Raw genomic sequence first — 288,358 nt, 5'->3', positions numbered from 1 at the left:
CCGGGGGCTTGTCAGCACAAGCCCCGGCGTGTCCTCGGGCAGAGGGAACGCAGCGTTGGCCTCCACAGCGTCCTCGCTGCACGGCTCAGTGGAATCGGCGTGGGATGGGTGCGTGCGCTGGCTCCTCCTCAGAGGAAGCACCTCGGGCAGCCGATGGAATGGCTCGCGTTAGCCCGGAGGCAAAGAAGGCGGGAGGGGCTTCTGGTGTGAGTTCCAACAGGTTTATTTGCAGGAGGGACCAGGGACCAGCAAAAGCCCCGAGGAGACGCGGGCTAGCCCCCTTTATGGGGGGGTGGAGCAAGGCAGGGAAAGGGAGAACAACCAATGGGGTACAAGCAGAGGGGAGGATACAATTTTTCAGAACAAAGGAGGAAAACAGGGAGGCAGGAGTCATAACAGGGAACCAATTAATAACTACAAAAGGGAGAACTTTCTGGAACAGGGGGAGGTAATTTAGGATTGGGAGCCACCGAGGGGGAGGTAACCTAGACCGCGGTGATCTCTTCTGGTGACTGACATTTGATGGTTTCAGCCCGAGAGCAGACTGAGCCATCCCAACACAATATATCAAGAAAGAAACATTTGAAAAACAAATGAAACTCTCCCACTTCTGTCTCTTGTACCAATCAGCAAAATCATATCATATTCGTGTTTTATGTAACTGAATAACTTGGATGTGCACAGTGTCTGTCATGTTTTTCCTATCCCTGCAAAATGGTTTCCATAGGCCATCTAGGGAATATCTGATGTGTGCTCAGATATGAGAATGTGATGCTGTTTTTACATGCCATATTTGGTCCAAATTAGCCAAGGGTCACTTCTGTTTCAGCCTTCTTCAGTAGCCAATAACACCTTTATCCACACAAAAAGTTTTTGTGAGCAGCCTACCATTGAGGATAAAGTGGTTGTACTCAAACTTAAATAAATCTTCTTAAAATGGAAAGTGACATATAGGATATATATTTATATTGACATATGATTTGCTGAAATATTTAAGGGGTTGAAACAAAATAACCTGGTTTTTCAAAGAAAAATAGTAATCTCTCCTGATATGAGGATTTTTCTAATATTGTAATTACTACCTGTACAAAACCAATTATGAAATAATGAAATGCTAAGGCAGAAATTAAATTTCTTTCCTACAATAAAAATTATTGGAGTATAAAGTTATTATAAAATCACTTTTTCCTAGATGAAAGATCAAGTTGTACCTACCATATTTTCTGATATTTATTCCTTATGCTGCATGAAAAAATTGTTTAGACCCACACATACACAGACATCCATAAATATTCAAACATTCTAATTTTACTGTGCTGGATGACTTGCAGACAATGTAATAATATCTAAGCTTGATCTATATTTAGTTTCAAAACACTGAAAGATCTCATTAAAAGCATTTTCCTTTCTCTCCTTCCACAACCAAAAATACCTTCTTATTTAGCCAGGAAGGTGCAGATGTACAAACATCTATGTTTTTCTAGAAGCATTGATTTTTTCCCTTAAATAAATGTAAGTACAATGGCATAGTGCAAGATTAAGCCTGGAATGAGAGTAACTGATTTCTTAGTCTGTACCTTACAATCAAAAACTGCATCTTAGTGTCTCCAGTTTTTTAAGATATTCACACCCTTTTAAAATGGAGACTTTCTCTCTCTCTCTCTCTTTTTTTGTTTTTTAGCTTCTTACTTATGTTACACTAACTACAGACTTCAGAGCTTTTGCTTGTTGTTTGTATGGACCAGAATGGAACCTTTACACTCTACAGAACTCGAAGAATTATTTTTCCTTCAAGCATAATTTTATTTCTCAGGTATAGGTTTCCTTTCTCTGCAGGAATAGAAACTTGTCTGTTATGAATAGGATTTAAAAAAAAAGGGGGGGAAATATACTAATAGGACTTCCTTGGGAACAAAACTGAATATCAGTTTAAATCTTTAAAACATCTATAAATGTTGATCCTCTTTCTTTGAAATCCTTTTTATATGACATGGCACAGGCAAGAGCTGAAAGTGATTTCACTTGCAAATGTTTTTAGAACACAACAGGTTATTTATCACGTAAAGAAACTGATGAACACCTGAAGTATTCAGACTACTCCTTCAGTCGTACTGGACAGAATGTTACGAGGAGCTTCTCCACATCTAAGAGATGGCAATTTAGCATAAAGCAACAACAAAACTGGCACAAGTGAAACTTTACTGTATCAACAACTTCAGTACTCAGAATTTCATAATGTGGATGGTTCTAACCAAAATCAAAGTAGCTCAAACATTTCTGACTATTCATATCCAGACTGCTTATCCTGAGTCTTAGGAGTAGTTTATTTTATTCTTAAGAGACCTTGACTAGCCACAGAAGCTACATTTTCAGCTAATGCATAATATATGCTACAGGAATCCAGAAAGCTATTCTGAGTATAAGAAAATCCAACATGCACCCAACTTCCCACACAAATAGAAAAGAGCAAAGAGAGAGGATGCATGAATAATTAAAAAGAAAATGCTTTTGGGGTAAGCAGTTATATTATTTTTTATAATAAAACTGAAATTTCTAATCATATTAAAATGATTTAAATATGTATAAAACTTGTGCATTGAATTAACACTTCATTTCAAACTACTTTTGCTTCCCTTTTATAGCCAAAATTGCTCTAACACATCAAGTTATGTCTATCTACATTACTTTTAAAGAAATCAATAAAATGATAGCTAAAAAGGCAAATTATCCAGCCAGCTATATAAAGCACTTCCCTATTTCAGTGATTATTTAAGATGTAGCATAGAAATTTGTCTCATAAATATTTTGGTGAATTATTTACATGGAGACAGGTTTCTCTCTGAGAAACTCAAGCGTTGGTAATTAAGTGCAGGGAGAAACACAGAAGCCAAGAGGAGTTAAAGCACCATAAAGTATTGAGCAAAGAGTGCATATTGAATAACAGAGACTTAAAGAAAAACTAGAATCAAATACTTTTATTTTGGAGCCTCAGTGGTATGGCCTCATACTGAATGCTTTTATGTCCTGGTGCTTAGCCCTATATAATACAAAACTCCATTGTAAGGATTCACAGTGATGACTAAAAGATTAATACAGAAAGAAAAGAAATTTATGCATCTATAGGATTTTTCATAGCTAGCATATTGCCTTGAAGAACTTTCCAAGAGAAAACCAGCTCATCTTTGTGTGAGGTTATACACCTGTATCGTTCCTTGGTAGCTGTCGACCAAATGGGAAAATACCTGGGACATTTGCCTGTCACCTTGAGTTAATTTTCAGGAAATAAATATTATCCTCATGGCTCTGCATCCAAGACAGAGAATTTTGTCAGACTATCATCAGATGAAAATAAAAATTGAAAAATTCCGTAGGAGTGATCAGCTGCAATTCCAGAATGAATTACCCTTTTCTCCCCAAGTGTAAAACATGCTCACAAACATCCAGTTCTCTGTAGACCAGTGCAATGACATCATCAGAACAACATATGGGAAACATGACAAGCATGGCATAATTTTTTGATTGCTATTTATCTGGTTTCTCTTTACCTGCATTTTAATACAATTATAGAATTGATACTTATGTGGAGTAAGTAGTTTCTTATTAATACAGAACCATTATCCTAGCACAGAATTTGCCTCTGTACTCAGTGCAACATAAGCTTAAGTTGACTACAATGCAACTGTGAAAGATATTATAAAAAGAAACTTAATAAAATAAAAAGGCTTAATTATGGATTTTATCCTTCAATTAGTTCAACAGTTTATTGGAGACCAGGATACCTCAGAGCTCATTTGGACAGTAGCAGAGAACCATTCTTCCATGCATTATTCCAGAGAAGTTTTTCTAAAAACCTATGAACACAGACTCCAGACCAGAGATCATATCACTTCTGACTTTTAAAATATATTCTAAAAACAAGTGTGCTTCAAAATTCTCAGATGACATGAAACCAAATTAACTTGGAGTCAAAGGCAACCCCTAAGAAACTGCTTGCTTTATTAGCTGGAAGCCAAATGTCGTAAAATGAAGCTAATCTTGTAAAATTAATCAAGAGGAGCATTATTAGAGTACAAAGGTAAAAAGTTTCCAAAGTATAAAAAACTGAGCTAGAAATGTGTCTCTTTTAAATTTTTAATAGTTGATATAAACTGATTAGTGTAGTTTACAGTGGGTGAGAATTATTCTTAAGAAGGGGTTGTGCATTTCTCACCATCCTCCCTGAAGCGATAATTACTGTTTCAGGAATAAATGGAGAGCAGAAAAAAACCCTTCAAAACAATAATTATGCTACAGAAATAAGCACTCAGAAAAGTCAGACAACAAAATACTGGACTAGAAAGAAGAATAACAGACTTCATTTCCCAGATTTAAAACCTGTCGTCTGTTTATGTGACTGCAGCACATTAGGTCACTTCAATGGCTGTTTCTCTTTCACACTTTGTTTTAGATACTTATTTGAGGAATATGGGCTGTGGAGCAACTTTTATAATACACAAATGTAGCTAGCAAATAAGAAAGAAAAAGAAAATATGTCCCATTACTGTGTGAAAAAAAGCGCCCATTGTATTAACACTGTAGAGAACAAAAGAGGATCCTAAAAATAACTGATGTACTACCTTCTTTTGATTTTCAAACCACTAGGATCAAAATAAAATATCTGGACTTCAGTTTCTGTCACGACAGAAGCCCTTGTCCCAGATGAAAAGGATTTAGTCTAGCGGTCAAATGGAAGAGCAGCTCCGTCTATGACAAAAAATTTTCCTCCAGTGTCATACACTGTTTGTTGCTCACCATTTCCTTTTGGTTTTTAAATATGAAGGTTTGGGGTTTGGGTGCCTTGGTTTGGTTTATTTTAAATAATAAATACAACCTTAGTGGATAGAGTTAAAAACTGAGGTATTTTACTGGCAAATTTTGCCTGGATCTTGCCTAAAATCTGGGCATATGAGACCTCTTATAGACGTGTATAATATCCCCTCTATAGCAATAACTATTGCTTTCATCATCCTCCTGTCCTCTGTAGGTGCTGAGCTTGGTTTCCCAGCATGGGGAAGCTGCTGTAATGTGCTGGCACTTTTCCCAGGCATGTGTGAAGGGCTTGGAAGCAGAGGTCTGCACAGTGTATCTGCTCTTAGAATAAGACATCAACTTCCATAGTAGGAGTAGTGAAGAACCCTGAGCTAGAGAGCAGAGAGACTGAGAGGCAAATGCTGCCAAAGCAGACATTTCCACAAATGTGTCTTTTTCATCCCATCCCACATCCTTTCTGTGTCAGCTTGTTTTTAAAAATTTTTTGCAACCATCATATGAATTCTCAGCTTCAGAGTGGAGAAAAGTCCTGTATCAGCATCTCAGAACCTGCTGAAAAACTGATGTGAAGACCTGAGTGGCACCAACATGTCAGTGTCATGGGGCTATGACAAATAGTGACCTGAAACCTGACATTAAAGTAGATACGTACCAAAAATCTGCACAATGGAAATTAGTTCCCAAGTAGGAAGTTGCAGCTAGTTTTCAGGGTTGTCCTTTTTGATTATATGTGTCTTTAACCAACTTGTAAAGGGACAATCTATTCCCTAAATGATGGCTAAACACAGGGGAATGTACTGTGCAGGTCCAGAACATTCTTGAAGAATCCAAGAGCACCCAGGGTTTTCCATAAAATTCTATCTCTAGATAGAGCAGTAGAACTACCTTTTTGCCATAAGCCACCTATATTCCTACTTTACAAGATTTTGGAGGAAGCTTTGCCTAAAGGTTTTTCATGCCTATGCTTTTTCTTGACAATTCTTAAATATAAATATTGATTCAGTCTTAAAAGTTGAAGTCATTTTTACTACCTATGAGCAGGATTTTATATAATGCAGATAGAACACATTAACATATTTTGCAAAAACAGGCAAACTTTTATCTGATATGGGTGTTTTGCAAAATTGAAAAATTTACTGAGCAGGAGTCTCCCGTTAATGAGATACTCTAATTAGTGACTTATACATGTGAGAAGTAGAAAAGGAGCTGGAGGAAGAATAAAAAAAGCTAGGTTCTGAGGACTTTTTTCTTTTCAAATTTGTTTTCATGTTTCATCTTTCTTTGCAATAACACCAAGAGTTTCCTAACTTGGCAGTACTTGGGATAATTAATACTGATTACTGCAGTGATTATTATAATCTAAATAGGGATATAACCAGCAGAGTAGAAATAGCTAGATACACAGTTTTTCACATACTCTCACAGAAACTCTTTATGGGTTTTACTTTGCTCACCTCTAGCTTGGCCATGAATTGTTTCCCATTCCCAGAATCACTGAAGTGTGCAACTAAAAGACTACTGTTGTTACAATAATGAGAAGGTTACTCTCATGAGGTTAAACTCTGATTAAAGGAATACCTTTCTTCTTGCTTTGAAAACTCTACAGTTATTCACTGGTGTGATGTCAAATGGCTGATAACATCATACATATATACACACATACAGAGAGGGTTTATGTTCATTGTCCACTGTTAGAACTCAGTCAGGTTTTTGAGACATACACAAAGAAAGATGTCAAGTGCATGCAAACCCAGTATCTGAGTAGCTTTCCTGTGACTACATTATGCAGTGAAATATCTTTCTTGATCCTTAGCTTTTCAAAATTTTCAAGAGTAAAGACCATTTCCCGTAAAAATTAAATTTTTACCTTACAAAGGAGTGTTTGAATTCGCCCTCACTAAGCCTCAAGTTAAAGATTCCATCAAGATTTGGTACATTGCATTTAATACATTCTTATAATGGCATGGAGTATTTGAACATGGACTATTAACAGAAATTAAAGGGACCCTCCAAAGACTTGAAGTGCATGTCTTCAAGAAGATACAGCATTATGGCAGATTTGACCACACAAATCTCATTCCCTAAAGTACATTCCAGTAGCTTTGAACACATAAAGCTTGTTCTTTGAAATAGTAGTAGCAGTAACATTTGGTATGTAGCTGTCAAGGTTTGTTACAGTTATTAAGTCTTTCAGCTCCATGAAGTCCAAGGAAAATACAATGTACCAATAATAAAGCAATTATTTGACATAACACCAGGCATACATTCCTGGGTTCCTATTACTCATTATAAGTCTTTGTGTACTGTGAATATATTTCATTCCTCCATTGGAGGAGCAGCATTTTTACATTGGACACTTAAAACTACAGAGAGACTCAAAATTACAACTCTTTTTTCAGACCGTACTCCCAGAGCATAATTTAATTAAATAACTCATTATACCTTACCAGCTCAAGCTTGAGACTAGCCTTTATCCTCTGAAACAATTATTTTGGCAAGTCACTACCTTTCCTGACTTTTTCAACTGTAAAATGGAACATAAAGCACTAGGATTTCCTGTAATTTTAGTCAAATGCCAAAATCAATAATTTTATGTTATTCTTGGTTCCACAGGACAGTCACAATTTAGTTACAGGTTGACGTTCTGGATTTTTACTTTTAAATTAAATGAGCTAAAGTATGCAAGGAGTAGAATAGGGGTAGCTGCTTTAGAGGATTTCCAATTCTATGCTTAAACTGTGAATAAAACAAGAGATAGAAACTGAAGAATCTTTTCCATCTGCCTGCAAGTGTATAAGATCTGTGTGGTGTTTTTGAATACATAAATATTGTAAATAAATTTAGTAAGAATTAGACTAAAGTAGGAGCATCAAAACAGTTTTGTTAAAATAATATAAACATATATTGATAGATCTATTATGATATTTTAGGACTTTAACGTTTATATAACAACTAAGAGGTGTCTCAATACCAACATTCAATACCAACTCAATACCAACTCAATACTATGACATTCTTTTTTTTTTTTTTTTCATGTGCTGGGCATATTCTTTTGGGAAAGAAAGGAATTCTAACAGCAGAAGAGATAAAAGCTAAACCCTCCTCCCTTTTACCACAGGGAATCTAATGCTAATGGAATATCAAAGTTGAAATCTATCTATTGGACCTGAGGAAATAATTTTCCTGTAAAGATATGCCAGAAATAAACTTATCTCCAGAGACAGTGAGAGGGAACAGTAATCAGTATGGCAATTCTGAAAGATCATGTTAAAGCAGGGGAAAACATAAGCAGCAGAGAAGCTTTTGCATTGTCAATTACTCCCCAGCACTATGTCCATCTATCTGTCTGCTGTTAACTTGGCTTCAATTACCTGAATTCATCACTTTTCATCTCCACTGTGGTCCTCGTAGTATACAACACCTCTGGCTCCACTGAGGGAAAATGTGATGCAAAGATTGCTCCACTCTACAAGTACAAACTAATAAAAAAGCCCTCATCAGATTCTTCTAGCCCCCACAGGAGCTCCTTCCTCAGCTTCCTTTGCCCTGCCCTAATTGATCGGGATGAATTTGTGTGGCTGCAAGCTGGGTTCATGTGTTAAGATTTTATACCAAGGTGTCAGAAATTCAGGTTATGTCCTTCCAGTGAAAGGCAGCTAGAGTGATCTACTCGTTATGGGAAATGAACGTTCAATGTTATCCTGAAAGGATCTGGCCATACCAGTAAGTGAGTTTGTTTAAAAAAAAAAAAAATTAAACTTAGTTTCATACATTTTTGAAGTTAGTGGTTGGCTAGGGAATGCTGTTTAATAATGAATAATTTCTTTCTGACATTTTAAAATTAAAAAAAAAATAAATTGTTGTAGTGAAAATAGAGTTTATAAGTGGCATGGATTTAAAGTGGGTTCACCTTTCATCATAACAACTTCCCTGACATCCCAAGAGTTCAGGCATGCTTAGAGAAACAGAAGAGAGGTGTTTGCCTCATAGGACTGTGCCTTACATCTCACTCAACCTGTTAATTTCTCAGGCTCTTTTGATTATCAGCTCACATAGTTTATGGCAGCTGGTACCTCCATGTCCAGAGGGCCAAAATACACCTTGAATAATCAAACACAAAAAAAGGAACATGGAACACATTCTTCTTCATGAATTATGCATAGACTGCATATCCTGACTCACCAGTAAAAAAAAAAAAGTGGGACTGAAAGTGTGCATTTTCACAAAGAGAGCATTTAGTTAATTACATTTAAGTTTGGAGTGCTCATTGTTTCATTGTTTCCATAGACACCCTCTCACTGCCAGTTTGCCTTTGTTCTATTACTGCTTTCTTATTTTCAAACATTTTCCCATCATCCCATTAAGTCAAGAAAATAAAGCTAGTTTCTTTGAACTAATATTAGTACAGTCCCGGGGAACTGGCTGACAAGAGATACTCTGACAGAAGCAGTCTCTGAAATCTGCAATATGCCAGAACTTGCTCTCTTCTGTGCCCCATACACTCATCATGGGAATGGGAATGAAAGAACACCCACCATCCCCTAAATCCAATCTAAAGAATTGATTTATTATTTCATATCTTACCTCTAGAGACCAAGACCAGAGTAAAACTGTTTCATCAAACATCCCAGATCATCTGTGAGCACAGAAAATAAAATATATATGCTTGTCTATGCAATAAGGGCTAGGGGATTTTAGTCCTTCATTTTCCTTATTTATTGACATCACCTTTTTCTGAGTCAGCAAAATTACCAAGTAGTAAGTGTTCTTTCACACAAGTTACAGAATTTGGTCCAGAATGATTAAACGAGCCTCCCAAATATACATAAAAATTGTAACATTTGAGACATAGCTTTTAGGAAAATATAAAATAGTAGAACCACTGTGATTGCTCCGAAATTGCTAGCAAGGGGGGAAAAAAACCAGTACCATAGCTGGGTATAAATGTTTTGTGCACCCAGAGAGGGAGCAGACACGACCAATACATACCTCTTTGTCCTGTAATTCTACTTCAAAGTTTTAAGTCCCTGACTATCTAGGTTCTAGATATCCTAAGATTTTCCATGTATTATACAAAATGTAGTGAATCAAGCAACCTGTCACAATGATAGGCTAGAAATTACAGCAGAAAAGCAACAAAAGCAGAATATATATTATATACCTATAGAAACCTGAACTGGGTAGTGGATTTAGCAATAAAACAGTTAACAAAAATGCCAAAATATGTTTGAGAACAGACAGAAACTCCTCAAGATAGATTTATGCGATGAGTTCTTGACCTACATTTCAAAAAGAGGAAAGGAAAGGAAAGGGAAAGGGAAAGGGAAAGGGAAAGGGAAAGGGAAAGGAAAAGGAAAAGGAAAAGGAAAAGGAAAAGGAAAAGGAAAAGGAAAAGGAAAAGGAAGGGAGGAAAAGGAAAGGAAAAGGAAAGGAAAAGGAAAGGAAAGAAAGGAAAGGAAAATTTTAAAAATGCAAATGAAGCAGCAGAAATTAGTTTTACCATTGTGCTGTGTGAAGAATATGAATGTGCAATCTGTGGTATTGGAGTGATGGTGTAGATCAAAAAGAAAGAGAACCTGCAAGGATTTACAAAACTGTAGCGTGGACTTCTTTTCCTTATAGCATTGTACAACTTTTCTTCAAACATATGCTTAGTTCTGAACATCTAAAAGCTATCAAAAGCAGGATGCACATACTGCATGAAAGCAAAATGGAAAACAGTTCTAGGGACATAGCTGCATTTTTAAAGACACAGAGCCAGTTACAGTTAGGAGAGGGCTTTTGAGTTAAGTTGGTGTTTCATATATAAAGATATTAGAATAAATCATAAAAGTATTATAAAAATCTAATTAAAATATTTACCTGTGAAGCTTTAAATTAAACATTTTACAAATTTTATAACATTAAAGCAGGCATACTTCTGGGAAGATTAGTATGTATCTACCACATGGAATATGCGAGATTAAAAAACCTAAAGAAATACATCCAGATGGGTGTTTTTGTGGAACTACAATAATCAAAAGCTAGAGTAGACTGCCATTTGGTATATTACAGCTGAAGAGATATAACATCAAAATATGGGGAAAGTATATGATCTCAAACCCAAACCATCATTATTTATGCTGCAGTCTTTCTGTCTAATTAGCTCTTTTAAGATGATAATCTCTTTCTTTTTTCAGAAGGAAATGTGGGAGTTTGAGCAATGATGTGGTACATCTTTGAAACCAGTTGAAAGAACATTCGTTCTTCCAAAAAGAATGCTAAGTACTTTTATACCATAACATACAAATTGTTATGAACTCATTTAGCAAAGCATGCAAATGTAACGGTGAAGCTGGGACATAATTTCTTATTTATATGGTGGTATCAGAAAGGAGAGGAGTGGAAAGACAACCCACTCACCCCCCTTCAAAATCTGCAGCATCCATAACAAAACAGGGAACAAATTTTCAGCAGCAGAGAGGGCAAACCAGTCCTCTTTCCTGTAGCACTGTATCCTCAGCATCCCACCAATCTTACATCTTTATAAGGTAGGTGTGGCAACAGTAATCAGGTTTAAATTATAAGTATGCAAATTACATTTTTTATTTAGCTACAACTTTGTGCTGGGTATCAGAGCTGGGCTAGCTAGTGCACCTAGTATGCTCACTCAAGTCACTAAGTCCTCAGGCAACCTGGGAACTGCACAGATGAAACATGGGGCAGCTTTGAGATCAGTTGGAAGCAAGGTGATTGATTGAACCTTCAGTATCATGTATTTGACTGGTATTGTTACAGGATCTCTCCAGATGGGAATTTTGTACAGTTCTTGAAATTCCCCAAGGCAGCTCCTACTCTGTCTCACCTGATTTTTCAGCTTAAATGTGTTGACTGACATTCTAGATGGAGTGATCAAAGTCTCCCCAAGTGGTTCCTGCAGCTGAAATGGTCACACTATTCAGAAATAAGATATTTGTAAGTAGTCAAGGCAAAATGTTCCTACAAACATGGTAATAGGGGTCTGTTCTGGTATGTGACTAAGATAATCAATAACAATTAATTACATGAGTTGCTGGGGTAATTACATACAACTGTGGGCAACTGGGGTATAAGAACTGAATAGAAGACCAGCCTGGGGAGTCTCACTTGATTCAATTAAAGATGCTGCTGCTATATGGACTCTTACAATGAAGACTGTGTCACTACTGAACAGCAACAGACATTCTGTTCCTCCATAGAACTGTCATATAATTCCAAGATCCCAACTTCATATGTATATATCCATTTTAAATACTATATAGCGAGTGTTAAGACAGTATAAAAACACAGCTAATTATTTTAGCTGAGTGAAAAATTTGGTAAAATTTTGAGAGGAAGAAAAGATGAAAACTAGGATCTTGCCTACTAGAACCCCAAATCTGCCACCCCCCCCCAAAACCAAACCAACCAAACAATAAACAACTAAAGAAACCAAAATTTGTGGAGCAGAATAGAGATCAAAGAGCAGAGAGAGAGAAATCAGATCTTAGCACAAAGAAATCAAATCCAGTAGAAGTAAAATAATGGGAGAAACTAAAAAAAATATGTATAGAATATAGAGAGAATAATAAAAAAGCTTTGACAAAGCATTGCAGACATGTCCTGGTCTCCAGAACCTTCCAAGCATGATAGCCTTGGAAGGATATGAGCCTGTTCTTTCATCTCCAAGCTGGATGCAGCATGAACTAGACAACCAATTTTTCTTAGATCCACAGCGTATCAGGCAGACTTGGTGTTATGCAGTTCTGCCAAGAGCCATGCCTTTCTTAAAGCAGCAAGAGAGGGGTCATCCTTTCTTACAGATGAACAGTTCTACTGACTATCTGACAAAACTGATTCATGATTTTGCTCTTCATTTTTTTTCTTCTGCTGTCGGAATAATTTCTTTCATTCAGAATAAAGCGTCCCACAGAACATCAATGGGACAAATTTATGGGATTCAGTGAAAAACACATCTCAGATACATCAGTCAAAATTTAGTTACATGTATCTGTTTTAGCCATTGAACAAAAAGAGCAAAATGAATCTGCCAAGAGCAAAACTGGGTACATAAGCCTTAGCTTGGCACCAGATCAAGATGTTTTAAATGGGGCTAAAAGACAAGTTCTTCCCTAAGGAGTAAAATCATGTTGAGAAGAGACAACTCATTTGTTACTTTAGTCAACCCAAGAGCTCAAAGTGACAGTGGACAAATGATGACAAATTGAAGCACTGATGTCAACACTTCAGTTACTGCTTACAATATGGGTTCAGTGTTACACATTGTAGGCTGACTAAAGCATCAATATTTCTGACACTTGTTGGTCAGTGTTTGCAAACAACTTGTGCTATAGGTACACATATTGCTGGTCTGCAAAATGAAGTACCATATCAAAAAATACATTGCAGAAAAACACAGAAGGAACAAATGTTGGCTTTGCAGAAATGGGAAGGAAGAGAAAAAATTAAACCAAAAGTATATAAAAACCCAACAGTGATTACCTCAGGAATCATAAATGATAGCAGTGATCTGAAGAATATGCATTTGTTAATGCTAAAAAAAAAAAAAAAATTGCCAATTTATTTCTTTTGCAAATTAAAATCTAAAGGAAGTGTCTACAAAATGAACCATTCTACTCAGTTTGGTCATGATGATTATAAGAATATCAACTCAAGAAGCCTTTTCAATGTTGTACATGACATAGCAGTATCACTTTTAAGCTGACCTGTTTCAGTGGTTTCCCAGAAGGTGACTAAATTCTATCTACGGTTTTTAGGGGTGTCATTGTACTTTAAATTAAAATTGTTAATATAAGGCATTGAATTTACTGGGATAATGTCATCCATGGTATTGAATTAGACATGTTTTACAAGGAATCAATTTAGCTTGGGTTTTTTCATAAAGAATATCAAGTAATAATGGCAAGGCAGTTTTAAAGATCAAGTAAAATAATAGCAGGCAGGAACAGAGGAAGGTGGGGATAATATTTATTGAGGATATTTAGAAGAAAGGTACAAGATGAAGAAGACAGAAAAAAATATTATTGCTGAATGGACTCTGCAGTAGATATTTTACAGCAAAATGAAGAGAAAAATTGGTAGAAATTGTTTAAAATGTCTTAGTTCTAGGGCAAAACATGGAAGTAATCTAACATGGTCAAGAAATTTTATGGCATGAAAATGACAGTCTACTCAAGGCAATAAAACCCACTCCATTATCTTTTTGAGAGCTTTAACATAAACTGAGAAAAAAACTATACTCATATATACACCTTAGAGCTCAGTTTATCCTTTACAAAATTAGTTCTATATTGCTATCCAGAGAATGAAAAGGATTTCTATCAGATTAATTTTTTTTTGATAGTTGGACTAGGCTTTTAGCTCTAATTGTTCAGGTACTAAACCACCTGTCTCCTGAGTATCATAGTTTCTTTTAGAGTTAGATAAAGAGAATATGCAAAGACAACAAAAGCAAGAAACATTGACTTGCTGTTACCAGCAAGGAGAGTAATGAATAGATACAAAATGTAGAAAATTCTATGACAAATTGCTGACTATAATAGTAATATAGTCTTTTTGACCTGTGTTTCAATGCCCAGTATTAGCAATATCTTTTATCCTATATACCTAGGTAGTGTCTCAGTGTGTTACTATCACACTCATTGAAAAATTTCAAAGCCAAATTATTAAAATTTAAGAAGAATTTAAGAATACTTGCTTTAAAATGTTCTGTTACTATTTAAAAGTAGAAAATATAATTTCTAGCAAATATAGTGCTGGGCCTTTTTAAAAAATATCTTGAAAACTTTGCCTTTCTGTCAAAGAGATGTTGCTGGTGTATTTGTCTAAGAAATTCAAAGTTCCGTCTGAGAATCAAAATCCTAAACTATTCACCTAAAGGTGACAGTACAACAGAGGGAAAAAAATAAATCAAGCTCCAACTTCAGTTTAAAGCACAGGAATACAAAGGAAAAGACAATATTTTTGTCTTTCCAATATAGCTGAGACTGAACCGTAAAATACAATAGGCTTCTAGTCACCCCTAGAGTTGCAGTCTTCTCCCTTCTACAGTTATTATTTCAAGACAACATATTTTGTTAATGCTGGAAAGAGATAAGAGATAATTAACATCTTGTCAGTAGTATTAACAAAATTGCTTAATAACACAAGTCAAAAAAGTGGTAAAAATTATCACTGTTAAAAAAATTTAATGAATAATGTTCTAAGATCTCAGTTTATCTTCTTTTCATTGTTGAAAATCAGCTGCAGCGAGTAAGATCAAGACACTTCTAAATTATTACCAAACAGTGAATCCAAGGGAGAAAGAATATTTCAGCATGAGCATATCAAAAATAGATATTCAGTTGCACAACAAAATTTACCAGGTGAAGAATTTATTTTTTAAAGAAAAAGGAGTAAAGTTTAATTTATTATTTTGAAAATAAATATTAAAATGGAAAGAGCTAAAACTCATGAAATTTATGGAAATGAAAATGCACCAAATAAAACTTTTGTTTTTCCTAAGGCCTTTTATAGAGTCAGTGGGATTGCAATATTTTGTTAATATTCTGTTTTCCAATTACATGCAGGTAAATTTACAGATATACTTATTTGTTTTTAAAAGTCTGAATCATTTTGAATATTTTTTTTCCACCTGGGAACAGCAAAAGGCAACTAGAGAATTGCTTCTAATCCTATACTCAGTCTGTATAATTAATTGTTGGTCAAATGGCTGTACAAAGTGAAAAGGAGCTACAATTTTCTATGATGCTGCATGTCATTTTGTTTGAATGGATGCTTTTGAATTTTGAATACTCATTTGAAAGCAGACTGTTACTTTTAGAAGTAATCCAGAAAAAGAATCATTAATTTTCAAAGACAAGACATAAATCCTAGGCACTTAGAAAAAAAAGTTGAAATGCAAAATTTGTTGAGTAGATCCTTAATGAATTTGAGTGCAGGCAGGCATCCAGATTTCTTTCAATACATTTGCTTGATATCCCTTAATAAAAAGGAAGTTTGTGGCAAAGCAGGAAATTAAGCTGGGCCCCAGTACCACACTACAGTTGTTTTTATCTAATCATATATTCTGTTTATGAAGTGACCTTTATACACAGGATCTTGCAGACACCACATCTGAGAAACAAAGTTGCTACTTCAAAACCAAACTCCTTGACTCTATCCCATACAAACCCACACATGGCAACCTGTGGAAGCTGGAAGTCACTTACACACTTCTTATGTCTTTTTTTTTTTTTTTACCATTGGTCTTATTTGGCACTAATTCAGTCTAATCAAGGTAATATTTTAATCAGTCCCAGTGCAGTGTTGATCTCCTGCTGTGAAGGCCCTTGGTACATCAGGCTGTTGTGCACTTCTGTACCTGGGCTGCAGTGGCTGTATTAATAGCCCACTAACATTTCAGTGAAGACTGATATTCATGCCAAGCAGAGCTGACTGCCAGCCAAACTGTGTTAATCAAAGGCTATTAACCCAAGTGAATGGGAACCTGAGTCAGCTACAACTTTAAGTTAAATCTGTCTAGCCTTTCTTAGTTCTGTATTCTTTAAATAACATTGGAATGCTTCTACATTAAAAAAACCCAAGCCAAAACAAAATAGAAATGAAAACAAAAGAGCCAACCAAACAAACAAAAAACTCCAAAACAGACAAACAAGTATACAAACAAAGGAAAAAAACACCAAAAAACACACCCAGACAAGTTTAAGTTAGCAAGTCTCCTAGAACAGAAGTACAGAAGTCTTATGCCTCCCACTCTGTCCTTACAAGGCAGATCCTTGATTGCAGGTTTGGTTTTACATACCTGTGTTGCCTTCTGACCTGAACTGAACCATTCTGTATCCCCTGTTGTCCCTCAGAGAGCTCTTTCCATCAGCTCTGGGGCTGACTTCCCCTTTTACCAAGAGATCCATCTCACAAGTCAGTCCTCCCTTTAAAAGAACAGTGAATAAAGTTGAAAAGAAAGGAAGAGGAAAATAAACCCCAAACTGGCCACCCAGAATAAGTGTATTTTAGAGATTTCAGTATTATCCATTCACTCTTAACAGGAAAAGTAAAACACTTGCCAGCAGGAATGAAAAGCAGCCCTGCAATCCCTAGTGTGTATCCTGAGGAGTAACAAGTACCAGAATTAGTTTGGCAGTAGGGGTGAGTGTTCAGCCTTGCATAGTTCTTTTAGGGAATTTACATCTGTTATTGAGTTGCTTCTCTATACTCTCCAGCATCTTGCTTGCTTGGGGTAGAATTCAGGACTTCAAAACCCATTTTATTCCTGATTTAATTACCAGTGATATGACTCATTATTTTCATAAAAAACATCTTTTTCTTCCTAGAATCTAAAAATAATTTCTTTATTATTTAAAATTGCCCTTTGCCTGTAGGGAAAACAAGAAATTCCCAACCTTATTAGAGGTAGTGTGGGTTGGGGGATTTTTTCCAATAGCTTTTCACTGACTCAGCTCTTATTCTTCAGACCATAGTGAACATCCAAGTAATACCTGCTGTATTCTTAGCTTCACTCCAAGTCGCAATTACTGAAAACAGCAGTGTTTATTGAAGCAGTTAAACAGTTCATTTGATCAAAAGATGTATTTTCTGCCTTGCAAACCATAGCTGAAAGGTGGATAAAAGACCTTTATTTGGACACGCTGAATTTGTCTTGCACACACTTAAGGTGTTTTCCTATTTGAGCAAATCCATTGTTCCTGAAGGTACACAACATTTTGTCACATTTCTTGTGCCTAATAGATCATAAACCACAAATTCCTGTTCAAGGTATCAAAACTGTTCTCACATATATTTTTAAACATTAGGTTTAATACACATTAACTTGTGTTGTGGCTTAGCACGCTTCTGCTCGCTGGACACCCAGCACAGCCCCCTCAGTGCAGGCCAGGCCGGCCAGGAGACAGCCACCGCTGAGCCACGGGGCCCTGCTCCACCCGCGGCCCTGCTCCGTGCGGGCGGCCCTGGAGCTCAGCCAGCCCCTCCCAGTGCGGCTGCTGAAATCAAATGCTGCACCGAAAGGAGCTCCGGCTGCCAGCCGGCAGAAATTAGGTGACCAACAGCAAAAGGAGAATTCCAGCTGCAAGGCCCGGGTGAGATTAACTCTCTTAGTGCTGTAAGATTCTCCGGAACAGATGAAGCCTGAAGATATCAATCCTCTCCCGAGTCAGAGAAAGAGGAAAGGTGAAGGCATGTGGAGAAAACACCATAAAGACACCAAAGTCAGTGAAGAAGGAAGAACTGAAACCCCGAGAAAGAGGAGATGCTTCCAACCTAGAAGCTGAAATGCTGTTGTAAGGCTATGGTGATGGACTATGATACATCAGAGTACCCGTTGCAATTTCATGAAAGCATGGGGGGGTGGAGCGTTCAAACTGCAATTGTGAGCAAAAGTGCCTGTGCTGAAATGAGCAAATGTTGAAGTAGCTGTAATTTGATGAGAAGCTTGAACAGAGAGAGATGAAAGTGATGAAGACCTTTGCTCCCAGGGAAGAAGAAGACCTCTATTCCTAGAGATGAAGATGCTCCCAGAGATAGGAGAACCTTTGTTTCTGAACAGCTCATCCTTAAAATGGTACCCCATTAGCAAAGATTGGAGCCTCAAAAGCAGTTGTGGGGAAAGCTGTAAGACGAGAGAAGGGACTTTCACATGTGAGCAGAGAACCAATCCGGGCGGCTTTCTCGCTGTGACATTGAAGCCATGAGAGAACTGTTTCTTGTGGAGATGTCTCCATAGCATGAGCAAGAGAGACTCCTCTCACTAAGTGAACTGAAAAAAGATTATTGTAGACGCGGTAAAGTTACTGAAAATCCCAAGTGTAGTCTCTTTGCGTTGTCAGTGAGAAAAGAGAGGAAAAGTGGGGGGAGGAGAAGTGTTCTGAAGGTTTATTCAGACTATTTTTTTCTTTTTTAGTTTTGTTAATAAACTTCTTTATATTCTTTAAAGTTTTGTGCCTGCTTTGCTTTCTCCTAGTTCTTGTCTCACAGAAGGAAAGTAAGTATGTAATAGATTTCGAACTAAACCACTACACTTAATTGGTGTTTCCACCTAGTTTACGAACTGGAACCCGCTACGATTTCTGATACCCTGAATAAAATATGGCAGTCCTCTCAAGACTACCTGGAGAATGACTAGCAATATCATATCACAGTTAATACTGGTTGTCTTAACACATTTCTCTTTTAAGATTCTAAGAGTCTACAGAGGTTATGCTACTTTTCCAGACTCAGTGCCTGAGTCCACAAAGGTTGCTCTTTTCCAGTAATCATTTCACACAGATTTAGTATTTCTAAAGCTTTCCTCCAAAAAGTCTTCAATTAAGAGCTGTATACTTTGGAACTTTATTTACCTACATTGGTTTATTCACTTTCTTTCTACCTCCTCCATCTAAATCTCTGCTATTTCAGGTACTTCCCTATGGTTTGCTTAGTATTCCATCTGAAATGCAGATTGATATACTTCCCCTCTACTTCTCCATTCCCATAACAACCTGACGCTTCGCCTTGTACCCCAAGATACCCTTCTGTGGTATGACAGTCAGGGATATGGTTACTTTGTAGCTTACTTCCTTGCAAATTTTTCCCAGAGCTCAGCAATTGGATCCTCAGGCTGAGGTCTCCCCTCATGACAATCAGACATCGGGATACAGGAATTCCAGAAATTGCCTGATTTGGTTTTTTTAACTCCCAGGGTGTAATAAATCTCTTTAGAGAAAGAGACAATAACAAAACAAACAAACTAAAAAAGCAGACTTATTTGTACTGTAATTGAGATTCTGTCTCACTGCAGAGGTCTTTACCTTGGCTCCAGGGAGATACTTTCAAGGCAATATTCTGATCACTACTCAATCACATGTCAATAAGTACACTATGTCCTCCTCTGTCACTTCATAACCGAAATATTATTTCATACTTTAGGCACATATTCTTGAGCTTGGAAATGATAAATGTAATTTTCAAGGTGACACACTTTGCTCTTAATACTGAGGCCTGCCAGCTTTTCATCTTCTGTGAATTGCACCGGAGCTCTGACTTTTATCATAGCTCTCTAACTTTTATGCTGAGTTCATTAATGAAAATATGTGAAAAGATCAAAATCAAAACATTTTATTTGTGGTGATACTGAAGAATGTTTTTCTTATTTATTCTCCCTCTTTGGTGTAATCAAATGTAACCTGGCTTTTAGCCAGGTTCTTGTCCAATTTACATTTCTAGTGCCAAATTATTTTATGAAACTGAGACAGAGGACATTTGCTTTAATAATTTTTGCAAAAGTTCTCTACGATTTTCCTGGGTGAATTCATTTTGAATCTGGTTTTCTGGATTCATCATATTTTGGATCCTTTTTTCTTTTCTGAAACAATTTTGATTAAATACTTAAAATTTTTTATTCACCAAACTTCAGGCTTTTTTATTCAAACCTGAAATTATCACTTACGTGACAATTTACTAAAATCTTATTCTTTCACATTTTCTCAGGTGACCCATCATAAATAATACATTGATAAATAGATAGATAAATAAATAAATGATGAAGAGAGCTGGCAATAGAAAAGGGAGGATGTGTGGTTAGGAAGTGTAAATAAGTTGCAGAAGGGAGGAACAGAGAGGAGTGAATAGTTTGCTGACATTCAACTAAACTTTAATCATTCTCTTTCCAAAGAGGTAATTGCTATTTACAGGAGTTCTAGGTCATGATCTCATCTTGGACTCAACTTAGAAGAAGTACCTGAACAATACAGCACACCATGAGACCTGGGCTGTGAATGAGCACATGTTCAGACTTCCTAAGGTGCACTGCATCATTAAAAATAAATCAAAGCCTGTAAAAGTTGACATACTGTAGCTGTTTTCCTCACCTCACCTGCTTTAATTTGACACATTTTCAGAGGAAAGTCACTATTCATTTCATATCTAAACCTGTCAAAACTTTTTTTTTCGCCTTCACTTAATACCGGAGGAGTCAAGTTTCTTGACATGGCTTGTTGAAAACTGTAGAGACCAGAAAACTTGTTGCATGCAATACAGTGGGGAAATAAATAAAGTCTATAACTGTGCAAACATTAAAGACTTCAAATCAAAGTGTAAAAAATTGAATTCTCAAAGGATTAAATTCTAAGTAAGAAAATAAAAATAATTAATACTTAATATTTCAATAAGACATCTAATGCTATCTGCAGAGGAATGATTTGAGGCTTGTGTTTATTTTGTTTTGTTTTTTTTTTTCCTTTTTCTACAGGTAAAGTGCAGACTCCTTACTTCTGCACCTGCATTTCTTAGTTAGTATTTTGTATGGTTAATAATACTTCATATTTTCCCTGGGTAGCATCATGAGACTTTTTGAAAACTTGAGGTGCCACAAAATGCCAAATATCGGAAAACAACTCCTTACCTCATTCTGATTACAAGTATATATTCCTCTAACAGGTAAAGAAGAATTAAGAGGCATGAGTATGTAGCTCTACCACCTGAGGGGAAAAAAAGTAAATACCTTTCACAGGTAACTCAGATCCTCTGTATGTCAGTATGGCAATGGGGCACCAGTTATTTAGGAGCAGGATGCCCCTGAAACTTTGATCAGCAATTCCTACATGAGCCTAGTTGACAAAAATTGTCACAGAAAAGCAAAATCAACCTTATTTTTTGTTAGAGGAAGTACTAGCTTTGAAAAATGTTTAATTAAAATGGACCAAACAAGGTTTTTAAAAGGTTGCTTTCAAGTGGCAACAGCTTATGACAATGGGACCCTTGCATACACTTCTAGAAAGTAGAAGAATTATTTCTTCCCATTTTTTTAAGTAATTTAAACACAGAAACCACCTGAGGGAAGACAGCAGATCAGCAAGGAAAAAAAGTGCTGCCAGTGAATTCACATTCATTTAAGGTAAAATCCTAAATAATCAGACTAATGTTAATGCGGAACTGTGCTAGGTGATATCTGGGAAAGAAATCTGGAAGAAAAACATGTGCAACAAATTAAGTTTTGTATTAATCTCAGCATCTGTGAAATGTGTTATTACTGTATGATTTTGACTTTGGTAAGGGTTCAGTTTCAAGCAAAGACAAGCTTCCTCTGTTAGCTGATATTTTCATTGTTTTAATATATAAGTTATCATTGAGTGAAAGTTGCAGGGAGGAATGCAGCTACTCAGACAGCAAGGGCAAAAATCTCATGGAGCAATGTGAAACACATCTGCTCTGCTCAGTGTGAGATCATTGCCGAAAATAGTGAACTGGAACTACATAATTCAATGGATCTCCCTGAGCAGGAAAGCTGCAGGTGCTTCAGCATGCTGCAAGTCTATTACTACAACCAAATTCTTTAAATCTCTGTGCTATGAATGAGCTGATTGCCATGTTTACCTTTGATTTGCAACCAATAGGGAGCACTGATTCATAAAGGACTCCACGGCCATGCAAGACAGTTTAAGAGCATGAAATAAGATCAACTGGAAGAGAGAGAGCAAGTGGTTAGCTCTGTTAAGAGACAGTCACATCTGTCTCCTTCCTTTGACAACTAATGGCACCAACCAGCACTCTCTGGGTTGACCAATTTACAAATGAAGAAACTGACTCTAATAACTCATTTTGGGAAGAAAAGAAGAAGTAGACATGGGAATTGCAGAGCTGTAACAAGTGTTGAACAGCAAATTTGCTTTATAGGATTGTGCTGGAATTGAGGCCACAAAACATGCAATTATATCAGACTCTGCTGGCCAAGGTGCATTTTTATTACAGATGATAGAAACATCCCAGTTACAATAGTTAGGTATGGTTAGAACTAAGATCTGCCTGATTTTAAAACTTATGCCAACAGAGCTCCAAATAGCTCTTTATTGCCTTCTGGCAATACACTGATGTACTGTGTGGACTCTATACAGTAGTAGAGAGCAATAAATATGCATGCTAGGGAGGAGATTAAGATTCTGGCTTTCCCCAAACCTATCATCCAAAATTGCCTGTGAGAAAATTAAAGACTTGACAGGAAAAAGTGCAATTAAGTATACTCGGGTGTATTTGCATGTGCTCTGAATGAATTATAGGATACAGTGATAGTGCCAATCACTGTAGAGAGAATTATAGAATGAATAACAGAGTAATAACATACTCATTAAAAGTACATTAAACCTATATCTCAATATTTTGAAAAACAAAGCAAAACACATCAGCAAAACCACTCCTTTCTGAATTTTAAAATAAGGGTAAAGAACTCCCTTTCAATTAGAGGGAAAACTTTTTATGGCAACACAATTGATTACAGGAATTTTATGCAAAATACTCAACACCTGCCAAGAATTTTTTAAATTAACTATGGGTTTAATAAAAATGATGCAGAAACTTTATCCATTCCTACTCAGAAGACAAATTTGTCATTACTAATACTGATTTCCAATTACTTAAATAGAAAAGTTAGAAAACTAATCTTCTAAGACTGTAAATCTAGTCTAGTTATGGTTAAGGTTGGGATTGACAGAAGAGGGTTAAGAGAAAAGTTAACAACTTCATATATTTTTTATTATTTTTATATTTATTTGATCCAAAAGTAGTCATTCTATATAATTCTTACATTATGCATACTCATTGACACTACTTTCTTAAAAAGTCAAGTGTTATTCCTAAACTCTTTAATTATTAATACAACATTAATTAATTAATATAACATCAAAACAACTAGAGATGCCTAATTAAATATTTCAGTCACCTTTAATGTCACAGAGTTAAAGCAATATATTTTGGATTCCAAATATGTTAATTTAGCTGATAATTCAAGTCATTGTACACCTGTAATTTAAGTTTCTCTCTAAAAAACACCAGTTTCTTGAAAACAAGATGAATTATTTAGAGTTCATAATGAACTCGAAACCACAAATCATGTTTCAGTGCATTCAAACTCTCAGTATGGTGGCTAAGAAGCTTGCTGTAGGTGTTAATTAATGACTGCATTAATTGTTAATTAACAAGTGTTAAAATGGTAGCAGAAATGAATGCAGAATACATTCAGGCTTTTCTTGGATTACCACTTTAGGAGAGTGACTGGCATATCTAGACAACTTGATATTTCTCAGTCTTTTTGCAGATTCTGAATGCAAGCATGGCCGCTGGTCTTTTTTGGCTTGGACAGGGCAGGTTTTCACTTAATTCTCTGCTGGGAATAGAGAAGTAGCAAGGCAATCCATTTCAATACTCCAGTTCCTGGGACTAGACCACTTGAGTCACATTAGGAAGCAGAGTTACTGCACTGTGTTTGGAATATGTAAGGGATGCCATGAATCCATCCACCATGTCAAAGTTTTCCTGGGTTTCCTCCTTCTTGGGTCTGAGTCTGAGAACGGGTGAGGTTTCAGGATTAGGATTCAGGGAGAAAATTCACTTATATTAATGATTCTCTTCATTACAGATTGATTTTTAATTGCCCAAACACAGAGTCCAGCCCGGATTTCAAAACAAAAAAAAACCCTTATTGTTAAAATATCACTGTGTGGGTTGTACAATTCCAGCACAACAAAACCCTAGTGACAGTATGATGTCTTTACCAATAGTGAATATATAGTTGCTTATCATCCAAACAAAATCTACAGTTTAAAGAGACAGGAACACCTGAAGGGTCATCACATACAATATAAGTAACTGGAATATTTTATAAAGCAATGGTAGGTTATGAACACAAGAAAGTTCAATAACAAACTTGGTGCTCTGTCAAATGCTAAATCGCATACTTCCAGTAACAAGACCAGCATTTATTTCACAGCAGTCTAATGTTCAGAAATTCCAAGGATGAGCGCATTCTACTCTAGAAGTAATGACCAACCTTTCCTTATGTGGCAGACTTTGAGATTCTAAAGTGAATCATAAATATTTCATGCAAGTATTGCTCTGTGGCACCCATCTGGAAGAAGAGTATTTTCTCCTTTGTTGATTAAAACTTTATTGACCTTATTGTCTGTCAGGTTCTGCTAAGGGGATTTTTGCCAAGCAAATTTTTAATATTGTGCTTGCCAAAATGCATCAACAGATTTTGTAAAGGGTAATCGTAAAACCATGGGGAACATTTAATATTACAGCTAAGACCATGGCATTTACATTTTAACTTTTGCTTACTTTCAGATTTTCTGCAGTTACAATGGGAAAATGAAATGCAGACAACACAAACACCCCTGCATAAAACAGTGAAATGTCATAGGCTTGATAATTAAGGATTGTTTTTAACCTCACTGACAATATTTCCAAAGTAAATATCCTTACTTAATAAAAAACACTTATGGAAAAATTCTTCTTAAACTATTATTTTATTTTATTTTATTTTATTTTATTTATTTCTGATTAAAAATAATTCTGGCAAAGAGTCATCAGAAAAAGATCTTTGTGCAACTTAAGATCTGAGTTTTGTAAGAGCTTCTGAGAAGGAGCTTAAGAACCACTCCTCATTAGGAATCACAAATGATTGACCACTAATTTTCTCTTCAAGCAAGAGAGAGCAGAGGCTCATGCCTGGCAAGAAACCCCAGGTTCTCTCTGTAAGTTCTGAAATCCCTCTAGAGGAAGGGCAGTTGCAGGTGGAAGTAAGGTATAATATATCAGGGCACAGGAGAAGACCTTATTCTAGGGGGAAAAAAAGTATTTTAAGAACCTTGGTCCTAAGGCTAGACACGAAGAATAGGTTTTTAGAAGCTGTTATTGATTCGTGTATAGGAATCCTGTTTGATAAAATAGGTATCTATGCTTTAAACAAAAAGTCTTGTTTCTTTCTAGCAGAAAGTACTCCACAAACGTTGTTGGTGTCTCCCAGACCAACTCGCCAGATGTTGGACTATCACTGTTCTGCCAGTATTCTTCAGATATATTTGAATAAGCCATTTTTCAGAGAAATGAAAGTACTCTGTTGACCAAACAGCTAATTGTGAGATACAAGGTCTTAATCATCAGTGTTAGTACTGAGGTGTGTCAGCATATTACATGCTACATGTAATTCTTTTCTTTCCAATCCTCCTTAAAGCCCCAGAGTTCTTTCAGGCTTCATCTCTTCATAAGGTGTAATCTAATCCTACCCATATGTCTATGCTATTAACCTAAAAATAGTTATTTTCAAAGCAAGGGTGACCTAGAAAGACCTGATATTGTCCAACCTACCACAGCAATTTGGGATGACTTACTATGGAGTGAAATGTAATAGAGAATTTGGAAAACGCGCCTAGTCTGGTGGAGCAACACAAGTAGTGCACCAAGAAATCCAAAATAAAAGGCTTCCAGTAAAAATAAAAAACAAAAAAAATTTGTTTTTTTCTTTCAGAAAGAAAATAACCAAAGTCAAAAGAGTTCACAGACAAGTGCAAAAAGGAGTATCACCACAGAAAATATAATATGATTATTTTACTGAAATTCAATGTTCAAATTTTATAAATGTTTTAGGCAGAGCAGACACATAGAAAGTACACCACATAGTGTATAAACACGACCATATATGTTATTCTGGTAGATCAATAGGTTTCACAAAACATAAGTCAAACTGAAGGGGAAAACAAGAAGTCTTTGCTAACCTGTCCTTGCCAGTTAACTTCCAAAGAACCCTTAGTCCCAATAATAATACCAACTCAATAGAATCAATTTCTAGCATTTCATATCTTCGAAGGCTCATTTATCTTCACTTACACCTCTGCCAGTAATCCTTTTCTTCTAAGTGGTATCCAAACACAATACTTTAACAACATCCAGCCACAAGGCAAAAGTTAATCTCTAGACTGATAGAGGAGGAAACACAACTACAAAGTGGGGCAATATTACCCAGCAGAACAGGGGATCATCACATTTCTGTGCAGTAAATCCAATGACTACAACATGGCAGAGGTAATTCAGAAGTATTTCTGATCTGTCTCATCATGATCAACTTAGGCTTTTGGCTAATGTCTGCACTGCATTGATCAAAATATGCAACCCATCTATTTTTAACACAGTTTGGGTAAAATATATATATACTTTTTGTTGCAGGCAGAGCAGCGACTATACTTTACATGTGTAAGTTCCATTCCTGAAAGAACAGAAAAAACGTAAGCATTTGGCTCAATACATATGTCATTTAAAGAAAAGATCTATTTTTAAGAGAACATCATTTGGTACTCCATAACACAGAATTTCCTTTTCCAGTCTGTACCTTCTGTGCCGTATTTATTTACAGTATTTACAGCTTGCTGTATTGATCATCAGGAGATGTCCATAATTTTTCCCAAACCACTCTGCCTGATGAACTTGTCCAAAGGAGAACTATAGTGAACTAGAGGAGGTAATGTGGTAAGGACCATCATGAAATATCTGGATATATTTTAGTTTACTTGATTTAGCAAGTACTTCTGTCTTGGTGCAAGTCAAAAATATGTCACCTGAGGTTTCCATTTAAAAATCACTTGCCCATATGGAGTATGTTACCACATCTGTTCAGAAAAATAGGTCACAGATATGTAAATATGGAAATTAAACCAATAAAAATAATCCACTCTGCATCCATAATTTCTGACCCAAATAATGTGCTGACCTCTGAAGCTGATAAATCTGCTAGTAGATGGCAAAGATCCAATAGCAGAAAAATTTATATTTGTAAGAACAACCCACAAACAAATTTATGGTGACAAGCAAACATGACCAAAATATTTATACATACAGATATGTTGCAACACCTGTTTTGGGGGACCTGGTTTGTTTTGTGCAGCAGCAGTGATTTCCTTAACTCTTACACTATATTTATACCACTGTTCTTTTTTTTCCTTAACACTACTCCACCACTGTGATGACACAGCATTTACTAGCACATCTGCAGCATACTTGGCTATATCCAATGCTGGATTTGTGCCTTTCAATTATGCGTACTACATCTGGGAGATCAGATCTGAGCCCAGCCAATCCTTCTATCAGAAATTTAAGTAACCTTCACAGGCTCTGTGCTAACTTCTCCATATCTGCCATCTGAATCCTTCTCAGAGCCTGGAAGGAAAAAGCAGTGTATATGCAAGATTTAATATTTGAGAGACAAAACTCTGAATTATATTAGATATTTTTCATTGCTTGCTGTAAATTGTTAGGAAGCTTTGCCTTTCTTTGTAAATTCCCTTGAAAAATCTTATGCCATAAACTAAGCTTTACAATGCCTCAACTGTAGTGGACGTCAAATTAATACACATGTAGCTATTTGTAACATGATAAAACATTTATTTCAGCATTGCACTTTGTCAGCATCCCTTGTGATCCTATTAATCTAATTCAAACACATAAACTTTATCCTGCATTAGGAATTTATTCCAGCTATACTGAAGAGGTTTCATTTCAGCTGCTATTTGTTTTTTATTAAAATAGAACTGCCTAAGAGCACTAACACTGGTAAAAGGAACTATGTTTGCTCAGTATGCTACAAATTTGGGGAGTTGGCACTTAAAGTATGGACAGACAGGAATACAAGGAGACAGTGACAATAGCAGCAGCATGAAGCAAAATAGCAGCCTAAGTACCACTGTTACATGACTCATTTTTAAGATTATGCTTTAGATTGGTTTTTTGGGAAGTTGTGGTTTGTTTGGTAACAGGATTTGTTTACAGGACAGAACAGGAAGAGATAACACACTATAGTAATCATAGCTTTAGGGATTTCCTGCCACATGCAAGACAGGTAAGTTTGAAATACAATACTTTATTATACAGGACTCAGGATACCTGGACTAGTATGGCAGAATCTCCCAGGCTGGAAGGATGTCAGGAAATCTCTAGTCCTGTGCCCTGCTAAAAGCAGAGTCTGCTCTGAATTCAGACCAGTTGCTCAGGAATTATTTGATTTGGTATCAAATATCTCCCAAGACAGAGATTGCACAACCTCTCTGGACAACATGTCCCAGTGATTGAAGTCCTAACCATGATCTTCTTCCCATCTCCCAATATCCAGTTAGATCTACAAATCAATGGACCCTGATAGTATCCATCTGAAGATGTTGGGAGAGCTGGCTGATGTCGTTGTGAGACTGCTCTCCATAATCACTGAGAGGTCATGAAGAGCAGGGGACAACCCAGAAGGCTGGAAGAATTCTAATGTCACCCCCATCTACAAGAAGGGCTTAAAGGAGTATTCAGGAAAGTACAGACCCATCAGACTTCATACCCAGGACTCCTATTCTCACAGCCCAGAGTGCTCTTGGCCACCTTTGTTGCCAGGGTTCACGACACGACTGACTCATGTTCAGCTCTTTGTTCTCTGGGCCCCCAAACAGAGCTTCTCCCCATCCAGTCAGCCAGACTCCCTCCATATAACTGTAGGAGGTTCATTCCCAAGTACAGGACTTTGCATTAATCCTCATTGATTTTCACAAAGTTCCAGTTGTTCCATTACACTAGCCTGGACAGCAGATCCGAACAGCAGATCTGACCTCGAACATTATCTGTTGCATTCCCTAGTTTTCTGTCATTGAAAAAATTGACATGGGGGCATTATGTCTCTTCCTCCACACCACTGATAAAGATATAAAACAGGATAGGCCTCAGAATGGACTGTCTTAAAAACTCTACTTCTAAATGTCCTTCAGGTACAATATGGCCACTAAATGCTACATTTCGAACCCAATGAGCCAGTTTTTTGCTTCCCTGGTAGTCAGTCTGTCTAGAGCGTAGCAGTGCAACATCCTAACAGAGAGAGAAGAGATGCTACAGGAGACCATGTTGAAAATTTTGCTTAAGTCAAGGTAGATGCCAACCGCTGCCATCCCCTCACCCACAAATCCAGTAATTTCATAGAATGACAAAATCATATAATAATTTGTGTTGGAAAGAACCTTTTAAAGGTCATTTAGTTCACAGATTCAACTAGATTAAGTTTCTCAGAGCCCTGTCCAAAATGACCTTAAATGTTTCCATGGATGAGGCATCCACCAGTTGGCAACCAATTCCAGTGTCTGACCAACCTCAGAGTATATAATTTCTTCCTAGTGTCTAATCTAAACTTATCCTCTTCCAGTTCAAAACCATTTCTCCATGTCCTAACACTATATATTGTTGTAAAAAGTCCCTCTTCAACCATCCTTGTCCCTGATAGGTCTTCTCCACTGTGAGGTCTTTCCAGAGCCTTCTCTCCTCCAGGCTGATCAGTCCCAACTCTCTCAGCCTGTTGTCATAGGAGAGGTCCTCCAGCCTTCTGATCATCTTTGTGACCCTTCTCTGGACTCCCTGTAACATGTCCATGTCCTTCTTGTGCTGAGGAGCCTGGAGTCAGATGCAGTTACTTCAGGTGGGCTCTCACAAGGACAGCGCAAATGGTGAGAATCATCTCCCTCGATGTGCTGGCCATACTTCTTTTTCATCATACAAGGCAGTTAGGTTGGTCAGGCCCAATTTGCCCTTGCTAAATCCTTTCTGGTTGTTCTCATTCACATTCTTCTCCAGAGCCCAGAAACGGTTTTGAAGAGGACTTGCCTTGAGACCTTACTAATGACTCAATAAAGGTTGACTGGCCTGTCATGACCACTAAAGCCGGGATGAAGAGTTGGAAAATGAATCAAAAGGATCTCAATAGTCTGACAGGAACCTCATGAAGCTCTCCAAGAAGAAAAATGTGTACCTTCAGTGTAATAGACAGAATAGAGAAGAAGGAGTAAGAATCTTCTTAGAGAAGTAGAGCAAGATAAAAAATAAGAATAGCTGCAAACAACCTAACCTAACCTGAATTTAGCATTACAATGAGAATTGGAAGAGATTTCCAAAAATCTGTTCCACTCTTAATTATTTAATGACTGTATAACAGATAAATAAAAGCAACTAGAAATTGGCTGAAAAAAAATCAAGGCTGGAGTAAATAAATTTATTTTTCTAGTAACATTACGAATGACATGCAAAACAAGAATAGACAGAAAAGTGTTTCATGCTAAAATATCAACAAGTAAAATTATGAAAGCCCTCTCATAAAAAAAGAACATAATGAAGCATGACTATATTAAGTTGGAAAATATGCAACATTATCCAGTTGGTAAGTTAGTGCACATAACTGAAAAACTTTTGGTTCTTACTTATACACACTATTTATTATAGAATTCATTTTCTCATAAGAGATGAAGCAATATTACATTGTCAAGCATGACAGCAATTTGACTGTGACTCCCCTCTGGCACAATCATGTCTTGAAGCAAAGGAGAGAAGATCAATATAGGATGCATGCTCCTACTATTCAGCTTATGCCTCAACAAGCATTAACTCTCCACTTATTTCCACATTTTTCTCACTCCCAATGTGTGCTCATTTGTAGCTATCTGGTCTGGATCAGTGATTCCTTTTTGTTTCCTCTTCAGGTTGCACAATAATAAAAAACCAATTTAAACAAATGGAAAAAACCCACCATCTTCTGAGACCTTCAGAGTTAAAAGCCAATTATCTGAATGTATGCATTGAGTAATTCAAAGTTGTACAAACTGGTACTCAACTAATTTCTCTTTCTGATACTAAATCCAGCACCAGGGACAAAAGGGAAAGTTTCTGGACCATTTAATACAGAGATATTGAAAAAGGGAGAATTTCAAATCTCTTAAGGGAAACATATTTTTACTTACTATTTATTCTTCAGCACATTGCAAATAAAACACATGCAGAAAAATCATACGGAACTTTCTCAAGTGTGAGGATGGACCTTTTGCTCTATATTTTCAAATGTAACTGCTTAGAAAAGAAAATTCTATAAAGGCAGAATTTAAACAAGGTAGCTCTGGTTCCAAGTTCAGAAATAGCTCTTTAAGGTTGCATTGCAGTTACAACAAAAGATTTAATCCTACTGAGGAACAGTTTTAATTCTGTTAATCTTAATGACATATTGTTTAAGAGTTGGGAGATGGACAGGGACGTAAATTCAGCTGATGAAAAAGTACTTCATTTATTTTTCATTTTGAGAAGATGGAGTTCTATCTGCCTAGTGTGTTGTATTTAAAATGCATATATTTAATGTTATTACAAATATTTCTTAGCAAAGTTCATGCTATATATTCAGTAACTTTTATTTCATTTAAAAGATTTAAGTTTAGCTATGGCTGAACTTTTAAGTGTTACAATAGCTGAAATTGACAAAATACAGTTGGAGACCAAAATTCAACAAAATTCAATACCTGATGTACCTTAATAGAACATACCAAATACCATTGCCTTATTCTCTGCTGATTCCCCAAAACACATTTTAATTTCAACATCTTGAAGTTAATACATTCTGCTGGGTTATGGTTGATTTGCTGTCATTTTAAAATAGGCTCTGTGATGTCTTCTGGGAAAATTCAGAAATCATCCTGAAATCTTGTTTTAATTTGTATTGTATTTGCTAAATTTACACTTACAATCCTTAGTAGGGTAGTATATATTTTAATAAAAAATATAATTTTAGAGCATTTTGTGATACTTTGTTACTTTCTGCATGTACCACTGAAAAGAAGAAAGTTAATGACACTGTGGAAGTGTTTAATTTTTTTTCAAAAATGTTATAGAAACATCTAGCAACAGAGTGTTTGTGAACATTGGCCAAAGATACTTGAAAGAAAAGAGAAGAGGTGAATACCCCATTTTGGGGCAAGGGGGTTGGGGAGGGATAAATTATGCCTTTCAACCAATTCTTGCATCTTTCTATGAGTCTAGCAGTGAGACTGCTTAATTCACTTTGACTCCAGAAAACTGCCTTGATATGCTTTACCTTCCCACTGTGGCTTAAGACCTTCCAAGCCATTAGGAGCTCTGTAGGTATAACAGTACATCAGTGTGAAGGTTTCCTAGTCATGCTGTTTCAATCCCCAAAGGATCATGTATAAAACTATTCCACTATTGATGCAGGCAGCCTTCAGGTTGAGGTTTAGCCTGTGTGAAAACTGACTACATAATTAAAAGCTGTGAGGTAAGTGCATGCAGATAAAGCTCCTTCATATTCCCAAAAGCCCTTTCTGTATCACACAGAAATACATGAAGGGTGGGATTAAGGCACCTGAAACTTCACGGAACCAGAGGCAGCAGATACAACACATAATCTGTTGCCATAAACCTGAGTCCAGGAGCAAGAGATGGAGGCCATCTGGAGTTCAAGAGGACATCTAAGGTGACTCTACACTCAAATAGCTTCTCTGCTGTCATAGAATGGTTTGGATTGCAAGGAACCTTAAAGATCACCTAGTTCCAACCCTCCTCACTTGGGCAGGGATGCCACCTACTAGATCAGCTTGTTCAGGGCACCATCCAGCCTAGTCTTTAACATTGCCAGGGATGGATCATCCACAGCTTCTCTGGGCAGCCAGTTCCAGTGCCTCACCACCCTTTGCATAAAGAATTTCTTCCTCAGATATAGTCTAAATCCCTCTTCTTTTTTGTTTAAAATTGTTCCCCTGTGTCCTGTCACTGTCTGCCCATATAAAAAGTTGCTCTCCCTGGCCAGGAGAGTTTGGAAAGAAATTTAGTACCCCTCAGTTTTAAGGACATATCTAAATAAAAGCTTTGTTTAAGATGAAACTGACACTGGAATGTGAAATGTCCTTCAGCAAAAATTGTACAGATTCAGTGCCTCTTAAATCCTTCTGAAGACCATGCACTCCTCTCTTCTTTCAGTTGATCCAGCTCTTTGCTTTATTCCTGGAAGCCAGTTTCTTCATCTTTGGACTCACAGTGAGAAATTCTCATCTTCTTTCTTCTTTGAAACTGTCATCTAGTACTAAACTGAAAACAAATTAATTCCTCTTCCTAGTTCTAGTACATGATAGGGCAGCTGCAAAGAATAAATAAGCACAGCAAAATCACTTGTGTGGTGGTTCCACTGTGGGTTCCTGAGCGTAGAGAGAAATGTCTGAATATCCCTGGTTAGACCTTTGCCACTTGAATATATTTTTCTTAGCACTACTCTGTATATAGCATTCTTAGAACTGCTACAATAAAATATATCAATTTCTCCTTGTGACAAGAATTTCTTCTTTACATTTGGTATTTACACAACTACTATCTAGTCATCCTATATGCCATTTCTTTGTCTTGGTCAGGAAAAGGAAAAATAAGAAAAATTTAAAAAGAATAAAAACCTAAAGAAAAAAGAGAGAGGCTGGAGTAGTGCTCAACAGGAAAAGTTTTACACATTAAAGCACAGCTATGATTTTTACTGCAGATTCACAATCCACTGTAGTCTTAGGACATCATAAAACTATCTTATCCTTTTTGAGCTCAGTGGTTAGTCTCTGTTCAAAGACTGGGCTACTTCAGTCTGAATTCTGCTCTGAAAACAGGTTTAATAAGTGGTTACACTTTTGTGTGTTTTGAGACACAGATTTGGGTGATAAAGCCTTTACATTGAGTACAGCTGTACTGGGTCAGAAACAGGTCCACCTACCAACATATCCTGTCTCTGAGAGCACATATCTCAGGGGAGAAGAAAGAACTGGGCAGACATTCCATGACATTGTACCCCTACATTTCCTCTGAGATAACAATAATGTGCAACTTAAGGACTTTTGAGTCACAGGTTTTATATTTGTGTTTATGGACACTTAATGAATGTTTCTCCATAGATTTCAGTAATTAATTTTTAACTCATCTAAATATTATCATACATCTTATTCCATGGCAGAAAACTCATATCATTTAATAAGACCTTCTGTGGGAAAAGTATATACCTATTTTTTATTCTTTGATTTAAATCTCCTTAAAATTTCATTTGTCTCTGCCTTGTTTCTGTATTCTGAGAATGAATGAGTAACTATTCTCCTATTCACTCACTGTCAGGGTGCTCATTATCCATTTCTTCTCCAGACAAAAATATCCAAATCTGTTCCACTTTTTCTCTTGCAGAAACCATTTCACCCTATTTATCATACTTGTTGCCCTTTTCTGTACCTTTTTAATTTCCAATATTTTATTATTATAAACAGAACTTCAAATAGCGTTCAAGAAGTGAGGAAAACATGGATTTATACAGCAGCATAATTAAACTTTCTGCTTTCCTCTCAATTCTCTTTCCAGTTCTCAAAACTATTTATTTTTCTGACCACCACTAAACCTTGAGCTGATGTTTTCTGGGTGTAATTATATAATGACTCCAAAATCTCTTTCCTGAATATTAATAACTAATTTAAAGATCTTCACTGTATATGTAGAGATGGATTGTTTTTCCAACCAGCACTACTTTGCATTTGTCAAAAGTGAATCTCACTTGCCTTTTTATCACCAGTCAGCTTCACAAAATGTACCCAGTGTTCTTCATTCAGATTCCTTCCTTAATATTTTGCATAAATTTAGCATTATCAGCAAACCTTGTCACCTCACTCTCCACTTTCCTTTCCAGACCAGACCAGCTGTGCCCTGGAACAGACCCCTATGGATACCTACCAGTTATTTTCAGCCATTTAAAAAGCAGTCTGAAAAGATTCTTCTTGATCCAATTAACTACCAATGGAAGGATGTTCTCTTTCAGCAAATGAAGGTTGTGTTTGTTTTCTTATGCCCACAGATTTTGGTAACTATATGAAGTTGGTTCATTCCCTGACATCTTGCATGCCTGCTGCTCTCCAGTTATCCCACAACAACCACTGCAGTTGGCTTCTGGAATCCACAATAAGTAAGCCAGTTTGCTCCTTCTGAAAAATGAAATTGAAATTCAAAACCAGAGGAGTCTGTTTCAAACTTTATATCCTACACAAAACATGGATTCACTCCCCTCTTGTTTCAATCAAGACCCTCTCTCAGCAGTGCAGGAAATGCTGGCTCTCATGTTTGCTTGACCACTGTCCTGTGCACATGGGCATGTCATTGGTGAAATCCTGCTACTTGAGCAGGCTGCACAACATGTTCTTCAAGTCAGAATGATGCAAGGACAGAGACAGACTAATTAGGATCACAGTAGAAGACAGTGATTTTCCCTGCATAAATTACTCCTAGAACAAGAAGATCGTCCCCCAGCAATCCAAGAGGATGGATGTCACCTTGGTGCTGACAGCTACCAACACGGAGCTTAACAGAGTTTGATACTCTAGTATGTGCACACAGAGGTGTGCAGTTCAAAGCAGGAGGCCAGTGTTGCTTGTCAGAAATGCCTGACCTGTACTGAGCTCCACCATGAAGGCAAGCATCTGTTTTTATGAAACCTCCAGGTTCTCAGCCTGGGTCTACATGTGAAGCTTGTGGAAAAGTTTAGATTGGCCAAGTGCCTTTTTTTATTACATTAGTATGATGCTAGTGAAAGATGAAGAAGGAAAGACAGACTGCATGAGCTTAGGAGATACACAGGCCAGTTAGTATTTGGCATGGAGGTAAGTGCTAGAAGAATTACAGTGGTATGTTAAAATGTATATTATAATTTGTTTAGCAGAACAAAAGCAGCATTCTTGCCCTCAGTACTATCATAAGATATGTGAAGCCCATCTCTTCTGTGATTTCACTCCTGGATCCAGAGTGATAACTAAATGTGATCAAGCACAATAAATTATTGTGCACTTCTTCGTCCAACTCCCAATTATTCCTGGTTCAATTTCCTTGGCATAAGGTGAAGGCCTGGTAGCTGTAATAGGTCATCGTCAATGTCAGCATTGATAAGTGAAATGAAGATAATCTCATTCCCATTCTATGCTATAACACTGTACTAATTTCAGTCACTGATTACCGTGGCAAATATTTCCCCTGGTGTGCACCCTGCTCTGTGTTTCACTGCCAGTTTGTATTGTTGTCAGCTAGGCATCCCTGGCTTTCCTCTAGACTCTTCCCAACTTTCATTTCACACTTCAGGCTATTTTCATAGGAAATTGAACATATCCTATGATAGTATAGAAATACTAAAATGGGGTGGAGGGGAATCTCCTTGCATGTACCAAAATATCTGTGTTAAACCTTCCTTAAACCCACCCTTCATCTTTCATTCAGGAAAAAAAAAGAACAAAAAACCACAGGTACCTTTAAAAGGGTAGCCTATACTAATATCTGTGCTTGCTCAGGCAGAAAAAGATAATTTATGAGATATCAGGAGGGCAGGGTGGAATTCAAGTTTCTGACTGGGGCATACTTCATGCAGGTTACAATGAATTTCAGTAACCATTAGAGCAGGTGATCCATTTCAGAAATACTACAGTACAGATCTTCTCACAACCGATACTTCAGCCTGTAGTCAGACCTTAGAACCCTTTCTATCTGTTTTAGATACATCTTCTGTTTCCAGTGCTGCACTTACAGAGACCTTTCAGTCTCTGTATGCTCCTTTCAGTACTGAATGTTTTAAATCTAGGAGCGGTCTTAGAGCAGTGAGCACAAGAAAATAGTCTTCTGCACCACCAGTTTATTTGGAATATGTATAGATGATCTTCACTATGTAAAAAAAAAAAAAGAGTAAATATCCTGGGTTTCTGCAACAAGATTGCAGTTCATATTTTCATTTCATTACCATTGAGCAGAAACATTCTTTGCAAGATGGATCTTTGTTTCACACACATATGTTTATATATGTATACCTGCACAGTTTGCAGCAGAAAAACTGTAATTAGAACAAAGAGTTTTAATCTCCTCTCACTTCTCAAAAAGCAGTTATATAAAAGCAGGAAGTCAACTAGCACATCTGTGTGTGGCAGTGTTTACACCTAGGTAGTGTCTCATACTGCACTGGAGAAAAGCACAACACATACTAAAAATACTTAACATTTACTTTTGCCCCACAATCAATTCATGGCTCCAGTTGAGCTTGAAAACTTACTTTTGAGACCAGACATGTTCAGCAAACTGAGGATTTTGCAATCAGCACTCTTTTGATATGCACACAGGTACTGCTGAACAAAACAGAGTCTACACTATGAAAAAAAATTTGTTTCAGGCAGGTGGAAGACAGCAAACACATTAATAAGGTCTCCAGTACCCTGTAAAACATCACTTATTAGGGACTAATAACTAGCTCACCTGCAAAGATCCTGGTAGGACGCGCTGCCAAAACTCTGCTCAGATGAGGATGTCCCCACTAAACTATTTGCTGCTGGCCTCACACACTTTGACGCTGATTCAGACTATCAGAGATGAATTCCACTGCCAGTCTGGGAAGCTAAGGAAGCTGGAAAGCAACAGGAGCTGCATATACAGCAACTGGGTTCTATCAGAGCAGGGGGAAATCAGCCTGAAAACAGTTCAGCACAGCTTTGCAGGGAAATCTCTGTAGAAAACTAGTAGTGAAATAGTCCTGAATTTATTTATTTTTTTTTAACCAGGAGAAATGCATTGAGCATAAGGTAGATATGCAGAAGGTTTTCTCTCTTTTATCAAATAGCTCATTTAAATTCTAGAGCACAGAAGACCTTCATTAAAATTCAGTTGTTTCCAGGAGTTTCAGTGACAGAACTGTGACAGCTGACGACAGGGACACTGTCAGTGAGGTGGCCGAAGATACACTGAAGATTCTTGCTCTCAGAAACACAGTTTGATCAGACGTTTTTTTCTTCCTCCTCCCACTCCCCATTGCACTGAGTGTTGCAAAAGCAGATTTGTGATTAGACTGGACAGCCTTTCAAGCTAGGACTCCCTGCATATTCAGATCACTCTGGAACAAAAGCCATGATAAGCACAAAAAGATCCACAGGACTTCTCAATAACAGAAAAGACATAGGCAATAGTGCCATGGGCACACAGCTGGCAAACAAAGTAGCAAGAGAGGCTAAGAGAAGAAAGAGCACAAAGACTTGTATATATGAGCACTGAGCCCTTGACAGAGCCCTTCCATCTTATTTCTCTTACTCCATAGCCTTTACCTGTCTATTTATCTGTCTGGTTTCTATCTCTTTTCTCCCAGGAGTTAGGTTTCTGCTACCAGTTAGGATCATTAGGATATCCTGCAAGGCTCTGCCATTGCCCAATTAAACTAGTAGCCTGATTGCAGACAAAAATGTGGGTGACTCTCCCTCTCTGAAGTCTCTCTGCAGACTGCAGAATGATCTAACTGTATATAGAAGAGAGAGCATTAACTGCTTAGGTGCTAGGTAGGCATGACACTGGCTCAGAAAACAATCTTTTCAGAAGAAATTTCTTAATGTATATATAGCTACTCTCAACTGGGGTTATTTATTCCTACCTTTAGTCCCACAATGATAAGTAAATCACAAGTTCTTTATACCACCAGCACCTGTTACATAAACATAGTAATAAATTAATGAATACATAAACAAATACGGAATGACAGCTTCCATAATTTTTGCCTTCTCCTACATTACAAGTGACCACACCACCACTTAATTTGAGTACTGCTAATAACATGAGCATTATTATAATCATACATTTTAACTGATGAAAATCAAACTTAATTCAAAATATACTAGAGAATGAAACAAATGTAATTCATCCCAAATAGTGATCTTCTGCAAGTAAAGTAAAAATCAGGGATATGAAAATGTGCATTAAAATTGGTATACTGCTTTCTAAGTTCATTTAAATGAACATATATTTTGTGATCCCTGTCAAAATAAAGGTATACCAAAAACTTCTGGAGATTATCATTAAAATTTAATGATGACAATTTCAAAACCACAGGTTTCCAAGAAAACTGGAGTTTTTAATGGAAAAGCTTTGAAAAGGAAAACTATGAATGACAGCTTTCAGCATTACTGTTCTGAAACATTTTGGACCTTTGTCATTTTTTTCTTCTCAGTGCAAAATTCATGACGCCAAAGAGAACAAACATAAGACATGATTAGACAAAATGACTGTGCTTAAACTGCAGAAATAGATGTGTTTTGAATTCTAATTTCTTTCACTTCTCAAGTAGAATACTTGTTATTATCTGAAAGTGGTAAAGATTAAGTTACTCCTAAGTAAATAGAACTCATCATCCATACAATATTCATGTTTAGACCTTCTTCTAGTCTTTGATGAAATTTATCTTTATTGCTTTTATTCTGTCATTTCATAAATATCAAATCTATTGGAGAATAAGAAAACAACTGAATATGTAATTAAACTTAGAGGAAATGTTTCTAATTCAGAATTGCATGGCAACAACAATTTTATATGCAGTGAAGCTTTGATCCCGCACTTACTAAAATCTTGAAAGGGAAAAACTTTAAAAAGCACTTAAGGGAATTTCCCTATCTTACTTTATTAGGTACTACCAGTGTCAGCTTAATGTTTTGTTTTACTTGATGGTAACTTTAAACTCTATGTCTATTGAAAATACACCAGTATGGTTAGCTCAGGCTCCAAACTGAGATACAGCTTATCCCATAATAAGGGCCAATCTGCAAAATATTGGTCCAGGTTTGGAGGTTTTTTTGTCAAAACCCTAAAGTTATGAAGTGTTCTAATTACCATCTCCCATGTCACAAACCTAGGACAGAGGATTTTTATAACAAAAAATAGTTCATATTCAGATCATCATGTACTAAGATGTTATTGGCATATGTTGCTTAATTCATATCTCTGAATGGAGAGTGGAAAGAACATCATAATATTTGAAGTAGGGGATATTAATTCATTTTCTCTCTTTAGTACAGAGGGTCTGTGTCTCACAGAAAGAGCCATACATCTCTGTCTGCTTGTTTTTGTTTTTTTTGTCAGATGTAAACATATAAGTATCTATTTATTAAGTCTTTCATGGTTTGTAGTCCTAGAGAAATGAGTAGGTACCTATGTGCTCTCACTGGCCATGTGTTAACACAGGGTTAACTCAACAGCTCCTGAAAACTGACTGGGGCTTCCTCATCATAACACTTCAGAGTATAGCGAAAATGTTTTAGTCCTCAACATCCTGGAAGTCTGTGTTGTGAATTTCATGCTATTTATTTTAATCCTTTTCTTTCAGGTATTCCAACATACTTTCCTTAGAACATTTGTCTTTGATGTATCAGGGAACAGTTTTATGACAAGTATTCCTCTACTACTGCCAAGAAAGATGACAGCATTTGACAAGACCTGTTCCAATACTTAACCCAGACTACCTTATAGCACAATATAGCACGACTCTTTCCATATCACCTCTTGCTCTCTCTCCTGGTCTCAACTTCTTATCTATATTTGATTATCTCTGTCTAGTATTTACACATCCTCCTTCCAGCAAGCAGCATAATAAGGAGGACCCTGGAACTTTCTCCCTTTACTCTGCTCTTGTGAAACCACACCTGGAGCACTGTGTCCAACTCTAGCACTCACAGTCCAAGAAAAGACACTGACCTAACAAAACAAGGCCAAAGGAGGGTCATGAAAATGGTCAGAGGACTGGAACACCTATCTGTGAAGACAGGTTGAGACAGATGGGATTGTTACGTATGGAGAGGGCTCCAGAGAGACCTTATTGTGGCCTTCCAGTACCTAAAGGGGGCTTAAAAGAAAGAATAAGACAGTCATTTTACTAAAGCCATTAATAAATATGTCTGTTGTGGATGCTCCATCACTGGAAGTGTTCAAGGCCAGGCTGGACAGCGCTTTGAGCTATCTGATCTAATGGAACTTGTCCATGCCCATGGCAGGAGGGTTGGAACCAGATGACCTCTAGAGGTGTCTCCCAACCCAAACAATTCTATGCTTCCATGAGTCTATGTTTTCTTTTCCATCATGCAATAGATATTAGACCAGGTTCCCTTTTCACAAAAGCATCAAGCCATTATAATGTATATCAATCAGAAAAAATTCTCTCAAGGCTTTTTACTTATTCAAGCTGCTTAAGAGGCATGAAGGGTCTGTGAGGTCAAAATAAAACACACAAAAAATATCATTATTCAACTCAAAAAATTTATCTTGAAGTATCAAAGGTATGGGTTCTGGTTTTTGCTTTTTAACTGTTCATGCATTTTATATTTGCAATTGAAATCAAAGAAAACAGCAACGACAACAATAACAACAAAACCCTAATTGAGAGCAAATAAATTCTTAAGAAAGAAGTAAAGAAATACAGAACTAAAACTATCTGGAATCACATTCTTGCTTTCTTACTTTTTTTCTCCCCTATGTTAATTTTGCCTTCTTTTCTACAAGTATGAAAGATCAAATACAAAGTATGTTCAATTTTGCAATCAGCAACTTAATATAATATGTAAGAAAGTCTTCAAATTTCTAGATAAGTGTTATAAAAAATATGCAAGTAAAAATCAGAACCAACTGTACAGGGTTTGATGATTTCTCCCCTGCCTGTATTTGGAAAGAAAAAAGTAATTCCTGCTCAATTACCATGAGCTACTAAGTTCAGAAGAGAACCTCAGTGTCTGAATTCAGGTACTGCATTGAAGGCACCTCCCCATGGCTCATACTTGGCTAAGCATGTTCTGAAGCAGAATGAGAACTCATAGTATTTCTTATTGCCAAAAATGCAGAACTTAATGACCTTTGTAAGGTGCCTAATCCTCTCTACATCCTGTGGAGAACTTAAAGACATCTAATGCTGGGTCTTACATTCCAACAGGAGACCAGGAGCTTAAAAATTAAGAGCTATGGCACCTTACATGATCTTCCTTTAGATTAAGTGTGGAAAAGCTCTTAAAGGTCAAACCCTAAAATACACACTAATTCTCAGGCTATTTTTGCCATCACTGTGAAAATTATTATTTTCATCTTCTATGCTTTTTTAAAATCTTTGTATTAGTAATAGAATTCAATTCTTCTAACAGAAGAAACAGTAGGGAAGAACTAGAAAATAGCCTTATATTACTGGAATCATAATTCTTTTACAATGCGCCTGGAAAATTCTAAATGGTTTCTCTTCTGTGATAAACAGTGAAGTCAAGTCTGAGTCCTCTGAGTACAAGAAGAAATGAAGATAAGGGACACAAACAAATAGTTCTGATTGTTTTCTTTAGGTTTTGGTGATGTCCTTTTCTCCAGAAATCTTAAAAAATATTTCATTTTTAAGGATTTTCTTTTATTTATTCCCCAGTGCTCACTTGGAAGTATTTTTCTGTACACATATCCTAGGAATAGATCTTCACCAAAAACACTCAGACATCTCTGTCAACATATTTATGAGAATAAATCATAATGTATGCCTGAGAAGCACTTATTAATACTTTGAGGATATACCAAATCTTTATCAAGTTAACAAATTTACAAATAATATTGTTTCTTTTTATGGAGTAACATATTATTAAGTGAAACAAATATGCTTTTATCATCAAGGATTATTCAAGCATGGTCTCTAAGTCTATCTGCATTGATAGTAGCATTAATATCAATGTTACTTTTTAATTAATTTGTTTATGTTCTTTACACTGGGTAACTAGAAAAAACATCTATTGCTACAGGCTGTCTGTGGTGACTGAAACAAGCTAGTGTGCTTAGATTATCTTAGGCAAAAAGTATAATAAAGGTATACATACTGCTTTTGTCAGGCTTTTTGCACTTAATGTTCTCCCAATCCATGGTGCTTTTAGACATCTATCCACATAAACATGTGGAAACTCTATATTAGGCTCCCAGGCTTGTCACTTTTATATAATTTGACATATCAAGGATAATGCTGGTTGAAGCTAAGCTTGTCTGTAAAAGATGAGCCTTGTGGGCATAACTCCCTGTTACAAAACTCTGCCCAAGACCTCAATTAGTGTTGAATAAACAGCTATAATGGAAATTCAAATTACAACAAACAAGTTCCGTTCTCATCCGTCTAAAGCAATCTGATCATTTGGGCTTTTAGCCATACTCTGGGCTCCTGCTGGCTGTTTGGGGTAGGATTCCAGCATGAGAGCAGGAGCACTGTGCAGCCTCTCTGGTAGCTTTCCTGCTGTCATCCACCCTGGAAGGATGGCTTACAGGATCAGTGTGACAGTAGCTTATGTCACTCACCTTGACATTTGATACACTGTATGGCTAACGCCACGTTCTGGGGGATTTGACAAATAGTACTATGTCAGGAGCTTTGAGGAGCTTCCTGATGCTGTTTACAGTATGTTAGAGGAGGCAGATGTTAGCACTGCCCTGTGTCATGACTTCTGTCTACCCATGTCTTGATGTCAGGTTATTTCTGCCTGAAATATTCCAGCGCATTCTCATTATCTTCTCACAAATAGAGGGCCTGGTTCTGAAAGCTGCTGAGTGTCTTCAATTTCTAAAGTTCAGTTTCTGTCAGGTTCAGAAAATACTCAACTTCTCTAGGATTCCTGGGTTCAGCTAGCCAGGGCAATTCTCTATCCATAGTAACATATGTTGACAGATGCCATGAATTTGATTAGGAGATTCTTGCCTGCCAACTCCATTCAACAGATATGGTGACAATGTACAGAAGATTTTACAGACATATTTATTCAAAATACAGTATCCAGTAAACAAATAAAATAGACTATTCAGCTGTTCTGATGTTTATGCAAAAGGTATAAGTAATGTGTTGTGTGCTTCGAAACTAAATAGAAGTCTACACTGTTTTCAAGAGGAATTTAAAGTTGAAGAGAGTATTCACAAACATTAGTATGAAAAGTCTGATTGTGTTCATTCTGGACAAGACTTCTTTACAGTTAGAGAAAGAAACTGTATTAAATAAAAGAAGTAACGCCCAGCCTCTCAGCCCCTCCCACTGGGTTTCATTTTATATCACTGAATGAATTTATAAAAATTCTTCTGTTAAAACAGCAAATATGGCCATAGTAGCATCATTTGTAGGCAAAGAGGTACGTTAAAAACCCTGTATTTACAATGAATGTAAAATTGTGACTACATTTGACCAACTTATTAGAAATGTTGTTGTAAAGCAACAGAAGAAACGAGGGTTTCCCATTCTAATATGTTAGGAAACCGATGTATATTTTCCTCTATAAATGCTACTTTTTCACATTTTAACAACTTAGATTAAAGGTCTACCTGAATGGTCTTCTAATATTCAGCTGACAGCTTTCATTAAAGGAAGAAAAAACAATTTTTATTTTGATTTCACAGAATATCAGTATCTGAACAACCTAAAAATGTCACCTGTCATAATAAAGTATCACCTTGCATAAGAAGCTTCAACTTAACTGCTGTGGAATATTAAGATTTCTGCTAAAGTATAAAAAGCAATAAAACAAAAAAATCTTGGTAAATTCTAAATATAGCTCTAAACTATAACATCCTAAATAATATCTGCTAGGTCTTAGCTGTTTTGAGAACCACAGACTGAATTATCTACAGTAAGGCACAGAAACCTCTCTACCTTTTTCTCACTTGAAAAGAAACCAAAACCAGAAAACCACCCCAAATATTACTACTACTACTACTACTACTACAACTACTACTACTACTACTACTACTACTATTATTATTATTATTATTATTTTATTTCATCGCTGTTGCATAGTATCTGTACTTGAAGAATTTTTAAATGCTGTTGTTAGGATTTCTTTTGCATACTCCAACCTAGGAGTCTGAATCTGACCTTCTCACTCATGACAGTACCTAAATCCGCTACTTCTCTCCTTGAGCTGTTTGGTAATACCATGACTTGAACAGTAAATAACGCTCAGCATCTGCAAGAGTGTCACAAAATGACACCAAAAAGAGATATTTTTAAAATATAGTAATTCTATCATGTAAAGATATTTAATTTTATTTATTCAAGAAAATTTAACTTGATCCTGGAATGAATAAATCCTTTATTACAGGCAGAACCTTTTGGTTTAAATAGCTGAGTACATAAACTGCCTGCGTTACTGGTTTGATGTTTAGAAGACAAAGATATGCTGGAATATGGTTCATTGTTGATGTGAATGTTTTTCTGGCAAAAAACCATAGAATATCTTGAGTTGGAAGTGCCCTGCAAGGATCATCAAATCCAGCCACTGACCCTGCACTGGACAATCCCAAAAATCACACTAGTGATGGCATGCCAGTGGTAGGACATGATGAGGAAAGAGAAGAGATTTGCCTAATGATCTAACATTTCAGTAATGGTTCTTCTGTAAGGTGAATGCATGTAGCAGATTTTCTCCCTTATACTCTGTTAGAAAAAAACGAGTTTATTATTAAGATTTCAGAGCAAACTTGGAGGCAAAAAAACCTCAAAACAAACACTGGAGGTTTGAAAGAATAGTACAGTAACATTAAGTTTGCTACAAGGAATGAAATTGAAAAAGTTTTCACTTTTTTGTTTTTTTAAAATTATTCTGTATATTAAGAAATTAGCATTTAGCCTACTGGTGTTTAGCTTTACTTCCTATTTCTGCTTCTATTAATTAATAGGTTACATTTTCAAAAGCATTTATCAGACACCTATTTCAATAAAGACTTTAACATCCATATTTTGATTTGAAGGCAGCTTTATTAATCCATAATTTTGGGGTATTTTTTTGGTAAAATGATAGTGAATATTTTCAAGTAATGTTTTACTCCCTCCTGTTATTTTGGTGTTTTCTTCATGGTCAATTTACTGTAGAGTTCATTGTCTGCAACACAGTAGAACTAAACTATCCATTTTCATTCTGTGCTATTACGCTGCTTGTCCAAAACAGCAGAAAAGATGGCTCCCATGACTTGTTTTTCTGCCTACAGAAGAAAACTTGGGAAACATGAAACTCTTCTTAGAACAAGATATATTTTGCAATTTTCCCAAACCAGGAACACAGATTACAATTTTGGAGAACAAAAGAACAGCTTGTCCTGATGGGAAGAATTTTTTTCTCGCCTGCAACAAGTAGCGGGGATGCAAAGTCCAGTGTTCAAGAGGTTCACCCTGATTATGCACCGTGCCTTGAAACAGCACAAGATTTTGGAGATCTGGACACAGTTTATGTAGCTGAGAGGCTGAGCAACACTCAGGAGGCTTATCAGCTAGCTAAGTCACTCTGATCCCAAATATGTTGAAGTTAATACTGTGACATGGTGAAATGCGAATACAAAAGATTTCTGATATGGGAAATCATTGTAAAGAAAATAAATGCAAACAATATAGGAATAAGATCATGTAGAAAATGCAATAATAATGTAACTGATTTTCTGTTGTTTTGACCTCTTTCTGTGACTCCAGACTTATTTACTTCACTGGAAATATTTAAGGCATGGAACATTTTAATGTGGTTGACCACTGACTAGGAAATTGCTTTTGCAAATAACAGCTATTAAGGAAGTGTAGGTGGAAATAGAATTATGCAAATAAGTTTCCCACCAAACTTTATCTCAAATATAATCACCAGAAGGGAAAAGCTGATAAAACATGTTGGCACAGATCATCTGTAATATTTAGACTTGAGGCTGAACTTGCAAAACTGCATCTACCTAAACATCTGGAGGGTGCATAAGAACAGCATTATTAGTAGTAGCATTATTAGTAGTAGTAGTAGTATTAGCTACTAACAACAAATTAACAAGAAAAAGGAAGAAATATATCAAACAACCCCTAAAAATTAATATAGATGGTGGAATTTTTTAAAGCACTGTCACGAGTATTTGGCCATCCCTATCAAGAGCTGAACCAGCTCACTGCCACTTCCAACCTGCATCTGAGGAGCCCTGGGGAAGCAGTGCAGGCTGTCTGTATTTTCCTAATTGTGACAGCTGTCATCTGCCCTTGTAGATCCTTAGATAAAGACAGAGATTTAAGCGTGTGAATATGTTCCTCCTGAATGCACTTGGCAGTCAATTCACTGCTGCAAGTACAGACAGTAGTACATGCAGGCAAACATGTCAGCTCACACCACTGGCAAGTAGCAGCAGGACTACTTCGGCAAGACTTATGTGACTCCTGTAACAAGACATGTGGGTATTGTACCTCATTCATGGCAGGAATCTTCAAAAATGTAAGTATTCCTTATATCGTTTTAGTGGAGCAAATAATGTCTATTAAGGAACAGATTTCTGTGCATGGAGTTACAGAGAAAATTGTGGACAAAATATTGGCTCCTATGTGTATATGCATTGTAATTATTTTGAAATAGGTGACTAATGAATTTATTCACAGAAAGCAAGACTTGTTTACAATGGTAGACCAAGCTAGCCAAATAAATTATTCGATGCAGAGCTCTTTGACTGGCTTCACTACCAGCTCTCCCCCAGGCTTGTGTACCTTTCTCCAAAGGAAATGATCTGCACAATGCTAACGAGGCTCATCAGCATTCCTGCCAACATTGCTGCCTCCAGGCTCACCAATCCTTATTAACAGAGCTCTAGGGCAGGTTGACACCTCAGCTCAATCATGTATGGGGTCACTTCAGCATGCCACAGCACCATAATAAAGTCACAAATTGGAACAACATCTTTTAAGCGTACTCTACAGCCTTTATTTAAATGCCTTTTAATGTAAATTCACTGCTCATAAAAGTGAAAGAATGACTGTTCTGGCAGCCTCTGGGCATCATTTGGGAAGATGAAGTGTAGGCTTATCTGCATAACTGCAAGTGCACTATCTCTGGCTGTGGCCTTCTAACCCCAGCTCCAGTCGCTTCATCAAAATTAGCCCTGCAGTTCCAAGCTGTGCAAATGTTTTATGGACATAGGCAAATGTTCATTGTGGTCCAAACTGAGTTTTCCACTTGTGCCCTAATTACAGTTTAGATTTATTTTGTGTCCCATGAGCTGTCTGGTGAGTCACAGCACTGCCAGTGGGAAGAACTGGAGAGAGATGAGGATGTTATGATGGCATAGCACCCGAGAAGTACAAGGTGGCCTCAGTCAAACTCCTGATCCATCAGTCACCAGTGGAGCCTGAAGTCCTAGAGAGAGCATGAGTGTGCTGATGACTCAGTATTTTAACAGTGTGGGCTCTTCCCTGCCAAATGCTGAGTCAGTTTTACACTAAATAGAACAGCTTCCCTTCTTTTCCTACTTCAGCTGCCTCCCACTTGCTCATTTCACAGCAATTAGGACTCAGACTGGGGACATATAACCATTAGCAGCTACTGATGAAGGACAAAGAAAGAAAAAGAAGACAGGCAAGACAGAGGGAGAACCAGTAAATGTATGCAGAAGGCAATGTATTTTTCAGCCCTGCCTGATTTCTGTACATCACTCATTCGCCCACAGACTTGACAATATCACAGACAGCCCTAGTGTTATCTCAAAATTTATTACTGTGAAGTAACAACACTAAAACTGGCAAACAGGAGGCAAAGCAGTTCACTTATCTGACATCTATCTAGTGTTACACTGGACTTTAAAAAATGTACAATAGAGAATACCCATATGAGACAAGTTGCCAATTTAGGCACATTTCTGGGAACCCTCATGAAGACACTGTTGCAGCAGCTCCTGCCAGTTTTTCAAACTTACGAAGCAGGAGTGTCCCACTTGGCAGACTGAGGAGGATGCTGGCAGCAAGATCTAATGGGAAGTCTCGATAATAAAGGACCAGTATATTATATCAAAGGTGAGAAGTTCTCACCAAAATAAAAATCTGTCTAGAAAGACCCACAGGGGAAGGACCACTTGTTGAGCTCCAAAACAGCTAATGTAGCAGAGTACTACTTTAACAGTGAAAGAGCCAAAAGCCAAAAAGGGATGCTGAAGGGATCATGCTAGTGAAAATTTAGTCACACCACAATAAACCAATCATTGCATTTCTTGTATAGATGCACTGGATAAACACTAACCAACACAGAAGTTAACTACCTAACAATAACTGCAAATAAAAGTAGGTAATATATTTAATTTAAATTCTAGATAATTATTATTTTAATTAATATATATCTACCTATATTAATTACATGTAGTCACATAAAAAAAGAAACTATTGGTGAAACTATAACCTTTAGAAAAAAAAACCAAACAAAAAACCAGTGAATAAGTTAGGTAATCTAGAACTTACAAATAAAATATGGGTACAAAAATTAACCTGGAAAGCTGTGTCCAATGCCATGCTCAAACATCCAGGGCCTCTGGGGCTTCAGAGGATCCAGACTGGCCTCACATGAAGAATTGCCTGGAGGCTTAAATTTTACACAGCAGACAAGTCTGGCTATGGGACTGCCCTCAGCAGGGAGTTGAGATGCTCTCCTAGGGGCTGGGAGGCCCCATATCTTGCCCCCATTTTCCACAAAAAAAGGTACCTTCCATGCTAGTTATTAAAGCTTGATTTCTGTCCTGCATAATCTGTCTTATCATATGAAGACGATTCAGCTGGCATTTAATGGAAAAAGCTTCCAAATGATAGATGGCAAGGAATGAAAAACAAGGGCAAGAAGGGTGAACTACTCTCATTTAATCAACATGTAAATTTTGGCTTCCATCATTCTTTAATGCCACCTTGGCTTTATTTTTTTTTTTTTTTTTTAATCAGGTCTCATTATTTCAGTACTACATAGAACATGCACTTGTGTCTATTAGGCCAACATCTAAATTGTTTCTATCTCCAGTATATCAGTAATATACCTGAAGATGTGCATATAATCACATTTTTCATGATCATCTCCCCTGGCCAGAAACATAACAGCTCTCAGCTTTTCTTTCAGAACGCCTTTTTAACTCGCCTTGAAAATTTAGATGAAACTAGAAAACAATGCACACAGTCTTAGGTAAAAAAATGTGTTGAGGCAAGAAAGACAGGCTAAATGATGCTGCTCAAGAAGCAGTGCTGTATTTAATGTAGACAACTAAAAGGAAAAAGAATAGATAGAACAAGAGAAATTAAATAGTCCAATATTATAAATAGCAAAATAATTTCCTCAGTAGACCTTAAATTATTATTGTTGCTACCAGTAGTAGCAGTAGAAAATCTCATTAATTTATGGTTGCACTCTGACTTAAATTATCGGACTAAAAACTACTGCAGCCTTTTAAATTCAAAATTCATGCACACATTATGACATTTTCAGGGAATGCTGGAGATTTTGATAACTGAGTTGGACATTCTGCCTAAGATCCAAGAATGCACTTTTAAGTTCTCAGTACAATCAGTACTACCCAAATAAATGCTGAAAATATTTTCAGAAAGGCAAATGGAATCCATGCTACAATGGAAATAAATGTCTCCACATGCCTGTGAGGGTGTCTTGAACCTTTGTTATTAAATACATTCTAGGTATAAAAATCTTTACTTTCTCAGTAAAGTTGATCATTTTTTTCATGCATGTGCCTAGAGCCAATGCCATTGGGATGCAAGATCTCTCCTGGTAATGTTCCTCAGACTGCATTCTGGAAACAGGAAAGCAGCAGACTGCTGAGCAGAGCCTTTCAATCTATGACCTCTTTGCAGAGGAGTCTTCTCTTCCCATTCACTGGTGGAAGGAGTTAGACCTGCTACAATGTCTGCTGTCTTAACAGGCCATCCAACACTTGTTTTAATGGCCAGCGGACTTCTCCAAGGCCAATAAAGGTGCCCTTAAAATTTTGATGGAATGGGGCTTAATTACAGAAAATATCAAAGATGATAATGATGTCCTGGAACTAAAGAGGTAAAAATTACTAAAATTACTATTAAAAGTTAAAAAAAAAATTACAAGCACTATGCAAAACAATAATAATGCGAGACTGGGATATTTGTGATTTATATTATATGGTTCCTTGCTAGCATAAGTTGGCTCAAACAGCTAAACTATCTCTAACTTAGTCTGGTTTTACCATGGCATTTGTCACTGCTGAAATTCAAAAAACACAATAGATGTAGAGATGTTCTCTTCACATTTTAATTAAGGATATTCTGTTCAATGATAGTACGAAGAGATATCATATAAGACTAGTTTATGGCTGGTTTTACTCTCCTTTATTTAATTAGGAAGTGTAGGTCTAAACTGTTATTCTATTTCTTCTTGTTTCTTACTCAACTTTCTTGCTTGGCAAAGCAATGTCAATATACAAGCTTGTGACAGAGATTGGCTCAGCAAGATTAGAAGACAGCATCCTCCTTATTTCTCTTCTATTGTCAGAGCTTCCAAGTTGCAAAGCCTCTTCCTTTGCTGTTCAGATAAAATCTAGACCATAGACTGTGTCATATATGTATATAAGTACATGTATAAAATGAGTCGATGGTCAAAGCAGGGACTGGAAGTCAATAAACTAGGGGATTTTTTCTGATTATAATTTTCCTGCTGAAGATATTTGACTTATCCAGGCACTCAAGATCTGAATTCACTGTTGTGCTATGTGAGAGGGCATGTAGGGAAATACAAGTGGAGAGGCAAATTATTTCCCCAGTTATTTTTTAAACATCAGTGTAAGATGTGCACTAAACACTCAGAAGTATTAGTGACCTCATGAATGTATCTATGAGCACCTTGAGAAGATAAAGGTCTGTTGCAACTGTGATTCAGCCAGCAAAATTCAGTAACAAAAGTATTTTGCTTCATTTTTGTGCAAAACCAAAATGATTGTGACATGGCCTCTCTCCCCAAAATGCTATATATTTGCACTGACACAATGTTTGATCACATTCACTTACATTCTCTTGCAACCTTTTTTTCTCACCATCCTTTTGCTCTCTGCAGTGAAAGCAGGATTTTCTTGTTTTCATTTTAAAACCTGAGAGTGCCGTTTTCTGATGAGGTCATATGAAACAACATACTCCTTCCTGATAAGAGCTTTGGCCTTTTCCATTAGACAGTACCCTAAAATGAAAGAGTGTATGTATATATAGGTCAGTTCATAAGGTATGTATATGTGAATTGAACATTCTTTAGAAAGTGATGGTTTTGGAAAACATGTCTTGCATCCTGATTTACTTGATTTCTCATCCCAAATTTCACTTCAAGTTTGTAATTTAGATGCAAAATGTTTCACACATCTTTGGTTATTCACACCACATTTAATGCAAACCAACCAGAGAGAACAAGGATCAGGAAAAACAAATTTGTAATACCTGAGTCCTTCCTCTCTTTCTGTGTTTAATCCACAGAATATTGTCCTTCTAACTTATTTTTTCTGTCATAAGAAAACTTGTCCATTTTCAGATCTCTCTTCTCTGCTCACAATGATATTCATTCTCTTATTCCCCTGGTGCACTCAGAGCCCTTTGAGAAATGTTGACTGATTTACTTTTCTGACATTCCAGTTCTTTGATCCTCATGACAAATAAAGAACAACTCAAAACTTGGAACAGGGGAAGAGTGAAAAGCAGAGAGGAAACATACTCTTTCACTTTTCTTTTTTTCTTCTGAAAATACAACGGGGGCTATAGATGCACATTACTACTATTGAATATAACTTCCTCCATAAACAATATGTATATGTATGTAAATATGGGGAAAAAAAAGGTTGTGGAGGATGGATGCTACTTTTTCTACATTCTTTTAAACACATTTTACTTGAATACCTTAAAAAGATGCTTATTGTATGAACTTGTCACCCTACAAAGCTGGATGAAAACCAGAAGAGGAAAGAGAATGACAATATTCATACTCAGACAGGAGGATGGATGACAATACTACAACTAGCAAATATTCTTTTTTTTCTCTTTTTTTTTTTGCGTGAAATGGCACAAACAGTAATTTGTCTCAATATCAGCATGGTATAAACCTGTCTACATAGAAGAGCTTCTAAAGGCAGACTGAAACTCTCTTGTTGGAATTTTACAGAGAAATTAATTATTTAGTACACATTCATGACAGGTACTTTAGTATTTTACACTACTACTGCAAAGAAACTAAATATTGCGTATACCTCCTGTCACTGTTGAAAGCATTGCTTGAATATTAATGAGTGTTTCAAAATGCATGTTTGAGAAGAGTTTAGAAATAAGAATTCTGTTAAGCTAACTGATGTCTTCTAATGTACATCAAGAAAAAGATTAAAAGAGAGACATTTTATGCCCTGAAAAAAGTAAAACTTTCATAAATTTTATGCTTTCTTGACTTGAAATGTATTTTTCTCCTGCAAATTCTTAAGATAATATTATTAGATATTGTCATGGGTCAGCAAGCATAGTCCCGGAAGTGATGTTCTTGCAAAGGGGTGCTTAGAGCTTCCTCTGTTACCTGATAGAACCTATCAGCTGGCCAGTTTGAATATGGACAATTCTTTAAGCCACTTAACATTGTGACCTCCTCTGTGATCCACACTTAAGAATAGACAACCCCCCCCTTCACAGCTCTGTCTCATTTCTGGTGCTGGGACAGGTGGCTGAGGGCCCCATGTGTGGGCCAGTGGGCCTGGCCCAGGCCCTGCTTGGGCCTGGGCCGGGCTGGGACACAGCCGTCCTGGAGCTGATGGGCCCTGTTCCACCTGTGGAACCCCCCCACAGCCCTGCTCTGTGCAGATGGGCGGCTCCCCCTCTCCAGTGCGGCCAAGATTCATCTGAAGCTGCCCTGCTGTCCGGCAAAAGATCATGTAACCAATAGTGATAAGCGAAATTCCAGCTGCAAGGCCTGAGTGAGATTAACCCTTTTACTGCTGTGAAGAGCTGAAAACCTGAGGGAAGAGAAAGAGGAGATGCTTAAAGTTGAAATTCTGTTGTAAAGCTATGATATATCAGAGTACCCGTTGTAATTTCATGAAGGCATGGGGGGTGGAGTGTTCAACTCGTGCTTGTTAGCAAAAGCACCTGCGCTGAGATAGGCAGATGCTGACACAGCTGTAATTTCATGAGAAATTTGAATAGGGAGAGATGGAAGCGATGAGGACTTTTGCTCCAAATGGAAAAGGAGAAAACCTCAGTCCCTAGAGATGCTCCCAGAGATAGTCCTAACAATGAAGATGAGGAAGACCCTTTGCTCCCAGGGAAGGAGAAGGGCCTCTGTTCTTAGAGATGAAATGCTCCCAGAGATGGGTGAAGAGAACTTTTGTTTCTGAACGGCTCAACCTGAAAATTTTACCCTGGTAATTCAAGAGTGGACCCTCGAAAGCAGTTGTGGGAAAAGCTGCAAGTCGGGGGAAGGGACTCACGTGCGAGCAGAGAACCAACCTGGGCAGCTGTCTCATTGTGATAATGTTTTCATAGCATGAGCAAGAGAGACTCCTCTTCCTAAATGGACTGAACAACGTTATTATGGAAGTGGTAAATAGACTGAACATCTTAAGGGTTGTCTTTTTACATTGTCAGTGGGAGAAGGGAGAAAGGTGGGGGGAGGAGAAGTGTTCTGAAGGTGTGGTATGATTTTTTTTCCTCTTTTAGGTCTGTTAATAAACTTCTTTGTATTCTTTCGAGTTTGGTGCCTGCTTTGCATTTCTCCTAATTCTTATCTCACAGCAGATAAACAGTAATGAGTATTTTGGACCAAACCACTACACTAAATTGGTATTTCCACCCGGTTACAAACCAAAGCTGCTACAGATACAACAATGAAAACTTGCTAATAGCTACAAGAAAAGTTTTACTTGAAACATTGCTAAGGAGTAAGCAAAAGATAATTTTTTGAAGCAAATTTGGGGCTTCATAAAGCTACTTGGAAGATTTTTCTAAGCATGGACATGCAAAGTGGATACAGAGGGAAGTGCTGAGCTCACCACAACATAGGGTTATTCATGTGTGTGTTTTGGAACAGTCATTTATTGGCCTGCCTGAAAATGTAAATTTGAGGTCACTATGGCATACAGAGGTTAGAGTAGATTAGAATAGGAAAAAAACCAAAACCCAATAAAACGAACAGTAATAAACAAGCTGTTTTGAGTCAAAACCAACCCCCGTGCTCAAGCAAGGTCACCTAGAGCCACTTGCTCAAGACCACATCTAGCTTTTGAGTACCTCCAAGGTGGAGGACTCTGAAGCCCCCACAGTAAAAATGCGTTTCTTGATGTTCCATTGGATATCCTCTGTTTCCATGTGTTGTCCATTGTCTCCATTCCTGTCACTGGGCACTACTGAAAACAGTTTGGTTCTGTCTTCTTTACACTCTCAGATATCCATATACTGAGTGCTCTCTCTTCCCTCACCTAAACAGTCCCAGGCCTCTCAGTCCTTCCTTACGAGAGAGTTTCTGAAGTCTCTTCTTTGTGATATTTTGTTGAATTCTGTATTGTATATCCATGTATCTCTTTTACTGAGGAGCCCAGAACTGGACAGAGAATGCCAGGTGTGGCCTCACCCGTACTGAGTAGAGAGTAAGAATAATCTCCCACAGCTTGCTGACAATGCTCCTCTTAGTGCAGCTCAGGATACTATTACAGTTCTTTGACACAAGGACTCATTTCTGGCTCATGTTCAGCTTGGTGTCCACCAGGACCCCCAAGTCCTTTTCTTACTGCTTTCCAGCTGAGTGGCCCCAGCATTTACTGGTGCTTGGGGCTCTTCCTCACCAAGTGCACAACTTAGCGCTTCCCCTTGTTGAGCTGCATGGGGTTCCTGTCACTCCTTTTCTCCAGCCTGTTGAGGCCCCTCTGGACAGCACACAACCCTCTGGTATATCAGCCACCACTCTCAGATTTGGGTCATCACCACAAGAGGTTTGCATGAAAAATGACATTTCAAAGCTGAAAGTTCACATATACATGAAGCATGGAGGACAGCCTGGAGCCTGTCAGGGCTGAACTAAGAATTCTGGAAAACAAAAGCTGTGAAAGGACTGTCCGCCTAACTTTTTAAAGTAGATATAGACAGAGAAAAGACATAGAGAATCCTATATTATATCCCATGATATGTGCCTTATAATTGTTCGCTTTGATAAAAAGAATCTTTGATGACTGGCCAGAAACATCTGTTAACAAGCAAATAAATAATTAAATAAATTAATAAATTAATTCATTAAAAAAGCTGGGTGCTGTAGGTTTTTCATGAGACTTTCTTTCTTTCCTGGTAATTTATTAAGTTTAAAATATTTTAAAAGTCTAATTTAAGAAGTTTTCGGTTTTGCTTCTGGTTTTGAGCTTTTTAAGAAAACATTTATCTTGGCACTCAGTTTTGGAAGATTGTGTTCTGCCTCATGAATAAATAGAGCAAAATTCCTTATCTAATATTTTCATGTAATCAATGTTTTATGCAGTGAATAATTATATATTGCAAAATATGCATGTGTTCACACTACAGTGGCATTTGAATTTTGTGTGTAATTTATATGCAAGTATGAGCAAAATAAGAAGGATGCAAAGGTACGAATTAGCAGAGGCATTAAAATAATAAAAAAAGGTGGTTTTTAATATGAATTATATTTTTATTTATCACTGGTATTATAAACATGACAGGCACACCGACTGAGAATGTTTAGGAGGCTAAATAGTGAATAGCAACGCACATATTTTTTATAGATGTTAAGTAATTTCAGAAAAAGGGAAAAAAAGAAAACTCCAATGAAATCCTAGATAATTAGAAGTATGTGGGTTTTGACACTGTCTTCAATGTAAAAGTATTTTACCTTTTCTGTTCTTTGAAAAAAAATAATGAGAGCACTATCAAAAGGAACAGATAAATTAACATGTACAATAAATCTTCCACAATCTCAGTAATAAAGACTTTTCTAAATTACTTTGCTTTTAAAGCTATTAAACATATAGATTACTTAGCCTTAATTGACAGCTTTTAAAGATAATTCCAGATGTCTTTATCTTATGGGGGTTTTTTTAAATAACATGATGCTGAAGGTCATGCAATACTTGCATTGGGTAAGAATTGTTGGAGTATTTGGCAAGGTCTCCTCACCTCGCAAAGTCAACTAATTCAAAACCTGTTAAATATTGTATAAGTATTTTTGTGTTTGAGATGAATAAGATATTGAAACCAAACAAAGGTATGGTTGTTAATTACAAAGCACCTCATTCTTGTGTGTTTTCATTTCATTTCTGTAGAGAGGGAATGTCTTAAAAGGATAACAGAAACATACTTGATTAATTTGTTTACAGTCAAGCAGTGAAGCATACATCAGGAGTCACACTTTGACTAGGTACACTGTAGAGGACACAAGAGCAATCAGACTGATATGTTAATGGCTTATGAGTGGCAAAGATGAATGAAATATTTTTGGTACATGAGTATATTATCTTCATACCTATATCTGTAATTAAATACATACAAATTGAAGGGAAATTAGTGCAAAATATTCTCTGCATTCTTTTTTTTAATGGACACTGGTTTATGCTAATTTTTTTGTCCCTATTTGTTTTTATTTTTTGATGAGACTTTAGTAGTTTTACAAAAAAATAACTCTTTGACAACTACTCATGATTCTCAAAGACTGCTAGGATGGCAGAGGAACACACATCAAACTATAGCTTGGAAAAAGTAAGAAAGGCTTTATGCAGGCAAGATGTGAGCATAAAAATATTTTCTCCGTAAGTCAGGAAAAACACCACGGAATCTATCCCTAAAAGGAAGAAGAGGGTGAAATTTTTCAAAAGTAAAATAAGAATAAATAAAAAAAAAAAGGATAAAATAATAGAATGAAGAAAAGCCAGTTAAGAGTAAAACTATGTGGTAGATTCAAAGGCATCTCTGGACTTGTCAGCATCACTGCCTGGTGAGTTTATGCAGAAACTTGCCTCTGGCTTTTTCAGATGCCACAGCTGGAAGAATATCTTCCACTTTTTGACTTTAATGTCCTTGAAGTGCCATCTGAATGAGGGTTGAGAGTCAGTGGAATAAACTAAATAGTGTTTTCTTACAATTATTTATAACAAAAAGGGCCAGAGATACATTAAGTAGAACAACTATCAGAAAAATATTCTTGACATATCAAAACTAGATGTTGCTTATATCCTAACATATATTTTTGGGAAACACAGAAAGTTTTTGATATAATACTTAGTTCATTCAGCAATTACAAAAGCTTACTTTTGCATATTTCCAAAGAATTAGACATAACCTCAACTGTTTGCACATCAGTGAAGTACATGAAGAGAATAAACAATTTTTTTTTTGTTTGAAATGATAAACTGTCCTAAGAAGTTGGACAGTTATATGATTCCATAATGGATCACAAACTCTGTACATTCTACTGTGAAGGGAAAGAATGGGAAAAATCCCATACCATCTCGATCATTTCCCGTAACTGCTGAATTTCAGCTACGTCTTACTGATTCTTATATTAGTTATGCCATTCTTGCTCTGATCTTGGTGGTGTCTTTGTTTGTACCTTTAGATGAATGGCACCAGAGGTCTACTTTGAATAAAACTATCAACAGTTCAGTGGATTTACCAAATCCATGTTACTAAAACTATGGAGTAACTGAGACTGAAGAAAGGATTCAAATTAATCACAAACCAGGCAGTTGTACACCTGTGAGTCCCACCTGGTTTGATCATTTAGAAATGACCAGAAATGGCACCATCAATGAAATGTGAACTTACACAGAGACTGCTTTTGTTTAAGCCTCTCTGTCACCAAAGCAGGAGCTTGTTCTGCATACTGAATCCAGTAAAAGGGATCTGAATATATGCTGATCAAATAATACAGATGTGCTTTGACAAACCCAAAATATGCTCTTGTTTTATGTGTAAATATTTTACCTGAATATTTAAATCAAACCTGTAGGCTTCACAACCTGGTCCATGGAACAGGTTACATCATCTTGACTTGTAATTTTAGGATGACCAATATTCCTACTGATTTGCAGCATTAAGACTCTTCCAAGGACATTCCTAAAGAAAGGGTAAAGAACCAAGTCACAAAAAAAATCAAATTTTATGTATCACCCTCTTTGTAAAAAGTGCAGTATGGAATGTTCTTTTCAACAACAGAAGTGTACTAAAATCTTAGGAACTTTAAGCCTTAAAGCCAGTTCAAGATTTAAAGAAACTCAAACACAACCCTTTGGAAAAAAAAATCATTTTGAGTCCCTAGCTGACTTAGCACTTTGAAATTCTTCTTAAACACAGACGTATTATGTATCTATAAACATGTAAATCACTGTTTGGGAGAATGGATAACTCTAATATTGAATCAAATTATAACAAAAAATTCTGGATCATCACAACTGATAAGAAATTATTTTGCTTACAGAATTATTTTTTTAAAATAGATTATGTAGGGGAAAAATGTTCTTAGTTCATTTATGAGATAAAATTTTAGGCAAAAATAATATTAGAGTTAGGGAAATTCTTGCTATTAAAGAAAAACACATTTATGCAAAAGCTGCATTCAAATTGTAATATTCGATTCAGAAGATGAGAGAAGAGATTAAAGAGAATAGTTCAGTGCTAGGCACCAGCAACAAATATCTGTTTCAACTGCCTGACCACTTCAGAGCTGACCAAGAGTTAAAGCATTTTCTTGAGGTCACTCTCCAAATGCCTTTTAAACACTGACAGGCTTGGGACATTGACCACCTCTCTAGGAAGCCTGTTCCAGCACTTCGCCAGTCTCTTAATAAAGAAATGCTTCCTCATGTAAAGCCTGAACGTTCCTTGGCACAGCTTTGACTCATTTCCATGTGTCTTGTCAACAGACAAGGAGGAGAAGAGTGAATCTGTGAAGATTGATGAGGTCACGCCTGAGCCTCCTTTTCTCCAAAGTAGAGAAACCTAAAGCTGTTAGTGACTCCTCATAGGATGTTCCTCCAAGCCTTTTCACCAGTTTTGTTGCTCTTCATTTTTCTTGGAAAAATACTGAAAGGAAAATAAATTTGTTTCAACTTGTAAACTTTCTTGTTTTTGTGGGGTTTTCCCACTTGTCTTGGTAGCTCAGCTTAAACTGTAAGAAATCCAACAAGACAAGACCCAGCACCTAAGCAGCATTCTCTGTTAAATATGCTCTGTGACTTTTTGTCAGGACTCTGTGCATTAATTCTTTACTATATGAAATAGGAAGTATATAGTAATAATGTTTCCACTGCCTCTCGGAGTACCTCAGAGGATCAACTACCATATCAGGATAGTTTATTAAGTTCATTAGGATCTCAGCTTGTACAGAATTCCTTTACTGAATAAGTGTACTGTGAATAATGAATATCCATTAGTTACATTTGAAGCATTCCTAAAACTTTTTTTTTTTTTTAATGTTCAGCCATTATATAAATTCCTACACCTAAAATGAGAGCTAAGTACTTTCACTGTATTAAAATAGTAAACATTGAAACAGAAACTGATTTTCCTTACTTACATTAATTCTCTAAAAGAGCAGGATGCTCCTGCCATGGGAGCCATATCACAGTTAAGCATATACACCTCTTGTTAACAAACACTGGCTAAAAAAGCTCAATAGGAAGCCCTACAAAATGTTCATCTAACTTGCTTTTTGAGGTTGTTTTTAGCAAGATATTTTTAGATGCATAAAGACTAGAAATGGAACTGTATGAAACCGGGAAAATCAACTTTGTACTTAGTTTACTGTACATCCAGAAAGATAAAACACTGTTCAAGTTGGTGCTTCTTTTTTAAGTAAGTATTAAATGAATAGGAAGACACTACCCTAAAATAAATGTCAAGAGATCATAGTCTAATAATTCTAATGAAGGAACACATCATTCACAATGACAAACAATTTACTGATTATTTGTGTGCTTTTTGCTAAATCTTAATTTAATTTTTGTTAATTATATGGACATTACTAATTTTTAATCACTTGGATTATGGAAAAGATCATGTATACAGCCCTCTGAGAGTACCTAGAAACTTACAATGTAGCAAAGTTTGTATTTCAAATCAATTACAAGGTATTCTGCATAACCTAAGACTGCACAAAAATTGTAAGATTGCTATTCAGAGGAAGCCAAAACTTAGTAAGAACCCCTGTCAAGCACCTAAATTCACACCATTTTCCCCCCAAAAAAATCTAAAGTAAACCATCTACCCAGGAAGTTTACACAATGTTTTGTTGTGTCTGTGCAGTAACAGTAAAACTTGTCTAAAATGAAGTCTCTCTTCTTTCTGGCTTTTTTTTTTTTTTTTTTGCTATTTTTAAAAGCCGACTCTGCTGCTGGTATTTCACTAAGAACAGTAGAAAAACTGCTGTGGGTCAGACTAGAGGTCCATTTATCCCAGTACATCATCTCTGAAAGAGGCCAAAAGCAAATGTCTTGAAGAAAAGAGCAACATGGGGCAGATATATAAGCAGAAGTATTTTTATTCTCTTTAAAAAAGTAAATTTGTGTCAGTTTAAATAATGCACTGGAAAGACTCTCAGTTTGAAAGGAAGAAGCCAGAAGGAAGAAAAAGTACCACAAACTTCTCTTCATGCCAGCCTACTTCTGAAGGTCCTGTGAACTACCTAGTTCAATCTCTCACTAGGAAAAAGGGAAGATGAAGTGATTCAAGTCTCCTGTTGGCTACCTCCAACCACCAGCATTCAAGGACAAGGCATCAGGAGAAAGTACAGCTGCAAATAAAACTTGTATAGCAGCCAGAAAAGAGAGATGGCCAGAATCCATCTGGCTCAGTCACGTTTCTCTTACCTTAGCATCTTTCCATTAAAAAAACTGCTGTAGAATTGTGTGGATCAGAGAAAAGAGAGAAATGTTACACATATGCAATGTCCAATGACCAGTCAGGAAAATAATTTCTTTAACAGAAAAGGATAGGAATCTAGGCATTGGCCGTTTGAATAACATTTAGGATTAGACACAGCTTCAGAGACAAATATGACTATATGATATACAGGACAGCTAAACACTGTGTTTCACATTTTCAGTCATGATGTCTCTAATTCTGGCCTTTGTTTGGAGCTGCTCTAGTGCTATCCAATGTGTAAACTGGACTTAGACCTTTAATCACAATTCCCAGTTAACTGCTTTTTATGGTTAGAGATCATTCCCCAAGTTAGAAGTAACAGTCTAACAGTCCTTGAATATCCACCAGAGTAGGTACTAGGAAAAAAAAGGGTTTTTTTCTATAGGTCTTTCACCTGAATAACAGGATGTCAATTATGAAAATGTTAACAGCTGCTACTATGTATGCATAGCTTTGTAACATTGTAATTACAGTCTCATGGCTGAGAAATGACTCCATGACAATGTTCAGGCAAAAATGTTTTCACATGACAGTGTTTGTGTTACCAGAATACATTTCTTTTCAAGTGCATCTGTGATATGTTTAAGACATATATAATATATAATATATAATAATTATATTATATACATATAATTATATACATATATAATATATAATATAATAATTATACCTAAGAAGCCAGGTTAGATCCAAAATGTCAGTTTATAGTCAAAAAAAGATCATTAAAGGAGATTGCTGAACACCTCTAGGAATAAAATTTTCAATAACAGCATGGGCTAATCAATTTAATCCAGAATTTAGACTTGTAAGTAAGATTGCTTAAGAAAAAATTCTCTTTATATTCTCCATTAGTTCTGCAACACTGGAAAGAGCCTTTTCAGTGTTGGACAACTTGACATCATGAGAGGCTGTCCTGGTTTTGGCTGGGAGATAGTTAATTTTCCCAAGTAAATGGTACAGCGCTGTATTTTGGATTTAATGTGAGAATAATGTTGGTAACACACTGTTATTGTAGTTGTTAAGCAGTGCTTACTTCAAGGACTTTTCAGTGTCCCATGTTCTGCCAGCGAGCAGATGCACAAGAAGTTGTGGGGAAGCATCATGAGGGCAGCTGACCCCAACTGGCCAGAGGGATATTCCACACCACAGAGCACAATGCTTTTTATATAAACTGGGGGACTTGGCTGGAAGGGGCTGATCACTGTTTGGGAATGGGCTGGACATTGGTCAGCAGGTAGTGAGAACAGTTCTACTGGGCACCAGCTGAATCTCTTGGGTCTTATTCCTCTCTCCTCTCCTTTTCATTACCATAAACATAACCATAACCAAAAGTAGTAGTAGCAGCAGTATTAGCATCAGGAGTAGTATACTTTCATTTGTTTCAACTATTTAACCCATTCTTCTCTCAAGCGCCAAGGTTTACCTTTTCTTTCCAATTCTCTTCCTGACCATAGGGTGGGGAGAAGGGAAGATAATTGGGGACAAATTGGCTGCATGATAGGTATTTTCTGTCTGGGGCTGAACCACTATAGACACTCGTCTGAGTCTTTGCTGTTAACAAAAAGGAGCTGTAACAGTAACAGTAACAATTGGTAGCAGTAACAGTTCCATTCAAAAGCTGAAAAGAGAAATATTCCTTTGTACAACCTCAGTCCTATTTGACTTATTTGTAGCAGATAGGACACTTTTTACAGTAAAGAAAAATTTCTAATGGGCTGCAGTTATGAAGACAAGGTCCCTACATTATTTCAGTTATTTGAAGAGGCAGAATAAAAGATACATCTCCAAGAAAGAAAGCACTAAGTAAAATATTAATTTAAATCTGCAACAAATATAAATCCCAGCAACGTTCTTTGGATTTGACCACTCAGTAAATCCCTTTATGAAGGCAATTTTTGAATCTTTTTTAGAACAGAACAGTTAGATGCACACACGATGTCAGAAGCCATATATTTTTAGTGACTTGGTATTAAGACAGAATTAGCAGTAATGTTCATATACTGTATAAAGTTAATATCCCAAAAGACATTTCAACACTGCTGGTGTATTTGTGTTCTAATTGAAAGATATAATGATTGAAAGATAATAGCCTAAAATTAGTTCACCTTGCCACAAAACAGATGGAAATTTAAAATTCAGTTTATTGCACTTTTTATTATCTCCTTCTCAGATTTGCAGCACTTTTAAAAACCAAGCAAACAATGAGACAGCTATACAGGTGTTTTTAACGTGCACCTTTGAATGAGGAAAACAGGATCTGGAAGACAGGGATAGGAAGCAGAATGAAGTCCTGATAATTGAAAGGGAGACGGTCAGTGACCTCTTACGCTCTTAGACACACATAAGACTGTGGTTCCAGATGGGAGATCAAATCCTGTGTTAAGTTTTGGGCCCCACATGACAACAACGACGTTGAAGTGCTGGAGCATATCCAGGAAAAGGCAACAAATCTGGTGAAAGGTTTGGAGCACAAGTCTTATGGAGCACCTGAGGAATCTGGGGTTGTTTAGATTGGATATGAGGAAAGATTTTTTCACAGGAAGGGTTGTTAAGCTTTGGAACAGGGTGCCCAGATAAATAGTGGAGTCACCATCCCTGGATGTATTTAAAAGATGAGTTGTGACTCTTAAGGACATGGTTTAGGATGTTGGTCTCAAAGATCTTACAGGGTTTTTCCCAACCTAAATGATTCAATGAGTCTATGAATTTGAATTAGAATCTTTAATATCCCAGAATATACTGGTATAACACAAAGTACTGTTTGCTGGACAATTTTTGGACTGCAGCACCATATTTAACATGTTACTAAAATGTGAAATGAATGTATTAGGTGTTAAAAAACCACAACCATGTCATTTAAGCATCTGACTTTTAGTTCTTTTTCCTGTTGCATAAATCACAGATGCTATGAAAGCTCTTAACTGAGAAACTGTTGAAGCATATATGGCCTTTGTAGCCAAGTTGGGAAATTTTGTTTCTTAGATTTTTATTGCAGGCTAATAAACTCCAGAAATGCAAATAGTGTGAAAAGGGATTTATCAAAGTATTTTATTAACTTGCATCTGCTCAACAGTGTCATAGGTAATGTGGTCTTTTAAGAATATGTTACTACCATGATAATTAAAGTAATTTCAGAATTTTATGGGACTTGAACACATTTAAAATAACTAATGGAAATTGCCCAGGTTTCCTAATATTGCACTCTAACAGACATTCAAACTGACCCTTGTGTTCAGGATAAATGGTAAACTACTCAGCTGTCCACTACTAAGAGAACATCACCTTATGATGTTTAAACTAGACACTACTTCTACCCCCTTTCTTCTGCCCCATAAAATCTTAATGATCATAGGACTTCCGAAGTTTACTTAATACAAGCTCTAGATCAAAGCAGTATCACCAAAAGTGGATTGATTTAATCATGTTTTTGTCTCCTAGAGAAGACCTCCAGTGATTCAATCTTGTAATCCACCACGACCCTCAGGGCTCTTCAGCAGGGAAGCCTCCATGTGGAGGCTGCTTGTTTTCACTTTGCACTTCTCCTTACTAATGTCCATGAAGTTTTCTGTCAACGAAATTCTCAAGTTCCTTGAGGGATGAAAACTCTACCTTTCAATATGCCAGCTGCTTTCCTCCATGAGTTTAGCATCAGCAACACTGAATGCAATCAATAATGCAATGCTTTTAATATTTAGTTCTACACTGCTTATTTAATGAGAATTATCAAGGAAAGAAAAAATTATAGATTACCAAATAAAAATACAGATTTAAGTGTCAGGAATCCAATCCTATTAACAAAACAGTAATATAGAGCAGCTGAGAAGATATTCTGTAGGTTTTAATACTCTTTTTTGTATAAATACTGTATTTTGAACACACAACATTAATTTTTCAAAGTCTTTCTGCTAAAAATGATAAAGTAGATTTGTCAGATAGACTATTCAGATATCTAAACAAATTTTATTTATTTATGATGACTTTATAAAAACAGTCACTGAAATCTAAATTGCATGGAAACAGGAATTTTTTTTGTTATCCTGACGAAAACTAAATTTTCGTATTGATTTAAGTGAAAATATTTATGTAAATCCTCCTACACATATGTACACACTTTCTATCCCTACAAAAATAAGAGTACAATATATGCAAAAGTAAAAAAGGACTGTCGCTCATGTGATGTTGATTAAAACTGCTTGAACTTATTTTCCTGATGAAATCTCACCAAATATGTAATCCATTTTCTTCAGCTCTTGTCCTGTTTGATTTGTTTCTAAGAAATTAGTTTTTACTCTACATATTGCATATCTATAATCTAATGTATTAATTGAAAGATAATGACTGAAACAGGAATGTGGATACAAATATTGCTGCTAGCAAGAATTTTTCTTGCTTCTTTCCAGTCCTGTGAGATACTTTCCTCTCTCACGGAAGATATTAGCAGAGTTCTATAAACTACAAACACCTGCGACCTTGCAGAGCTTTGTTTATGGTACAGTAGAAAAATATTTTGACAATGGATGTTTAGGATTTTAGGCAATCACCCCAAGGGGTGGCTGATCCTTTGCCCAATTAGACTATGAAGAAAAAAGTCTATAAAAGAGTTTGTAAAATAATTAAATAAATCAATCTTGCTGCACAATTGCTGCACAATTCCTGCCTGCTGGATCTCTCTTCTCCTCCCTATGACTGTGGGACACCGTGATAGAGGAAAGCTTGAATCTTTATTCTAGAAGCTCTTTCACAGTCAGAGACTTGATAAAGCTTAACTAGTAAAAATTCAGAAGCCAGCAGAGATCAATTTGTCTATATAAATAAGATAGCCCCAAAAATTCATAAGTTATGCATATAAATTATATTTTAACAAATGTATCTATTTACAGGGATAGAAGAGTTTATATAAAGGGGCTGACATTTTAGGCAAGATACTTGTTCTGCTGAGATGCATTTGAAGTTTCACTGTGGAGGCCATGGCTGTCACAAAGAACACAATCTTGGTCTCCAGCCCTGTACTTTTGTTCCGTGCAAGTGACATTCTCCTCCTTTGGGAAGGACACTGTGAAAGTCCACCTTGTTAGCACAGTAGCCTGCCTATGTGGAACAGACTTCAGAATTGGGGACATTCCTATCAGGTTTTCCTATTAAAATATTTTTTGGTTGCTTACCTAGAATGATATCATTATCTCAGTTATCACTAATAATAGTATATTATATGTAGTGTGTATATATACTTAGTATACAATTATTGACAATACAAAATCTTTCCTCCTACCACTGGATTAAACAGTTTCGTAGCAGGAGCCTTGCTGGGGAAGAGAATATATTGCAGACATGGAGAGATATAACATTGAAGCATTGAGGCTAATTCTCAGACTATTTTGGAAGGGGAACTGGCATTGCAACTCAAATAGTTTTAGACTCTGTGTATACAACAGCTTTTGGGGTTGATTAAAAGACAAAAAACCTCACCATGATTCTTGTTAATCATATAAAAAATTAGGAGGGTAGGAAAAAGCAATCAGATTGTCACAAAGCAAAGGAGGACTAAGATTTTTACTCTTAAAGTGATGCCCAAGGAGGACAAACCAGCCCATCTGTAGCTTTCTCATATGACAGAAACAGAGGCAACCTGCTGCTGTGCTAGTCTGGGGAAATGGCCAAAAAGCCAGATTCCTTCACTGAAAAACAAAACAAAAAAATCTTAACAGGGAAAAAGCAGCCTGGTACCTCAGTTTCTCTGGAAGTGAAATACTATAATCTCCACAATAATTATTTTAATCCTTGAAAATCTCAGCATTGTAGTACTGAATGCAAGAGTACTTATAGGTGTATTTGTGTTGACATATCGATTTATTCAGGGGTTTTACACCCTTTTTAAGGGAGATAAGTGTACCTGTTTTACAGATTTTGCTAAAATGTGCTTCTAAACCAATCAGGTTTATTCATGTAAGGAATATTAACATACAGCCTAGTTCTATGATACAGGTCTCAATGACAAAAAGTGTTTAACTGAGCTACTGGTTCATCCTAAAAGTATTTGCTTATTGTCAAAATTCTTCATGGTGCCTTTAATGGTTTCAAATATTACATAAAAGGAAAAAAAAACCAGCTTCTTTTTTTAAAACACATTTCACTATTTAGTAGCCTCAGTAAGACCTATCTTGGAGTTATAAAAGCATATAAAGTTGAAAAATCTAGTGCAGATAAGAGTCAACTCTATTAGCAAATAATGAAATTCTTTTTAAAGCTAGCACAAAGCCTGATGTTTCCTTCCCCTGCCCCCCTCCAGTGCCCAGCTTATATTTTCCCCACATTTGTCTATCATTTCTTTCTCTTAAGATTCATGGGAGATTTCTGGGCTTAGACTTTAATATTAGTAATCTTATTAATCTTTTAAACTTTCACAAGCCTTAAGTGAGAAAACAACATATGGCTTTGCAACAGAGCACCTCTGGAGATTTTATACTCCTCAAATAGCACATAAAATCTTATGTTGTGTTCATTCTTATTCATTGCTTGTCTGTCCATATTTTAACCCTGCAAGTATCAAGGTATCAGTCTAATTCATTATGTTTTATTTGGTGCCATCTGCACCTTGCGGATTGTATTAATGGAAAATTAAAATCTCCTTTCACAAGGGCAGTGCATAGGTATTAACTCAGTAACAGGTCTGTTCCTGCAATGAACAGCAAGCTAGGTGACTACTTCTTGCACCAAGGCAGTCACAATTCTGTCAGGCCAAAAAGCTGCAACTGATACATGACATGAAGTATTTAGTCAGGATTATGGCTCCTGAGGACAAAAATCCTGCAATTATAGTCAGACATATTTAAGAGACTAATGACCCACACTTTCAATTGTTAAAAAAGGGAGGACTCTTGTTTATATTAGGTGATTTAAGAATGACACTACTGAATGCAGAATTCCATTTAAAAATTATATCAGGAACATTAGGGATTCATAGCTAAGCATGCATATCATAAAAAGCTAGTACTTTATCAATTTTTAATAATAAATGGTAACAATATATACGTATACTGCATACAAAAGACATTAAAAGAACATTAAGGTTGAGAAATCAAACATTTAGAACTTAGGGAATGGCAGACTAAATTAGCCCTTTTGTGCATAGGCATTATGACAGTTTTTTTTGACAACATATAGGAATACTGTAGCAGATCCAGGAAGGATTAAAAAAATCTTATTTTGCTTGGTTTCAGCTTAAAGTCTGAGCTATAAATGGCTGTCTTTTCTTTTTCTTTTTTTTTTCCCTAGTCCTCTTATTCATACCATCTTCTTCACAATATCTGTGGTTCCTGCAAAAAAAAAAAAGTGTCTGTGATCAAGTACAGATAAAGATATTCTTTCCTGGAAAAAGCAACTGTAGCAACTGGTAAAAGGATCAGCTAGGAAAGATAATACAGAAGGATAATACAGAATAAGGCATAGGTTTATCCTTGTTTCTGCTTGTGTGTTCATAAGAATCCTGTCCTTGCCCTAAACCTTATTGTGACTGGGGAAATCTTTGTGACTGAGCACTGTTTCTGTAATCCTGAAGAAATACAATAAATATTTCCAAAAGCACATTGACAGAATACATCCTTTTTTGGGAAACGCCATTAGTCCTTATTAACTAAAATTAAGAAGGAGCACATCTTGAAATTAATCCTTTTATTGTAAGATGAGGGTTTTTTCTTCAAAAAGCTTGCTGCTGTTAGTCTGTCATGAATTTTCAATCTGCATCATAACAGATGATTTTAAACACAGATGAAAATAATTATATAAGGAGGGAGACAGAAATAACCATTTATTGTCACAGAAGCAAATATTACTCAGAATTATGAGAGCAAATATGTTTATTTATATAAATCCTTCATAAAAGTTTTTTATCTGCTTTCTGTTTAGTTGCAAACTAAGAGCAAAACACAAAGAGTGCACACAGGTATCACACACTTGGGTATTTTCCTGTATGCTTTGTAAGCATTATTGTTGCTGAGAAAAATTGAATCATGTTTTTTATAGGACTACAGTCATGCTTGATTTGATAACCAAGATCTTGTGTTCCTGGATTGTACCAAGTATGTTTGTCCCCCATATGGGGGAGGATCACCAAGAAGCTACAAATCTCTGCTGTGCATGGGCTTTTTAAGGAGTTATCAGTTAAAACATTTGCAAAGTAATTTTTTGCTTTGTCTTTGTGCTAAGCATGTTGGTAACCACGTTGTCAATTAGTGCCACTGCCAACATGTAGAGGCATAAAGAGTCTAGTACTGCTCAAACACCATGGAACAGCTGTCAAAAGATGTAAGTCCAAATTCAATTTGCAACCAATTTCAAGTAAAATAGAACTATTTTAAAGTGCCACAAAAGTATTAAAATATATCAAATGGTATTTAAGGGTATTAAAGTACTCATCCTCCTGGGAGAGTTAATATCAAGCCTAAATTCCTTACTTTATTTGGTGCATTGTGCAGAGAAATTTGCATAAGCTTTGAAACATGGCCTAAATAAAAATTAAATGAAAATATCAAAATGTTTAATGGACATTTTTATTTTATTTCTTCTCTGAGCATACATTATTATAAAAATCACCCATGTACGGTTTCATTTGTTTTGTATTTCACCTTCTATATCATAAACTTCATCAAAGACCAAAGGAATGACTAAAACAGTGAAAAGCTTGTACCTATTTTCCCAAATAAGTATCACTGGATATCTAAACAAAGTCACAATTCATCTCATTCATAGCCATTTCAGCCTATAGCAGATGTGTGCTTTGAAAAAATTTATTGGCCTTATGAATAAAGATTAGCATTCTTATCTTCATCTCCATTGGAGAGAACATTATTCTATAGTAAATGGACATTGAATTCAACAGTGGGGATATTTAAAATAAAATTGACCGGCTCCATTGGCTACATTTTCAGAGCACCCCATGGAAGGGATTCACACAAATACTGTTAATAAAAAGCTTTACAGATCCTTTATCTCTGTCTTTATACTCAACATAATTTCTAACTAATGTGAATGAGGAAATGTAAAAGACAGGAAGAAAATTAAATAAATCAGACCAATTAGAGGTTTTAAACTTAAAAATACTCAACCATATCCAGTTCAGCTGTAAATGTGTAATAATGCTAGTTAGGGGTCAAATATTAGTCCTGCAGGAAGGTGCTCAAAAGTCAGAAGTTTGGCAACGATTTGGCGCTCTTTCTTAGCTAGGTATGGTAATGGATGTATAGGTAAATGAGTAAAACAAAGATAATGAAACAACAGGAGGTTAAATTTTAGGTATTGTTAGACAGCATCTAACTTCAGCAATGGTTGTTGTTGCTAACAACCTGGCAGTTCTTAGATGAAAAGCAGATTTAGTGTAAAACCTAGTTAAAACTCAATGACATCACTGAAATTGAACAAAAGTATATGCACACAAAGTGAGAGAGCATATCTACCAAAAAACATCTCTTTTTTTTAAACTCCAATTACTTTTATATTTATTCATATCCATGGGTTTATCAGATCAATAGTAAGTGAGAAAAATCTTCCATCAATAACAGCCTTGGTTATCAAAGATAGCTTTGTTGGGTCCTGAATAGGCCAGAAAAAAACAAACAAACAAACAAAACAAAACAAACCCCCCCACAAAATGAAAAACAAACAACAAAACAAATCCAAATCCAACCCCAAACCAAACAACTATGACTTGAAGGGTGAATTGAACTAGTAAATAAGGCTGAGATTCCTATTAAAATAAAAAATAAATGTCAAAACCCAAGAAAAAAAAAGTCCCAAAACCAGAAGATTTTTCAAAGGAAAATTTCACATAAATTATAGAAGAGGGAAACATAAGGGAAAGTGATCTTGGTTTTCTGGACAATATCATCCCTCTATATAAATAGTAGATTATAGACGAGGACTAGGGCTTCATCATCAAAGACCAAGATATTTTGGTCCCAAGCACCTGTAGGCTATTGCTTTCTCTATTACTCTTTTTTTTTTCTCAAGAATAATTTATAATGCCAGTCCCAAAGAATGGAAACAGCAGGGAGAAAACAACAAACCAACAAAACAAATGCATAAAAACATCCACAAGCTTGGTTTCTTCACATCTCATTATAATAGTGAAGTTTAATAATTTCAAAATAAAATGCATTTCCCCCTCAAGACTTTTAAATAAATAATAAGAGTGGTAGTAGTAATAATATTATAATAAATTATTGCCATATGGCTCTCATTCCTGATCAGGGGAATAAATGAGAGAACCATGCGTGATCTCTTACTATGCTCAGGGGGTGTATAGTCATTTATGATGTTTTTAAATTATATTGTTGATATGCAGAATGAGAGTAAGTTATATTAGTTTTTTAATTAATGTTCATATTACCTGCTGGCTATTCTTTCGTTTGACTTTCTGGAGTTAAGTCAAGAAGTCCTCTAGCATGATTAAATTGTGGTTACCAATAACATACCAACCAGCAAAATGCCCCATGCCCAGAGAAGAACAGCGGATTGGTTTGTTTGGGAATCGCCAAGCTCACAGAAGTGCCAGGTGTTTTTCAGAGTGGGGGGATAGAGGAAGGGCAGCCTGGGGTTGTGACAACACAAGGGGTGTCACTGTTTATAGGGGCTGCCTGTCACTTGACTGCCACAGGAGAGGAACCAGTTTCTTCAAAAGACATGGTGGCAAAGGCTTTGGTCTGTGTCCTTGAATGTTGGTAAAGCACTGTCGCTCTTACTATTAAACATTTTTATATAGCTGTTTTATATCCATAAACTTATTGCTACTTCTGTCTTACAAGTGAACTGTGTCATTCCATCCATGACAAACAGATACTAAAGAAAAGAATTTTGTCTCCTCCAGACCACAACTCAGTTTGCTTAGAAGAGCCAAATTTAACACCATGTTCCCTTAAAAAACAAGGTTTAGGGAAGACTGAGGTTAAAAAACCTAATTGTTTTAACTTTTCTATTTGATTACTTTCTTACTGGGGTAAATAAATATTGTTTTGTTTTGGAAAAAAAAAAAGGCTCTTCTGACTTGTACTGTTTTCTAGACACAGACGTAACAAAAGATTTTTAGTAGGGGTTACAGACCAAGCAGGTGTCAGCACTGCTATGTGCTCATTACCACTTCATGTGCACCTACCATTCCTACAGCTATCATGAGATATCTTTTAACTAACTCAGGTTATCTAAATCCACTCTTTACTTCCCTACATTGTTGTGTGATGTTAAGACTTATCACTTCCAACTTTCTCAGGTAGCCTTTTACTAAGAATCTGTTTAGCTGATCAGAGCAAAGGTCTGTTGGATCTGAGTCCTCTCACTGTTTTAAGTATCTATGCACAGGAGCATTCAAATGCTGCAGAGTCCTTGGATCCAAGAATGCAAGATCACTAAGCAATCCTACATATGACTTCAGATGTGGCACATCATGTCTTTTGTAAAATATTGATTGTTCTGGACACTCAAAGTAACTAACTTACCTAGGATTTCTCATTTCCATTTTATTTACTTAGAGGACTTCTGGTTATGGCAAGGTGCATAATTTTGCCTGGTCAGTTTTATGAATTGTGTTATGTGAGAGATGATTTCTTTGCTCAAGCAATTACATAATCAAATGCAACCGTCTCTGATTGCTCATCCAACACCATGGCATACCGCACTATTATACTGTGGCAATTTCTCGCTGTTTCCTTGTGCTTGTAAGATATTTTTGGTATATCTATGATTTCTCATTTCCTCAAAATAGAGTGGACAGCAGAAAAGACTTAAACAAAACAAAGCTTTACTAAGATCATAAATATAAATAGGGAGAAAACTGAGAAGAGGAAAACAAAGCCTTCCAAAAACCAAAAGGAAGAAAATAAATTTTTCATGTTAGCTACCGATATGCTAGATTTAATCTGGAAAGAGAGAGAACTGTGAAATCAAAGTTTAAAATAAAACCAGAGGAAACATTATTGATCTGTCTGTATTTTGCCTCATGTCTGTTGCATAGCGACTGAGAGAGAAGGTTTTGTTACCACAGTTGCCAGAGCTTTGGAAAACTCCACACACTTGAGGATATGCCAGTAAAGTGCTGGTGGAAAAGTGGCTAGTTCACAGAACCCTAACCATAGATGGATGTGTGTTGGAAAACACCTTAAAATATCATTTAATGTATCCCCCCAGCCATCGGCCAGATAGATAATTTGGAAAAGCACTCAGAAGGGTTTTGCAGGAAAGCCATAAAGAAGTTGATATGACAAGGCTCATCCTTGAAGAGAGGCAGCTACTGATGTAGGGTCATCAGTGGTGCCTGCTAAGATTTTGGAGCTACAGATGGCCAGAGGAGATCAATGCCCTGATTGGGACAGAATGCATGGCCAGTATCTCTCCTGTTTTTTTCTTGCTTTCCAAATTCTCTTGCTATCCATTCTTCTTTGTTCCTGTTTTTCTTCAACCCCTAGCAGCTTCCTGAATTCATCAGGCAGTTTTTGCATTCATCCTGCATTCTGAAGCAGAGTTTGTGGTCTTGAGCTTCAAGGAAAGATAATTATCAAGCACCTACAGAAGAAATAAAGTTTACCTGGTATTTCTCCAAGAAATGTAAGAAAATAATTTCTTCTGCAGTATGAAACTTATATCATTTCAAAAATACTAACATTTCTAATTTACAAGATTGATAAATTGGAAATAAAAGATGGAATAAAAATAAGACTTAGGTACACATAGTGTGTATATTTTTAATCCCTCATCTGTCTTCTTAAATAAATAGGAAAATTACTAACTTTTAACACCACTGTAATGCTGAGGAGTAATAATTTCCATTCTCTTTGCCAGATTGTGGTTCTATTGAACTATAAATGGAATTTATAATTTTTTTGTGGTTTTTTTCTTCAAACATATGATATACTTACATCATTATTGCCCTGGCCTGTGAACGTCCACAAGAACAAATTACTTCAAGGCAATTTTTTTATTTCTACTGCAGTCTTAAACTGTATACTACCTACTCAGGTATAATTCTCTGAATGCTGTAAATACATATTAGGATTGACAGAAAAGAGGTCAGCCAGCTATTTTGGACCAGTTGTCTATCATGAAAAATATATTGCTACTGGAAGAATAAAGAATTAATATCCAAGTTAAGGTAGCTTAAGTTACAGTCAGAATGAGATGCTGAATGACATCAACATGTTATTATGAGGAATTATAAGATAGAATTAGGTTGTGAGCTGTAAAAGCTGCCTGCAGAGGCACATGGCAGCACAAAGGAGCACATGGCAGCACACAGAGCCTTGTCTCCACGGGACCCTGGGGGAAGGAGGTGTCACACGGCAGAGCCCTATGGAGAGGAGCCTGCCGGGAGCTGACGGACGGGTAAACATAGAGTGATCACCCCACAGAAGGTCACTGAGAAAGTGTGCTGCTGATGTGGCAACACGGGATAGGTCACGCCATACAAGGAAATACTGTGCCTTGGAAAAGTGTATAAAACCAGCTCATTCCTCTGAATAAACGAATCAGATCCCCTGCCGGTCTGGGTCCGTGATTCGATCGCCGACAGTTATCATTTGAGTAATACCTATATCTGGGACTTTAATTCCAAAAATTTGCTATGATGACAGATTAAACTAGTAGTTTGAAATGATAAACAGCAAATACCAACGTCTCCAAGGAGGATTGCTTTTCTTTTGGGAAGGAGTATTATTTTCTACATAAATAGTAGGACAGTGAAGGGAACACAGTCAGTGACACCTTACAGTTTAGCCAGTCCTGAGACCTGCTGAGGATAAGGTAGAGAGATGAAACACCTGATGGGTACTCTCAAGAAGTGCAATAAAAATCTTGGTTACACCACCACTCCTCCTAGGGGTGCCTAGATAGAGAACTGACCCCTTCTTTTCACTATTCAACCCTCATAATGACCACTTCTGCATTGTCCCACTCTGATCAGTGACTCAGTTTTGAAACTATTGCTCTAGGACTCACTGGCAAAATGCCATGTACTTCTGCACTACCTCAAAGAGCCACAGAAGGCAAAAAGAAGTCTTACAGATGGTAATATTCAATCACAGTCAGTTCCGACATAGGAAATTAGGTGACATATTACTAGGACCATGAAAAAATTGTTTATGGGCTGTGATCTAAATTATATAATGGTTATCATGAGAAGATAGAAGATAGAATAGATAAACCACTTGCATTCAATAATGAGAAATTCAGCTATGAGCAACACACAGTCAGGTTATTTTATAGAGTTGTTAGTTGTAATGAAAATCAAGAACATTCAGAAAGAGAGATTGGAGTGCATGACACTCCATGGATGGTAGATTTTTTCCAAAGATAGTATTCCTATTTCTGAAAGGCCGAGAAGCTAACTAAATGAAAAAAATTCTAGCAAAGCAAAGGAACTTGAATCACAATTTTTCCAAGTATGTTCCACTCCATTCATCTCTGATTAAGTTTGTCTTCTACTCTTTCTGTATGGTCAATCACTTCCAGGGTAAACACTTCCAGGAATTCAATGTATTCTACACAAACTTATTTAACTCATCCTCTGACAACCCTCATTTCTCTCCATTCTTCTTGGATGAGAGAGACTAAGCAGCTGGTTTAGAATAGATGCCTAATTTAGAACCCCAGATTAACACTCTGTAATATTTAAAAAACTTTAAAGTATATTTAAAATTTATTATTTAAGCATACATATTTTGACAAAGTGATTTTACCATATTTATTGTCAGACTCTCTGCCTTTATACAAGGCAAAAAATAAACACAGGAGTATGGGTTGAGGTGGGAAGGGACCTTTGGGAGAGCATCTGGTCCAATTGCCCTGCTGAAGCAGGGCCATTTAGGCCAGCTTGATGAGGAACATGTTCAGACTGCTTTTGAATATTTCCAAAAAGGGACTACAATATTTCTGGGCAACCTTTGCCAGTGCTCAGTCACCCTCACAGCTAAAAATTGCTTCCCAGTGTTCAGACAGAAGACCCTGTGTTTTACCTTGTGCCCATTGCTTCCCATCCCTGGACACTGAACAGTGTCTGGATCTGGATGTTCTTTACACCCTCCCTTCAGTTGTTTGTGAACATTTGTAAGATCTCCCTGAGATCTCCAGCATGAACCATCCCACCACTCTCAGCTAAGGAGAGAGATGCCCTCATTTATAGGAGAGATGCCCTCAAATCATTTTCGCGACCATTTATTGGACTCTCTCTTGTACTTGCTAGCCCAGAACTGGATCCAGAATTCCAGGCATGGATAAATATAATGAAATTCACTTGAAAATCATATGAAGTTTTCAATCATCCTTGTATGAAGCTGCCTATGATAATTTTCAGATAAAAAGACTATCCCTGTCATCATTATCAGTCTTTCCACCAAAAAGCTGGTGATAGTCCAGGAGATGTCCTACCAGTCCTATGCTATCTGCCAGGGATGGCTGAAACTTTGACCATTAAGAAAACTGATCTCTTTGATCTTTTAAAGAGAAGTTAATGTCAAAACTTGACATTAGATGATCTGGAGATACAGTCTTGACCAGTCTGCATTTTATTTTTTTTCCCTATCAAAACCTAAACATAGGTTTCAAAGCAGAAAATATCACAGCCCATCTGCTTATTGTACTTGATCTTGCAGTGGCTACTAAAGGAATTGCTCAGACTTCTGAAGCAAAATAAAACCAATGTAATCAGAGCAGACAAAAAGAGGAAATGACATAAAATTGACAGTGCCAATTAAGATTATCAGCACAGGGGAAAAAAAAAATACTGTACTAGGTGGAAATCAGGTAATCAAAATTATCCATGTATGATAAAATTTTAAGAAAACAGAAATTTTGGAAGCATATGCAATTAATAGCAGAATTTATCTAAAAATGGAAAAAAATATTAAGTCAGTTGGACAATAATTTTACTGAATAATTAGCAATTGGGGTTTTTTTTAATCAAGTAAAACTTGACTATTAAGAGCATACCATAATTTATAGTGTTACCACATTGTAGTTACTTCTGATGTTTCTGCATGCAGGTACTAAATCACATTATTGACAGTTGTAAGATATGTTTGTTTTACGAATAAATACATTATATAGATCTGCACACACTTATATGTACACATGAAATCACCTGTAAAAATCTAGATGCCATTTATGCAACTTGCTCTTATGACTGCGTGTGTTATAAAAGAGGACAAAGAGTATCCTGCAAATTTTAGGCTTTGTCTGATAAAATAGAAAAACTTATAATGAAAGAAATATGTAAATAATAAAAATACCACAATTAAAGCAAGGATTATTTTCAATTAATATACGAGAACATCCTATAAAAGGGAAGTTGAGGCTCTGCTGTAGTGGGTGTCCAGAGAGTATTTGATATAATGCCATAAACCTTCCTACAGATTACAGGGGCAAGAACAGATGTATCCTTGTTGAGCATGAACATAAAGAGCAGGAAATGGCAAAGAATTCATCAAACCGTCACAATAGGCAGCAGTAAGCCTGTTCTCGTGTCAAATTCTACTGCTGATCCCCAGGATGTGCTTGAAAACACAGGTAAACTTTTTGGGATATGATTGCCTAATATAAAAATAACTTCAACACTTAAAGTCAGATTTATGAATCTACAAATTGGCATCTCAGTTGGTAGCTTTTTGGCGTTGTAGTGGTTTGGTCCAAAATACTCATTACTATTTATCTGCTGTGAGATAAGAATTAGGAGAAATGCAAAGCAGGCACCAAACTTGAAGGAATATAAAGAAGCTTATTAACAGACCTAAAAGAGGAAAAAAAAATTATACCACCTTCAGAACTCTCCTCCTCCCCCCACCTTCCTCCCTTCTCCCACTGACAATGTAAAAAGACAACCCTTAAGATGTTCAATCTGTTTACCACTTCCATAAGAAGCTTGTTCAGTCCATTTAGAAAGAGAAGTCTCTTCTTGCTCATGCTATGAAGACAGTATCACAATGAGACAGCCGCCCACTTCCAAATATTGTTCAGTCCATTTAGGAAGAGGAGTCTCTCTGCCTGCGTGTGAGTCCCTTCCCCCGACTTGCAGCTTTTCCCGCAACTGCTTTCGAGGGTCCACTCTTGAAGTTTTTTGGGGTACAATTTTAAGGTTGAGCTGTTCAGAAACAAAAACAGAGGCCCTTCACCTTCCCTGGGAGCAAAGGGTCTTCATCATCTTCATCGTTAGGACTATCTCTGGGAGCATCTCTAGGAACTGAGGTTTTCTCCTTTCCCATTTGGAGCAAAAGTCCTCATCTGGTTCATCTCTCCCTGTCCAAACTTCTCATGCAATTACAGCTGCGTCAGCATCTGCCTATCTCAGCGCAGGTGCTTTTGCTCACAAGCTGAACACTCCACCCCCCATATCTTCATGAAGTTACAACAGGATACTCTGATATATCATAGCTTCACAACAGAATTTCAGCTTTAAGCATCTCCTCTCTTCCCTCAGGTTTTCAGCTCTTCACAGCAGTAAAAGGGTTAATCTCACCTCGGCCTTGCAGCTTTGCAGCTGGAATGTTGAATTTTCCTTATCGCAGTGGAGAGGGGGGAGAGCCGAGCCGCTCCGGCTGCCCACGGCAAGGCAGTGGGGGGGGTTCCACGGCTGGAACAGGTCCATGGCTCCAGGATGGCCGTGGCCCGGCCTGGCCTGGCCCAAGCAGGGCCTGGCTGGGCCCGCTGGCCCCCACACGGGGCCCGCAGCCACCTGTGCCAGTGCCAGAAACGAGAGAGAGCTTGGAGGGGGAGTTTGCCTATTCTTAAATGTGGATCACAGAGGTGGTCACAATTTTAAGTGGCTTAAAGAATTGTCCATATTCAAACTGGCCAGCTGATAGGTTCTGTCAGTTCCCAGAGGAAACTGTAAGCACCCCTCGGCAAGGACATCCCTTCCGGGACTATGCTTGCTAACCTATGACAGGCGTTCAGCTCCTGAAACAAAAAATCGATAGAATGAAAGTAAAGAAAAATATGATGAAATGCCTTTGTGGTGAAAGAAGGAAGCTCCCCGTCTTCTCCTTTCCCACCAGACTTTGCACACAAGGAAGTTACAACCACTTCTGTAAGGTTGTCTGAGACAAACTTCATGCTGGCATTTGTGAGTGCTTATTGAGCCAACCTGAGGGTCCTCAGGTGACAAGGGTTAAAATACAGGTGGTCGCACTCTTTGGAAGTCCAGCCCTACACCATGATCCTCTTGTGCTTCAGTGTACTCATACAGATGTGGTGATAAATTCAGAACTACACTGCCTCTCAGAGAAAAGCAACCATCACATAAGTCTGTCAGCAAGTACTAAAGCTTTGGGGGGTTTGTTTTATGGATATGGGTCTGGAAAACTTAATACAATATTTTTGTGTTTTCTTGCCTTAGGAGACTACATACAAATAGCAACAAACAAGGTGTTTTAGACCAGGCTAGGTTGAAAACTTGCAGTCTGTCTCTGCTCCACGCTAACTGCTGTTGCCATGCTGAAAAACTGATGCTTTTCTTCTTTTGGGGACTTATCTAGCAGGAAGGGGCTAGATGGGGTAAAGAAAAAGGAGGAAAATGGGGAACAAAAAGGAGAAAAAAAGGGAAGAGTACACCAGGAAAAGTTCAAACCTGTAAGGAAAAAACTATTTTGGAGCACAGACATACACGAAAAGCAAAAGCACTGTAAAAGTCTTGAGGTAACAGTTAATAGGAAGTCAGCTATATTTCAAAGACTATGCCAGCAAGAAGAAAAACAAAAATAATAACTTTGATATGATTTGAGGTGCAAACAGAGGTGCATCCATCATAGACCAGAGATGTACTTAGACCTACCTAAATGGCAAAGCTGTGGCTTCGCCCCATAATGCTGAGCCGTGGGCATCTCAAAATTTACAAAATATGAACAATTCAGAAAAACCCAAACTGAGACGCTGTACAAACTGACCTATGAGGAAGGAACCAAAGTAGGGCAGAAATTTTATATATCCTGCCTAATATATGTCAAAGAGAGAAAACTTTGAAAAGTAAGAATATAAAGCCATGAGAAAAATGACTTGAAGTCATCCAAGGGGGCATAAATACAATAAAAGGGGAACTACAAGGCAATGTATAATTTCCTAGCCTTGAAATACATTCAGCTGTAGAGCAGTCTTATAAAGCAGTGGAAGAAAACTCATCATTCCAATACCTTCACCCTATATTCTCTTGTTGCAATATAATAAAAAATTGCTACATCAGAAGTAAAGTAAATCCTGTTATTTAAAAAAAAAAAAAAAAAGGGGTATGGACTGGACACCTGAACCAAACCTTTAAAAATGGCCTTGGAAAAAATATTAAAAACATAACAGGGAATAATATTTTATTGGCAAAGAGAATGATAAGGTGATTGAATGGAATTACCATTACCAATTTACTTAGAGGAAGCTATGCTCATATTACAAAAATTCTTACACAGTAGTACCTTTCACTGAAACAAGCTAAGTTATTATGGACGGGGATCTAAAACTTTGATACTTCTGTAAGATCAAAAACTGAGGATAAATCTAGCTGGGGCGAAAGTGTTTTGTTTTGGGGTTTTTTTTATCTTACTTTAACACCTATGGTGTCAAGTGAAAAAACTCTTGAAGTAACCATAGTGACAACAAAATTGTAAATATCACATTGAGCACTTCTTTGTGCTCTTCAGGGGTGGGGTGAGGCAAAGCTCCCTGGGAAATAGACATTTACCCTTTAAAATCAATCCAGGTAAAGGACTTTTTGACTGCCTAAGATATAAAGTAGCACAATCCAAGCAGTGAGAATGAAAGGAGATGAACAGAAGGTAAACCACTGTGAGGCTACTAAAACAGAGTAATAGCAGTCAGTCACACTCCATGCATGGCAAGCATGCAAACACAGTCTGATATCATAAAGGCATTTGATGAAAGAGCTAAATGAGACAGAACAAACAAAAATACTATTTTTGAACAGGCAGTTTCCTTTAGCAGCAGTAGCAGCAGCTTGTTTTCTCTCCCTCAAAGGAAAATCTCTGCCCTCTACCTTGTTTCAACTTTTAAAAGTTTTTGTAATTTACCTGATATTTGCATCCCATCAAGTGAAGTTTCAAACTGAAATGAAACCTGTTCCAAACTACCCCACGTGATTACAGATACTTGGTGAGCTGCTTCTCATTTAACAGCAATGGGAAGCAGCAGCCAATACCCCATGGGCATCTGTCCATAAGGGCCCCTGAGGCAAGAACTGCTGCTGTTTTTGAACGCAGATGAGCTGCAGTGGATTATTGACTCACTTTAAGGACAAGTGGGAAGTTCACAGAACTGAGTTCACAAAAGAAACTTGAAATTAATTAAGATTATGTCACTTTGATCTTCCCTACCCCCCAGCCAAAAAAAAAAAAAAAAAGAAAGGTAACAGACTTTCTTGTATTTACTGGATATAGAACCAACAGCTGCTAAAGGATTTGAAGAACATGAAGCAGGCTTGAATGGAACAGTCTGAAAAATTTCTTGTGCACAGGGAAATACTTTGTGCAACATGACCAAACAGTATGATGTATTAAAGCACACAGTTGCATAGAAGCAGAAAGAACATTTCAGGGCAAAGAATAGCACATGATATATTTTAAAGATAAAGATTATGGCTTACATTGTTTCCAAGGCTAAGATGAAACTTCGGCAGATATCCTGGTTTTACTGGCCACATTTACATTGTGGCAAATACAGAATAAAAATTCTGATTAAGAAGTTTCTCAGTAGGTATTTACATGTAAAAGTAGTGCTATTTGTAATTTCTTTATTAGGTTCCATCTTTCTTACTTGTGAATTTACATCTGAGCAAAGACACTGAATAATGAGGCCCAGAAATGGTACTGTACAAGACAAGGGGTTATAAAGAGCTAATCAAACAAACAAATCAGCTTGTAGCCAAAAGGAACTAGTACACAAAAAAAAAAAAAAAATTATTTTCCTCCTTCACAACCTACAGTGTAACTTGGGGCAAATATAATGTAATTTGAACTAAAACATCTCTCTTTGCAATAAATGAAAACCTAGGGATTACACAAACTTGGCTATTCCACATTTAATATGAGCATACATGGATATAAATAAAGTGCATTTACATATATAAAATTTGAAAGCAGTATATCTTCTTAAAAATTTGTCCTTATCCCCTTCACTCACTGGTATGTTTTAATCAGATTGACCTATAATGTATAATCAGACTGTTTCCATTAGGAGACATGTAAGATCTTATCCATTTAATCTAGAACTTAAACTAAGTTCTTCCAATCACTGTAACCTGATTATTAACTGATGAAAGATTTCTTGTCTAATAAATTCCTATCAAAATCATTTCAGATCAGGAATCTAATAGGAGTCCTGAGGAAACAACCATGACATTCTAAATGTTGACTTTTTTTACAAAAAAAGTCCCTAATTTTACCTTTTTCATGTTCTCACATTCCTAATAATAATTGTACTTCAATATTTAAATATTTGAAGGACAGCTTTTTTCTTTTTTCTTTTTTCTTTTTTTTTTTTTTTTTTGATTCATTAAGAACAGATTAAAGTAATGGTAAGTAATATGTGTTTCACTTTGATATTACAGGGCCCATCTGCATAAACACTTTTTAATATGCCTATTTTGACTGATTTTTGAAGCAAAGTTAGGACTGAATTTAAGGTAAATTAATAGGAAAATAATTTTTATTTATTAAACAGATCGAAATATATAATTTAGCAAGAAGACATTTGATTTCTATCATGGGTGTCTAATACAGCAGTAGACCACGTAGTAGTAACCATCTTTCACATCCCATGCTATGCTTACCCACTAACACAAGCTTCAAATTAAAAGAAAAAAGGTTTTAAAAGAAATCAAGCTGTAATTCTGCCTACATCATCAGCAAACTCTACAACAGTCCACTTAAAATTCCATTTCTAGGCTCACATTAAGCACCATTCATTGTAAATGAAAACATAAAACTGTTGTATAAGACTGAGTACAACCAGAAGATGTTTCTATTTTGTGGCAGGCAAGATTGGTCTCTCATATGGCCAAAGCCATTTTCCTTCTTGGTGTTTTTTTATAAAGGCTAGAATTCAGACAATCCAAAACAAGCATTTATATATATATAAAGAAAAACCTTTGCCAGGAAAAAATAAGGCTGAATTATGTGTAAAATATGAATTCCTATATCTGAAGTGTTAGAGGTGATTGTGCTGCAAAACATTCAAACCTGTTCCTACCACAAAGTCCATAAATATAATTTTCCCACATTTTACAGATTTTACAATTATCTATACTTTCCAGGATTTTAAATTATGCTTTTCTTTTACACTGATATATTGCAAAATTTAAGTTCATCAAACTTGCACATACAATCAAGAAAGCAAAATTTTCAAGACTCTACTGTTGCCCCACTGACACTTTATTATTGATTTCAATTTGAAATTCCTATAATTAATAATGAATTCTGAAAAAAAAAGTAAAAATTTTACCACCACTGCTGATTCAAGACCAAAGAGGCTTCTCTGAATAGAAATGCATCCTTGAGATATATTTATAAGCATGAATATTTGCTAACTTTCTGCTAAAAATTTTCTCATAAAATACAGAGTAAAATTACCAACTATATTTCAATGCTCAAAATAGATTAACCCTCTCAAAATCAATAAAGTTCATTTAGCTCAATTCCAGTAGAGTAGGATTTACTTTCTTAGATTTAGCAAAAGGATATATTTCTATGGAATTTCAGAGCAGTGTTCTCTAGCCTTGGACAGTACATGGAGACTAATTTCACTCCTAGAAAAAATGGTAAAATTTGCTATTGCAGTCCGTATATTTCAGATTCACTACTCTTATGTAAGTTTGCAATATAAAATATTCAGAAACTATTGCTAATGGTAACATTTTTGGCTGCAGCTAAAAAACTGTAATACTGTAGTGGGAGAAGATGAAATATGATTTGCCTTTTCCTTAGCTCATGAAATACACCAAAATCTTGTTTCAAAAATTCTGGCTTTAATACCTGTTGTTTGTGTCTATCAGAAATTATTGCTGGGAGATACTTGGAGCAGCCCTGATCAGATGACTCCAGCATAAGCTCTTTCCCAAGAATCTGTTTTCTGCCAATGTCAGATATGGAATACTGAGCTGAATGGACCTTTTCCTTCATCTAGCATTCCCACATTTTTAACATGAATGTAGCTCAGAAAAAAAATATATAGAAGCAAGCAAGCAAGCAAATAATGTTTCTCAGTTGTCGCTTTTACCTATCCATACATCAGACAGACATTTCCATTTGCAGGAAAATTAATTATTGCTTCCAGTTCTGAGTGTGTGTGTGTGCATGTCCACATGTATTGTATGTGTGAATATATATGCCAGCATGTAAACAGCTGGTTGCGACTGCAGTTGAAGTCTCACTCTGGAAGAAATAGATTTTTTTTTTAAATAGAAAAGAACAATATTGTAATTTATTTTAATTTCCTGGCATTGAAAGAGATTAATTAATCTATTTTAATGACACCTACTTGGATGAATTAAATTTCAATTAGACTTTGATTAGAAAGAGATGACTAGAGGGGCCGCCACTAAAAAGAGAATAAAATAGCCAGCAAGATTGCCCTAGAGGACTGTGAACAAGCCTCAAACCAGAGGACAGGCCTGGTGCGTGGTATTTTCAGTGCCTTTTTAATTGTAGCATCTTTCACTATGTATACTTGAAGAAGTATGTTTGATGCTTCTGTTTTCTACCAAGGGCACTTTCCAACCTACAATTGTTCGACCCTACAGTTTTCTGAAGTCCTTGCAAGTGTTAAGTCAGAGTGTATCTTTAGGTTTCCTGTATGTAAGGACCAAGAGATAGTTCCCAGTAAGTTAAAAATAAATATGATAAGTAAAAGTTCCTCAAAATAACATATAGCTGAAATAGAAAGTTACAAAAGGGCAAGGAATAAACATCAGACAGCATACCTTCCATAGAGAGGAGTTTGAATATATATGGCACAGTTCTGACCTGGACATAAAGCTGACAAATAAAATGTTACTGTTTGCTAAGTCTAATCATACTTTCATAAAAAAATTGTCTCTACATGAACAGGAAAAAAACCCCAAAGATTTCGAGGAAGTTCATTACAACCTTAGCAAGGTACAAAGAGCTAGATACTTCAGCGATGTTTCAGATAAGCATCCTAAAAACCTCTATTTTTGAGTGCTTACACTGAATCCTGAATCATTTTTGCAGCAGTAGTTAATTGGACATCTTAGTTCCTGGGCTACATGGCAGTTCCTGAGTTATTTCCAAAGTGCAGCACATACATCTATGCTTAAATTCCACAGCTTTGAATTTATCTTTTTCAAGTTCTGTTTTAGAAATGTGGCTGACCTGGCAGCTCCTGACTGCTTGATGTTACTGAGCTTTAATTCTGAATGCCATTAAAATTCTGCTTGCTCTACAGTCCCTCACCTCACTGTCACAACCTCACAGAGAATGATTGTGGAGGGAAGCTCTGTCTGAACAGCTAAAATCCAGAAACAACACAGTTGGAGTCCAAGCCTCCATTTAGATCAGCAAGTGTGTTTTCCTGCAGTGAGACTAGAAAATGGTATATACACATGCAAATAAATACATAACATAATATTTTGTACTTACATGACACCTAATCAATAAAGCATTTTCTATGCAGTATTTAATCCTCAAATTACTTATTCCAAAGATATCACCTTCTTCACTGTTGATACAAATAGAACCTTGGTAGAGGTCAAGCAATGGCTTTTCACAGAATCACAGGATATACTGAGTTGGAAGGGACCCACAAGGATCTTCGAGTCTAACTCCTGTCCCTGTCCAGGGCCAACCCCAAAAAAATAAGTTTACATTTGGGTAGCACTTTTTAAAAAGAGCCTTAACTGGCTTACTAAAGGTCACAATGGAGAAAAGCTTTAGAAACAGAACATACTTGGTCTAAATCCAAGAGTAAAATTGTTTCTATGATCATTACATATTTGGCACTTTTAAGAAAATATTAACAAAAATTATCTGGAATGGAGAGACAACTTTCCTTGCATAGGTCAAATGCAGCTGCAGTTAAAGTGAAAAAAGTATTTCTGTAGTGAAACCAAAGGTTTGTGTAGTAGCATTGGTTATGTGAAACGGAAATATAGAGAACGCTGCAAATAGACCATCTGAAATAATGAATAGACACTACATTTAGCTCTAAAGAATATGGTAAGACAGTCCATCTGCCTCAGTGTTGAATTACCAGAAGACAGAAAATGGAGAAAGTAAGAAGAGGTTTATTCTAGTTCCCTCAGACTAAAAGATCTGGACATCTAAATGTCTAAAATGTCTAATGTCTGTCTCACTCTCAGGCATACTAGTGGGAACACACCAAAAATACATTTAACTAAGAGATTTTCCTGTGTCATTATATTTAGGCAGGCTTTCTTCATGCATCAGCAGTGTCAGCAGAGAAATTAACATTTGGGAAATCACAGCCCTTGATTCAAGAACATTATAAGTAAGTACATAATTTTCTTTCTGTCAATTGAGTCTAAAGGAAGAAAAGAAGTCTTAATTTTTAAAATTACTTGTTAATCAATTATTTACCAGAGAATAGTCGTAAACATCTGAAAACTGAATGTCCAATTTAAGCTGTCTGCAATCTTGAATTTCTGGGCACTGCTGTTTATGAGCTTTGGAAGGGAAGGTTAAAATATTCTTCAAAACCCTTACCATTTAAAAGCAGAAATTAATTCCCATATATGTTCCTCCTTGGTCTTTCATGACCCCCAGTGCTTTTAGGACACACTACAATGAAACGCTGATGCCTGTATTCACGGGTGCCCAGCAAAAGAACAACTTATTGGGTGACAATAAACAGAAGATCTGGGCAAGCAAAACTTATTTTAATTAATGAAAAATTCAAAATAATAATCTCATTTTTACCCTAAATATAAATAGTAGCCACACCTAAACTCTTAAAAATTGATAGAAAATATTTACATTGTTCCAACCCCCGGTCTTCGTAAAGTCTCAGGATTTTATGTGAGAAATTTTTCATTTTGAGTTATTGATCTGATGTTCACTGCAAATCAGAGACCTTTTGCAACCTTTTAAAACTTGGGTTTACAAAGAGGATTTTGATTTTCACACAAATTTAGATAGCTTATTTACACTTGTATTTTTCTCTCACAGGATATTCCAGTTATAAATAGTCAAACAGGGAAAGCTGACTTTTTGGATTAGTTGCTCTATGAGACATTTTAAACCATAATTTCAAGAAAACAGAATACTGTAACTCAGAAGGAGTTGAAATGATAACTTTCAGTGCTCAAATGTTACTTTTAGCTTTATTTCCATATCTAATGAGAATGCTTCCCCTTTTCCAAACAATTTCCTTATCATTACCATTTCCAAATGAAGAGGGTGCTCTGTCTTTTCCATACTGCTGCAAAAGCCATCTCTGTGTAGTCAGGACTGAAAGAGAAAACTCCTTCATAAGGGAGAGGGAGGTGAATATGATTCTACTGCATGCATTTACTCTCTTTCAAAAAATTTATTGAAGGGTGGTCTTGAGACACTTCAATGTCAATCAGTGTTTGTTCAGTAAACCAAGTTGGTTACCACAATCCCCTGTTTTGATTTCAAATCATAGAACCCTAAAAGAGTTTGGGTGGAAGGAAACTTAATGATCATCTAGTTCCAATGCCCCTGCCAGGGACAGGGACACCTCCCACTAGACCAGTTTTTCAATGCCCCATCAAACCAGCCATTGAAACCTGGCAGGGTTAGGGCATCCACAGCTACTCTGGGCAACCTCTTCCAGTGTCTCACCAGCCTCACAGCAAAGAATTTCTTCCTAGTATCTGACCTAAATTTTACCTCTTTTAGTTTGAAACCATTTCTCCTTGTCCTATCGCTGCAGTTCCTATCACTGCAGTTCCTATCACTGCAGTCCCTCTCCAGCTTCCCTGTAGGCCCCCTTCAGATACTGGAAGGTTTCTGTGAAGTCTCCATGAACCTTCTCTTCTATGGGCTGAGCAGCCCCAAATCTCTCAGCCTGTCTTCATAGCACAATTGTCCTTTTACCAACTCTATGGCCCTCCTCTGGACTTGCTCCAATCGTTCCATGTCCTTCTTATGTTGTGGGCACCAGAACTTCGCAAAATACTCCAGGTGGGGTCTTATGCAAGCAGAGCTGAAAGGAATCGCATCCCTCAATCTGCTGGCCATGGTCCTTTTGATGCATCCTTTTAGAATCCTTCCTGCAATCCTCCCCACAATCCTTTTTATGTATTTCAGAAGCTTAGACAATTTTTTTTATATGATGAAGTAATATATTCAACACTGTGGACTATGCAGTATGTTTTCACACATGTGCATGCTGTATAAAATATGCAATAGCCTGCTGCTGCTTCAAAATTATGCTGCATGTATGTGAAACTACACAACATTGGAAAGCTGTAGTAGATAGTTCTACTCTGTGCCTAGAACACATTAAATCTTTCTATGCATTGTTCAGAACTGACTTGCTTTAAATATGATCATGGTCTCAATTCACGTGACCTGAAGTGATTTATTTGTAGGAACCACTTTAACAATGACTGCTTATGCTCACATGTTCATTAATATCAGAAGCATGAGTGGCTGCATGAAACTGGAAGTTCAAAATGGACGACTGTAATTTCTAGGTGAATTTGATACAATAAATTAGCATGCAAGGAATTTGCAGTGAGCTGCTTTTATGAAAAAATCAATAAACACTTGTAATAAAAATGGTAATAAACATGCTAGTTCAGTAAATAATGAAAAAAGCAGATTATGTGCTTTATTGGACTAATTAGGAAAAGCTTTATAGGATCAAATGTTCTCATCAAAATTAAAGAAATTCTTTTTTGAAAGAGTCATGAAAATAATTTCCCTTTTCTTACTGAACTCTGCAAACTACCCAAAACTCATTGAACTGTAGCTCTTCCACAGACTTTATATGGGCTTTTGAAATGGGATTTTAATTTGTTTAAATTATAAAATACAATGTCTGAAAAGAAACAAATGAAAAAATTCCACACCTGAAATCCTGTATGATTGCAGACATTCTATATTGTGCTTGGTAAATATATCCAAAAAGAAACATCACAGATTTTTAAAAAAAAATTAGTTTAAAGGAGCTTTTTTCTGTTAGATGAAAGTCTTTTTCCCAGCTATGGTTTTAAATATACATTCAGCATGGAGAAAACACTTGAAGGAGAAAGAGTTTGTTGTATTGAATGAAATTTGAATTACATCTTTGCTTTCCTTTAAATATGTGCTTAACTTGTTTTGCTGAATCAAGTTGAAAACAGTTACCCTTGGAAGGTGTCTTACTCTGCTCCCAATTAGTTTAATAGCAACTGTCAAGCACTTGAAATACTCTGAGAACACATTTACTCTTTCACCCTCCTGTTTCATGATTGGCTGTTAGTGACAAAATATATTCCCGCACAGTCACAGTTTCAAATTATTCTCTTTTAATTAGTCTTACTTGAAACCATCTGTGACTGATAGAAATAACAATAGTTTCAACTTCTTTTTATCATAAAGCCTGAACTTTATGTATCTGGTCCAGAAGACTGATTGTTTATGCCACAGCCTGTCCTAATGCCTTCAAAAATCATTAAGTTTTTTCTGACTTGTAAGGAAACCAAAGGGCTAAAATAGACACCTTTTAAAGGTGCTTTTAAAGAGGTGTAACTTCTAGTCAGGCAGGAATTCAGATTGCTGTTTCTTACTTTCATGAGAGAATAAAATTTTCAGATTTATATTTTCTATCTTTAAATTTTAATTTATCAGATTATATTTATTTTATGCTGGATCAAGGGCCAACTTTGTTCATGCCTGGATGAGCTAAAGAAATGACATAAAGGAAAATGCGTTCTTTTACACAAAGAAAAAAACAATTCCAAAATCTTCTTTCTGGTGCCTTAGCACATAAAAATTCACATTCTCTCAAAATCCTTAGCTATTTTGTGCATCAGGTCCATATTAACTATAGATTTAATCTTCTATTTAATAAACCTGCAGACAATGAGATGTGGTTTTTATACCTTGATAAAGTTAACAACTAATTATTGACCTATTAATCATAGGCAATGCAATTCACCAGTCAAAACAGTAGAAAAAGGAACAAAGAGCATGCAACTGGCTTTAAAGTCTCTCAAGAAACTTCTTTTAGCTTTTGCAAAAGGAACAGTCAAAAAGAGGCATAAGCAGAAAATCTAGCTCTAAGGCTGGCCTTCAAGTATTTGACTGGCTCCCATGGAGAGATCAGCCATATGGGAGACACCAGTTTTTGTAAGACGAGGACAGGTATGTCCTGCACAGCAACCAGAGGGACAGAGAAATGGATACGCGAGGTTCATGTTAGATATGTATATCATGCCAACAAACCCAGTGTTTTTCCAAGAGAAAGAACTGCTCTATTAAATGTAATTTAATCTTGGTTGGAAATGTCAGGTACTGCTGACTTGAACCTTTTATAAGGTTTAAAATAAAAGCCCCCTGAAAACAAAACAAAGCAAAACAAACCCACAAAATCCCACAATAATAACAGAAAACTGTTCTATTTGATTTTTATGGAAAAGGCATTTTTCTCCTGCAGCAAATATACAAGTGGCTGTAGAGAAAATGAAGGAGAATGTATTTCAGTGCAGTCTAGTCTGCAAGGAATATAAATAAGCTTTCAGTAGCTTTGAGTCTCAAAATCATATATGCAAAATCTCTAGCATTTTTAATTTTGCTCAGAGTGTTAGTGTCTAATTGTCTACAAAGTCCCCCCAAATTAATACCAAAATATCATTATAATCCTTTGTAATTAACTTTTCATTTTGATTAGCTTCTTTCTGGGGCCAACCCACGGCCATATAGTTCAATGAGAGTTGGAATGATCTCATAATTTGTCAGTTGCAAATTTTCTAAGTATTGCTTTTTTCCAAAATATTCTGTTTTCTTGTCATAGGGAAAGATATGCTTTTAATCACCACCATGTTTTCATCTAAATCATGTACTAAGTGCCATTACATATCAGCAATTAAGGACCCAAATGGTTTAAAACACTGTATTTCTTTCCACAGACTTGCTTAAAATAGAAAGAGAAACATCTCTACTCAGAGATACATTTTTGCATAGGATAGTTTTTACAGTAATGAGGTATTTTTAAAGAAAGATATAGCAAACATAATTTTTACTTGCTACTTGGTAAAACAATGAACGAACACACAGACATCCAGGAGTCACTAGCCATTCTAGGATGGTAAAACCTATTCATTCTGTTTAAAAAATGTAAATTGTCTGTTTTTCCCACATATCATTTTTATATCATATTCACCTTAATGTTCTAACAATAGCTATATTAAATGAAGTTGGTAAACACATTATTTAGGTTGATGCTTTACAAGCTCACCTTCTACCATTACATAATCTCAATTAATCAGTACATTTCATACTGTAGTATTTAATCTATACAATGAATTGGGAGGATTATGACTAGAAAATTGTATGGGAGAGTTTACTCTTTACTATCTTTTCTTCCCTAATAAAATAGCTTATTGATATGACTGGAAAGCTTAATCACATCACCTGGTAGGACATATTTCCATTTTTTCTTTTCCTCAGAAATCCTTCAATTTTTCAGTGTTTTATATGTGGTCAGAGTAACTTGCTCTTCTTTATGAAAGTCATTTGGTATCTTTTGCAGTTTTATACTATTGAGTTGCCCACATGAATCTTCACCTTCTTTACTAATTTCATTTACTAGACTTGGAACATACATTTCTATATGGCCTGAAAATTCACTATATGCTAATCTCACCATAACATGGGTTCATTACAGTTCATAACCTAAATAGAGGTCCTTCTTGCCTTATCCACTTCATTGGGTTTACAGGGCAAAGTTTTGGCAGTGGAGGTACCACAAGGGTGGCCTCTGTGAGAAGATACCAGAAACTCCCCTTGTGCCTTGACAAAGCCATTTCATTTCCAGCCAGCTCCAAGACAGTCCTAGCTCTGGCCAAAGCTGAGCTCATCAGCAACGATGGGATTTAAGATGTTTAAGAAGGAAAAAAATATTCTAAGGCAGCTTGGAGAGAGGAGAGAATATCTGAGAGAAACAGTCCTGCAGACACCAAGGTCAGTGGAGAAGGAGGGTCCCTGAAGTCCATAGCACAGACCATGGTGAGAAAGGGTGTACCCACGCAGCCCATGGAAGTCCACAGGGATTCAGAGATCCACCTGCAGCCTGTGGAGGATGCTGTGCTTGAGCAGGTGGATGCCTGAGGGAGGCTGTAACACCATGCAAAGCTCGTGCTGGAGCAGGCTCCTGGCAGGACCTGTGGCTCCACGGAGAGAGAAGCCCACACTGAAGCAGGTTTGCTGGCAGAACTTGTGATCTCAGGAGACACACACCCTGAGGAAGTTTGTTCCTGAGGGGCTGCACCCTATGGAATAGAGCATGCTGGAGCAGTTCGTGAAGCACTGCAGCTCATGAGGGAAGGATCTGTGTTGTAGAAGTTCTTGAATGACTGTGTCCCTTGGGTGGGTTCTCACACTGGAGCAGGGGAAGGGTGTAAGGAGGAAAGAGTATCAGAGACATGTCACGAACTTTTTGTAATTTCCAATCTCCTGGGGCTTGTGTGTGTAGGAGGGAGCTGGGAGTAAAGTTCAGCCTGAAAGAAAAGGAGAAGTGGGGGGAAGGTGGTTTTAGATTTGTTCTTCTTTCTCATTATCCTACTCTCTTTGATTGACAGTAAGTTGCATCGGTTTCCTGAATTGAGTCTGGTTTGGCAATAGCAGTAATTGGTAAGTGATTTTTCTGTCCTTATCTTGATCCAGGAGCTGGTTTCAGTACTTTCTCTCCCTATCCTGATGGGGAAGAGAAGTGATAGAGCAGCTTGGTGGGCAGCTGGTGGCCAGCCAAGGTCAAACCATCACACCCACTTCATGTTTTTTCTCTTTTTTTAGAGGTAATCTAAAGGGTTCTTCTAAATCTCTAATAGAGACTAAGACTCTCTCAGAGAGTCCAAGACTACCAAAAAATACTGTGAAGACCATGCCAGCACAAATATGTGAATGCATAAATGTTCTGACTGTGTCTAAGATGTCTGTATACATATAGTCCAGAACATGTTTTAGAATACCTGGAAGTACAGCTTTCTGCTGATGCACATTTTACAGAAATTCCTCTTGGTCTTTTTTCAGCTGTGCAGGCACATGAGTTTGGGCATGGAAAAGAAAGATTGATTTTCCTGAAGTACAACTAGTTTGGGGAGTATTGCCATTGAAACCTGTGTAGCAGTTGCTTTGCAAGTACGAAAGGTTTTGTTTACTCGGTTTCATTTTATTTTGCAATAATTAGTTAAGCAAGGAAGAAACTAATTTTCTGAGAACTTTCTCCTAAGCATTTCCAAGGGCTTGGAAGGGTTTGTACCCTTACAGTTCTCTCATATCAGCAACCTGACAGAAGAAACTATGTCCCTAATATAATGCATATCTCAGGTCAGAACATTCTCTGCTCATGTCATCAAACTTAGTTTTAGTTTTAGTATTAAAACAGGAAGACATAGGCTTCTATCTGTTAACTGGAATAGTCTCCTAATTTGAGTTTGATAGTATCTAGTAGTTTAGTAAATAATGATGGTAAATTGGGTCATAAATATTCAACATCCATTATTCAATACAATATTCTTTTTCATACTTTCCAGCTGAGAAGAAGGAGATACCTTCCCAGCTTTTGTCTTGATGAATGCCAAGTCTAAACCAGCATGGCTGGAAGCAAACCTGGATGCAAACATTTCATTTGCTGTGCACTATGTGTCCCTGATAGTGACCTCATGCTATTTCCACTGAGGACCTGAATTTTATTACCAGTCCCCAGATATACTGCTCCACTTTTCTCCAAGATGGTTCATTTACTGGTTTTATCTGTCAGTATCATAACTGGTGGTCATGGCATTTCTTCACTGGGAATAGTAAGGCAAATTTCAGCAGCATAATGTTAATTCTATTAAAATTAATCAATTACACTGTTTGTATAGATCTTTAAGACATTCATGCAATGCATAGTCTATGCCAATCAATATGTAAATATTACAGGCACTATCAGCTCTCGGTTTCTCCAACATTTAAAAAAGTATTTTCTCACTAAAAACAAGACAGAAAATGTGTTATCTCCTGAGTTACTAGGCTTAAACTTGGAAATTGGACAAGTATGTCTACAAAGCAAACCCTAACCAGGAAAGGAAACTACCAGCAGCAGAGGTGGCACTTTCTACAGGAAGGGACATGCAGCTGGACAGTGTCCTGGTCTTGCACTATTAACGTCAGCTGTTGTTGTGCTATCAGCACCAGCTTCCAGCATGTGATAAATAAAAGTACTCCTCACAGGCAGGTTATATCGACATCATGGCACATCAATATTTCATGTTGTACCTACATAACTCTATGTAGCCAGGTAAGGTGGGATTATCATCCATCACTGAGTACAAAGACAGACACACAGCAACTGTTTATTCCTTATTTAAGCCTATCAGTTCTCATTGTTAGTTAGGTTTTTCTTTTAGGTGCAATTTTCATTTTTTTGGACTGCCAAGTCATCACATATGGAATTGGCAAAGCTATCTGGCTCACCATTGGACTGGGATCATTATGCATGGCTGTTACCCACATGTGATTAAAAATCTGATGTTTTCCACAGTAACCTGACTTCATTTTAACTTCTGAAGGTGGTCTGTGATTGTTATTCTTTTCTACCCTTGAAAGCCTGAGGCACAAACAACAGCAATTTCTCATTTTCTGTAATGTGTAACCACAATATTTAACCAACAGACATTTTACTGTCAAAGTTTAATCTCAAGAATATTAGCCTCCTGTCTTCTCTTTCTCTCTTGTTCTCCTGTGCAAATTGCACCCATCTATATCAATATTGCAGTTATGAATATTATCTCATGAACTTTGAGTTGTAATGACCAGGTGACAGTCACCATCACTCAGTAACATTCTAGGAAATGATTGTTCATATACTTCAGGCATTTAAATACTTTAAGAAAATTATAATTAGTATAATAAACTTCATATTCGGTTGCAAGATCAGTTCAGTGTATCTTGGACCTAGAAGACAAAATATGTTACAATAAAAAACACCTTTCCTCAACTCACTTGCATTGTAAGCCTTGTAACAAACATTGCCATTCTAGGAAGGGTCTAGGAAACTGACACTGTACCTGTTTAAATGAATATGAGGTAAATCAGGAGTCAAGCAGTCAACTCCCTTCAAAGAAACACATGCAATTGTCAGTAAAACACAAATCATCTACAGATCTCATTTCTTAGCTAGTGTACATCTTCCTTTCTCTATGTATGACCACAGCAGTGTGCCACCATGTTCTTTAAAATTCTTGTGGGAATTTATTGCCAATGCACAGGAGCCAGTGCACTGACACTGAAAAACCAAGCCGATTTTAAAGATTCAAAGCAGTGCTTACTTCCATCTGTTTTCCATAAAAGATTATGCCAAGTAAAGGTCTTAACATAACAGTCTTAACATGTTGATTACATCTATGAAACAATGAAAGAATTTTTCTACAGGATCCAGTAAAACTACTATATATCTCTAAATTAGGCAATGTGAGACTTCAGAGTGCAATTCAAGACTCATCTGTTGTACTGCTTTTGTGCATGGGCTATGTTCTAAGGGTTTTCAATTAGATCAATAATTCCTTTCCTTTGAATGATTCTCTTCCGATATGAAGAATAGCTGATGCATGTGTACACCTTTAGTGCAAAGGATAGACAGCAAAGGGGATATAAGAAGAAAACAACCTGCAAAATAAAGGACAGTTAGACTAGCAGAAAAGAAATTAGTTTAGATCCAACAAACCCAGTCAGCCAGATGTTCTTCACTGCATCCATTTCACCTGCTGTTTTATCTTGTTGCAGCATCCAAAGAGAAAAGAAAGCATATAGTCTAGGTGTCACCATCAGCCATTAAACAAAAGCTATGTCTAGCCTTCAGACTTTTCTTTCCTTTTGCCTTGATTATCTTTCAGTTTTGGGCTTTAACAAAGCAAAGCAATAATAAAAGAAAAAAGGAGAAGAAAAGGGAAAGAAAATGGGGAACTGCTTTTTGGTTCTTTTTTATTTTTTAGTGTATGCATTATATCTGCTGACTTTACATGAGCTATTGTTGCACAATTCCTCATTGGATCAGCCATTCCAGGATATGTCTAACAGAAGCAAAAGTATGCAAAGAGATTTGACAGATTTACAGTGAGGTACCACAATGGGTCAGAGCATGAAAAAGTGTATAATGTTGTACTCTAATAGAGCATCTTCGACTTTTTAGCCACATTTGTAGGCTAAAGCTATAGGCCATATTTCTGACAAATTTCTCTAACTTTAAGAATTCCAGACCACTATTTGAAACTATTGTAATGCATGTTAATATATATGTTTGACACTTACTTGTGATAATAAGGCATCTTCATCAAATAAAAGTTACAGTAAAATATGCTTCTATATCATAGAGGAATAAAGTAATATTTTTTTAAAATCTCTTTTTAGCCCAATATACTGAAAAGGAGGAAAGGAAAGAAGGAAATGAAAAGTACTTTCAAAGAACAATTCAGAATAAAAGAGTGTTTAATATTACAGCAGGAGCCTCTTCAAGTTACTCCAAAATATTATGCTCAGTGTTGCTCATACCTTTTAGTTTTGAAATTATTATGCCTAAGTCAACTTCAAACGTCTCTTCTCTTAAAAGAAAATGAGTCATTAACAATGCCACCAGACTTCTGCTGTTATATTCAACTAAATCAAGGTGCTAAGAAAATAGCATACAAATTTATGAGAAAAGTTTCTATGCAGAAGGATGCCACCAACTCCTAATAAAAAGAAAGAGCACTCAAAAAATATTTATGAAGTATTGAATAAATAGTTGAAGATAATGAAAATAGGTAGATAAACAACATCAACAACAACAGAAAAAAACCCAAAACCGTAGAAAACACGTTTAATTCTCTAAGTCATTTATACAAAAGCTATTCTTATCACCTCCTATTTATTACAATCTGTTCCCTTTACCAGACAGCTGAGACAAATAGAGCAATGGACAGCGATTCACAGACACTACAAGACAGCAAGATACAACTGATGTCTTTGTGAATGTAGACTGTGGGCTAACAAAGTGATTTTGATAATTTTCCATTCAACTAAGACTTTCTGAAACACTGCAATGAGACCATTGAGTCTTCAAGGTGCACAAAGTGTTTGTTATTGACATCTCTTCTACTGCTGGTATTCTCATCACTCTGTAAAAGCTACCTCTTCTAATCCCATTTTTATATAAATAACCCCCTCCTTCCGTGCACTCCCTCAAAACATACACGCACCATACCCCAGAAAGTGACTATATATAGAATAGGTATGCAGCAACCCCTTACTTTCATGTATCTTTAGATACCTGAAGACTTACTCCTCCTTCATCCTTTCCCCTAGGGCTTTACTTTTTTTGACCTAAGATGTTCAGTGATACTCAACAGGATTTGATTTTTCAACTATTTCTTTTTTTTCAGTGTCCTACTCTGGACTAACTCTAGGTGAACCACTCTCTCAGAGCCCAGTGACAAAAGCTGGATACAATATTGCTATGTAATTGTGTGGGAATGGAGGAGAGGACAATTATCAGGGTTGCCTCTGTGATTTGTGACTATATGATTGATTGCATTCATTGTGATCCTTTAATCCTTTCTACAAAACTGCACAGTTTCTCATAAGTTTGCATTCGTACACTTCATCATTTCTGAATAAATGTTGACTTTTTTGGATTTAATCCAGCTATTTCAGATTAATTCCTCTGACTGAAGACCATTTTGTACACTTTCTCTGTCTTCCTAGCACTCTTATGATTCATCCTACTAATTTAATAAACAGATTTTCCACTACACCATCCTGTCTGATAAAACACTGAGCAGATCTGAAGCTACCTTCAGATTGCTCTGATATACTGTCCAGTACCTCCTTCCTTTTTACCTGTGAACAGTCAATAAATGTGAATATTCTACCAGAGTCACGCTCCTCAAACATGTACAAAACAGTTTCTTCCTATTTGGAAAAACATCATGGAAGACAACATTCTTAGGCTAATATCAAGATGGTATGGTACCCAAGGCATCCCTCATTTACAAAGCCTCTTAATTTTTTTCAGAAAGAAATTTACACTGTTTGACATCATTAGTTGACATGTCAGATACTACTCATCTCCTTGTTGTCTTCTAAGTGATTTGTGTCTTATTTGCTGAGATTTTGTTCTGTTATTATTTTCTCATTGCCCTCCTAAAAATGTAGAAAAGAATTTTCAACCAAAGGAGAATTCACACATTTTGCAGAAAACTTATATTTGCTTTTTCCAAATAAATTCTAGAAGCAGCTTTCTTCTATCCAAGGCTTTGGGATTTGTTTGAGGGGATTTTTTGTGGATTTATTTTTTTTCACTTTTTACTTTCTATTTCCACATCATATGGTCTAGATTTAAGGTGTACATATTTCTAAACTTCCCCACATTCCCATCTATGCACTTTACTAAATGTCTGCTTTTTTATGTATTTCAAAGTCTCAGATTTTTTCTCTTTTCACTTCCAAAACTTTGTGTCCCTGTCATCTCTTTCATCTTATGAATAGCCGATCCATATTTATCCATTTATTTACAAATAAAATTGTAGTAGAGATAATAATTATACCTTTCTATTAAAAAAAAAAAAATAATAAAGGTTTGGGGATTTTTCCCAACGTGGAGTTTTTGGGGTGATACCCCAAAAGTATAAAATAAGTTTTCTTTAGTTCCCTATTCTGCAGAGGAACACAATAATATCAGTTAATACTGGTGAAAATCACATTAAGTCTTATTTTACCCACTTTTACAAAGCCAGGCTATTGAATTATAACTTTTCAGAGAGTTTTAGAAAATCAGAAAGCACATCCTTAAAAGTATGGGTTACTCAGGGCTACCACTGCTACTGCTGCAAAAAGCAGATGAGAGAAGAAAATGCCTGTACTATCTTTCACTAAACAAAAGAGAAGGTTACTAAGGATATACACCATTATTCATTATAGGAATATGAGTGCCAGGATCAGTTAAGGAAGTATTGTTATGTGGAAATCAAACAGCCTGTTCTTTTTCTATGTCCCAGTTTTACCTCTCACATGCTTACCCAAAAGTTTTGCTTTGCCTCTGCCTTGGCTCCACAGTTGATGTTCGGTAGTTCGAGTGCTGGATATGTCCCACCCACCACAACTGTGCCATGGAAAAAACACTGTCCTTCACATGAATGCACAGGTGGAGTCATGATGCACAGTCCAGGTAATGCCATTAATGAGGGTATGTGCACTCTGTACAGAGCTCGTATCTGTAAGGAAAACACCAAAGCCAGTGAAGCATATCCTTTAGTCACGGACACGTAATCATTTTTATCTTAAGACTTTAATGAGACTCATTAGCAATTTACTACTCTGGAAACGCAGTGCTTTTAATTAATTTCAGTGGAATACTTGATACAGTGATTTGCTAACTATTCCATAGGACATGTAGTAAAATGGCAGGAGAAACAAATTGTGTGCAGAATTATTTTGTTTCTACGTAAGTTCAGGAAATAATGAAAACTACTAGATTCAAGCAGTACCAATCAGCAATAGCTATAGATAGTCATACCACTGTTTAACAGACACATGCCTTTCCTAAAACTTATGTTAATTTATTTGCAAATTGAATACTATTTATTCCAAACTCTGACTCAACCATATTTTAGCTGTAATTTGGAAGGTTGAACAGAGGTAAGTCCTCATCCTCTTTCATAATGTGAGTGACATAAGTTAGACATGCTGTAGTACTGCTCATATTCCAAGGAGATGACTCATGGTCAACATACACAGAGTCTTTACCCTAAATGAGCTTTCAGCTGTTTCAAATTTGACCCTATTACTCAGCTGAATAAATTACTATTGGATAGGTGGAAATATATCTCCACATTAAAAAATAAAATTAAAATATGGTACAATAATAAGGAAAAATAAGATTAAATATCATGGATTGGAAAGAGTATTGCTTTTTAAGTGCTGCATACAAAAGCCTTACAAGAATATGCCAACTCTACCTATAAAGACTCACAGCTGCAAGCAATATTAAAATATTTTACTTTAAATGGATGACATATGCACTCACAGATGCAAAAATTCTGCGTCATTTCCGCAGCACTATTTCTGCAAGTTTGGAGGGTTTGGTTTTTTTTTTTTTTTTTTTTGTCTTTATCTTTATTTTCTTTTAAATACTTGGAGTCCTAACTCTCCAAAATGTCATGTTTTATATCTGAGTTTTCCTAATGATCACATAGTTGTCTGGGGATTTGGTTCCTTGTTAGCCTTTAGTCCTAAACAGCCTTGCTGAGGCTGAGGACTGCTGCTTTCTAATTATTTTAAGCATATCAATTAAACCTTCTTCTTAGTGTTTACATCAGAGACTTCTGTGTAAGAATGGCAGAAGCCCTCACAGAAAGTCTTCAGCTCAGTTCAAAGACTGGTGACAAAGGTCATTAAAAAAATGACTGAAAGAGAAGGGTTTCTTTTTACACAGTCTTGAAAAGGGAAAGAGAGTGTAATGAGAACACTACTCTGAATCCTCACTTTCTCAGTGCTAGCTGTAGCCCTTAAAAATGCATGATTACAAGAAATCTATTCAAAAACCTTTCTTTAACCTGAAATAAAACAATATTTTAAAATAAAGTCCTTTCCCCTCTTCTCCCCATCCCCTCAAAAGAAAAAAAAAAAAAGGAAATATTTAGGCCCACTTCAACTTGCCAGGTATCAGCTGGAAATACAATGCAACAGAGAGGAAATCTTCTAAGAGTTCTGGAGTGTGTGGAAGAAAACTTCCTGACACATCTGGCAAGGGAGCCAACTAGGGAAGATGACCACTGGACCCAGGTTTTTTTTGTCTACAGAGAACTTGTGGGTGCTGTGATGGTTGGAGGCCATCTCGGGCAAAACAATCATGAAATTTATATAAATTTTTGAATTTCAGAGCAGTAAGGAGGGAAGTCAGCAGAACTGCCACCTTGGACTTCCATGGGGCAAACTTTGGTCTGTTTACGAAATGGCTGAGAGTTCCTTGCAAGGCAGTCCTGAGGAGCAAAAGGGTCCAGGAAGGCTGGACATGTCTCCAGAAGAAAATACTAGAGCAAGCTGTCCCCATGTGCATAAAGATGAGCTGGCAGGGAAAAAGACCAGTCTGCCTGAACAGAGAGTTTTGACTGGAACTCAAGAAGAAAAGGAGAGTGTATCACCTCTGGAAGAAGGGGCAGAAAGCTCAGGAGGACTACAAAGGTGTTGTGAGGTTGTGCAGGGAGAAAATTGGAAGGGACAAAGCCCAACTAGAACTTAATCTGGCTACTGCTATAAAAGAAAATAAAAATGTTTCTATAAATATTTTAGCAACAAAAGGAGGGCTAAGGAGAATCTGCATCCTGTGTTGTATGTGGTGGGAAACAGAATAATAAAGGATGAAGAAAATGCTGAGGTATTAATGCCTTCTTTGCCTTGCTCTTCAACAGTAAGACCAGTTGTCCTCAGAGTACTCAGCCCTCTGAGATGGATGAGAGAAATGGGAAACAGAATGAAACTCCCACAATCCAAGGAGAAATGGTTATTTACCTGCTACACCACTCAGACATGCACAGATCTATGTGGTCTTTGGTGATTCACCCAAGAGGACTGAGGGAGATGATGGAAGTGCTCACTGAGCCACTTCCCATAATTTATCATCAGTCCTGGTTAACTGAGGAGGCCCCAGCGAACTGGAGAATAACAAATGTGATGCTCATCTACAAGAAAAGTTGGAAGGAGGATCCAGGGAACTTCAAGCCTGTCAGCCTGACCTCAGTTCTGGGGAATGTCATGGAGCAGCTCATCTCAAGTGCCATCACACAGCACATGTAGGACAACCAGGGGATCAGGCCCATCCAACATGAGTTTATGAAAAGCATGCCCTGCTTGACCAACCTGATGTCCTTCTGTGATAAAATTACACACTTAGTAGATGAGGAAGTTTTCTATGCAGTCTCTGGTAAAGCCTTTGAAACTGTTTCTCAGAGCATTCTCCCGGAGAATCTGGCAGGCCATGGTTTGTACAAGTGCACTGTTCCCTGGCTAGAAAGCTGTCTGGACAGCCAGGCCCAGAGAATGGTGGTGAAAGGAATTACATCCAACTGGTGACCATCACTAGTGGAATCCCCAGGACTAAATGTTTGGGCAAGTCCTGTTTAATTTTTTTATTGATATTCTGGACAAGAGGATGAGGAACACCCCAGTAAATCCACAGAGGACACCAAGTTGGGCAGGAGTGTTGATCTGCTGATGGGCAGGAAGGGTCTGCAGAAGGTTCTGGACAGGTTGGATCAATAGACAGGCCAATTGTGTGAGGTTCAACAAGGCCAAGGGCTGAGTCCTGCAGCTGAGTTACAACAACCCCAGCCAGCGCTACAGGCTGGGGACAGAGTGATGGGAAAGCTGCCAGAGGGAAAGGACCTAGAGGTGCAGGTCAAAAGCTGTCTGAACATGACCCAGCATGTGCCCACATGACCAACAAAGCCAATGGCATCCTGGCCTGTATCAGGAAAAGTGTGGCCAGCAGGACTAGGCAAGAGATTCTTCGCCTGTACTCGGCACTGGTGAGGCACCACCTCAAATCCTGTGTTCAGTTTTGGGCCACTCACCACAAGAAAGACTTTGAGGTGCTGGAGAGTGTCCAGAGAAGGGCAATAAGGCTGGTGAAGGGTCTAGAGCACAAGTCCAGTGAAGTGCAGCTGAGGCATCTGGGGTGGTTTAGCCTGGTGAAAAGGAACCTCAGGGGAGACCTTATCACTCTCTGTAACTGCCTGAAAGGAAGCTGAAGTGATGTGGAGATCAGTCTCTTTTCCCTTGTAACAAGCAACAGGATGAGAGAAAAAGGGAAGTTGCTCCAGGGGAGGCTTAGATTGAATATTAGAAAAAATTTGACCACAGAAAGCATTTTTAAGCACTGGAGCGAGCTGCCCGGGGTAGTGGTTGACTCACCAATCCTAGAGGTATTTAAAAGACATGTAGGTGTGGTACTTAGGGACACGATTTAGTGGTGTACTTGACAGTACTCAATGATTCTAAACAATTCTATGATTCTACAGTTCTAATCAGAGTCACTGGTTTCAGCCATGAGATGTAGAATTATATGAAAAATAGAATAACTCTCCTTGCAGTATTTCTGTTACTGGCTTGATTTCCCAATTGGAATGAAGCATGTACAAGTATGTGTCATGGTTTAGCATACTTAAAGAGAGCTCCAGCCACGGAAGTGATTCTCTTGCAAACAGGTGCTTACAGCTTCCTCTAGACCTGACAGAACCAATCAACTGGCTAGTTTGAATACTGGCAACTTTTTAAGCCACTTAAGAAGGTTGACACGCCTCTGTGATCCACATTTAAGAACAAACCCCCGGAAAGCTCTCTTGCTTCTGGCTTTCAGACAGGTAACTTGGGGGGGGGGGGGCCTGCAGGCGGCCCAGTGGGGCCGGGCTGGCCCCCCCAGCCCTGCTCTGTGCAGGCAGCCCCTCTGCTCCGTGTAGGCCAGCCCTCAATCAGTGCGGCTGAAATTCATCTGAGGCCCGGCAAAGAGTCGAATTCCAGCTGCGGGGCCTGGGTGAGATTAACCCTTTTAGTGCTGTAAGATTCTCCAGAACAGATGAAGCCTGCAGACATCAATCCGCTCCCGAGTCAGAGGAGGAGGAAAGGTGAAGGCACATGAAGAAAATTCCATAAAGACACCAAAGTCAGTGAAGAAGGAAGCACTGAAACCCTGAGAGAGGAGAAAGAGGAGATGTTTCAAACCTAGGAGCTGAAATTCTGTTGTAAAGCTATGGTGATGGACTATGATACATCAGAGTACCCGTTGTAATTTCATGAAAGCATGGCGGGGTGGAGCGTTCAAACTGCAATTGTGAGCAAAAGTACCTGTGCTGAAATAAGCAAATGTTGAAGTAGCTGTAATTTGATGAGAAGCTTGAACAGAAAGAGATGAAAGTGATGAGGACCCTTGCTCCCAGGGAAGGAGAAGACCTCTGTTCCTAGAGACGAAGATGCTCCCAGAGATGGGTGAAGAGAACCTTTGTTTGTGAACAGCTTAACCTTAAAATGGTACCCCATTAGCAAAGACTGGACCCTCAAAAGCAGTTGTGGGGAAAGCTGTAAGTCAGGGGAAGGGACTTTCACGTGAGCAGAGAACCAATCTGGCTGTCTTGGTGTGACATTGAAGCCATGAGAGAACTTCTTGTGGAGATGTCTCCATAGCACGAACAAGAGAGACTCCTCTCCCTAAGTGAACTGAACAAGGTTATTATAGAAGTGGTAACCTGACTGAAAATCTCAAGGGTTGTCTTTTTACATTGTCAGCAGGAGAAGGGAGAAGGGTGGGCAGAGGAAAGTGTTCTGAAGGTTTAGTCTGACTTCTTTTCCTTTCTTTTAGGTCTGTTAATAAACTTCTTTATATTCTTTTAAGTTTTGTGCCTGCTTTGCTTTTCTTCTAATTCTTATCTCACAGAAGGAAAATAAGTAATGGATATTTTGAACCAAACCACTACAGTGTGCCATCATAAAAAGAGCTATAACTCATTGAGCTTAAACTTTATTGCAAATTTTAATTGAATGTTATAGAATTTGAAATCCAATCTAATATTCAAACTAATTATATATATATTGTGCACGGGGTAGGGATATACATAGATCTGGATAAAATAACCATACTTTTTACTGCCTCACTTTTTTTCTCTTTATGTTTTCATGCAACAGTTGCAGGTGATCTTGTTGTCTTCTCATGGGACTGCTTTGTATATGCCTGTTTTTGCATTCAGAGCCCTGAATCTTTCTCATGGCTAATCAGACAGGATTATGACAATACTATTCATGTTAGGTCAGAACAAAGGCCCATAGTGCCCAGAATCTCATCTCCCATATTGGTTGAGACTGGATTTTTGCAGGGGTGCATAAGTAAAGAAAAAGAAGTTAGGCACTTCTCTCAGTGAAGACTCTTTTTGCAAATATGAGGTTTTAGTGTTGTACCCACATTGTTGTATTTAATAGCCCTTAATGGGGCTTACTTCCATCCATTCAGCTAATTGCTTTTTGAACTGATTTATATTTTGGCATCAAAAACATCCTGCAGCAATGAGTTACACAATTTAATTATGTATTATATGAAAACCAATTTACACTTCAGCCTGATAATTTACTTCGGCACTCGCTGGTTTTTGTGTCATGAATGGTGAATAACATATCCTAAATCACTTTTGACCTGCCATTCATGACTTCATATATTTCAATTATACCATTCTTACTCATCCCTCTTCCAAATTTGAATAACCTTGCTTATAAAATTTCTCCTTGTATAGAAGTCATTCTCTATGGTTCATTATCAAAATTATCCTTGCCAGTACCATTTTTAATTCTGGTGATCACACCTCAGTAGAACAATGAGTTTTACTCTTCTGTAATTTTATAGTGGAACAAAGCACAGTAAACAATATGTGCAACACCAGGGACTTCACCATACTCCGTATTTTTTGTTAACACCTATCTTTTGTTTTCCTCTTTTGGAGAGTAGTGATTCTATGAAAGTATCTTTCTGTAATGTCATGGCAGCTTAATCTCTCTAAGAACCTTGTTGAGACAATTTTGTAACAGATTCTTGCAAATGCAGGCATACTGTACCAACCATATCAAATTTGTCTGTGTGCTCAAGTCATTTCTTCATACAACAAATGAATGTGAAATATTACTCCCCTTTACAAAAAGCGCATTAACTGTTCTCCATTACATCATGTTTATCCATGCATTTATTAGTGCGACAATTTTCTAACATTTGAAAAGGTTTACTCAACATGAAAGTGAGAGTAAGTTGCCTGTAGTTCTGTGAGTTTTAAATATTTTAACTCCTCATTAGCCAAGTACCAAAACTAATTAGAAGGCTTACCTGAAAATCACTCCTTTGTACACAATTAACAATTATCAATCACTATTAACTAATAGTTCAGCAATGTCTCAGTTTTCTCTTCTGAAACTCCTGGTCGAAAATGTTTTGATCCTGGTGATTTATTGCTACATGCCTATAATCTTCTCTACTGTTGCTACCACCTGAAGCTGAAGGATGACTCCAATCTATCACTGATCTCTACATTTACTTTGGAGCTCACCTGTTAGAGCAGTACTTTGAAAATTCCTCCCTAGCTTACGCTCAGATTCTAGTTCTAGTGGATGCTGAAGCTCTGTTTAGAACCCAAGGGTTCTAGAAATGGAAGTCTATTTTCATTTTTTGAAAACCTTACTTTTTATTCAAACACAAAAACGTCTACCAAGTTACTATTGATGACTCTTACATGAGTAGATTGAACATCTGTAAGAGTGCATAGGATTGTTTATTCAAGCTGAAGAGTGCTCTTTTCATTATTCTACACATGTAAAGAAGTCAAACATTGCCAATTATATTCTGTTTGTGTTTCAGGTTTGTTCTTTCTATGAAAACTTCAAACTTACAGAATGTATGAAGATAAAGTATTAATCTGACACGTTACTCTCAAAGTCTTGGTGCTTAAACAGTAGTCTTTATTCCCTATATCTGTTATTTTATCTGCTTTTTCTATGTGAAGGCCCTGTGTTATTTTTGCTGAACTACACTTACCCACCTGTACATACGCGGTTTGCTATCTGTATACAGTCTTTCATTTCACATTTTTGTAATTATGCTCTGGAAAGATGATGTTGTCTAGGTGAAATTTACCTAAAAATACAGTCAAAATTTACTAGTGAGATTAAAAGACTAATAAAGTTGTAAAATGTAGATCCTCCATATACTTGGCAATTATGCTGTCTGTCTATGATTAGATTTCTATATAAAGTAGCTTAAAGTAGCTAAAAGTGAACTCTAAGAATCTTGCATAATAAACAGTAGAGACATTAAAGAAAGCCATAAAAACTAGACAAGTGTTTGCAAACTACAAAGTAGTGTTACAGTAATTGTGTAAAACCTACAGTTATTAATATGGTTATAAAACAATGGGATGAACATTTCAGTACTTTTAGTCAAAAAGACACTTTTTACATAAATTAATTAGAAAATTTATTTTACTGCTTGACAAAGTTATAGTTCATTAACACTTTAACTTTTGGTCTGGAAAAACTTTTAGAATAAAAAAAAAATTCTATTATCCCAGATGGATTTAAATACTCCATAAACTGACATTTTAACAGTTACTCAAACATTTATCATAGAATATTTTCTAACAACTATTCATCAGCCAAAATTCACCAATGTATTTCATTACATCCAAAAATGCATCACAACAGTAATTTAATCCTTTTCTCAAATTCACTTGTTGTGTTCCATACACTGGTATCCCTTTCATGTTTTGATCCATTGATAGATTATTTAAATTTCAAATAATCTCCTTTCAATCCTAGATCTCCCCTCTTGGACCTACTTAAGTTTCAACTCATATCTTACAAAAAAAAGAAATTTTATCATTTGCCTACTTATTTATAGCAGCAGAATTTTCCTTTGATCTCACTTTTATGCAGCACTTAATGCCTCTATATTTAATACAAAACCATCTAACTGTTCATTTTATGTATCTTTCCACCTTACATACTAATACTTTTTTGTGTCCATTCTCCTTCTTTCCCTTTGTTTCTAATCTCATAGGTCACCATCTCACAGACCTTGACAGACCTTGATATTACACAAGAATTTTGAAGTTAAACAAGAATTTATTATTTCACTCACTATTATACCTTTGATAAATCAGAGCAAAATTTTAAAGATTGAAGTTTTACCTCTCCTTTTGAATTGAACAAAAAAAGGTTACATTTTTTTATTCTTTCTTCTCAGCCAGATCATAATTTTAGTTAAAAATTGAAAAATAAAAAAAACCCTACTGTTAATTCATAAATATTTCAGGGGTTTAATTAAGTCAAAATATAAAGGAAGTGTGTATACATAAGCCCTCTCTCTGGGACTGAACTTTCCTAATCCAAAAAATCACAGAAGTTGAGAAACACAGAATATAATAGCAAACAGATATTTTTTGGCACAGGCACACCAGAAGAGTCGGAATAAAGATGAAGTCATTCAGAGTTCATAACCTTTTCTTTCTTCCAGTCTTTTATTCCTCTATACAAAGTTTTGTATAGCATTTCTGAGAGTACATGCATTCATATGCAGGAATTCAGCTCTAGATTTACATTTTAGCATTTCACTCCAGAAAGTATATCTGCAACTAAAGCAGCAGCCATCACAAGAAATGCAAGCACTGAGCTCCTGAGATGTACCCAAAAATATACAGTGTATTAGACAGTAGTATTCATACAATCAATGGCATATACCGAGGTTCTATCAGAAAAACACTGATGGGTGGGTGAAATGGTCCTGACTCATTTGATGTTTGGTTTCTCTAAGAGCCTGCACACAAGTAGATTTGGGAACTGTGGCCTGAAGCATACGCATGTACCAGATCTGGCTGCTCTTCTGTTCATTGGGGTGAGGGGAGAAGCAGCTGCAAGGGTATATGGCTCACCATGCACCCCTACAGCAAGTGGACAGGACTGGTTGTGAGATGGGGGATACTGGACTGAAGAGGTTATGTGAGAGGGTCCTGCAGGGGAGCATGGGCAGAAGGGTTGGTTTCAGATTGGGAAGTTTGCAGGCACACGCTTTGACACAAACACAGGCAGCTGTGGCAGGTCTGTCACAACCAGTGTAGTAGCTGGTTGTGATGGTACCGGCTGCTCTGTGTCCTCTGAAAGCTACCAGCCAAATCCATGCTGATGTGGAGGTCTCAGCATAGCGTAGTCAGCTCAGTACCATTACAATAAAAGTTGGAATTACCACTAGAGGGCATTAAAAACACCATAAATAACTTCGGTCTAACACCAACAAAAAACCTTGCGAAGACCCAGATGAGGAAATCCGCGAAGGATGACAAAAGCGGTACGGAAAACATACGGGTCCTATGCAGTGTATATTCACAGAAAGAGAGCTGAATTGAAGGTGCTGAAGGTCCAGAGCTAACAATGCCAGACAGCTTCTACAGAGAAGACGAGTTAATACTAAATTTTATGTCAGCACTCAGATAATTAGCTAATTTACATATTTCAGCCTGTAGGCCATCTACTTAATGACTAGTGAATGTTATAAAACTATGACAAAAATTATGTTGCATACAGAACCTAAAGATCAAATGGTGATCTTTAGCTTCATTGAGGGCAATAGAAAGAGCAGTGGGTAACAAACGCTTTAGTCTCGCCAGTCGAGGCAAAGAAAATTGTTGAGATGTCTGTGCAGGTTGGAGCAGAAGGGCAAAACAAAGGGTGCCTGCAATCATCCAAAAAGCAGAGTTCTCATTTCTATTGTAATAGTTAGACATTTTTGCTTCATATTATCTCAGCTGTGCAGCAGAACAGAAGACACAAAGGAAAAGGCACCTTGTAAGTAACAAGGTCTGTCAAGTATTGTCACTTATAGAAATACATGTTAAGTTTTCCTGCAGGCTTTTCCCAGCACTGGGGAATTTTTTTCACTGAATTCTATGATTTATCTTATGAAAGAAACTTTAGAAAAAAAAAAAAAAAAGGGGGACATGTTACCAATGGTGTAGTCACAATATTTCTTTTTAGAGGCTCAGTCTCCCAAATGGTCACATAAACTGAACCTCCCTACCACAGCTTGCATTGACTAGAGGGATCACATGAACAATTTATTTATTTTTTAGAGTTATTCTTTACAGGAGCAATGTCCCTCTGAATCATTTGATTTTGTTTCTGTTCTGAAAAAGTCTGCATACAAATATGTTATACAGGGTAAAATCAAAGGGATATGAGCCCTTTAGGCCAGCAGGTCAAGCAGGACCAAAAATGCTTCACAGAGGAGTGTGGAAATATGGGAAAATGGAAGATAGCCACAGATGAGAGAAAAACCCAGTATTTCTTATGATAGAAGAGTGTCTTGGGGTGACTTTATGATGTGTATCCCCTATCGCTGCTTCATGCCCAGAAATTAATTTTGTGCCTTTCTGTGCCTTTAAACTGAGCCTGAGAGGGGAGAGAAAAAAAAACCGAGCAAACTTCTCAAAGAAGTTTGTTCAAGGACACAGAGATACAGTCTCCTCTTGCTTCTAACAGCAGTGGCGGGAGTGGGAGGAAGCACCCTGCTTGCTCTTCAGCCAGCTTTCAGCCCTTTTTTATCCAGAGGGAGATGGAGAGTTGAACTTTGTTTTCCTGGGACTTTCGGGTTTTTTCCTTCTGGACTGTTTCAACATCAGAACACGTCAGGAGAGTTCTCCAGCAAGGCCCCAGAGGTGGGCCCACACCGACCTGTCTCCAAGGAGGAGGAGAGAGACCGCACCTACAGAAGGACTCTGAAATCTTCCCAGGTTTCTCTCCACAGTGAGAGGTTTTATTATTTAGCATTATTATCCTTTTCCTGTGTGTTTGTTAAATAAATAGTTTTTATCTCTTTCACTTTACTCCAAGGAAAATTTTTTTTTCCCCAAACCTGGTGGGGAAGGGATGGCTGTAACCTGCCTTCTATCAGAGGATATTTTCCTCCAAATTTGTCCAAATTGGCATAAAGAGGGAAAATGAATTAAACTTGTGAATGCAGACTTCCTAAAACCTCGAGTCAGCTGTGAAATCCCAATTTTGACATGTACAATATATCTCCTCCTATCAGCATGAAGAAAAATTATAGAAAGCTTCTTCCATGTAAAAAGGCAGAAAACAGATAATCATACTCAAGGAAGAGAGGTTTTTTTTTAAAAAAAGCTTTTCCTGATGATACTGAAGTATATGAAAAAAATATATATATACCTGAAAACAATGAGAAAAATAGAGCCAAGCTGGTAAATGCTGTTTTAAGTTTTAACATAAAGTCTGTTCATATAACAACCATGTTTGTTGTAAATTTTTATCAACTAAATTTTGCAGAAAAGAGATTAAAGCTCAGGGAAAATTTCTTATGAGATTTGTCAATTTTGATGCATTCCTGTAAATAAGTGACATCCTCACCACGAGCTGTATTGTCACATGCATATTCCTAACATTTCAGACTACAGAGACTCACAGATTTAGTACTTACTTTAGTAGACAGCATGGCTGATCTTACATGTTCCTGACCCTTTAGAAGTATGGGGTTCAAATGGAGCATCCAGTGGAGCACTGTGACAGAGAGCTTTCAGCTGGTGAGCAACCTGTCTGAGAGAGAGAGATACAGATCCCTTTCTTCTCCTTAAGTTACCCAGGTTTTTGTTATAAGTTTCAGCTCATTTCTTGCTATTAAAAATTGAAAATGTTACAGAGGTTCAAATTTTCCATTTGAAGTGTGTGGCACTGTCAGAGACACCACATTCTCTGAACCAAATGATGTGACAGTCACCTGAACAGTTTAATTTGTGAGGTTCCTTTACGAAAATATAAATTTCTGTAACATACACCAATTATATTATCATAAGTTGCCTTTGTATCATCCAGTAGTGCTTACTTTATAAATATTAAAATGAAATATTTTACATAAGAATAACACATAATTAATATGGTACATCATATGTAATATGGTCATTTCTGGAGTCCTTTACAATGAAATTATTTTTCATTTTAAGCTGTCATGATGGTAACAATATATTTAAAATTTTGGCAATTCCATTTATCTTAAGAAAAAAAAATAATTTTCCTTCTGCACTTACAAAATCATGAACAGAAGGACCATTAAATGTTTTAAGACAATAATAGAAGCATGAATTTAAATGGACATTAAAGCAAAATGTAATATAAAGCTATGAGGCTTGTAGATATTCTGTTTGGAATCTCTTAGGACAAAATATCTTTCACATAAACATTCCTTATCTACCTTTTTATCAGATATTCAGACCTCTTGTAATCCTTATGGTTTTCTTTAAAGTAATTTTTTTAAGAGACAGGGGTCCAGTCTGACATCATTAATTTGGAAACTGCTCTTTACCACTGAGTTGACAACTCTGCCCATTTTTTCTGTTTTGGTTTGGTTTTAGATAAGCTGTCATTTATGATCAACTAGTGACATCCAGTCCTTGTTGTAATTTATCTTGCAACAAATGTAGGATTTCATAACATTCAGCAAATATAAAACCAGACATGATTAATTTCTAAGACATTATAAAAATAAATCCACAATATTTAGGACACTGTGACAAAAACAAATTCACTGAAACACTACTGAAGACACAAGATATATCAATCTACATTAACAATCCCTGAAGAATTTAATTAATAATACTTAATTATATAAAACTCTCCTAGCAAACCACCAATCCCCTCAAAAAACCCAAAACATACCACAAACCAAACAAGAAAAAACCGAAACAGTAAAATCTTTGGAAATAATTCAGTGAAAAATATATCATTGATTTCAGTTTTTCCTGTATGCATTCACAAAATGAAGTACATCTGTTAACCTTGCAATTTTTTCCAGACATGAGAAAAAAAACAATGATTACCTTTTTTTTATAACAAAATTTCAAGATCAAGTGGCAACAACTCTTTTTTTTTTTTTTTTTTTTTTTTTTTTTTTTTTTTTTTTTTTTTTTCCCCCAGTGTATTAAGTGATGTGTGAACTGAGCAATTAGCTAGAAACTGGGGCATCTTCCTTTTTCCACTATTAGTTTGTAGATTCAGTGATATTCTCCAAAAGTGAAGGTTTATACTACCAGGTAAAAAGAGAAATGCATTACCACAGTACAAAAGATGTTACATTAGTATAATTTTAATATTGCATACAAGTATACATATATAATTCATAAGAAAATTAATTCCATTCTTAAATGTAATCAAACATTCAGTTGACTACTACAACTGTGTAGGAGTCAATAATTATTAGATATGTTCATATTCCCTTGGAGGCAGCAAGTCACAGAAAGAATATGCCATCTTGACTGAATCTTTTTTTCCTGAAGAGGAACAAAATGTTTGTGGTAATGCCAAAAGTTGTGGGGTTTTTTTCAACTGAGGATCCATATATTTAATGATTGCTCAGTCATAGAAAACAACGCTACCTTGCTTTAGAAGTAAGAGAATATATATTAAGTACTGTGGTCAATATTCTGCAGGACTTTTATTGTTTCAATGGCTCTTTCTCTGCCATTTTTTATGTTTTCCAAGATATTAGCAAGAACAGCAGCATCAAGAAGTGCTTCATGCTGAGAATACCTATCTGGATTACTTCAAATAATACTGTTATTATGCAGACCTACAATTGCAAACAATTTTCAAATAATTTAAAAATATTTCTGCATGTACAACTTTCTGCATGTAGTTTGATTTCAATTAATGCTGTTTACCAAGCCAGACCAAATTGTATTTCCATACAACTTGTCAACTGTAAAGTCTTTTTCCTGTACTGTGCTGCTACTCTTCCTTGATAAAAGGTTTCTATTACTGTGAGTGATCCACTTTCCATCCATTTCTAAATTACTTTAGCACTGATAATACATCAAATTTCTGTTAGATTGATGATTGTTCTACTTGTTCTGTGATGTATTGTATTAGACCAACAAAACCTAGATATTGTGCCTCATGCAGATAGTATATAACCACTGAAAAATACAAGATAATTCTCACTGGAAAACAAAACAATGGCTGCATAGGATTATTCAAGGTAATTTTCGCCTATTCTGGAAATATATTTAAAATGTATTACCATGCACTTCAGCAGTATCTGAAGCGGCTTCTACACTCAGTAAAAATGTAAGAAATTTAAGATGCTTTTCTTTAAAATAATCTTTCTCTTGATGGAGCAATTATCATAAAGGTAGTTGAGATGCTTTTGGGGGAATGAGAAAGTATTTTCCAGTCCAGCTGACCATGTTCTTGTCTTCATGCAGTATCAGAGGGAACTGAGACCTCATATTAAACGAAAGTGTTGTCCATCAGAGTTTTGATTTAAAATTCTAATCCACATCTTCTCCAAGCTGCAAGGAACCTTTTTTTTCTCTGTTCAGTATTGTCACCAGGATCTGAGACCTTGAAAATCCACCAGTATCACAGAAAAGTCTATAAATGATTGGACATTTCCATATGGAAGCAACCAAGCCTTAAAATAAATTTCCAGAGAAATTGGTGAGATTTGTACGTTGTCCCTGCTATGTTAGTAACTGGACCAGAAGCCTGTATGCAGCAAGCAGATAGTTCTTACTCAGATAGGAATTGACTCTCCCATATGTTTTCTTTCTTCAGTGTTGTCTCCTTACAAAATTTACAGCCACGGCACCAGCGTTTTGGATCATATTGCTCAAAAGTTGGCACAAATTACATAACTTTGGTCAAAGTTTTGGGGGTTTTTTTGAATGTTGACGTTAATTATTTAATTATGCTATTAATTAAAACAGAATAATTTAATTAATTAAATAATAATGATGATATTTATTAATATTAATTAATAATTAATTAACATTCACCAAAAAATTTAATTACTTATCAATGCTAATTATTTTGCTGGCTACATTGCTTAGTGTCTTAGGTTATAATGGAAAATGTAACCAGAAGTATGTATTATATCACCATCTGTTGAAACCAGGCGGGGCAATGTTCTTTATCTCTTCCGTGACACATCCCTGATAACTCCCTCCGGAGTGAGATCTCTGTTAATGGGCCATCCAACCTCACTGCATGGCTCATAAAATTACATCCTCCCATTGTGAGATGCTCCACCCAGGGGGAGGAACCAAGCATTGCTACCTGGATATAATCTGAGGTTTGGAACACCACACTCAGCCCTTACCTACTGGATTCCCAGAGGACAAGAGCTACAAAACCACCACTGGACCAGACCCTTCTACAGGGTCACCGCTTCTACAGAACCACATCTATCACTTCAAAGAGGACTTCAACCACCCCTTAATTGGACTGCAACCAGCACCCTGCCTGACGTGGTGTCAGGTTGTACCCTGACTCTGTCAGGTTAAGCCAGTGTTTCTGTATTACTGCCTTGTTATATATACTAGTAAAGAACTGTTATTCCTATTTCTCATATCTTTGCCTGAAAGCCCCTTAATTTCAAAATTATAATAATTCATTCCATTCCAAGGGAGGCTCCTGCCTTCCTTAGCAGACACCTGTCTTTCAAACCGAGACTCTTAGATGCAAAGGTGTGATTTTGTCTGAAAGTTGAATTTGTTTCTTTTTTTCCTTATCCATTCGGCAGAGGAAGGATAAATGACAGTCATGTAAAACAGGAGGTGAGCAGTCACCTTGAAATGGCTAATGGTAGCTGATTGGTAGCTCCAGTACAGCCATTTCTGGATTTATGGATAAAATACTGGAGTTTAGTGGGTTTTATTTTTAAAGATAAAAAGGAGGAACACTGGGGTTTATTATCTTCTTGCCAACAGTCACCTGAAAATCAGCTCTGAACAAATCAAATAGTCTGATTGTGCAAATTTTATGCCTTCCCTTCTAAATCTGTCTGCTTCCCATGAACAAGGGAGAAAGGTCACAGTGCAAATTCTCTGAATCACTCATCCTTTGTGCCTCAATGCTGGTGAAATTATAGAAGTAACATGCTTAGATGAAACCTCCTTTACACAACGTTGTGTTTCCTAACATTTTTACCTGAGGGATTATCCTACAGTAAGGGCGATATCCTCTGGGGCAATACGCAGGAATCTGTCTACTTTTCTGCCATGAGAAGAAGTGGCGCAATCCTTTCTGCCATCAAATCCCATTTTCTCCCTAAATTTAGAAAAACTCTTGCAGTAATACATTCAAAATATAGGCACTTGGTGTATCTGAATACTGCATAAAGATCAAATAAAATGTGTGTATGGAAAAAAAGCTGGTGCTGAAATTGCACTGAAACCTCATCCTTTGCAAGCTTGCTTGAACAAATACTTCAACTGAAGCAAGTGTGATTTTTCAACACATTTTTGTCTAGAAGCTTGGTCCTAAGGAAGAGATTCTCCAAATAGAAGGACCAAATAGAAGCAGCTAGAAGGCTGCTTCCTTCTCTGTTTTGTAAACGTAAAAAAAAAAAAAAGACTCAAAACAAGCCTTTTAGCCACTGACTATAGAAAAAATAGAATAGTTACAGAATTTCTTCACAGAATAGCAACTGAGCCAGATGCTGCTAGCTGTGAACTAGTGGGTTTCATTGTTATTAGCTTGATAACTTCTACTTAAAGTAACCTTTTTAAGTTTAGTATCAGTTCACAACATTTCATGCTTTAACCCAGGCATCAACCAAGCCCCAGTCACTTGCTCATTGCCCACCCTGTGGGGATGGTGATGCCATGATGATTTTTTGCCCTTTCTTTTGTACCCCTGTTATACCATTTTACAACTTCTCTATTCTTAATGCTTTTATCCTATATTCTTGGACTTGTTTGTTCAGCTAGGAGACTAAACATTTTAGAAGCTTCGTAGTTAGGGATCAGTGTGCCCCAGACATCAAGGTCCCATCCAGAACACATTTTGTAAATTAAGATAGAACCATCCAGGGGAAGGTTCCTTGGGGAGGAGCAGCTCATTCAAGCCTCTCACTGGGGAATCTTTGATAGATATGGTAATTAGTAAGACCTATAATGATATACCCGATCTGTTGTGGGTGTGCATTGTGGTGTGCATTTCAGTGCATTCGACCTGGATGTGGTGCACCTAAGGATCCTTAAAATAAATACCAAGGTAAAATCCCTTTTTCCCCTTCTAATCCTCTTGATTTTAAGACCAGGAAAAGGCATCAATGGGGCAGAGAACTGGAAGTACAAAAGGGAGAAAACTCGGGGGTTGAGATAAAGTTTTATAGGGAAAGAAAAAGTCACGCACAAGTAAAGCAAAACAAGGAATTCATTTACCACTTCCCAGGGAGCCAGGTGCTCAGCCATCTCCAGGAAAGTCAGGTTCCATCACCCGCAATGACTTGGGAAGAGAAAAGCTATCACTCCGAATCTCCCTCTCTTCTTTTGTTTTTCCCACGGCTTTTATTGCTGAACTTGATGTCATATAGTATGGGATGTTGCTTTGGTCATTTGGGGTCAGCTGGCTGAGTCTTTTCCAGCTCCTTGCACACTCCCAGCCTCCTCACTGGTGAGTGGGGTAAGGAGCAGAAAAGGCTTTGGATCGCCCACCACGAGAGCTCTGCTCAAGTGAGCTCTGCTCAGCAGTAATGAAAACATCCCTAGGTCATTGTTACAGTGCAGATACTGCAACACATGTATCAGACAATGAGGCCCGTGGAAAAGAAATATGTATGGACAGATTCTTGATAGATGTTTCAGAGATGTTTATTTCTCCAGCCGCTTGGCCGGAGCTCTGCCAAGGAACTGCTCAATCACAGGACCCGAGGGTCCTTGCCCGTGCAGGGGAACACAAAACAACCAATGGGGAACGAGGCTGAGCAGGGGCAGGGAAACCCTGTGCCTCCCCCCCAGGACCCTCTCCCAGGACCACATGGCAGGGGGAGGGCCCCAACAGGTCATCAACACTGTTTGCAGTGCAAATTCAAAATACAGCCCCATAGGAGCCAATGTGAAGAAAATTAACTCTACCCCAGCCAAAATCAGTGCATAATGACTACAACACCCTAAGACAAAACTCAGACCAAATATTTCCACACCATGAATATCACTTGTGTACACCTGCACTTTTCTAAAAATGGTACTTAAAGGGAAAAAGACAACTAATTACCCCCACTAAGTCTTCCACTCATTTTTATTATTGGAGTTTTTGAATTCTTTCCTAAAAATTCAGCTTCAGAAATCTGCAGAATGCTGTAATTACATCAAGACGTGAGAAAGGCCCACATAGCAATACATTTCAGTCTAAAACCACACCTCCAGAATACTGATGAAGAGGAAAAATAAGAACAAGAAAACAAATATGCCAATATTACATACTGCTGCAAGTCCCCTTGGTGGGCTATATGATACTACTTCATGAATAAAGATGGAGTAAACTACATTTGTAGCATAATAAGAAAAGGTAATTAGTGCCATCTATTCACCACAGTTAGAATTTGACTAGAACAATTTGATTACTTTTATCACATTTTAAACTTTGAGTAAGATTTTCAGCTCTGTAATCCAGTTAGTGCTAAAGTGTGGAGAATATAAGTCAGCTTCCCAATATGATTGATGAGTATGTGCTGCACAGGAAAGGAGATGGAAAAAAAATACACAACTCATAATATAGACACTGTCTGCTTGCTTTAAAGCAAATCTCTTCTAAATCAGGTTGAATCCTTCAGCATGACTAAAATATAAGCTTAGTATCTTCTCCATGCAAACAGGAAATGGAAAATTATTCATAGGAAAGAGGAGCCCTTTTTTTTGTTTTTTGCTTAACACTGTGATCTTTCAGATATGCATTTATTATTTATACTTTGCTAACTCCCACATCTGGCTGAGAATTGGGCTTTACTCATGCTGGGTATTTTACAAACACAGAGGTAATTACAGAGATAGACTATTTCAAATTCGAATATAAATCTATTGGCAAAAGGTTGAGTGATACCCCCTGAGAAAATGTCAGGCATAGGGATTTAAATGCCCAGACCCAGACCCAAACCTTTGTTTTCACTGATGGGAAAGCAGCCTTGGTACAGTGAGGCACGTTATTATTAAGAGCCTGCAGTAACCAGAACTCCCAGTGGTACTCCTACAGAGACACTCTATGAGGTTAGAAGTTCCTTTGTTGCCTCTTCTCCTGAGACCTAAAAGCCAACTCCATCCAGATCCACAACTTCATCTCAAGTACTAATGGCAAAAGCAAGCAGACAAGCCACTCAACCTCTTTGAAGGAGGGATGCCATTTAATTACCTGTGCGCTGCACACTTGAAGTCCACAGAAGTGTTAGGCAATTACTTGTTTCCATTAATTAATTATGATCTGGGTCACATCGCGAGTGGAATGTTTTGTAGAAAGAAGATTTTGCTATCCTGAGCTGTGCTTATTATGCTTTCCAACGTCTCATTTTTGCTTCCTGCAAAATTAAGGTCATTTAGTGTGACAGCGATAGTAATGTGAGAGCTTGATTGCCTCTTTCTAACAAAGATTTTTCTATTGATGAAAATGTGGAAGCTTTCCCTAGATTATGACATAACTAGTTGTATTGAATTCTATTATGAATAATCATACTGTTTTCTGATATGATTGTTTGACAAACATTCATGTGGTGTGTAGTTTTGCTCTGGTGATACAGCCTTATGTACCAGAATACAAATTATGCTTCTTTCTAAAATATTTAAAATGCTGTGGGACTACTCTTTTTTATATTTAATTTCCACCCACAGTGTTTTGAGGACTTCTTTTTGACAAGACTTCTCGTCTTTTTTGTAAATGTTGTGGAATACGAGGACTTATATTTTTCCTGTCCTTTCCCTGGTGTTCTGCAATTTTTCTTTCAAAAATATAAACCTATTTAAAAATGGCTGTAAGGGCAGGGAATAGTCCAGGGCTGTAATCTAGAAAATTAAATGGGAGGATTTAAATCCAGTCCTTATTTGAATCAAAATATTGCCTTAACAATACTCCAAACCTGCCATTTCAGGTTTAAGTGTCTCCAGCTGCAGGGATCCTTATTTCCATGACAGGTGCTTTGGTTCATCTACAGCACTGGGGGTTCAATGTACATTTGTCTGGTGTTTTGATTTTTTTGGAACACACAGTATACACAAGTCTACTTTGAAGAAATAGTTGAATGAATACTGCATTTATCAGTATTATTATCCATTTAAGAATTTTAATACAATTTTCAAAATATAGAAAAAAACTAATACTCCACTTAGTGGATGACAGTTATTTCCTTTTTGAAATAGAAATGCTGAAGCCCTGAAAATTTAATTGACAGATCCAAAATCACAGAGGAAATACAAAATAATTGTAGCAAAATGAAAACTCAAAACTCCTTCATTTAACCTAATACTTTAGATTTGACCATTTCATAACATTAAGTGATTTTATCACATAGTTTCTCTGCAAGGTGAGCAGTATCATTATCCATGATATACAGATTAAAAAATAACCTACATGATTGAGATGAAATGTAGGCACCTGAACTAAAAATTAGATCTTCAGAACTCTTGTTCTTTTGCCTTTTATCTCTGGAGGTATCTGGTGATGTTCATTCACTGGTTCTGATCTTGATTTCTTCTCTCTATTAAAAAATAATTATTTTCAACAGGAGAGGACACAAAGACTACTGTCTGATAGCACTTTCTGGAGACAGGAAGAGCGTAACAAGAAAACTATTCCGCAAAAAGAGGAACTCTGTCTTTCTGGCTTGAAACATATTTCACAACAGAAGATTCCAGTTGTGGATGCTACATGGGGAAAAATAGTGTCAGATTGCCTAAGGAGAGCATCTGAACTCTGCAGAGACTGATTGTAAGATAGTTAAATTTTCTCTGTGATCAGACTACGTATGTTTTCCCCAGTCTAGTATACTGGTTTTGTGTAACTCCTCAGTGAGTTTTGGAAAAGATTCAAAGGGACAGGCAGCCAAAAGTTAGGTGTAAAACTGCAGGACAAAATTATGGAAGTACTTCTGTAAGTAAAGACAAGTATCCAAAACTGACTTACTGCTGTGGCAGGAAATTTAATCTGTTCTAAGCTGCTGGTTGCCTTTTGGCCAGGCTTCAAGATTTAAAAACTGGTTGACTGAAATACAAACCAGTTCTCTTTTTTTCTTTCTAAAAAACAAGTATTTGCCAGTGAGCACTGGACAGAAACTACTGTTGACTCTCCACATGGCCTCAGACAGGTCATATTAACCCAGAGTCTTTCTTCTTTTCGTAAATCAGATTTTCCACTTTGCTCAACTATTAATATAGAAAAAAATATGCAGCTTTTAATGCTGAATTAATGTTTTTTGAATTCTCCTGAGCATTAAGGCATTGCTCTGATATTTCAAGGTATAGTTACTGCAAAAGATGAGAAAATGTCAATTAGCATAATGTAAGTCAACAGAGAATGTGATATGGCAGGGAGAAGATTATAAACGAGTAATAATGTAGGGGGTCTCCAGAATGAATGACCCCCAGCAAAAAGCATTACTCCACTCCTTGTCAGACTGGCCCACAGGGCTACAGAGGGAGTGATAATGGGAGAACATGTTGTGCCCATGCTAACTAGTGCAGTTGGCTGCAGATGGATTAACTAGGTAAGCCATGCAAGATGAGTGTGTATGCATGTGTGTTTGGGGCTGTGTGTGGTACAGAATACATTGTAGGAATTTGTGTGAGAAGTGAAATAATGTGTTGGGCTCTTACCCCAGCCAGCAGCCAAGCCCCATGCAGCCACTCACTCACTCCCCCACCAGCAGGATCAGGGAGAGAATTGGAGGGATGAGAGGTAGAAAACTCGTGGGTTGACATAAAGCCAGTTTAATTGGGAAAGTAAAAGCCACACACACAAACCAATGAAAACAAGGAATTATTTCACCTCTTCCCATGGGCAGGCAAGTGTTCAGCCATCTCCAGCAGAGCACAGCCCCATTACACGTAATGGTTACTTGGGAAAACAAACACCATCACTCCAAACATCCCTCCTTCCTTCTTCTTCTCCACACTTTATATATGGATCATGATGTCATATGGTCTGGAATATCCCTTTGGTCAGTTTGGATCACCTGTCCCAGTTGTGTCTCCTCACAACCTACCATGCACCCCCAACTTTCTTGCCAGCCTGGCCATACAAACAGCAGAAAAGGCCCTGGCTCTGTGTAAGCCCTGCTCAGCAACAACAAAAGCTGAGTTTTATCAACCCATGCGGAGGCCAGTGGGCCTGCTAGACAAGGAACAAAAGGAGTCCCGCAGTGGAATAAGTCCTAGGTTCCTTTCTAGCTTATGGTGACTGAAAAAGCTTCCCCCAGAATGTTCTGTTCTGTTAATGTACCCCAGTTCTGCTCCCCTGGTTGGCTCCGTTGGCCGCTCCAACCCTTGTTACCTGATACGCCCTCAGAGTTTCTTGGTTAGTTCCCTTACCCTGGACCCCCCATCGTTCTCCCCAGGGACTTCTCTGGAACCTTGCACGAGTGCAGAGGCATTAAAATCTCTCCCATAGAACCCCATCAGAAGAGCCTTCCTGCTCATTCATCGTCAGACTGGTTTGCTAGCTATCCAGTGTGTGTGAGTGCACGTGTGTGTGTGCAAGCATGCTGGCTGCATTGAGAGGCTTCCTTAGAGGCGCTTTTGGGATGGCTGGGGAATTTTACCATCCAATATCACCTTGACAAACCCATGCTCAACACAAATCCAGACCACAGCCCCATACTAGCCACTGGGAAGAAAATTAACTCTACCCCAGATGTTACCAGCACAAGATGTTACCTTCCACTGCATCTTCATTGGGATCACTCTGGAAAAATTCTATTCCATTGGGCTCTCCACATACTTCAAATAAAACTGCCAATAATGGACTGTATGGAGCATAACCACAAAAATGATCTGAGAGGTGGAAACACTTCTTACAGTCAGAGACCTCAAAATGTCAGCCTTTCAATCTTCTCATTATTTTTTCTTTTTTTTTTTTTTTTTTAGGGGATAAGCATGCATTACATTTCAGAGCGCCATATAGTGAGCAGTGCTTACACAGTATGGTCCAGATTAGATAGTTCTGTGGAGATAATAAGACTGTCTTGGGCAGATTCTCTCATTGCCACAGCTGTATGGCACTCTTGTGCATTGTGTAGATTCTGTAGATGTATGCATTATGAACTGGAATTGCAGGTTAGAAATACAGTGTATCTGCTGAAGAGAATAGTAGTTAGTACTATTTTTTATGATTCAGTTGTTTCACTGGGAGATGTCTCAGTATTCCTTTTGATAAGCAGATGTAAGTAAAATGCATTCTATAAAATCTGCTTGAACAAGTTGTCAAGAAAAACTGGTGGACATTAGATTTCCAGAGGTTTTCAAATGTAGACTAGCTTCTTTCTAAAGGATGCAATTAGTCAGACATAAGTTCTTAGGAGTAGCTGCAATAGGACAATATGAAATTGAGATAAGTGAAGTACTTCACTTAAAATTTATGTCTCTCTGAAGTTATCTTAAGAACCATGACAACCTCTGGCTCTGTTAAAATCTTGCTAGGTAGAAAAACAGCCCTTGCGTCTCCTTCTGTTCAACACACCTGAGCAATGAGCACTTATTGTTGTCACTGTTGTCTGTGTAATAGCTGCATTAACACTATTTCATGTACAAGGCATTTCTCCCATCTTGTTTGGGCTATACATAGGAACAAGAAAAATTCTTTGGAAGTCAGATTGGAAAAGAAAATGTTACAGGAGCTCTTGAAAAATAGAATGGTCATATATTTTGTAAGATATTTCTGAAATAGAGAAGTTATAATGAGAAACATGGGGATGCATCAAAGCAGGAAAAGAAAGGCACAAGTGAAGATAAAGTTGTCTACCATGAACACAGAGAAAAAGGAAAGCAACTATTAGTTTTTTGGAAGCCATGAGACAACTTTAAGGATATATCTGAAAGACGGGAAGGATATCAGCATAGAAAAATCCAGAACAAGGCAGAAGAAAAGACATATTCAAGTTAAGAAGTACAGTCAAGAATTATTAGAGTTCTCTCCACTTTTACTAAGATTTCCATCTGTATTAAATACTGTGTAAAGTCCCATGTAGAAGTGTATAGAGGCTATCTGTAGAGGCCCAGAAAAGCTGACTTTAGTTGCATGTCCCCCTCCCTGCCCCAGGCCACACTATGATTTGAGGAATTCTCATTAGGCCTTGGCCTTGATGAGCTGCACCTGGACTAAGCCCCTCTGCAGCTTATCAGGGCTGTCACATTATCATATTAGGGTATTTAATCAGAAAAGGTTGGTATTATAGTTAAAAATCCTATATATTTTTCTATCATCACTAATACCTTTTCTCTGTTAAAAAAAAGGTTGTCTGGTGATTAATATCCAAAAATAAGTGCTAGCTTCTCTGAAAAATTGTTATTATTAATCTTTGTCCGTTGTTTCAAATTATCATGTCCATGTCATCAGTGTGTAAAGGACATGTGTGCTATGTATCGAAGGGGGCAAACTTTAATTAACATTCTTTCATCAGTCCCACTGTGTTTAATATGTTTAGATTATTAATGAAATTAGAGAAATGCTGCAACTCATTCTGTATTTCTAGGAAGCTGCAGCTGAAACAAACAATATTGCTGCAGATCAAAAGATTTGAAATTTGCCTTTAGGATTTACACAGACTACTCATTTAGTTCAGACTGAGGTCATATGTGTGATTGCATATTCATTGGTACAATAGAAAAATCCTTGCATGCCACATAGTCTTTTTTGTTCTTTCACAGACTCACAGAGTAGCTGAGGTTAGAAGGGACCTCTGAAGGTCTTCTGATCCAAAACCCCTGCTTAGGGGAGGAGTTTATATAAGCTTTTTGTAAAAGAGTGAAGTAGAAAGATTTCTGCAATGTCTATTTGATAGAAATAATGTATGGTTTGCAGGGAAAATGAATAATTGGAAACCAAATGGCATTTATACATGGGGCACAGACATCCCTTAACCTGTAGGCCAGCAGCCAGTGTTAAATACAAATAAAAGAGCAGCGGCACAGATTTTGGGGCAGATGCTGTATTTGATGTAAATAGCAATGGATAAATGAATCAATTACAACAAGATGCAACTTTAAAAAGATAACCAAATGTTTCTATCATACCACTGAGACCCTCAACATGTATTTTACAAAGATATTTGTATTGTAACCTCACCAAACAACAAGGTAAATCACAGTTGTTGCTGAGGTGGGAGTTTCTCCCAATGCTTTTCTCCACCAAAAGTCTGAGAATCCATCTCTGTAAATGTTCCAGACACAAATCTTCACCATACAGACAGAAATCAGATTACCTGAGTCCTGATTTAATCCTTTAATCAACCTGAGTTTATTAAAGCTGAAAGATCAGGTAGCAACTTCTTACACTCCCTTCCTACTAACTTCAAGCATTCAGTGCGTTAGTTTAAATGCTTTGTATCATTAGACACACATTATCCTAAGAGAATGCTCCTAAGGATTCAGGCATTACTTACGTGTGTAAGTATGGATGATGCTGCCTCAGACAATGAGGCCTGTCACCTCCTGACCCATTTCTGGAAGAGGCCTCTGGCATACTGTAAGGGAAGTGCAAAAGCCCTGTAGAAGAAAATAGTGATGTTTTTCCTCCAGTGAGCAACAACTTGTGTCATGTTTTCTGAGCCAGAGGTGCTAGAATTGTCCTCCTCACCCTGAGCTCAAAGTCAAGCACATGAACCTACTTTGTATTTAGCAAAATAAATTGCAAAGAGTTTAAAGCCTTCTACATTTTTCATCACAGGAGAAAAATAAAGTAAATGTTGCTCTTGTTGTAAATTTGGACATGGGAATAAAATTAAATTGTTTTCTAATATGTCTAAAATAGAGACAATAGCACCACAGAAATTAAAATGGTTATGCTTTTTTATTGGATAATTGTTATTTCTATGAAACATTAAAAATATTAATTCTGTTTCCTAGCTATTTCAACATATTTAAACCTTCCTTTTCTTCAAAAACCTTAAAAAAACCTAACACTTTCTCAGGAATAGATGTGATTAATATGACTAGTCACAGATGTCTCCAGTTATATAGAAGGAGTTATATAGGGAGACAAGTCAAGACTGCTCCAAAAATCAAATATGGCATTACCAAAACAGTCTGTAAACATGAGAAGTATTAGTGCCTAAGTGGCTGAAATGCTTTAAATAAAACAGACCTTCACTTTTACTCGGTTCCTCATATTCAGTTTTTGCATATATTTTTGTATAATCATGTAATAGAAACCATAAATGAAGCAAGACATAATGTGTGAATAAAGAATAGCTGAGGTCTTCTGCCCTAGTAAAAATCCAAACACAACAGTAACAACAAGCCCTACAGTGCACTCAGCCAAATTCATAGATGAAACTAGAATTTAATCTTTTTTTTCCTCTGACCTTAATGTCTAAAGTATTATTCAGCTTAGATAAATCAGCCCAGCAGGACTATTTAGAACCAGGTCTTTCTTGGCAGCTCATCCCATCTCATTAGCATTAAAGCTGCATATCTGGGAAAATAAACTATATAAAATAACCAACAGTTTTCAAGGTTAGTGAAGATGGTACATATCTTTGGTACATACTTTTCATCAGAAATCAAAAGCAAACTTGCAAGTTTTATGAATTTCCTAAATATATTCTGTTAGTCTATTGAGAAAATGCCTAACCTTATTTTGTTTCATACTCTCAGAAGCCATTTGACCATGTGAATGCAAATAAAACCTACATATATCCTGGTCTGGGCATGTCTCGCCTGACTGTGAAAGCTGTAAACATGCGAAACAAGATTAATAATCCTGGTAATTAATTCATAGCAAGAATTCTCTGTAATGTATCTGAAATACTTCCAATTGAGTCTCTTGTAGAGCAGATTTTTCTAGAAAAATAAATACTCCTGGTTTTCTGGGGTTTCATGTGGCAGCCAGGTGTTGCGGAGGCTACTTTGCTTGTTTTGTGTTTATGACAAACACTGAATTCACCCATCTCGGGCAATACAACTCTTCATTTTATAATTTTGGTTTTGGTTTTCTTTGTGTTGAGGATTTTTTGGTATTGCTGAAGCAGATTAGTACCAGTGACATGTTCCTCTAATTTCTGTGGAGAATATATATAAAATCAGTTCCCAGCATGTTAAGGTTTCTTAACTGAGGTTTAAAAAATTTCCACCATTTCACTTTGCTCAGATCTCCAAAAAGAGTGTACCACGTTACTGTGTCAGTCCACTATTTCTGGTAACAGATGCCAGATTAAATAAGCAAATAAATGAATAAATAGGCAAAACATGTACACTCCAAAAGCCCCAGCAATTTAAGGCCATCTCCTTATGGTACTCAATATTTCAACTAGTCATTTCCTCACAAAAGTATTTCCCTATTTTCCCGTTTGTTCATTCAAAAGTATTCAATTAAGCAGATATGGACTCAAGTAATTCCTTGTGTATTTAAAAGAAAAGAACTTAAAATATTATCACAAAAATAACAACACTACATTCTTTATCAAATCTTTAGAATTAAATAATATTTTAGATTAATGCTGCTAATGAATGCTAAGAAAACTAAACCCTGTATACCATCCCTTTCATTTAATTGAAAGTAGCCTGAAAATTTCCTTGAATTAACTGATACAAAACTAATTGTTCTTAATTTTACACAAAAGTGAACAGTACATTTATATTGGTTTTATTACTTTTATTACTTAAATACTTTTATTTTTCAGGTATAAGCAGTGACTGTCATAGTTTGTGGAAAATATAGTTCTCTGTTTGATTTACAAGGACAAATTACTGCCTTTATTTCTCTGCTTTGCAAAAATTACTTCATAATTGCTGCCTCTCTCTTTGTAAAACAGAGATCATCAAGAATATTATTTTATAAAATAAATACACAGAAATATATTTCTGATGTGATAATTTGATAAGATGAATGTGTAGGAATTATGAGTTAATTAAAAATAATTAAAAATCACATTTAAAAATAATTAAAATCACAAAAATGTGACCAAAACTTTCTCAACTCTTACTCACTATCTCATGCCAGGCACCAGCTACCTCCAGTAAAGACTGTAGTTGTGTAATACAACATAGACATCTTTAATTATGCAAGGAAATCAAATAAAAATAAATCCTCAAGGGAAAACTCCAGTGTTATCCAAGAGATAATTTAATTACAAAGGAAGTAAGTTATTAAAAGTGGAGTATTTTGATAATAAAGAAGCAGGCAGATAAACAGCTCTCATTTCTGGGAGGAAGCAGAAATTTATTGATGAAAACAGCAGAATGAGCTTTTCTCTATAATCATGTTAAAAAAAAAAAGGCTGAAAAGAGGTAACTAGATATAGGAATAGAATAAATTCAGATTATTGGCATTTCATTTGAATTATTATTTGTCTTCTTTCTTTTGAGTAAAAAGAGGGTATAGAATTTGCATGCAAATATATTTGCCCGTTTCCCTCCACCACTGTCTAACAAAGGATTCTTGCGCAATTTTTTCTGCACTAAGTGGGGAAACAGATGGTCATTTGAAGTCAGAGAGACTGAGTTGATCTTCACACCTGCTTTATAAAAGTTCGACCCTCCTAACACTGCCATATAGCATACAGATTGAATTCCAAACAAAAAGTTACTCCTAGAAGAGTGCTGGGTGGGGAAAGGGAAAACAAACCCAGACCAAAGCCAGTTTTCTCTTTTCTCCTGAGGCTGAACTCTTTTCCTACGTTGGATTTCTTACAAGAAGATTCCCTCCTTAATTTAAGTGGAAACAGATTGACCTTGAGTGACATTAGTACAGCTATCTCTACAAATAATTCTTTTACCTTATATCACAGCTCAAAATCACAAGTCAAATATTTATTTGCATCTTTAGAATGCATTTCCTAGAATCTGTATATTTATTTTTCTATAACTAATAAGGTTATCTATCAAAAAAATTCAATAATTATTTGTTTTGACAATATAAAGCTAACAGATTCCTTTCAGGTCTACTCTTTAGCTACAGCTACCCTCACCTCTTTTTGATTTGAATTAAGCAAGTAGTAGTGGCTCCAAACTTTTTAGAGTCCTCCATCTGATGTCACTTAAGCAGGGGATTTAGTATTTCATCATCAATTATTTGTGCACACATGAAGATAGATCAAACACTAGAATGCAGAGACTCTCAGAGTCTAGGAGATGAACATAGGAGACATCAGTGTACCTTGTACTAATGCACCTGAAAGGCTTAATTATGAAAATGATGTGTGACCAATGCAATTGCTCCAGCAGCATTTCCTGTTGCTGGGGTCAAATGGTTACTAATAGAACAAGTCCAGCTGCACAACTTCTAGGTCTATAAAACAAGAAGAAAAGAAACAAAAATACCTCCCAGGCTAACACATCTTTTAACAACATACTGTAACTGTAACTTATACAGTTTTAATAAACTAATTGATACCTCTGGCTATTAGATTTTCTCCAAAATAATGATTTTAGCTTGGCTTTTGAAGCAAAAGCTTTAGCTTGGCTTTTGAAAGCCTGGTAGACACACTCTTCATTATGAGATTCAGGAAAAGACAAAAAAGAAAAAAAAGAAGAAACCTGTGGCTGTTTTTGCATTTTCTGATATTCTGCATTAAAAAAAGCATGCTTTCACCTGTTCTGTCTAATGCCCTCTTCTCATCACTTATTTGCTGCAAGATTCTGGGAAGAGTGTTATATGCTCTACCATGTTTTAATGTATCCATATATTGATATTAATGATTTTTTAATATGGACTTTCCTATGTACATCCCATTCTGATGTGGGTGTTGTGGCCAGCTCTGGGTTTACAGGTAGGAAGTAACATCTCCTTTTCTTTGATGGTTACAAGTGTGCTAGCAATCACGTGACATCTTGTATTCCCACGAAGAAAACAGAGCTTTCTATTGTATAGAATACAATAGATACTGGAATCAAAACCTTTTACTTTCCTAGATAACTCTTTCCTTCCTTGCTACTGCACAATGCTTTGCTAATCTGTCTAACATCCATTTCCGTGAGGATGCTCTTTACTAGATTTTTATTCCATAAAAGCATCTCTGTAGCATAATGCATATTTCATATGAATTTTGAGCTGTTTGAGAAATTAATATTTAAGATCATTGGATTGAATGTTCCGTGTGAAAACTGAAAGGTTAAAAGAATCCTGGTTTTGAACTTTTATCAAATGAATAGTTGAGAGTAGAATTTAAAAAAAAAGGCTATTTGGTTTGCAAAACTTAGTTCCCAAAACTACATTAGCAGTTAATCACATTCAAAACTAATGCACCAGCAGGCCTCCATCAAAGTCTAAAAGAGGAGAAAAGATGACTACAGTTTTAAGACCAAAATATTATTTCTTTGCATTTTCTGAATAATTTCTACTTAAAGACGGGGCATTTAAAGGAATATAGTGAGGTAAAAAGGAAAAAAAAAACTATAAAAAAAAGCAGTGCAGTCACAAAAATATGAAGGAAAAAACCGACATGAATCAATGAAGAATCACTGAAGTCAAATTTGACTCAGAAAACATGAAAATGTCAGTTTCTGGTCAAAGCATTCCAGTGTTTCCAAACCAAAATCTACTTTGATGCTCTTCTATCTAACTGTACTGTCAGAGATTCAACTACTTCTTCAAGATTCCCAATTTCTTTTTTGTTGTAAATAGCAACCAATAAACCAAACAATTGTCAAACTACTAAATACCTGGGTGTCTAGTCCCCTGCCATTTTAAATCTAAACAGAGAAGAATGTCATAATCTTGAAAATTTCCCTTTTTCTGAGCAGAAAATATTTTCTTACTTTTTCTTCTCCCCTCCCACCCCCTGCTCCTTCCCCCTTACCTGTCTCTCCTCCCCTCCCTTCTGTAGACCTGTATTTGTCTTAAACCCTTCTCTTAGATATCTTCTTCCTGTCTGATGAGAGTCCTGTATTATCACCATGCAAATACCCTGAGTCATATTTTTCCTCCCCAGATGGTGTCCCTACCCAAAAGCTTAGAAAATTTGACCATTATATCCCTGATATATGCAATTATTCAGATTAGTGCTAGTGTTAAATGGAAAACACATAATGCTGCACTCACTGCCAGAAACTTTCCAGAAATTTCCCAGAAAGTCATTTACACTTACAGAATGTATCCATCTTTGACTCAAACTGGGGTCCCTGATTTATAGCAATGGAATAATGTTCAGAAACATTATCTTTATATGAGAAATGCTGTTATCCACACTGCTCTAACCTAGTAAAAGTAGCTATGCACCTTCTTCAACCTTTCCAAAATGTATAGGGGCCCTGTCTCCATATGCCATGTGTTTCTCCACCTGAAGGGCAGAACTTCAATACTTAAGGACTCCCAGTCTGCAGAAACTACACAAGACTGGGGCAGCAGAGGGAAATGTGAACTGAAGTTGGTAGGGAACTTGGCTTAGAACCTCACAATAAAAGCCTCTGTTTTCCTGCTACTGTGAAATACTTAGATTCAAAGATTTAATGTATAGCAGTAAAGGTGCCAAAAACCCCTATAAATGTTTATGTCATTTAAACAAAAAAGTCATAATTAAATTATCTCACAATCTAGATATGTGGAAAATTGACATTTCTGAAACTGGAACATTGAATTAATCTAATTTTATCCTCAATACATAGCTTCAGAGTTTCAAAGTACGGCTGTACTCCGTTCTGCTATTTCAGGATTCACCACACTGAAAATGTGACAATAAAGCAAATGAAGTCTTGACAAATCTAATTCAGTTAATGTGAAATCTGTTTTAAAAATGGAGAGATGAAGATCCATTACTTTCTTACTAAATTTCCATATGCTTTCAGTACCTGCATATATATATATATATATATAAATATATATAGATATACAACAAAGAATCAAGAGTTAATCTTAGTATTTTTAAACATTGCTTTCTAAGATAAGGGAGTAACTGTTTGTGTACAAACAAGCAAACAAAACCCCACCCTACACCATTTACCTACTTGAAGCCAGATACAAGATCTAAACTGGCTGACCAGAGAGCAGGGTAATGTGGGGACTGTGGTGGGTTACAGAACATATGCCTGATGCAGATTTGATCTCCAGGATCTCATTAAAAAAGGTAACGTTGCATGTTAAAAAAATATGAAAAAATAAAGGTTTTTCATCACAAAAATTCCTACTTGCACTTAGAAGAAAATTCACATTACATTTTTGATGTGGCACCTCCTTTAGAAAATTTCCGGCCACAAAAAGTGAATTATACCAGTGATGTATTTAATTACACTTACTCAGGAAACTGTCTAAACCACAAGAATAGTCGTTGGTATAAACCAGATTAAATCCATCTGTCTAAAAATTTTCCTCTTAATCTTGACTTTCATTGTAAAAGTAGTCAAAATAACCTTGCCATATAAAACTGGCTGTCAAATATTATGACAGACATAATCTTACTAATTGAATTTCTTCTTGTTGAGCTTCTTTTTGTGTGCTGTTTTCAAAAAAAATTAAATATGAATGATATGAATGAAAAAAAACCAAAACAAACCATCCTTACATACCTCTTAAAAAAAAAGGAGCTATAATTTTCAAGAGTTACAGAAACATTTGCTGCAGCGTAATTCTTGAAAGAGGAAAATGGCAGAAGCCATACCACAGGTCATTCATCAAAAATATTCAGAATTATGCTGTAAAGAATTTTTTTCAATTATGATTTTATAGAACAGAGGTTGCCATGAGAGAGATCAGTGGTAAAGATCCAAGTTAGATATGGCACCTCTAAGCAAAAAACATCAACTACATGATCAGCAAACTAAACGAATGTCTCCTATTGCAGTAGAAGGGCTGTATTGGGATCTAAAAGACAGTTAAGTGACAATTATTTTAAATATGTAGCTTTTCCTACTCTTCAATGTCTTTTTGAACTGCTTTTTCACTACTTTTCAAAGTTATTCATCTTTAGGTAAAAACTCCAACAAACACTTGATCTGTACTAAAATTATAACTGAGGAAATTTAATCAGAAAGAAACAATCAAGCATAAAAGCCTAAATGACAATGAATCTTACTTAGCTTCCTGTGGTATTGTCTGTTTCCAATGCTTTTATTTAGTGGAAATAAGGATCATATGTTTAATCAATGGAGAGAAAAAAATAATGATACTGGTTAATAGCTATACTTGGTAGAGATCAAAGTGCACATCTGGGGACTTCAGGCTGAAGTTACTTAAAGGCTTCTCTACACTGTCTTTGTAGAGATAAAGCATAAAACCAAAATACTATGAAATGGCCTCTTACAGTCCAACACTTGGAAATGTGTTGGAGGCAACAGAGAAATTCCCGGAAGAAGGAAAACAACAAAAGTGGACTAAATTGGGATATTTTTTGTACATTGTATTTTGTGACTATGAAGCTCAAGAAAACACTCAAAGCTATGCTAAGTGTGCTCTAGAAGCTGTTCACCATCCCTAAACAATGATTTGCCAGCAATATTCTCAATTAGCCTATGATTCAGCCAACATGTGATAAAACCATGAACTCTTACTATGAAGTAATAATTTTTACCCATGGAAGTGAAAGAAAAAAATCATACAGAAACAGTATATGAAAATACTCTTATGGGCCATCTCTCTTTAGTACTCTTAATAAAACATTTCAGCCAGTGGAAAATTTTTATCAACAGTGAAAATCATAGTGACACTTAGGAAATTATTTCTGCATCATCTGGAAAGCTAATCACTTTGCTCTATCTTCTACTTTGGTCACCATTCCCAATCTTCATGTTTTCAAGGACTGTCTTGTATTCAGCTTCAGATGTTGAAGACTGATTGTGGCACCATTGGTTTTAGACTAATTCCTAATCCATGTTGATCACTTGTAAAATGACTACATGTATGCAAAAGTAACAGCTTGTAAGAGAGGAAACATTTCCAGGGATGTGAAGAGCAGAAGTTCATCAATTCAGTGTTGCATCAGGACTTCTTTCCACTTTTGCACACTGCCAAACTGACCCATTTCCAATAATGTCTGCCTCTGTGTGTGGTGAGCTGAGGACTGTGCTCTGGTGCATCCCTTCCTGTGGGGTATGCCCAGCCCCTGCCCTGGAGGGATCTCTGCTGAGATAAGAGATTTTGCAATCACCCAGCAGGACTCCCTGGAAAGGCAACCACTTCTTTGGTCAAGTCAAGAAAAGACAGACCCACGATCCTTTAGGAGACCCTGTGCAGATCCTCTGTAACCCATTGGCCTTCACCCATCCCCTGTATCCCTATAAAAGCTAAGGCCTCTGCCCCTGTGAGAGAGAGCTCGTCCCTGGCTTTCCCCTTCGCTGGAGGGGACCCGCAATAAAGCTACCTTCCATGCCGAAGCAGCCACACGAGCCTCTCGTCTCTCTCTCTGGTCTGGCTTGGCCTGGAGGCTGCCCTGCAGAGCTGAGCTGGAATCACGAGCTGATAATCACTAAAGAGCTGACAGCCTCTGCAAGGGCTCCTCTGCCAGCAGCTGAGGGAAGACACCGGGCCTCGGACAGGTGATTCCTTTTGGGACCATCTCCCCGGACCAGTCACCTCTTCCTGGGTCAGAGCCACTGACACCATCACCAGCTGTAACACCTTCCCACTCACATATTTCTACCACTGCATATTTTGTTTTAAAGCAGGCTAAGAGAGAGGCAAGGATGTTATTACCTCACCTCCAGTTCCACTGAGTGGTTGTGCTCACAACAGAAAACTCTGGCTTATATCATTATATAGATACATATATACATATATATATATATATACATATATGTATATTTAGCTGCCAATCTTGGACTGGAAAATTACAATAATTTTTAAAAGTAGCACATGTTCTGTCTGCAGTTGAATAGAGGAATCTGAAAATGATTTTGTGATGTGCATCAGTACCACAAGCATTCTGCTTAATTTGTTGTTGTCATGAGTCTTGAACATCAGAAGAAAAAAATGAATTGGGCAATTATTATTATTACTTTTACAGTGGATGTCAGCAGGATTTATTTTGAATTACAGGGCACCTATTGCAAAATAACTAGAGATAATTTGAAGTGTTTAGAAAAAAACCTACAAAACGTGAAAACATCCCTATATGTGTCACGATCCTAAGTATTTTTCATTGTTTTCACTTGGAAAATGATTTAGTTTAAATTTATTTTAGTGGTTTAGGTTTATTTCAGTGTCAAGCCTTGCTTTTCTTCCATCATTGACATGTTTCTTCTCAAAAACATTACTAAACCTGTCATTTAACATGAATCAAAATGGAAAGCATTTTTATACTTATCCATGTAGTTACCTAATACCACCACACTAGTAAATCAATGCACCAGTAAATAAAATTGGTTTTAAAAAAATTAGTGAATAAAAAAAGCAGAAACTGAGGTGATTTTAGTGCAACTGAAAATTTCACAGAGATATCCTATGCTAGCACTAAAATTAACCTTGGAACTGGTTAAAAAGGTAATATTGTTAAAATTTCAAAGATAATTTTAAATTCCCTTCTGCTTTGGAAAAAACCTAACAGGTTTCTATGATTCTCTTTTGGAAACAAAATAATACATTGTGTAGGGGAGTTTTGGTGGTGGTTTGAGTTTTTTTAACCTTTGTGGGATTTTTTCCTAGATATGAAATTGGGAAAATAAGAGAATGAAAAAACTTTTTGTGAATTCATAGAGCTAGATCCTGGCTGAGTGCACTAGGGAAGATGCTGGGGTTTGGGGTGAGGTTTTTGGTTGTTTGTTGTTGCTGTTTTTTGGTGGTGGTGGGTTTAGATTTTTACCTATTACAGTAAATGTAGAGCTGTTACTGGGGATATTACATTTTAACAGGTGTTGGCAATCATATCTTTTCTCAAACAAGGCAAGACACTTATTTTACATAGCTAATACTATATACAAACAAACAAAGGTCCCTGAGAATTAGCACCAGGAGGAAGAAAATCAAAATCGCATTATGATTTGCTTAAAATGTTTCCAGTCAAGATAATCTTATCACTGACCTTTCAAGCGGTCTGTTCTCAATTGTTTGCTGTATTTTAAACTAAGACATAAAGAACAAATCCTCTTAGTACACTTTTCCCCCTAGTATTACTTCCCTGTATCAAGATTTACAAGACCAAATCTTGCACATAGAACAAATAGTTAAATATACAAACTCAGAGCTTGGAGAAGTGTATTTATTTAACTGCTTCATTCTTTATTGTGTTTATTTCAATGACTTTCATGAATTATTCAGCATGCTTTAGGGTAGCCTAGAGAAAATGTTTTCTTTTAAGAGGCTTATTTCTCAGACATTCTTTTAAGTGAGTTTGATGGCAACAAAGTTTTAGAAACTATATCTATAAATATGGAATGATTTTTTTAAAACTAACTCATTCAAAAGTAAGCAATACTGTATTAATACAAAAAACCAATCAGAAGTCTTGACCCAAACTCTTTCTTTTTTTAATTGTCTCAGCAGAATTCACTTCAGTCAAAGATTATTTTGGTCTAAAACCAATTTTTACTGAGAGACTGAGGGAACACTGCTGGTGAGTACAATACAGCACAATTGCTTCAATTTATGCCAAGCATTGTATTGGCCAACAAAAATCTATAGCAGTAAGTAACCCATCTAAAAACACATTGAAATTCACCTTGGCATACAGTTGATATTTGTATCCCTTTTGTCCAGGAAAAGAAAGAGATATCCAAGAATTTTAAGTGTTTCCCAACAACACTAGCAGTTAAAACTGTAACTGAGTCTATAAACAAAAGTCAGAACATTTTAACATGCTTCTTAAGCATTTTCAATTTTTTTTTTTTCATAACTCACAGTCATGGCAAATTTCTATTTTGTTGCCTAACAAATATACACTTTTACAGTTATAACATTCGTCTCATTAATTTTATATATCTGACATCCTGTCAATCTAAAACATCAGACATAAGAATTCAAAGCAATTATCTCCACCAATAAAAGTGATCATATATTTTCATTTCAGAGCTTGCCTCTTGAAAGGCAATTTTTGTATTGATCTGAGAAAGACTTTACCTCAGAAAAGTCTTCTTCATACAAGACACTAGTGAACTTTCAGGATTTAACTAATTCCATTCTGATCTCAGCTTTTTAAAACCCCTGAAGTCTTTTTGCTTACCTGTTACTTTATCTGAGAAAACTCATAGCTTAGAGTCTCTATAACAAATTATCAAACAGAGGTTTGACAAAGCAATTAACATTCTCCTTCAAATATATAATAGTACTGTGGAAAGCACAAAGCCATCGTGACGACTTCAATCTCCCCTTGCCTTTAGTTATTTATTTATTAAGGAAAGTATGGGCTGAAGAGGCATTACTATCTCCTAGAGCTGCTTTCTACAAGATACAAACAAACTAACATAATTTTTCCCCAATTCAAGTTAAACACAGAGATCTTCATAAACCTTATGTAAATATCAGAATATTAACTTATAAGGACTAACTATTAGATCGCTGAACATAGGAATTTATATCTTATGGGTTAGCAACATTTATTTGGTAATCATCACAAATATTAACATAATCAATACTTTTTAGACTATTTACTTGTATCTAAGCCTACATTTAATAGACACCTCTGCCTTAAAAGTACTATCATCTGAATTTTTATTCCATACAACCCCCAGATAAAAGAATATAACTGCACTGAAACTTCATCAATAAAATGCTCTCCTCTGCTCTAAGATTTTTAGAGACAAATGCAATAGCCTTGACTCCACAGAAATCAGCTAATTTTTTCTACTCTCGCCATAGTGCATGAAGTCTTTACACATTAAGGTCACAGTTCTTAAATAAGATTTGCAAGTTGCAAACGTCTAGTTATGAATTCATTAGCTGAAAATGTGCAGTCATAAAATTTACCAGTTCCACAGCTCAATATTTACAATGTGTGAATCTGAGGAGATTTATGGCAGTCTTGAGCAGGTGATGTCAATGGCTAACCTCATGGAATGTTGGATTATTTTTAAACTCACAGCTGTTGTATTGATATTCTTATTGGTATATAATTAAGTGAAGAAGGATACAAGAGTGTTTTAAAATAATTTAGGAGGAAAACACAGGCTCAGGTGTAGCTTCCTTATTATCATGACGAAAACATGACCAAACACCTTTAAGCAGAGTTGGTCTCTAACACACAACCTCAGGACATCCTATTGCTGGTGGGATCGCTGACTTTAACAACCAGTGGTTGTAATAGTTTGTACAGCTGACCAGCTGCCTAAGTGCTAAGAGTGAAATGGACTTTGCCTCCTTCGCCATAACACTCCCTCAAGCCAGTCAGTCCATCAGATACACCCCACGTAATGATCGATAAAAGTGCACTTTCAATCTTGCCTTCTTCCCAGTGTTACTAGGGTCACTAAATCCCTATTGTCAAATACTTAATTCATCCTTATTAATTGTGACTCCCTGACAGCACAATGATGTTCTACATAATGCCTCAAGAGGAGAGTATCCAATGCCAGACAAGATAGTGTTCATCAGAAAATTGAACTGTAGACATTGCCCTTGGAAAAGTTGAAAAGAAGAGTATGTGGCAATAAAGCCTGTTTTCATTTTTTTGTTTGTTTTCAAAATAGCAGGCTGTACAAGTTTAACACCTTGGGACCTCACCGTGGTCTCTGATTTTGTGTCTGCATTGTTCTATTTTTATACTAGAAGCATTTTCAAGGTATTTTAACATTAAAACACAGAAAGTTAAAACAGTCTATATACTTTGATATCCACCCTATAAAGCATTTTAAATCCTTAACATATGCTCATAATTATAATGTAAAGCAGGAGGCACATTTTGAACAACTTTAAAGTAATTTTTTTTCCAATTTCATATATTCCTGTAAGTAATATACAAAATTTTGTACAAAAAGATATTTTGTATGAGCATTTGAAGTGCATGTATGACGGTGTTTTCCTAGAACTCCATTCAGAGCGGTATCATGATAACAGAGAAAATCCTCAATATTTGATAGATTCCTATTTTATATCCACAAGGTTGAAAGTATTTTTGAAGTTATAATACATGAAATCTCCATTTTCCTTAGACGAAAATATTTATGTCTTTTCTTCAAAAATGCATCAGTTCTTATAACTCTTTCAAGAATACTTAGTAGCTTGTACCACTACAGTGCCTCTCATTTCTAGTCAAAGTACTCATCAATTGTGGTTTTTCATACTGCTTGTTCTAAAAGCAGCTAAGTAAACCATTTCCTTTTTCAGCATTTCTTGATTGCTAATAACACTGGGCAAGATACTTTCATTTCAGCCTCACACAGATACTTTCTGCAGCTTCAATTTATATGAATTTGCCTCAGTCTACAGCTTTATTCATTCATTTGAACCTCAGAACTTAAAGCAATGACCATTTGAATGAAACAATTTTTCTCCTTTCTCACATCAAAACTATGCAAATTGATGAACAGAACTTTTTTGTTTCTCACTGGGGAACAACTGCTGTGTTTATTTTCTGCTTCTTCTCCCACTCACCATTTCTCATTTTATTAACATTGGTTTATGTAGCAGAATCTTGTAATATGGTCATGATTTTCAATAAGAGGTCATGTATATAATGGAAAATTAAACAGGGTCATGAAAAGTACCTGTAATTAAATGCATAACAAGTGCAGAGATTTCAAGAGTTCTAAGGATTTTGGCATGGGAGATTTGACAAGACCTCATATGGGAAACAAGGCAGAAGGCAGTTCTCAGGGCACCCAGAATACAGTGTGTTCTTGACACATGGCTCTTCAAGACACTCTGAAGTCATTCATTTAACTTTCCACAATGTCAATGTTCAAAAATTATACCAACTATATAAACCACATCTGTCATCTTTATAAACTCTTAAATCTCTGCTCTTGTCGAAGAACTGAATGGTCAGATGTAAGATTCAGAAAAATCTATTGTTTACCAGACTTTCTGCTTTCCTTTTTAACATCATGAAAGTATATGGTTACATACTTAAGAAAAAAAGTCCAAGTACTTTGGACAGCAGCCTAAGTAGTATTTTAAATAATATATTTTAATAAATATTTTGATATAAAGACTTTTTTTTTAAATGAAGTAAAATTATGTCTTAAAAATTTCTCCTGCTACTCTGGATTTCAAATGCATTTTCTCCTTTTTTCATCTTATTTCCAAATTAGTACATTTTCTCAATATAACTAAATCTTTCCATCAACTCAACTTTGAACTGTTCCCAAATAATCTGTTCCTGTATCTTTCTCTGAATTGGATCCTACTGGTCAGTGGCAGAGATAAAATAGGAAAAAATCCCCAACCCAACCCAAAACAAAAACCCAAAACACAACAAATCCTTTTTTAGCTTGCTTCTCCCCTCCCTTTCATCCCACATTTTCTCCCTCTATTATTTCATATAATAATCTATTGATCTACTCTTACTTTATAAACCATCTACCTGCCTCTGTACTCCCAGTGCATTCCCCGAATTCCTTTGTCCCTCCAATATTATTCTTCTTTCCTTTTCAAACAGATGTCCCTTTCTGGCATCAAAGTGCAAGTGTCTCTCTGTGTCTTTTACCATCCCTTCCTCAAATATCTTCTTAGTTCTCTATACTTCCCTTTCAAGTTTTGCTAGCCAAGCTCTTCCAAGCCACCACCTTTTGAACTAGTGAAGACCCTCTTCAGTTTTCAATCCTTGCTTTTCCCCACATGGGAACTATTCCTAGCTAACATTTGACACAGAAGAAAAACTCCTCAATGCACTTGGTTTAAAATAAATCAGGATTGATTTAATTTATTATTGATCTGTAATTAAGCGACAATCAGTGAGCTATGCACACAAGATCAGTGTCCGTGATAAACAGTGAAACCACAACAGGAAGACAATTCACAAAGTGTTTTTAAATGTTCAAATTTTGTAGATGTTTATTAGCACCCTTTCATGACTAATGCTGGAAAGGTCTCACCATGTACACAAATACATTCATGTATATACTTGCTGCAGGTTTATGTGCGTGCCTCCCACCCTCTCAGCCAAAGATGTGCATCCCCTTGTCTGCAGACCCCTCAGTGAGAGGTGTGGGTGCTGCAGCTCTGCCTGATGACACCTTCGCCTTTTGAGACAAAGACTTTCAGACATACGGTGTCCCTATTTCCTCCCACCTCTCACACTCTATATGCTGAGTCCTTCCTTTTTTAAATCAGCCCATGACATTACCCTGACCGATCACTTATTCCAAATCCCTCCGTGCTGTGTCAAAATGTTCCTGTTTTTCAAGAGTAAGTCCCTATAAACATGCACTGACTGACTCACCATCATTTTTTATATCTCCTGTTAGTAGACTGCTTTCCTTTGACAGCTGAGAAGTTAACAAAGCTTTTGATATGCTGAGATCATCCTGCTGATAAGTGCATTCTCACTATCTCTTTTCACTCCTCTTGTTGATATCCTGTTTTCTTACTTTTATGTTATATTTGTAAGTTTTATGTGTGTGAGGGGGAAAATGGTGTTGTTCGTGCAGTATCAAAACAGCATTATTTTTCTCCATGTTTTGAGATTCAATCTATACAGTGATATAATTGCAATATTTCATAAAAAACACGATGCATTTAATGAGCGCTTGTTCAGGGAGTGCTCCATTATATAAGGAATTTGTGTTCTCCAATAAAGTATCCTTCAGAAAATAATACAGCCATCCCAAAAGTCACACAAACAAAGGATCCAAACATGAATAGAACACAAAACAACTATCAAGGAACTGGTGCCTTACTCACAGAAATATGAATCTCAGAAACAAATAGCATAAATCTCTCACTACTTTCAATCAACATTATGGGGAATAGTAACAGATGTTAGATTATTTTAAAAAATCTAATTATATTATGCATGTCTCTGATATTAGACATGAGCATTAAATACTTAAGTTTTCTGTGAGGTTTCACATACCCTAAATTTAGTTTTTCTTTATTAATAATTTTTCAGTTTGAATACAGGAGTATTTAAAATAGATAAAAATAACTCAGTGTACAAAAAGGCGAAATGCCAGACAGGTTGCAAGAGAGCACTATTTTTATTTTGAGAAATGGCTTTTTTCTTTTTCTTTATGAGGGAGCGCTGTTTATCTTGGTGCTTTTAAAGCATGTGATAAAAACCTGCCAAAGAGAATGACAGCCACTGTGCTCATAGAGCCACCATTTGATTCAAAGAAGGGTTCTTACATGATGCTCTATGTGCCATCATAAAACCTATGACACCTACAATCTCATAATTACCAGCATACTTTGCTTTCTTCTATCCCTTGGGTCTCCCACTTGCCTCAGTAGCTATAATACCTTCTTACTTCTCCAGACACATGGCAGGCACCATTTGAAGCTGTTAGGGACAGATCCAACTGCACTGCACAGCAGATTTTTTCCATGGAGCCAGAGACACATGAGAAGAGCTGTAATCACCTTAACCTATTCAAATAGTTCTTTGCTTTTCCTTGCAAGTACTATAAAGGTCTAGAATGAACCTCCCTATGTTTTTGTTTGGCTTATGGTAAAGGTTCAGAGGTGATTTCAGAAAAAAAGGAATAATAAAACAAGAATTGTTCAAAGATTTCCCACTGCAATTTTAATTAAAGATGAGAGTTCACATTTACAGTACCTTTAAATGAAATTTTTAAAACTCTGCATTTTGTTAAATGTTCCCATTTTCTTCTTTTAAGAAATATACAAGATTTAATGATGTGAAAGCACTGAGATGCTGGGCAAAGCCTGTCTACTGAGCTTCCTCTGATACCTATGGGATTATTTGGGACTGGGATGGTTCTGCACATACTGCATAGTTTGATACCTCAAAGTACACACTGAAGTCCAGGTCAAGGACTCCTTGTCCTTATATATATTGTTATAAAGTAGTCTCAGAAGCTAGCCTCTGTCATGGAAAAACAATGCAGAAACTTTTCTTGTTGTAGCCATCATTAAACACAGAGGTCAAATGAGGAAGACTTTCCCTTACAAGAGTTTTCTCATTTAGGAATGAAGTAAAAGGTGATCTAAACTTCAGTAATTGTTTTACTGGAGAGAGGCGGAGGCTAGAAATGCAAGCATGCCTATTTCATGGCAAATACAATTCACTCCTATAAGATTGTCACTACTGATTCATTGACCCGTGAGCAATCAGAATCACACTCTGATTTCACAAGCAACTCTGAGACTAAAAAAGCTTTTACAGCTTGATGTCTGTTATCCATGCTTATTTATCATTTCTGCACACAAAACAGAATTCCAAAATCCTCCATAAACCTTCCAAGCTTATGAGACCTGTGCGTACTTCACAGCACTACCGCGTGGATTAGATCAAGACATTCAAATTCAGTTTCTAGATTTTGGCCTCTACTGTAGAGAAGCAAAACAGCTTCTGTCTGCAAGAATCACTTTAGTGATATATATTTCCAAAATTATTTTTAGATACGTGGACCCTTGGTTCTTGAGGTTATAAAAGTTTTCTTCACAGTTTGGGAGTGTTGCTGTCCCATTCTACTGTCCTATTTAACATGCCCATGCAGAAAAAACATCAGTACGTTTCCAAGCCCATTAGGCAAGACTGGGTTTCTTGTGTCCAGGCATAAAAGGCACAGATTGTTACCATTATTAACTAAGAGTTAAATAACCTTGAGATTTTTCACAAACTCTGTGCAATGCAGACTGACAATGTAATTAAATTGTTGTGATGTGTGATTCGTACAGATTGAACTGAGAGCTGTAACTAGATTAATTACACAACTTGCACATGCTGCCTGCAATGAGTTATACTACTCTAAATAATTACAAGAATTAAGCTCTAACACAGACTGTATACAAAATATATTGGTTCTGACCAGATTAAGTACTAGAATGAATAAATTTACACCAAATATACCCACAAAATGAAAGTCCCTTGCAATATAAAATACAAGAAAAGTGAACTTACTCCGCACAGTATGAGGCAATCACAGATCATTCTCAGTGGGGTGATCTGGTACAATCTACTGTATTTTAACATGGTATAAACTTATATAACCTCATCTGTTTAAAAAATGGATGTGTCATACTGCTTAAATATGATCTTCTAGAGAATAGTGCAAACACAGGATATGCCTAGTTTGCCAAGAAAATTCCCCATTTGCTTCTGGTCCCTCGATGTTGCATTCTCAGAGAAGAGAAGGGATCAAACATTGTGTGGTACGGCTAAGGTCAATCTCCTCTGGACAGGGTTAGCCTTTACCACAGTGGATACTAATTTTCCTTTCCTTTATCCTGGAATCCAGGTATGGTAGTGATAGAAAGCTAGAGTGAGATTGTGGGGTACTCCTTGCATCACTGTAAGTACTAGATAATTAAACTTTAGCTGAAATGATCTTTAGGTTTCACACCAAGGGAAAAGAATGGGCTAAAACTTTGGTTTTTTCTCAGGGATGCATGCTTAGTACACAGTTTAATCCCATTGTTAATTCCATGCAAGGAAGTTTTTCAAAAGCATATATGCATCCAACAAAGTTCTGCCTGCCTCTTGAAGTAAAGGGAATGATAGAAACAGCCACTCAGATGGAAAGAAGACTGCACACAGGAAAGAGAAAAAGTAAGTAAGAACTTTGTGAAAATTAAAGCTGAATTTAAGCTTGTAAAAAAATGAAGGGACATGACCTGCTTTAGTTAAGATCCCAGAATACCACAGCAGTTTCATGAGAAAACCAGGGAACTTGTCTACAAATTCTTCTACAATACTGAAAGACCAGGCTTCCTCACACATCTATAGCAAAATGCTTTTACAAGGTTAGGAATCAAATGTTCCAGCACCCACCTACATGTTCTTAACCATGGAAGTCTACTCAAACACAGCATGGAGAGACTTTTTAGTCTCACATAACTTTAAAATCATTATTATTTGTTTTAAAATATGGTTTTACTTAAGTAGTTTACCTGTGAGGAAATTACACATGCAAACACAAAAAGGAAACTAGAATAAGTGAATTTAATATGTAAAATAAATATTCAGATTTCTTTTCTTCTATAAGTAAGTGCCTAACAAAGAATGGGAGAAGAAGCTGATAGACTGGGAGAGAAGGAAATATAGTGCTGATGCTAGAGATGTTCATTCTGTTATCTGCAAAAAGAAATAAAGAAATCTGGGCCTTGGCAACAACAACAAAATAACCAACCAAAAAAAGTGATGGAATAGGCTTACAGAAATGGAAGCTGTGTGAAACTCATTTAGCCTGTCTCTGTCACCAACTCCACACCATGGTGTAATAAAAAGCCTAAAACACAGGTATAAATCACAGAAAGGAAAACTGTCAACTGTGATATTGTTAAGATAAGCATAAGCCAAGGAAAAACTGAATTATGCCTAGACACTTAGACTAGAGCTTTTCCATGTGTCAAAGAACAGCCTACATTAGAAAAAGGATGCTTTCAAAATGAGGAGAGAAAAAAAGTCAAATTAGGTTCAGGAGGAGTTCTGAGCAGCATAAAAACTGAGGCTACATACCAAGTATTTTCTTTGGTTTACAATTTTATCACTGTAATACTTGAGCAGCCTACAATTTACATGCCTACTTATCCCACAGAGCTATCACATTTCTCCCTAAAGGCAGAAAATTTGGGCTTTGCTATTTCTTCAGTAGCTCTTACCTGGTAGTGTTTTGTTTATTTATATATTACTGTTTACTTTTCTTCTGTTTCTTCTTTTTCTATTATACCTATTCCATTAACCCTGCAACTATTTTATCACAATTAGGTTTCTCACTACTATCTACTGATCAACTTTTTATTGCTGTTGCAAGAAACAAAGGACAAGTTATAGGAACAGTAGTACAAAGGCTATACTCTGGGAGTCACCTCTCCATAGTAAGAGTTAATCTGACCTACTCTGACTGTATTTCAGTCAAAATTGATTAGTGAGAAAGCTAAAGATATTAAGGGTATATTCAAAGCAAGCTTTACTACATAATCAGTATGCAGAAACAGGAAAGACTCCAGGACCCAATTACTCCAACTAATTTCCAAAAAGGAATGGACTTCTAGTGACGAGGGTCTTGCATTTATGTCACAGCAGTTCTGATCCTAATATCATATAAAAGTACTAAGTTGATTTATATGTCTCAAGTTCTGATCTATTAGGTGAATATAGTCATATTCATATTACTTCATAGAGGTTTTAAAAGGCTAAATTCAAGAAAGTTAGAACTTCTTGAATAGTATGATGTTGAAGAAACATAAGAAGCGATTTTCAGGTAGGAATTCCATCTCCTGCCAGAAGAAGAATCAAAACCACTAACTATAATAAGAAACATGTAATGAAACCTATTAATACCATAACTCTATATAGTGAGCAATGCTGTTTGGTGGAACTTCAAATTCTAGTTATGTTTTCAGTTTTTCTGATGAGTATTTGCACTCTCAATTTTGCTCATCTCAGAAAAGCCAGTTAATTTCTTTTTTGGAATCAAACAGTCCAGGCAAGCAGGAACCGAACATAACCAATCTTAGAACTGAAGTGGAAGCCATCCTCATGACTTATTAGAATTCAGCCTGAAACATAGAATTAGGTCAATGTCAGCTGAATCTAGAAAGCAAGGGAATGATGAGAAAAGAGAATTAAAATTCAGACCCAGGTGGCACGAGGTTTGCAGACCTGTTCTAAGGTGGTCAGAGCAATACATGAATTCAGATCCTAAAATTACATACATATATACATTTGTTTGGTGGCAGGTGACAGCCCTCAGACAAGCTCTGAGAGCAGGTTGCCTGGGTGTACATTGTCCTTAGCTACCTTAAGGATACTTACAATGATAAGCAGCATAGATATAAAAATCTGTGGAAGACAAGAGAAGCAAAATTCTGAGACAAAAGGACCACACAGTAATCAAAGCTTTGTTTTAGATGGTATATATTTTCCATACAAAAGTCATATTTTCATCACCGATCAAAATCAAACTAGGAGACATAGTGAAGGCTTAGCAGATGACATTTCTTGTCATGTGTTGTGCACAAGTGATCCCTTCTACAGCAGCTGGATTTACTTGTCTTAGCATTTGTGGGTGTCGGAGTATGACTGGATAAAATTAAATTTCCTAGAGATTTCGCATAATAAAATAACCTTCCTCTTCCATAACAGCTCACGCTAACTTTTTCTTACACAAATTTTCTGCATACAAACCCACATTTCTGTAAAAGAAAGCTAAAATTTAGATGCACAAATATTCGTTTTCTGGTTCTAAGAATGATGCCCAACTCCCAGAGAGCAGAAGTGCACAATGTGATTTATGTACTGCCAACAGTTGAATGCTGAGCCAGGGTCCACTTAATAATGACTTGTGTATAGAGAGGTTAAATCATCATCATCACCATCATCATAAGACAAAAGAGCTTGTCTTCAGCTATAAACATGTCTACGGGTTTCACTTCACCTTCTTGGTGACTGAGAGTAAAGATATCTGAAACCTGTTGAGGTAGAGCAGGGCTCCTTTTTTTTTGTGAAGCTATTAAATCATGCTGCAAGAATTATTCCTAAGCATTGAAACAGAAGAGATATAAACCAATAAAATGAAACTGTATCTGCACTAATTAGCACTAGTAATTACTCTGTATTATGTAGCAGAAGTAAATGAAAAATAGAAAATAACTTATACTTAGGTTAAATTAAGCAGGAGAGAGCAGACTAGCATGATCAGTGCCAAAAAAATCCCAACTACATAAAAATATATCTAATCTAATGTAGAATCTTTTTTTTTTTTTTTTTTTTTTTTAAGTTCTTTAAGCAGACAAAGCTGTTGGGTTGGAAATGATCAAATCACTTGACTGGTTGACAACAGTAAATTTGTTCTGTGCCATGTCTACACATTGCTTAATGTCTTCAGAGGGGACAGAAAAGAATAAATATATTGATGTAAGAAGCATGAAAAGGACAAATAAGCTAATACCATGGGCAAATATTTCTACGCTTCTAAATTTGAAATAATTTCATCCTAATATGTGTGTATCTGGGAGCAGGTCCTGATTCCAACAGGGTAAAACAATGCTTTTGGAGGTTTGAAATCACTTTACTACACCCACAGAAGTAAGCAGTCAACACATAGAAGTTTTCATTGGATACTTCCTCTGAATGGCACTTTGTTCAAATATCAACAAGAAAGAAAATAATTTATTAATAAAATTGATCTGTATGGAACGTACATCACTGGGTTCAAGCAGAAGAAAGTTGCTGCCTCCAGACTCCCAATTGTTTTTATTCTTTTCACCTCCCCTTAGCTTTCTATCCTTTTTAAGACACTAGAAGCACATGAATCCTACAAAAATTGGAAATAAAATATTTGATAGTCTTAAATCTGAACACTGAGACAATTTTCAACACTATAGAAATTTTACAAGTTAAAAAGTAAATAGACATCCTCTATCCTTTACCCTGAAGATATACACACACACACATTCTATATCTGAGAAAGGGGAAGCCTAAATGTACCCTCTAATTACAAGCTAGCAAAGAGATTATCTATTATTTGAAAGGAGAATTTTTTTCCTGCAGTGTAAAAGATGGTCCATGAACTTTTACATTACAACGTTATATTACCCTTATCAAATACCAGTAATGCCAGGTTCTGTCAACAAAGACTTGTAATGAAATCCAAAAGCCATGACAATAAAATATGAAATGTGGGTTTATTTTTAATAACTCCTTCAGAATCTTCATCAGTATTTAATATTTATATGGTAGATTCCTTTACAAGCATTTAAACTTATATGTGTTTTACTGTTCCATTACATATACACCTATAAATAACAGGCTTCTAAGCTTTCACAAACAACTTTTTTCTTAAGGTGTATAGGAAGATAATTGGCCTGAAAAAAAGGTTATTTTCCTCAACCCACTTTTAGTGTTGGGTAGCAGGTATTCACACCTGCCACAATACTTGTAAAACAGATGGTCAAAAGCCACAGTCATTAATTATTGCATTAGAGACATCCAGGTGCTAAAATTGTGGATGCTCTGCTGAATTCTTTTGCAAAGATCATTTATACAGGGAAGGTAGAAGCTTATTTCTGTTTTGGACTTTTTAACCTGGTATAGCAGAGTAGTGATATATCATGTTGCATTACATTGCCTTCCATGCCAACTTACAGTGTGCCAAGATAATTATTAACTTTCATAGTGTATCAGGAGGAAATTTAAATGCAGCACCAAAACTAATGTACAGATTTAGTGTCCACTCCTTTCCTTCCTACTCCACCTGGTAGAGAGATACCTTCCAATCTGGAGGAATGTGTAAAAGGAATAAGCAGTTATTATCCTTCTACCCACATGCAGGAGTACCTGCAGCTTGCCCAATGTCTCTCATCTGAAGAGATGGTGGTTTTTTATTCTCAGCCAATGCCTGCTGTGATTTTGTTTGTGCAATGGGGTTACATATTGTACTACATTTGAAAATCCAACCATCTGAGAAGCACTGAATTCAGTAAATTTCCCAGAGCCTTTCCCTTTGTTTCAACATGCATAAATTTGCAACATGCAGTCTCTTTCTGAATTTTCACCTTAAGTGAATCTGAAACTTATAGTGTGACACAGAAAAATACTTATTCCTCTGCTAATGATGCACAGTAGATTCCAGCTTAGATCTGCTGTAAAAGTCAGTTTCTCAATGATTTCACATTTTGGACATTGTACATGGTTCTGGGTCAAACTACAAATCTATCAGGGCTGACTATTAATCAAGCTGACCTCAATTTTAAATACATTACCAGTAATGTCTGTTTTACATAAAGAAAATGACCAGCTAAAAGTAGAGATATAGACCAGTGTCTCCAACAGAAAAACTAATAAAATTGCACTTTTTCTTCTATGTAACATCTTTTTTCTTGTGTGTGATAAAAAGATGGCAGCTGTCCATCTATACCATGAGATTTCTGTACTCAGAAGCCACGCTCCTCTCTACACAAGCAGAGGAATCATTTCAGTTTTGAGCCTAATGAAATGATAATCACTGGAACAACAGGTATAATTGCTGTCAGCTATTCCTATGCTACTCCATTGGAGTGTATGATTCTTTTTTGATTGTTCTTTTTCCTGCTTGGCAGATGGCGAATTGTCTTAATTATCCATTCGCACTCTGAAACCTCTTTAACCTCAACCAGTTGCCTTCTTGAAGACCATCAAGCGGAAAACATGTTCATCCAGCTAAGCATGATTATAAACTGTCTTTCTAATCATGCAGCAGTTTACCACTCAAAGCAATGTTTATCCTATTACCACTGTTAGAGGAATAGCTTCCTATATTAATATAGGCCATCCTCTGAGAACCCATGTCCTGCTGCACATCATGCTGACAACAAAGGAAAAATCAACCTTGCAAGCCAACACTGCTTTCCTCCATTCAACATACTGCAAAATGTTTCTGCTCTCTGAGCAAAATATAAGCTTTCTTCACTTTTTTACTCCACCACTGATAGTAATATGAATGCATTCCCCTTGTACTTATTATGTGAGGAGCATAGAAAGTTCACTACTGGGGGTTGCCATTTCTCACTCAGATACTGCATTAATTTTGCAGTTCCTAAAAGGGAAATGCTGTGTTTCACTAATCAAAGATTAATGAGTTCAGTGTTTTGTATGGTAGTATTTCCTAATGCAGAACATTTTTCTGTAACCACCACCCAGACTGTCTCTTTTTCTCCCACTTTTTATTTGAGATGTAACACTCCTCAAGGGTCATAGAATTATGGAATCAGAGAATTGAAGATCATCTTTTTCCAACTCCCCTGCCATGGACAGGGGCACCTTCCATTGATGCCATGAAGATTTTTTGCCTTTTCTTTTATACTCCTGTTTACCTTTTTACAACTTCTGTATTCTCAGTGCTTTTTGCCTACATTCTTGGACTTGTTTGTCAAGCTAAGAGACTAAACATTTTAGAAGCTTCATAGGTGGGGATCAGTGTGCCCCAGACGCCAAGGTCCTCTCCAGAACACATGCTGTAAACTAAGATAGAACCATCCAGGAGAAGGCTCCTTGGGGAGGGGGGCTCACTTGAGCCTCTCATTGGGGAATCTTTGATAGATCTGCTAATTAGTAAAACCTATAATGTTATACCCAATGTTGGGGGCATACAGACTCAGCAGGGTGCATCTCGATGCATATGACCTGGACGTGTACACGTAAGGATCCTTAAAAATAAATACCAAGGTAAAATCCCTTTTCCCCTTCCAACCATGTATGACTCTTGATTTTAAGACCAGGAAAAGGCATCACCATGAGATCAGGTTGCTCAAAGCCCCAGACATGCAGGCATTGAACACTTCCAGGGATGGGACAGCCACAGCTTGTCTGGGCAACTTGTTCCAGTGCCTCACCATATTCAATTAGACGCCAATTTAGTTGACATCTAACTATTACTTTAATGTCCTCTGAATCTTAAAAACTACATGGTACACATGGAAATTCAGTCTAGAAAATATTAGCTGAGTGACACTGATCAAAAGTTCTGCATTTTCACAATTATGGAATTGTGTCTCCTCTTCTGCCAGGAGAGAAGACAGCATAGCTTGCACACAAAACACAAAGAACAAACCACAAAAATCCCCAACAGCTACAGGCAATGGCTCTACTTGGAACTGAGAGATCAATTGTTCAAGGCACTGCAGGTAACTCTTTTACACAAATGTAATTTAAGACTAATATTGATTAAAAAATATGCTGTGAAACTTTATTTCATAGGTGTTTTTCAGAGATGCAGAATTGCCTTTTCCAATTAAAATGTCTTCAAATCAGAGGACTGTCTGGTGTTCTGTTCTAGTATGGGATGAAAAAAATGCTAAAATCTCACAGGTGGTGTGAACAGCATCATTATCTTTTAGTCAGTCCTATTTCAAATAGTATCTTTTCTATCTTCTCTATAACCAGGAAAGCTCAAAGCAATGTTATATGGAAATTCTGAACCCACAATATACAATACTTATGTGTAAATTATAGAAATTATCTGCATGTGTAAAAATGCTTGAATATTAACATACATTAAAAATTTTAGAAAAGAAAATTTAATTTGTCTAAAAAATGTAGCAATCGTAAGACCAAAGATCAGTCATTACATGTGAGAAATGGAAGAGAGGCTTTAAAAATATTTAAATGTTTAATTAGAACACTACAATTCAAATGTGAAATTCACTACTACTTATTATTGCTATTACTATTACTATCACTATCATTATTTTTTTTATTATTATTTCACTTTATTTCAGTTATTAAACTGTTTTAGTCTCAATCTGCAAGGTTTAGTGGTTTTTTTTTTACTTTTTTTCTAATTCTTCTTCCCATCACACTAGGGCAGAGAAGGGGGATTGAGTGAGTGGGGGCATTGTACTTAGTTGCCAGCTTGGGTTAAACCACAACATAAAGAAAAAAAGGGAAAAATTGGTGTCAACTGAAATTCCTGAGTGTATGAATTAGATGCCTTTAAAGAATGTCTCCTTTTACATTCCAGTTACTTGGCTGTTGCTGTTAATTAAATGGATTTAGGTATTCCATCTAATCTGCAGAAGATATTTCCAAGTTCCCCTATTGATCTGCTACTAAATTATCATACTTATTATACAAGTCTTTCGTTGAATAAACCATAGAACAAAAATCAATAATTCTTTAAAATAATATGAACCTTTCACAACTGTTATTTTTAAATCGAGATTCACATCCTGTGAATTTCACATTTAATTTCTTTTAGGATTCAAGAACACCATCACCATCTTGATTTCTTCCATTACATTTAATACCTCCTTCTGTCTCCTGAGAGATGTATTCCCTTTTACTGCCCAGGTACAGCTAAATTATCTCCTTCTGAGAAACCGCACTTAATTATCACTGTCTAAAATTTGGCATTAAAGTTAGTATGTTTTGTTCTTGGACTTCCCATGCTGGCTTCCATTTACAGTTACGAGTGAAGCACAATGATAGTGAAATCAAATATGCCATAGAAAACATGACTACAAGTAATTCCCAGAGTGCTACAGTAAACCCTTAACAATGGCAAAGAAGAAGTAACTAAGCTTTCTTGGCTACAAAAAAGAAAAAACCAAACAAACTGAAAACCAAAGGAAAAAAAGAACAAAACCAGCAACAAAAACAACAACCAAAAAACCCCAAAAGCAAGAAACTTTTCGGACAGGCTTTGTCTGCCACCAGCATTTTGGGTGGGTTTCTGTATGGTGCTATTCATTTTTGTTTGACACTGACGTATAAAGTCTATGATGTTCTCCACATGACTCCTCTTGGTGTTTTTTCAAAAGTGTGCTCTGAGGCCAATACACTCCTGAACAAAGAAATTGTCTTTCTACCGCCTCTTTCAGTGATGCATCAATAAGAGATGGGAAGAGAAAGAGAGAAATAAGAAACTTAGACAAAACAGAAAAATAAAATAACATGACCCAAACATCAGTCCTTGTCACTTTCCAGTTGAAACAAGGTAAGTTGCAATAGCTATCAGTGCAGAAATTTCCTGCATTTAAGTTCATTTTAGGTCATCCAGCATTTAAAAAAAAAAAAAAAAGAAACAAAATAGATATGTTTCAACAGGTCAATTAATTTGAGTGAAAATTAATAGTAATAATTAATTTACATTAAAAAAAGGAATTTTTATATTTTCCTTCTCTAGAGTGTGCTTTCATATGTCATTACTCTATCAGATTATCCTCTAAAACTTTCTTACAGAATTGAGTTTCTTCCCATAACACAGCATGTATACAGTATCAACAGTTAGTCTCCTCTTCCAGACAATCTCAATTGCTAATAAACAAGAGTACATGCAATTCAGGTTGTGTTTTCCTCATCTGATCTCAGCTACTGATTTTATGTTGTATGATTTGTCCTTTATAATCTGATATTGCTTATTTTAAGAAGGACAACATGAGCTGTGTATCAAAATCTTATGTTCTTATTCCTCTTCTTCCTCTCTATCATTTCTCCTCAGCAGAAAATATCAAATAGCATCCAACAAATAGTGTAAAATCTAGTTTAGGCCCTACAGCACAAAAGTGACCTCTACACTCTACTATCCACACACAAATTTTAATGACCTGTAAAAGAAAAAGAAGTGGGATGAAAAAATCAAGCATGATGACTGAAATACTTTTTCAGTGTTCACAGATCCTGATGCAGTCCAAGATTAAAGAAAAAGAAACCATACCAATCAAACAAAACAACTGTCATGGTATATCTATTCCACCTTTTTCTCTGGTATTGAAAAAGTAGCAAAGCAGATGTGTTATACCAGTCTTCAGTAACCAGGTTGCTTCCACTCAGACACAGCCCATTACTTCAGGGTGCTTTTTCCCATCTACTCTTCATAAGAGATCTGGAAACTGGAAGCAGTCACACAGTCTGCAAATACTGCATTCTATGAGAAAAAAAACACATATAGCTCACTGACACAGGCAAGCACTGCCTCTGCCTCAAGCCCCTTTGTAGTGCCAAGTTCCCATTTCACCTCATATGTGAGCACAGTGGGAGCTATCACTTGCTCTGCCACAAAGAGCAGTTTGGACAAGAGGAAACTACCTTTCAAGGAAGCAATCTGGTAAAGCACTAGGCAGTGCCTTCTAACTCTTGTTTTATGGTGTTTAACTCAAAATCCAGCATATGAGCTGCCAGTTCAATGGTTTGGAAGGTCTCTTGGTTTTATTGCATCTAATGTATTTCTAGGTTCCCCAATATATAGACTACGTATAAATATTTGAGACAGCATGGCTGGAATTCTGCCCAAACAGTTATAAAAGTAATTACACCAGTTAAGGTCAATGTAAGGACTAGCATATTAATATTGTGGCACATCCTAACCTTTTTTTCTGATGCTCTGAAACACAAGCTCCTTCCTAAAGTAAGTGACGCTAGCTCTTATTTGGATTAAGATTGAACAGTCCACAATACAAAAACAGATGAGAAACTCAGATCAGGGAGCCACTGTGGCTCCAGTGTCAGGTGAGGGGGTAGAGCCCCTTCCACCTGGAGGTCACCAACACATCATAACACAGCTGTGTGCAGCTGAGACCTGTCACTGCCACGACAGCCACTTGATGCAGTGTGTGGGCTGATGCTCCCAGACCAGTTCCTAGTGGACAGATACATGTATCATTTAAAACAACATAAATAAATCTCTCACAATTGCTACTAATTGGCTCCCTTCTCGGCAGTTTCAGCAACGAGGTTGCAGGTCTCAAAACCACTGAGATTAAACAGTTATCTATTCCCTAGAAGTGCTCAGTCCAAATCAGGGAATAAAGTAAAAGGTTCAGTGAAATGCAGCTTGCACTGGTGCTGTCTGTGCTGTCCATCTTCTTGGGATAATTGAGGCTCTCATTTTCTAAGGCTGTCACTCTGACAACTCCCATCAGCGGCAACATTCACTCGATCTTTGTATTTCATTTTGTTAAGAGGAGAGAAGGAGCAGGAAGGATAAAGGGAAAAAGAAATCTTGCAGAGTGAAATGAAGCACTTCAGTATAGTAATCGTATTTACATCTGGAAACTGATCGAACCCCAAATTTGCAGTGACTTAAAAAAAAAGAAGGTAAATTTCTGATTCCCAAATACATGAAGAACGAATAGCACAGTTGAGACTTTACTTTAACCTTTAAATACTTGTTCATTGAGTCCTTTTCCCAAAGCCAGATTGGATGCATTTTCAAAATGAGTTATATGAGACAAAGAATAGTCATGCCTATTTCTTTTATTACCTGAAATTATGTAATTAAAACAAAAAGACTCTTCTGTGAATGAAGTAATTCCTTTCCCAGTAGTGATATTCTTCATGTTACTGAGATGGTAAAAGAGAATTGTAATTAATCCACTGTCCCTATATCAAGACCAATAAACAGAGAGTAATAAAATATAATCTGATTGTGCCATTATCTCAAATGAATATTTTATCATCTGCTAGCAACTAAATAATAAATTCTTTTTCAACAGGTTTTTAATAAGATGAGAGATGATCAGTGCATGCTATGAAATGCTGTAATACTCAATTTGAATAATCAGTCTGCTTTCTGTGAAAAAAAAAGCATGCCTTTGTGCACCTCTTTGGAAAAGCACAAAAATTTTGAGACCTACCAGAATTAAAAATAAGGTGATTTGCTCAGGAGCAAACTCAAAAGTTCTTAAATGTTGCACACTGAAATTCACTTTTAGGTGATATCAGGAGAAGTCATTTCACCAATTGCCAATCGGGCCCATATTAAGATTGGTCTGCAATCAGATATTCATCTCAATGGTCAGTATTTGTAATGAACTTCACATGAGCAACCACAAATTTGCAGATTATAAATTTGCATTAATGTGGAGTTCTAGCCAAGCACAAATGCTACCAGTCCTTAATACTAGAACAAGAGATTCACTTGGCATCCAATTGTTGGTTCATTTCCTCCACTACTCATTTAGTCTGAAGGTGCATATTTTTAATGCACTATCCGGAACACTAAGCATACTGAATGAATAGCAAAATATTAACACTACTATTAATACAATCAATATCAACACAGGAAACTACAGAGCTGATGCATCTCATTTTCCAGTCTTCCCAGGTTTTTTTTCAATTGGTTTTCTATTTTTAAGAGGCAAAGGACTCTAAAATTACTCCATCTTTCTTGGAAGAAATTTACAGCTGCTTAATCACCCTGTAACTGGTAATATATATATGACATAGATTTCAGGGACAAATAGAAATATAATATTTCCACTTGCAAAACAATTTGTATTCAAAGCATTATAAAATCTTGCCCACATCTGGGATAAACCAGCATAATTTTGTTCACTTTCTATAGACCAACTCCATTCTGCCTTAAGTAGATAAAAGCTGTTTTTTCCATTCGCATGTCTGATTATTGACACATATTGTGAGCAATTTTGAATGGTAGAGCAGTGTGCTCTCCCTGCAGTCAGACCATTGCTTACAAATGCTGGACTTAAAAATCACATTTATAAATGCAGACCCTTCGGATTTCTAGTGTAAGGAGCAATGGCAGCTTAGGCATAAATGTCTTTTATAAATCACTGAGCTCCAAAATAAACAAACATATTTGATAATTGTAAAACAGATTAGGTTATTAATTTTTAGCACTTGCACAGTTCTTTCCATGTTTGAAGCAGTCTACACGAATTAAATAATCAATTTCACCACCACTCAGATAAATTGTGAAGTAACAGAACTGGATCTTGGTGACTATATAAATTTCAACCTGCCCTGAAACTAATAATATATGTCATTACCTGAATGCAACATCACAGTCCAAATAAATGTAGAAATTAATAAGAAAATTAAAAAGGCTAGCTCTGTCAAAAAATAGAGACTTCTAAAAGAGACTTCTACACCTCTAATACCTCATTAAGACGTCTCATTAAGATTTAATCCTTTCTGACTGGTGCAACTTTGGTGAATCACCAACCAAAGTCAACTAATTCTTTTTGCACAGTATTCATGCTACTACACAAAAGATGAACATGCGGGGGGGAGAGAGGGGGGGCGTATTTAAGAAAAACCCACAAGTTTCTATTACCTTAATTTATTTATCTCTATTCCATTGTCAGAGAGATAAATAAAGGCAGAGGGAAACAATTTCAGCTAATTCAAGTTTGGTTGCTAGTACCAACACACAGTTAATGTTTAAAAAAATTGCTAAATATCACTTTTTCCTCAGGACTACTCAACATTCTATTAGCTCTCATCACTTCTGAGCACCTTACTAAGCATTTTTCTTAATAGTACTGAAGCATTATGTTTAATAAACAACTTTTTCACACACATTTTCTAAATCAGATCTTCAATTGTGAAGTGGATTTCTACTTGACTTTCTATGTGCATTGAAATGACATGAGACTTCCAGTGCTTTAAGTACACTGTAAAACAATTTTTCTATATCTGGTGCAATACATAATTTTAGCTGACCCATGATATCCTGATATGAAAATAAAATCATCTACAAGAATTCTTAAAATTTTCTTGAACTGTACATCTTTTGCAAAAAAGAAACGATCTAGGTGTTACTTAAAATATTATGGCTTTATTTTCTCTTTGTGTGTTTGCATACATATCTGGTTTTCAACAGCTTAAATATTGGAATACTGAGAAACTATAGAATGTGATAAACATTGTATCAAATGATGCAATCTAGTCTAATGATTCGCAACATTTCTTGACATTACTACAGTGTAGAACTTTGTTAGTATAAATATATGGATACATCACCTCTTCTAATCAGAGGTGACAGGTCCACATAAATGTGATTATCTCAAGTGAGCCAAATATTTAATGACCAAGATTTATTTGCCATTGGAAAGGAGGACTCTGTAGGAGAGATAGAACCACTCTCTACCACTGAGCCCATCTTTGTACTTTTATATACCTTTTTCATTTAATTTCTGTAATACACATTTAGAAGGAAACAAATACCTACTTAGCAAAAACATGAAACAGAGCCAGTAAATATTACCAGACTCTCTAGCTTCCACCTTGTTACAATCAATGCATATGTAACCATAATTATCATGTTGCAAGAACCCTTGTAGGGATATTTAGTAAATGACTGCTGTAACAGGCTTTTTCTACCTCTCTCAACTTCATTGCTCCTTTTTAACAAATCCAAATAAAATATAAAATAAATATAATATGGATGATAAAGTACTAATTGATTTATTTCCATGCCATGAAACTTTTGACAGGTCATTCAGAGACTGTACTAATAAACTTGCTGTAGAACCAATTTAGGACAGGATGAAACACACTGCCAAATGTAAAATACACATCATTTACATTTAATCCACAGCTACAATCTCACTTTCATTTCTTCACTGACACCTCAGGGTGCCAGCATAGAGTAAAACTATAAGATGTTAAGAGAAATACATTACTATGTGGCATTTGGACCAGAAATAATTCACTTTTTCTATTAAGAACTTCACACATTCAGGAACACTACAAGGTTATATAAAGGCAGATTCCAAACACTGATAAATTATGTGTGTTCCTCAAGCTGCTTGAGGACAGAGCAAGAAAATGCCTATATAGAATACAAATGCTTTGTGAATCAGCATCACTGAGGATATTTTAAAGAAATATCAGTGACATGCTTGCTTGTTTTGTTATAAAATCTTGTACAAGGTGAAGATATACATACCTCTTCAAAATTCTTCACAATGAGTCTTTTCTATGCCTTTGCCAAGTCCCCCTATAAATAATAGATTTCAACTACATCTTAAAAACATCTCTTTGAAAGTGCACCAGTGAAATAACAGTTGTGTGGTTTCACCAGAGCTAATTGCTGAGCTGCTACTTTTCTGCTGAATATATGCAGGTTTTTTTCACTACAAATATGTTTATTTTTTAGTCAAAACACAGTATTGTCACAAACAGTGAGTTAGCTGGAGAACATTAACATTGTGATTAATTCATTGTGTCTGATTCATTGTTTCGGCACGTCTGTCTTCTGCAGAACTAAATGATTGAAAGATGCTAAGTTGAGGATAAAAAGGACCAAAGAATACAAAATTTAATTTAGAAGCACTAACAGATTAATACCCTGCACAAAAACTCCCATCAGATTCCCTGATTAAATGCTGATTACAACTGGTTCAACACAAATAGGATTTGCACTCTGTTGGCAAAGAATTAATTTTCTCAAACACGGATCATTGACACAGCAGACCATAAGATCTTCTTTAAAAGCTTTTTATGATTCACTTATGCAACTTGAGAGTAATTACAGACAAGTTCTGCCAACATGGCTACTTTCTATGCACATTATCTTCTAATGCCAAAAAAACAGTGGAGTTCACTAGAAGGAAATAAACACCATGTGTTTAACAGTATCATGTTTCCACAACTAAATCTAGTTTTCTTGTTTGTTGTTAATACTGTTACTGTGTAAATTCTAAGTATTGAATGTAAATGGAAGGGGAAAAGAAAATGAAATAACACATCAATTGTAAATTATGATCCCAATTTATCATCCTCCGCCTTCCCTTCAAGAATTATATGCCCATCAAAGACAGAAGTTCAAAATTTAAATTTGCAAAGCATTTTTTCAAACAGCTATTAATCAGAATACATGCTCTGATGAGCATAATTTTCATGATTATCTACAAATAAAAGGTAAAATAACTGTCATTGTCCTGTTTTCATTTCAAAATTTGACCAGCATTCATGTGTCACACCCAGTAGCTGCTTGATCACGTACAGAAATGGCTTCTTTTTACCCCCAAGGCATGCACCTGAAGCCAGAAGCTGTGTGTTCCTTTCAATATTTTGGTGGAATTAAAATAAATCATAAATTTTTAGGCTTATCCTGCTTCATAGAGAAAAAAAGACCAAGAGGTTGCCAGTTGTGGTGTATAAAGTGGATGGATGGATGGATGGATGGATGGATGGATGGATGGATGGATGGATGGATGGATGGATGAAAAGTTAAGAGGGTATCATAAGAGGTCTTTGCTCTGGAAAACAGTAGAATGAGCTTCAGAAGGTTTGTCAAGACAAATTTTAAATGTAGTAAGGCACAGTTTTCTGGCATTAAGGGCAGTTAAGCAACAGAAATAAAAACTCTCTTAAAATGACTGTAAACCTGCTTATTGTGCACACAGATCTAACCCGTCTTTTGTCTCTGAAGAGAAAAGAGAGTTGTTTTTGCTGTGAGATTTGATGCAAGTGATTTGGCTTTTGATTTACACAACTACATAATCCTTGCAGAGAGGGAGGTGCTTTTAAATTGTCTTCTATAGATCCTTACCTTCCTTTACTGACTGAGAAAGGAGAGGTAGAGGGGAGGGCAATCCTCCCTTACATGTAGTTGCAAAGACATGAATATTTCTCTCCTTCATCCCTGTCTCCCATGCTGAAAAATGTTTTGGTCAAGCCAAATTATTTCCAGACCTGGAAAAATACTATTTGAGAAAGAATGTGGTGAATTAAAAACAGAGAAAAAAGCTGTTGTGGACAGCAGGGAAAATACCACCTGTGTTTGTTGTAAGCAGAAAAGCCTGTGGATGGACCAGTAGGGACCTGAATAAAACAGCCTTGAAAGCCATTCCACTACTGGTACATAAGCAGAAATATGGATTAAGAATCACAATTCTTATCTCAACAGCATGAGAGAGCCTTGCAATCAAGGCTGTTCTTATTTTTGCCACTTGTACTGTCAGCCAGCTTTGGGTTCTTGCACATAAAAGTGTTTGTGTTTACCTTCACAGTCATCTCTGGAGTTAAAGGTCCTTATGCACATCAGGTCCAACACTTGCTTGCTGTCTCTGACAGCAAGCTCCTCTGCAATGTTCAGGATGTGTTTCCAGAGAGATCGTTAGGATCCAGTTCTTCAGTGATCCAAGGAGAGCCCATGGATCCTCAGTGGACCAAGTGCCTAAGAAGTGTAAACTGGTCCAGTGGTTCTCTTTGAGGAAGAAACAGAAGTGGATGAAAAAAAGCAGACAAATTTCATATGAATCTATGGGGTTTACCTCTCATGGTACCAAGGATGTACCTGCTCAGGGTGACTCCAAGGCAGAACAATACAACAATTGAAACAGTTTATACCTCTTAGGGACTTGGTCCATTGAGGATCTGTGGATCCTGCTTGGAGTCCTGAGGATCAGGCTGGCTGTGGCTGATAGAGGTTAAGGCCCATGACAAAATGCTCAGACTGTGGAGCTGTTTCCATTGAGAACCACTGGGAAGTTCAAAAAAATGCAGATTGATAACGGAAAAGGAAACTGGGCAAAAATCATCCGCTGCTAAGCAAAGTAGTGGAGACAGTGTACAATGAAGCTGCTTCCCTGGTGGAAATATGAGATAAAGAGTCAGATTTATTAAGGAGGAAAACCCAGAAGTGTTTAAGTAAACAAGGTCAGAAAGAACTAGTGGCTGCTGTGTCATACCAGCACTTGAGTGGTGGCTGAGGCATGTTTTGCTGGGGGCAGGTGGTGAGCAGGGGACAGCATAGGAGCAGACATCAGCATTTCTCTGCCATAGGTACGTATTTTGACCATGGAGCAGGAAATAGTGACATTGGAAATGGGGATGCTAGGGATCTCTGATATGGTGCTGACATCCCAAACTAGCCTTTAGCTTTGTTACCACCCTGAAACAAAACTGTAGTTATTAGTTGTCCAAAGGTGTTTTCCAGAGATTTATTTCTGCTTATACTGCCCACCAGCTCCATCGAGCTCAGCAACAGCCTTGCTCACCAGCACATGAACTGCCAAAAAAAAGGAACAATAAAGGATGCATTATAATTATTCCAATAAATTACTTGGACAGAACATGGAATCTTCCCCAAGTCCATTACTGCAGTAATTTTCCCTAGGTGCATTACTGTCATGTTATTTGAGTATAATTTAGGGGATTTAAGTGTAATTTGAAAGATTTGAGTATAATTTGGGGTATTTAAAGGAGCCATGAGGTTAAGCTGTGGGCTAAATGAAACTTGCACACAAGTGACAATACTTGAGGAGCTTAATCACCACCCTCCTTGCTCCCAGCGTGTGAGGACACAGCCAGCACCAGGACCAAGATGGGGAAAACCAGCAGAGCCATGGTGCAATCCTCAAAAGTCATACAGGGTTTTGGGGTGAATTTTCCATTTTCCTCTGCGTCCAGAAACAGTTTCTGATAGTTAATGTCTCTGGTATTACCCACCTTAACATAAAAATGGGGATGTGGGGGATCACCAGGAGTTGTCTGTCCAAGGTCGTCCACCAACATCCTCTACAAATGATTCTTAGGTCACTTCTGAATTGTTTCTTCATTACATAAAATAATGATGATAGTTAGAATTACTATGCTGACTTTCTCCAAGCACAACACAATTTAGGGAGAGCCCAGAGCTGGAATCCTTAGGAATCCTTGTGTTTGTAAAACTGAGGTCACTATCTGTTAGAGATGGCTTTTTCCATTCACACTTAACAGCTGTAGAGGAACATGACTCAAAATCACAACAGCCATCAAAATAGTACAGTTATTCAAAAGAGCCCAATAATACAAAATAAATAACACAGTAAGTCAAAATATACAGTACAATAATTCAAAATAGCACAATCAATCAGAATTGTCCACTATGTAACATCCACTCAATGGCTTCAACACCTCCAGGTTTCTGGTTCATTCTCTTTTATTCGACTGAATTTTCAGGATAGAAGGTAAGTGACTCCACAGCTTTTACCTGCTGTGGGCAGGTTTTAAATTATGCTCATGATTTTTTTTGTCATTACTTGCTGCTCTTCCTTCCTTTAGGGCCGTTGCCCACCACGGGAACACCTCTGTCTGTCCAGACTGTTCTCAGTGTAGAGCAGCTGACTCCAGGCCTTGGGGAGAAAACTGCTTTCATGGTGGTCACCATTGCTCTTATTGCTAAAAATATTGTGATAAAGTGATGTTAAATTAATATTATGAACTTGAACATTATATATCTCTATATATACACATATGTATAAAAATAAAATTTCTAGTAATGTTAGATTCATGCAAAAATATTCTTTTCAAAGTTACAGACATTGTATTTTAACTGTGACACCAAATAAGAGCACCTTGCCTTAAAAACTCCAAGCTGAAAGACTGGGCATTTCACGCATGGGAATTTCAGGAAGATTTGGTGAAAAAAATTTGGTGAAAAAAAGACCGAAAAAAGTAAAAAAATTGCACAAGGTGTTTGTGGTAAGTGTTCCTGGAGAACTCAACATTTGGGACATAGGAGTCCTAGTAGACCAATCTCTCTGTCACACGACAGAGGAAGAAAATGAAGCTGAGATCTTCCAACACACCCTGTTTACTTCTTTGCTGTTCTGATAGCCTGCCTAACCCTCAGAGCAGCTCCCGATGCAGAATGAGGGGATTGAGCTGACTACCAGGAAATCACTTTCTCAAGGACATACGAGTCATTTTTTTGCCAAAAAATGATTAAATTCTTTCTTGATGAGAGCCATCCACTCATGAACCTGTGATGGGTAGCAACGCCACTGGAGAGGCTGTGCCAGGGTTTTTCTGCTGCTCAGAAAGACGTAAATGATTTTTAAAATAAATCTCTTTCTTTTTATTTTTTTTTCCCCAGTGAACAGCTTGCTTTCTTGGTTAGTAAATGTTAAGTCGGCTTGTGCAATGCCACAGTTTGATTACAGAGAAGCCTTCACATGTGTGCTGTTCCTGCACTAAGGAAATGCAGCAGCTACAATAGAAGAGGAAAATACATCTGTTTTCCTCACCAGAGAACTAGGTACAGGTGCCTAAAAAAAAAAAAAAAAATTGAAAAAGTGTTGCAGTGGGGTCTCCTGAAACATGCATTACACAGCGAGGCCCGTGGAAAGAAATAGGGAGAGATTCTTTATAGATGTTTCAGAGATCTTTATTCTCCAGCCACATGGCCTGGGGACTGCTGAAGAACTGAGCAATCACGGGACAAGCAGAGTCCTTCCTGCACAGGGGAACACAAAACCACCAATGGGGAACAGGATTGACCAGGGAGTAGGGAAACCTGCGCCTCCACCCCAGGGTCCCCCTCCCCCTGGACCCCACGCCAGGAGGGAGGAGCCCCAACAAAAAAGTATCTTCTCTTTGCACAGACCTCAGAACAGAGTTTAGATGCATAAGGGACAAATTATCAGAGGCGCTCTGATGAAAAGGAAAAGGATAATATGCAAGAAAAAACAGCTTTTAACCTGACAATGTAAAAACCTCAAGAATGAATGAATTAATGAATGAATGAGAGGCCAGGATAAATAGACGTTTGCTTCTCCTAATTATAGCAGTAGATAAACTATTCTGGAGCACCTTTTACAAATCCCATTAAATATGTGTTCCAAGTTTTTATCTCAAAAGCTCCTTAATGAATACTTAGTATCTCCATACATGGAAAACCTTTCCCAGGAAATGCTGAAAGACAGATTGTTTTCTTTTCACTAGTTGAAAGAAGACATTTATGATGAGAAATACCAGGAAAACACTTTATCTTGAAAGGTCTTTTACTGGTTTTTTCCTATTGTTATAGACTTAAAAATTACTTCCAGAAATACCATATAGGCCACCCCAGACACTACTGGAGTTATGCCAAAGAATCGGCCTAAAAGTATTAGAACCTTAGCATTCTAGGAAGAAGAAAGCAAGTAGTTCTTGATTTTCATTACAATATTACATGTATTTTTCAGAAGAGTTGGCTCCTTTCCCAGAGTTCCATTCTCAGATCTGCTGACAAGGAAAATAGGGATTGGAGGCTGGATAATCTCTCCTTTACAATGCTATAAATCCCATTAGTGAAACTTCTTTGGAGGAATGAACTCTTCACTGATCTGGGCTTAAGCTGAGGAGAATAAGTGACAGCACAGACACCACGATCCTGTGCGAAAAACCAGCGGTACTTGCAGATGATTCAGGAAATCCACAAGTTGAGCTGCGTTTTCAGATCTATCAATTAAGTCTGTTGGCCTCAAACTAATAACAAAGACATTATATATTTTGTCATACAACTATTGTTTCAAAGGATCCTTATAACAAAATATAAGCCCTAGCACAATTCTCACTTTGACACATCACTGAAATAAGGGAATGTGGACTAATTCCATAATACCAGCAAAATTTTGGTCATTTGAGTTCAGTTTTAATACCATTTATAACACTGCATTTCCCAATTCCTCAGCCATTAATTCACTAGAAAAATAATCTTCTGTCCTGACCTGTCACAAATGTCCCTACAAGGTTCCAAATTCTGTTTTAAAAAGATTGTTTTCTCTAATACGTAGTTTCAACATAGCACCTCAAATTAAATTATCTTTTTAGGTTATGGTTTGGGCTTTTTTTGTTTGTTTTTTTCCAGGGACTTAGTGACCTAAGAGATTTTAAAATTTAGGGGGAAAAATAAAGAAAAAATCCTATCCACCATCACTACCCCCATCTCAGGCAGAATAAAGATTTAAGATATGGTACACCAGAAAAATGAAAAGGTTTTAAGTAGAAGTAATTGCTACTTCAGCTTACCTTCTGAAATATTTATATTGTCTGTTCTATGAATCAAGAAATTCCATAATATTTTATCAGTCCCTAGAGTCATAACTGAATTGTTTTGAAAAGATTACTTTGAGTGGAAATTTGCAAAGGCAAATCACCCGAGGTACAATGGATGAAAGCCAAACAAAAATAAAGTTTACTTGCCATCCTATAAACAGTTCTTGCAGGGTAATTACATATTGTAGCTCTTGGATGAAGGAGGTACCTTCATTTTTTAATGGGTTTGGTTTTTTTCTTAACAGATAACAAAAGCCAAACAAAAGCATACATATATATAGTTTTTGTCTCTACTGGCCTACTTACACTACCTATTTCAAATGTTATTTTTTTATAAAATTTTATAGTCACACATCTAGACAACTCTGCTTTTTTCTTACTTTGCTTTCGCCTTCCTACAATTCTAGATTACTCTTTCTCCTTCCTAATCTAGCATCAGAGGACCGTAAGAACTACTGATTGTTGACAGAATGTTGCTAACATGACTTAATGCTTTCTTCAGGCACATATCTTTTTCTCCATTCTTATGCAGAAGATGAATACTGGAATGGGAATGTGATCAACACAGTTTCCTTATTCAGAGCATAAAATGCAAACTAAAAAGTATTTCACTCACCTTCAGAAGAAAGTAAGCACATCTACTCAACAAATTCAGAATTGATCCATAGACTCCAAAAGGACTGAAGTTCTGGTCCATATCTCCATCTCTATGTATCTCCCCTGTTTATATGCTTTTTCCTAAGGCTTACTTTCATCAACAGAGCACTTTAACTGTGCAGTAAAGAATTATTAAGTCTCATGTGTCATTCTCTAGGCCTCTGCACACAAAAATTAACAGTGTAAAGCAACAGTTGTTGGGTAGATGTCTAGAGACAGGGTGGTTGAAAGGAATATCATGATTAATCAGTTCTAGAGGGGTGTATTGTCCTGTGGTAGAATCTTTCTTTGAACCACTCAACTCCAACTACTTGATTCGGCTTAAACCAAAGGTCTCAAGTTGGGTGGTAAAAGTAGTTCCTTCATATCTTGTGAGAAGACAAATCAGAATTTGTTATGGCATTCTAGATTTTCACGACCTGTAGTATTCGTAATTTAGTATAAAAGTTTCTTTCAGCCTGGTGATACTCTTCCATATGTGCTGTCTTATGGTTCTTTCTCCCTGTCTTATCAATGTTGAACATCGAAAGAAAACTTAAAGTTATTAAAAAAACAACACTGATTTTATTAACAGATCATATTAATAGCCAATAAAATTGATTTCAGCTTTGTCTAGATAAAATTTAATCAAACTGTGCTTTATTTAAAACTAAAATAGCTAAAAGTGTTTGCATTCATGCACCAGCTCTAACAGTGCTTTCACTGGGGAAATAGATACAACAAGAGAAGGAAATCTTGAAATGGGGTGAGATACTTTCTTAACATTACATCTGAAAGGCTTTATTGTGGCTCTGACGTGGAGTTAGATCAAGCGACTTAAACTCACCATCTAGGAAATTTCCTGCTCTGGAAATTAGACTGTAACTTCCATTTACCATCTAGTGAAGTTTTATCATTTTACAGTGAGAATGCAGTTCCTTGAAGGTTAATAATACTCTAGTGCTCTCCCAGACTTTTTTCTTGTCATCTAAAATTTGTATAAATGTTGGGAAAAGACTTCGGGAGCACTTTAGTAAAATTAGCTTTGGTAAATACTTTCAAGAACATGTTTGGGGAGCAAAGATGACACTAAAACATGGCAAGAAAATTGATAAAAAAGAAAATTCAAAATGTAGCTACAATAACTCATTCACTGATCATAATTATGCTAAATGGAATCTTACACTGCACTGTGGTCACAAGACCACTGGTTTGATGTGTGAAACCAACATTCAGAATCACATTTTGTTCAGCTTACTCAGCTGACATTCACAAATTCTTCCCAATGTAGTAAAAGGAAGACTTTTGCCTAACCTCCCAGGCCAGACAGAAAACCAGCTACATTTTTCCTCACCTGAAGACTGCAGTTTTCAAGAGAATGGAAATTACCATGCAATCCCATTTATTATTCCAGGTACAAGAAAAAACTCAAAAGCTGTTATTCAATGAAAATATTTCTCTCTACTGTTACAAAGCACGTTCATAGGTTCTACTTAAGTATATCCACTTAAGAGCACTTAAAGCTCATTGAATAACATTACACTGAAGGCACTGATCAGTGTTTCATCAGTGCTGGGGAAGAGCAGGGAAATCAGAGATGTTAATTTTTTATAAGGTCACCAATATTTTCATCATTGATAGTACCAGATTATTACAAAGTATTTTAAAGGTACACAGAAAAACAAGTCAGCTCCCACAAATGGATCCAAATTCAAAGTATTAGCCATATTGCCTTAGGTGAAAAAAATCTGCATCTCAAAATCTTAGCAATATTGGGATTAGAGAAAAAACACCTCAATATTCCCATGGACTCTGGAAACTTCCCCACATAGCTGGTGCCCAACAGATTTTCCAGAAGAGTACAAGACCTATTTACTCAAAAGCCTTTTGACTACTACTACCAGTCTGTTTGGGCTTTTTTTGTATTAATAATTATTTATTCTATAAGAGGGAAATGAGGGCAAATATGAATCTGTAAATAAATAAACACAACATATAAAAGAATATTTATGATAATATGCAGAGCAATTTATTTTTATTAAACCAAATACCATCTTAATGGCATATCTTATTTAGTTAACTGGCACATATGGAATTTTCTGAGATGAAGATTTTTCCAATAGGAATCAGCTTTTCCACTACATAACTTCTAGGATCGTTTGACCTTAAGATTATAATTCAATTGCTAAATCAAAAAATCCCATAATCAATACATTATATTGGTATGATTCTGCTCCTGTTCTTCTGGGAGAGAACACTATACCAGCTACTAGGAAGAAAAATCGAGTCTATCCCTGCCAATCCAGAACACATTTTTAAATATATTTGAAGCTTAGACCATTTTCAGAACTCAGTAATAATGGGAAAATTTAAAACATATTCAGTTAAGAAAAGGAATTGGTGTGTTCTAATTCTTAAAGTTAGTTACAGAAATCCTTTTATTTCAGCAGGACAAGATCAATATATTGCTCATCGTTGCAATCACTTATCTCTTGGTCAGTTTTCAAATTTAAAAAAAAATCAACACAAATCACAAATAAGTATTTCATGTGACAGATTTTATATGAGGGGCCTTACATGCTAAGAAAGATTTTGCTTATGCATATTTATATATTAAATTGTTGTTACATTCTCTCCATAATTTTTTTCCAGAGAGGCTTGGTTAATTTTATTTCAGAAAAACAGTCCTTACGTCACTAAATTCTCAGGTCACAGAGATGCCAATACCTTATACTTTTCCTTTTGAAGAGGTTTCTACAATAAATGAATTTGTAGTCATCTTCCTTATGTAACTTCACTCTATGAAAACCCAGGCAACATTCTCAATAATTTTAATTTTTCTCAGTGCAAATTTTCTCAGAATTGGGGTTTGTTTTCTTTTTTTTTTTTCTTTTTTTTTCTTTTTTTTTTTCTTTTTGTAATTCACACTAGAATTTTGTGAAAATAAAAAATGCCAACATTTTATTGTACAAGGCTAAGAGGCTGCTTGGACAAAGAAATCAGTACACCTTCTATTATCAGTCTTTTAGTCTGTTGAATACTTTACATGGTCATTTGTTCATGTAAACCACATACCCAAGGTCTTCTGAAACATAACCTAGGTTTCATTGTATTCCAGAAGCCAAATCCCCTGAATAAACCAAGTTGCAAGCATATAATGCTTGGTTTCATTTTTCCCTAACTCTGATGGAATAGTTCTCGAAAGGAGTAATTTAAAGACAGCTGTAATCCCAATTTCTTCAAAACATATGAATCATCAAAATTTACTTATTTAGTCCCCTAAAATTGATTAAGATAGCTAAAATATATGATATTGACGTTTATTTACAATAAAATTTGCATTCAGGAGCATGAATCAAAGTACTTCACTTGTCAGTGTCATTATCTCCCCCCTTCTCCACAAGAAAATGAAATCTATCAGACCTTGCTCATAAGTACAAAGAAGATAAAGTGATACCCAGAATTTTTTTTATTTTTTTCTTTGTCAAGCATTTCTGATTTCATAAATCCTGTACACCTAACTTTTCAAATATATGCAGGGTATTATAAAACGTTCAGAAAACTCATCATAAGTTCTGTTTTATCCTGTTCTGTAGTCAAAAAGAGAGAGATTCCTCAAAGTTTTAAAACATAGTTTCTTAACCTTATAAGGTATAATATTCAGACTGGAACCCGTCAGACAAATGGGCTGAAAGGGATGAGAACCTTGTGTATAATCTATGTGTTCCAGTTCATGAATACCTGCTTGAGACACTTCTTTCCTTCCTCAATCTTTCAGGTACTACAGCATTTACAGTCAAAGTATCATGAGGAGAAAGCAGGAAAGGGAAATTCTGTTAAGGCTGAAAAAAAAAGCTGTTCTGGCTTTAGCCTTTCACCCTCCATAGCAGTTAGTGTGCAGAACAGATACTAACTGTAAAATATACCAAAAAGAACATCATGAAATCTCAACTGAATTGTCAAACTCCTAGGAAACAGATGTGTATACATGGTTAAATTTTTATGAGAGCTCCACATTTCAGAAAATACTATATATTTACAGAATATACCACAAATCATTATTATATATTTTGATTCTATAGACCAAAAAGTCTTATTTGCTCAAGATGAGGCAAGGCCTGCACAAAACCAAAATCAAATATACAAATAAAAAGATAATTAATATATCAACTAGAGTTGCTTGTAGAGAATATTTAACCAAGGTTGTCTTCTGTTTAAACAGAAACAGAAAATCCACATGAAACATTAAATCCAGCAAAATCAAAGAACTGCTTTTTCTTTCAAAACTAAGTATTTTCCTGGAAAATTCAATAAAACATTTGATCTTTGTCCCTTCAAGAGGGAAAAGAACTTCCCTCAGTTTTTGTAAACTAAAAAAAAACCTTCATCAATGACAGTGGAATCAATTGCTTCCTCAACAAGTTTGCAAACACCTGAGTGGTGCAGTTGACACACCTGAAGGATGGAATGCAATTTAGAGGGACCTGGACAAACTGCAGAAGTGAGAGCATGAGAACCTCATGAGGTTCAACAAGACCAAGTGCAAGGTCCTACACCTGGATTGGGTCAACCCTCAGTACCAATACAGGTTAGGGGAGGAAGGAATAGACAGCAGCCCTGGTGAGAAGCAACTGGGGGTACTAAAGAATGAGAAGCTGGATAAAACCCCACAATGTGCACTTGCAGCCCAGAAAGCCAACATGTCCTGGGCTGCACCAAAGGCAGTGTGGCCAGAAGGGCAAGGGAGGGGATTCTGTCCCTCTACTCTACTCTCATGAGACCCACCTGGAGTACTGTGTTCATCTCTGGAGTTCTTAGGACAGAAGAGACATGGACCTGTAGGAACAAGTCCAGAGAAGGGCCACAAGAGTGATCAGGGGGATGAAACACCTCTTCTATGAGGCTTTCCTGAGAGAGTTGGAAGTTCAGCCTGAGGAAGAGAAATCTCCAGGGAGACCTTATTGTGATCTTTCAATACTTGCAGGGGACCTATAAAAAAGATGGAGATAAACTTTTTATCAGGACCTTTTGCAACAGGACAAGGGATAATTTTTTAAACTGAAGGAGGATCAATTTAGATTACATATAAGGAAAAATTTGTTTATAATTAGGGTGGTAAAACACAGAAGCAGGTTACTCAGAGAGGTGTTCGATGCCTCATCTCTTGAAATATTCAAGGTCAGGTTGGACAGAACTATGAGCAACCTGATCTAGTGGAAGGTGTCCCTGCCAACTGCAGGGGATTTGGACTAGATAACCATTATAGGTCTCTTCCAACTCAAACTATTTTATGATTCTAATTATCCACAAGCCAAACAACTAATCTTCAAACTACTTGACCACCCTGTCTGGTAGGGGAAGTTCCAGGGACTGGGCAACTCAGTGTTCTCTTCCCTCTTTCTTTCCTTCTGAAGCAGAAATCATGTCTCAGATGTATCATGACAGCCTTTATGCATGCACCAGTCACCACCCGATCTTACATTTGGTCTCTTCCTCAGTAAGGAGGAGAGTGTTTGTATACAACATGCATGTGAGCTCATATGCATTCTTGAATACAGTTTTATGCGCCATATCTATGCCCATTATTTTCACATATAAAATCTTCTGGAATATTTGTTATTGCACTGTGATTAAGAATGATGCAATCGGTGTTCCCTTGCTCTCACACTTAAAAATATGAGATAAATAAAAACACATTAACTTACATAACTTTTATGTACTGATATTAAAAAAGCAGTTGTCAGAGGAGCAATAACTACTGAAAATAGGCCAAGCTATTCAAAGGACTGATATAATAAGAAATCAGCAAAATTTTGCCTTTTTGCTGCCTGTGCTCAAAACTAAGAGTATTTGTTTTCCAGCTTAAAAGTCCTGCTTAAAGTCTACAGAATAATTCAAATGCTAGAAAATTTATTTGCTTAAAGAAACAAAAGAAAAAATGACAGAAGTACTCAAGTTCAGTTGAACTGTGAAATATGACAGTATTAAAGTTTGAAGACATTTGTCTTTAAACTGTAGTTTTCTTTCAAATAACATGTAGCCTAACCTGCCAAAATTAAAGGTTTGTCAGATGTTAGTTCACTTGCTGTAATACAAGAAAAGGTCAGAAAGCAAACTGAAAAAAGAGTCTAGACAGCTTTAACCTCAAGGCTTTACTTTATTCCAAGAGACAGGGTTATCAGTCATATTATTTCCTACAAAAATAAAAAGAACCAATAAACAGGAAAAAAATCTTAAGATTTAACATTCAAGGATATGACAGGAGGCTACTATTCTGATTTTGTAAGCAGTTTTAAATCATGTGAAGCAAAATATCATTCACCTTACCTGAACATTCAGATAGCATTTTGAGTTTCTAAAATACCCTGTGATGGTTTAACTTACTGTGAATTTCTCAGTTATTTTTAGCACACAGAGGTAAGGTGGGGGGAAACAACAAACAAATCCTGAAAAGTTGTTTATACAAACACCCAAACAGACAAAAATTCCTGAGAGCCCACTTGAAGTAATTTACCAGTTGTAATTTATCTGCATGTAATTTGTTAGATTAATATAACCATTGTTTTATCCACATTCAGGATAATTCCGTAAAGTTATGCAGATATTTTCCAGAATGATGAAAGAATAGCAGCTATGTTTGGAATTTTGCAAGTCCTCTTTAAAAAAGGATGAGCAAACTAGTGTTTGTAACACAATTATTACTAGCAGTAAAAATTTGAAGAATCATTTAGATTAACCAAAAGCTGGGAAAAAAATTAAATTAAAACAAATTTATTGCAAAACAAGATTGGAATACGGGTATTAATTCTTATAAAGCATTGTGATACTGAACTTCTTATTCAGTCAACCTAGATTATTTCAAATATCCTCGGAAAATAAGGGAAACTCCTCCGTGGAGGTAACTGCACACATTGCCAGTGTTGAGAGAAAATTACCATAATATACATCAAAATCTACATAAACAGGAAAGATTGTAGAAAAAAATTTAAAAGGGCAAACACACATAAAAAATTACTGAGTAGTAACTTTCCCCCAACACACATCCTTCATTTTGCTCTTAAAAAAAAAACACTTTCAAAAACTGTTTAATTTAAACTTTGATCATTTTGATGAGTTAGAGCATTTTTATTCTAAAATTGACTATGAAATCATATTACCTTTGACATAAGAAATCTTGAAGCCCTAGAAAGGCACAGATGAATGCTTTTCAGTAATTTTATGTTTAGGAAAAAAACCCGTCTGTTATTCCTATACTCTTCACAAACTTATCATGAAGAATAAAGTGCCTCAATAGCCCCAAGGCAATGACTTTTCTGTGAATTCAAGTGTCCCATATTAACTTTCACTTTTCAAAAACTAATACTGACAGAAATAGCCCTACAGGTTTTGTGCTACTACATGTAAAATAAACCAATCAACCAACCAAACAAACCCCATCTACTTTCTCAATTTTCTTCTTTTACATGGAGACTGAATAAAAAAAAAAAAAACAACAGATTATTGGAGTGTTTAAATTTTGTGAAACACAAATAATCACACTTCTGTTCTAGAAACTATTGCTAATGTAGAAATTGAACAGGAAGGCTACCAGAAGCATTCTGTTTACATGAATTCTACTCTGTTTCTGTCTTCACAAGTGTATCCACGCCTTGTATTCATCCAATTCTGTATGTACAAAATTGAGATAACTAGTATAATTTAAACACTTGTCTATTAGATCTTCTTCATTTAACATTCATTGGGTAATGTTCACCACACACACACACTGTTTTTCAAAAATATTTCTTTTGCTTTTTTATTTTTCAGTGTTAAGTATGTTGACAAACTTGTATTCTACTCTGGAAAGCTGTTCTAGAACATTTTAATTCAATTCTGTTCTATCTCGCTAATGCCACTTATTTGCCCTCATATCACTGTTCTGTGGCAAGGAAGAAAAATGAGCCAAGGAGGGGGAATACATGATTTGTTCACGATGCCACAAAAGTCACTAAATAGATTGAATCAAGGTTTTCTCATACCAGCTTCCAGTCTCTTAAATGTGCTATTTTGCTGAATAATTTAAATTCACTGTTTTGAATCATGCAGTAGTCTTGAAGAAATCACTTGTATTCCATGTCATATTATAATGAAGAAAGATTACTTTTTCCAAAAGGGAAAAAAAAAATTTTTTTAAGCTTCTATATAATTTATGTTTTCACTTCAGAAAAAGGTAAAACACCCATTTGCACCCTTTCGCCTTTCAGCAATTCCTACCTCCTGTAGCTGCCATCTGTTTCCTACTGTCTTCTACACAAATATGTGAGGTTTTTCAGTTGGTAATAAAAGTTCTCCTTGCATGCCACCTGACAGTAGCTTTCAGCTAATTAAATAATTCCTATATGAATGCTGAATAAAAATCTATTATTTAATGGGAAAAAATGCTGAGAGCCAACTGAATCCTTTGAGAAATATCACGGCCTACAGGGAGGGGAGCAGAGACAGTGCAAGTCTTAAAAGAAATAGAGAATGAGCCAGCCAAGCCAGCCATAAATCCTGCTACAGATCTAAGGAAGCACGTTCTGCAGCAGAATGCTGCTGTTGGGGAGATTAATGTGATGTATGTTCTGCCCTGCAGCTGCCAGTTCCTCCTCAGTTCAGCCAGTTTCCCTTGGGGGAGTCAATACTATCTGGAACATCATTTCCAGTCCCCACCTGCACGGTAGCTCTTGCTAGAGACTCTCAAAATGAAAAACAAACAAACTGAAACCAAAAAAAACCCTACCAACTTAAAAACCCTACCAGACCTCAAAGGAAACTTGCAAATGGACACCCACAGCCCACTAAAAAATACCTCCTGGAGCAATGAAAAGGAGCGCCCACACAAGTGATACCTACTGGATATTTTGAATTTATTTTTCCTTACTTGGTTTTTGGGGGGGGGTTGGTTGGTTGTGGGGCTTTTTTTGTGTTTTATTTTTTGGTGGTTTTTTTGTCATTGTGGTGAGGGGGTTTTGGGGGGGGGATGTTCGTAATGTTTTGGTTTGGTTTTTTTTTTAATTAATAACCACGTATAAAATTTAAGTGTTTAATTTTACATGGAATTGAGAAACAGGACATGATAACCCAGACAAGCCTATGGTCAATTTGTCTGGTTATCACCAGAGACTAACCTAGGGGTCTCCTATTGGCCGGTATCTCCAAAAGTGCTTTGCATTGTTGATTACAATGTGCTCTAGGATGACCCTGCTTGAACAGGGAGATTGAACCAGATGATCCACTGTGGTGGCTTCCAACATTACCCATTCTGTGAACACAGCTTGAGGGTTTATCATAACTTAATATGCTAATTATCGGAATGAGATCACACCAATTAAAGACAATGTCTGAAAAAGTCAAGGAGATAAATATAATTTCAAGTTCCACATTCATAAATACATACTAAATTGTATACTAATACTCAGTGGCCTTTGAGAAAGTTTTCTTTTTCTTCCTCTCTACAAACAAACAAACAAACAAAAAAGGTGGGGGGAATGGGGAAGGCTCTTTCATTTATTTATTATGGTTTACTGTTGCTTTGCACATGTGCTTTCTGTTTCAAGAGGCTGTTGGCAGAGTAGCATACCTCGACACTGCCTTTATTGCAGTGTGAAAAACACCAGATGTACAAAATTAACGTTCAAGTTAATCAAAATATTGCTTGACAAAGCAAATAATTGAATTGCACTTTCAATGCACTGTGGTAGACAATAATTAACATGCAGCATCTTCAACATCTGGATACAACTTTCAATTTCCGTTTTAACATCATAGAATGCTGTCTACACATTTTTTAATGGTACCCCTGATAATAATATATTCTGTTTTTAATCATATTCCACGTTGCAGGAAATGAAGCTTGCAATTTTCCCAGGTGCTTATCAAATTACTACTGCAAGCTAATTCTCGTCCCCCAAGTTAAGAGTTTCAACACTGTGCACATTAACAGCCTGCTTATGTTCTTCCTGTACAACAGAAGGTAAGTTAATATGTGCTTCAATTATATCCAGTTTGTGCATTTATAGCACCCTGTGGGCAGCACTAAGAAGGCTGTAAATGTACTTATTCTGCTTCTTTAATGCTCTACTGTATTATATGGAAGAGGGAGGGAGAGGGGGAGAGAGACAACTGCATCATTTTATCAAGAGAATCGATAAGGAACTCAACTTCACTGTATTGATTCAGGAGGGCTGCTGAGGTACAGCTCTCATTTTACTTGTTACAAAAAAGCTTACCCGAGCTCGACTTTTATATAAATTTCCCTCTTCTTCACATATGCGCATGAGCACATGCACAAGGTCTGTGTCTGTCAGCTTTAATAAAGTGCACGTGAAGCACATTTTTAAGTATTGCAAACATTTTATCTTAAATTAAAATTCAAGATTTATTGCATGATTGCCTCTGCTAACTGTGCTATTGACCTAACTGAGCAGTCTCTTAAAAGAAGGCATTTATTTTTCTTCCTAACTTTTTTATTTTATTGCAGGCCTGCCTGAGGTTTCATAAAATAGTTGTATACCAGCACTCATGCAATTTGGATTTTTTTCCTTCCTGTTTCCAATGCAGTGTTCACTTACCTATGGAGGGTTAAGTGAGGGCATACTCTGTATTTTAATTATTTATTCTATTTTTAACAGTAACCACTTTCCCACTTGTTCTTCATGGAAATTTTCCAGAAACAAAAACCAACACTGTAGAAAAAAAAATTTAAAAGTGTAATAGAATTTTTTGGAAGGAATGTAATCCTCTCCTGCATTAGGGGACATGACAGATGTATTTCCTGTAGCTAGGAAAAAAAAATCTTGAGAAAGCTTATATATAAAGTTTTAAAATAAACAGTTTTGGAAAATATTTCCTCTCAATTTTCACTCAAATAGTTTTTGCTCTTTAAAATTTCAAAGTCCAAAATTTGATTTTTTGACTGTTAATATTTAGATTTCACTATACAACTGTTAGATTTAGGCAACGTGATACTTCCCTTTATCCTTCTAGTCTTTGTTTACTGTACCAAAAAAAAACCAAATCAAAATCTAAAAAAAAAAAAACAATGCAAAGCAAACCAAAAAACAAAGAACAAAACTGTGGTTCATCAAACATGTAATCCACATGTATGTGTCAGATTCAACTGGGAGAAGTTTATAACAACTGAATCCTTTTCCATGAAAGGTATGATTTGAGAGGTGATCTTATTGAGGTGCAGATTATATACACGACACTAACTTCTCAAGTATGTTTTTTCCACTTGCAAAAATTACATATACACAAAGTACATCTTTCCATTTATCATATTCATTGTTAATATGTGGGTGATCCTCATCAGCAACAATCAAATCAACACTATTTTCAATTTTCTGTGCCTAAGAGAATGTGGCCTCTGCATGTTCGTGTGTGACATAAATTTGACCAAAGGGACGTGGAATTGCTTTTGTGTGCTCATTTCTCCTTCAGAAGTCCTCAGACTTGGCGTCTAAATGTCTACAGAAATCTAGTATGCATTTTTACTCCATCACCACATAAATTCATTATGATTATTTTAAATCAAGTTTCCTTTTCAACTTCCTAATTTCTCAAGGTTATGATATTGATGTTCTTCGCAATGACTGCAGACATTCTGAAGCACTGTTAAAGCAAATATCAGGTAAATATGTGTTGGAATTTCTGATATAAACTGGTTGTGTGCACCTTCAAGTCAACCATAAACAACAAAAAAAAAACAGTTTATCCTTTTTAGGACAAAGATAGAGAAGTAAAATCTCAAGACTTCCCTCTGTGATAGACCCAAATATCTAAATTTCACTAGCTTTTTCTCTACTTTGCTGACAATTTCCAATTTACTTTTACAGGAGATACCATAAATTACTTCACAAATATGTATAGAACACTACAGGTCAAAAAAAAAATTGTTTTCCCCCTCTGATTTTCTGCCGTTAATTCTAAGAGTCTTCAAAAGAGGAGTTTGACAAGAGCCAATGGTTCTTAAAACCAGATATGGTCAAAACACAGAGTGCATGTTCCTACACATACCATTTGAAACCCATTTCTCATGTCCTTACTGAATGTTAATGCAGAAGGTTTTGCAAAAGTTAAATTAAAATCAATTAAATGATCAGTTAAAGGCAAAGAGTGAAGTACCAGTGTTGTTGGTATAATTCCCCTTTAGATAAATCAAATTCCAAACTCCAATGCATATATATGGTCCATGCTCAATCCAAAAAGGTTCACTAACCCTTAATTTAGCAAACTTAGAAGAATGAAATATGTCTAAGCAGTACAATCGGCAAAAATAAATTTTAAAAAATCAACAAATATGTTGATTTTTATAATTTTTTACTTGGCCAGGAATTTAAAAGTAATTTTTAGCTATTAAGAAAGGGCATGAAAAATATATTGTTTGTTTTTCACTCTTCAAGGCTTTTTTTTATATATCTCATTCATGTATTTAAGGAACTGGATTTATCCCATGGGATGCATTGTCACAAAAGTAAATAATCAAATTAAGTAGCATGAAGGGAAAATAAGGGTAATATTGTCACATTCTATGTTCAGTCACTTACTAATTTTATTAAATAAATTTTAAGCTAACCTCATTGAACTTGGTGGGATTATACTTACAGAACCAATGGAGAAAACTAAGCAACCTGAATAACTTCTTAAAGGATGAAACAGTTCTCATTTAGACTAGCCCCTGAACAACTATTTTTCTCTATTAATTCTCTACAGAGAAATCAGCTGCACTATTCTTCTTCAAACAAGTCCTAGTTTTAAATCACCATGATGAGTTCTGTATATGACAGTCTTGAAAGGAAGGCAAAAAAAAAAAAAGCAAAAAAAGGAAAAACCCCAAACACATTGTGGTTACTTTGCAGCTGTCTCCTTTGGGGAAGCTTTATTGGTATCAACCATCAGTCTGGATGATGCAGGCAGCCAATAGATCACAACCAAAGAGCTGGCTGGCAGTCTTTGTTGAATCCGCTATTTTGGGATTCTCGACACAAACTGTCCAAAGACACTCCAGTCTGTGGGCACCAAAGACACCAGGTACAGGTCTTAGTGACACCCATTCGTTTGGGAGAACCTGCAGTCTGGCATATCAGCTGGCAGAGTTCTCACATTCCCCAAACAGTAAATTCAGAAATACGGAACATAAGCAAACAAAACCCCTTTGGGGTTTTTTTAATTAATTAGTAAAATATGTTCAATTTTGCTGCCAACTCCTCACCAACAGTTGCACAAAGTAAGGTTCAATTACTTAATATTTCAGTAACAGAGAAAGGAGACAGAAGATAATAGAACTTTTACTATGTGTAAAAGTATGTTTGACTACCTCCTGTTAGACATTGCATTCCAATGTTCACTTACAGGATTAAGAAATTCTCATAATTAATCTATTGAGCATGCTCTGCAGTTGCTCTTTGAGCAGATCAGCTCTTGACAGAATGGTTACATAGTACTTGGAAGAAATATAGAAAACACAGTACCTTATTTATTCTGCACAGGTCTTTCAGGAATGTTCTTGGACATAATTATGCAGTATATCAATCTATCTATGCTCATCCAGAATATGTCATCCTAAAAAATATGACCTGTTTATCAAAGGAGGTCCTCTACAAGAGCTTTTATGTATATGCTGTTCTGAATTCTCTTGGAATGTTTTCTTGTGCAAAACCTGAAAAATTGAACTGTGATTAAATGCAATCTTTTTCTTTGTTCTAAAACTGGATAAAGAGATCTTATCTAATTTATGATAAAGGGATATGTACCAGTGGGATACATATGTACTACTACCATAATGAATCTTAGGATGTGTCTGTGTGTGTAAAAGCATGAAAATATATATACACACACACACATACACAGAAATGTTTATGCATATAGATATACTCAGATACCATTTCTCATATGTACTGGTTTATGCAATAATACCTCAGTGTATCCAACTAAGCAATATCCTGTCTACACAATCACTTTTTTTTAATGACTTGTCTTTTTAATACCTAAGAAAACATAGGTGGGGCAGACAACAGGCTAACACTTTTAGATAGTTACCTTATGCCTGTGTTTACCATGAAAAGGAATACACTCCACACACATGCCTTCAAGGTATCATCACAATGTTCTTGTCATGATGGGTCCCTGAGCCTGCCAAACCTTGATACTTCATTCTACATATTTTTCTCATAAGAAAGAATTTCAGAAGGCTAAGTGAACTCAAAGATTTTTTTCCCTTTTTCTTTGTCATTAGGAGAAAACTAGAAAGACACTTTTTTTCTTGCAAGCTGGTGTCTTTCCTTTAGATCTGCTCAATATAGAAGCTGTGCAATCTTTTCATAGGTTGCTGTAAACTTCACAGTCATATTTGGCTGTCTAGAAAGACAAAGTTTGCAGTCTGTTACCTTGAAGGAAAGATACATTACTTTCCCTTGCCCAATCTCTGCTGGTCTGAAGGCTTCCAGCTCACCCATGTACCTCCTCAGTTTCTTATTTGACAACATGCTGAGAAGACTGTCCCTTCTGAGTGAGTTTTCAAGAAAAAAACAAGTTTTCTTTCCCTCCTTGGAGTTCCATGTCTCCTAGAGGACAGCAGTCAGGTTGGACCAAGTCAACAGGCCTCTTTTCTGCTGGTACCCAAAGGAGTACAATGTGAATGACATACAACACAGAATAATGAAGTATCATTCACCTCAGAGAGCAATGTGTCAAAATCAGCTAAGTAACTTCTGTATCAATACCTATTTCAAAATTAATAAGGGTAATTCCCACAGCATTTATACACTGAACAGAATATTTTAGTGCCCCCTTGCACAAGGGACGTTTGGCACAAAGTAATTGATTTACCACTGACAGGTGCTTAGGTGTTCATATGCCAGAGAGTGTTTTGGAATATCTGGTCTTTAAAAAACTTCACTTGATTAAAGCACTGAGAAAAGCTTGATCTCACTGCCCTTGTGCAACCATTGTTTTTATTAACATGGGGATGGCTTTCCTTCTTTTCCTATTTCTTTTCTCATTTATTCTGGATTTTTTTTTTTTTTTTTTTTTTTTGAGTTAGTAAAAGGGGCAGGTCAGCATTCAATATTTCAGCCTCATTTTAAGACATTCTGGTAGATCTCAGCTGGCCCCTGTTAGAACTGAAACCAGTGGCACAAACTCCTTATGTCTTAACAGACTGATGGACAGCAACACCAGCCAGATCCTCTGTGGTGGAGGAAGGACTGAATATTGCACATGGGAGCAGTCAAAACCTTCTATAATCTGAAGCAGAGGTGGTGAATGATCACAGCCCTGAGCTGTGGTGTCTCCCTTCTGAAAATGTTTAGCCAAGATGCTTTTTAACTAATCGGTTCTTGATGTCACATCTTCTGAAACACCAAGGATATCTTTCATATCTTCTTGACTGCTACCACTGTGTCTTGTGTCACAACATTGCTGTTTTGGACACATACTTCAGTCTTAGCCAAATACTGCATCTCGTACTTCCATAGCATGACTGAACAGATGACTGAGAAGAGAAACGTCCTTTGCAGAATCTTTGTTGCCACTACAATTTACCCCATTTTTCCATTTACACTTGTCATGGGTTAGCATAGCTCCAGAAGTGATTTTCTTGCGAAGAGGTGCTTGCAGTTTCCTCTATGACCTGACAGGACCTATCAACTGGCCAGTTTGAATATTGACAATTTTTTAAGCCACTTAAAAATTTTGACCGCCTCTGTGATCCACATTTAAGAATGGACAAACCCTGGGAAAGATCTCTCTTACTTCCAGCCTTGGGACAGGTAACTGGGCTGGGCCCATGTGGGGCCCACCTCCCCCAGTGCGGCCAAAGATTCAGCTGAAGCTGCCCCCCTGCCCGGCAAAGATCATGTGACCAACAGAGATAAGCGAGTTCCAACATCTAGCAAAGGCCACCTGGCTAGTTAACACCCGAGGTTCCACCAATAGAGCTGCTCCATCCCAATCTGAACCCCTGCATGCAGTAGACGGAGATAAAGTCCCAGTAGAGCATGTCAGAGGTCTGTTAGGAAAGTCTGTTTGGATTAATTCTGCCTCGAGTACAGACAAACCCATCCGTGGGGTTGTCTTTGCTCAGGGACCTGGTTGCACATGGTGAGTAATGCAGAAAGATGGAACAACACATTGTGTACCACAGGGAGATGTCATTGCTGGGTGAAAACCATCTGTAATGTGGAATGCCTGTATAACACTGCTTGCTGAGTGTCACTGTCACTGTTTGTACATAGCTGTATGTATATATATATGAGTATGTATTAATGTGTGTGTGTAGAGTTATAATATATTAGTTTGGGCATTGAGTCAGCGATATGGAATAAGGGGTGGAATGTCTTGGGGTGACTTGATGTTGTATTCCCTATCGCTGCACTATGCCCAGAAATTAGTATATATACTAAGCTTTTAAACTGAGCCTGAGAGGGGGGAGGAAAATCTGAGCAAAACTTTTTCAAAGCAGTTTGCAGCTTGTTCAAGGTCACACAGAGATAGAGACTTTTTTTTTCGGCTGCGGCAGGAGAGCGAGAGTGGGGAAAGCACCCAGCTTGCTTTTGGCCAGTTTTTCGAGCTCCTTTTTCTTTACTTAATGTCTGTAGGCTTCATCTGTTCTGAAGGAAACTTACAGCACTAAAAGGGTTAATCTCACCCGGGCCTTGCAGCTGGAAAAAAAGTCTCTGTCTCTGTGTGACCTTGAACAAGCTGCAAACTGCTTTGAAAAAGTTTTCCTCAGTTTTTGCTCCCCCATCTCAGGCTCAGTTTAAAAGCATAGAAAGATATATGCACTAATTTCTGGGCATACTGCGGCGATAGGGAATACAACATCAAGTCACCCCAAGACAACACTCTTATGCTTCACCTAGAGAAAAACTGATCTGCAACACAGAGGTAGCAGGGGTAGAGTTTTCACAATAATACAAATAGTTAAATTTTTGCCATTGTATCAATCAAAATCTTCAAAATTGTATTTTCAGTTGTCCTTATAACAGTATGCCATATGATGTAATGAAGGGGGAAGAAGATTTTTTATACCAGTGTGGGTATAATTTTGATGAATAAGTAAAGAGATATTTTACCAGCATGACAGTTAAACTATTAAGAACTGGAGAATAATCTTCCTTTCTCCCTCTTTTCCTTTGTACTGTAGATATTCAAGATATGGAAAAATGATGCCTTTTAATGCTTTATGAAGTACTTTGAAAGCAGAATAAAAAATAATTTTAAATGGTCTGTTAAATTTATACTTGTACAGTTTTCTTTTATATTAAGATCATTAGAACTTTGCTAAGTTCATCATTTTTCCTTGTAACATGAGGGTTATTAAGTATATCATTTTTTGCTGGTATCTATGGCACAAAGCCAAATCATAAGCCAAGCCAAATGGAACACGCAGGGAGAGAGAAGGGGGGGGACGTACTAAGAGAGGTATTTCTTAATAACAGAAACCTAGCAAAAGAGGCATCAAATTTGTCAGCAGAACTGCAGATACGACTCTATCAATAATCCATGGCACTTTTGTATTTCCCAGCTGAGGCTATTATACAGCTTTGGATGACAGCCTGCTTCAACTTCATCATGCAATCCACTGGGACAGAAACTCATAACTGGCTTTCAACATAGATCCTTCATATAAAGGGTAATAACTGCAGTCAGTCAGTGTGGTAAGATTATCAGAGACTGCAGCAATGAACTGCAAAATGTGGGAAAGACAGTCTGACAGAAACCTGACAAAATAACCTCAGCAGGATAACTCCTTTAAACATCAAGAAGAGAAGTAAGGTACCAGAAAGATGCCCCACAGAACCTTCTTCAGCACTGTTCAGCTGATGCTGTTTAATTAAACTTACCTGGACCTATCTTCAGACATTAGAGAAGATGAAAAATTAATCAAAAACTTAAGTTACTTCAAGAAAAGTGATAAAAATGCTACAGAATGTTTTATCTGTACTGATGAACATTATTGATGTTCTTGCAAGTCCATTGATTTTCAGCAGAAGGATTCAATAGGACTGTCATAGTGACATAACAGTATTATCTAATAATGTATTATCTAATAAGGTTTTATCTAATAATGTATCTATGTAATGTACATGAGTGAAACTTAATTTGGCCTATTAAATTGTCAAAGGCAGAAGTTTCAAAATTTTCAACATGACATTTTTGCTATCAACTATCCTATTTTCAGAGGTTCAATATAAACCTCTCTCTGCTCAGAGCCAGACTATTTCATCTCCAGCTGCTGATCCCCAAAATTTGCACAAAACTTTATTCTACATTTTAATGTGATATAGGCTGGCTTTTATATCAAAGAGGAGATTCAAGGGCTCAAGCTTCTGCAAACTGCTCCACAATATCAAAGCCCTCTAAGAGTACACTTTTGGTTGTACATAGAGATGTAGACATACTCATTTGGTGGCTGGTCACCAGTGGTGTTCTCCAGAGATCAGTATCAAGGCCAGTTCTGTTCAATATCTTCATCAATGATCTGGACGAGGGTATTGAGTGCACCCTCAGTCAGTTCACAGAGGACACCAAGTTGGGCTGAGGGATTGTTGAACTGCTGGAGGGCAGAAAAGTTCTACAGAAGGATCTGGTCAGGATGGTTTGATGGACCGAGGCCACTTTTATGAGGTTCAACATGACAAAGTGTCAGGTCCTGCCCTTGGGTCCCAAAACCCCAAATGCAATGCTCTTCATGCAGTACCATTCAATCCCCATCATGTTATTTTCAAGGGAACAACAAAGAACTTTCCTAATGCTGTTGTGTCACCAGCTAACAAGTATAAAGCCTCAATCAAGCCACTCTAATTTCTTTGTGGCTTTTAATGGTTTTCTGAGGAAAAATGTTAGTTTTGAGAACACAGGAAAGAAATACTACTTTTACTGGGAATCTGGTTTTTTTCATTCAGAAAAATCAAGCTAGATATGTTGTCTGGAGTCATTTTGGCACAGATCAGATAATTTCCTTTTTTAATTGGAACAAGTGTGTTTTATTGGCTCAGTTGGTTAGAGCAAGGTGCTAACAACACCAAGGTTGTGAATTCAATCCCCATATGGGCCATTCACTAAAGATTGGAACTTTATAATCCTTGTGCTTCCCTTCCAACTCAGAATATTTCTACAGAACAATCCAACTCAATAATTTTGGATATATGGTTTATGATTGCACCCTAGAAGTGTCCATTTCTTTCCCTTGACCATAAAAAGATTTAATAGTGATGACTGAAATCTTGAGGATCAGTTGAATTCTGCTGAGATATTTTCATATTTTGATAGAAAGCAAGTATTGCAAATTTTTCCAACAAGATATTTGTGGTTTCCAGTGTTTGCCTCATTCTTCTACAAAGAATGAAAATGTCAAAACATCCTGCAAGATAAAATACCTTTATTTTACTTGTCACACTTATTAGTAATGGAGGAGCCTCAGAAATCTCTGTCTACTGTCTGAAGTATGAGGTATGATCACCTAAGTTTAAAGACTATAATGAGACTTCCAATAGGAAATCACTGGAAGTGCATGACAGCTGTTGGAGTGCACAGGTACTGTGTTAAATTGCCAGGCATTTCTACTGAAGCCTACTGCAGTATGTTAACCCTTCTGCATGCTTCTAGCAGCAAACAAGCACAACGTAGGCATAACTCGTGTTAAACCTTCAGCTACAGAAAATTATGTAAGATAACTTTTCAGCCCACTACAGCAATGAAGAAATAGTCCCATTTGTCTAATAAACCCTCCTGTGCCTCGTTCCTTTTGGCTATGACCTTTTCTTAACTGTTCTCTTCATGCCTTACTCAGAACAAAACACCATGTTCACATTTAAGGATGCTGTTTTGTTTCTGAATCAATCCCCCATATACTAACAACTTAGGGAGTTATTTTGATACATTTCTGTGTCAGAATACAAAAATCTTTTTACATTTTTATAGAGATGTTACAAAAATAAATTATTTTGGGTTCAAAGTAGCAAATAATCTTAGCATATTCAAATGCAGTGTGATGAGTATTCTTCCAAAAAATAAAATAATAAAAAAAGAGTAAATCACCTCTGTGCAATACCTAAGAAGACATAATTACTTATAGAGTGAGAGAAAAAGCTATATAGTCACAAATTATTACAGAGGTTTCTGTTACATGTTGCATAACTGTGTTAGCCTTCATTCTCCACTGAGGCATTAATTCTATTCCATGGAAACCTTAAAATTCAGTTATGTTCTGAGCCAGAGTGAAAAACAAGCTTATTAAAATTCTCCATGGGAGGAAAACCCTGGAATCCTTTCACCAAGGTAGGTCAATGGTTTTGCTGAATCCAAAATCTCAAAAACTCCAGGGTTTCTGCTCCTGGCAGCAACCTTCTCCCTGACTATTATGAGCTTAGGGATACTTGAATGCATGGTGTCAAATAACATTATTTAGTACAGAAAGAACTCAGCACTTTTCCAAGCAACTAAGGTGAAAATAAATCAAATTTACCCTGTTTCCAGAGGAATTTTAGTAGAACTTATTTGCTTCTTTTTTTAATGACAAATCAAAGAAATTAAATTGAAATTGCCCAGATTTTTTCCATCAGCCCTTTCTCAAAGGAACCTGTGTACCATGACTTCTGTCACATATCAGGAATGTTGCACAGTCTTTTAAATGAAGTGTGACATGGTTTAAGGACTTACTACTACCTATATGAGACAGGAGACTTTAAAATCAGCACAAATTAATTCAGAAGGTAATTATTCATAAAATCATAGAAATATGGGCTGCAACAGAAGTAATTTATTACAATTTCTCACTCAAAGTAGGACTACTATCAATACTAAAAAGATCACTTTTCATTTGAATCTTTTCTCAGTGTTAGAGATATGAACCTTATAAATCATAAAATCTTAATAAGGAAACTATCATGGACTTCCAACTTTTCACATATCAGCAGCATTCTCAAACCACTTTTTCTGGCATTATCCTCTCAAGGACAAAACACAAGTGCCACCATTGATGGAAAATATTAGTTCCTTTCTAAAAATGCACACATTACAGAACATAGCATTAAAAATATATGAAAGATCATTTAATGTATGCTTATATGCAACATAAATTCTTACTTATTAAAATAATAAAAGATAAGCTAAAGTCTTTGTTGTGCTGTATTTATGTTTATTGTAAAGGTATTCTGTACTTCGGAAGGTGCAGTGGTTGCCACGGAAACTAATTTTTAGTCTATTGCAGAGTAAATAATTCCATAAATCTACCTTCATATCCACTTCACAGGTATGATTTCCTTTTATTATTGGGATGGGAGAGGAGAAAGGGATAAATTTTTTCCTCCCTAGGTATTTTTTTCCGTTTGTAGTTTTTCAGTTTGTCTAGCAATGTCTTTTAGAAAAACAGAAGTAATTAAGAAGAGAGGAACCCAGATCTTGCAAAGTCCTTGTCTGAACAAATGAAAGTTTCATGAACTTATGGAAAATCATTTATTTTTCAGAACTTCATCGCTTCCATAGGTAGAACACAAATAAAGGACTTACTAAATGTAATTCTCAGTAGGTTGGGAAGCTGAGATAATTATTTTTGTAAAATGATTTAAAATACTGTAACTAAAGGTGTTGTATAAGCTCAAAGTACTACTGCTATTCTGATCATTGCTACCATTTATAACTGTGTTGGGATCAGAGAAGCTCATTTTTATAGAAAAGTTTTCACATGAATTTCACACTTCCTGGGACCTGCATATCATGTATCACATACCAGTATTTTAATTTTTTAGCTTTCATCCAGAATGCAGCCTTGTACTTAGTAAAAGGGCCTGTGATGTTTCTTTGGTACCCAGAGGTGTTTACAATGAGAATGTAATTGATGGAATGACACTAAGAACTCCATCTTTATTGTTTTCTATCTTTACATGCTATTGTGCTACTATCTGTGCAACACCATATACATTATCCATGTATCTAAAGGAAAAACTACCTTTCTTTTGTGCTCAGTTTTCCTTTTCTTCCAGAACCGAGATTTTCACTTTACCCTTTGCAGCCTATCTTCTGCAACATCCATGCAGAGCTGAAAAGTAGAAATCCCAATTCCATCGATAGTACTAAAGCACACTGGAGCTAACAGTTTCAGCTAACTGTGAAGGAAAACTTAGCCAGGGTCAGAAGAGTAAACACTGCTTCAGAGCCTACCTCCTCTGTTTAACTGTTTTTCCTGGCAGGACATGGCCACCATACTAATAGGGAGGGAGGCTGTCAAGCAGTGTCAGCTGAGTGTTGAACATGGCTGCATCCAGCAACGTTATTTGTGGAGTTCACCACGGAGCCCCTTCCAGACTTCTTGCAGTAGAGGCACATTTGAACTGTACACTGAGGAAATGGATGACTGTAAGGAAGAGGGGAGGAGAGGTTAAGGAGTTTCTGATGCCTGAAAGGGAAAGAGGAAGGGGGGAAGATAGGGAAGTTTGTGGAGAATTGGTGTCACTGCATCTGCCAGGAATATGAGGGATACGAAAGAGGAAACATGGAATGGTGCTGCTGGCAGTGGATCCTTCACCAGCCCCAGCAGCATCTGTCTGTCTGCATCAAGTCTGCTGGCTTTTCCTAGTGCTCTGACATAACAAAAACAGGCAGCAGGGCCAAGGCCATTTTGCTGTCCCCAGGGTTCTGCTGCCCTGGAGGGCTATCTACCTTGGCCACGATGAGAGCCAGGCCAAGCTTAAAAACAGCAAAGCTGCAGCTAAGGCAATTTTATGCAATTACATCAACATCAGAATCATAGAATATCCTGAGCTGGAAGGGACCACAAGGTTCATAGAAGTCCACCTCGTGGCCCTGCAGAGGACAGCCCCAAGAATCACACCAAGAACACCGTTGTATGCAGATACTGCAGATCTGATGCAAAGGAGGACTACCAAATATCTATGAATATCAGGAAGGCCTCCATGAGGAATCAGACAGATATCACTTTACACACAAGCAATAGTGGCTAGTGGATATAAAACTGTATAACTATATTATTTCAAAAGACTGCCCTGTCTCAGCTCAAATGAGCATAACGATGCCTCTAAATTCATCTTATAAGTGATATAAAACAGTATTTTCAAGTTTGAATTGAATTGAGACTTCTTTATTTTGATTGCTGTTAGAGCTAGATCTGTCTCTGCCTACTGTTTGTTTTCATGTATTTCCTACTCAACCAAAAATTGCTTTAATTTCAAGGGAAAGTGTAAGTGCTCAGACTTTAGACAGATCATAGATGCACTCGAGTCTGACAAGTGGTTTAACTGCTTCACTTTTGGCAACTATGTTCCAAACAAAAGCAAGGCTAAAATTTCATTTTTGAGATACCTCCAGTGGCTGCATTAAATCACACTGCTCAGTTTAGTGTTTCCAAGAAATATTATTGTCCTTATACAGAATTTATAGACTTATTAGGAATAATCAGGGAAAAGAAGACTACCATCATCATGTTTTCTGACTTGTTATGAATTTATCCATACACTAATTCCACAGAAAGCACATTTCCTTTTCTGATGACAGCAAAGTATTCCTCATGTATTTAATCTGAAAACTTGGGCATTCTGGGAATGTCTTGTTTGTTTAGCCCTGAGGTTCTGAATGTTTTGGGTAAATAGCATAGGAATCCAAATGCAGCATTTGGTTTCAGCGAAATACAAGAAAGAAAATGTCCACAAAAGGAGATTTTCTATCTAAGTAATTTCTATTCTTACAAGTCTTCAGACCAACATCGACATTTCGGAGCTTTCCAAACACATACACCCTCGAGCAAAAGAACTATCACACAACTGCAAAGCTGCTACAGCTGATATCCATCAATAATCTGCAGATTCTTAAGGTACCTCCTGTTTCTGTCTGTTTGCTATCCTACTCCATCCTCTACACTTTTCAAAAACTAGGCTGTTTAATATTAATGCTGTTATAATGAATGTACATTTGTGAAGAAAACATTGGACTGAATCATACCGCTTATAGAAGTAAATATAACATGATACAGTATAACTTAAACTAAATCACTCAAAAGAATGTGAGCAAATGGAAAGGTATTTTAGAACTCCCTAGCTCTTTCCTTAAATTAGGCTTCACACTTAAAGGCATCCAAAATCATGAGATTCAAGAAAATGTTTCTTTCATGTCCGTTTTAAGACTGCAGAGGCCTGTAAAAATACTATTTAATTTGGCAGATTTTCTCAGACATAGTTTCAGTTACTCAAAAATTCATGCAAAAATGTCAAAACGAGTGAATTTCTTGATATGTACAAAGTATAAGGTATAAAAGGAAAATCAGAATTGCAATCAGATGAAGCAAACATTTTTATACCTGTCTCTGTAAACTAGAGAAATTTGATTTTGGCATGCACTCAGGCATCTGATATCCTGAAAACTTCAGAAAAATACATGCCCATTTTCACAATATAGTTTTACTGACATGGGGGAAGACATGAATTCTGTTTTTCCTATATTTTCTGCTGTGTAAAACGCACTACTGTGTTCAGTTTACTGAAATAAAATGTCCAATATCATTTAATATTGTATCTGCACTGCTTTTGGTTTGTTTTTTGGGGGGGATTTGTTTGGTTGTTTGGTTTTTAATGCAACATTTTTATGTTGCAGAGAAATGTTAATTCACTGTAAAATTCTTCACTCATCTTTCATACAGTTTTTCAGCAACAGTTGAAAAATTTTTCACAAAGGAGTTAAATAATAAGAATCTACTTCATATTGACAACAGAAAACACAGTAGAATTTGGTATCTGGTCTTTATTGTAAGCAGCAGTTTTGTGGGAAAATAAACAAAGGGCAAGAAGACCATGACTGAAGGAAAGGAAGCATTTACTGAGATAGGTAACATTTAGAGCATTTAGAGACGTTTGTTTCCCCTAGAAATGACATGCTTTGTACAAGGCTTTTATAGACTTCCCTGAAAAGTCCATAAAACAATATAGTTTAAATTATGGGTCATTATTGTTTAATTTTGCAAATAGATAACCTAAATGTCTAAAGCATGTTTGCACTGGTTTTTGTTCAAGAAATTCTGATCAATTACATTGATTTTGAGGACACAATATGTCAGTGTTAAACTGCAATCTCCTTCTAAATGCACAGTTACAGTGCACATTAAATAAATAAACCCAGAACCCAGTACCTTGCATAACTTCATTGCCTCAATTAATCAAACAGCTCAATGTCTCTAATTAACATTAGTGTACAATTTGGTTTTAGGACAGGGTCATCATTTTGAGCTGACTCACAAATTGCAGACAAGAGCACAGGCTTAATGCTGATCCCACTTAAAAACTCCTACTTCTTTCCAAGCAGGAAGTCATGCCAATCAGCCACAGGTTCAAAAGCTCCCCTTCAACTACAATTTCAAGAGTATATATATACACATAAAAAATAAAAAGGAATAAAAATTCTAAGACAATCTATTCATCAAAGACAATATCCATTATGTCCATGTTAAAATACATAGGATATACAAGACTTGGTTTTTCTTTGTAGTTAAAAAGTTCTGTAAAGCAGGGGAGATCTAATACAATTTTCTTCCAGCAGCAGATGAAGCAGTCAGTGACTTTGTTTTCATCCAAAAATGTCCCAACTGTTCAAGATGGCAACATATTTCTGTAAAATCTATTACTGAAATCACAGCTGGTTCATCAAGAAAACATTAATTATCTCCATCCAGCTGTGTTTTCATTCTTCTTTGTGATCTCCCCTTATTCATTCCCCTTAAGACATGTAAAGCCAGAACTCTACTCCATTTGCCAAGTCCCATAAGTCTTAAAACTCTGGTCATCCTTTTGCATAGATACCAGCTTCCTTGGACATATAGGGCATAGTTTTGTCTGCTTAAAGAGTTTCAGTTCTTACATTTGAGTGTGCCATCAGAAAATGCACATGGATTTCACTACATAGTATAGTAGTGGTTATATATACATATAGTATATATACTATATATACTATATATAGTGTATATATATGTATACACTATAGGTTGGGGGATAAGGGTAGTAAGATGTCAGCTACATTATGATTCCTATGTTATTGTATTTTGTTTTAATTTAATTTTATTTTTATCTGTAATTCTGTATTCTTGTTCAACTCAAAAGGGGGTTCTTATTCCTGCCTATATTCAGACTCTAGCATCCCCTTCCAGGGCCCTGTTCAGCAGAAATACAAGAGCCCATAAAATATTTTTGTCTGTGTGAAGCAAGAGGACAAAACAGGGAGAGAATTTTGTGAAGTTGTTATATAAAGTCATGGTACTTAAACTCTAAGGGCAAACTATTAGTGTTACTATAAAGAGAAATAAGTGTTAAGGAGTTATTCAATATTGATGGTGCAATTTTGTTTGTACTCATAACCACTCTTCTGTCTTTTTGTGGTCTTGGTCAGAGAGCAGGATATCTTGATCTATTAAAAATTTTCTATTGTCTTTTTAATAAAAGATTTTGTGGCCAATCAAAATAATAAATATATTAATAAGTACTCTGGTCAACATTCATTGCACTGGGAATCAATCTGTTTCTGGAACTCTAGCTGGAGGTTTTTTCCAAACCTTCAGCTAAGGGAAGATCTAGAAGTAAGCCTTATGGGAAATATTATTATTTTTGTTTGCACTCTGCCTGCAGTTCATTCCTGAGACACGTCCAAGACATGGGAAAAGAAACAGCATCTCAGAGAAAGAAGGAATACGCAAAGCTACAAAGACTTCTCTAGGGATGTCGTTCCTCTGGTCTACTGGTTTATAGATTTATGTATAGAACTGTCACTCTCCTAACTGAACTGATAGATTTTCCTTTTATGCCTGAACACTGAACAGAGATAAAGAATCAGGGTAATACATATCTTTATTCCTTCAAATGTTCTGGGTTTTTTTAACAAACACATTTGAGAAGGAGAGTTCACCAAACCCCCAGATACAGCAGACTCACCTGGGAATCCATCTATTTATCATACACCACTTTCATCACATTTATGTAAAGTGACAAAATTATACACAATATGGAATCACTGTGATTTGCATCATTATTTTTTTTTTATTTCTGCTACTGATGCACATTTCCAAAAGCTGGCTCAAGGGAGACTACTGACGTCTAAATTTTTGCTATTCCTCCATAGTTATGATAGCAGCAATTCTCCATTCCACACAGTTTCCTGTTCATGAATAGTTTTTGTGTACTCCTTCCATTTTCCTTCCCACTGCCCCACACTTACTAGAGCTTCAGTGATTCTAATTATTGATTTAGCCACCCAAAGTACAAAGCCCTAGTGCCCAGATAAAAATGTCATAACTGATTTATTCTTTCTGGAAAAGTTACATAGATGACGTATGAGATAAAAGCCCAGGTTTGCCAGTAATGCTGCTTTATCTGCCTATTTATCTACTTCCAGAATTCCAGCTGTGATCCTTCTATATAGATATTGGTAAAATGTTCCAAACAAATGACTGTCTGAAACATCAGGTATTTTTCATGACCTCTCTTCTGTTTGGTCTGTGTTTTGCTTTCATATGTGCGTCACTCACTACTCCAAAACACATCATCATGTTTAGTTATCTAATGGTTTAAAACACTTTCCAGCCCAGACAGACTTGGACAGATTCTTGAGAAAATTTCCATGAATTTATATTCTCACTTACCTGAGTACTATGGTTTGATAACTTTTGCCTCCATTCGATCAACTTTTATTAGTTGCTATCATACAGGCTTATCTCATCTCAGTAGCTACAATATTCATAGGAGACAGTACTGAAATGAACTGCAAATGCATCAAGATTTATAAGTGCTTGTAGAACATTTCCTGGATTCTTATTAGATTGACTGGCAATTGTTAGGTGAATGACTAAGCCTACGTTTTCTGTTTCCTCCTGCTGAAGCTCTTACATTCTCACTAAATTGCCTTATCTTAGAACAGGGTGACTGCTCTGAATAAGAGACAATATTCCATGTTTGTAACTTTCTTGCAGCAGATAATTGAATTATACTGTGGATTTCCTTAGTTTGAGCAAAAGGAGTCCTGAGTAGCATGAGTGCATTCATTAAAGTTTGTGCTGGTTTTGAATGAGACTGGGTAATTTTCTTCAGAGTAGCTGGTATAGGGCTGTGCTTTGGGTTTGTGCTGAACACAGTGGATTTGTGCTGAACACATCAATGTTTCAGTTACTGCTGGGCAGTGTTTACACTGAATCAAGGCATCTTATTCTCCTCATAGTGCTCTGCCAGCGAGGCGACTGGGGGTGCTCATGGAGTTGGAAGGGGACGTAGCTGGGTCAGCTGACCCCAACTGACCAAAGGGACATTCCATACCGTAAGACATCATACTGAGTATATAAAGCTGAAGGAGAAGAAGGAAGGGAGGGATATTCAGGGTAGTAATGCTCGTCTTCCCAAATCACACTTACATATGATGAAGCCCTGGTTTTCTGGGAATGGCTGAACAGCTGCCTGCCCATCGGAAGTGGTGAATGAATTCCTTGTTTTGTTTTGCTTTGCTTTGTGTGCATGGCTTCTGCTTTATCTACCAAGTTGCACTTATCTCAACCCATGAGTTTTCTTGCTTTTACTCTTCTGGGTCCCTCTCCCTTCCCAAAATTGGGCAGTCTGTTAGCAACTGTGGGGTTCTTAGCTACCAGCTGGAGTTAAACCACAACAAAGGCCTACTAATTTATGGTTCCCTTTCTAAAGTCCCTGGACAAACTGCACTATTTCTAACTAATTAAAGTTATAGCACAATATGTTTTGACTTGAAAATAGGACCCAACTTGAGGGGAACTGTAAAAGAGATATTCTGAACCCTATCTTATTGTGACCACTCTCTACTTTCTTTCCAGGAGACAATATAATCAATTGTCAGCTTCTTGGTGCATCTGATGCTGTATCATGTCCAGATAACCACATCCATAATGCATCTTTGCTAAACAGTAGTGCAGAAGACTTCAGTAGTGCAGAAACACCTTGAGATTATTAGAAACTTCAGAAGACATTTACCAGACAATTCACAGATTACCATAGTCTACTTAATATCGACAGACACTGTCATTAACTTATTTTCACCTTGGGAATCTGTTGATAACCTTTAGACTAAAGAGTGGAAGACACACCAATGAGTATAGCAAAAGGGTACACGTCGTACCTGTAAAAATGAGACTAAGAGAAAGCTGAAACTGTGGCTGGGATATGCAAAAACCTCTACCGTGCCAGGTCCACAGCTGTGGTTGTCAGACTTTGCTGCTTTCCAACAATCTGATGGCATGTTTCAAAGCTTCTAATGGCAGTTTTGGTTTCAGGTTGAACCCTTACATTTTCAGTTCTCTATCTGTAGTGCCGATGTCCAGAAAATTGCAAGGTACTTGTTTCCCTTCCCAGGACCTTGTACTGATAACTTTTGTACTTTTACCAAGTAATATTACAAGAGACTCTCAACTCTTTTGTGCTTCAAATACTGCATCAAAGGAGACTGCCTGGCCTTTTAATGCTTACCACACTTTTATTCACTGTAAGGAACAAGTCACAGTCACACAGGAATGATAACTTCTAATCCACTGAACTAGATGTAATTTCCATTTTCCTCAGAACTTCTACTTATCTATTTCACACAACTTCCAAGATGTCCCAATGTCTCAAGTTTTAATTTCTGCTAGTTTATAGCAACTGCAGGGTTCTTTTAAAATCAGAATTGCTAAAGTGTTTACCCATACTAACAATAAATTATAGGCATTTAAAAATTATACATGTTGCTAGTCAGACACCCCAGTGATAGGTAAGAATCTGACTTTCATTGGTTTTGTTTGTAGATATATTTCCCCTTTTGAGATCTAAAGAATGCTCAGGTACCTGGAATCAAGCAATAATATATGTTGCAAAACAAACTGGAGTTCATCTGGCCCAACCACCTAGTTATTTAGACAAAGCAGATCTAACTTCATATCTAAAGGTTGCTCACAGTTTTATCTAGTCAGTCTTTGAAAAATCCTAGGACAGACAACTCACAGCCTCTCTGGGAAACAACAGAGCTCATCATCCAAATTAGAAATTCAGTCTAAGAAATAAGTTTGACAAGCATATTGAGTGATTACACTCTATTCAATTTTTTCAGTCAAAACCATAATCACAGAATCACAGAATCACCAGGTTGGAAGAGAATTCTATGATCATCAGATCCAACCATGTGATGACCCTGAATATATTTTCATAAAGGAAAAATTAAAACACTGTCATAGGGTAAAAATGGGCAGATTTGGGATGAGAAAGAAAGGTTCACAAATCACTGGAAATGGACTCATTTCAAAGATATTAAAAGGTATTAAATACAGAACAACATATTCTCTACCACGGCAGACAAACCATTTCACATGGGTGAAAGGGGACTGGGAAAAGAATATATTTGCAAAATAATGTATAATTTTAGATTAAGACCAATATATTACAATCAACATGCTTTCTTCCACATTTTGTGTTGAGGCTGAATATGTCAACAAGATCACACAACTTTGAACTCTCAGGCTGTCATCTGGAAATATTAATTAAGCCAGAAAATATTAAAGCAATAGCCACAGCTTTCAATTCAAAATTATAGTCCTTTATCTACAAAAGTGAGTGAAGGATAAAACCACCCAGCATTATACTTACCAACATAATTTGAAGTGTAGGGAGGAAAAGACGATGAAGCTTCTTTCCACCTCACAGTTTTACACTTTTTTGCATCAGAACCACGGTCTAATGAACACTGATACAGTGACTCTTATTACATTTTGGTGTCAATAAAAAATATCAGTTGATTCAGTAGCTGACAGCATACAATTACATTCCTACCTATAAGTAACTTCTCTAAAAACTTCCTTGTAAGCAGAGGTAAAGGATTTCATCACTACAAGAAAAAAAAATCTAATTTTCCCTTGTAATTTCCTGACAATATTAGAGGAAAGTATTTATAAACCAGCAATACAGTTCTGCAGAATTAGAAGGAAAAAAGAGCTGTTGCTGCTGAACTTTAAGATCATACATCCAGTAAAAACATCTTTAAAAATAGCAAGCAGCATAAATGAGATCACAGATAAAGATAGAATGAGTTGCAAATTATTTTTGTAAATCTCTAAACATAACTTGAATGAGTATGCAGTTTCATTCATCAGATAAACTTATGCAATACCTTGTTTTCTAAATGGTCTATAAAACAAATGTCTGACCACAGTATTGAAAAAAACAAACCCAGAAAACAGTTGTTTACTAGCAAAAAAGTACCAATTTGTACAGCATTGCTTATTTATTTGGTCATAAGTCATCTGCAGAGAAAACTCATCTGTATGACACATTTTTAACACACTTTTTTATTAACAGGCACCTCTCTCCACTCTGGGGATTTAACTGGCCTGTTCATGTGTATCATGTGCTTCCATGAAGACAAACCAATAAATAGGTCACATTTTTTAACTATGAATATCTTACAAAATAATTAACAGGGAGATATTATTTATAAAGCTTGGCTATAAATCTTAATTATTACTTCTGTTGCATAAACTTCATAGACACCTTTCACAAGATACTAAGCTGGGTATATTGATGTTTTCAATTCCCTCTATCCTATCTAATTTCTAAATTTTGTTCATCTTAGCGTCCTGGAAGAGCCACTGACCATTTTCAGTTTATAAAACCGTCTATAAAGGGTACCAGAAAAGGTGTAGATGCATTTTAATATTTGTAGATGAAGGAGAATACTTCAAAATGATATTACTTGTTAAGAATTAATAAAGCTATTCCACATTCAAAGGACAATGTTGTTATCTGCATTACTTACTGGCTGAGTTTGACATCTTGCTGCATGTTTATTTTATTATAAAGTTAAAAGCATAGAAAATAAGTAGTCCTAGGGAATTCACTTTTTAAGAACCTGAAATTACAGTGACAAAGAAAAATGAAACAAAGTTGAAAGAATTTGAATTAGGGAAGAAATATATGATTGATTTATTACAAGAGAGAATAGCGTGCATAAACTTGGGCAATGAAAGTGTTTATGTACTTATGACATACACATGAGAAATATTTCTATCACTTAGATTAAGGTTTTATTGGCATTTAGAATCGGCTGATGTTATTTGGTTTACTCTTACAACAACATAGAGGTGGAATCAGTTCTAGGGTGTTTGTAAGATTTAAAATATTTTATTTTTCTGTTTTATGGAAGAAAAATATTTTAGAAAGGAAAAAGTATATTATTTGTAACCCTAGAATAGATTATGGCAGAAAATGCATTTGAATGAGCTACAGAACAGTTGAAATAGTATTGAGCCATGAACAGAAAATTTCTTTTTGACCAGTAATGATATTAATAACAGTTGTGATACTACAAAAAAAAACCCCAAACTCTTCTGGGTAGCCATGTGGAATAAAAGGTACAGTATTTGCTATCTGAACCAAAGAGTGTTATATTTATCACTGAATACAATGCTATATCACAAAGCAAATGCAAAGAGCCTTACAGTAAATGCAAGACATTTGTCAAGCATTTGATTTGCTCTGTCATTCATAAAGAGTGACAAATAAAGAAACCTTTTTGAGGCATGGTCATCTTATTTCCTTCTTTTTCCTGTACCCTCAGAGCTTCTAGATTATTTGGTAACTCCCACCCCTTCCCTGCACATACACAGTCATTTCTGAATATCTTAAACAGAGGGAAATAATATCTGTCCTAAATGACCAGGTTGGGAAAGGTATTATTCAATTTCCTGAGACCTCAGCTTCTCTGATAAGGCTCTGATTACTGAGCAGTGCTGGTCAGGGTATACCTGGCACAATGGAACAGCAGGGCTTCCACTACAAAAATGTGTTTACAGAAGGTCTAAAAGCAGAAGTATTTCAGGAAGTCAGTCCCATTTCCCACCAGCATGCCTGCCAGGCTCAAAAGGATCCAAAGCAGGAGAGCCCACCACGGCCCAGCCCAGGGAGAGAGAGTTTTAGAGCTGCAAACCCTCACAGACCCCAACAGCTGAAGGTCTCCATTTCCCTCGACAGTGACTTGTCCACATAACTTTGACAATAGCACCTTCCCTCTCTCCAATGGCAGAAGAAAGAGAACATCAAACCTTGAAAAATTAAGTCATGGATTTGAAGTTAAAACAGATATTGTTCAGTTGGTTAGTCAAATTTTTATTACATTGGGGAAGATCCCAACAAGAGCTAACTTTAAGCTAAAATGTCTCTGAAAAACAGTTAAACTAAAAAACCTACCCATTGACTCTGACAGAGTTTCCAGAAATCAAAAATATTACTGAAATATTCCTTTGGAAAGAGTTATTCTAAAAGCCAGAAGTTTGAGAGAACTTTAATATGCTAACCATGAACAAAAGAAGGAGCTCTGAAAGAAGAGGGTACTGATGGTCATCAGTTCTTGTGAAGTTAAACAGGTTCTCTACTCTGGAGGAGTCAAAGTTCAAAATAATGAAACTTATAATGACCCTAACAAAAGAGAAAGCTATTAAGACACAAAAGTCAGAATGTTGTCATTTGCAATTTTATTTGTAAATTATCCACAATACTACATAACTGATTTACTTGGAAAGCTACACATAATGAATATTTCCCAGTACTCTCTTTAGCACCTTTTCTCTCATCGACTTGTCAGGAATTTATGTAGGGAACATTTAATAATGATAAAAGTGATGTTTTGCATAATATTCCTATGCTACAAAGAGAGACCTCTGATTTGACCCTCCTCTTCTCCCCCTTCTTCAGTATTTTGTATTCTCTTTTATCTCTTTGCTATTTCTCTCTGTGATCAGCATTTTATCTTTCTGTCAGATGCCTTTTAGAGGCTGCAGAAAATTTTTCTCTGAGAAGCAGACTGAAAATGACTGAGACCTTCTTCAACTAAGCACACATTTAGATGCTGGAATCTTGCGAACATTATCCTTGTCAGATTTGCTTGTCAGATACTATCTTCATCAAACATATGCTCTCTCACAGGGTTAATCCTCTGTAACTCGCTAAAGAGTTTAGTCGATATATTTTGAACTGATTTCTCTCTTATTTAAGAAAGAGGGAAAACAAGGTAGAGATTTCTTACTGCTCATCTCTTCCCCCCCAATATTTCTGTCTTCTACCCATCACTTTTAGAAGAAAAGGATCCCTAGGTTGTTGATTTGATCTATTTGAAAGAAACTTGTCTATTGTGAGGACGTACTGGGCCTAGTTGGGACAGAGTTAACTTTCTTCATAGCAGCTTGATGCTGGTTTAGATTTATGGCCAAAATGAGACAGATAAAAAACCTGTTTAGCTCTTGCTAAGGAGCATTTGCACAGCACCAAGATCCTTGCTGTTTCAGTCTGCCCTACCACAGTGATTAGGCTGGGGCTCATGCAGGAGGTTGCAAGGGAGCATATGACACAAACTAACCAGAGATACTGCATGCCATATAATGGCAGGTTTAGCAATAAAAGGGAAAAGAAGGGAGTATAGGGAGGTTAGCCACCTTTTGCCTAGGAACAGATTGGTCTACCTTTGGGACATGGTAAATGATTGCCCTTGTATGTCTGTTTTCTGTTTTCTTTCTTTCTTCTTCCACTTCACTTATTAATTTATTATATTTTTATCTCAACTGCTGTGTTTTCTTGATTTTACTCTTCTTTCCCTCTTCCCTGTCCCTCTGAGCTGCCCACCTGTGTCAACCCACAAGGGGACCAGGGGAAAGAAGGCTGTCTGAGATCTGGTCCCCTCCATTTAAGGGTACAGGAAAGGAAAGTATTTAAATGTATAATTAAAGGAAGAAAACAACTATTTCAGTAACACAGTCATGACTGAAACTTCTCATTTTTGTCAAGCCTGCAACAGAAGTTGTTTTCTTGAGCTCTGCCAGAAAAACACTAAGGAACATCATTGACCCTATGGTCACATACACTTTGTTCTTTTCTCTTTTATCTACAGAAAATAGTAACATGTAATGCTAATGAATAAAAAAATCAGGCCTTTTGTTGCTTAAATTTTGTTTCATATTTTAAAAATGATACAGTACAGTGACAGCTGCATGGGAATTTATGATATATCCTGAAATCATTTTCATAACCAACAACAATCTAAAAAGAACAGAACTTACATTGGCAAATTTGATTAGTATTTTATTAATTTAATAAGGTGAATTAGCAGATGATATGCAGTCTTCCTGACTGTGTTCTATGAACATGTCAATACAATTCCAAATTTCCTACATTGCACACACAAAATTCATTTCTGTAAGCAGTCACAACCATGCACTTTTATCACCATGCTCCTCTGTTGGGCTCTCCTAGTAGTATTCTCATCTCACGTGGCCAAGGAGGGCAATGGCATCCTGGCCTATACCAAAAAATTGTGTGGCCGCACCTCAAATCTTGTGTTCAGTTTTGGGCCCCTCACTGCAAGAAAATACTTGAGATGCTGGAGCCTGTCCACAAAAGGGCAACGGAGCTCGTGAAGGGTCTGGAGAACAGATTACGCAAGAAACAGTGGAGGGATCTGGGGTTGTTTAACCTGGAGTAAAGGAGGCTCAGGGGGCACCTTCCAGCTCTCTACAACTGCCTGAAAGGAGGGTGTAGCCAGGTGGGGGAACCACCTCACTGCCTGGGAGGTGCTACCTCTTCTCCCAGGTAACAAGTGACATGATGAAAGAAAATGGTCTCAGGTTGTACCAGGGGAGGTTTAGACAAAATTAGGAATAATTTCATCACTGAAAGTGTGGTCAGGCTGCCCAGGAAAGTGGTGAAAACACCATCCCTGGAAGTGCTCCAAAGGTGTGTGCACATGGCACTTGGGGACATGGTTTTGTGGTGAACACAGCAGTGCTGGGTTAACGGTTTGGCTTGATGATCTTAGAGGTCTTTTCCAAACTTAGTAATTCTATGATTCTGTGATTTTACACAATTCGACAAAAACTCGTCTCTCCTTCATGCTATGGACAATCAAACAGAAAAATCTTCTTCTAGGAAATGTATTCAGTAGATTCTTTACAGGTGAAAATCTCTATCAATAGATTTTTTTAAACAGCTATTACTCAATTTCAACAGTGTATCTATATTAACAAATCTGCAAAGTTGAAAATAGTAGACAAGTTGGATTGTATCTCCTTTCCACAATGCTCAGTTTCTACCAGCAGCTGAATACCTAGTTAGTTATTATTTTGTTTTCAAGATCTTAAAGCACATATCAAATGTTCATTAGTAACATAATTTTCCCCCCTCACATTTCTGTCTCAGTGCATTAATATATGCAGATTAATTCATATATAGAGATAATATAATTATGTTAATTTGGGCAATATAGATATATTAACACCCATCTTACTGTTTCTACTGAAATCTAAGCTCATAATACAAATGCAGTTGTCTTCATAAAACAAAAGTACAGAAAAAGAAAAAAGTTGAGGATCACTGACACTGTGATCAGATCTTCCAGGGTAAATATTAATTTGTTACAGATACTTTGGAAAGACCTTCTGTAAAAAAAAAAAAAAAAAAAAAAAAAAAAAAAGAAAAAAAAAAAAAGAGAGAGCGAGAGAAAAAAATCCAAGGATCCATCCTACTCTTAAGGTTTGTAGATCTCATGAGAGAGCAACGATATGGTCATTACATGCAATAGAGGCACTATGTGCACATTTTTATACAATATAAACATCTTTAATATATGTTTATAATGCTGGATAATAACATTAGTGCTCATATGAGTACATCCATAAATTCAAGGCTCTTACTTTCTGAAATGACTTTTTCCTGATAAAAAGCCATTTGAGGGGTCTAGATTCCAGAGAAGACCTAGGGCTATTATGTCCTCTCCTCTCATCTCTTATTTTCTGTTCCCTCTCTTTGAATTGTATTTCATTCTTTCAGATGTGCCAGGACCATTTTGTTTTAAATGACTTAATTTTCACTTTTTTTATCATATGAAATTAGACAGATGGTTTGCAATTACGTATACTGGAAGAGATTTAATTCTGAAGAGGAATCATCTGTAAAATAAACTTATACTTTATACAAAACAAATTTAGTTAATAAAGATATCAATATACAAAATCTTTTATTAAAATAGGTCAGATGTCAAAATTCAGGGCTCATACATAGCCAAAACTCCACACTTTTAATGGAGCATGTTGCCTTCCAAGTCTCTAAAAAAAGGTGTTATTACGGTTGCACACAGTCACCCATTTTTGCTTTGCTGTGTTTTTATTAATGTAGGGATAATTTGTTGTTAAGAGTTTTACTTATAAACTCTTTTGTATATGCTAGATATTTCGTTACAAAATTATCTAAAGTGCTGTTTCAGTGAAGTGTCTCAGCTGATCTTTCTGAACATCCTTTGCCTTGAGATTTCTCCTGGAGGAACTACCAGCTCTTCATTTCCAAGAGAGTTAACTAAAATAAAGGAATTGATATGTAATACTTCTCCCTGCTCATATAAACAATACAAGGACATCAGTATGCAAATAGAATTAACCTCCTAAATAATAGAATTCGAAGACCTAGTCTGGTCACAGTTCACAGAGTTCATTTTCACATCTTCAGCTGACACCTCAGAGGGAAATCAACTTTTTTTTTTCTTTTTTTCTTTTTTTGTCTACGAGATAAAGAAAAGAGTCTGAAGGAGCTTTGTCCATCTGGTTTGATTTTTAGAAATACAAATAACCACAAGTAGCAGAGTGGTTTTATGCTGACTGTATAACTATTCCTGGGATAGCTGGAAAAGCAATGGTTATCCAATATGATGATAAAAAGAGAGCTATACTATTTAAGTTCAAAGAGTAGAAGAATCCTTTAGTTTGTCTTATCTGTATTTCTGAATGTGTTCTGAAATAGAAATAAAAAACATTCTTTGTGTTACTTTCAATCAAGTTTTGCCCTCTAATATTAAATTCCTTGTTGAGTAGACAATTTCAGTTCTTGGGCAGAACTTGATGGCGTCGTCTGCGTTTACGGAATAATGGATTACTCACTTGCCGATGAGCAGGCTCGTTCATGTTCATTTGATGTCGAGTTAAAAGCAAATTTTCCAGACAAGCAAAAGCTGCAACTGCCAGAGCTGAAAATCCTGAGAGCATTACACACCAAGTGTTACCACAGCACTCCCTGCCAAAAACAGTGCAATATTTGTGTTCATTCATATCTGTTGGAAGCTAAAGACAGAGCACAGCAAATTCTTATTCCTCAGAGAACATTACCTCATCAATTATTTCTAGGAGACTTTCATATCAGTTACATTTTGTGTCCATCAAGAGTCTTAAATTAAAAAGATCCAGATAATCTGTGGACACAGCCAAACTGAGACTAGCTGCTCATGAATATATTCCTTAATAGTCATCCCTCTCCAGCAACTACTTTCCTTTTGTTATGCAGCTTAGGTATCTGTGCTATAATCTATTGGATAGCAACACACATTTAGGAATACACTAGTGGATCATTAGAGAATATTAAACACAAGAGTAACCAACCTCAGTAAATGAACTGGCCCAGATTTTTCTTTCATAGCTCAATTTCAATAAGCACTAAAAGTAGTTCAAGGAGAAAGGAGCTGAGGTTTCCACAATACCACAGTAGATTAAATTACTTCAGATGATTGAATATACATGAAAATTTTCAAAAAGGATTAAATTATGTGCTGTATGAGACATGCTTTTTAATTTCTAAGTATGATGAAACTTGTTAACCCTGAAAATTTGCCATAAAGGGCATTAAGGTCACAGGTTAGAATTTGTAAGTAAGGCATAAGAGAGCTTCACAGACTGTACTCCTTGTGGGAAGTGTAACAGCAAAATTTACATGTTCTTGCACAAATAAACACTTTTGTTTTCTTTTGGTTGCTGGAAGGAATGAGCAAATAAGATGTGATGAGTTCCCACAAAGGAAAATGTAAAGTCCTACATCTGAAATAGAATAACCCCAAGCAAGGGCAACAGCACACTGAGTTGTATCAACCAAACCATAATCTGATTGAGCAGGGCTAGCTGCATGCAAGTAGCTTTGCAAGAACTGTTCCACAGGAGATTTCTTCTAAGCTTATGCTTCCCTATATTTCATTTTCACAGTATTCATCATAGTAGAATGAGGAGCTAGTGGTATTTTCTTCCAGAACAGGGGAGCTTTCCTGTCTTCCCCCTGGAGCTTTCATCCTGCACTTGGATCTGTGATATGGCATCAGTTCAATCCCAGGACAGCAAAGGATCACACTTGTAATTGCTAAGGTGGAAAAGAAGAATGCTTCCCTCCATAGAGTTCAGTTTTTCTCTTCTAGACTCATATTTAGGTTTTATTTGTTTTTCAAAATGACTGTAATGATTCTTATTAGTCATCATATAATGCAACATCAGGGGACATAGGAAATTAATTTTCAGTGTCAGAAAAATGAATGAATTAGGTAGCTGTGAAATCTGTAAGGAGAAAGAGGATGGCTCATAAATTATCTTTTTATGAAAACAAGCACGCATGATCCAATAGCCAGACTGAAGTTATGTAGGTGATAGAGAAAAAAACTCAGCTGAACTGCACCCACAAAAGTTGTGTATGGTGAATGTAGCATCAACAGATGCCTGTGAAGCTTCATTAATTCTTCTTACAAAAGTGCATAGATTGTCACAGCTCTGTTGCTGAGACCAACATGTTCAAGATGTTCTGACTCCTCACTGACTCACTGAATATTCCTGTTCCGGTGCCAAAGCAGAGATTTCTCCCTTCCAGAATTTGTAAACTCTGTGGAAGAGACATATGTCAAAAAGTCTTAAACATGCATTAGGCTCTCATTTCTACCTTTTGCCCTCTTGGCACAGCCCAGCAAAAACATAAAGGAATTTCTAAAAAAAGAGAAAATATTTGGACTTTGAATGCCAGTAGGCTCAAATGTAAGACAAAGCTTACAAATAAACAAGTAGATGACATCTTTGTGCAAAGATCCCCAAAGAAATCTCCATGGCATTAACAGCACACATTTCAGGGCTAAAATCTTTTTGTCATCTTGTATAACCATCACCACTCTGAATGATGCATCCAGAAACCAACACTGCATGTTTAGTAAAAGAGTTTTAAGTTCTTCAGAGGTTTTCATGCCAGTCAGCTCAGCACGCACCATAAAAATATTTACATAAAGAGACCAGTCTCCTTTAGATCTAAGAGAAAGGAGGTCTCAGAAGTCTTGGTTCTCAAGCTGAGAACTCACTCGAGCCCACCTCTCACCCTGAGTAGACTCCTTATGGATACATCACAAATCAGTAACAACTGAGAAATATTTTATTTTGAATCAACTAAAAAACTAAGCAATAGATCATTTCTGGGAAAAGAACCATCTTTCCTTTGAAAAATATAGCCCTCTGTAGTTTAATATTTCTTATTATCCTTGCAACTCTAGCTAAACTTAGTAAAAATTCTAGTCTAGAAGGTCACACATTAAAATGTGCAACAAATATTTATTTATAGATTCATATAACATGCTCACTAAAGCTACCAGAAATCTGTAAAAAAATCCTTGTTAGAAGATTTGCATATATGGAAGTAGACTGTTCGTTAAGTTTGCAAAATCAGATCATTTTGTTGATAAGTACTTGTACATGCAGATTATGAACCAAAGTCTACATCTGGCTCAAAATAGACAGGGTTTTTTCCAGTTTATTTCTGTAACTGAATATAGTGTTTGACTTTATGCAATATTTGTCACAGGCTTTGGATGATCACCAGCAAAAGGATTTCCATGGTATCAGTGATAAAATAGTTTATTTCTATAGGAAGAATTATAAATCGGAAGCTCACAAGTACCCATACTTTAAATTGATTTCAACAATGCAGCTAGGATACTGTAGAAAAACACAGCACACCATCTTCTGAGCTTTTTCTAAATTATATATAATTACACATGGCTGGTCTTTTAAGGGATGCATTATTAATTTTTTAGGTAATTTATTTAGTTAATATTGGTAATAAAGACTTGCAGCAATCTCATATACATACAATATAATAATATTAAGCTCATCAGAATAATAGTTTTAAAGATCATTTTATAAGCAGCAGCGTGAAAATTGCTACTAAGGACAGCAATAGGATTAACAATAGCAACAGATCAGAGAAACAGAGAAAACCTCCACAGGACATAGCAACAAGCTTGTGCTATTTGCTTCTGGAGACTTATCAGTGTGCCTCATTGATATCTCGGGCAACAGAGCTGTCGCCTCTTTTGGAAGCTGAGACTGCAAGATCTAGTAATGTATTTTGTATGAGGAGGGGATCCCCAGCCTTATGCTACCTTCTCAGAACTGCACCAAGTTTGGGCGGGGGGGGGGGGGGGGGGGGGGGGGGGGGGTAAGAAGTTTCAGACAGGAATGTTCACCCAGGATTTTCAGGAAATAAGTTACCACCTAGAATACCTGTGTAGCGCCAGTTTTTTTGAAGAAAAAGTCAGCTAAAAGACGTTACTGCTACTTGTATAAATATACAAGATCAAGCAAAAATCATAAAGTTCACAAAGTGAAGTCCTTATTTAAAAAAAAAAAACTGTCAAAAAATTACTTTTGTATTAATTTTTCTACACATGATCTTTTCCTTAGATTCTGGTTCCAACATAAGCAAGGAGTGGACAAAAACAATGGCAAGGGTATAGTCGAAGTGGTAACAGAGGTGACAAAGAACTGTGAAGCTGAAAGAAGAAACCAGATGCAGACAGTCACTGCCAATTTTCACTCAGGCATCAGCAACATCCTAAACTGCTCTGGCCCAGTCATGTGAGAGCTTCATTATATTATCATGTTGAAAATGGAAACAAGATAAACTGATCAGTTTCCAGGATTAGGACAAGTCCTAAAAAAAAATGTCATACTACAAGCATAGAAATAAGAAAATTACAAGTAAAAAACTTGGGGTTTTCTAAAATTTCAGGAGAAGTTGTTCTTTCAAGTCACACAGACCACTTTTTCATTCCTGACTCCCAGGTACCCCACCTCCTTTATTTCTTGTAACCAACTTGTTTTGCTTGAAAGGTAAAGAGGTGAGAGAATAAGCAAAGATAAACACCCTGGTAAGCTGACAATATTCTGTCAAGAGCAGTGAAAAACCTGTTATCACAATCCAGTTTTCTACTGATTTTACTGGCTGATGGATCTCAACTCTAAAGATGGATAAAGGATTGATTCCCCTTCCCATCATCACACAGAAGTACAGAAATCTGCTTTTAAATTAATTATTCAGTAAGTTGATGTTTACTGGGGTGGTTCTTTTCATGGATGGGTTTTGGTTTCTTTCCTTTAAGAAATACAGAAGACTCTAATTGTAGTTATTTTCAAATTTGAAAATATTCATATGTAAGATGTTATGATTATATTTGAATCCAATTAATATGATTGTAATAGAAGAAAACATGCCAAAACTTAACACACAAAAAGGAAATTCTCTCTAGGTTTAAAGAAATAATCAATTTGGTAATATATATGCAACCTCACAATCGTTCCTAGTCAAGTTGGAATTTAAAGCAATGCAATCTTTTTTCTCCTTTTCAGTTACATATATTTTCACAATTCTCTGGAGATTATGCTTTTATTTCCTTGTCCCAGTCAACCCAAAGTCTGAAATATCCAACTGAGTTAAATATATGTATAAAGATTGCTTCATCCGTTAAAATTGAATTCTAAATCTGGCAGTGGCTGATTAAAGACTCCAGTTTTCAGTGTGGGGACTTTTTTGGTTGCCTTTATTTTTTATTTTTAATACTAAAACCACAAATACTGGTGGGGGTGTTTTGGCTAATATTTCATAAAATTATCAGCCTTGAAGAAACATTAGTTGTGCAGTAGTGGCATTACAGGAATTTGAAGAGAATACCATATTGGTTTGAGGCAAGGAGAGGGAGAAATACAACAGTATTCGGTGAAATTTATAACAATGGCAAATCCTGAAAGTGGTTTAGAGTTCTGCATAGCAAGGTCCTTATAGCCAAATTGTTTCAGGTTATACAATACCTAAATACATGGCTTTTATTTCTAAACTGTTTTGCAGATGTGACAGCTAGGCTGTTATGCATTCATAGAGAAAAAATTAGTTTTCTGATATATGATGTTTTATTCTGGATGTAATTTCATAAACTCCTTCTTTCAGTACATAAGTAAGTTTTAAAGCACAAAACTTTTGTTGTTGTTTAATGTCTAATAAGAACTCAGATATTAAGTGAATTTTAGCAATTTTAAACACACTTTATTTCTGTCCCATGAGAAAGTCCAGAGTCAACACTTATCAATCTACCTCTCTATGAAAGAGTGAATGGCCGGGGGGTAGGGCATTAAAGTATGGACACTTTCAATAAATTTTACTGAAATATGTTTTATTTTGGTTGTAGACTGTTGAAGTAAATAGAAGTTAAATACAGGCAGTACAGAATTTAAGCAGGTGCATATGCACCATGTTCTAGCCTTCAGAAAAACATCCTTGTAGTGTACAAAGGTCCTGATTTTGTACTGCCTGTTGTACTAGACACAGAAGAGTTCACTAGGACATAAAGGTTTAAATTTTACATGTCATCTTTAGCTCATGATTCTTGCAAGCTAACTGAGAAGTAGAATTGAAATGGGGCAACACTATGAAATACTGTAAACATCACTTCAAGGAAATGTGTGCACAACCCATAAGCTACCATTGGTCTTTTCTCTCCCACTTTTATAAAAGGGTATCAGGAACAGATGCATTCTAGTATAACATCACAGCAAATACTCTGGATCAGGCAGGGATTTTTCAAAGATGACAGAAAGTCATGACAGTAGTTTGACCTTATCACAGCTTATCTTCCTCAATATGACTTTTTATACCTTTGCATTTTCAGTTTTCTCCTACTTGTTTGCATGGGATTTTTAATTAACTTTCAGCAACATTCCACTAGCATGAAAGTTACAGCATCTTCCATGCAGTCTCAGCAAGGGTAATTTTTGTTAGGGTCTGTTTGCTGAATTTTTTGTTTCATTGGGGTTGGGTTTTTTTTAATTTGTTTGGGTTTTGGCAGTTTTCTTGGGGAGGAAGTAGTTATGGGGTGGTAATTTTCTTTGCTTTGTTTTTTAAATGCAGAATTGTCTTCTGAAGCTTCAGGCCCAAACAGAAACTTATGAAGATTACTGACCTTTTGCATCAGTTTCTCAAGCACCAGCAGTGTTAAGACACCAGCTTGCTGAGAGCTTTAACAAGCCAAGAACTAGCAGCAACCTCAGGCTCTGATTTAGCAGATATCTTACGCAAGAGTATTTGCCTTGGCCTTATCAAAACTCTGGTCTTTCACTAACATTTTGCACAACAGAATAGATCTCTTTAGCAAAAGAAAGGAAAAAAAGCATCTCCTAATTTTTAATATTTTTTGGTTTGGTTTGGTTTATTTTATCAAGGAAATAATGAAGTCTCTCATGTAAGTATCCAGATTGGCAACATTAGTATAAAACACAATGTCTCTGCACATGCTTGGGGTTATCTGTACTCCCCTAATCTGATTCCCATGGTGATTTATGCTTTCAGTTCCCACAGTGCCAGCCGTGCCTTGAGACCTTCACACAAAAAGGACAGTAAAGAGATGATTGCTTGCATTGCTCTGACATACTGTGTGAAAACACAGTATATCATTCTTTCCACACAATGTGCACAGATATGAGGTCTGCACCATACTCTACACACAGCATGAAGAAGCAACATACTAGACATCTAGCAAGGTCTGAACACAAGTCAGCTTTTTTATTCCAGAAATATTAACATCAAAGTATTCCTGAGTCTGGGGTGCTGACAAACAAGAACACCGCCCAAAGTTGAGACAGATCTTTCTGAAGGTTGGCAAAAGGAATCTGGGGTCTTTTATGCCAGTGCCAAAAGATCTCATCAGATATATCTCATCAGATATAATCTGCCACATCTTCTGAAAGTGCAGTGTAGTGTTCAAGATACACAAAACTGTCTGAAATACCTAGAGTTTCTTAAGACTAACAGTTCCACAGTACACTGATATCACTTTTATTACTAGAATTACACTTATTTAATTTAAAAATCACAAAATGGGTGAGTTTGGAAAAAGCTTCCTGAAATTGCTTAGTCCTATCCTCATGCTCAAGGAAGTATACACTACAACTGGTTGTTTAAAGTCTGTCCAGTCAGGTTTTGAGCTTCTCCAAGGGTGGACACTTTGTAACCTTTCTGGAAAACTTGTGCCAGTGTTTGACCATCCTCTCTTTTCAAGCTGAATAATCCCAGCTCTCAGCGTCTCATCCTATGTATGATGCTCTAAGTAACATATCTCTTGTCTCTTATTGGACCCAGTCCAGTATTTCATGCCTCTTATACCAGAGTGCAGTACTCGATATCACACTTCAGATGTGGTCTCACCAGTCTAAGGAGAGAAGACAGAACACCTGCCAGCTTCCCACAATCTACTGAAAATGCTTTTCCAAATACATCTTAGGATACTGTTGGCTTCTTTTGCTACAAAGGCACGATGCTGTCTCACTGTCTACCCATTTTCCACCATGACCCCCACGTCCTTTGCCACAAAACTCTTTCTCAAGTACTTGACTACCGGCCTGTTTTGGTGCATGGGGTGTTCCTACCCTGCTGCAGGACTTGGACAAACTTCATGAGTTTCCCATTTTCCAGTGTCCCCTGTGTGTTGAAGCCCCTCTATGAATAGAGGCATAACAATCTGGTCTATCAATTACTCCTCACAGTTTTGGATCATCGACCTGATCTCCAAAAAGTGCAAAGTGGAAAACACAAGCAACAAGGAAAAAAAAGGCAGTGTAACATTTGAGAACCTATTTTTAAAAACTTTTTACATCCTGTGACTTCCACTGAATAGAAATTTGTAGTTGAAAATATCAACTTCACACACCTACTTTACCTTGTAACAGAACTTTCAAAACATTTGCAATATAGCAAAGCAAAATTAGCAACCTTACTCAGGGAAGTAAGCACTAGTTGTATTTAAGTTTAGAGAAGAACTTAATGGGTTTTTTTTGCCTGTGATCCACAATATCCACATGATTAAACAGCAGTACCTACACACTTTAATCAATTTCAGTTAAGTAGCTAGCCACAAAAGATCTAGACTATGTATTTGTCCAAAGGCCATCTGGTCAAATACTGTTCCTGCTTTGGCACTAAAACAGCTGCAAACACATCAGGTGATTAAACTGGGTTACTGAATTTGCATTTCTAACAATTTTTTTTCCTCCCCAACCCAAAAATGTAGTTTGCTGTCTTTCCAAAGAATCAGAAATTCACTTCTTGAGCGAAATTAACAGCCATGGGTTCATCATAGTAATCATCAGAGAGAATTCTCATTCAACCATGTCCCACATATGGATATGATCTGATTGCACAAACTATACTAAAGGTAATTACTCTGACTCAAAAACAATAGCAAGATTGCTGTTAATCATTCTATTGTCTGAAACACCATTTGGTAACAATCAAGGGAAAAGAAACACAAGAGCAGAAAAATTATGGAAGGAACAATGACATTTATTAAGCATATACCAGTCATCAACAAGAAACTCTTTTTCTGGTAGCACAAATGTTTAACTCGGTGTAATCACACAACTTACAGAACAACACATGTTATTGGCAAATAAAACCTGAGTATTATGAGAAGATGCCATGCTTCTGAAATAACCTTCTTTTAAAAAACCCTAAAAAAATCAATAAGAGCATAATGAGGAATGGTGCCACTTTATTTAACAACAGAAATGGAAATAACACTTCTGTGGTGCTTGTCTAACTGTCAACAGAAAACACTAAAAAAATTCCACATCAAAACATTTTTGTTTTAATTTAGGTCCAACCAAATTGAATTTTTTTTGTATTTAAAAAAAGACCATTATAAACCAAAATATTTAGGGTGGTTTTCTTCATATGAAATGCCCAATCTGACCTGATATTGTTTCAATATTTAATGAAGTAAAAGTAAATGTTAACTTTAGGGGCAAGGGGTGGGGGGAGGTGGGAGAAATATTGCAAAAAGGCTAAAGGAAAGGAAAAAATTCAGGTTAAATAAGGACTCAGTATTAAAGACCACCCAAATACAGCAAATAAGCTTGAAGCAAACTTAACCAAGAGAGCTTTGTATCCCAACTTCTCACCTGGTGATTGTTTTCCTTGTTCATCATACTTCTGAAGAATTTCATCTCTGCTATTGATTTTATCAGCAACATGTTAGAGTAGGAAAGACTCACTATTAGCATTTCCCTAACTTCGCAAAGAGAAAGAAGTGGAAAGGTCTGTATTAAAGTAACCAAACTCTTATAGAGGATACAAAGTGACTTGGATAAAGCCTGAAATCAGATTCCAATGGGAATTTGTAATAATAATCTTGCTCATATCCCCAACATTTTTTTTAATAAATGCCTTGCATGAAAAATTAATTCTCCTTTCTACCTGTCCCCTCAAATATGCAAGCATTTGATTTTTTGACTAAGATTTAGCTACATACTTTCTGATTGTTAAAAAAAAAAAAAAAAACAAACACAAACCCTGAATATGTGGCTCATAGCTTTTTATTTTGTAAATTGAGGACAGAGACACAAATGCGTCAGAGTGTATTACTTATTGAAGGCAGTAACTTCAAAATTCAGCAAATAATTGATGGTAGATAGCATGTTAAAGAAGAGTCTACTCATAACAGATTTCATCAAACACTAGTTATCATCTGGGAATGGGGTTGTATGTGTATTTGCCAAGACATAAACCCACAGACATATTTACTCATTCTGCACATGTGAATATTATAAATTATTCCAAAAACAATACAGACACTCCCCAAAATAACCACGAGGGATTCTGGGGAGACTTTTCTCTCTTACGTCTAACAGGATAATTGAAAAGTTTCATATTATTAGGTAAAGTTGTGTACCATTAAAATACCCCACAGTGTTTAAGATTTTACAGCTTGTTTAGAATCTTAAAAAAAAAAAAAAAAAAAAAAAGGCCTAACAACAAACACAAAAAAGCCCTACCCACAAAACCACACCCAAAACTACACAGTCTTTCTAGGCTCTTAATAAATGAGACAACCAGTATCAAACTCTCCTTGAAACTTGCAGAATGAAAACAATAGGATTTGGTCTTTTCTGTGTAGTTCAGTACTAATGATGTGCTAAAGCCAGATTCACCTTGATATTTTTAATTTTGGAAGTACTTTCATAATGAGGTCAGGTAACCTTAAAGAGTGTGTCTTAAAACACAGTTTATATTCATATTGAACCCTTTGGAATATCAGGGATTTGATTCTGTATTATATTTAATTCTACTCAGGCATGTATTTCTGCGTGCATGCATGGATGCTGCAGAATCTTCATGTCTTACCAGTTTGTGTCAGGAGATTCTTTCAGCCTACCTTTCTCCACACCTTTCCTAATTTCTCCCTTTCCCAAACTGAATCAACTTAGATAACTTTGAATAATGTTTGTTTAATTCCAGGGTATAATGAAGGGAGCAAGTTACCGCCATTGACTGAAGTATCTTCAATGCCACAATTCTTATCCAATAGTAATATTCTAAGATTTTATTGAGATATTGAGAACACAGGTGACAGAAAGCTTTAGATAGTTGGCTTACTGTGTGCAGTCATTTGGTGAGATGTACTTTACTTTGTAACTGACCTGAGAGCCAAGATTTGTTCTCTCATGTTTCATATAATGATATTATTATTAAAGCTTAAGTAATAACTTTTCAAATTTGAGGGCACCCACCGGGTTAGATATAATTTTAAGTTCACTAGCATCCTAGTCTCATTTTTTCCTGAACTTTAGCATTAACTTGAGAAAGTAATTTAGACTTAGTTAGCCTTGGTTCACTGCAAAATTACAATACTAATGCCAACCTCTCTTGACCATTCTAAGATTATACAATTCATATGAAACACGGGGAGACTTCATAATGAATTTCATTTTAAAAATGAAAAGTATTATTCCCTTGAATCATCACTGAAGAACAGTTTTCTTAAATACTCTTTAGTATTGACCTGGTAATAATCTTGATTACTCAAAAATTCAATCATAACCCCACAACAATATTTCTCTGCAAGCAGATGAGTTTTTTTCTAAGTTCTGTTTCAAAGAAAGTGACCTCTAACATGACCAGAAATATAAATAGAGGAGAAAAAATATAAACAAAGAAAAGGCTTGTTAATTTGGGAGAAAAAAAATCTTCAAACCTCCAAAATGTTTCAGCAAGCCTAAAACCTACTTTTTTTATATATTTCTGTTTACAAGTAAAAATATATGCCAATTAGAAGTGCTCAGCCAAGATAAAGGCCAGCACACATGTGATTTTCCACTGGCAAAGAACATTAGAAGCACCTTCTAGCCGCAGGGCGCCAGAAACAGCAAAAGCAAAGACATGGTCAGACATAAGTAAAAACAATTTAGAAACAAGAAGCACAAGTTATTCTTTTGAGAGTGTCTAAGAGGAAGACCATCCTCTAGAATACTGAGATTTTAATTTGGGCTTTTGAGGTAATCTATTATTTGTTTCTCCCATTTACAATAGCTCTAAGTCCAAGTCCGGCACCTCCTTTTTTTTAGGGTTGAAAAATCTGGTTTGGTAATAACATGCAATGTTTGACACAATTTTGTGACTGTGCAAAGATGAAGCCTTTCATCTTTGAAGTCTTTGCACTGTCACAAAACGATACTGAGACAGTAGAAAGAAAAGGGGACAAAAAAAAAAGAGGAAAAGTAAAACAAACAAGGAAAACATGGAAAAGAGCAAGGAAAGATGGAAATGGATTGGCTGAATAACAACAGAATGAGGAAGGGAATTTCAGTGCTTTAGAGTTAAAAAGATAGAAAAATATTGCTGTTATCATTGTGGGAACCTGTCAGTCAGAGATCAGAAATGTTTGTTGTTATGACTACAAAAGAGCAAGCATTCAAGCAGGAACTTCAGCACAACAAAATCTAGAGAGATGCTGTATTCAAAACAATCTGTAACATATAAAGGCGTAGGAAAGTTTGCAAACATGAAGAGCTAGATTTATTAATAAAGTATGTGAAAGTTTATTTCAGGTAATACATTACAATGAAAATATATTACTGATTAATTCTTGACCTACATTTTGAAAATTAATATCTTGTTCTTTAGAACTCCAAAGTTTAATTAAATACCCTGATGAGTTTACAGTAGAGTTTTACATTACTTTTTTGGTGTTGAGGTAATAAACCACACTAGTTTTAAAAAAGTGGAATGTATAAATAAAACATGGATCCAGAAAATAAAATGGTCCCCTTTAATGTCTAGAAGAAAGGCTTCAAAGACCAATATTTGAATCCTTTGAATAGTGACACAGTTGCCATCTGAGCAAAGTAATATTGGAAGCCAGATTAACTTGTGCAAACTGATTCAGCATCTTCTAACTAATATAGGGTAAACAAGATTGAAGGGATTAAATCCTTTGTACATAAAATTCTCTCCTCCTCCCAGCCATGCTTTAAAAAAGAAAAAATCATCTTCTCAGTAAAGAAAGAGGTCTATCTATATACATCTAACTAATCAAAGGTGAGTGAAGTGAGTTACACTAAGCTTTTGACAGGGACATCAGCTGGAAAAGACAATAGCATGCCTCAAACAGAAACAATAGCCCAGCTGGGATATGCTTTACCCTGCATTGGGAACAATTTTAGTTAACCAGTACATCTAAACCATCTGTATAATGAATAGTTGATGGCATGTAAATGGAGATTGAGTGGACAGCTTGGTAAAATAAATTAGAGCTAGAGCATCTATAGTATTTTGTCTAATTTTGAAAAGATGACAGTGAAGTTGCTTTTGATCAAACTGTAAATGTAAATTCCCCTAGAGCTTTCTGGAGAAGGCAAAAGAAACTCCTTATGATCCAATCCATCACCCTGTTATCATAAATATCTATTGAAAAATTAAAATGTTAACTGTTAAAAAACATTCATCAGCAGAAGGTTAATACCTTCTTTCATTGATATTTCTCAATTTAATTATAAACTAAAAGTCTTATTAGGCATACCCAGCAGTAAACTGATAATACCACCTAAATGCTCAACAGCTGTCTGTAACTGGAAGCATAAAATTTTAATAGTCACTTTCTTCAGTATTTAAAGACTATATTGTTATCAACATATTTTTCATAAAGGAAGTCATGCACTTCTGTCAGTTATATTTATTACACCAAGGAACACTTTATTACAATAATGCAGATGTCTTCATTCCACAAACCCCAATGGTACTTAAAGCTAGGATTTTATTACTTGTGCCTGAGGCCAAACAAAGCTATAAACCTGCTACATTCTAATTCAAATACTGCTGGTGGGGTTTGCATTTTTGTTCCATAAATTACAATACAATGTAATCAAATACATGCAGAAATGGTAGCCATAGAAACAGTCTTTCCAATTCACAAAATTTTAAGATAAATGAAAAAAACACCCTGATTTATGAACAATTATTTTTACTCTGGTTTAACTTATTTCCCCTCAAGAGGAATATATGTTAATATTATTCCAGCAGTATGGGATATTGAATGCCCTTGAAGTGCCACTCTGAGCTGTTCACACTATTTACCATTATAACACCTACTCTGTTCCGGTCTAACAAGGTGCACCAACAGTTGCATCAGCTCTCTGTTTTGAACCACTGACCAAGTGTTTCATGCAGTAGTGATATATTCAGACATTAAATATTACCATATTACCTGAACAGACAATTGATGTCTGTTGTGATATTGCTTTGTTTAAAATGAGAGCACATGTTGCACTTGGAAAGCCTTGCTAGTAAAAAGTATCACAAGAACAGAAAGCTCTCCAGTACATTATGATACTTGAAGCTATAAGAATTTTTAAATCACAGACAGTGGAACTCCCAGAGTATTACATAAAGTCCACAAGTTTTTATATCCCCACGACTTTTTATATCTAACAAGACTTTATCTTTTTCTTGAGAGTTCAGTTTAAGTTTGAAGTATTTGTTAGCACTCATAAGTGAAAAATTTATAGCTTGCTTTACTAGCATGTTATTTCTAGAAATATTTTAGCAGTTTTTAATTCATTTGAACATACTTTTGAAAAATCTTATTATTTATCTTGATAAGGCACCAGGGGTCAGGACTTTTCTACACCTGTCATAGAGATACCAGTTGTTCTTCCTGTAAGTTGTCAGGATGCCTAAGCTGCTTTATAAACTTTCCTAGTCATGTTCACAGTTTCCAAAAGAATAGAAAAAAGGGGATATGGCCATGTTGGTGGGGAGGACTTCTCTGACATGTTTTCTGTTACTACAGCAACTGGGAATGGACAAAAGATGGAATGCAGAGGATAAGTACTCTTCAGAGTGCTTTATGCAGCCAAGTTTTAACGTAGAAAAAAAGCAAACCAGATGTCAAGAGAGGGCATAAATCAATGTTTATTCCTAAATGAAGAAGTAGGTACTTTTGAGTAAAGTATCAGGTTTGCACATGATCTCAGAACAAGTGAACAGAGACAAGTTTCTAGCACTTAACTTTTTTCCAAAGCAGGAACTATTCTTCATTCATGTGTTCCAGTTTAGTGTTCCTGGAACTCTAAAATGCAGGCTACAATAGAATCAACAGCTATTAATAAGAAACAGCATACAAACCAAGATAATCCATTCCCAAACACTAAACACTTCCTCAGAAGGGAATTTGACTTAGATTCAGCATATTATAAGAAAGAAAACATAGAACAGAGCATGTGCCACCTGTCAGTTAGAAGTTGTGCCAACTCTCTAAAGACAAATGTGCAGCAATCTATACATACACACAAATGCTTAAAGTTACAGAACAAAAGCTGACAAGTCCCAAGAAATAACATGCATACACATGTGCAAAAATTCCCTTCTCCAGCTCTACAAAGTAGGTTCAATGAGTTCACACAGCACAGCAGGGTCAGAGTAAGCAATGTGGTTTCCTTTAAAGCATATAAGAAGGCATAGAATCTGGAATTCAGACTAGACAGAAATAAACATTCCACAGAATACTCTTAAATCCTAATCCCTGCTATCAGCCAGATCATCTGTTTCTCTGGATCACAGTTCTCCTCTAGTTCACATGCCCAGGTTTCCTTCTGAGAGAAACCAGAACACCAGTAGCTATAAATGAGATATGACTAGTTTTTATTTCTACATGGAGCTGGAAATCAGCTAATACTACTAACCCCAGAGCTGAGGATTTTGGTCGTCAATCCCATAGTTAAGAAATAGAAACCTCAGTTTAATCTTAATTTCTGAATTCTCCTTCAGGCATAGAACAGCTGCCAAGTAAAGAATGTTACATGTAACATGTTAGGGATGCTTTGTCAACTTATTGTAGAATAGGAAGGTAAAGATTAATCTTTCTGTGTTCTATTCTTGCCTTGGCAAGGTGCAGCAGCTAACAAATATTCCCACATTGGGATCCTATGGTTTCTCATGTTAGTAATGCTGATAAGATTGCTAGTAGACCATTTTGATCACTCTGACACTATTGTTCTTTGTGTACTATGATTTTCTCTTACATTTCCTTATTGCTCACCACTACCAGTACTATATATAAGGACACCAGGGATTATCTTCAGAACTGGAGGTAGTTAGGCAGTGGCTTAGATTACCTTTTTTTTTTTTTTCTTAGCTATAGAGCACCCAGCTCCACGCATTTTTTCCAGCACACGCATTATTTTGTGCCAGCATTATGCCAAGGTATTTCTTAGAGTAAAAATTGCTTTTAGGTAACATGCCCTCCTGTGTAATGAGATTTTTATGAACATATCATTAGTTCTGAATCTAATATAGGCAGACTAAGTTATAATTCAGGAAGATAAGCTTATGTCCTTAAGGAAAGGAAAGAGTTTACAAAATTAACACTGGCTTACTAGCATTTGAAAACAGTTCTAATTATGCCAAATATTTTGAAAACATCAAAACTGTTGTTTTGTTTAAAAAAATCAAACATAAAGAAGAGAAATTCCTTGTCAATTCACTTTTTAATTTTCTGAAAAATAATTTCTGACTAAATACAAACTATTAAAAAGCATTTGGAAAAAATGTAGCAGGCAGAACACAGTATTTCACCTTTCTAAGACTACAATTATTGTAAGTATTTGTATAGGAAACTATCATTACAAATATCATAATTCTTACCTTCCCCTGCTTCTAACTGCAGCATGCAAAACAATTTCATAGAAAAAGCCACACAGTAATAACATTGTCATAACAATTTCAAGTCTATTTAAATTTTTGTGGTTTTCTAGTTTTATTTTTTTTAATATCATTCTTTTTTTTCTACTGAATCTCAAGGAGTCATTTATTCAGACTTATAACCTTTTGTCTGACTTTTTCATTGGGCCTTCCCCACAGCTTCATTATTTAGCTATTCATAGCTGCAATCTAGCTAGGTGAGAACAGCATTAACTCATTACTGGCCAGCAGCTCAGAGCAGGCTCCTGCCTGTTGTCACAAATGTATATTATCATCTTTTCTAGTGTTCTGGTGCATTTAAGAACAAATGCTGGTATCTCAATAACAAAAGCAGGTATTATGTATTCTTATGACTGTGCTGTGCATGCCTTTCAGATATAAGAACTTTATTATCTACAGTTTATTGATCAAGTGAAAAAAGTTGCAGTGGCTGGCAGCACCTTTTTGCTATTCGACCTTTTGGATTTGACAGTGGCACATTTTGATGATCTACTTCACTGCAGCTAACAAGCAGGAAAACATGACTACTATCAAATCCAACAACTTAGTCAAATTTAACAAAAATAGAAATTGGTACATATTTCCAGATATTGTTAAAAATTATATTTATGCTGCTTTTTGACAATAGGTGTTAAGTAACTTATGTTCTTATCATTTTCTGCATTAGGACATGCAGTATCCCTATGTATGTTATCTTTTAGCTGGCTTGGGGTTTTCCTCTTTATAAAGGACTACATATTTCACAGCTGACACAAGTTCACACTAGCATCCTGGCCTAGAATAAGGGAGCACCAATCTCGTCTGGAAATTTGAACTGGTATATTAGCTGGTACCTATTCCTATATGAAATAGTGTTCCCTGTTGTTTTAATATTCAGTTCAAAGGCTGTGTAGCTCATTCAGGCTCTGCAGAGAGATGATGTACATTAAAGTTAATGTTGAGATTTGGGTATTTAAGAGCCAAAAGAATATATGTCTATATATCTGCATTTTGATTTTCAGTATTTCCCAAAGGCCTGCAAAACCAGACAATCTATAACCACAGAAATACACAGCAAAACTTTTCTGAGAACCCTTACTGATAACATTGAAGAACATTCTTTCTATTCTTTGCAGTGTACCTCATCTGTATGTTACAGAATATATGAAATTTAATGAAGTCAAGTAATCAGAAAGGACAATGTCCTCTTTCACTATGTTAACTCAGGTTTGTAATTTCCAAGGGCCCTACATTTTTTTCCTGTAAGATTTTGTTTCTAGGATCTTCCTGTGGCAGTGCATGGCCCAAAATTTGGCTGCCACAGCTTAAGAAAGAGCAAACCACATTTCTCGTCTAGAATATGTTCTCAGTCACAACTGAATTTCCAGATACAAGCAAGAATAAAGTAAACAACAGATCAAAACTAGTTCCCCAAACAGACCATGATCCACAGTCATTTTTTTCTGTATCTGCCTAATCCAAAATGCCATTCAAAACAGAACAAAGGACACAACAAATTTCAGTTTCTCTCCTGAAATTTACTTCTGAAGAGGCTCTGCATGATTTGAATCTCATTTGATTCACACCAGCTGATGCTACAAGTGAGCAAGCGTGCCTGACCTTCAGCCTCCTGCCCCCCAAGGCAAAATCCTTCCTGCTACAGTGTGCTTCATACAATTGTCAGTGTGGGTTACCTGTTACCTCTACCACGTAACCTTTTACACTGTATACTATTAGTTTAAAATGTCATCATCAAAAAAAAAAAAAATCTCTTACCTATATTCACATATTACCCTAAACATTGGAGTTAACTACAGAAACCACTCCCACCATTACCATCAAAAAGTGTATCAGGCATGAGAATTAGGCTTCATGAGACAGATTAAATTTTCATCAAGGCATACTCAATTTTATGTTCTGTTGTGGTTTGTTTTGTTGCTTTGGGTTTTTTCTTAAAAAGTTGTTTAGCAGCAAAATATAAAAATAATTAAGAAAACCAATGCCTTCGTGACTGTTATAGATACTACTTTTAAAAGGACCCTTGCACAGAGATGCAATTCTTTCATTTAAGATGTTTTAGCAGTAATAACATGGAAATTAAGCATCCTTGAGTTATAAAGGCTTCAGTAGTCTGCAGAGCTACTTGCTCCATATTACCTGTATGGATTTACTTCAGAGAATTTCACAGGGTAAAATAGTTTCAGCTGAGATTTCAGCTCCTAGTCTGCCCCCAAGTCACCTCCAAACAGCACAACAAGCAATATCATTCTATGATACAGTTATGGTTTTAAAATAATGCAGTTCCTTTAGGCAAGGAATGTATCACAGATTTTGGTTAAAGTGGTTTTGGCATTTGACTTATAAAACTATACTGACTAGCTGGAGACTGTTTGAGAGTAAAAACTTCCTAAGAGAGTAAAACATTGCCCTTTTGAATTTATGAAAATAACACCAGGAAATAAAGACCTCAGACTTTTCATTAGTGTTATTTAGGAATGCAACTGAGATCAAAATAGACACAGGTGCCTGTGGGATTGTCAATTCAATAAACTACATCATTCTTTTGGCACATTCTCTTGATAAGAAGACAGGAAAGAAAGTTTAAAAGAAATTTTAATTCCGAAAAAGACAAAGCCATATGGAAAAGGAATCTTTAAAATAATTCTCAATCTTTTCAAGCTGATGCTCAATTCAAAGATTTCTCTTTTGGTCCCTTCTGACAATGATCTAGTCAGTGAAGCAGGGTGAAAAAAGGGAACAAAACTGTGTTTGAAGGTTTTCTATGCAAATATGTGCCTATTTAGGAAAAGGGAGATTTTTTTTTCCCCCAGAAACTTGAAAATTCATGGGGTTATCCTGCTGCTAAATTGATGTTGACAAACTCAGCACTAACATGCATAGGCTCATTTTCTCTGGTTTCAGGAGGCCCTAGAGAAAGGAGCTAGGCAGAATCACTGTGGCCAATGGCTTCTGGGGAGGCGGAGTTGCCATTAGGACAAGATGTTTAAGGGATGCTGCAGAGAAGCTGTAACTCGACAATGGTGTCTATTTCTCTAAAGACCTCAGGTCATCCATGAGTTAGGAGAGACATATGCTTGCTAGAAGGCAAAACTTATCCCCTCACTGCATGACACAGTAAAAATTCAAGAGCTTAAAAAGCATCAGGTTTTTCTTCTTACTCTTTAGTCTGCTGGAGCAGTAGGCAGCTGACCTATGTACCAGCAGATCTGAAATCACTACTTATATTGAAGAGAACAAGACTTTATTCCAGCCAATGGAAACTCTTTTAGCAACTTCTTCTCATTTTACAAATAGGATTTAGATGGCTATTTTTTTTTTCTTTTGAGAGAATTCTAATACCTTTTGGGTTCAAAGTGACATCTCTTGTCTTAGGAAAGGTTAGCATATTTCTTGCAAGAGTTCTCTCTTCCATTGCTTTGTGGTTTGTACAATTGTTTGCAGAATGTGAATATAAAGTAGATAGTAAATTCTCTTGTTTCCATTACTTTAATATATCTTCCAATAAGCTAAAATGAAGCTCCTTAGACTAATTTAGGTATGAGATTACATAGTTTGGAATAAGTTTCAGAGAGATTAATTATGAATCTTGCGTGTAGTGAATGCAGTCAAATGCAGTCAAAGGTAGCGGTACAATTTTCTTCTCTTACTATATAAAAAGTGATTTTCTGTGTATCTATTTACTAATTATAAACAGTAAGTCATCACACTCATGTTTTTGTGTTTAGTTTCTGACAGTAAAATCTCAGGTAAAACAAAACTGATTGTGAGCCAGTGTAAGCAAATGCAGCTACTCTGCACAGACTGAAACACTCTTAGTTTCATAAAAATGGTTACTGTGTCCTTGCTGTGAAATCTGAAATATCTGTGGACTTAGAGGTCTAGTAGACACCACAGTGCCATATATATGTTATAAACTGGTTTATTGATTCTGGGGACTGGACTCCTGACACCCTGTATGAGAGAAAGTCACCTCTGTAGTACATCCAGGAGTCTGGATCATCTTGGAGGCTCTTAGGTCTTCAGTCTTCCTAAACAGAACAGGAGTTTGGGGTCCCTTTGCCCATTTAGGTTCAACATTTTCAAAACACAGATTTCACTTACTCCCAAATATAAATTTTCTAAATATTTCTAAACTTTTCCTAAACTTCATTGTCGTTGAACATATTTCAATTCTCTTTGGGAATGCTTTAAGTACAAGTAGAATATTTTTTTCAGATTTTTTGGAAAATAAGCCACTCTAAATGTCAATATTTATTTACTTTTTTAAATTATAAAATATTTTTCATTTTCAAAAGAATTCACAAGTTATCTTTTACTCATCTAGAAGAAGTGAATTCCATTTTCTTACTGTTGAAAAATGCTAGCAGGTTTTCTTCTTGTTTTGTTCTTTTTCCCTTTGTTGTGATAAATATACTTTTTCCCCATTGGAAAGAATCAATCCAGATCTCCCACAGACATTTTACTATTAATGAAAATTACCAAACTCCTCTTCTTTGGGGCTGTGTTTAAAGAGAAGGTGCTTTCTCCATAGATGCTGTCTCCATAGCCTCCCTGAAGTACTCAGGCTATACGCGTCGTCAGCAGCAAGATAACTGAGAATTCCTAGCTGCTCGTAGATTTAATATCACTACTTCCAGTGTGTGATCTGGAATACATTACTCAGCACTGCTCTCCGTGTAGCTGTGAGATTCCTCTCTATCCTGCTTTCCCAATGGACAAACAATAATATGCAGCCACCACACATTTTAATTGCCACAATAAACCATCCTTTGTTGTCCACATAGGTGCAGTCCAGCTCTAATCCAAGAGAAGTCTTCCTTCTCTCTTAAAGCCCCAGTAATATGGGGAATTACTGCTATTTATTGTGTATTCCTGAGCAGTATTCTGCATGGACTACCTAATGTGTGCCATTAAGATGTATGACCTTTAAAGAGATTCCTGACAAAACACCTTCTGAGAGATTATACTGTTTGTAAAAAACTTTGTGTTGCAACAAAAATCTCTATTTTAGACCTTATCAGGAATCAGAACTTCCTAATTTGTATATTCCATCATCGTAGAAAAATGTTCATCATGATTTAAGGAATGGATTATGAAGTCACAAGAACCAGTAATGGAGTCCTTTATGGTACCATATATAGAGAAGTCCTCCACAATGTACGGATACCACAGTAATTCTGATAAAGTTTAATACATGCAAAATTAAAATCTGAATAGAGATTCAGATTTCTGAATATTTGTTTATTCAGACTCTATAACATTTCGTCTAGCTGAATTTTACTGAGAGCAATTAAAATGGATTATGTCATGCGCAGTGGAGAAACTATTACTTCTGGAGCTTTACAGGTACATGTTTTCCATGGCTTCAGCTTGTTCGTGCATATCTCTGGAGCCAACTGACGGCACTTGTGGTACTTGATCTATTTTTCTGTACTTTCTCAGCCAGCAGAAATAAATCTCCCCACAGTTTCAGCATTCTAAGAAAACTAGAGCCCAAATTTAAGATGAGAATGCCCTGCAAACCTTTTTAGAGCTAAATCCCAACAGGCACAGGAATTTGCATATTAGTCAAGCAACAACAGTTTTAATCCCAGCACTGCCACCTACTGAAGAGATCATTATAATAATGTTTTTTTCTGAAAGATGCACTTTAATACATAGACAAATTATTATCTCAGGAATTGGATTACTGGATAAATGGAGTTCCTAACCCAATAAGATATACTATACAGTCTGGCAAGAGGATCAAATGACCTTAAAATATATATAAATCCAATTACAGGAATGGTGACATTTCAGCAATAGTGAACAGAAAAATACCAATTCACTCTGCCTAGGCCTGACTTGCTCCAATTAAAAGCAAATAAATCCCATCTGAACAGAATAATAACAGAATCCAATGCTGTTTCAAGTTAGTTGATATTAATCAATTAATTGTTTTAAAAGGCACCCAAAATTAATAAATCAATGTTCCAAATTCTGGAAGGATGAATGCAAATTGTAGCCAAGAAATACTCCATGGGGGGAAAAAAAATCCCATTTCCCTAAATAAGAAAATCTAAACAATAACTTACGAGTGAATAAAGCTTGATCACTCACGGAAAGCCTCATCCCTGGGGTACCTGCCAATTCCCCATATTTTAATGACGGATAACTCACTGTAGACACCTTGTTCCCTTGCTGCATCTCCTCCTGCATGAAACACCTCTTTCTGATGTTGGTGAACAGGTTAGGCCACACCCCAGACAGATGCACCAGATGGTTTATTGTGATACCCAACGCCTCCAAAATTTCTTCTTGAGGAAATGAGCTGCAATTTCCAGTGAAAAAATATGGGTAGCCAAGTGCTGGCAACAGAGGTGGGAAAGTGGTTTGTTCTGTGTGGGTTGAAACAAGCATTATAAAAACAACACCTGAGATTATTTTGGCATTTTTCCTAAACCCAAGAGTATGGCAGGACACTGAGGGGGCTGATGGCTCCCAGGGCCTGGAGGACTCCAGGACTGTGTGGGTACCCATGTGGTTCACCAGGAGCAGGCAGATGGGAGAAAGCAGGAGCACCTTTAGCCCCAGGCATAAGACACCTCCCTGGGGACAGGAAGGGGACAAGGCAGGGCCAGGACATGTACCTGCAGGTAGGCCTGGTTGGCAGGGTCCATGGCCAGGCAGGGTCAGGCTGTGGGGAGCTGGAGACCAGCCCTGCTGTGGCACTGCTGGGGCAGGAGCTGATGGCCCTGGGGCTGAGAGGGGGTCCTGAGCCATGGGCAGGTGGAGGGGTCCCCAGGGGTGGGCAGGGGCAGGCAGTGCTGGCAGTGACTCAGTGCCATGGCAGGATGTTAGGATGGCTTTTAGTAAGCCCATCTTTCTTTAGAAGTGTTTATATTCACTGTGTTTTCTGATCACCGAATTCACAGATTATAATCCAAAAAGTTGTAAACCGCCCAAAAAAACTATGAAAAAGTGTTTAAAGATATCATTCATTCTTTCATATGCCCCCCTCACCTCAAATTGAAAATTGAAATATTTCAACTAAGTCTACAGGAGAAAAAAGTATAAAATCAAAATATGCATCATTTATTTTTCCATTGTTTTCAGTCAGCCTTTGGAAGCCAAAAGAACTGCAACTAGCCAGATGGATCCCTGCCCTCGGCCAGGTCTGGACAAGCTGCAGCACAGAATGACCATCTCTCAAGAAGAGATGGTCTTACAAGGAGGTGTAGAGCACACCAGAGGGAAACAAGAGAGAAGGGGCACTCTAGCTGGCCCAAAACAAGTTGGATGGCATCTTTTGATGGGTCAGGGAAAGAAACTTATTCTTAGGAAGCAATGTTCACTTGCCACTGGCATTGTTAGAAGGGAATTGCTCATGCTGGATATATTTTCAACAGTTGGTAGGACTAGTGAGTCATTTGCAGAAATTGAGAGGAACTAGCATAAATGGAAAGGCTGTTAGATAAAAAAAAAGTGGATACAAAAGCCCTTGAAATAAATAGAAACAAGAAAAGAAAAATAAGGAGGTGCTCAGAATTCTGTCCAGTCCATGAATTTTTGAGATAAACACACAAAACCTCACATCTTTCACCTTTATTTTCTGATTTAATTTTTTTCTCCCAACTTGGAAACCATCTGTAGAAGCTATGTCCCTTTTGCCATGGGCCTCCACTGTCACATCAGACTGTATTTGACATCTCTATGTTTCTCCTGTCTAACCAGGTAGTTTTTATACTCTATGATTTCACAGCTTCTTTCCCTCTCTTTCTCTATACCTGCTTCTTACTGTAGTCTGACCAGATGCATTACAGGCCCAAAAACCCCATTTATTTGTTCCCTTGTTTTCTCTGGATTTATTTTTTTTTTCCTCTTTCTCTACATTTTGTTATAACTTTTGCCTCAAGCCTCTCATTCTGTAAATCCTTCTTTTCTACTTTGGACAAAATTCTAGTCTGACTCTTGTTCCAGTATTTCAAGACCTGTCCCACATTTTACATCTAATTTCTCTCCCCCATGCCCTATCTATTATTATACTAAATCATTTTCAGCCCTAACAGCACCTTCCAAAAGAATCCCTGCTTTCATTCAGTTCTGTTTTCTTGCCTCCCATGTTCTTCAATTTGTCATTTCATATAATTTCTTGTCTCTTCTGTCATATGGTTATTCCCATTTCTTCACAATTGCATGACTTTTAGGTGCTAGAAAGATTCATGATGGTAAAAATATCAGTGAAGAAAGCACATCATTGTTTCTATTGTCAGATTAGTTGCTGCTGAAGCACTGAGATACTGTCCAAATGTCAGAGAGTATAATAAATTTTTCTCTCCACTCAACAAGCCTCAAAGAATTAGTAGTGGGGATGCCAGTTCTATATCTTTGCCTCTTCACCTATTACCTGTTTCTAAGCAGATTTCAAGTGCATTCTGGATCCAGGATTTTGTAGAAATATTGCAGAGGCTCAGCCAACCCCTAGGTGATAAACCCTTGCTATATGCCTGTGTGAGTACTGATAGCCAGGGGAAAACAAAGCATTTCAAGAGGGGGTGACCCTAAAAAGTTTGAGTGGTGTCTCCTCAATATTTTCAGAGAAGGGGAAAGGCTCAGGTAGAATCAAAAGTACACCTGCCTTTGTGGCTCATATCCCACCCAGGGTTTGTGCGCCTATGACCCCTGGACCATCTCTAAGGAATAAAGAAGGGCTGTCTCCATCTGAAGAAGTGGGACAAGAGCATTTTTGCAAACAAGCTTGTTTGCAAAATGAAAAAGCCTTTATACATGATTTGTCAAGATGAAGACCAAACCCCAAGAGAAGTGGCATCATAGGGAGAAAGGATTCTGGGAGACAGCACAATAAAAAAAGTTCTTCCATATTCCCTAAAAAGCATCAATACTGGGAACATATCCAAAGTGCCTAGACATTAATTTCTCCAGTATGAGGAAAAAGCCAAAACAGAGGAGTTAGAAGTTGTGAGTAACATAAGCATGGTGGGATAGCTCACATTGCTGGAGTAGTGCAATGGGTGGGAACAGGTACATTAAGAAGCACAGGTTGGGAACGACAGGAAGACAAACTGTGCTCTATACGAAAGAGCAGCTTGAATGTGTGGAGCTTTGCCATGAAATAGTTCACAAGCAAGCTCAGGGTTTACAGGCTGGGATCAAAGAGAGGCTAGTAAGGAAGTTGTTGTGATGGGTTTCTGCTACAAGAACCCCTGATCAAGGGGTAAAATAAGATGCAGTCTTCTTTAGCTGACTGAAAGCAGCCTTGCAATCAGGAAAAAGATTAAAAATATTGATTTGACATGGAATTAGGAATTCTAAAACTCTGCTGCAATTGAAACTGGCAGGGAATGTGAATGGCAAAAATAAAGACCTTTAAAGTAAACTGATGGGAAAACTAGAGGGGTCTTGTGATAAGGGTTTGCAGTGTTCAAAGCTTTGTTTGACAAGGCCTTTTACTGATAAGGTATGCCCTTTGGCTTTTCAGGAGAGCCTGGAAGACTGAGGTACTGCCTATGGTAGGAAAAGATTAGTTAATGGTCAATCGAGCAAATAAATTGGTTTTACAACAGTTCATGAAACCACATGAAATAAATCTGATGTTAAGGAAGCTTAGCCCAAATCACCTTTCAGAACCTGGGTGATCCAGAGAGGGCCTTTGTGACTAGAGAATGGAAAGTGTCACATCATTATTCAAAGAGCGAGAAAGAGAATTTGGGACATTAGGGGCTGGTCAGCCTCACTGCAGTCTCCTGGAAGATTATGGAGAAATCTGCATATAGAAGTCATTCACAGGCACATGAATGATAAGATGATTGGGAAAAACCACAATGGATTTACAAAAGTAAAATAACACCTAATTGATTCCTCTCTCTGATAAATGAACTGGTGCTCAGGACATGTTATTTGCCTTGACTTTATCATGATTTTTGACATGGTTTTCAATTGTATCCTTGTAGCTAACCTAAAGAGATATGAACTGGATGCATAGACTACAAGAGGCTTGTAAAACTGATTGGACCACAGGATGCATGGAAAACTGGTTGGATTACTAGAATCAAAGGGTGGTGGGTTGCAGTTTGAAATTTACTTGCCAAATCATTACTAGAGGCTTTCCTCACAGGCAAGCAACAGGGCTGTTACCATTTCATATCTTCACTAGCTACCTGGATGACAGACAAAAACACATTCTTCTCAATATGGATGAAACCAAATGTAGAGGAACATGATAACATGTCTAACAACAGGGTTGCTGTGCAGTAAGGATTTAACTGACTGTGACTGACAGAAATTCAGGAAGTTCAACAAAAACAAATAGAAATTCCTAAACCTGGAATGAAATAACCACATGCAGCGGTATTGTCTGGGGTTCATGGGACAGAAATGTTTTGCGAAAAAAGAAAAAAAAAAGAGATTTTGGGGTAAAAATGTTGAACACCTGCCAACAGAGCAGCTTTGTGGCAGTAAATGTTTATTGAATAGTGGGATATATTAGCAAGAGTAGATCAAGATCCTCTATATTTGGTATTTGTGACCCCATATAGAGCCTCTGCCCCAGTTTTGGTTTCCCAATACAGGAAAAAAAGTGACACTGGGGAGCAATTCCAATAGAGGAACATCGACAAACCCTAGGGAGGTTTTTTTAATAGGTCATTAAATCTATTCTACTGCGCAGTTATATACAGCTGGGAACTTCTTTTCCAGTCCAGATTCATTCACCACATCTACTGTTCAAAAGAAAGCATACACTGATTTGTAATCTTTGTTCCTGCAATAAAGTACCCTCAAGATACTGAATCTGTACTTGGCCATGCCACTTAAATGTCATCTGAAGTTGTCTTTCACTGCAGCTGGCTGCCATGGGCATTGATACAGTACAGCCTATATCCAACAGATGTCCTGAGCCTGGCTCTTTCAAAACATGATGTGGACACTTTAAGCCTTACGTGATGGGTTGGCCTTGGCTGGATGCCAGGTGCCCACTAAGCTGCTCTATCCTTCTCCCTTCTCAGGTGGTAAGGGGAGAGAAAATGAGGTGGAAGAAAACCTCACAGGTTGAGATAAGGCCATTTACTAAAGCAAAAGCAAAAGGCTGTGTGTGCACAAGCGAAAAAAAAACAACAAAGAGTTTATTCTCTACTTCCCATCATAAGCAATGTCCAGTCACCTCCCACGAACAGATCTTCAGCATGCCCAGCAGTTACTCTGGAAGCCAAATGTTGCAAATAACAAATGCCCCTTTATTCCTCCTCCTTTTTTTTTCTTTTATATCTGAGCTGATGCTACATGCTTTGGAATATCCCTTTAGTCAGTTTGGGTCAGCTGTCCTGGTTGTGTGCTCTCCCAAGATCTTGCCCAACCCCAGCCTTCTGCTGGTGGGGAAGAATGTTGGAGAGAGAGCTGATGCTGTGCCAGTGCTGCTCAGCAGTAGCCAAAACATTGGTGTGTTATCAACACCTTTCTAGATACCAGTGCAAAGCACTGCACTGTGAGGGCTGCTATGAGGAAATGAGCTCCATCTCAGATAGACCCAAAACAGCCTTATTTTCAGGAAATCTGGTAATCAGTGGTATGGTAAGAAAGCTGGTCGCTTATGGGTTTAACATGTTAAAGTGCACTTGAAAATCAACTTTCAATTATTTAGTTTAGACGTAACCTACGAAGCTCTGAAAAAAATTAGTGCACACATAAAAAGCAAGTAACAGGCAAATGCCTTAGAGAGGATGGGAACATGGCAGAAAATATGCAAGGCTCTTTTTACTCTCAGTAGAAACTGAATCATGCTTTATAGTACATGTGGATTCCATTTTTGTTTTCAGGAGGTAAGCTACTTCTTGACTGAGGGTAAGGGAAATATACAAAAATGTTTATAAAACATTTATCTCACTTTTTATAACATGTCCAGTCATCTGATTTGTGCTAACTGCAATCTGATCTCTGAGTTTCATAGCTCTGTAAAGATAATTTTAAAAAATTTTCTCAGGAACAGCTTAGATATTTGTTATATAATGCATTATTCCAGGCTAGAGTGGAGTACACTGTGTAATGTATCTGCATTGAGCCACTGTCCTTAATAAAGTTTGGTACAATCACTAATTGCATGGGCATCTTTAAACCCATCTAAATTGCATATGTATTTTAATGTAATTTTTTTTTACTTGCATCAAAGTTAGAACTCTGGGAAAGTGTTTTACGTACAAATGCCTGTCACTTATAGCTGTGGTTCACACATGTATATGCATATGTGTCCCTGTGTGCTTTTGAGGCTTGTATTTGTGCAAAAAATAATTGCAACTCTTCTGGTTTTTAGGAAGGTTTCTTCCCTTCCTACAGACTGTTCTTTGTCACAAGGTGTTTGTGTTAAAGGATTACACAGGGACTTGAAAATCTCAGTTGTTATTTTTAACTTATTCTGCAACACCTATACAAGAGGGTCTAAAATTTTCAAAGAGGCTGTAAAAGGGAAGATTCCCAATATCACAGGATTTTTTAAAAAAAGAGAGATACCAAGTCCCTTGGTTGCACAAATCATTCTCTCAGAGAGCACTGACTGAATGAGATCGAAACATTAACCAAAAATCACAGGTTCATATACATATCCCCCACTATTTATTTGTTTATTTATAGTTATATTTTTCCTCAATCCTATTGGGTTCTTCTATTCAAGAATTCTGGCTGCAGAACAGAGGGATTAGATAATTTGTGAGCAGTCAACTAAAGCTGTCATCATTTTGTATGAACAAGTCTTCACACAGTTGGAAAAGCATTATTTTAAGAAATGCTCAAAAAATTCAACATCAGAAGCCTTTCAAATATGCATGAAAGGGTAACAGAGGGCAAGAGAAGAGAAATTAACATGTCTTAGGGAGGCGAGTGTAGTGGGAGTCTTCTTTTCTCTGCTGGATATTTTTAGCACAGTTCATGTGGTATAAGAAAACAATACAGCCATTGCAAAGAAGCAGAATAATGGATGCTTTCCTTACCCGGGCAACATAATTAGGTAAGACTGGATTTACTTGACAGTCAGGGTTAAAGGACAGTTTCATCTAGAGAGATTGTAAGTTCTTATGAGAACACACAGCTCTACAGAAAATTTTGGACAGGGAAGAAGCCAGCTGTTAGAAACTCCAGCTATATCCATTTAAACTGCATCCTAAAATACTCCCAGCCAAATTATTACAAAGAAGGCTGAGAAAACTCTGCTGTTGGTAACAATAAATAAGAACTTGAAAGATTGTTTTTTAAATAATTTCTTCCATATTTTCATTGCCTCAAAAGACTTTAGGAGCAATATATGTTCTGTGCTAAGTTATTTCTCCTAGTGAAAAAAGTTGGAAAACCCTTTATCCACTTTATCTCTGTATTCTTAGTTCTGATATGTGCCAATGCAATGCATCTCCCTAGAGGAAAATTAACACAATCAAAATTAAGTCAGCATATAAGAATTATTGTTGCTAAACTAAGTATAGGGACATGTTTGATTTCAGTTGTAACGTGTATCAAAGGTTTCCCACTTTGTGTCAATAGAAGGACAAACTGAACCTCCAGCTGTGGTCTCTCTGTATGTTTTTTGAGGCAATTCCCACAGAGCACTACAGTTTTACTCATCAAAAAAGCTTTCTACAGAACCTGAGGTAATTAAGTCTTTTATTAATAATTGTATGTTTCACTTTACTCTAATATTACCTAAACTGTGGCAGCCCCCAGACACTGAAATGTATACTGCTATTTGCTATTACTCTGTGTACTTTTAGGTGTAAGCAAAGATAAACAGTTTTAGGTATAGAATGACAACAAATAAAATAAAAATTAATTTGTTGTGGCAATATTTCAGAGAAACTGCGTACAAAAGAAACAGCTCTCTCAATCCATTTCTAACTAAAAATGTGTTTTTACATGAATGTCTATATATATATGTGTGTGTGTGCACTTTTGTGTATATTGACACACTGAGAACTAAAAGCATTTTAAAGAATTAGTTTCAATTAATTTAAATATATCAGCAGAAAATGAGAATGCCTCATGATAACTACTAATTACTAATTGATGAACTTAGGTTTTGGTTGAATATATAGCATTGAATATATCAATATGCTGAGCAAGTCTTTTAATACAGCTGTTCTCACAAAACAGTTTAAATTAATTTTTAGATTCCCTTAGCAAAAGTAGTATTTTATTATTCCAATGGAAGTACTATCAGTCAGAAAGATTATTTTAAAACCTTAACTTGGATATTTTCTGAGTTTTGGAGCATTTGTCATTAAGACCTGGATTTCTGTTGATGCCGAGTTTCTTTTTGTTTTTGCTGCAGATTTCAAAGTCATTATTTGCTTCTCCATATTTTGCTATGCCATTATTGATGCCATCTGTTGTGTGTGATCTGCAGGGAACCAGCAAGTTAGGCAACTTTATTATGCTGATGAATAGCAGAGAGGATTCACTAGATAGGTTAAGCTATATGACCTAAGAAGCAGGATATTTTAAATATACTTGGTATGTGAACTGTATTTTCATTATGACACTCAAATAGCATAAAGTACAATTAGTGGTCTTTAGATTTTATTGATAATAGAAAATAAGAAAAGGTAGATCATGATTATATTGGATAAGACCATAGACATGACTGGTTTGGGGATCAATTTAAAACATGTATTCAAAATATATTTGTAGACTTTTACTTATATTATCTGAAGTATGATTAGTGTTGAAATTCCTCAACACCCAAGAATAGTTGTGTTAACTAAGGGTTTGCACTGTTTAGTGCCACTGATTTTTAAATAAATATAATAGTAGATCATGACCAAATCCAAATCATTCAATTCAAGCTCAATGTTACTGATGTTCTTCGTAAGCTTCTCTCACTTGTTTTGGAAACAGTAGACATTTTGGTGTACTTACAAGGTACAGGTATCCTGATATATTTTTTGTTAGAGCGGGAACACGTACAACAGCAACACCGTAGATTGCAACAGGGATTATGATGTGAAAACAATTAAAGAAACTTCCAAGTACATCAGGAGTAGGCTTATACAAAGTAATTTATGTAAATAAATTGATCGAGTAACATTCAGAGTTGGTGTAAATTTAATGTTAAGAGGCACTCAAGTAAAGCCCATTCATTAGAGGAATGGACTTTACTGAAGTGAGTGAAACAAGCAAGATCAGCCTCTTAGCTGAAATGACAATGTATTTATTACACTATGGAACACTTGAATTTTACTGATACTTGATTATATAATCAGCTGATCTACATGCTTGTCTATCATCTGCCCAGCCACCTAGTCTGTGTCTAACTACAATTGCGATGGATATCAAAAATTCTCTGGAGTTTATAAACTCCAAATGTGATTTAATTAACAGGTGGCCAGGAATCATAAAGTTCTGTTTCAGCATTCTGACAGGTGAAATCATGTCAAATAAAAGAAGCCGCTCCACTGAGAAAATGTGCATTTTACAATGGATCATAATTTACCACCATGATTAAAAATGGGCATGACTCCTCACCATACATCATCCTGGAACAATTGTTCAAGACAGTGAGTGGTTCCAAATCTAGAAACCAGGCAATGACTCAAAGACATTCCTTGGCCCTTCAACAACATATTAAAAGAGGTGAATTGATTGTATTTCTCTAGTTATGTATAACTGTTTCATGACAAGTCATTACCCACGAAAATGAAGTATATTAATGACACTGATTTTTGAGTGCTCATTAACACTAGAAAGTTATCCTAGATCGAAGCAGACTATTAATTATAAGAGCTATTTTTAAACAATGCTACCTGTGACTCTGCCTATTCCAGAAACCAATGTCATGTTACAAGGACATGAAACCACCTTCAGCTATTTCTGAATAACTCCATCAGTAAACAAGCCCTTTTAGCCTATCTTCTACTTTGACAGATTGTCCAAGAAACAAATTTGGTCAATAAAAACAAAATGTTCTTTTTAAAAGTTTAAAAAGTCACAGCCGACAAACACAGTGTAACTTCTAAATAACTCCTTAGTTTCATGTCCTGTCTCTCTCCTCCTCCCACAGATCCAGCTTGCAAGATGCTGACCAGTAATGAGACACACTGCACATCCATCACACCCACTGTCTCAGGGCGAGGTGAGAGCACACAGGCTCTCTGGCAAGACGGTGTTCAAACTATGGATGTAAAACTCAGAGGAAGGCAACAATATGACAAGAATTTATCATTCCTAATACAGCTCCTGGCTTCTACCTTGCCATAAGTAGGCTGAAGAAATACTAAAACAGTGAACACCAAAAACACCTGGGTACAGATTGTTCCCTGGAAGGGAAGCAGTCAAACAGACAGCGGTTTCATAGGAATATCTTACGACTGTTACACGGCAGCTTGTGAGAAGGCTTGAAAGTTGTTGGAAGGAGCCTTGTGCTATTGCTCCCACAGGAACCAGAGTCGTTATGGTGCCACTGGCCTGCTTCACTACCATGTGTTTTACAGTTCCTAACTCTCGTGGTGCTCCTCATTAAATTTACACCAACTCTGAGTGTCACCCAATCAATTTATTTATGTAAATTAATTTCTATAAGCCTACTCTTGAGGTACTGGGAGGCTCCTTTAATTGTTCTCACATCATATTTCCTGCAATCTACAATGCTGCAGTTGTACATTTTTTCCCCTCCAGCATAAAATATACAATGAATCTACACCTTACGAATATATCAAAATTTCTACCATTTCCAAAAGCAAGTAGATTGCACTTTCTCAAACCCAGATGCAAAATTAAAAGGGAAAGGGAATAAATATTGCAAAGAATACAAAAGAAAAAAAGGAATCATGATTGTAATAAGTGTACAATAAGAATTTACTCCACATTTTCCATTTATTTTAACTGTTTGTATAAGAGTCCTAACTCTATAGCTTAGCATGAAAGACACAAGAGTAGCAGAGGGAAAGAGGCATTATATGAGATGACTTCTTTAAATTCAGAAGATTGGTTATCATATAAACATATTTATAAAAGAAGCATGGTCAGGATTACTGAGCTTGAATACATGAAGTGAGATATTCAGATTATGCAGCTTCAATGGCATAAGAAACTTTCAAGGTAAGTTCCAAGGAAAACATTGTCATTGGCCTCATTTAGCTTAGGAGAGAGCCAGAACTAAGATGTCATTGCCTTATTCAAGCCAAGTGAACTGAAATAAATAAGAACACTGGAGGTGATTATGGTAGGCAGAATTTTTAAATAAAACTAATTCTTATTTTAAAGTATTTTTACCGAGTATTTTTATTTTAAATTAAAAATATAGTAGAAACTAAAAACTTGGGACCTTGAACCCACCTCAGTTTCTGTTTCCTTCAGTGACATAATCAAGTTGTAAACACAAAAAGTAGTTTTACATTGTCTACCATTAAGATAACTGTATTTATTGTATTTTAATAGAAAAAGGTTGCTGCTGACTCAGGTTTTATTTCATGTACTTGAATGTAGCCCTGTGATATTTTGCAACTAGAAACATTGCAGTCATGCCAAAGCACAAAGGGGAACTAGAAAATGCAACCCATTTGAAAAACCAACAACCTGAAAACAATTCATTCAGTAACTGGCGAAGTGAAACGGCAAAGCAAACAAACCACATCAATGGTGAAAATGCACAAAAATATTAAATATTAAATATTAAATTGGCTTATGTTTTAATCATCTGAGGTATATAAGCAACACAGATAGTTTTTTTTAAGAATATATGACTTTAATTTTGTCCCTTTAATGATAAATTTACAATGAAAATTACATGTCCACCATAATTTTGAAATACAATGTAGTTACCACTGATTTCCTGCAAATGCCTTTGTGTTATATTTGCTTGAGGCAGAGGAGTGAATTTGACAAAAATAAATTCTTTTGCACATCCATCCTTGGAGGATGAGTAGCAAAATGAAATATTTAAAATTAAATAAATGAAGATAAAAATTCTATGAAATAAACATTCATTCTGGATCTCCTCTAATAAGATTCTCCTCAGCATACTGTCTAGTACACTGCTCTTAAAAAAAGACCAAAAAACCAAGCAAACCAAAAAACCAAACTTAAAAAATTCAAGAAACAAGATCTGTTTATTGAGAATGAGGCAAAAGGATACAACTGGCATTGGCCTGATATTTTACCTCCTGTTGATTGGGATAATAATTTTTCAAACCTTGAATATCGATGTCAGTCAACCCCTAGAACTGTGATGTCATTTATGTTGGGAAGAGCACACACAGCTAATATATTAGCATGGCACCTGTGCCAACCTCTGGAGCATTTGCTGATCCTCTAAGGTCCCTCCCCCCAAAGCTGTCAAAGATGCTTGTGTCTATTCCTCTGGTACTTGCCATGGACAGCTTAAGTGGAAATGGTTTTATTTAATTTGGAAGAGGAAGAGTTTGCTCCGCCATCACTCTGTGCTCCCACAATGTGTACTCAAGCATTAGTGGACAAATATATCAAATAAATATCAGATAAAAGCACCCAAAATATGGTAATGCAAAGAAAGGATATATTTTAGGGTATGGTCAGAGAAGATACTCAAAGCCTCCACTGTTGCTTCTAGAAATGTCAGGACAATTCAGAAATGTCAGTTCCTTTATATTTTCCAGATTGTAATTGAAGGATCATGTAGCTCTCTCGCTCTTTCTCTCTCTTTCTCTCTCTTTCCCTCCCTCTAAATAGGTCTATAAAGATCAGCTGGAAAGTGCAGACAGAATTGTTCACTGGTTAGCTTACGTAGAGCTACAGGGTATATATGTGCTTTGTTTTGTTGTATCGATCAATCTAGCTTACATTTTTAGCACACACAAACAAAAATCAGGAAAAATAAAAAATTGATGAAAAACACGAACAACACAAATAAGGTTCCAATCGTGCAAATTTTGCTTCACTGGATAAAGCACTTCTTGACACAGTAATGTCCAGAATCCCCCTCCCCCAGAAAAATACAGGACTGAGACTGAAGCCATTCTTTTTTTTTCTTTTTTTTTTCTTTTTTTTTTCTTTTCTTTTCTTTTTTTTTTTTTCTTTTTTCCTTAAGGCTATACAACACAAAGAAATAAAGCATGGAAAGAACACCTCATTGGGCTGAACACTCCATTCTTCTGGCTCTGGAGTGAGCCTTTGACAAAGTGATTCTGTGGTCCGAGTTATTTGTTTCATTGGGACAACAACAAGAGAAAGAAAAAGAGGAAAAAATGAAAGAGAGGAAAAAAAAATAAAAAGAATAAGAAAGTCAATGATCCCAACAATAAAATCCAAAATTGACTTTACAATCACAGGTACAAATTGCTCAGGTCGATAATTTCATTTCTCCTAAAGATCACTGTCGTCTAAAACTAATTAGAGGCGCAGGTTCCAAGGAATTGTCAATATTCAAAGCAAATGTTGGAGTTTAGAAGGTTATCATTCTTCTACCGTGACAGTCTGACGGGGTGACTGAAAATATTTTCACGTGCTGCCAAGTTCAGGGTGTCATTAACAATTGAATCCTTGCTCTGGCTCATGGATCTGTCTCCTATTTGGCCTTCTTTTATAGTGGAAAGACTAAGAAGCCGGAAAAGGTTGAATATTTCCACCCTCCCATGAGGTTACCCCTTTCCAGTTTGAGATGCACTTTGTCTTCTCTTTCCATGAGGAGCAAGACCCCATTGCTGGCTGCTTCTCTGGTGACGTCCTGATCCCCTGCAAAAGCTGAAATCACTGGGTAGCCGTTTTGCATTAAACTTACCTAAAAAGTGCAAAGAGACAGAATCTGAGTTTTCTCAATACTCTCAATGATTTTTTTGCCCTGTGCACATCACCAAATTTTTCTACAGGTTAGAATCTAGGTTGAATTAAGCCAAGGCAATGGGCAATGAGTGATTTCTGTCATGTATACAGACCCCTTTGACAATAACCCACAGTCTCATTCTTCAATTGCTGTTTTTGCAAATATGAGTGCAGAAATGAGCATTTGAAGAAAAAAAAAGAAAAGGAAAGACAGCATCTTCTTTAGATTAGAACCCACCTGGATGGTTTGTCTGTTATAGACCTTGACCACGTGGAAACTGAAACTATATATCCCTTTTCTTGGTGCTACAAATATACTGGAAGTAAGATCAAAATGGTTGCCAATATTAACTAATACCTGGAATGTAAACAAATAAAACAGAACAAAGAAAAGGAGAGAGAGAAAGAGAGAAATCAGAGAAATCAGACTAACCTTAGAAAAGCACCAGCGAAAATCTCACATGAGCTCAATGACCAACATAAAGCATAGTCAAAATGGCATTTGAAGCACAATTAAAAGTGCATGGCAGGGGAATGGAGTCAAGTTACAGAGGCATTTAACAGGCATCAGTGTTAATAAAGCAATTTAGTTATGCAATAATGATCTCCAAAACCGGTTAGATGAAGTGCAAATGTCCACAGTGTGCTGTCAATAAAGGTGGCAGAAGGGGGAGGGGGAGGAATGTGAAATGGAGGGAAGGAGGGAGAGGAAAAAAGGTAGGAAAAAATCCCAAAAGTCATTAGCTCATAATGAAAATGTATGTTTTTTGGCTAACACAACTGAAATCAGAGCTGGCCTCGAGTTTGATAGGGTACAGAACTAAACTGCACTGCAGAGGGGCAAAGGAGGAGAGCGGATGCTCAGCAACAGCAACATCTGCCAGCTCATGTCTCTCTGTCCCTCTGGAGGGCTGTGCCACTTGGCCCACATCTCAGAAGGCTGCGGTGGGCCTGTTCTCCTTCCTGGCAATACCCTTAATTTGTCATATATTTCAATGGTTTTTTCAAACCAAACCAAAACAAATAAAACAAACAAACAAACTAAACTAAACTAAACCAAAAACAAACTAAACCAAACCAAAAAAAAAAAAAGGGGGGGGGGGGGGGGGCGGAAGAGCTGAGCCCTCCGGCAGATGTGCAAAGCCTCGTTCGGAAGCGGCAGCCGCACCCTGCCGGTCCCGCCGATCTGACGGGGATCTGGCCTCGGCTCATCCGCTCGCGCCTTGTCCAGGGTCCTGTGACGGGCAGCAGGATTTGGCTGGAAAGGCACGGGCGGCGGGAAGAGAAGAATCTGCGGGTCGGTGGCGATGCCGTCCGGCGAGCGGGTGCGCCCGAGCCGGCTTCTCCGCCGTGCCCTACCCGGGGCACACCCGTCACGCTCAGTTTGCGGGCTAAAGCTCTGCTTTAGTGAAGAAAAATACAAAGCAGGAGAAAACAAAAACACCATAGCCCCCCACCCCGCAAATCCCGAGCCTTTCTTCCCAAACAGCCAAAGTCTCTAGTTTCCTAAAAAAGGAACAAACAAGCAAAACAAAGCAAAACAAACAAACAAAAAAAAAACCCCACCAAAAAAACCCAACCAACCCTTATTGTGAGAGCACCGAGAAAATGCCTTCACACTCCTAGGAACTGCACATTGCCGGGTAAAGCATCTAAAATATACTACATATTTATCAAGTTGGGGTTTTGATTTTTTGTTGTTTTGGTTTTTTACTGATCCGATTTTATGAGATGTTGTATGTGACGAATAGCTGTGCAAACTCGTTAGGAGGGACAGGTAGACAGATAAATGACAGCCAGACAGACAGGTAAAAAACACAAACAAACAATCCAAAAACCAACCAAACAAACAAGCCCAGAGAAAACTATCTGGTATGCTAATTTTGGCTGACTGCAATACTACTTCAGGAGCCAAAAGTGGTAGGAAAAAAGGAAATTTCACCGCAAAAATAAAGTGGATGGACCGAGTATGGTCTCCGGGAGGCAAGCGGTGCTACGAGGCAGGGGCAGGACAAGCAGGCCGGGCTGTTCGCTGCTCTGCCCGGCGTATGCTGTGCGGGATAACACCATTCCTATACAGCCCACCGGGGACACCGTTTGCCTCTCCTGATAACGCGGGAAACACCCTCTTCTTCCTCATCCCTCCCTCCCTCCCTCTGTGAGATGCTGTAACATTGCCAAATGCGCTCCGAATAGGCAGATCCGGCAACTCCTCAGCGGTAAATCTGAATTTGCACCGAAGGAGGGATGAGCACCCGTCCCCCGGTCGTTCCTGGCAGGCAGAGGCAATTCTTGGCTGCAAGGCGCCCCCGCACGCGTCCGAGGCACAGAGTCTCACGTTAAGGCCCTTTCCATACTAGCGAGTGTGACCGGACAAGAAGCCAGCGTGTTCCCCGCCCGGTACTACCCTGGAAAAGCCCCGCAGCCACCTGAAAGAACTTTCCAAATTCTTTCTGGGGAGTTGAGACGTAAAGATGCTATTGACCGGGTGGGTGGGGATTAAAAGAAGGAACGGGAACCAGAAGGAGAATACGCGCGCAGCCAGGGGGAGGCAGGGGCGGGGGATGCCTGCGCAGGGGCCGGCCGGCGCGGGGAAAGGGGTAGGGAAAGCGAAGCAGGCGGTGGCTGACCTGGTCGAAGTAGATGGTCATGGTGCGGTTGCTCATCTCGGAGGGCTCGTGGTTGGTGCTGCGGGTGGCCGAGAAGGCCACCTTGGCGCTGCCCGAGCGCACCGAGATCCCCAGGGAGGAGGTGATGGCACCGTCGGCCGAGGGGCTGGAGTCGCAGACCACCAGGCACTTCCCCTCCAGGACGATGGGCTCCGTGTCGTTCTGCGCCCGCACCGGGCACCCGGCGGGCAGCAGCAGCAGCAGCAGCGGTAGCGCCGCCGCCAGGCAGCAGAAGCAGCCGCCCGCCGGCTCCGGCAGCGCCCCCCGCCGCCGCCGCCCCATGCCCAGCGCCGGACCGCCGCCGCCGCCGCTCCGGATCGCCGCCGACATGCGGGCGCCCCGCGCCGCCGCCGCGGGCGGGCGGCCGCGGGGAGGCGGACGGGGCTGCGCTCCTGCTGCCGCCGCGGCGCCCTGCGGCCAGCGCTCTGCGGGACGGCGGCTGGGCAGCGGCGGCTGCGGCCGCGCCTTCCTCCCCTTCTTCTCCTCCGCCTCCTCCTCCTCTGCGCGGGGCGAAGGAGCCTCCTCAGAGGGCGGGCGGCACGCAGCAGCCTGCCAAGGGGAAAGGCGGCGGTGAAGCACAGCAGCGGGCAGGCAGGAGCCGGCACCACGCCGCCCGGCGGGCTGCCCCTCCCCGCCCCGGGCGTCCCAGCAAGTACAACAGGTCTGGGAGACACCTGGCTGCTCTATGTCACCTCTTTCTCCGGTTCCCCAGCAGGCTGGGGTCCCGCAGCCCCTGCCGTACTCCGAGGGGGGGAGGAGGGGACAGCGCGGCAGATTGCATCCCCAAACCCGCGGTGGAGCATCCTGCGGGCGCCTCTGGCAGTCCTTTTCCCTCCCCACCACCAACGGGGGCTCCAAAACCCGACTCCACTTCTTCCCACAGCCCCACTTTTTACTACATCTGCGAGCCTGGTTTGTATCCGTCTCCTAACGCCCCAGACACTACGGAAGAAGATTTTATTCTTGTTATAAGTAACGCGCCTTCTCTCCCCTCGGTGGAGCTGCCCCGTTATAGACCTTGTTATAGACCTTGTATCTGTAGCGTTCGCGGGTGGCCAGGGCGCCCCGACCCCCATGCTCCCGCCCCGGCGCTGCCCCGGCCGGCTTCTGGAAGCTGCTGCCGCCCTTCTCCCCGCCTGGGGGTTGCTGCCCTCGGGCACTGATTTATACTTCCCAACATTCTGTCCCTCAGGCCAGGCTACCACCACTGCTGACTACCCCGGCGACTCTCTAAACTCGTGAGAAGGAAGCAGCCGGCTCAGGTATTCCCCGGTTCCCACCCCGGCATGCACACATATCGCAGAAGTCAAAGCCTCACCAGGCTTCTCCCTCGGAAGTTGCATCTCAGTTTTCCCCGTTCACCAGAATACCCGGAGATCTCGCTCCTGGGAGATCGCTCCTACGCCTCTCCAGAGGCATCTCTACCGCTGCCCTAACCCCACATCTTATTTTTGCTATCATTTAAAAATTATATTTTGCAAAAAAGAACAGCCGGCGGGGAGGAGAACGGCCTTTTTACCTGGGAGGTCCATGACCGGAGAGGACGACTGGCTAGGTAGCTCGTCCGTGAACTTGTATAGCTTAGAGAAAATGAGCCGAGATTGCGCTGGCAGGAAGAAAAGGAAACAGGAGTCGCCTCTTTCTCTCCCGCCCATTGCCAATAATCATCCCCCTCCCGCCAGCCGCTACCACCACCACCCCACTTCCTCCCTCCTCCCCTCTTCTCCGGCACACGCGCGCACACACACACACACGCACAGGCAGCCGGCAGGGTTTCAGACACCGGGACCGGAGCGGAGTGCGGCCACGGCACCGCCGGCGATCCCGCACCCCAGTCCTTGCTCTGGCCAGGCACCCCCGCGCCCTGGAGCCGCACCCCGACACATTGCGAGCAGCCGCGACAAGCCGCGATGTTCCCACTGAGACGGCCTCTCCGGTGTCACTGGAGTCAGGGAAGAGCCGTGCCCTCTCGCCCCCCCCATTATTTGTACTCGAACCCGTCGTGCTAAGACGCCCCTGTTCCAACATGCCACCGACACGTTAGCGCTCACCGGCGGCCGCTGCTGCCGAACCATACAGCATCACTCACTGGGAGCTGTTTGGAATTCACAGACTTTAATTCTGAGAGTAATAATCACTAAAAAGGACATGTTGTTTGGGGCACTTCGGGCCGTGAGGCTGCGCCCCGCACACCGCAAGGCCCCATTCCCACGCTCGCACCCCCACACCTCGGCGCCCAAAGCTCGGCGGCGGCTCCCCCTTTATTAAAATATTTATTGCCCGGGGTGTACCAGCTTCCCGGCCCGTTCCCAGACCCGCTCCCGAACCGGGACCCGCTCCCTGACACACTTCAGGACTGGGACTTGCTCCCCGACCTGGTCCTGAATTGAACCCGTTCCCAAGCCGCTCCCGGTCCAGCCCTTCTCCCAGCCCCTCTCCCACCCCGCTCCCGGCCCCTCTCCCACCCCTCTCCCACCCCGCTCCCGGCCCCTCTCCCAGCCCCTCTCCCACCCCGCTCCCGGCCCCACCCGCGGCTCCGCTCCAAGAGCGGTCGCGAGGCGCCACCTGGCGGCGGCGCGGGTCGGGCCGCGGGGCCGCCGGGGCAGCCGGGGACGGTGGGAGCAGGGAGGGTGGCACCTCGGCAGGAGAGGGAGGGAAAATCCCAAAGGGCAGAGCGCTCGGCTGAGGAAGTGAGTGGCCGCCCACCTCTGCAAGGCCTGCGTGCGCTGGGCTTGTGGGTCGCCCCTGCCTTGCGGAGCGGTATCAGTGATGTCTGTCACAGTCAAGGTTATCATCAGATGTTGCCGGCTGCAAATGTTTCATGCTCCTCAGCTCGTGGGGCTGCTGCTGAGACGTCATCAGCAATGCGGGAGAGGGTAAGGCAGAGCACTGGCAACGAAGTTTTGAGAAACACCGTTGCATTTTGATGCATTTCTCTCCATTGCAAACTGGGTTTCTCATTGCATATGGCGTTTTCCTAGAGATTCTGAAACTTAGACTTCAGCATCTGAAAGAAATTTATCAGGAAACTGTGTATACATCTAAGCGGTAGCTCCTGATACAGAGAAAATTTGCAATGTATGTCAACAGTAAAATTACAATCTCTTATATGAACGAGCACTTCTCTGTTTCCATCTTCTGCTTTAAGCAGAAGCAAGGAACCCCTGAGGGTGTCTGCCTGGTGATTTGCACCGAGAAATTAATCATGCCCTGAAATTACAGCTAAGCAGTGTGCAGGGAATTCCTAACCTATAGCTCCTTATTTCAAATGAGAAATTTATGCTACGCCTGAAATACTCATGTTTAATCGTCTTTTTTCTGAGTTCAAGCACGGAGGGTTGAGAGTAGAAAGCTGAAAAGTGTAGTGCATTGAAATTATCAGAAATCAGAGCAGGAACAAGTCTATGGCTGTAAGGCAGCACCTATTCTGCAAGACGGTGAAAAGGACCACAGAAATTCCTTCAGAAGATATCAGCACTCAATCTTACATGTGTCTGGTACACTAGGGAGCTGCTATTATTTCTCTTTAGATCACACTACTCATTATGACTGTGTTGTATAAACAAGGAATGAAAGCAGAGCCAAAGGATTTGTGCCTTTTTCTATATGAGTTAGAATATAAGGCCCAGTGTTGAGGGAATGATGGCATGTTATCAGTTCTGCCTGCAGCTTTCAAGGAAGATGAGCATAAGAACTAAAGGGAACTGAAAAGCCATTAAATCCAATGTGCACCCACAGGAAAAAAAAGATTAAATCTTGCCTTTTTTAATACAAGAAATTAATCCCACATGTACAGAAACTCTCTTCTTAGGCAACTAGTAAAAGACTTATAAGTAAAAATCAGTGCAGCACATATGGAGGGAGGGGGAATAACAATAGAATATTTACTTCTAATAAAATTTCTAATTATATGACATTTACAGTGTGTATTAGAAAACAGTTCTGTACATTACTTCTAATTAAATATTGTCCTTAATGGGATAAAACTGCAGCTAGGTAGCTGGTGGAATTACTTAAGCATCTTTTTTTTTTCTTTTTTTTTTCTTTTTTCTTTTTTTTCTTTTTTGTGAATTGGAAGGCTGAAAATACAGAATTTGAAATTATTAATGTGGGAAAATGCGCCTCAGTTATGGAATGACTTCAGAAAGTGTAGCTTCTAAAGTAAATTAGCAGGTAAGTTATTGGTAAAGTCCTCTTTCTTGAGTTCAAAAAATTGGTTGTAGTTGGAAAAGAATAGTGAGTAATCAAGCTCATGTCCTTTTTCATCACTTTTCCAAGAATACAAACATTTCTACCAGGGACGTGTTGAACTTGATGGTGTGGAACTTACACAAGAAATAAAACTGCTCTTTTCTTTGGAACCTTTACTAAGCTAGCCCTCACCTTGAACTCATTTAATTCAGCAGCTTCAAGGGGAAAAGCTTTTTGTCTTATCTACTAAATCAAGTTATCAACAGAAAGATATTTTGATCAGTAGCTCCCAAGTGTTTCCATACATTATTTACAATAATGACAAACAAAATAAGACACTCCTTTCCAAAAGAAAATGCTGTATGTCTTTTCCTGAAATTATTTCACAGACATTTGCATGTATTATATCATTGTTACATATACAAAAACAGAGAAAGAAGAAATGTTCATTTCATGTGAAACATTCTTTTGTCTACCTGTAATATTAGAACATGTTTGTAGGAGGGACACAAAAACACTTCCATGATCAGCCAAGGTGCCGATTTCTGAGTCCTCATTTATTAAATAGGTTACTATTTAAATGGCTGAACTTTGTCTTCATGGATTACTTGGCCTTCAAAAAACAATTTTACTGTAAATTGTAACAAATGGGATTTAACACATCTGATTATTTTTTCTTACAAGCACACCTTTGAAATATAATCTGATGGTAGAGAAAGTGCAGTGTTCTGTACCTACCCAGTGATGGCCTCCCTATTAACCACAAGTCGTTGGTAAACCAGCTGAAGTATACCTACCCTCTGTGAGAGAAATCCTTGTGTTACATTCAACCATCATCATGACTAAAAGAACGTTTTGTAAATTCAAATCAGTGTTCCCTATTCTATCAGGACTTCAGGGCTTATTACCTTATAGCTGCCAGCTATGGCCAGGAATATATAACTCTCTGTTGATAATATGCACGACATCCTCAAGTATAAGAAATATAGAGAAAAATTACATAATAAATTAGAATTCATTCACAGAGATACTTAAACTTAATTTCTAGTCCCTGAGTCTTAGTGTCTCACACATCAACAAAGGCAGTTAGATTTTTTCCCTGCATAAGAAAATTCACCATAAATTTTTATCAGGTGACAGTTCTCAAGTGCAAAGGTTTTCCCTTCATTGGAAGGTGGGGAAGGACTGTAGATGAATTTTACCCATTCTCATAAAGAATATCATGTCTGATAGAATTTCAGGAATATCTGCATAAGCTTTTACACATTGAAAGAAGTAAGTGTAATTTCTCAAGAACATTTGGTTCATATAAAAATATCAGAACAACCCTAACATCATGTTCTGACTCTGTCATCAGCCTCTGTGACCAAAACATTTTCAAGTCATTTAGGTCTGCTTGGGAAAATTTCTAGATGGAGATGCCATATCATTAAACAAAAAATGGTGCAAACGGCATTTTTTTCCTAAATATATACCGGTCAGAAATATTCAGACGATGTGCATCAGTCACCAATGTGTTCTTCAGGTTCAACACTTACCCCCAGTTTTCAAGGTTTGGTGCATCCTCAGAACAAACAATTTACAATGATATGGAGCAGCTCTGCTATTCTGTGGATTCCTTCTTCACAGAGCTTTTAAGTAGATAAATGACGACAGCAACCCAGTGTGCCTTCCAAAGACTGCACATTTTTTGTCTAAAATAGAAAAGACATTTGTGAGAAATGTTTACCACAACAACAGCCAGGCATGCGGCTTGCCAAGCACAAATAATTACATTTTCTTTTATATGTAGCACTCAGCATTGTTTGTGTGTCTTGGTTTTGGACACTTTTAATTCATAAAAACTCACAACTTGAGTGTGGGTAAATAAAACCCCCATATTTTTAAAAAAAGTAGCTCCTAGCTAACAGAATTAAAGACTTTATTTATTCTCTTTCACCTGCAAAAATGTATATGGCCACCCAATATCCCCTTTCTGAGCTTCCCAGCTGAGTTCAGAGACTGAAGAGTTTACATGAAATTTATAATGAAAACATTGCTATAAACACGGCATGATCGCAAGTTTCATTAGAGGAGATCCCTTAGGGCTCATAGCCAACATATATAAGCTTCAAAGAAGTTAATATATGTTAGATAATAGATATCTGTATCTATCTACTATCTTATAGTATCTAACAGATATTAGCTATCTCATTATATATATATATATGTATGTATTAGATAGAGTAGGTGTATATATTAGGTACATAGAGATACTATGTGTTAGTAATGTGTGAGAGTTGGGAAGAACTGATGGTGCTAAACTATATTTTTGTATTGATTTTCTTGCTGCGGGTGAGATGTTGCTACACAATGTCACACAAATGTGAAATTCAAGGGATGCAGACTGTTTATTTTCAGAAGAGAAAATCTTGAAACAGGACTTTGAAATACAACAAAGAAATGCCACAGCCTTCAACTGCTTTACTTAGTTCATTGCTTCACTAGTTCATTCAACTAGATTTCAAAGAAGGCCCTCCAGTTCTAATTGGAAAACAAAGTTATACTGAATCATGTGTTTTTAATGATGCATGATAAATTGTATTAGCAGAGAAGGTTTTGACATTTCTGGAAACAATCCAAAAAAAATAAAAATACATGGCATAGATAGAAGATCACATTATTAATGATTTCATTTAGTTAGTTCTGAGTTTAGCATTTCAGAATTCAAATCAGGTTTGAAAGCAATACTGTAGAAGTCAGTCTCATTAATGACATACATGGAAGGAAATCTATGACTGTCATTCATATATTTTTTATTGCTTCTTTTTTTTTATTCTGCTTTAAAGACTCATCCTTTTATTTTGAGAAAGCAACTGCTCTGCAAACAGGCTTCTGTACATTGTTCCAAGTTACACAATCACAAAGCAGGAATACAAAAAAATCTACTTGCTATAGAAATCTTAGCCACTATACAGAGTTGTAATCATCCTGATAGGGAGAAAAAACAGTCAAGTTCAGTCCTTTTAAAATTATTTTTTCTTCTGAAATAAATATATCTGTGTTGCAACCAAAAGACTCTAGCTTTAGAGAGTTGAAACAGATGTATTTGGTCACTTTTATATGCTAATTCCAACTCAGCACATGGCTGCTGAGAACTCTGATGACATTTGAGAGACCCAAAAGATTTGAGTCTTAGTTTCCTTCAGTGAAACTAATGAAGAAGATCTCTGGTTGTTGTTAAGTCACTCGTGTATTTCTTCTAGGTTTTATTTGTGTTAGTTTTTTTTCACTTTCCCTCCATCAGAGCTCATTAGACTAATATATTGCTGAGATTTTTTGTCCTATACTTTTGTTGTGGATCTGTCTGTGGATCTGTCTATAGAACTTCTTTTATTTGAAATGGGAAACACTGGAATTCCTCATCCAAAGAACACCTAAAATCTGATCCCAACTTACAAGAGTGGTATTTCATCTAAGGTGGGTGTAGAGAAAATCCCAAGTAGTCCTTGGCTGTTGAAATGTTGTCTAGGATGCAGGAAGATTTACATCCATCTAAGGAGGTCACGTCCTTGATCTGAGTTCCAGACACCTCACTTCAGTCTCAGCTCTCTACTGCTGCAGGTTTCAGGTCTACCATTTATGATAAAATTTCACACCACTTTAGCTTTTAGTCTGTGGAGACTTCTGTTCTTGCCTCATTTGAGAGAGTTCTGAATAGCAATCTTTGTCTCCTTTGAAAGGGCTCGGAAACTTATAGCCAGTGCAGATCCCGTCACCGTGCATCAGTACGGCATTAAGTTCTTCTCTTCCAAAATCTAAGGCTTTTATCAAAAAGAAGGTTTTAGCTGCTACAACTGCAGTGATAGCCTCACAAACCAGGGCAATGCATGCAATGGCAGCTCTCCAGTACTTTTAAACAATTGCATTATGAGGTATGACTGATCCCATTCACCTCAGTGGCTGTTAAATTGGGTGTCCCTGAAAACACTAGTGACATCACTTCTTCTTTTACTCCTCCCCAAAGCAAGTAGAAAAGGAGATCTGTTCAACACTTGCACTATCTGCTCTGAAGGAAAGCTCATTTGGGCTGGATAAGGGCATGTGAGAACACCAGTATTTGTCTCTTTTTACAATCAGGAACTCAAAGCCAGAATCCAGTTAATGTCTTAAATTCTCAAGGGAACAGAGAGGGGAAGCCACTGAGACAAAGCTGACATATGCAAAGTCAAAGATCTTGAGAGCCAAGCCCAGGGGCCTAGGGAGGGCATGAGAAAGAGTATCTGGGATAGTTATCAGTTTTCCTTTTAACAGCTTCATTGGAAGAATTGAAAATTAATTTTCTGTGCTGAGCTGAACTTTGGGCATATGTTACTGTTTAGACATACCTTGTTCTCCTAGGAAGTATTGCAGCAGGTGAGAGATATGTTTATGCAAAGTAAGTTGTTGAACTATTTTGAAGGATCTTTACATATGTTTGTACCATACCTCTGGGAAACCTTGTAAACCTCTGATCACATAATTTGATTTAGGTGGAACTCTCAGGGTAGTAGGCACAGGTAATCTTTCACTGTAAACCCTCATATGGCCTGACTCACACCTGTCCCAAACACTGAACACCCAACATGCTCTACTGCATGTGACTGCATAGAAAAATAGTGGTGCCTTGAAGTCACAGACAAAAAGAGATGACACCAAAGCAGTCATTCCCATCACCTTGTATTCTTCCTTCCAGGGAATAGTTGAAATACTCAGTATAGAATGAAACTATACTAAATTTCAGACATTTACATTAGGGACTTTAAGGCAGACATAGTATTTCCAATTCTAATACTGAGGCCTTCACAAGGGATTTCACATCTGAAGCTTTTTCATTGCATCAGACTGAATGACACTAAATCCAATTTAAAATAAATGATGAACCAGAGTTCTGATACACCTTTGCCAAATGTAAAGAATAATATGTGTTGAAAAAATAAAATAAAAGTCACATTGCAAATAATTCCTTTACATAGCAATTTATATACATATATATATAATATACACTATATATATATTAGAGAAGTTCATGTGCAGAAAGCCTGAACTGAAAGTCTCAGGCCTACAAGGACTTAGCCTGTATTTTACTTGAGGCATGTGAGAGTCCCACTGTGCTTTGCTCTTTATGTACATAAACCTTTGTAGGCATGGAGCCACAGCACAGGGGGCAAAAAATACCAAAAGCACTTCATAGAATTTCTTTTCATGACTTTGTGCTTGTGATTCTCTCGAACCAGTATCATTATTACTTTATTGTGTTTTGTCATTGTGGTGACACAAAGGATTTTAGTGCAGCTCTGTAGAGACTGTTGTGCCACGGACGCAGGTTTCAGTGTCAGTTCTGTTCTGTTAAAAGGCAGAAACAGATTCTGCCGCTGAGATTTGCAATGGCCACCAGGCATCTGGCATCTCTGTAACTGTCCCTTCTCAAGACCAAGAAAAATTCTGCGATAAATTTTACAGCTCTGATTAAACGCTGCATGTGCCAATGACAGATGTGTTTAAGCTACTTATCTTTTTAAGCTACAGTGCTTTTATCTGTGTAGAACTTTTCACCAAAAGGGGATAGGGGCAATGAATTTAAGCTGAAAAAGGGCAGGTTTAGGTTAGATATAAGGAAGAAATTCTTTACTGTGAGGGTGATGAGGCACTGGAACAGGTTACCCAGAGAAGCTGTGGATGCCCCATCCCTGTACCTGTTCAAGGCCAGGTTGGGCAGGGCTCTGAGTACACCAGTGTAGTGAAAGGTGTCCCTGTCTGTGGAAGGGGGCCTGGAATTAGGTGGTCTTTGAAGTCCCATCCAATCCAAACCATTCTGTGATCCTATGATTCTATGACAATGGGCAGGGTTTCTTATGGAAGAGAACCGATAATGATGTACTTATCTAAGGGAGTGTCTCTCTATGCACTGTCTGTACATACAGAATAGATATTTAAATAATTCTTTTCTCTCATAGGCTTTCTTTTTTTCTGTTTCCTAACATGTTGTTTTGGGGTGACTTTATGATGTGTATCCCATATCTCTGCCCTATGCCCTAAAATCAATTTTTCTGCCTTTCTATGCCTTTAAACTGAGCCTGAGAGGGGGGAGGAAAAACTGAGGAAAACTTTTTCAAAGCAGTTTGCAGCTTGTTCAAGGTCACGCAGAGATAGAGACTTTTTTTTTTTTTTTTCCCAGCTGCAGCAGGAGAGCGAGAGGGGAGGGAAGGCACCCAGCTTGCTTTTCTTTCCAGGCAGCTTTCAGCAGTTTTTTTTTTTCCTCAGCTCCTTTTCCTCCAGAGAGTTGAACTTATGTTTTCCTGGGACTTCATTTTTTTCCCTTTTCTCTCTGCTGGACTGCTTCATCATCAGAATACATTGGGAGGACTTTCCACCAAGGCCTTGGCCCTGGAGGTGGGCCCACCACCCCATCCCAGCTCCAAGGAGGGAGATCTATGAAAGTACTCTGAATTTTCCCCCAGGTTTCTCTCAGCAGAGCAGGAGGTTTTATCATTTAGCATCATTATCCTTTTCCTGTGTGTTTGTTAAATAAATAGTTTTTATCTCTTTCACTTTCCTTCGAGGAAAACTTATTTTTTCCCAAACCTGGTGGGGGAAGGGTTGTTGTAGCCTGCCTTCTCTCAGAGGATATATTTCTAAATTTGGCTAAACTGAAACACGTCTTGATGATATTTTATAGTTTACAATATATAGGACTTAACATTGAATTTAAGGTTACACCAAAACTATGTCCAGGCCAATTTTAAGCCCATGCTTATATCAAAATCTGCTTCACATCCACACAGTCTAGTTACTAGTTTTTAAGGACTTGGCTGCACACTAGTAGTTAGGCCTAGAAAAACACTAGTCAGAGCAAAGTCAGCTGCCTGTGCTGGGCACTGGAAGATGGTACTGCCAAACTGGTGAGTCACAGCTGGGAGTCAGGGATTTCACCTCTTAAGAGCAATCTTGAAGAAACAAGAATTCAACAAACTATGTGTCCCAAAAAGCAATATGTAAGTAATTGATTCCTATCACTTTAAACTGTCCAAAAGCAAACTGAAACATCAGAATAACCCAAAGTAATGTATCTCTGTCAATCTTTTTAAGGAAATAATTCTTGATCTTGAACTCACTCGAATAATCACAGTCCAGTGGATGTCTTTGTGCTTTGTGTAACTTACTTAAGAACAAACAGTAAATGCTATAAATGACATGTAAACATTACTTCCCAGTGATATTTGGGCTGAAGAAAAACTCCTCTATTTCCTCCCCATAATTTTTTTCCCCACATATGGGCTAGAATTATATGGAAATTCATGCAAATGAACATTGATTTTCAAATATGAAAATATTGTGTCCATTTTTGCACTGTTTCCACCTGAAACACAATTGCTGCCAGTCATCTCTCCTCTCCAACTGCTTCATTCTGACAGTTTGCATCATCCTGCTTTTCTAGATTTTCCCCAGGTATAATCAGGTGAATGACCTGAGAACACCATAAATGTTCTTTGCTAGTTTCCCATGGCTTCTCAGAGGAAAAAAAAAAAAGGAAGGTAAATTATATTGTTATGCTGTCATTTTATAAAAGTAAGCTTAGAAACACACAGTTGAATTCCAGTTCTACCAGAAGCCTAAACAAAGTCTTTCTGACTCATGATGACACCTTCAATCAATATTTTCCTAAGCAATCAACATAAAATGTAAACTGGATAACTGCAGTGTCGGTGTGCAAGAAGCAGGCTTCCTGAAGAGGAGCAACAGGCTTGTATCAAAAGGCATGCAAAGATGAAAAGAATATGGCCTAAGTTCAAATTCAGTTCATCAGTTCACCACATGCCAAACATCAAGCAACCCAGTAGACTGAAAAAAGCTAAAAAGCTGACTGAGTGGAGCTGGGCTGCTCCACTTCTTCATACACTCTTTGATATATTTTAGAGCTCACTGGCATCCTTGGGCCATAGCTTATATTCATCCACCCATCCATCCTTCCATCCATCCTATAGCTGGCACCACTACAAACCTTAAACCATGAGGACTGAATTGTCACACTCTGCAACTGACCCTGTATGAAATAGATCCCCCCTTCCCATGTGTGCTCACACACATTGTTCTTCAGTAAAAGCAACATGTTCTCTAATCTCTTTTCACTGCATCATCCTACAAATAGAACAAGACTACTGGGAAAAATATAGTTCACTGGGGTTGCAAAGTTAGCCTTGGTGTTTGGAGCAGAAGAATATTTGCATATAATTTTTTAGTTAAGAGTTTCAAGGAGTGCACTGGTTTTCAGCATTTCTACATTTTTTTATAGTAAAAAGGCCATCCATCCTATACAATGGAAAATAAAAAATACTTGAAGAAACCCTGGAAGATTTCTTGACTTTTTTTTTCATTGATTCATCTGTTGTAGTCTTATAACTTTACTGTTTCTCATCCCATTTATAATGCACTATATATCTAAGCACGGTGGAGCATTTCTATGTCTGTCTTACAAGCAGCCTGTGACACAGGATAAAATTCATCTTCGTGGTTCCCTGAATCTGGATACAGCTAATGGTCCACACAGCTAATAGATTAAATCCTCTTTTGGGAGATCCATGCTCCTATGCAGAAAAAAGTCATTAGGCAGATAATTATGATAGATTTGCAACTGCTGGAAACTTCATGACAAACTCCAGTGGTGTATTAAGGAGGCTTAACTACCTTATCAGTGGGATGAAATTCCATAGCATGATACTGATATTTGTGTTTGAGTTTTAAGATAATGAAGATCAAGTTTTGTGCAGAAAACCACAACATTAGGCTTTTTAAACAAATTGTTGTAGGTGACAATATTTACCTTCAGATCCTCCACAAAGCAAAATTTCTTCCAAATTTTTCTGTACCTTTCAAGTGGACAGAACATGAAAATCTCACTCTTTCAGATTCTCAAGTATTTTAGAATCCAGAATATACTGAATGTTGAAGGGAATAGGCTGTGTTGAAAAAAACCCAACAAACAGAAAAACATAACAAATATGTTTGGGTCATGCAGAAGTCTAGAAAGAGAGTCTTCTGAAAGCTGATTATGCACTGAATCATCACTCCTTCAGTAGTTCACATTTTTTGTGTTCTCAGAAAGAATGTTGATTCATATGGGTATAGACAATTTATACAAATGTTAAACAAACTTTTTTATACAATCTCTTGAAATTTTCTCTTAGAATGAAACTGAATTTCAGAATATTCTAGAGCTTTTTATGCCATTAAAATAAGGTTTCCAAAGAGAACACATGTCAATAAGCCTTTTCTAGGTCAAAACCTATTAAACTTACCTTTCTCTTTCAAAAAATTTGTCAAATTTGTCAAATTTACTGAAGGCAGAAGCATATTTCACTCCATATAAGCCAGTTTATCCATGGATTGCACTGAAATCTCTAGTCCTCCTTTGGAGCTGGCCAGTTCCACATGCATGATGAAAAAACCATGGAACACAAGGAAAAATTAATTGAATAATTCATACCTAAATTCAAGCCCTGCTCAGAGTAGTAAAGGCATCCCTCACTGTAATTGTAACATTTCAAAAAATGAAACACTCCAGTGGTTTGGAATAGAAATTGGAAGCTGGAATTCTTTCTTACTTAGAAAATTAGTTATATCCTTTTATCTAACTAATCCTTAGAAATTTCTCCCAATCATCACACATTGTTACATATCTAATCATTAATTTTGAGACTCATGAGGGGTGTCTAAAAATTAAAGCTAATCAAAGTGCAAGCAGTAACGTCTAATATGTAAATCTCACACTGGTCCACTGTGGTTCTCTTTAAGATTTCTTTTACAAGTGATGAGTTACAAGTGACACAGAGCTTTTCTTGCTTCAGAGCACATAACCTTAGTATTGTCATTCTCCCAAGACCTAATGGATATTTCAGAGAAATGGATGACTGGATATTTCAAGAGAGTGATCATGAAGTTTTAACCAATTCTGAGGATTATTGTTATCTTGGGGTTTGGACTAGATGACTGTAAAGGTCTCTTCCAGCCCAAACCATTCTGTGATTCTAAGATCTTCAGACTCAGAGCTGACTCATGTACAAAGGCATCATTCTCACTTCTTGGTCTCCAGTTAGATTCTCTTAAGTAGTTTTCAGGCTGAAGTCAGCCATCTTAAAATAGCTTTCTCCATCTCTTTCCTGTGTAAAGAAGATATCTTTGTCCTCTGCAGAACCTATTTTCCTAAAAACACAGATCACAATAAGCAGAAAAGTATGGTCCCTTTTTCAGAGGAAATGTTTACAATAAAGGACTATTCCAAAGTATTAACTACTCAAATGCATTTCTGCAGATAAATTGAGTTAAAGATAAAAGAAAATTTTCTCTTAAAATTAGATACTTTACATGAATAACCACATTGCAGAGAAATGCCTTTTTTCATTCCATAATACAATTTTATATGTGCGTACACAGTAAGTAGCTGGAATATGTGGGGTTCTCAAAAACCCAAAGTGAAAAAATAGAAGGCAAAATGAACAATTACGATGACGACTTGATGCAATTTAGGACAGAAGTGATGTTGTGTAAACTAAATAAGATACAGATAACAAACTATTTATTTACAGATGTATACAGAGTTTTGCAGTACTTAATACTGTGGATTGTGTCTGTATTTGGTTTTGGTTAGTCTATACTTCTTGCATAGATGTGAGAGGATGGTAGTCATACAAAAGTGAGTGTATTTGCTGTTAACAATTCTCTCAGCTTTTTAAAGGAGAATAGAATGGTAATGGAATTTTAAATAAGGTAAGAAAAAGACAATTTTTTTCCAAATTCTAGGTAAGGTGTGTTTCCTTGCATTGTATTTACTCCTTTTCTTTTATAAAACTACATTCTATCCTGAGTGTACGCTGGCCTTGGTAACAAGAGATGTTGCATTCTGAACAAAAAGACCTGGTAACCTTAAATTAAGAGGTGAATTAAATGCTTGTCAAAGTACCATCTGCCAGCCTAAGAGCTGGAAGGATTATTCCTCTGTATATAATTCTACCAAGATTCAAGTACCAGCAGCATTTCCTGCAAATGTCTTACAGTGAAGTCACTAGCTTGGCTTGGAGAGGTCCCAACTCCAGGGGTCAAACCAGGTTACTAAGATCTGAATTTGAACACACTGGACCCAAACAAATGCCACTGAAATTAATCAAGTTAAACAATGGAAATGGAAATAAAGTAAGGTACTCATATGTGTCTATTTTAACCTTGCCATATGAAAGATTGGAGTACTTGTACTGAAGTGGATTAAGCTGTGGTGTTTTCCTTTTAATAAATAAACAACAACTGGTTTTACAAGAATAGCATTTTTTTATTTGAAGAAATAGAGTAACAGTCAAACTCAAAAGTGTACTTAGCTACACATTCTCATCCTGATCAACTTCTTATCTGGAATCAATATCAATGATAAGCATTATCAGTTTTACTACAAGAACATAAAAAAAAATCTTTTATTAAAACCCAAATTTCTGCTTAGGTTATGTGCTGAAGCTTCTCAAAACACAGAACAGAGTATCCATGATTGACTGTAGGAACCCAGAGTGTCTTCTTCTTCTACTACTCCATATTCTGCAGCAAAAGTAGTTTAGAATGATTGGATAGAGAATTCCGCAGTTCCTAGTCGTGTTACTGAATAATTGGTAGGAAAGTAAAAATAATTTACGTTTTTAGTAACTATTGGTTAAAATATTTTTAAAAGGCTGTGTAAATCTTGATAATTGTCTTTACTCCTACTTTTCTTCCTTCTATGCTGTACCTGGGTCACGCTAGTGGCTCTTTTCCTCTGATAAGACTTAATAAACAACTATCTGGAAGCATTGAAACTCAAGGAAAAGTTTCAGCTTATCTTTGAAACTCCTTGCAAGGACTTTCAGTAAATTCTCTCCCACCAGGAGGGACTTAATTTATGGCACAGTATAGTGTCAATTGACATATCCATTGCAAATTTTGAAAAGCATGTTAAACTTTCAAATTTTTATTTTCCCTGGTCAGACTTAGGTTCTTTGGGTCTCTGTATGACAATTTATAAATTTAAACAACTTTTAATTATTTTAGCCTAAAATAATATTAAATTTCTTTCACAAATATGTAATGAATATTTTAATTCTCCCTTCCCCATAGCTTCTGATTACTTAGAAAATGCTTAGGTAGTAAACAAATAGTTTGAATGTAGAGTTTGTGGCAAGGGTCTTGTAGGATTATGAATCAGAGGTTAATTTGGCTTTTTTTCTCTTTTGTGACGTCACATGTTCTGCCAAATTTGCCAACAGTAATACAGACATTCATGGAAACAACCCACTGTTCTGATCTCCTATTTGGAGCTTTGATACCTTACATATACTTCAAGCCTCATAAAAACCAAGCCCATCTTGGACTTTGGGGGAATAAAGTATCTCAAGTAGTATGCTAAAGTTCGGTTTGGGTTTTCTCTGTTCTTTGCATGTGTTTTGCTTTTCTTTTTCTTTTTTTTTTGGAGAGTATACTTATGAAAATTAAACTCTAGAATTCTCAGTTAGGCACAAATAAACTTGGCATGTGTTTAAAATTTTAATAAAATACATAGGGGCCTTTCCTTTCTCAGTGCCTTAGGACCAGCTGTTGGGGAAGATGAAACAGGAAAGCCTTATAAATATGATTGCCTGACAAAAGATTTTGGGAATATGAAAACTACAGGCGACATCGAAATGAAAGCCACCTTTGAGATACCAAGTCTTAGTTACTGAACAACTGGAAAACAATGGTATGGCCGACTGAAGGTAATCCCCTCTTGATTGAACAATACCCTCTGCTTGCAGGCAGGTCCAAGGGTCAGAGCAGACCCTACTAGCTCAGCAGAAGGGGTCCAAAGAGTAGTTTTTAGAAGTTAAGATTAACACTCTATGGTAATATAAGAACTCTTGCAGGCTGTATGTAAATGCTATAGGATTTGTATCTTGTATTAGATTGGTTAGTGACAATTAGAATATTCAGTACAGAAGATGATTTATTGTATTGTAACCAGGACTTCAGACACTCTCACACACACTCTCTCATTCCACTCTTACACTCTCTTATTCCTCTCTCTCTCACTCTCTCTCCCTCTTTACTTACCCGCTTACTCTCTTGCTCTCTTGGGCTTGCTCAGAGCTGCCAGCTGCAGCTCTAAGCAGTGCCCCTGTACCCACGCCCTTTGCAATAAACCGCATGTTCCAACATCTGACTACAGAGATCTCTCGTCTCCGTCCGTCCCAACCGTCCGACCCACCCCAAGCTCCCGCACCAGCGAGTAAAAAGTTGAAATTTCCTCCTATCTTGTGAACAGTTTTTTGAAAGAACTAACGAAGAACTTTTTAATAAAAGTATTTATGCAAGGTATGTGAGTCTGTCTCCCCATATATGGTGAGGAGGTATATGGAGGTATATGTCCTTAATAGTGTAATTTGAAAAGAAGGCTAGGCAGTACATTATGTCTTCTGTACAGAAATGACTTATGTCATATAAATGGCTGTTAAAAATTAAGAAGTTATTTAGGTTTCTGGTACAGCTTAAGCAAATTCCTCACTATAATTAGGAAGTTAGAAGAAATCTTTCCAGAGAAAGACAGGAATATATAGCAACTCCTCTGATGGTAATTAAACTTTAAAACATTCTTCTTAAGAATTGTGCTAGTAACAAAGATGATTCTCAGAACTAGAATTTCTTTCTGTGGGATGTAATAACATTGGAACTTCCTCTTAATATAATTCCAAATCTCATAAGACTATGGTGACATTAAAAGTTCTTCAGAAGATGACCAAAAAAATAAAAAAAGAGAAAAAATCCAACAGTCCAGAACACAAACTAGAAGCATGTTTTGAGATTTCCTGCACTCAAGAGCAGAAGAAATTAGATACCTATTGCATATTTATTAGGGTGTCTCACCATCTACAAACCCAACACGTCACAACCTGCATCAATGAAAGGAGGATTGAAAGTATGTCCAGTCAAACTCGAAATGCTTGTGTGGTGCAGCTTCAGTGAGATTCGGGAGTGCACTGGTAGGTTAATATGATTTGGTGGCTTAGCTGACTTGGTCTGGCTGTGGCTACACGCCCTCTGTATGTTCCTCATGAGGGAATCTTGAGGAACAAGATGCTCATGTTGAGACTTACACAACAGAATGAGAATATTTACTTGGGCATGAATATGAGAAAAACCTGCAAAAACATTGATTGCAGTGGAAATTGCAGCCATTCTGATGTAGACAGTGACATATTCTTCTTTCAGTTTCTGTAGCCCTTCTGTCTCTGACACTTAGTTTTGTTTCTAAACATCCCTCCACCCCAACCAAGTAGTTAACACCATATGGCTTCAATTCTACTATGTCAGTATTTTGTAAAGATAGTACAAAAGAAATATCATGAAAATAGTTTTGTCATTCTCTAAATGGATGTTTAAATCCTTTTGTTACTGAAAAGGTAGCGACTCCCGATCTTACAGTGTTTTTATTGTTTAAATTTCAAATTCTAGAGATGACACTTCCTTGTGAATGGACAGAAATAGCTGCATTTATCTGAACTTCAGATTTCTAATTTCTACCAACTTACCTGTTTAAAGACAAGATCATCAGGAGCTTAAGATTTTCTTTGTTTTGAAATGCATTGAGTTATTTAAATAGTGTATAAAAAGTTACTGTAAAGTCCTACAAAATTGAGTACACTTAAAATGAAAACTCTTGACCTAGTGATGACATATTCAAGGAGAATTGACTTCTAATTCTGCAAATACACTTTATCTTTGGATTTGTGGATGGAGAGCTTCACCATGATGATTTCAAAGATGTTATCATTGTCCAAACTCTCTAATAGAAGAATACAGAAAAGGTATTCTGACTGACATGGCCATTATTCTTTACTTGTATCCTTAACTTTTCCCCTCAGATTTGCTTTTCTTTCATTTATAATTTAATTATGACACTTCATAATTGCAATATTGTGATTGATTTTTAATTTGAATGTTCTTTGTAGAGCAAATACATGCGCAAAACCAGAAATCTCAAGAGGCATTAAGAGAAGAGACAATGAGAATTGGTCTACTATTTATTGTGCTCTAAATCTGTACAAGTTAGTTATTTCTGAAATAAATTTATGTATATTCAGTAATTGAAAACATCCCTTCCTTTTGTAGGAATGATCCTTTGAAGCTAACTGAAGTGTAGTTTGTACATTAAGGAAGTTATTTTGAGGGAGGAAATTTCATTAAATTCCAGATCAGCAAGAATTCAGGGACAGCAGCTCTAATTTAACAAATATATTTGACTTTTCTGGGGAAAATAAAGTGAGAAAGGGAGGTAGTTGGCATTATTTTGTTTAGACTTCTAAAGCCCATTTTACATGGCATGACAGATAAAAGCAATTTTGAAAATAAAGTCGGTTGGGGTTATAGAAGGAATAACAAAGTAAATTGGAATGTGGCTAGAGGAAAAAAGCAAAAATCTATGATTTAAGCAGTAAACCTGGGCTAAAAGATAGTAATTTGTTCCATTCATTACACCATATTTTTTGTGTTTGTTGTGCAGCTCCTGACTTTTCTAGGAGTAGATTATAGGTGTGTGTAAGTTATATTAATTTCTTTTTAACTCCCACAAACAGTATGTAATTATACATTAGCAACCTAATTCTAGAGTCTGGTGAACCTGGGTAATCAAATTCAACATAAGCTAATTAGGTGTTGAGTGTGAAGTTATTTGATCTCCTTTACAAATTCTTATTTTAATGCATTTCTATAATATTGATGAAGAAAATAATCATAATATTTTACCTTCTTACTGCTCATCCTTATCTGCTTGTGTTAAAATTGTGTTAATAATTGTGTAATAAAAATTGTTAAATCCTTTCCTGCTGCTAGTCACTGTCTCAGTTTAAAGCTGTACAATCAACTTGTGTTATATTAGTGTTGAACAAAGTCTATACAAATTCGTGTTTCACATGTCCAGAAAAAAATGCACCTTTCTGTAAATAAGAAGGAGGCTGGAACAGGAGCTGCAGAAAAATCCCTTTTCTTTTATAAAATCCTACTTCAGCACAGCTCTTCTGTTGTTTTTAGATATACCTACAACCTAGATAAACATACTCCTAATTTTGCTCTTTTGACAAATTGGTTCCAGTCTGCCTTATTTGAAGGAAGACTGTGCCTGACTCTTTACTTGACTAAACTAATTTAGAGCATAAAGCATTTCAGCCCCAAACCAAACCAATACACTGTGGGAACAGAGGGTGGAAGAATGAAAATGAGGTTATATTGGATGTTGTTTCTTTGTGCTAACAGTGCATCTTCAGATAGGTAAATAGTAGCAGTTACAAGTGGAAATGTAGTCAAAGGTTCAAGCCAGGTGCTTTCTTCCTCAGTCATATAATCGTAAAATATCTTGAGCTGGAAGGGACCCATAAGGATCATTGTGTCTGTTTCCTGTTTATTACATACTGTAATAAGCATGGCATTTCAAATATCTTTTGCAACAGTATGATTAGACAATGTTGGGAATTATTTGGGAAAAAAATGTTATTTAAAAGAAAAGTGTAAATATTAAGTGACTGTTTAATTCAGATTTAGAGTATTGACTGAGAATCAAGTGCTTATGACGGATAGTCCAAGGACACTCTGAGTAAACATAAAGCACTGTAACTCAACATGACTTCTTTGGCTTTTTCATTACTAAGTCTGGAGGACTTGGCACTATATATTTCTACAACAGGAACATCAGATTTTAGATCTATTAACAGCAAGTAAATTATTTATCAACTTACAGGATATCAGGAGTTATTTGGCAGTTGGCAGGCATCAGTGAGCCATAGATTAACAGAACACCACTACTGTGTAAAATATCTTCTAAGCAATCTATTTCAGATCAGAATTTTTTAATAGATACCCTTATTTTAATTTTTACTCAGGACATAAAAGCCCCTTAAGCTGCTTTTCTCACTTGCTATTTCTCTGTCTATAGGCATAATACCATGTTTTAAGGTGACTGAAAGGAGAGACTGAAAACATAGCCAGTTGTTTCTGAAACCAACATTACATACGGCTACTTAGCAGAGGAAGGTATGTCCACTGTATGTGAAAATCAGCAAGAAAACATGGGCACATTCTGGAACAGTTTTGTGATCTTGCTACAATGGCAGAAAAAGTGGCAATAATAGAAAGACACGGTTGAAGATAGAAAGACACAGTTGAAGATAGAAAGAGCCCTTTTCTTCAGAATGATCTAACTGGGAAGCACATCCTGAGCCGCATCAAAAGCAGGATGGCCAGCAGGACAAGGGAGGTGATTCTGCTCAGCCCTAGCACTACCTATCACCTGAAGAAGCACCACGTCCAGCTCTGGGGTCCTCAGCACAAGAAAGACATGGGCGTGTTGGAGCAGGTTCAGAGTAGGCCACAGAAATGACCAAAGGGCTGGAGAACCTCTTCTACGGAGACAGGCTGAGATAGTTAAGGTTGTTCAGCCTGTAGAAGAGAAGGTTGTGGGGAGACCTCCTTTGTTGCCTTCCAGTTCTTAAAGGGGGCTCATAAAAGGAGGGAGAGCAACTTTTTATAGGGGCAGATTTGTACAGGACAAGGGATAATGGCTTTTATATGAAAGAGGGTAAGTTTAGATCATATATAGAAACAAATTCTTTAGTGTGAGGGAGGTGAGGCATTGGAACAAGTTGCCCAGAGAAGCTGTTGATGCCCCATGCCTGGAAACACTCCAATTCAGATTGGATGGGGACTGAGCATCCTGATCTAGTGTTTGGCATCCCTGTTCATTGTGGGGGGTTTGAGCTAGACGAACTTCAAGGTCCTTTCCAACCCTGGCCGTTCTATGTCTCTCACTGGGGGGACCAGTCTCATCCCAGAGGAGTGGCTTGTTTCCCAAAGGGCTTGTTCCAGGAAAAATTTAGCAGATAAAAAATTTTCTTCTGCTAAAAGATTTTCCTGTTCTCCCATTTCTTATACTCTGCACTTTTACTGCATATCATGCAACTGTGAACAAAGCAGCATTTTGTTGCCTTCTCTAGTTGCAGCTGCTTCTCTGCAGAATAACTGAAAACACCGAAGCTTTTGCAGCTTCTGATGCTTTCTGAAATGCCTCGAACTTTCTAAGCTACCTGTCATTTCAGTATCTCTGATATTCCTCAGATTTTATCATGTCATATTGGATCAAGAACTTAGAAAAAACAACAAACCTTAGTCATTTTCCTTTTCAGATGTGTTTCAATGGAAAAGAAAGGCTTCAGTGGAAGGCAATTTATCCCAAAATAGGAGCTTTCAAAAATTCTCCTGTAAACTTCAAAATAGGCTCTCTCCCTACCTAGGATCCCAGGAGAAGCCAGGTGAGGAGGACAGAGGATGATAAGTAGGCCACTTTATTTAGGTGAACTCCAGTTACAGTTTATTAAGTTAGAAATGCTTAGTAGTGTGTTTTCAGTTACTTAAAATACTTGTATATTTACATTTTTTCCATGAAAACATTAAAAGGGCAAATCACCTGTGAATAACAAGTTCTGAGTGAGAAGTGAATCTCTTGAACTACCACTGAATTTAGAAGAGAATATCATAGAAGTTGTTCATACAATTTTCCCAATTAAAATTACAGTTGTGAGCCAACCATATTTTTCCACAGGAAAATGTCACATATAGCAAAACAAACTTTGGAAATGCCAAAATTATTTTTCTTTAAATTGACTTTTAAAAAACAAACACAAGAATGTTGATTTAGTATAAAATTTTATGTTAAAAAATGAATAATAATGTCCCAAACCCACCACCTACCAAAATGTTTCAAACAAGTAATAACAGTTATTAAAAATGGTGATTAACTATTAAATATCTTATTAGTGATACTTTAAAAGTTAAAACAAACAACAAAACCAACCAAAAACCCCAAACAATCTCCACCCCCCTCAAAAAACCCAAATAACAAACCAACAAAAATACCCCCAGAAAACCCCAAACCTTAAAAAAAACCGGGGAAAAACAGACCAGTCAATATCTGCATACAATGAACAAGGGATACTCAAATAGTATAAGATACATTAATTAAAAGGGTAAACCCTGAGAACTTGTCAGCATGGAAGATAGATTGGGTTAATTAACCCTACAGCAATGGCCACTCCTACCAGATGATGGACATCAATTATGTGCTGTGATTGACCTCATAATATACTATTCTTCATTTATAAAGAGAACTAGCAAATAACTAGTCCTCAGAGACAAGCAGAGCCAGTTTGAGAAGTACTTATTGACATACAATTCTCATTAAAAAATCCAGTGATTTTGATAAAATCTGTGTCATTTCATACCACTCCCATTCATGCACTGACCATGCAGTTTCTGTCACCCATCCCAATACATTAAAATCTTGATATTTTTAAGGTAAGCTGAGTGATCTTTTCAAGTCAAATAAGTCTTTTGATAATTCTCAGGGCAGGACAATTACACCAAAAAATGCCATGTTAAAGGAAAAATGGTGAGAACCAGAGAATATGAGTTCACTTACATAATAAGCTAAAGATTTAGGTTAATATGCTGGAAAAATAGCATGGAACTAATTTAATGAGAAGCATCAAGCTAATCTGTATGTAGAAACCTAGGTGTTTTTAGAGTCCTCCTCCTCCTCCTAAAATGCTGTTAATATGTAAAAAACAGTAATATTTCTGATCACGGACAAGTCACTCTTCTTGCATTCAAAACATTTTTTCCCTGCATTTCACGGTATATCACCTAGCCAGTTTTACAACACATAATGTTTGCTGTTATAGAGACTGTACAGACACATCACCACTCCAGGGTATAAAACGGTTCATAAATGTTTGAAAAAGTGTTCCTGCCCCATTCGTTTTCAGAATACATCACTGCTTCACACACAAAACCACCATCCATTTCGCATGACCCTACAGTACCTGACTGCTAAGAGGCTGAACACCACATGCAAACACATAACCTTAGTTTGGCAAGCTTGTTTCAAAGCTCTATTTGCATGAATAAAATCTGTGTTGGTTTTGGAGTTAGGATTTTTTTTCATCTCAAAGTATGCACATCCAGCAGGTGTATTATGAATTGGTATTTAAAAAAAAAAAACAGCCCTTGAAGCAGGCATCTGGGAATCTGATACATAAACAAAAGAATAAAGTTATTTCTGATTTTTTTTTTTTTTTTGTGGTAGCAAATGATATTACATAAAAATCCTACTGTCAATTTTAAGTCATAATTTTTAGATTTTTTTCCCTTTTTTTTTTTTTTTCCTAGTTTTCTGTACCCTACTATTGTCATAAAAAGTGTCTCGGATTATGGCAATAAGAAGAGGTAAGGAGGAAAAAGCCATGGTTCTGTAGGAGGAAATGCATGTGCTTAGTAGGCATCATACAGAGTCGTTTTCAACACTTTACACTCATCAGATCTCCTTTGTTGTCCCTCCACATAACACAGAAGACTCAGAAGTTAGAATAACACTTGTAAAGCAGCCATACTGGTAAAGGAAGCATATACATCTATATGAATCCTTATCCAAATGCATACATTAGATTTAAGTTATCAGTGGCTGTGGCTTGATTTCCTAGTAGCTGTTGGATGGCATTCAATGTGTTCCTAGAAAGCATCTTCCAGAATAGATTCATCTGAAAGAAATATAGCTCATGGTCTTCCAAACTGCTCCACCTCCAGAAAAAAAGCAGTTCAAAAAGCACAGCTTTTAAAACAGCCTAAGCACAGCTCTTCCAGCTAAAATGTTAATGTAGATGAACCCAGCAGATGTAAGACACTCTAAGTGTCACTACAGTATCACTTTCAGGGAAAACATATGATTTTCACAGAATATCCTGATTTGGAAGGGAACCACAAGGATCATCAAAATCCAACTCCAGGCCCTGCACAGGATACCCCAAGAATCACAGCATGTGCCTGAGAGCATTGTCCAAACACTTCTTGAACTCTGTCAGGTTTGGTGCTCTGACCACTGCCCTGGGGAGCCTGTTCCACTGTCCAAACATTCACTGGAATATAGAACTTTTTCTCATATCCATGCTAAACCTCACCTGACACAGCTTCAGGCCGTGCACTCGGGTGCTGTCACTGGTCACCGGAGAGAAGAGATCAGTGGCTGCCCCTCTTCCCCTTGTGGGATGTTGAAGACTGCAGTGAGGTCTCCCTTGAGTCTCCTCCAGGCTGAACAGACCAAGTGAGCTCAGCCACTCCTCATACAGCTTCCTCTCAAAGCCCTTCACCATCCCTGTGGCTCTCCTTTGGATGCTGTCTAATAGCTTAATGTCTCTTTTACAGTGTGACGACCAAAACTGCACACAGGACTTGAGGCGAAAACAAAATCTATTGCAGACAGAATAGTCTGTGTTGGAGTTTAGTACTTTGTAAGAGCTTAATGCTTTTCAAAATGTTGCTGTTTACGTTTTTTAGTTCAACAATTAAGATAGTTGTACCAAGAAATACCATTCTGTATTTATTTCAGTGTTTTTGAATATATTTCTATTTCTGCTCTTCATAAATATCCACAAGTAATATCAAAGGAACTCTATAATATGAAACCAGGGGATATTTTATGCTTCAAGAAACATGTGAAAATAATCCTATAACCACCTGTGCCTTATTTTCCTGTGCAAAACTTCTGCTCTGTTAGACTATAACAAGCAGAACACAGATATCATGCCTGAAAGCAGTTTTTTCCCCTGTGAAGGTGCAAGGAGATGACCCAGGACTTTTTCTTCAATGTTTTGAAATGAGGTATCATTTGCATAACTAAAATATTTCTGCCTAAATACTGTTCTGAAAAAGCATTTTGGACGACATTGAGAAAGTTCTTCAATATTTTATCTCTGGGAATGAAATTCTGACTCCACCAAAGTCAAACCTTGCACTCACAATATCAAGGTTGAAGATGAACTATTATTTTTCAAAAGTTCATATTAGAAGAGAAACATATATTTCCCATATATATACTAAGGATCTATCTGTAACATGCTCCTGGAATGCTTAAAAATACTAAATCATGTTCTTGACCAAATGCAAATCTTGTCATAACTGCATGACTACTCTTTCTATTGCAAAACAAAAAGACCTGAGCATATAAAGTCTATTATATCTTGCCCATGGAAATACATATCTCTAAACATATTCACAGTCTATGAGTAATATTCAGATGTAATATAAAAACCCCCAGCGATCAGCAATGATATATTTCTTCAAAACATGTAACAACATGGAATGGTAGAACCAGAAAAATCTTTCTCCAACACCAATTTCTCTTCAGCAATAACCTTGCAATATACCTACGACTTGGAGGTGTATGCCACTGAGTGTTTAAATTTTGATGAAGTTATTGTTCCTGGAAAGGAAAAATTCACCTGAGAACTTTTCTCTCACACTTCATTTTTATGTCAGAATCCACTCAATTTTGAGGGAGAAAAAGAATTGTCATTCAAGTAAAAGAGACAAAAAGCCAAGGTAGGCTTTAGTGCTAACAGTTCTAACTGGAGGAGCCACATGGTACTGGAGTACAAGAGGGGCTAACAAGAGGTGTGTGTACATTCCATAAAAGTGTTTGAGAAGCAGTAAGTATTCCAGCCTTTACAGTCCAACTAGGACATTCCTACATAATACAATTTTATTGCAGAATATGAATCAGACATTCAAGTACAAACAGAGAGCAATGAACCACATTAAAAAGGGAAATGTATAGTTACGCACTAGCAATCTTTAACAATCTCAATAAAGTATGTCTATTAAAGTATATTACACTCTAAATAATTATCATATTTGGAGCTATATGCCAGGAAGCGAAGAACACCATAGCTAAAATTGTTTCAGTTCACCTGTTTGTTTTTTTATTTTTAGAGTATACATAAGTATAGCAGTAAAAAGCATGAAAATTTAAGATTTCTAAAATTAATCTAGTTGCTCCTTATTTTATGGTGGCTTTACAAACCATCTGTCTACAAAGAGATTGTTTATATATTAAAATAAGAAAGAAACATCTTAATATTTCCTTGGTGGGCTTTTTGTGCCACTAAATTCTGAAAGCCTGTGGCATTTTAAAACAACTCAAATGATGCCAGAAAAAAACCCAAACCAACAAACACAACAAACTTCTTACTGAAGTACAGAGCTGTACTTCTGTTGTATTGTTGTGGAGGTTGTCGATGACTTTACACAATCATATCTTTCATTTCTGAGCATTACAGATTTTGACAGGACTTGTTGATGTTTTGTCTGGAATAAATATGAATTTATGGTTTAAAATATGCTTATCACAATAAGCAAACACATCCACAGTGAAATTTCCATGTCGTGATATAAGTTTGACACGATGGTAAGTCAACTCCCTGTCTGAGGGGTTATTATTATTTTAACATCTTCAGCGAGAATGTCAATTTTTCCATAAGGAAATCATGCAGTTATGAAATGTCAAGACTTCAAGTTTCATCTAAATTATGATAATTTCTCTTCCACCCAGTCTCGAAATAGGTTATTTTTTCTAGACAGGCAGTTGTGTTGCAAATATCATTTGACTTGCTTTTTGCCTAAAAAAAAAATTTAAAAAATCCCCAAACCCAACTCCTCAACAAATAAACAAACAAAAACCCACAACGTTCCAAACAGACAAGAAAATCCTTGAACAAACCAAAACCACTTTTAGGGATTATGTGATATAAGAAAAACCACTGTTCATAGCACATGAAACCTGGAGCAAGGGCCAGCTCAAACTAACTTTTGGTTTCATGGGAAGGGGCTGGGAAAGCAAGAGTGGCACATCAGCTGGAATGTGCTGAAAACAAAAACCCCTACAGAAACTGGGGGAAGAGGAACTATAGCATGGTGACTGCAAGAAAGATGGAGATTTTTTTTATCAGAGATAGATAGAAAAGAAAATCTGAACTATGGAGCTGATAAACTGCCTTCTGGTATTTGTCCTTGAGGGGTTCAAAGAAATGGTATATTCTCTCTGCATCTTCTGCCTAAATAAACAAATCTGTATTAATAAAATACTCAGATGTTATCTTCTAACACAAGACTATCTTCCTGATTTTGAATATTATTTAAGTAGTCACACAGAAGGGAAAATATGTTTTAGCATGCAATTACTGAATAATTTAGGTTGCAGTGACCTCTGGAGGTTATTAGGTTCTACTTTCTTATCACAGCAGGGAAAATTTAGATCAGGCAACTAATCATCTGTACTGTACTGTGTCATATTAAATCATTTTCCTAATATATAATTGGAATTTTACATGTTATAGATTGTGTGTCTTGCTTCTCATCCTGTTACTGAGCCCTTCTAGGATCAGTCTATATCTTCTATCAGGATATATTTGAAGACAGCAACTAGATCTCCCCTTAGCCTTCTCTTTTTAGGATTGAACAAAACCAGCTCTCTCAGCCTCTTCTTGTACTTCTTGTGCTGTTCTGCCTTGACATCCCTCAGACCTTTCTGATGGGTCCGCTCCAACAATGTCCAACATTGTCTTTTTTCATCTGCAGAGCCCCAGACAAGGCATAGGGCTCCAGATACAGTCTCCTAAGCATTGGCTAGAGGAGAATAATTACTTCTAGCCTGCTGGTTAAATTCCTGACAATACAGCCCAGAATGCACCTGGAAAACATGTCACCACAAGGACACCCTGCTGACTTATGTTTACCTTGTGGACCACCTGGGTGCCCAAGATCTTTTCTGCAGAGCTGCTCTATGCCCCAGTCTATATGGTGGTATGGGTAGGTGTTGGATTTTCCTACACACTTTTCAGGTGTAGGATTTTTCATCTCCTTTTGTTGAACTTGAGATTATTGTCTGCCCACTTTTTCATTTGAGATCCCTCTGAACAGCAGCTCTGCGCTCCAAAGTACTGAATGCTCTACCCAGTTTGGTTCAGTAGCAAAGTGAAAAATGCCTCTTGTAACCAATTTCCACATGGACTTAGTAGCTTTGATCCCAACTTTTTCAGCCCCAGGCTTCTGAAAGTTTTCCATCAAGCTTCTTATTTATGTATTTCATCCACATCTCCTCAATTTGCCCATAAGTATGCTATGGAAGAATATGTCAAAATCCTTGAAGAAATCAAAGTCAGCATCCAGAGCTCTCCCCTTGTATAGTGCCAGTAATCTCTTCAGCAGAAGGCAATCATGTTGGCCAAGCACAATTGTGCTTGGGAAATTTGTTCTGAGTTTTCCACTTATCCTTGCTCTTTTGAGCCTGGCTACAGCTTCAGTAACTGGATACTGCACATGACCAGGAACTAGTTCTAAATTGTTTGCTTCAAGCAAAATGGTATATGGAGCTACTTTTTTCCCTTTTTTTTTTTTACTATCTTTTTAAAAAATAAAATCTGAACATTAATGGAGTGAAAAGCTCACTATCTTGTTAGAGCTTTGTGTTACCAATAATGTGAAAAAGTTCAGCTTAAACTTTTCTCTGTCCTCAAGCACTCTTAGCATTGCTATCCTAGGAATGATTCTTTTTCTATGAAAGTCATTATTTCTGAGACCCATTTAGCATTTTCTATCTCCAGTGAAAGGAAGGTGTATCAGACAAACCCTACCAGCTTGCACTCTAAATCAAAAGGCAAGGTAGGACATATTATTGTGAACATGCATTGAGCCTGAAGGGTCCTGAAAAGTACAACTCAGATTTTTCTTTTTCCTTCCAATTAAATTTGTGTGCTTCCTGTCTATCTGGCAATAGTGCATATTTTATCTGACAGCGGGTTTTTTTGAGAAAACCACAGGGAAATCCCAGGCTGGAATTTTGATTTCTTCTGTTTGTAATGGACTCTGGTAAACTACCCTGCCATATAATTAATTAAGCTGTCAATAAATATTGCAGCCACTAGAGAAAGATATTCTGTCAGTACTTTCCCCAGATGAAAGGCATATTAGAAACATTTCCACATTTGTCTGAAAAAGGTGAAAATTGGAAATAACTATTTCAGCACTTTGCCCTCCTGCATGATTATTGACAATTAAAGCTCTTCATTTTTTCTAAACCTACTTGAGACTTTTGGTATTGTCTCAGAGGCAGATCAGTAACTATGAAGAAAATTAAATTAATTGCTAGATAAAATTCATTCTGAACAGTATGAATCGCCTGAAAGCTATAGTGGGAAGGGGAAAATATTTTTATGGAAGTCTTGATCAAGGGTTTTGCATTTAGATTTGTTTTTACCTTGGAGAAAGGTCAGGAAAAGACCAGACAAGCTGAAACATAGCAATAAAAATGACATTACATACTGTATAGACTTTAGCTCAATATCATGTGTTTCTATATTGAAGTGACCACCTTAGCAGCAATAAAAAAAGAACAAATCTGATTAAAAAAACCAACAAACAAATAAAAGAATAAAGTAGGATAGCTAAAATAAGAAAGATGAAGGTGGGAGCCTGATTCCTTATAAAAAATATATTGGTTAGAGGGGACCATGCAATCAAAATAAATCAAGATTTGTAGATGTCCTAAAAAGACAGAGCACATAAAAGGTAGCAAACAAAGTCCAAGCAGCACAGCAATTGACAGAACTGACAAAAGTAATTAACACATAATTGTCTGTCTTGGTAGTTCAACATTTGGAATATTGAACATAGGCTGTAGGGAGAAAATAAACAAAAAAGAGGCCTGCTGTTTAGCATTGTTAATTGTCCTGGTTTAACCCCAGCCAGCAGCCAAACGCCATGCAGACACTTGCTCACTCCCCCACCAGTGGGACTGGGGAGAAAATCAGAAGGGTAAAAGCTGGAAAACTCATGTATTGAGATGAAGAGAGTGTCATAGGCAAAGAAAAAGCCAAAAGCTGTGCACACAAGCAAAGCAAAACAAGGAATTAAGTCACTGCTTTCCATGGGCAGGCAGGTGTTCAGCCATCTCCCGGAGAGCAGGGTCCCACTGCATGTAATGGTGACTTGGGAAGACAAACGCCATCACTCCAAGCATCCCCTGCTTCCTCCTTCTTTCCTCCGCTTTATAAGATGAGCATGATGTCATATGGTCTGGAATATCCCTTTGGTAACTTGGGGTCACCTGTCCTGGCTGTGTCATCCCAAATTCCTATGCATCCCTAACTAACGCAATTCTGGGCTCGTTGCACGAGCTCTGGCGTGCCCTCGATCAGAGACAGTCCAACTGCGTTACTTCCGTGCGTCGCAGAAGCGACTTCGGCATCAGGAAAAGAGCTGCTGGCTGGGCTAGCTAGCTGGCTTCTCAGCAGAGGGAACGCGGCAAGAGCCGATGGGATCAGCTCACTTTAGCTCGGAGAAAAAGGAAGAGAGAGGACGTTCTGGGCTGGCTCCTAGCAGGTTTATTGTCAGAAGTCTCGCAACCACAACATGGCAATGATCTTAAGCTGGGACCCTGCCGAGAGGCTTCTCCTCAGTTTTACAGGGGGCTTGAAAACTGCGGGGAAAGGGGAAAACAACCAATGAGTTACAAGCCAGGGGGAGGATATAATTCAACAAGAACCAGTGGGGGAAGCCGGGAGGCGGAAGATACAACAAAGAACCAATGACAAACCAAGTAACCGAGAAATTTCCCGAACAAGAGGAAGCAGCTTCTACCCGGGCACAGCCCAGGGAGGATGAAACTTAAGTTTCTGAGCCGCCCCTCGACCCACCCTCCGAGTCTGTGTCTTGGGGAAACTCAATCCAGGGGAGGGGCTGGGATTGATTGGCGTCTTGCTGCCGCAGCCCCGCAGTGGGCTGGGTCATAGCAACGCCTAACTTCCTCACCAGTACAGCAGTACAAAATGCAGAAGATGCTTTGTGTCTGTGTAAGCTCTGCTCAGCAATAACAAAAACGTCTCTATATTATCACTGTGTTCAGCACAACCATAAACAAAACACAGCCCCATGCAAGCCACTGTGAAGAAAATTAACTCTATCCCAGCCAAAACCAGCACAATGATAGACCTAATTTCTAAAAAAGTACACAGTACATAGTACAGTGTGTACTAGGACACATAATAAATACCTACATCTCAGAGATGCTGCTTTAACCTCTCTCTGCCCTAGAACTGACTCAAGAATCTCCTGCTGGAGTGAAATTGTCTTTAGACAATGTAACATAAATGAAACAAAACAGCCAGTGTTATTACTGCAATGTTATTAAGAAAGGGTGAAATCAGTATTGCTATTTCCAACACTTATGATGGGATGATGTTGTCTAACCTGTAACATCAACAGAGCCCATATAGACCCAAATATGTAGAATCAGTGCAATAGAAATATTTCATTTGTTTCTCTCATAAATATTAGAAGTATTAAAATTCTCTCATTTACACTGCTTAAAAATAAGATACTGAAAGTCTTTCCCTTGGTAGGCATTCCACATATATTGATGCATAATGTATTTAGTCACTGCAAGATTACAAAGCCTTTCAAAGCGTCTAATTTAGCAACAGCAAAGGAAATTAGAAATAGATTTTTACATTAAGAATCTAAAGAAATCAGCAAGATACTTTAAGTGAATCCTTCTACAGGAACCTTATTGATTACCAGAAAGTCTTTGGCCATGCCATTCTAAGAATCAGGCTAGTAATGCTTGAAGTGCATTTTCTGGCACATCTAAGCGTATTATGAAATTTGCTTGAGAAGGCACAAAATAAAAATGAACAACTCTTCCCTCCATGCACACAAACCCCACATAAAAGCCTGACTCAAAACAGATATTTAGATACTTCAAATGTTAAAATTAATTTACCTTTAGTTTTGCTTGTATTAAAATCTCCTCAGACTCACAGTTAACAATGTAAGCATCTAGCTCATGCACAGGAAAAGCAATATGAAGTCCAGTGTCAGGAAAGAAAAGGGAAAGGAGCCCAATGAAACCATGTGTACTGCATTACCATGGTATTTGAAGCTAAAACATTTTTTGTACCTTCTTCTGTACTTTATTGGTTGAATTTACATTGAAGAAAAGAGGAAAAGTAAAAAAAAAAAAAACACAAGACGACTTCTGAAGAGTTCAGAAAATAAAAAAGTGTAACTAGCTTTAGTTTGTTGTAGTAGAATTTGGACAGAACACCATTATGGGCAACAAGTAGTCATTATTACTGTCTGCAAATTAATGTCACAGTGCATAGTAAATATGTAGTGAAGCAAATAAATTACTATAAATGATTGCTTGACCTGCCTTTTCTTTTTTTCTCTACAGAGTTCTTCTGAGTTTAATACATGAGTTTTACCCTTAGTTTGAGATTAGTCCATAAGAAGTACTAGCAATTTAATTTGAATCTTCTGTGGATTGAACAGCTTGTAAAGGAGTAAGGGAAGTCATAAGGCAATAAAAATCATTCAGAGATAACAGAAATGCACCATATTAATTATTTTCTTAAACACACTCACTTTAGAGCTGATTTATTTGTTCAGTAATATCTTGCAAAATAAGGACTTATCATAAAGCTTGCATATTTTCAAAAGCTTAGTTAAAACAGCAACACAGTTTAGAATTTGCTGCATGCACAATACACAGAATGCTTCACTCTTACAAAATATCAGCCCTGAGGTTCAATGGAAAATGGGTCAGTGCGTTGAGTATGTATCACACAAGCCAAAAAAGCTGACAGATCATTTTGGCTAATAGATGCTCTTACAGACCACATGACCAATGAGGGCAGAACAACATTCCTGTTTATAATCATCTGATAAGGCGTTTTTTCGGAATATGGATCAATGCCTAGCTGTTCTTTGACTTAGAATAAACCAGGTTCTGGATTTCTTCAGAAAAAATTGGTTCCTGTAATCAGTATTTAAAGAAAACAGCCACAGGGCTTGTAAATTTGGAAAAAACTGACAAAAGCATCTGCTGTGTTCTGTTGTATCTCATAATGTGAGGTCTAATTTGTTTGGGGTATGCTAACTCACTAGCAGAAAAAAAGGAGTGAGTTAATTTGATGCAAGACTTTAAAGCACTTCCAAGTGTGTGTATGGAGCCCTGCTTTGAAGTTCAAAAAATGCAATAATAATTTAAAATCACAACAATCCAAACTACTCTTCTGTTCAAATTTTGAATGTAAGATATCATATCTCTGAGTTATTTTTACTATTCCATAAATGCCCCAACAAATATTCCTGTATATTAAATGAAACACATAAATAAAATCAATAGATTTTTACATTATTAATTTAAAATACTTATCAAAAATTGAGAGTCAATTCTATAAATAACCAGGGCAGAGAGTTCATATTCCTTAACTTATGAATTATATATGTACCACTGTAGAGCTTAGAGGAGAAATATAGAGTGGACAACACAAGTATCATTATTTTCAAGACTAAGCTACTGAGAAAACCCGAGAGACTGACATCCATGAATATCTCTAACACATCCTCGTAACAATATCACATTTTGTTGGGTTAGCCCTCACATGTTGTGGTGGCTAAGTCCACTTTACACCCCTCAAGTTGCCTTAAAAGTGGTCTCTCCTTACAACACTGCACTAGAAAGTTCTCCCTTTGTCTAGATTCTGCTGGTCACTGGCCTTCTCCCCTTCCCATCCCTTTTCCCATTGGCCCCTGTTATGTCATTCAACCTTGCCTCTGCCCCCTAGCCCTCAGACTGTTGGTTTTGGATGTTCTGCCCGCCTTTGGAAGTTTTCAGGATAAAACGGGCACGGGCTTTCGGTTGTTGTTCTTTCTTGCCTCTGTTCTCTTTGGGGTGTTGCCATTAAACACCTTGGAATTGCACGCAGAGAGCCCCTCTCGCCTCTCTGTCTCCGGTTCGTGCTTAGACCGTGTGTGTGAGCGGCTGTTCGCCACCACCTGCGAAGGTGAGATCGTGTGCACACGTAGGTGCTGGCAGAGTGCCGCCTGAGCGGTCCACGAGGGACCCTGTAGGGACAAACGTGGCATTGATCCACCGAAGCCCTCACTTCTTTACTCACACTTTGTGGATAACAAAGACTTGATTTGATATCTTCAGAAGAAATATTATGAAGTAGGTGGCATCTTGCACCTTTCATGCCTGAACCCTTCAATGCAATATTCACAGAATAGACATAATAAAGGATAAAGCTGTACGCTGGAAAAGGCTGAAGGGGGTTTGCTCTCATTGTCTTCTGGTGTACCATTTTTAAAGGTGTGGAAAGCAAGAAACCAGAACTTCTAGCTCGTAATACTTCTCCCTCTGTTTTCAGTGGGAGTTTATAGGCTGAATACTGTGGTCCTCAATGGAAGCACGAACATAAGAAGCACATCAAGGTCTGGCACAATTTAGAGGGGTTTGAAGAAATCTCTTCCATATGCTTTACTCTTCTGTCTTCAGAAAGTACTAAGGGGTCACTGGAATGCAGTTTAATAAGACCCCTAATTACCATGAGTAATATGGACAATTTATTTTCCTCTGTCTCTTCTCCTATTTCTTATTCTCTTATCCAAAGCACTAAAATTCAACAGTGATTATAAACTTAACACTAACACATTGTAGCTGAAAGCAGCACAGACTTAAATAATGATAATTTACACACTAAATTAGGCAAAGAACAAAAAAAGAAGCAAAAGCAAAACCAAAACATTAATGTCTATGTCATTCTGGCATGAAGATGGAAGGAGTCTGAGTTGGAATAATGTTTTATTTTGTCCTGGGGAAAATTAAGGTCAGCACATCAATGCTCAGTTTCTAAACTCCATACTATATCTGTGGCAAAAAAAAAATAAAAACTTTAAACCCAACATAATTAATTCTAACTACCAACATTTAAAAGCAATTGTGTTAAAGACTGTGCAAAGTGTTTATTTCTTTTGCTATGTATGTTAATAAAACAAAGCTTTCCTAAACTGACATTGATAATCTGCAATTTATCTTCCTTTTATAGCTCTTTCAGAGACTTCAGTTTTGATCATGGGAGGAAATTTTTTTAAATGGCAGAAGTACAATGGGACTTTAGACAATTATATGACAAGGTTCATTAACTGTGCCAAACAAATGTTTACATACTACTCACTGAAGAAAGAAAATGCTAACTGCATGCTACAAGAAATAAAAGAAAACAGTCTAACACAACTGCTAAAGGCTGCCAGAGTACAAGCTTCCCAGCTATCACAACTATTTCTGAAGTATCAGACCTTATGCAAGGTCACAATGTTCAACTCATTTCACACTCACTTCAATGGTAGACTTCTTTACTCCTCCAAGAAATTGTCTTCAATATTTTCTCATAATAAGTAATACGTGTCTCTAAGTCTGAAGTTGAAATGGAAATTATATTTAGAATAAGCCTGAATGAACGAGTGAAACCATCACACTCAGTTTTGACACATGGAGAATTTTATTCAGGAATTGTTCAAATCTTTAAGGCCTATAATGTTAAATGGATATTTATGATGTCTTTAAATGTCAGGAGTATTCAGTCAAGTCAGATGCTGGTGTCTGAAGGTGCTGCCTATCAGATTTAAAAGTCTACAGAGAAAAACAAGCAAAATATGTCAGCCTCAGTTTCAGTCCCTTTTTAGATTTATCATGCTTCCAATTATTTTTGCATCCCATAGATTTCATTTTGGGGAACAACAGGAAAAGAGGTAATAATCAGACTCTAATTAAAATGCTGGGAGCAAAAAGAGCAACAGTAACTTAAAAAAGCTTTTCCCATATGAAAACTTTCATACTGTCAGAGGTGGTCTTCAAAGACTTCAAGCCTGAATTCAGAAAAGTAGATCTACAAAAGAGAACTACAAAGCTATTGTCATTTGGTTCTGAATGACTGAAATTGCAAAGAACATTTTCTTTGGTCAGCTCAGAGGAGAGAAAAAGGAAAGAAAACAAACACAATATTCAGAGTAGGAATAAGGAAAAAGTATGAAGCTCTTGTGGAATCACCAGTGAAATACTCCATACTGTTCCGAGTTCATAGGGAGCTCAAGCTGGGACAGGAGAAGGGAGGGAAAGCAGGGTGCAGACAACCTAATTTACAAGAGGTTTAATCTCTATCTAGATGGACAGAACCTGCAGATGAGATAATAATCCTTGCTGAGATTTTCATTCAGAAACATTTACAGTATTGCAATACAAATATAAAATGTTAACAGTTTGAATTAACAAACCTTTGGACAGCTAGTTTTTTAATAATAAAACATTTTCTGCATTATACTTCTCATATCTTAACTAAAATCTCACATCTGTAAATTCCTGTTCCATTACAGGGACTTAATTACACAGAAAACATGACTGTAGCGAGTGCTGTAGCAGAACATTTTCTTCAACCCGTGTTTTGCAGTCACACATCAAGATATTAAGAATATTGAATAGAATGAAACTTTCACATGATGGTAGCCACTTGACCATTAAATGTGTTTTAAAGGCCCTCTCCAGCATGCAAATTAAGCAAAAATAATACTATTGAGCAGCATAGCCTTTTCTTGAGACAATTTGAAGAAACAGGCAGGCTCTTAAAATGAATTGAACCAAGTTTATATACTGAATTAAATAAACTAAATTTTACACATAAAAAAAGGAAAAAAAAAAGCCAAGCAAAAACATAAATGCTTTTGAAAGCATAAGAAGCTTTACTGTAACTTCCAGAGTTCAAGCCACAGCTGACCCTATAGTTTTCAGAAATATTGGAGAACCACTTCTGAGCTATGAGACACCTTTACAGTGAAAAGGAAGGCAGGAATATTATTCTACCATGCAATAAAACATTTTCTTACAAATTCCAAAGTGATGTCCTTTTATTGAGAGAAAAAAGTCTTATTCCAAAAAGAACGTATGGACTCTTAAGAGTTGAACACTGAAAATTAACAGGGTTAAGAGAAGAGGTATTTCTTTAAGTTGAAAAAACCAGCAACAAGAATATCCAATGGGTCACCAAGCTCTAAATTACATTTTTTTATGGCACACAATGCCATATGTTTTAGAAGAGAATGATAGTGATTAGCTTAAAAAAATATTGTTAATTAGCTACGTAAAACTGAAATAGAGTCAAGACACTTCAACTGAAGTCATCTGCCTGAGAACTCAATGATACCAAATTGAAAACCAATTGAAAAGACAAAATATAAATAAATCAAGTTTCAACATGTAGACTAAGGGACTTTTCAGGTGTTTTCTAACTATAACAGGGAGCTAATGGCACTGTTGCTGTACTTCGATAACTGTATCCTCTTTCATCTAAAATTTAGCTAGAATTCACTGTATTTTGCACAGCTTTTACTTGAGGCTACAACCTCAATACTCCAGTGGTTCTGGAGGTGTATTACACCCTTTTGCTAATGTTTCAGCAGTATTCCTTAGCACAAAAAAAAACTCTCAAAGGTGTTCCTCCCCATCTACCATTCTTTTTTTTTCGGAACAAGTATATCCTCACCAGATATTTACGTTGGTACATTCTTTAAGGCATGAAAGTCATTGTGGCTCACCTATATTGGATTTAATTAATAGCTGGAAAATCATGCACAAAATTAGTTGTGATTCAGTATTGAAACATATCTGTATCTCTAAGTTTGGTTGCTTGGAAATTATTAGTCCTTCCGTCCCAATGACAAGTAAGTTCAATCAGACAGGACTGGTGAAAAGGGATAAAGAGAATAAGACCACATCAAGCAGAAAAACTCAAATTTGATTAGCTAATAGAATCATTCCCTAATAACCCTGACCTTCACTCTCCTGTTGTGCATGACTGGAGAAGTAGACACACAGGGCTCCTTCCCACTACCAAGTTCTTGCCCACTTAAATATTTATTGCCCATATTCTGACAGCCCAGTTGCAGAGAACCTACTATAATTGACTTTGCCTTGAAGGCTGTATGGTTTCGGGAATTTTACTACCATGCTGAAGGTCAAAAGAAAGCTCTGCAGAGGAACTTTTAACCCAGATGGCCATTAAGGGTGGCTCACACATGCACAGGATTGTGTCATTCCTGATTTGCCCGTTATGATCTGCCATGTGTTATGATCTTTTTGTTGGCTACCCCTCTGGCTGTTTGTTCTGTCTCAAACATTATATCAGTTTATTTTTTGTTTCTTTTTCTCCCTCTAAGCATAAAAAGTCAGTGGCATCTAGTAACTCATGCTGCATTCTCACTAGGATTTTTCTTTTGATCGTATGTTGGTCACTTACTTTTTGCTCACATCTTAATCCATTTTAAGAATCTAGAGGCTTTTATTTTATAGCAAGACTAGACCCCAAACCCAACACCAGAACCAAAAACCCTCCCCTGTAACACAAAACAAACAAAACTCAACACCTATTTTATAAATGGTTGGGAGTTTCATACTCAGTTTCTTTCAAGTTAATTTCGGATTTTGATCCCTGGAAGTTGTTTCCGTTTATTGAAGTTCATTTTTTTTCTAGGGATGGGAAACCTTTGCGTATCTTTTCATTGAAGTATATATTTTTCTATTAAAAAATGAGAAAGCTTCTATTTCCAAAAGTGGAAATTTTCTATTACACAAGGAAAGCCACGCATCTTCTATTTTCTCTCAGAGACAATCTGGCACTCTATATCTGTACAATAAATGAGATTTGCAAAACATGTGTCCCTTCAAAATCTTGGGCAGCCCTGAGACTGGTATACAGGCAAATAAACAGCAAATCACGCTTACCTACAGAGAACCACAGCATCAACTGAACTAATCCATTCGCCATTTATTTTCAGTACTATCACATCTGTTTGGACAGTACTTAGAGAAGTCTAGCTTCTCAGAATCACAGCTCCCTCAGCAGCTCCTTCTAATTCTTGCTTTCTAGACCCTTCACCAGCTTTGCTGCCCTTCTCTGGACTCACTCCAGTACCTCAATGTTCTTTTTGAAGTGAAGGGTCCAGAGCTTATTGCGATACTCGAGGTGTGACACCACTGGTGCAGAATACTGGGGCGTGATCACTGCCCTGCTCCTGCTGGCCACACTATTCCTGATACAGGCCAGTATGCCATTGGCCTTGATGGCCACCTGGGCACACTGCTGGATCATGTTCAGTAGGCTGTCAACCAACACTTGCAGGTCCCTTTCCACTGGGCAGTTTTCCAGTCATTCCTGCCTCAGCCTGTAGAGCTGCAGGGGGTGGTTGTGACCCAAGTGCAGGACCTAAACCTTCGCCTTATTGAACCTCATACCATTGTCCTCAGCCCATTGATCCAGGTTGTCAACATCTCAAATTTAATTTGCTAAAGGCAAATATTCCCTGCCCCCTCTGCTCCCAAAATTCTAAGTATATGAAAAAAAACGAAGAGAAAGCCAGAACATCTGCTTTAAGTGGGGAATTACCATCATAGTTATAGATTGTCATATAGAGAGAAATTCAGGAACAGAGATTTATTCAGGAAGATCTTTCTCTATTCCTTTTTACTTTTTCCTCCCCCAAAAGCTAAGCTGTTCCCCACAATAAAAAATAACAGAAATCAGGACTAAGAGAACAAAACTCACCCAGAAGCTATATCTATATTGCCCATTAATTTAATTCAAACTTCAAAATTTTGTAGCCTACAATAAAGTGGTACAGTTTAAACAAAATTAGATTGGTGTCTAAACACTGAATCATTTATGAGCACATTACATAAATATATTTACATTTTGTGCTACATTTTTTGCATTTGGCCTAAAATGCATCTCTGGAGTTTGAAACTTTAAATTGTCCTTTCTATAAATCAAGGTCTTTGGATAATTAAAGTTACTTTTACATAAAACAAAAATTCTGAAATCTTTCTAACTTATTTCTGGATGTAATTGCAATTTTTGTGGTTTTATTTTATTGCTTTGCTTTGAAATAAATAGCAAAAAAATTGGCAAAGAAAACCATTTAACATTTAATCTTTATGCCTATTTTTCCTTCATGCAAACTTTTGATTAAGTACCTTCAGATAGATTTAACTCTGTAAATTTAAATGAATATGTTTTATTCAGAACTACCTAAATACATGGAGAGGAATATTAATAAAATATGATATTCTCTATCCACTTGTCATTTGTGCCTGAGCACGTATAGATAGAGGTTCTTGGAAAATTATGCTTGGTTTGCACAGTAGAATTACTGTAGATCTTCAAAGTTTACATTTTACACATATTTATATATATATATATACACTCACACATTTATTTATTTATTAATAAAGGAATATCTTAATTACAAGGAAGTAAATGTAGTTGTATACAGAACACTGTCTTGAGTTTTCAGACAAGTCAACAGATAATTCAAACACACAAATAAGAGTACACTAGGGGTTTTTTGCAACTGATATAAATATCAGTTATTTAGTTTCAAGTGCTGATGGACATTAGAAAGAAGTAGATGAAAACTGTAGTCCATGATATGAGCTGGATGTATGCTGACAAGGTAATTGACAGTTGATATGTAACATCAACAGGAGCAATTTCATGGACATTTTAATGAAAAGAAGGAAGTGGATGTGAAAGCTACATAGACAAAACACAGGCAAAGTTCAGATACACAGAGAGAAAGATCATAAACAACAATTGTCCTAACAGCCTGTGGTGGACTTCTGAGCTCTCTCAGAAGTTCTCATGTCCAGATCATTTTATATATAGGGCTCCCTATAAGAGAAAAGTTCTGAAAGCACTGTTTTATTAGACTATAAATCAAGACAGCAAATTTTAACAAAAAAAATTCATAGTGATTTGGGCAACCACAATGTGGATAAAAGGGTTTATACCCAACTCACCCATTGCCTCATATGTCTTTGCAAGTGTATCTTGCTTCCAGGCTTGGTTTGAGTTGGTTTGAGTCACTCAGTAACCTTCTGTGCTGCAGCAAAGTCTGCACAGCTCAGAAGGTGAGTTTTTAGGAGCTATTCAGCTCAGAAGGTGAGTTTTTAGAAGCTATTCCTTCTGAATCAAAATTGACATCTCCCTTCTCCTCTCAGCAGTCTTGCAGTCTCGCTGTTTAAACTGCCTTTCCTCTAGCTCTTCCCAACATTCCTTGCAGTTTCTTTTCTCTTCTGTATTTGACCAGGATCAGTAGTCACAGATGGCAAGATCAATCTCACTTTCAAGTGGTTCTGCCTGACACAGTATTTAAGGAATTAACATAATCTAAATATGTATAAAGAGGGAAAAGACACATATTACCTCTCCTGATGGCCTACTAAGTTGTACTTTTTATATTAAAATGGCATCAGATAACAAGATAACAAATAATGATCAGATACTGCCATTCACCAATATCCATATTTTCCATAAACACCAAAGGAATTTCATTAACACTGGAGGATGGCATGCTTTTCCATGTGTAATCCCACCCACGACTGAACTGACAATCTCCTGAAATCAGTCTGCAACTCCTCCATACAACATTTTGAACACTCTTGTCAGGTCAGAAGCCATGGGTGATCTACTTAAAATCACTTTCCATCCCCCAAAAGGTCTTCATGAACTCTTATATACCCCACTGACATTAAAGATCCTTTTGGAATTTCCCTCAGGTCTCTCATGTGGCCTCTTTGTCTCAAAGACAAGACTTTGTGTGATGTGAATGAACCTACACGCAGTGCCTCGGGAATGCCATGCAAAGCCAGACAGGCAATTTTGTGCCAAAAACTGTCTGATTCATTCTGTCACATTCCTAGTAGCCTAAAAAAATTTACATCATACCAAAGACAACAAAAAAAAGCTGAAAATTAATAATTTTCATGTGTAATAGAAACAGAACGTAACTTCTATAAAAACGGTCACCATTTTAGTTGCAAAATATGCAGATTCTGGAATCCTGTACCTAGTGAATATGAAGATTCAGGACAGTCAGGTGAGTCACCACTTTTGCAGATATTGTCTCCTATATGTTTCCTGATAACATTCCCAAGCACATGAACTCCAGATCTGATAGGGATTTAGGAGGAAATGAGGGATGGGTCAGATTACAAAGTCTGCCATACAACCACTGTAGTGAACAACTGACTCCTTGACTTCCTCACTAATGGCCACTTACAACACTTTGGAGAGACATATGAGTTAACATTTCCCCCCATACAGACAATTGTTTTCTAATGTATTTCCTCTGTCTGCTTGGTCAGCTCTGAGCAGAGGCAGCTGCATAGGAACACCCAACACCTTTTGCGGAGCTGGAGGCAGAGGGGAACATGGCACAAACACATTAGTTGTGGCAAGCGCCTTCCAATCACCATTTTGATCTAGATTCAGCAGAGGATTGTGACTTAACTTTAATCCAGTTAAATGACCTACCACATTTAAAATAGGGCAAATTTCACAGTTAAAATAGTGATATCTTACATGGTTTACTGTAGTGGACAACGGTGAGCATCATTCCCTGCTGTGCTTTGGTTACTGTCAAAGCTACTCACTAACAATCCTAGTAGCCAAGAATGACTTTTCTTACTTATCACAGACACATTTGGCTTCCTGCAGCTCTTAACCTTTCTAAAACTAAATCACTAGAGAATTAATTGATGTATCGTTGTCTGGGAAGAAACGAAATTGCTGGAAAGTGGAGAAGATGTCAATAACATTGTCTAGGGTCAGACAGTGGTTTGGCATGGGATGTGAGCGGGAACATAAATTAATTTATGTGCATTCAGGTAAAACACAAAAGTATCTCATGGTGAAACTGTAAAGCTAATTAGTAAATTTCTGTAAGGACAGGATGCCACATGACATTGTGAAGTTTTGATTTAAATTCATTTCCACTTGTTCTTGCTCTATCTTCCTCCTAAGCTGATTCTGATATTTCTTTTGGGAAAAGAATCCCTCAGAGAAAATTAAATAATAAGTTTATTATTCATTATTCTGCTTTGAAAGTGTTTTCATTTGTTGGCTGTCCCTCTCTCTTTTAGGAAAATCTTCCAGAGCTCTGGCTACAGTGCAACCTGTCTGGTGAAGTGCTAGACCCAAGTGCCCTGCTGTACAGCTTGTAGCTGCCTCTTTTAGCCACAATACCTCAACCTCTTGGTTAACTCAATAGATGCCTCCTCGTCCTTCAGTCTTTTCTCCATTTCTCCCTTCATTTTAAATGCTGTAGTTTTTCCCTAAGCCCTTGTATTGGGTACAGGTGCCCAGGCACTTGCAGGGCTGGGGAAGGCTGCCAGCGGTGGCCTCCCACATGGAACACAATCTGTTCCAACCCACCCACTTCCAGGACACTGTTGAACACCTCAGCCATGGGTGGGGTGCCTCTGAGAACATGTATTTAAGAAAGGGTAAATAATGCTGTGAAGCAGTTGAGAGAGAAGAGTGAGAAAAATGTGTGGGAAACAGTCCTGCAAATACCAAGGTGAGAGAAGAAGGAGGGAGAGAGGGTGCTCCAGGCACTGGAGCAGAGATTCCTCTGCAACGCCCAGAGAGGACCATGATGAAGCAGATATTCTCACTGGGGAGGGTACTGCGCTGGAGGGGGTGTACGTGCCCTGAAGGAGGCTGCAGCCTGTGGAAGGACCCTGTTGAAGCAGG

At 37.0% G+C, this 288,358-nt stretch overlaps 1 protein-coding gene across 1 annotated transcript; it reads right to left on the bottom strand.

Annotated features, from left to right (window-relative positions):
• Positions 1 to 240,898: 240,898 nt before the first annotated feature.
• CBLN2 (cerebellin 2 precursor) lies at positions 240,899 to 244,136 on the bottom strand (the record flags this gene model as incomplete). Its single annotated transcript, XM_082277758.1, has 3 exons — positions 240,899 to 241,096; positions 241,376 to 241,495; positions 243,768 to 244,136. The coding sequence occupies 3 exons, from the start codon at positions 244,134 to 244,136 to the stop codon at positions 240,899 to 240,901; spliced, it is 687 nt and encodes a 228-aa protein (XP_082133884.1).
• Between the last annotated feature and the right edge of the window lie 44,222 nt (positions 244,137 to 288,358).

Source organism: Coloeus monedula (genome assembly GCF_965178545.1).
Source record: "Coloeus monedula genome assembly, chromosome: 1".
NCBI classification, from domain to species: Eukaryota; Metazoa; Chordata; class Aves; order Passeriformes; family Corvidae; genus Coloeus; species Coloeus monedula.
The sequence above is the reverse complement of the archived record's forward strand: the minus strand, read 5'-3'. Positions and strand labels throughout refer to the sequence as shown.